Raw genomic sequence first — 288358 nt, 5'->3', positions numbered from 1 at the left:
TGGAGCTTTGCTATTCTGGCCATGGCACAATCAACCCTGTAATGATAGACTGTACGGTTATTGGTATCTGTTTGCTTCCAATTTGAGTTCCCAACAAACACTTTACACACAGATGAGATCCTTCAAAGAGTAGCTAGGCTAGTTCTTGATAGTGACCTCTTTTTCAGGGCGCTTAACCAACCATCAATCCGTCCATAGCTATGCGGCCACAACCTCTAGAGGCAGTCTGACGACCTTCCAGCTTTCACATCAGACACAGTGAAATACGATCACCATCACAATCCTGAGTGCATGATTACCAACCTGTAAACCTGCTATATCTTTCAACACAGATTTCACTCCGAGTGGTAGGGTGGACAGTCATACTAGTTGTTGTTGTTTTTTTTTGCATCATTACAACATTGCGTTTTGGCAGTTTTGTTCTGAGCACAAAAGTATTTCGGTTCGTAACTGAAACTGCACCTTTGGGCCATTTTCGTCTGAAAGATTTCAGTGGCTGAAAATTTGGTAAATCACTAAAAAGTAACAATAATTTTGTAAGACTAATTATCAATTTCAAACATACAATAGATCCTTGTTACAATCCCATTATATAGGATTTGGGGAACAATATTGCTGACTTGATTCTCTTACATCCCGAGGAGCAGGAAATTTGAAGCAGCAAGCATTTTCTAACCTTCATCACATCAGCACAACAACACAAAAGCTTAGATGTGTAATAAAGACCTTAATATTTAAAATTCCATTAAATTGGAGTTACTGCAATCCTGAAATCAAGACTACAGGCGAAACCCAAGCACAGCTGTTACTAGATTAAGAATTGTTGATACTGAGCTACAGTATATGATGGCTTGCTTGATCGTGAATGGTGCCATCCATCCATTTTCTTCCGCTTATCCGAGGTCGGGTGGCGGGGACAGTAGCTTTAGCAGGGAAGCCCAGACTTCCCTCTCCCCAGCCACTTCATCCAGATCCAGAGGCATTCCCAGGCCAGCCGAGAGACATGATCTCTCCAGCGTGTCCTGGGTTGTCCCGGGATTTCCTCCCGGTGGGAGAGGGAGAGTCCGGACACCCTGCGGAGGAAACTCGTTTCGGCCGCATGTATCCGGGATCTTGTTCTTTCGGTCACGACCCACAGCTCGTGACCATAGGTGAGGGTAGGAACGTAGATCGACCGGTAAATAGAGAGCTTCGCCTTTCGGCTTAGGTCCTTCTTTACCACAACGGATCGATACAAAGTCCGCATTACTGCAGACGGTGCACCGATCCGCCTGTCGATCTCCCGTTCCATTCTTCCCTCACTCGTGAACAAGACCCCAAGATATTTGAACTCCTCCACTTGTGGGGGAAGAAGAAGAAGAAGAAGAATGACCTTTTATTGTCATGAACATGCATGCATGCACATGAAATTTGTTCTCTGCATTTTACCCATCACAGTGAACACATACACATGTTAGTGGAACACACTGGAGCAGGGGGCAGCTGAAGCACCCGGGGAGCATTTCGGGGTATCAGTGTCTTGCTCGAGGACACCACAGCCGTGAGTCCGGGGGATGTTGGCGGGTGGTCCAGTCGGGGTCTTGAACTCATCCCCGACCCGGAGAGGGCACTCCACCCTTTACCGACTGAGGACCGTCGTCTCAGATTTGGAGGTGCTGATTTTCATCCCAGCCGCTTCACTCGGCTGGGAACCGCTCTAGTGAGAGATTGAATGGTGCAGTGAATGCAAATGGATCTCACACCAGCTGCACAAAATCAGAATCAGCAACGCATATGTGCCCTTGTATGCAAGTTGCAAGCAAAAAATAATTTAAGCTAGATGGACAGATGGATAGATACAACCTTGCCCTTCCTCACCTAACACAGTACCTAAACCATATTCTTACAGACACCTGGGGAATTTTAATCAGTGTTCATATCAAAGCATACATTTCTTCTTTGATTACAAATGCATTTCAAAGAAAACATCATTATATCTTCCAGACCAATTTCTGACAAGGAATGTTCGAAGAAGCTTTATGCTGGTTCCCGGGGGCCACCTTCTCCTCCTCTGTTATGTATGCTCTCATTAACGTGTCTCACCCAATGCGGCAGGATCCAATGCTATTCATTCTGCCTCTCTTGACCTCTGTGTAGATGGAATTTCTGGCTATCAGTTATTTGTTACATTACATTGGAGATGAGCGGTTACTGCCTGGTGCAGCTGCACATAAACACCATTAAATAAAAAAAATGGGAGGTATTGAGTCACGTGAAATGAGAAAAGCAACAGAGGAAAGTTCTATGGTGCTTAAAGACCTTCTCTCAATGGCCTAAACAGACCCAAATGCATTGATAACCACCTCAAGTAGTTGCTAACTTCAGTAACTGATAGACCCACAAAATAAATTACTCCATGATTTCTTTTCATCTTTGTTTGGAGTTCAGCCTCGGTATTCAAGGTACACTGTATGTACCGTATGGTCATTATAGCTTTGCTAAAACACCCGGTGGCGGATGGTGCATTTGGTACCCAGGCCTTAAGTGGGAACTTAGTGGGTATCTCAACAGCCCCTATCACGTCACAATTATAGAACCCATCAACATGCCATGTACATCAGGGTGGCAAGTGTCCTTGACCAAGATACTGAACCCCCAGTTTCTCCTGATGCAGTCTCCTCATTCACTGTGTTAAAGCGCTTTGCATACATTGAAAGTAGAAAATGCTGTAAAAGTGAAAGCCCGTTTATCATATCATGAAAATATATTTAAAAATAATAATAATACATCAGACACACCAGAAATGCTGATTTTTAAATATATTAATGTGCGCAGACAACTACTGAAGAGTCAAACAAAAATGCTGACCCCATGGAGGGACAGCGATCCGGCCTTGTAAGGATGAATTTAAATCTAAATGGTTCAAGTAAACATCCCATTGCTTCACATAGGCCTTCAATACGGATTCTGAAGGCCCTAGGATTGAGATGGCAACACAGAGGCTGAAATCCGATTGGACAAAACCTTACATACAGTACTGGAAGCAGTGCAGCCGAGAGAAACATTACAAAATGAAAATAATAGAGTGTTGGGAATAACTTAATACAATTTCATGGAACAATTATTCAAATTTAGGCCGGCAGAAAAGGCCTTGCTGGCCCTGAAAGGTACAATATGCAATTTTTCCAACTGCTGGCAACATTTCACAGTAGCCTCATTTCAGTCCCTGCAATTTTTGAACAATATTTCAAGATTACCTTCATCTTTGCATGAGAAGGCATTTTTTTTCACATTGCCCAGAACAATCCATTACTTTTATTTCAAGCCCATGCAGGAGGTAGGTGTCCAAATTAGGATTTTTTTTTGGCATTGGCAGAGGTCTACTAAGTGTCATTCTAGTTTACGTGTTGATGAAAGACAAATGGTACTGGGTGTTTGGATGAATGAAGGAGGTTGAATGAGGTTTGACTGAGTTAAAGGGACAGACAGACTTTTACTGCAGCAGTCCTAATGTCACGCTTGAATGGCCGGCCTGGCTAGAACGCCAGCTTTGGACTTGATGAGGTAGTCCAGCTGAAAGATATACATCGGCAGCCGACAAGAGCTGTCCATTACTTGCAGGGGTTCCTGTATTAGCCAGCTTCACTACATTAATTTCCAAATGCATCAGTCGGCGTCGCGCAACACAGTTAAATTCTAATGTGTAGGAAGTGTAATGCATACTCTCACCACTGTTATATTACACTGCAGGTTAGGAGGGCAGTAAGAGTCAGGTGAGAAAAATTTAATTAATTTTTTTACCGCAGCCAATATTCTTCCCATTAGCTTCAAACATGAGGTAAGTTATGCACTTTAACAAGCGCCTTTAGCCACCAGAGCATGCTGCACACAAGAATACAGACACAAGCGGTGAGCTAAGCAGTGAACGAGCTGACGAAAAGAAGATGTGGTTATCTAAACAGGAGTTAGTGGAGAATCAACACTTTGTCTACTTCAATCATATGCATTGTGTCATTTTCTTAATGCCATACCTGAAATCATAGCATAATTTCTCATTTTTCACTCAGAATTTCCTGTCAAGGTAAATATTTTAAATCAAGGTTTTAAGACAATATGCTTTAAATAGTAAAAGGAAAAATAAAATTTTAAATTGGCCGTTGTCTGGTGAAATGACTATCAATGCTGTCGGGCGGAATCCTTGCATCTACAAAACCACTACTTTTCAGGAAATAAAAAAACGGCATCTTATTTGAGTCACCAAACACCGTATTGTTAAAGTTGGTATTATACCTTATATTTTTATCTTATATTGTTTGTGCACCAACATCAACACCTTCCCAAAACAGTTTGAGTCACTATAGAACTATCCATGGCGTCCACAGTCAACAGTGCCAGTACCTGACTATTTTGTCACAGTTGGGCCTTGGCCGAGGTCTGCACTCTACCTTTTTACAAGTTGCTATTATAACTGGATAAACTTTTCAACTCAACTATGATCCCTGAAATTTCCCTACAAATTCAGCTGAGCATAAAGTGTCATGTCGCCTTGTTTTACAACTCATCATGTGCCAGCTCTGTTTATCCCAACAAAAGTGCTGGGCCGTTAACAACAATGAATTATAAATGGGACAAGAGGCTTAATTACTTCACCCACCGAGTCTGAATAATGCAGTATTCTGCTTTACAACTGTGTTAGTGCAAATTGCATGCAATAGTTAACATAATTGTTTAACCCAGCTGTGTTCTCTTTGAGAGGTACATATTTCACGATTAGACTCAGAGATGTATTTGCATCCATGGACGTGTTTAATGCCACTGATTATATGCAGGCATTCAGGACAGAGACATGTGACCATGCAGATATTTACCCTCTGGCACTTGTCTATGGTTCACCAAGCACGAGAGAATGGAGGGGTTATAGGCATCAAGAAAGAGTGTTGATCGGTGAAGCAGAAGACGTGCCAAAATGCACGCACAGTCACACGGTTAGACACATTACCACAAAGGATTGTAAGAATACAGGTGTGTGAGCTGGATAGTGAGTTTGTCTGCTATGCAACAACATGACAACATAAGACAATGATAGATACAATGCACAGCTTGGGCTTTATCTTGTCAAGACAAAGTCTTCCTGCACCGCTTCTTCATGCATAATCACATTGAGAAGTTTCATTTGCACTGACTAATACTCTGAATTTAGTTGTGTAGCTTTAGGACATTCCAACAAAGTTGTGTTGATGCATACATGCCACTTACATATAGTGCTCACAAAATTAATAAATTACAACGGGGACGTCAAGATTATCATCAATGGTGATGTCAGTGTTGACTACAAAAGATAGACCAGCGTGAATTTCACACAAGAGAAAGCCAGCGTTTTTCCATAACTCCCAGCCAATGCCACAGGCTGATTGCCTTAATGCCATGGCGCATCGAGGCAGTGATGAAAGCAAAGGGATTCCCAACCAAGTATTGAAGATTAACATATTGTTTTGAAAGTACCATATTTTGATTGATTTAATGTGACCCTAATTTCTCTCTTTTTTTTCGACAAAAACTGAGAAGTAAATGGTGATTTCTTTACATTGTTCAAATTTTTTGAATTCCTGATTTCATGGGTTTTATGAGCTGGAAGCCCAAATTATGTAAAAATAAACAATACTTGAAATTGTTTCAATTGTGGGCCCGGAATCTATAATCTATGAAAGTTTAACTTTTTGAATGGAATTATGGAAATAAATAAACTTTTCCATGATATTCTAATCTTTTGGAAAGGGTCTTTATCGTATAGTTAGTATAGTATAGATATAATATATAGATTTATAGTGGATATAAAGTCTACAAATCATCAACAAATGATGAAGTGGCTCAGAAATCTGATTACGATGCCTCCTGGATAGGGTTGGGCATTGTTGAAATTTTAGCGATTCTCGTCCCGATTGCGGTTCCTCATTTCGATTCCGGTTCCAAACAAATCTTGAAACCGATTCTTTTGGGGGGATGGGTCAAAAAAGTTTGCATGGTTTAAATAAAAGGTGTCTAAATTATGAACATCCATTTTCTGAGCAGCCCACATCATAGATTAAAATGAACATTTGACTCGGGGTTCTTTATAACCAGTATCAATATCAAACCTATGAACTAAAAGGCAATGTGTGTGGAATTAACCCAATTGACCTAATATTCATTAATTAATGTTTCAGCTTAAAGTTAAATATAGCATTGTTAAAATAGTTATCTGCAAGTGTTTTATCACGTCAAATGGTTTCTACGTATGTGCAAGTTTTAACTAATTGCTGTTTTATGCTTGTAGCCTTTTATTTTGAAGGGTACACATCGGAACGTAGCATTTTGGCACGAAAAGTAACTTCACATGACACCGGTGAATTTTGAAAACGAAAGTAAAGCTAGACGGCAAGAAAAAGAGTGATAAACGGAACCAAATACTATAAAACATTGATTCCTTTACCTACCCATTGATGAGGCACAAGGTTAGTGTTTGTGATACTGTGAGACAACGTTTATGTGAAATTTGTCCCAATTCATTGTGATGTAAAGTTGCTAGTTTGACCTTTGGTGACGTTTTAGCTCAATTGTTAAGCTTTTTTTTTCTGCCATCAGCTCTTACGTTGGTTTGAAGACTGAAATAAACAATAAAAACCATCAGTGCAAATGTGCAACCCACCGTTTAACTCGTTAGCTGCAATGTTGGCGTAGATGTATTTTATTGTTTCACTCACCTAATTTGACTTGACTGAAGTTCCACTGCAGCATAGGCTGAGGCTTGGAGCGGGAGGGAGCGCATATGCACAATATAATGCATACATGCGTATGCACAATATAATCTTATTTTGGTCATTTATTTTACCAAAGTTAAGACACAATTTTGTTCGTCCCCACCGTTGAAAACAAGCATGTCTTTGTGCGTGTTGTTCTTTGTTAGTTTTTGCCACTTTCTTCTTCGGGGTCGGTGGACACTCGAGAGAGTCTGTCCACCTGGCCGGCCTGGTAATGCCTCGGGATCCCCCCGGAAAAGCTGGACGAAGCGGTTTGGGAGAGGTAAGTCTGGGCTTCTCGCTGAAGCTACTGCCACCGTGACCCGACCCTGGATAAACTGAAGAAAATGGATGGATGGATGGATGATGGATACCTATTGGAATTAAGCCTAAAAAGTTACATCTTGGTTAATTGGACCATAAGACACTTGTTTCAGAGATTCTGTTGATGATTTTTTCATTCATTCATTCATCTTCCATTCCGCTCATCCTCACTCGGGTTGCGGGCGTGCTGGAGCCTATCCCAGCTACCTTTGGGCAAGAGGCGGGGTACACCCTGAACTGGTCGCCAGCCAATCGCAGGGCACATATAAACAAACAACCATTCGCACTCACATTCACACCTACGGGCAATTTAGAGTCTTCAATTAACCTACCATGCATGTTTTTGGGATGTGGGAGGAAACCGGAGTACCCGGAGAAAACTCACACAAGCACGGGTAGAACATGCAGACTCCACACGGGGGGGGGTCCTCAGAACTGTGAGGCAGATGTGCTAACCAGTCAGCAACCAGTGCCGCTTCGTTGATGATTTAGCTTGATCAAATTTTTTTATTTAAAAAACAAAACAGAAAAACTGCCATTTCAGTAGGGTGTACAGACTTTTCATATCCACTGTATGTACTCAAAGAGAAGGTACAGTATACTGTATCTAAAATATGGTAAAATCAGCTTTAACCTGATTCATCCGTATTTTGCCACTGAATGTATCACAGTATAATGCATTCAATGTAAATAGATTTGTATCATCCAAATTGGCCAGTTCAGGTGTCATCTGTGAGTCATACTTGAATCATCACTGGCCAATCAAAAAAATCATATCTGAAAAACATCAAATAACAAATGTTGTCTGTGTTTCAGATATTAAAAAAAATAACACACATTTTAGAGATACATACTTTTATGTTAAGATTTGATGATGGTGAGCATGTTGGGGAATTGGAGATTGACCAGCTTTCCAAAACAGATTGTGTTCAATATGAGCAATTCCACAGTGCTGATCTTACATACAGTAACTTTATCCTACGAGGGGTCATCAACATGGTGCCCACGGGCACCAGCTGGCCCCCAAGCACCACATAAGTAGCCCATGGGCCTGTTCTAAATATATCTCGCCAGTGATGGGACATTGTGAATTCCTTGGAATGTTGTAGAAATGATCATTTGAAAATGTAAAGACTTCCAGAGATTGTGGAAGTGAAGTGTCGTGTCTTGATATATATTTGTTTCCTACGTTGTTAAATCATTGTTAAATATTGTGAAATATTAACATTATCAGTAGACTTTACACCGATTTGATCGGTATTGGCCGATATTTAGCATTTTATGCTGATCGGCTTTAATGTCAAAATTCGCAGAGCCAGACATTTACTCTGCGTCGCTGCGTGCACAGTATATTTGAATCCAAAAGCTAGTTTATTTTTAGCCTTGTCGCGTGTCTTTTGACGTAGTACTGTAAATATCTGACGGCCAATGAAGTTATTAAACATCGGAGACAGGCAACACGTAATGCCCAGATCAGACTATAAGACAAATTTGCTCGTTCAGGATTGCACTGTCAGACTACCGATACCACCGCATCCCGTTTATCTTGTCAATTCAAATGCGACCGGATACACTCGTTACCGTGGCGATGACAACAAGAGTGGAGTGAGCCGACTATATTATAAGGACAAAATGGGGAAAAATGTGTTGGTGGTCACTGGTGCTCTGGACAGGAGAGGACGTTCGTTTAAGGCTTGCTTGAGTTATGTTCGGGTACTTTTAATACGATACGGCTCGCAAGCAGGCAATAAAATGTTATGTAGCCTAGCAAGCTAACGGTAGCACAAACAGTTGGACATAAACATGCCGCCGTTCTGTCGAATCATGCTCTAACGTTTCGGTGTGGGTGAAGTAATTTAATTAAAAATAAAGTCATTTAATTACAGTAAGTTAGCACCCATTATTTCTGTCATGTAATGTTGGTTTGACCTGACTGATTAGAATACACGATCTGACTAGAGCAGTGATTTCCAACCTTTATGGAGCCAAGGAACATATTTTACAATTGAAAAATCTCACAGCACACCAACAAACAAAAATGTCACAAAAAGTGGATACATTAATTACTGTATTTACTTCCTGACATCTAATAGAAGACCATTCATTTGTTCTGTCTGTCACTATGCCTCACTGGTATAAATAGAGGAACAAAGATACATTATTTCTTGTAAATATAATTTTTTTGAGCAATTAAGTACACAAGTATATGCAGTAAATGAACAGGTCATCTAAATAGACACATTCCTCCATCTTGTGATTGGATCGTGATCGGTTATCGTTTTTTTAAACTCGCTGATCGGCCCCAAAATTCCTGATCGTGTAAAGCCTAATTATCAGTGTGATAGATGAATATCAATAATTATTAATAACATAATTAAAGGTAGTTTGAGCAAATGTGTTATTTCAGAAGTGTGCCCTGACCATGGCCCTTTGCATTGATCAGTATCCAAAAAGTAGCTCTCAGTTTTAAAATGGTTGGTGACCCCTGCCCTAAAGTTACTACTGTGTTGTTCAAAAAGCATTTCTCAGCAGACCTTCATAACACGAATGATGTTTTTGTAAACTTTGGTTTATTATTTTGTCATTTACAATATATTAATTTGTTTGTGCTGTAATAATGAAAAAGATGTTGCAAAAATATTGCTATTATAAAAACATAGCGTTAGGTTATCGTACAATTAATGCAAATGGGGGTTGCTGTTGGTAATGACAGAACATGTACAACAGAAGACAGTTATGTTTCAGTAAAAGTTGAACAGTTAAAATTTGCCATGTATACAGAAATATATTAAACATTACACCAGTAAAGAAAGTAGTAATTAATCGGAATTATGAGGAAATTGCAGACACAGGAATCAAATCAAACATCAGAAAAGGGAGAAACAAGGTTGGTCCGTTCATTCGAGGTCTCCCTTTTCTTCTTTCTATCCAATAAACGCATTGCAGAGCAACATAAAATATAGCAGACCACTTATGTAAGAACAGTATTGTTAATTCATTAAAGAGGACAAAATGTGATCAAAATTGATTCTTACAAGAAAATATGCCCCTTTGTGCACACACTAAAGACATAAGAAAACACATCTTCCTGTCACATATCAAGGAGGAAGCAGATGCTCTTAAGGCAGAGAAGGAGGTGGGCACACAAGCTGCATGCGCAAGTGGGGTGGTCTTAGCACAAAATGATTTCTACAGTAAGTTCAGAATTGTCCAAGAGAACAGAAATGATATTGACATTTTTAGGAGGACGGGGACCTTTAAAGAAAATCGGTCAACACCACTTTTGTCAGCAATGATGAACCGCAACGATGTTGTGGAATTCTGTAACGCGGTCCTGTGTATTGTCTTCCTCCAGAACATCTCCAATTGCCTCTTTGGCCAATCATCACAAACGAGATGTAACAAGATAATTGCAGCAGAATCCTCTTAGCAAATCAGATGCACAAACAATTGGCATGCAGTTCAACACATCAGTCTTATCCAATCTTCCCTCGATACAGTCTCCGAGCTGGGTTGGTGGTGGCATCTCCGGGCACTGGTGCAGACTGAATGCACCCCACACATGCATACCTTGAGACTTTGCTTCCCTCTCCTTATGTATTTCTCTGTAGTATATATTCCATTAACCTTTCTTCATCCAAAGAGGAAACCCATGACGAGAAAAAGGAAAATGCCAAACAAATGTTTGCAACAAGGCGATGGGTCAAAAACTGTAGGTGCTCCGCCACGTCGGAATCCTCCGTCTTTGATTTGTCTCCCGTTAATTAAGTTTCGCAGTCGTTTTCGAGAATTAGCAGCTGCTACTGAGCCTTTGTGGAGGGATTTATGTACACCCTCCCCTACAAATTTACCAATACCACCCTCGACTCCCCTTGCCAACCCCTCCAGCCTCCTATCAGTCTAGCACATAAGTTTTTCCCAGCCAGTCATCGCACCCTCTTTGTGGGTGTGCTCATTTAGTTCTGTGTGGTCATGAGTGTGGTGCCAGCTTGGATAGGAGGAGAGAGAAGGAGGGAAATACCTCTTTGTAAGTTATGGGAACGCTACGAAACCGGCACAGGCGCTGATAAATTATGTGGATCATTTGCATATTCTGCTCATAAGATATTATGCAAATACTCTCCAATTTGCATAATGAATTCCGCTTGTTGCCTGCATTGCTGCGATATTAAAACAAACAATGGTAGATTCACACTCATAGAAGCAGTTTGTCACTTGTTTATTTATTTATTTATTTTTCATCAGTGAATTTCTAACTACATTACAGCACTGTCGCTAATTGCGGTGCGCAGTATTTGTGAATGTTGATGAATTTCCCTAAATTAGTCGATTCCATCTTGCCTATTAAAGCAAGGGGCAGCGTCGCTAATTAACAGCAGTGGGCATTCCCTTCTCTATGCGGGGGATGGTATTAAATAATTAAACGATGTCTCCGGTTTTTAATCAGCGGCGTACTAAACGAGCAGAATTAAGAGCTGTGGCAGAGACATGAAGACGTGGCTAAGATTTAATTATGCGGCAATGACAAAACCGCTAAATGAAGAAAAGAAAAATTTTTAAGCGGCTCTTTGGCAAATCGACAAATATGCATTTGTTTACAATGCCATCGCTATGACTTTAATGCATATTTAATGAATGTTAACGACAAGCCATATGGTAACCAATGTATACAAAAGGAAATGATACACGATCATGATATAATGACAGACAAAGGACCGCATTGTGTTGCGGCTAAGCATCAACTTCAATCAACTACAGTTTAAAAAGGAGCTCAAGATTTTTACTGCGTACTATGGCACATTCAGACCTAGCGTACACTGCTTTTGTCGCATTGAGGTATGCCCACTGTGGGTACCGACTCTTTCTTTCTCCAGAACCAATGCGCAGGCGGGGCGACCCACGAGCACAGCTAATTCCAGGTTTCACCCGTGCTTTTAGAATCAATTAACCCGCATGTTAATTAATGTCAAGTCCGTAGAACAAAAGAGGGCAGTGCTGGATGGGTGCACCGGGCATGTGGAAGGAAAGTAAGGAAGAGGAGGAGCGTGGGTGAGAGGAACTGAGAAAGGGGATGGGCAAATATGGAAAAAAAGAGCAAATGCGCTTGATGGCAGAAAGAAGTTGGCACAGTGCCATCCACTCAGTGGTAGCACCAAGCCAGACTTACGTTCGCTCTTCAAGATAGGTGCTTAGATGGAGCGGGAAATCAGAAGGGTAACACCGTCATTTTGGAAGTCTCAAGAATGAGATACTTTTTCCTTCATCTTGTTTTGGATGGCTCTCTCTAGGCTACCTCATATGTACTCGGGGGTTGATCTCCTCTGAGATCACATTGATGTCATCAAGCCTCGTCATGGTGGACTGCCAAATATCTGCAGATGGACATTGTAAGAAGCCACCAGAGTCAATTGTGGAATGGAATGATTGAGAAGAAGTTGCTTCACACGCCATGATGGAATCGTGGCTACCCAGCGAAGCACAGCAAACACTACATCACAGAGGATGCGAGACAGGAAGTGAAACTACAGAGAAGGGAACCCATTGCACATGAGAAGAAGATGGACATGATGGCAGACCTTTGTTGGATTAATTAGACTGAAATTCTAAAACACAAACAATGGCATTGTTTTGTTGTTCTGGTAATAATGGGGGTGTGGCGGCAGCACAAAAGGAAACTCCTCCTACTCTTTCTGACTTGCTCTCTCTCTAACCATCTGAGGCACAGCGCTCCGTGCCAAGGAGCCAGTCGACCATCTGGGCAGGACAGCGCCATGCCAGTTTGTGTGCATTTGCGGACATGGACGTTGGCGATCAACACCATTTCCATGTCACAGTTGGCATTAATGGATTTGGTCAAAGGAGCGGTAATTTGGCCTTCGCAGGTCTAAAACTGGCACGCCAACAGGAGTAATACAACATCTGGCAAGAAAAGTGATGAATGACAAACAAAGCGGGGCCTGCACTGCAACTTCAAACCCAATGGCTTCGTCGATTGTCGGATTCCGTCATTGGATCATGCGTCGCTTCACAAAAACAAAAGAGAAAAGAACAAACAGAGGAGCTGCAGCACCTGATATTGCTAAGTAAGCACGTTTGCTTCGTTAATCAGGGTGGCACTTCTGATCAAGGGAATAATCCAACAAAGAATCATTAAGCGGAAATTAAAAATGAGATGAGTGGCAAACCAAAGCGGGTGACTCTTTCTGTGCCAACCCATGTAAATTTCCATTTGTTAATGCACTGGCTGGCAGCCACAGCTACCATAGGCACTGCTTCAACAGATGCTGCCAGTCTTGTTTGAGGAAGAGGAAGGGGGAAAATTGACCTGGGGGACTGACTCAAGCTCAATGGCAGCTGTTGAAGCAAAAATCCAAATGAGGGGATCCATACTAATAAACTGGCAAAATAATTTTTAATCAACAAAAGGACAATATTGGGACTTTCTTCCCCCAACGTGAATAGCTACTTTTCATCGATGATTTGGGGAATCGTACAAAGACAATGGGCTTCTATCTCAGCAGCAATCATAGCAGAGAGGAAGCACATTTTTTTTCATCAATATGTGTAGAAATCACCATAGGACTGGATCCCTACAGGCTGAGTACATTAGACAGCAGGGATGGCACACCAGCAAAATGAATGGGTGCAGAAGGCACTGGGAGTCTGAGTTCAAGAGGCACTGAGGGGGAGGTGCTGGCCTGTCTGCACCCAAACTGGGGCTAGTGAGGCCGTGGGAACTCATTACAGCTCTCACACCCACATCTCCACCACTTTTTTTGTCCCCTTATTGCCAACCACCCAAAAGAAATGAACAAACTCCACCCTTTCAGGATATTCCCCTCAGTGCTAAACTATCATAAGCAGATGCAATGCTGTCTTAACAGGGTTGACACGGGAGTCCGAGAAATGCTGTGGGTCCGAAGGAGCAGTTCTGTGGTTCCCGAGAGGTCTGCTGGCATCGGGCACTGAGCCATGATGGGCATCGACGCAAAGGCACACAATGGAGGATTTTTCGTTTTCATATTCGGAAGGCGGAATAAAAATTTTAATCAGCAATGCTAGGATACCCATCTGCATACAATATTAACTCTTTTTTCCAATGGATTGAACAAGAGGTATAGATGGGGGGAAAATTAAGAATTAAAGAAGTCATCCAAAGGGAGGGATTATCACATCTTTGTGCTTGCTTCTCTGCGATGCACGACCAAAATGCCTGACTCTGGATGTACCATCATCAAGGAAAGAGGCATCGATTTTCTGAAATTTTTTGGTCACCACAAGCGTAACAATTGTGATTGCGACAAATAAGATGAATTTTATTTTTAATTACAGTATTTTTCGATCGTCTTAACGGAAAAACGCTTGGATATTCCAATCTTTGATGCTAATTAACTTTGGATAATCATCTTTTTATTTAATTCCATGGGGGATGCTAATTGCGCAGTGTCTTCATTACACAAAAGGATTACAAAAAACTGGGGGCTTGCACGAGCACGCAGAATGGAAGGGGAGGTGGCGTGTGCATGTGAGTTTGAGAGAGGGAAAATAAGAGAGGGAGAAAAGAAACGCAAAAACAAGGATGTGTTTCTTTCTTCGTTGTATTGCACAAGTGATTTAACAGTATTGGCAAACAAGCAGAGAAAAGCTGCACTGCCAGTGACAAGAAGGGCTCCTCTTGGAAAACCTTTTTTTTCTGCCTGCTCACCAGAGTGCCAACTGTAACGTATGAAGACAGCTGCCTTTACTGCGTCTGGATCTTACAAAACTGGAGCCAGAGCCCTGACTGGATTCTAAATTTCTCCTCAAATGGATTTTTTCCTGTGTTATTAAATGGAAGGCATGAGAAATATAGATTTTAATTCGAATTCGATGTTAGCGCTTGGGCGAAGTGGAACGCTGGGGAGAAAACAGACTGTAGCGGGCAATGGCTAATGTCCTCTGTGCTTAATCATCCCACCGCAGAGTCATTTTATGCATATTTCATTTGCATATCATTAAATCGCTAAGGCATACTGGCAAATGGCAGTGGGGAGCGAGGGGGTGGAAACAGAAAAGGGTAAAATATTGATAGAAAAAAGCCGAAGCATTAGCCGATGACAATCCTTAACGCTTGTTAATGCTTAATCTGTGCCTGGTTTTTTTTTCCTGTTTCTTCAATGTTAATTAAAAAAAATCTCAAAGGTTTTACGTCTGATTAAATGGGACTGACTTTACAATAAAAGGAAAATCTCACATGCGTTTCATGTAAAACTGATATGTTTGTGGCACGTACCATACGTAGCAGACTTTATACATACACTTATTGCAATTTATTTACTTGATGCCTATTTGAATGGCAGCTGAAAAAGTTATGGTTACCATTTAATAAATGGGTAGAATTCAGGTATCCCATATGACCCAAGCTGAATACAGACTGTAAGGGAGTCAAGTAAGGGAAGACACTGAAGCTCAAATAAAAATAAAAACCTGAAGAAAATATGTCATACAGTCCACAGCTAGCACATGCTAGTGAACTAAAAAGAGAACTTTTGTTTTGTTTTAAACAAGGACAGGTCCTATTGAGAACAAGACCAACAACGATTTGTTCTTTTACGACTCGAGCCTGAATCTTGAAAGTCGAAGTATTTGTCAATTATCTTCAAACATGTCATGATTCAAACGTGTGTGACCTTTTAATAACAAATTCGGAACGCAAATCCGTTGCGCTACGTGACACATTGTTCATATTAAAAAACTATATATTACAGTGTTAGGAGCGTGGAGAACAATTCCATGGTGCAATTTATTCCACAGAGTCTTGTGTGTCTAATTGTGGATCCTCCCTTTTCCAGACATCCTTGCTTAATTCTCTCCCTATGCAAAGGCAAATCCCCCCAAAGCCAGAATATTCAAATGAAGTGAGCTTCACGCCTCACACAATTAGCCATGTTTAGTAATTTGAGAAATGAGCGCCGCAGGGGATGTGGAGGAGGGGGCGCTCCAGACGGCGGGCTAGCAGGGGAAGCCCAGCGAAGTGGGTGGGTATGAGCATGGCGCTTTGTAACCATGGCACATGCAGATGTCGCTGTAGTTCTTCCAAAAGCACCTAGCCTACTGAACCAATCGAGTGTAAGGGAGGTAACGACAATCCCGTTTGGGATCAGACACCTCCACCATGTGTTTCCGAGGTGTGTTAGCATCTGAAGTGCAGTCTGGGAAAAAGACTTGGCATCCAGCTTGAGGGACATGACGTGGGTGGAACTAGGGTGAGCAGGGATCCCTCACTGTGGGTGGAAATGTGAATGGAAATAATAACTAGAAAGTCTAGGCAAGGCAGGGTTAAACAATATCAGGGAGGTGTCTGTGAGTTTGTAGACAGAACATGAAGACATTATCCAGAGTGCTGGCATTAATATGCATGTGGCGCTCATTGTTATTCAGCTCGGCAGCAAGCAGTTACATCTGTAGGCTGTTCTGCCATGCTTTCGTTATTGTCTGTGCATGTTATCCATCGAGGAGAAACACAGACTTCATTTATTCCCCTTTTATCAAAATGTTTATTGGTCATATTAAGGAATGGGCATCAGGAGCAAAACCAGCAACAATAAAGGCCAGTAAGATTACATAATTTTTTCCTAAACATTATCAATTCATATAATATACTACTATGGATTTAGTATGTTGATGTATGATGTATTTAGGGAATATTGTAAAAAAAAAAAGAAAAGGTTATCCTTAATATACTGTACTTGTTGCATAAATACTTTAAATATGTCATAGTATATTTTAACCTGGAGTACATGACGAACAGAGGTTAAAGTTTGAAAAGCTATGGTGTTCCACTGAAAGTCAACACCGGCCCTTTTAATGAAATGTCATGTCTGATGTCTTCAGATTAATTGGTACCTTGTAATTCTTTCCAATTAGCATTAATAGGTATCACTGAGGCAATCAAGTTGATCCACTGCATCTCGCCAGCTCCTTAGAAACCAACGTGAAGGTCAACTGTCAATCAAACGGCACAATATGATAATCTCATTCTCAAAGTCAGCACGAGGATGCCATTAACAGCAGCACTAATGGCAAATGAAAGCTCTGTTTTACTGAAGAACCCCCCCCCACTCTTGGTTAGACTTCCTGGAAATGGGTTTGGACCAGGCTAAACCTCAGCCTAGACATCATCAGTTTCTTTGGAATTATAAAGCAGAAAGCCAAAAGAACCATAGGGTCTTTAGTAACATTTAGCAATACGACTTTGTGTTCATCTTCATGTTTATCATTGGACCTGTGACCTGTGACTGATGTTCTCTGAGAGATTAATATTCGTGGCATTACTGGCCTTTTAGCAATGGTGCACAAGTGGATGTGACTTACAAATGAAAGGCCTGTCGTAGCCGTGATGTTTCATTGTAGAAGTACGAAAGAGAGACTCATGAAGAGTGATCAACGTGTCATCAGAATCTTCTACAGTGTGTGTGCCTGTATGACCTGGGTAAACGTCCAGGGATAAACGCTAATGCTGACAGCGTAGGCTTTCTTATGGGAAATAGTCACTTAATGGCACGCTTGAATCCTGAATGCTCAAATGGTCAAGGTTTCGGCATGTATACGTTTTGTTATCTGTGCAACATAAAGCGAAAAATATGATAAGATGCCTTTCGAGGTTAAGGTTTAACAATAGAGGAATGAAGCGATTGGACAAGATGAGGCAGAGGGAGCGTGAAAGAGTGCATGAAGAGAGCTCGTGTGAAAGAAATGGTGCGTCAGTGCTGTGTCCCACTGGGCTTGAACTGGGCAGCAAGCAAGGGAGCCATTACATGCGTGTCTTTGACAGCTCATTCTCATTACAGCAACAGACAGTTAACACTCCTGCTCTCAGCCTCCAGTGTTTTAATGCAGACTACATCATTGCTTTCTGGAAAGGTTTTAGTGGCGGATTTGGCAACCGTGTTTCTTAGCCATGTGGGGACATGTTTAGCAGATAGAGGATACACTTGGTTTATTTTTAGTGTGAATTGTTGATCTTTTTTAAGAGTAATTACCTACAATACAGTACAAGTCTGGTTGCCATGAGAGTTTTGATATGCTTTTGTTTATTCCTCTCATGACCTCATCTAACTACAAGGTCCGAGACAGGTGTAGACATCTTGGTTCTTGGACGATCACAATTGGATGGGCGGTGTCATAGTAGACTCTTATATACTGTAGTTTCCTATCAAGGCATCAAAAGTTGGAAATATGATTGTATCAGCACATTTGTCCAGATACCAAATGTAATGTATTCTTTTGAAGAAATCAGCTTTGTAATTCTTGTATAATGCTGCTGTTTCCTGTTGTCAAAATGACTCCTGAGAAACATGAAAATTAGTAGGGGCTTCAGACACTTTATGTTGAGGTAGATGCACTTTGAGCTATCACCATTTAGGCATTACAGTTCAATAGCAGCCTATATAAGATTGGTGATTTTTTTTAAAGAACCAAATGACATGAATTCTTTTTACATGAATTCTTTTTACCTTAAAGTGAAGTGCCAGCTGTATAGATTAGTTTCGCTTGGATTTATGAATACAGTTACAGTAGATGTAAAGAAAAAGGAATTAGAAGGTGAAATTTCCAAGATTTCTCGAGTACCTCCCAGTACTTTATCATAGAATATGAATTTCATGCAGAAAAAGCTACTTTTGTTTGGTATCGCCTTTTCCTTTCTAGTGTTTGAAATAAATCTCCAGCACATGAGACACGCCACAAAAACTATCAAGAAAATGAACGCTTACCCCGAAGATGCAGTTTTATGATCCCTAGGAGGACCTTTACAACTCAACAACAGGCTTGAGTATGTCCAGCACTGGCCGTGTATGTCCTGTGGCAATGGAATAGTTTAATATTTGACTGCTTTGCGCCTGTTCTGCTGCTGGGTGACTTGAAAATATATTGAATGCAAAAGCAGCGATTATTTTAAATGCAATGCTAAACAACTTTAAAATGAGGTAAGCAAATATTCACAGCAAGCCAAGAGTCAGGAGCAAACAAAAGTTTTTACTGCTTGAGTACTGACTTTAATGCATGAATATGTAGGATTCATTGTATTTTAAAAGTATTATCTTGATAAAATGGGGCTTTCAAGATGATCCCTAAAGGCCTCTTTATACTCCCGCGCTCGCGCGGCCGACAGCGCCCACATCGCATCACGTGACCGACGCATTGGGCCGCGAGGCCCCTATGCGTCACTTGACGCGCACACAGCAAAAAAAATTTTCTGCGCGTAGAATGCCGCGGAGAGCATCTCTCATGATTGGTCCGTTTAGTCACATGCTGTGATGACGTACTCAGCGTTCCCCTTGGTTCCACATACTACCCACGCCGCAACCTTCTTGATCGATTTTGCAGCATAATTAATAGACTTTACAGCGATCTGATCGGTCTGATGGGTATCAGCCGTTAATTAGCATTTTATGCTGATCGACTTTGTCATAATTCACCGATCCGATCAATGACGTCATTGATCGGCTCCACAAAAGACATTTACTCCACGTTGCCGTCGTGTACAGTATATTCGAATCCAAAAGCTAGTTTATATTTAGCCTTGTCATGTGTCTTTTGACGTAGTACTGTAAATATCTGACCGCCAATGAAGTTAGGAAAAAAAAAAAAAAAACATGTCGCCGGTGTGAGACAGAGAACACGTAATGCCCGGATCAGACTGTCAGACTACTGCAATAAAATCTTGTATTCCCATACCACCGCATCCCGTTTTTTATGATCACTGGGCTTCATCTTGTCAATTCAAAGGCGACCGGATACACTCGTTACCATGGCGACGACGCGCGTTTATAAGAACAAAATGGAGGAAAACGTGTTGGTGGTCACCGGTGCTCGGGTGAGGACGTTTGTTTAAGGCTTGCTTGAGGTGTGTTCACGTACTTTTAATACGGTACCGCTCGCAAGCAGGCAACAAAACGTTATGTAGCCTAGCAAGCTAGTGCTAGCAATAACGGTTGTAAGCGAACATGCAGGCGTTCTGTCAAACCATGCTCCAAAGTTCTGGTGTGTCTAAGTTAGCACCCATTATTTCTGTCATGTCGGTTTGACCTGGGTGGCCTGGGTGGATGACTGGTTAGAGCATCAGCCTCACAGTTCTGAGGACCCGGGTTCAATCCCCAGCCCCGCCTGTGTGGATTTTGCATGTTCTCCCCGTGCCTGCGTGGGTTTTCTCCGGGCACTCCTGTTTCCTCCCACATCCCAAAAACATGCATTAATTGGAGACTCTAAATTGCCCGTAGGCATGACTGCGAGTGCGAATGGTTGTTTGTTTGTATGTGCCCTGCGATTGGCTGGCCACCAGTTCAGGGTGTACTCCGCCTCCTGCCCGATTACAGCTGGGATAGGCTCCAGCACGTCCGCGACCCTAGTGAGGAGAAGCGGCTCAGAAAATGGATGGGTGGATGGATGGTTTGACCTGACTGATTAGAATACATGATCTGACTAGAGCAGTGATTTCCAACTTTTATGGAGCCAACGCACAAAAATCTCACGGCACACCCTCAAACAAAAATGTCACAAAAAGTTGATACGTACTTGCTGCCATTTAGTAGAAGACCATTCATTTGTTCTGTCTGTCACTGTGCCTCACTGGCATAAATATATGAACAAAGATACATTATTCGAATTAAATATATTTTTTTTTGCGCAATTAAGTACACAAGTATATATAGTAAATGTCATTAAACAGACACATTGCTCCATCTTGTGATGGGATCGGTGATCGGTTATCGTTTTTTTAAACTCGCTGATCGGTGATCGTGTAAAGCCTAATAAGTAAACGTATCATCTGGTCATCTCGGTCCATTTGTTGTTGCTTTGTTCCTTGTTTCGGAAAGGAAAGGAAAAACGGCTCCCGGAAATGCCCACAAAATGCAGAGGAAACTCTACCCTGTGGTGTCCAAGCCAATACCAGCCGTAGCGACACCCCCGACTTGGAGGAGAACTGCAGTACATTTTAAAAACTGCACGCGTGGGTTGCGCTCAAGTATAAAGGCAAACTGCGCGCGGGATAGCCGCAGTGACGTCAGCGCGGTTGCCGCCCACGCGAGTATAAAGAAGCCTTTAGAGCGCTTTTTTTATTTTTCAATTGTTATTTTTGGGGGGGGGTTCTGTAAACATGATGTTGTTGTGGCTTACTTAAATGAATTAAGGAGTAAGAGGTAATAGGGTTAGGTTAGTGTAACACATTTAGTAGAGTTCAGTAAAATATATACAGGACCAAACAGACTGGACTTGCTTGTCTCAATAAAGACTGGATAAAACTGCAATTGCATTGAACATAAATTACAATGAATTAGGTTATACATTAAGATGACCAGCTGTGAACCTCTGCAACTGAATATAGCAATCCAGACGTTTCTATGCATCATCTTGAGAAGCTTACCACCTCGCTTTCTCTGGCGTCAGCCCCACAAAGAGCCTCGCCTGCCTGTCGGACCACTACTCAAATCTTCATTCACCCAGCTCTTTGCTGTCGAGCTGGCGGCTAGCAGCTGGTGGCTATCGCTAGCTACTCTGATAACATGGCGTCTTTGAAGAAGCAGTGTGTTGGTTGGCATGAAGTTTGAGTTATGTTCTTGGCAGGGGTTTACTGTAAATATTGAAAAGAGAATGACAAACATAGATAATTAACTTAATATTGTGGAAAACTAGGTTAAAAAACATTGATCATCAGGTTCTTCATTCCCATACCAAATATGTAACAAACATTGATTATGAGCTGCTTAAAAGGTGTCTACTTCTGAGTAATAGATATATCGATTCTACCGTCTGCTTATTTCATAACCCACCCATTTACGAAACATTTAATTGTAAAATATATTACTTTTAACCACATTTTTAAAAGACAAAAGATAACTGAAGAATATACAGGGTAAGTTTCAAAAGTTCACGCCCACGACCCTAGTGAGGATAAGCGGTTCAGAAAATGGATGGCTGGACTTAATACTGAATGTTACATACCTACAAAACCCAAGATTCCTTGAAAATTTCTTTCGATTTAATAATAAAAAGAGAAACTTCTAAGTTTATTCTCAAGCTCTTCTTTTTGTCATAATGGACACGTTTTACAATGCTTGTGGTACATCACTATAAAATATTTAATGTAAAAAAATTTAACTTCAACTTAAAATGTAAGTTCAATTCACACTCACATGCTGATGGATGCAGAATATGAAGAGTGATAAAAGGTTTACAGTGTTTATATACTGTAGTACTTTTGGGAGTTAAGTTTAGCTTTTTTTTTTGTTTACCACATTGGTAAGCATAAACATAAGTATAAAGATGTAATAAAACCATAACTCTGAAGCAATTAGCCATTAAGCTGTTGGGGGGATAGCATTTTTCAGATGAACCAAATTTTTAGGGAAGTACAGCTTGTACACTGATTTATGAGGAACCTGATTCTGAAACTTGAAAAAGAAGTGTACAGTAGTTTTTTTAAGTTTTAAATGACAAGCTTCCGTTTAAATGACATTAACAAATCATATGCAAATGACTGATGAAACACTGTTGTTTATGAAGCTCCTTGATGGATCTGTCATCAAAGACAGGACAAGGCGACGTACATGAAGCTTTCAATGCCCCCCCACGCACAAACAGAGGGTGGTGGCACAGCTTTCAAAGTCACCCAGGAAATTCCTCTGCATAAAAGCTCCTGCATGTCCTTTTGTAATCCCGCTATGTATTATCAGTACGTTGCAGCTAAGTGTTGCAATTACGCTCGGCCTTTTTCATGCAGATCAGTTTGACAGCACAACAATCAGTCAGTTATGCTATAGTTCCTGCTCCCTCATTCTCCTCTTTCTGCTTCTCAACCTCTCCCTCTCCTCTACCTCATTTTCTTTGGCATTTACAGAGGTTGGTATAGTTGAATTATTTATCATATAAGCATACACGGCGCTTAAGGCACAGGCATTTACTTTTAAGCACAGTATTGCAAATGTTTAATACAATATGTAAGGCTCCCTCATGGACGGCTGCATTCTGCACAACAAAACAGGATCGGACCCTATCATATTCAAATCAAACACGGGGTGATGAAAGCGGAACCTATGACGATTCGTGAAAAAATACAAACAAAGCTAAGTACCCGCATCCCTCTCTTCAACTTCAGATATTAATGTGGAATAATATCAGGTCGCCAAGAGCCACTTGACAGGCAGCGCCACTACAGTCAACATCTTCGTACCTAAATTACACAAAAGGTCATTTTAAATTTTTCTCCTCGATGATATAGTGGATGAGGGTTTCAGAGTACTGTGTACTGTATGCGTACATTGCAACCAAGAAAAAAAAGTTAATTTTTGCTTCTTTTGCATTTACATATGGCGGTATTGTCAAAATAATCTCCGTTCAACACTACTTGTGTCAATGCAACATGTAAATGAAGACAGTGGTATTTAACAGGGCCTACAAACTAGCATATGTCCAGAGTGAACATTTAACGTGCATGTGCATGTCTTTTTTCAGGGTTTACATCAGGGGTCAGGAACCTTTTTGGCTGAAAGAACCATGAAAGTCACATATTTTAAAATGTATTTCGGTGGGAGCCATAGACCATTTTTTTTTACACTGAATACAACTAAAAGTGTAAGACCAACAATTTGAGAATATACGTCTCTGAAGTTATTATTTTTAATAGCATTGTTATACTGAAGCTAACCAATAATAAATAAAATATTTCCTACCACTGCGATTGGCTGGCAACCAGTTCAGGGTGTACCCCGCCTCCTGCCCGACAATAGCTGGGATAGGCTCCAGCATGCCCGCGACCCTAGTGAGGAGAAGCGGCTCAAAAAATGGATAGATGGATGGATGGATGGATGGATTGCTTACCATTAATGCGACCTCAAATGCTTGTGTTAGCTAATCAGCTTTGCTTTCTGTCTTTCCAAATCTTTGTTCAGTGACTTGAACTTATTTACCCACTCGTCTGACCGGAATGACCAGAAACATCGCCTCACCAACCTGCTCGCCACACATTTGAGCACTAAGCGACTCCTGATGGAGAACGCAATGCAAATTTAGGGTGGGTCTACTTCCAGCGCAATAAATCCTCTGTATTTTCCCAGTATACAATGGGGCACCATCAGTACACAACAAAACAAGTTTATTCATCGATAGATTTATTTTTCTTTCACAAACTCAATGAAAGACTTGAATGAATCCTCCCCTCCTGTTGACCCTTCCATTGGCAAAACAGCAAGACTTTCCTCATGTAGTGTGTCACCAGCAGCGCACAACAACACTGAAGTGAAATGGCTTACGTCTGTTGACTCATCCAAAGCCAGGGAAAAGTATGGCGATGCATTTACTGTAAATCTTTCACCATCACGATGGTACAATTGTGAACAGTTCTTTCTAAAAGAGGCATGTTTTATTCGCTTGATTATCTTTATCTGAAAAGTCATCAAAAAGTTCATTGGCAACATCAAGCATGAATGCTCTCTGAATGGCTTTCCGTTCCCTACGGTACCCGAAAGGACAGTTTGCATTGGCTACAGCCACCTGCATTGTGGTAGAAAATTGATGGATGGATTAAAATGCATGAAAATATTCTATATTTTGAATGTTATATTTAACACTGTGATTTCTGTCATGTTTTACTTTCCAATATCGGTGGAATTATTCATTATTTATCATGTTGACAATTGTCTGTTAAGATTTATCTGTGGCCAAATGCAGTCCTCAAAAGAGCCACATCGGTTCCCGACCTCTGGTTTTCATTCAAATAATAAGGCTGAATGTCCACTGAGTTCCCTTTTCAGGCCCAAAATAACCTTTGTCGTGAAAAATACAGCCAGAAATGACAAACACTAATCACATTTTATTTTGAATTTTATTGAAATAAACCAATTTTGTTTGGGCTTTTACTTGATTATGTTGTGATGAAATTGTGTGGAATGGAACAGGTTTGGAATGAAAATTAAAAATGGAGGAAAAAAAGTCTGAAATTGTATTTATCGGATAAACTAAGATGTACTGTACATAAAAGGTGAGGTTAAGTAACTCCAACTATAGCAGCTTTTCTAGTCATCTTCGTGAAGGCAAAATTCTCATTAGGTTGTGCTGGCGTACCTAATGAAGTATCTTTTGAGTATTAATTGAACTTTGGGATCGTTGTGATGCATATGCCACTGGATAGCTGCTTATTGAGAATGTTAAGAGATACTAGTCATCCATAAGATGAAGTCCCTATATAGGGCTAAGTTAGTATGATGGATATATGGTGGCATCTTTGCCATTAAAATCTAATTTATACATTTAAGACAAATGGGGGCAAGCGTTATGAATAATAGTTACTTAATCAACATTAAATGAAGAGTCAGAACAAGCTGTTAGTGAAAATGATCTCTTTAAGTCATTATCCTATTTTTAAGGCAGAACCATAAATCCAAAATGACATTTAGTTGCAGAATTATTTGGAGTTAAGATTCATCTTGTATATTGAAAGGACAGTAAAACACATGACTTAGCCTACAGTTGTCCTGAAAGTCCTAAATGATATGCTGATTGATGTATATACAGACCCTTTCTAAAAAAAATTAATATAATGGAAAAGTTTATTTCCATAATTCCATTCAAAAGGTTTAACTTTTTGTTAAATCCGTTAACTTTAACTTAACTTTAAAGTTGAATCCACTCAGTTCCCCCCACCCCCGAGTTACTCACAGGAGGGGCCGCTGCGGTCTATGGCGCATGGAGACAGGCGACGAAGGTGGAAGCGCGCCGCCATCCAAGTGAAGCTCCACAAGACAGGATACAGATTGCCGTTTTCGTCGATCGACGCTCCCTACCCAACAAAATGGACGAGCTTCATCTTCTGACAAAGACCAGTAAAGACTTCGGACGTTCCGCCACCCTGTGGTTTACAGAGACTTGGCTTTGTGAGGCTGTCCCCAATGGCGCCGTAATGCTTCCGGGCTTCGATCTTCACCGCCGGGCAGACCGTGTCAGGGAGTTATCGGGGAAAACAAAAGGCGGCGGGATATGAGTGTCGTGGCAAGACAAAGCACCTGCTCGCAATGTCCTGAGCATCAGACAGTTCCTGGCCCAGAAGAACATCGCTGTGCTAGGGCAACCTCCTTACTCAGTGCCAGAAGAAATGAGAGTTGTGGCAAGACAAAGTGCCTGCTCACAATGTCCTGAGTATCAGACAGTTCTTGGCCCAGAAGAGCATCGCTGTGCTGGGGCAACATCCCTACTCACCCAAATTGACTCTGTATGATTTTTTTCCCCCTCTCTCCCAAGCTAAAAGGGGTCATCCAGGGGACCAGTTTTGAAGATGTGGAGGACATCACCATGGCCATGATGACAGAGATGCGGAGGATCCCGGAAGAATCCTTCAAGGAGTGCATGGCGGCTTGGCAGAGGTGGCTGGGAAAGTACGTCAGAATCCAGGGGGATTACTTCAAAGGGGTAAACTTGTAGTTTAGATTTTAAATACACATTTTGTGACACAAGTTGGAGGTGGGTTTATGGAAAGCTCCAGTGGCTCAGTAATGGGGGACAATTGAACCCGTGAGGCAGCATCCACTATACTAGAAGTGCTCTGCTGGTATCCCAATGCAAACAGTAAAAATAAATATTTTCTTTGAAATATCTTGAATCTCACCTTGTACAGAATAAAAAAGCACAAAGCATCCTCAATTACCGTTATTTTCAAGACCGAGCAGGGAGACCTTAATAAGTCCATCTCTGCTTCTCATGGACAAGCGTGTTCATGCATGGCCATGGGGCATTTTAGTCTTCTATTGGTGGTGCCTCATTAATGCTGGCTTACTATAAATTGATATAAATTCTTCCCTTCATCAAAGTCCACAGTGACTGTAAGTTCAAAAACGACAAGACAGCAAGGCAAAAATCGGAAGGAAGTAACTGCATGTGAGCTTTTCTTCTTTAGGTAAAAAAAAATTAATCTGTGTCGAGGGAGAGTTTGAAAGAGAGAGAAAAAAAAAAGCTGCGGTTGAGGAAAATGTGTGTGTGTGTGCGGAAAAAGGAATAGTATGTGTGCATTTAACATTGAGTCTCAATCTCACATAGTTTTGTTCCTTAAAAGGAAATCAGGGGGCTTAGCGACAGCATTGCCTTGAAAGTCATGAATAAACATCAGGCTCGCTTTCTGTGCATACATCATACATCACAAGATGACACTACCTAATGGAGGAGGATTCCTCACCCTCGGATACATGAAAAGCAGTGAAATTACCCACCAAAACATGCAGCCATATGGTTTTAAAATGGACCACTGAGCGAGAGAAAGGGGGGAGGAAGGGGGAGTACGAAGAAAAGGAATCTCTTATTAAAATGGCTTCCTGAGATAACAGCGCTCTCTCTGCATTCCCTCAGCTGTGATAACCACATTCCCTGTTCACACCAGAAAAATAATACATACACTACAATACTAATCATTTACACTTTCAATGAGTTTTCCTCCTTTTGTGTGTCTCCTGGGACTCTTTCTCCTCCTGTCATTTGTGCAGGTGTCATATTTAAAATAATGTGGCAGTCGCCATTTTAGACCAGTGTTATTTTTATACAGGGATATTACAATCACAGCCTTTTTTCTAGTTATATTTTCACAGCAAAGTTTACATTTGCATAAAATGTCATGAAGCATTTATTCTATACTATTAGAGAGGTTCAGTCTCTAAGCGACACTGAGTTGAAATCCTCCTGGGAACATTCATTCATTCATTCATTCATCTTCCGTACCGAAAGCATGTAAATTGGGACTGATTACTGGAGTGATTTCTGCTCGCTTGCTGAGCACTGCAAAGGTGCCCAAGTTTGACCAAAATCATACCAAATGAAATCTCATAGTGAAAGACACCTGGATAATGCTAATGTTAATGCTAATGTTAAAAGTCGAACTCATGGAGCATGTAAACCAAACTGTACTGAACTAGGCTAAATCAACGTGGACATTCCTTATAGTTTGACTCAGAAATAGAATATGGTATAAGAAACTGCTAGACAGATTGACAGCAACCTTCAACTTGTAGTGACATTAAAACATCTTGAAGCCTCTTTTTTACTGCCTCTTAATCTGCTAAACTGTTGTTTGTTGTAAAGTGAGTTGATTTGAGTTTGCTGCCGAGCACGCATAGCTGATATTTTTTGCTCACAAGCCAAAGCAGAAATTTTAAAAAATTGGGCCGCGGAGGTTGTATCTCAAAACTCGTGAGTTGGGTCTGTCGCAAGCTAAGGCACCACTGTAAATGCTTACAGCATGCACCACATGTCCAAAACACTGTTTGTCATGGTATCAATTTGTTACTAGCTTGTTTGTTTACTGTACATATTTAATGCTGTAAAACTGTAGGTCAACCAGAAAAAAGGGTGTTGTTTACATGGAACTGTAACAAAGAAATTGGAGAAAAACGTGTTGAAAACAATACAGAACTAATTTCTGTAACTTTTAGTCACACTTGTGCACCTGTCATCAGTCATTATGACCACTCCTTGTGAGCAAACGTATCTAGCTTTCTCAGGTTTCAAGGCTGCCTTCTCCAGAATCTACTGTATGTTTCAGCTCCTTCCACATATTTTCAACAGGATTTAGATCAGGGCTCTTCGGAATAGTCTTCTTAGCCATTCTTGGGTATATTTTAGGTGCACGCGTTGGGTTGTTTTCCTGTTGGAGGACCCGTGACCTGCGACATAGCCCAGACTTTCTGACTCTGGGCAGCACCTTTGGCTCCAGAATGTCTTGAGATTTCAAGACACCCTGTGCTAGATGTAACAACGCAGCCCCAGAACATAACCCACCATTCTTCACAGAAGGTGTAATAACTAAATAATATATGTCAATGGGACGTTAGAATTTGAATATCCATGTCTGGCCACAAGTGTGGGCTCAGGCTTGTGTTTGTGCATGTCAGGGAGAGGTAGGAGAAGCATGCACATCCAGGGAGGCGTGAGAGCAGTGTTGTACCGCCGGGTGCAGGCACTTCTTTGATCATTTTTAATAGCCATTCTTTCATGCGAGGCTGCAGCTCGCACACACCTTCTTGCAGATGCCATCTCATTCACGCAGTTGTGGGATTAATATGCGGCAGGTAATAAAAAAAAAGGCAGGCCATTGCACTGCACAGCACACAACACATGATCGCAACACACTGGGGCCATTACCTATTCAAAGGATGATATCGACTCACGATGTGAGTGAGACAAAGCGATAGCGTCTGGAATATAGGGTGAAAAAAGATAAAATGACAGAGAACATTTTAGATGGAGAGAGTTTAAAAAAAAAAAGGGTCAATTAACATTGTAAAAAATTGCTGTCAGGCAGGCAGGTAGAGGATGATCGTTCTCTTATATCATGTAGATGAGGACAGCATAGAATATTAATCGTGGGTGTGGGCAGTCTAACACGGAGTAATACAGTAAATGCATAAACGATAACATTTTAGACAATGAGAAGAGATGCAGTTTTCACAACTTTGAACTCTGTATCGTAGGCTACATCCTTCAACATTATTTGAACAACTGATACGTATCACTCTGACCCCAGATTGCCTTAACGTTAATGAAGTAAGTGGTATCAATTTAAGAATGAAATAATTAACTTTATAACCGAGTTGGTACAGTACGCGCATAATCTACACCCATGTCCAGTTAATTCAATGTTCCTTGAATCTGAAGTTATAAAAGCAGTGGACCGCAATCATTTCCTTGTGTAAAGAAATATAAATAATATAACTGCAAAGCTTTCCTTTTAAATTGCAAAGGAAATTTGCCCAAATTTTTGATCATCTCACGTTACTGCTTTTCTTATAGACCCTGTAAAGTGAATTCGGTTTTGTTTCAAAATACAATATAGAATACTATATAAATGCTTGAAGATGATTGCTGAAAACGTGGAAAGACTGAGTACTTTGTAGTACTGAATTCTGGAGATACGGCTTTAAACTCTTCAGAATCAGATTCAGAATAATCTTTATTTTCCAAGTATGTTCAAAAAACACACAAGGAATTTGTCTCCCGGTAATTGGAGCCGCTCTAGTACGACAACAGACAGTCAATTGACAGAGAACACTTTTGAGACATAAAGACATTGAGAGAGAGTCACTGAGCAATAAAGAGTTGCTAGTTATCTGGTAATGCCGGTATATTCTTTTTTTTTTTTGACAATTGTGCAAAAAGATGCAGAATCCTCTAGCATTTAGAGCAGTTCGAATGACGAATATTACAATAGTCCGGTGCAATGACCATTGTGCAAAGGGCGCCGAGACTTCAAGCGAGTAGTACGATAGTCTGGGACAATGTTGAGTTTTCACCATTTCAGTTTTCCTGATTTTTTGGGTATGGCTAAAATAGTGCCACGTACACACTTTGAAGTCTGACATGAGTCGCCCCTAACCCACTATACAAGAACTTGTGACGACCCGATGCGATGTTTTCCAGCCACCAGAGGCTTTAAGCAGATATATTTATGTGACAAAGACAGATGCTAGATGAAGTGGCGTCAATTTTTTCCAGTTCATAGCAGTATTACTTGTCTGACAGTTGACAACTGAGCAGGTTGTGATAGGTAGTTTTTTTGTTTGTGAGGTTCACTGACCTACAGTATATGCACTGTGATATATTTTTTTTTTTTTAAATACACAAGAGCAAATGTTTCTGTGCTGAAGGATTGCTCCTCTTCCATGTTAACGTCGCTGTAGACTTCACTACACATTTGTACTTAACACCGCAATTAGCTGACACTAGGGAGATGCATAATGTGAGTGAGGCTTTTACACTCAAAGCTGCTAAGCCTCAGTATTTTTCGGTAAGCTCATAAATCACCAATAATCTGATGATTTCAATTATTTCAGTAAATAAGTGAGTCAAGATCAAGCCCTTTACCCTCACTCAATGCTAGCATTAAATTAGCACATAGACAGCTTTAAGAAGCTAATTAAAGCAATATGAAGCTGTGTAAAGGATTATTGGAGAATGTGTTCTTGTGTTGTGCGCCGGTAGAAACTAAGTATATAAAACTGTAGTCAAAAAAAAAAGATGCTTGATTTGACCGCCTACAATATGTCCACAATGTTTGATAAATGCCTACTGTACAAAGTAATTAATATTTGATTCAATAGATCTGGCACACAATATCCCACGGGTCTACTTTATGGTTTATATAGTTTCTGTGGGTTTAGGCCAGTCTGAGCTGTCTCCTTACGATTCAGCATTGACCTCTTTTTGGGTCAGAGTGAATTATTTGAAGTAAAAACATCTGAAAGAGATGTCTGACAGGCGATCTGATTCCCCTGGGTGCGTAAGTGGGGGGGCTCCCACTGGTCTGATAAAAGGTCTGGCTTCTTGCAGCAAACCATGCCTTTCTTCAAATGCCTGCCTACGCTCCACTTTTAATTGGCCGCTTTCGGTAGCTGTGAAACTTAATGACTTTGTTCCGGGATTAAAAGCCTCAGAGTTTTCAGGCAAAGCAAGGGGCCTAACCTTTTCTTGGCTAATCTGTCTCTCATCCCTTTATCCCATCCTTTCCCTAGATTCCTATTCTTCTTTCCATATTGCACACCTTTTGTCTTACCTACCATCATCCTCATTCTTATTCATTTCTAACATACTGCACATATTTTCCACTGTACTTTAACGGTGTGGATGTTTGCCATTCTCCTCTATGCTCACCTTTAAGGACAAGAATGTCATGTTGCATTTTAAGTCTCTATTCCAATTTTATCAGGCCGTACTTTGACCTTGCTGTCTACTTTTTGCACCTTCGGGCTGTCACTGTTGAATCTTTTTAGAATCAATTCTCCTAAGGATTATTGGTTGAATAATCAAATAATCACCCCATATATATTTTTTTTCTTTTTCTTTACTGCTAACATGCATTTTATTATCTTTTAAGAGGGATGGATTTCAAGCCTTAAACTGCATATGTTGGTCCTAAGTAGATGGTATAAATTTGATGGACTGAATTTGAGACAACAAAAACGCTAAATGCGAAACGGTGTGCAATGGCGATTAGCATTAGCGTGCTAGCGATTAGCGTTTTAGGTCAAAAAACGCTAACTACCATTGAGCTCACTCACAAATCATGCTATATGTACATTACACATCTAATATTAACTTACCGACGCTCCTCTTGTCGTTTTTGGCAAAGTTTATCAGTGGGCCAACACTGCGTTCGTCTGCAATAAATGTCGGTGTGAAAGGGTTAGGGTTAATTTCTTTGTGGGGCCTGGCGGAGCTTCAAGGCAGAAATTTTGCTTCGACCTATTTTTGAAGTGGATTTAGCCAAGTTATTCGATTTTTTTCCCCCCATCCCTTTGGCCCATAAGGTTTTGGAAATCAATATAGTATCAAGTATTCCTTTAATACACTTCTCCTCACTGTGAGAAGGTTGCAACCAATTAATACAGTGCATGACCAGGGCGCTTGCACTCTAGTGAGGAAGCAAATGTGTTATTGGTACTATTAGTCACTAATTTTGCATTACTCGGCTCAGTTCAACTTGGCTCTTCTAGGCAACATGCCCCCCGACCCCAAAAAAGGGTACGTGAATTGTTTTTTTTCTATTGGCATCATGACATTTAAATCATTGTCATTTGTATGGGGAATTCAGCCCCTTAGTGAAGACATTATAAGGGGTTTTCATAATCTGTCGCATGATGATGTTGGTTTTCATCTTGCCATGACCCGATGGCTTTTTCCACAAAAGGTTAATGAAAGGTGCTATGAAGGTCAGAAGGTTTAATTTTCCAAAGAGGTCCTGAGAAATGGGAAGTTTTGTCCCTCCATGTATGAGCTTTCCTCTCATATTTGATTCCAAGGGACTGAAAGTGAGCTTCTGTAAACTGAATGCTCATGTTAAAATGTATTGTTGCGTGTACAATCATGAGGTCGTTCTTCATCAGAATGGCTGCCAATCTTCCCCAGCCACACCATCAAAGCAAGCTCGGTCCAGATGTCCGACCTGGCAAGTGCTAAATGATAGCCTAATCGATGTGCTGCCTAATCAGACAGCTTAACGCTAATACCTTGGACAGGTCCACACCATTCTCATATCAGCATCCACACATTTTGAGGTGACATAGAAGTGGCCAAAGATTAAACGCAATCTTGTAAAGAGGCAGATTTTTCTTTCTTTTTTAAAACCTGACCAAAAAGTGACCTGTAAGTGAGTGAGGAAATCTAAACATAGGTTTAGTGTCATTTTCGTCTCTGCTTGGTGGACGGCGGTAACGCATCTATTGGTCAATTGTATGTCTATTAAAAGACCTATCTCCAATGAAAAGTCATGATTGTAATTTGCACAAAAAAAAAACAAAAGTTGACTTCCAAACCACTTTGAAAAATAGAGTCAAAGCCTGGTCATGTGACACATTCAGCATTTTCTGGAATTTGTTTTACAACAGGACTCCCCACATTTAAATCCCTGCAAGGGTTTAATCATGACACCCGTGTTGTCGATAATGTTTATAAATAGTCCAGTTTGAATATAATAACGTTTGTTACCTACTAATTGATTTTGTCAACATGTTTATTAAAATAACTCTTTTGTTTATGGCTTGGCAAAAATGTGACAGGGCTCAAGGGATGAAAAGTTAAAATGTCAGCGGCTTAAAAAGGGTATTAAAAAAACAATTGCTTGGCTCTGAGAATATGGTGTCCTCTTCACAAATAACACAATTATACAGGCACACACACACACACACACACACACACACACACGCACACACGCACACAGACACACACACAATCACACAATCACACTCTGATCTGGTGCGAATTACACTTACAAGCAGTTTACTAAACATTTACACAGTATTATTTTTATACATACTGTATAAAAGCGAAATCAATTGGATAGTTGCATGTATGTACAAAGAGGGGTCTTTAAAGTCTTATACCAGCAAGTTTTGTATTTTTTTGTACTTGTTTTATTTTTTTTTTTGCATTTTGAAAACTGAGCCCTATAGATATTTGCCTATAAGTCAGCTCGGTGTCTGTGAAACCGTAGTGAGACCGTGACGTCCCTCTAACAAATCATTCCAACCTTTCATAAAACTCTAATGGCTTCTACTTTCCAGTCTAGCTTTACTTAAATTAGTCTACTTGAAAAGGAATGGCGGTGGCAGTCGCGGCAAAAAATCATCATCAACCTTAGTGTTTCAGATGGCCAACAACTGTGCTGTCAACACAGTAATTGACATGCCAATCAATGGCGGGCGTAGGGCCGGCTTTTAGAAGGTCCCCAAGGTGGCTGCCAGGAGCACGGCTCAGTTTAACACAGTGGCGATGCCAGAGTGTAAACACAGACTACATATTGACTGGCTCATCGATGCTGGTGATCAATTAGTCAACATTATTTCCAGTTCTTTGTACAGGTCTTAACATCAACTCAGTCACCAACAAGTGTAGTCTGCACACCTGTCTCTAGAGGGAGACAGAGCAAAGAGCAACAATATAATCCACGGATCATGGCTAAGATTTGTACAAATATAATAAAATCATATATTTTTTTTAAAACTACTGAAGCTGATGTTTTTTTTCTTTTTTTAAAGATATGTAACGATATGAAGCTTTCCCCATTTGATAGATATTGAAAGGTGTGGAAAAAAATGGTCATTGCAAGGTAAATTCTAAGATCAGAAAATCCTGGCTTGCTCAGTGTAGGTTAAGCTTTCTTTTAAGAAAAAGGACGATTTCCTATTTCTTGGGAATATGAACACTACTAGGGTACACGATGAGCAGGAATTTCTCTTCTGTGCCACAAAAATGCTATTTTACATTGTGGTTACAGTTGTAGTGATGGGACATGTTATTTTTTACTGAATCCATTTATAGGGGGGGAAAAAAAGCAACCGCTAAAAACCCCCCAAAAAAAAAAATCCCTTTTATACTAATCACAGTGCTGAACAGGCTCAAGTCTGTCACCGCAGCATTGCATTTAAATGCAGAAGTACTATGTTTAGTTTAAAAATATATATAAATATATACTGTATATTTTTCAGCAAGACATCCATCCTAATTGCGTAGTGTGTGGCAATTTATTTATTCAATGTCATTGACTGGTTTATCCAATATTATATGAAATATATTTTTAAAAAGATGATGATGATTATTATTATTATTATATTTCTTTCTATTTTCATTTACATACAGAACTTTGTGTCAACTGTGGTTGTATTTAAAGACCAAAAAATAAAAATGAGTTTTTAGCACAATTCTACAAATGTTGTAGTTGCTTGGTTAATTGATATCCTGCATGTACAGAACATCATTAATATAATTACGATAAATGCTTTAAGTGTGCATCTATGTGTATGTGCTTTACAAAGCCCCTTTTAAAATTAATAGCACCAAGTAACAAGGCAAACCTAGTCTAGAATCCACTACTTCAATTATAAAACTGGCGGGATTCGCTCTCTAACTTACATAAAAAGCAAGGACACTCAAACACTGAGCTAACAGCTCTATTGTTACTCCCCAGAGATGGAAAAAGCATATTGGGTACCTGAGAAGAGATAACACGGACAGTTTGTTTTTATTACATAACACCACAATCATAGCAGTAAAGAAAAATAAGGGGGAAAAAAATAATAGAAAAAACATGTGACCAGCACATGTCTAATTGACTTTTTAAGCAAGTGATTTTGCCAATCTTGTTGGCTACGATAGATATATTGCCGTCAAAATATAAAACAAAAATACTTCTGTAATGTGGCAGGGTGGACGTGTAGTTGGCGGAGCCACTTTCCAGGTTTAAGGTTGATAGCTCGAATACGGGCACTGGCCTTCCTGTGTGGAGTTTGCGTGTTCTTGCCATGCTTGCATGGGTTTTCTGCGGGTACTCCGGCTTCCTCCAACATTCCAAAAACATGCATGTTAGGTTGATTGAAGACTTTAAATTGCCCATAGGTGTGAAAGGTTGTTTGTCTATATGCACGCTGCGATTGGTTGCCGACCAGTACAGCGTACACCTCACCTCTTGTCAAAAGTCAGCTCGTATGGGCTCCAGCTCACCCACGACCCTAGTGAGGATAAGCGGTACAGAAAATACATGGATGGAAAATACTAATGCTCCTTACGCTAATTTAAGTAAAACTACAAGTAAGTACCCTTGTGATATTGCTGCAGGATGGGGTACTTCCAGTGGGGTTAAGGTATGCAGCATGTGGTGCCTTTAGATACACATGACCCGACTTAAAAGTTTTTGGAGATACCAGCTGCCATTAGACCATTTCTTTCTTCTGTGACTTACGAGCAATACTTTGAAATACGAGCACTCCCAGTTGAAGTTGACTGTCAAACTAACATAAAACACGATGTTGCAGTTTGAACACAAACTGTGGAGCAACACATGTAGATATAATACAATACTTAAAGGCATATATTCTTTATTCTTTACCAAAAAAAACTAATATTTCTGCAGCTTGCTGAGTCAGTTGCAAAACTCCTCTTTGTGTGTCTCTATGGCTGTATTATACTGCCACCAGGTGGTCAAAGCGCACACAACAGAAAGAGCAGCACAATATCCATCGAATTGAAGCAAAAAAAAAAAAAAAGTGCGGCACAAATTGTTTACTTTTTTACATTCTAGGCGGCACGGCGGCCGACTGGTTAGAGCGTCTGCCTCACAGTTCTGAGGACCGGGGTTCAATCCCCGGCCCCGCCTGTGTGGAGTTTGCATGTTCTCCCCCATGCCTGTGTGGGTTTTCTCCGGGCACTCCGATTTCCTCCCACATCCCAAAAACATGCATGCTAGGTTAATTGACAACTCTAAATTGCCTGTAGGCGTGAATGTGAGTTTGAAAGGTTGTTTGTTTGTATGTGCCCTGCGATTGGCTGGCAACCAGTTCAGGGTGTAGCCCGCCTCCTGCCCGATGATAGCTGGGATAGGCTCCAGCACGCCCGCGACCCTTGTGAGGAGAAGCAGCTCAGAAAATGGATGGATGGATCTTTACATTCTATTTAATTAGGTCCTTATTTGTGCGTTTTTGTAAAACAAGTACTATATTACAGAGTGCTATTTTTCTTATTAAAAACTAAATATTTGGCAGGGGAAGCTGGAAGGGATACATCTCATTTCCTTTTATTTCAATGGAGAAAAATAATTTGCGATATGGGTGTTTTGAGTTATGAGCGTGGTCATGGAAAAAAGGAATCTCGTATAGCAAGGCACCACTGTATTTACACAAGAAAGATCTACAATCAGCAATTTCTTTGCATTTTATAAAGGTTTCACATATAGACGACATTTCACACAGCATAAAATTGCCTGAAAACTGCTTGTCCTGTATCCTCGGCCAGTACCATGTGCACGCACACAAACTGCTTGTCCAGATATGTATTCTTAAAAATTCGACACAATATTTTACTCTCAATAAGATACAAACAAAAGGCAAAAGGGACAGTTTTGCATTGTCGTTAGTTCAAAACAACCCTGCGTAAATGGCCCGTAAATCTGCACAACCCTTGAAAGTCATGATGAATTTTTATTTTTGCTCTCCTCTCAAAGCATCCACTTCAGATAGATGAAAGAGTAATATTCCAGCAATAAAGCTGGATTTACATCCCCTCTGCCGTTCTCCCTCTTCCCTTTTTATTTGATCATTTAGCTGGGATCATATAACTGTATAACAGACACAAATGAAATCAGGTCCCGTGCACATTAAGGCCATGTCTTTCTGCAGCTAACATCCCCACCAACCCAAGCGGCCAACTCTACGGCAAGCCAAGGGCAGAGTCCCATTCATTTTCAGGCCCATTTCCTCTTATGATTAGGCGATCAATCAATCCCAGCATTCAGTCTCATCAGGCAGACGGGATTATCTGCCCATCTTCCCCTCTCCCTCTTTTAACTCCCACCCTCCCACAAACAGAGCCGCGCATTAACATCAGCTCAAGTATCCGCCAACAAAAGCATCGTGCCACATCCTCTGACCGCAAACACACATCCTCTCATTTTAGTCAGCTCTCGGTCACCCATATCTTCACTTTATACAGCCCCCGGTGGTGCTCACACATACTCAAATACCTGCATAACGGTTTGTGTGTGAGGTGAGTCACTGCAACAGGGATTTCAAAATACGTAACACAATATATAACATAACGCAAGCACAATCTACGGCACCTTGTTCCAGCCTTAAAAAATGCTCATGCAATAATGCTATTCTTACTTTGCTATAAAGTCACACAAGGTGATGACAGAGAAAGTGAGGATGGATGTAGCTAGTAAAAAAAAGAAAACAACGATGTTAATTGGATTTGGAATATTGTCATAGATCTGGATCCATTTTGGAAAAACAAATATACCTGACAAAATGTATATATTCTTTTTCACAATCTATATTCCTGACAGCAACATAGTTGAACGGATTCCACCTTACCCATCATACTTCACTTTTTTATAATTCCGTAGTTAGTTGAGAGCATTACGATAACATCCTATTGTGAAGTGTCCAAGAGAAAGAGATGTATTAGTCATAAATATCGACTGAGAAGACATAAAACATTTACATTACTTTAAAATGCCATCACTAATTTTTAATATTTATATTTCCTGTAGATAGCCACTTGCTAAAAAGGAACATTTTCCCTCCACACTAAAAATAATCATGGAATTCCATTTAATAGCAAAAAGCTTTTTGATGTAGAAATGCTAATTCCGCACAGCACACTGATCAAACTGTCACGCTTTCAATACACACGAGCTTTTAGTGACCATGTTCTAGGTTAATAAAGTTTCACGCCTGAGAGACAACATTTCTTACCGTGCTAATGTCTCGTGAAGGTAGGAAGCAATTGAATTATCACACTGCCCCACCCCCTCATGCACAAAGAAAGAAAAGAAAATTAAGTTGCACAAAGGAACCAAGGGAGCGTAACCTAAATAGATCTAAATGAGTACGTTCATGTCGTTTGAGAAAAAGCTTGAGAGACCAAGGATTAAGTTGTTTACATTTTGTTGATAAGTTAAACTATTCAAACAGTGGCAGTTTTTGGTAACTGCAATATGTAAGGCCGCACAGGGTGGCATTATTGGGGGTTAGCAATGCCCCCCCCCCTCCCCCCCCAAAAAGAAAAATCTATATGAAATGGCTTTAGATTGTATGTTACAAAATGTCAACAAAAGAAAAAGGAAAAACAATCACATAAGATGAGAAAATAAATAAAAGGACACACATCTTAAAATGTGAGCTTTGGCAATAAAATCATCCATCCATCCATTTTCTGAGCCGCTTTCCTCACTAGGGTCGCGGGCGTGCTGGAGCCTATCCCAGCTATCATCGGGCAGGAGGCGGGGTACACCCTGAACTGGTTGCCAGCCAATCGCAGGGCACACATAAACAAACAACCATTTGCACACACATTCATACCTAGGGGCAATTTAGAGCTTTCAATTAACCTACTGTGCATGTTTTTGGGATGTGGGAGGAAACCGGAGTGCCCGGAGAAAACCCAAGCAGGCACGGGGAGAACATGCAAACTCCACACTGGCGGGGCCGGGGATTGAACCCCGCTCCTCAGAACTGGGAGGCAGACGCTCTAACCAGCTGCAATAAAATCAGTCAAATCATATTCGACGCAACCGCTAAACAACGTCCAACTCATTCTGTCACGTCAAATCCAATCCACTTTATTTTTAGTCAATTTTCGCTAATAATAACTTATATGGTGAAAAGGGAAGACTAATAAAATGCTAGAAGTTTGAAATAAAATAGTCGTTGTTAATCTTGATGCTAAGCAATCGTGATGGCTCAAATGAAATCACGGGATTAGTCAGAAGCTTTTTTTGAAAGCAGTGCAGTCCTTGGGGCAGGTGTGAATTAGCTGGCCAGTAGAATAGCCTCTCTAGGTTCATAATAGGACTATGACTTGGCACTTTGTTAAGATTATTATCCTTTGGCAGCTCATTAAGACCATCGGCTAAGGGTATTCTCCCCCTACAGCCTTTAAATAAATTGTAATGATTACAAAAGTACAGCTCAGTCAACAGCTATGCAACTGCCAGTCTAAATTGCATAATGCCAGCAGGCACACTTTTAACATTTTTTTTTTTTTTAAAGTAACACGTGACACCGTCAAAGCTCCCGAGATATTGATGTTAACCATTGCTCTTTAATTCGTGATATACTATTTCCTCTTATGAATTGATGATGACAACAACACATTGCTTCTAATTTACAACCCCAATTCCAATGAAGTTGGGACGTTGTGTTAAACATAAATAAAAACAGAATACAATGATTTGCAAATCATGTTCAACCTATATTTAATTGAATACACTACAAAGACAAGATATGTAATGTTCAAACTGATAAAATTGATTGTTTAGCAGTTTGTTGTATTGTTTTATTGAATTTTGTGGCTGCAACACGTTCCAAAAAAGCTGGGACAGGTGCCACTAAAGGTTGCTTTCATTGCTGATGTGATTGCTTATAGTAAATCCGAATCAGCTCTATCATACGCATCCTTGCTTACTGTACAATCAGAATACAAGATCATAAATGGTCCTTAAGTGGATGAAAATATGTAAATGTGGAAAGAAACTGGTAAGTATACAGTGGATATAAAAAGTCTTACACACCCCGGTTCACATGCCAGGTTGTTTTGATATTTTAAAATGAGATCAAGATAATTCATTCCAAAAAATCTTCCACCCATTATGTGGGCTATAACCTTTATATCTCAACTGATTTAAAAATATATATATTTGCGACAGGGAATGTAAAAAAAAACAACAGAGATAATGTGGTTGCACAAGTGGGCACACCCTCTTAAGTGGAGATGTGGCTGTGTTCTCATTTGTTTATTTTTAATACTACTCTCTAAAATATTTGTTTCAATTGAGTTGTACATGTTTTAGTTTGCATTAATGGTAGAAAAACTTTGGAAATTATTTATCTTTGGCTTTTTTTTTTAAATTGCAAAAACCTTGCATTTGAACAGGGGTGCGTAGACTTTTTATATCCACTGTATGTTTACAACTCATTTCAAAACTTCCCACATCCAACCAATGTATGTTGTAACTACCGGAAAAATAATTTCTTAAGTAGAAATGCCATCCATTTTTGCCTGCAGCCACTGTTTCTGCATTAAACTGAAGCTACAGTCAAAGCACAATCTGATTATGAATGTGATTAGTTCTCAGAATGGTGTTTCAGCTTGGGCCTGACAAGACGGGCCCGCCATTAGATGAAGGGGAAAGTGACCTTGGAAGCACCTCGGATTGCCTATAATCATCATCTGTGTTAAAGGTAGAATTAAAGGTTTATACGACTTGGTACATGTGTTTGGAATGAGACTGGATTATCAATCTACTTTATATTTAAAAGTAATTAGAATTTGTCATTTCTTTCCAAGTCTCGGCAGAAAGACGTCGGGTGGTCTTGGTCGGGGCTGACAGGTTAATTGAGGAATAATACCCTTCAGAATGATGGATTTTAGTGACTTGAGATGTCAGAATACATTATAGGGAAATTTAAAAGTGCAATTAATGGGGGAGGCTGGGTACAAAATTCTTTCTTTTTAATTCCCTCTTGCCTCCCTTCTGTTATTATTAATGTTCTGCATTAAATGACCAGACGCTCTCGTCTCTGTTACGGCGCTCGCCCACCGTCCAATAGCGTTTGGCACAAACAAGGCTTAATTAATGATCTCATTCCTACAGTAAATCAAATAACTTGGGTCTGAGCATGATGGCCGACTTGAGGGACATTTTATGAGATAATTGAGAATATACAGATCATTGCGTTAAAAGAACAGGACTTACATGAAACAGCATGCTGCACACAAATGGTGCTCATGGAAAATGAAAACAAATATTTTGTCATAGGAGCTTTTGTAGTATTGCCTAGTCCTGTACAGTGGGGGCAAATCTAAAAATTCATCTAAAAAGAGACCACTGTTAAATGCCACTCCTAATGGAAATTTACTGTCAAACTAAACATGAAACAAAGACAATTACACATCGTGTATTTAAAACAACCAAACAAACTGCCTTAAGAAAAGCCGGCTCGGTTAGCACTAGCATCCATCCATCCATCCATCCATGTTCTGCACCGCTTATCCTCACTAGGGTCGTGGGTGTGCTGGAGCTGATCCCAGCTATCTTGTACACCCTGAATTGGTCGCCAGCCAATTGGCAGGGCACATAAATAAACCACCGTTCGCACTCACATTCACACCTATGGGCAATTTAGAGTCTTCAATCAACCTACCGTGCATGCTTTTGGGATGTGGGAGGAAACCGGAGTACCCGGAGAAAACCCACCCCAGGCACGGGGAGAACATGCAAACTCCACACAGGCGGGGCCGGGATTTGAAACCCGGTCCTCGGAACTGTGAGGCAGATGTGCTAACCAGTCGTCCACCGTGCCGCCTAGCGCTAACATATCATGGAAAATGCTATTGTCATGCTAAACGTTAGCATCGGGTTTTAGAACCATTTTAAGTAATGGATATTTGAACACAAACGGTGGAGCAACACATGCAGATAGATATGACAATACTCACAGGCCTATCTATATTCTCTATTCTTATTATCTTCTTATTGTTATCTAAAAGTATTCATATTACAGCATCTTATTGATTCACTACACTTCATAGTAGTAGAAGAAGTACTATTCTTCTTCATTTGTGTCTAAATGACAGTATTATATGGCTTCCAGTGGGTAAGGCAGGCATACCAGAAGAAGCAGCAGAACGAAATGAATTGCAGCATTAAATCATGATGTAAAAAGGGTTTACTCCTTTACATTCAATTCCGTTCTTACTCTGTTTTTATTCAGTATAATATTATAGAGTGCTGTTTTTCCTTGTTAAAAAAACAAACACAAAAATTTGGCTTCAACGGATTAATGCCTTTTCCATTCATTTCAATGTGGAAAGATGATTTGAGATGTTATTTTGAGTTATGAGCTTGTTCACTGAACAAATTAAACTCATATTTTAAGGGACCACAGTATTTAGTCAGTGGGCTAGAAAAGATAGTTTTCCAAGATGTTGTTTTCATTCTGAATGGACCAAGACGGTAATGTGATGCAGATCAACAGGTGATTAGTGGTGTACCCATATTTTCAAGAAGCGGGTGTTGGATGTCAACACTTGTGTCAATAAATTATAAAGTGTGACATGTTTTACCACCTGCTACAGGGTAACCAGTGTGTCTCCACAGCTCTGCAAGGGTGATTTTAATGACATGTCTTCATAATCTTGTTATTGTTATCTCATTTATGATCTCAAATGTCTTGGCGTTATAGCGCCATCATAAATTATAAATTATGTACACTAAGGTCATTACCGTAGTATAAACTAAAGATTCTAATTTTGGGGGTGGAAGCGGTGGTAATAAGTCTTTGTAGCTTACTGATTTGGCATTAAAGTTGACGTGACAAATGAATTATGTCATTCACTGACGCGGTGCTTGTATATATACATTAAGATTATGCAGAAGAGAACAAATGGTTGTCTTAATATCTTTTTGATGCACTCCTCTCTCCTCCGCTCATGTCCCCCATCATTCGGACAGCTGGAAACAAACTTCAACCGATTCGTTCTGCTGCTTTTCTCTCTCCCAACTGCCCAATTGCCCCCCCCCCATCCTCCCAATCCCCCTCACTGTCGTAATAGGATCTGCAGGAATCATTCAAAGGCTAGATATAATTTACTGCTTGCCGTGCACAATAAGCCCTCCCACTTTCACCCTCTTTCTCAATCGCACAAGGTGCCCTGCGGATGAACTAATCATACTTGAAATATTATTTCTGCTTCTTATTTCTCCATTTTATGAACAGCTCCTTTTTATGGTGCAATAGGTTTAACCCCTGCCTAGTCATACCCACATCAGTCCGTAGGAGACAAGAGTGTGTGTGTGTGTGTGTGTGTGTGTGTGCGTGTAGGCCGTAGGAGAATGACAGAAAAAGCTATGGCATATATATTTATTTGTTTACGTACATGCTTTATAAGTCTGATGGTTTGGATTAATTCCTGCCATAGCCAAGAGATGGGCTCTATAGTGACAATAACATATAGTATATAATATAGCATTAAAATGTAATCCAAAAATCTGAAAATAAAAAAAATATTGTACAGGGAAGTCACCTTGATTTCTTGTTTCTTCTGATTTCATTCATAATATGACACCATATAAACCGCAGTAAAAACAAGTTCTAACAGAAATTAAATCAGCCCTTTTGTACACCTGTGAGATGATGGCGCACCAATAAAACATCTACTGTACCAAACATTCGTTAACATATGCTGTGACCAGTGTTGGGAAAGTTCATTCTCTATGCAAACTAGTTCAAAATTCAGTTCACCGTTCCAAAACTGAACTACTTCATTCATAGTTCATAATTACAAATTTTGAACTAAGTTCACCATTCCAAAAATAATCTAGTTCATAGTTCATTTTTCTTCTATACTGTGTTGCTGACTGGGTATTATCCTCAAAATACTGGCATTTCATTTTCCCATTGTTGCCCCCCATTCAGTCCATACTAGTAGCCAGCTGCAGCTTTCACCCTACAATCTCAAAAACATGAGGAAAAACATGTTGCTTGAATAGTCATTTTTAAAATGAGGAATTACAACAAAACCAGAACTTTTGTACTTAATGTGCAAACAAAAACACACAACACAGTATGACAGGAAAGCTGGTGAAAGGACATTGATAACAAAACCTGGCACTCCTGAATGAAAATGAACTTTTGTTCGAAAACAGTTCTGTGACGCCAGAATGAACACGTTCTCAATTACGTTCATCAGGCAGAACCAAACTTATTTCAGTTCACGTTCACACAAAATATGAACTAGTTCATGAATTTTTGTTCATTGAACTCATTCAGGTATAACACTACCTGAGACAGATTTTACACACCAGATGGTTAGAGAAAATTACCAGTGAAGAACCTTGAGAGAAAATACAACAAAAGCTTGTGGAAACTTGAATCATGAGACTAAAGTAGGACACACATTTAAGAAACCAACAACAAACATGGCACGAAAGTGAAATTAACAAGAAAAGAAAGGCAGAGAAGGTAAAAGACAACTTGGAGGAGGTCAACCCAACAAGAAGTTCAACAAATCAGTTATTCAGACTGCCAGAGTGAGGCCCAGAACTGAGTAATGTCGAGGAACCTAATTGACGACCGAAGACTCCCTGGGGCGCAACCTGTTGGAATGATCTGCATTTCTTCATAAATTGGTCATAACAAGGGATCTGATCGTCAGTTACGCCACAGTAGTAGGCGAAGTCTGCTTGAACTAATACCACATAAACAATTATGTTTTTTATTAAACATATGTACAACATCACAGTGCAGGGTGGAAAAAGTATGTGAGTTCAATCAATGTGACGAGATTGGAGGAGTTGGTTAAAGCTGCCCTTGCCCGATTTAAAAAAACAATTTTGAGTTTGCTGTTATCAAGGGTCAATACCCGATGTGAACCATGCCTCGCAGAAAAGAGCTCTCAGAACACCTACAATTCACAATTGTTGACTTGCATGAATCTGGAAAGCATCACAAAAGTACCTCTAAAACCCTCGATGTTCATCAGTCCGCAGTAGGACAAATTGTCTGTAAATGGAGAAAATTCAGCACTGTTGCTACTCTCTCTAGGAGTGGCCGGCCTGTAAAAAGGACTTGAAGAGCACAGTGACGAATGCTGAATAAGGTGAGGAAGGATCGCAAGTGTCAGCTAAAGACTAACATCTCTTTTGACAAATCTGTGATAAGTAAAACATCAAACAAGAATGGATGTCATGGGAGGACACAACAGAGAGAAAAAAAACATCGCTACAAGTTGGAAATTTGCAAAAGATTGCCTGAATGTTTCACAGCGCTTGTGTCAAACTATTGTGTGGACAGATGAAACCAAAGTTGATTTGTGTGGAAGTAACACACAATGCAATGTGTGGTGAAAAAACGACACGGCACACCACCATCTAAACCTTATCCCAACTGTGAAGTGTGGATGGGGCATCATGGTTTGGGATTGCTTTGCTACCTCAGGGCCTGGACGGATTGCTATCATCGACGGAAAATAAATCTCAAACTCCTCCTGCAAAATGTCTTGATAAACTTTAGATCATCTTTCTGCCAATTAAAGATCTACAAAGGAGGGATTATGCAACAGGACAACAACCCAAACCTAACAACAAAAGAAACTAAGCCTTCTGGACAGGCCTGATCTGACCTCACAACACGATTGAAATGCTGTGGAATGACCTCAATAGAGCGATTTATGCCAGACTTCCCAATAATATTGTGGAATTGAAAGAGTCTAGCAAAGAGGAATGATACAAAACTACTCCTGGCTCAAGTGCAGTTTCGATCTGCAACTACACATACTGCAAACTAAAACTAAACTAAAAAAATCTGGATCAGGTTATTGGTGCCAAAGGAAGCTCAACCAGTTTACATACATTTACCACCCTTCACTGTGTATAAGTAAGTATTTCAGGGCGAGTTTTACAAGAAAGAAAAATGTAATGTGTACTCACGCATGAAATAGAATAAAATAATAAAATATGCCTGGTTGACATCAAGATGTAGCTGTTTTATCCAATTGGTTGCTGCTTTGCGATGATGGCATTGCATAAATATATTGCATGATAAAATGCATTTTCATTTCTGATTATTTTCCTTTTTAAATTCAGAGAACTACAGCTATGGGCTGTGCTCAGACAGAAACATAAAAGAGGAAGTATGATCTCGTCGTCAGTTTTGAGATTTAAGTAATGAATGATTTCCGTAACAGTTATACAACTGTATAAGCTATATGTTTTTTTTTTATGATTCTTATGTATGCGTAGTGGCTCAGCAGATGTGATAATACGACACAGAGTGGGAAAATGTGAAAAGATGAAGACAAAAAAAAGAGCACAAACTAGATGAGGAAGAGCGAGGTAGACCACAGGCTGCCATCAGCTGCTCACTTGTACTTAGGGAACACATTTACTTCTTATTGATTCCCCATGCTTAAGTCAATTTCTTGTCACTTTTCATTGCCTGCGCATGTGATCTCAGTTTAGCAGCTAGTAGAAAAGAAACAGTAAATGGATAATTTAGTGGAGAAAAGAAACAAACAATACTTTTGATCTCAACTATGTATATTGAGGAATTTATGTAAAATGAGACAATCAAATAATTCATTTATTATTATTATTATTATTAGCGTACGCCCTGCAACCAGAGGGTCACCGGTTCGTATCCCCGTCATTGTGTGCCTGGGCAAGACACTTGACCCACATTGCCTACGAATGAATGTGGTTGGATGTTTGGTGGTGGTTGGCGGGGCCGTTGGCGCAGAATGGCAGCCACGCTTCCATCAGATTGGCCTAGGACAGCTGTGGCTACACAAGTAGTTGACTGAGGAGTGAATGAATGATGCATGAAATTGTAAAGCGTCTTTGAGTGCTTAGAAAAGCGCTATATAAGTGTAATGCATTATTATTATTATTATTATTATTATTAATTTAAAAATAATATATTAGAACTATGATTACAGAACATGCAAAATATACACTAGAGAAAAGTGTATATGGCAAGACCATAAAAAGCTCCTATTGCAGATCATGCCACATGCAATTCAATAACTCAAACTCAGCAGTTAGACAACAGATGTTCCATCCCTTCATTTTCCATAAATCAATGGGAAGAAGTTATTATATTGTAAGTATTTTCCTTACTTTGTTTCTGTTTTGTTTTCAGCTGTTTCCTTCACGTTTATAGTCTGTGTTCTGAGCAAACCCGTTTGTTTTTCTTCTTCAACCTATCACTTCTGAAGTTGCATTTCTTTTACAGATATAGTTGTACTTACCTGTGTTTATTCTGATTTATGTCACCGGGAGAGAACACATCCAGTGAAACATTCAGGTGGAAACAGCACAGTTAATATTTAAAAGAAATGTGAGCTCAACACAGAGGGGTGGGGAAAAAGGACAAGAAGCTGCACTTTCCCCTCAAACAACAGTTCTAAAAAGTGAAGAACCAAAATAAAATACGTTATAATAGAATCACCTAAATAATTTGACACTGTCAAATAGGTGTTAAATTGACAATATATTATTATTATTATTATTAATACTATTATACAATAATAAACACAATCAATCTGTACCGCTCTGAAAGTGTTCATCAAAAATGTGCAGTATTATCTTTTTATACATGCAGAAATTAAAATACAGTTCTTAAAGGTTACCTTTATTTAACCAGTTGAAATGATACTAGTTGAGAGAAAAAAAAACAGCATTCTCTGAATTGTAAGTAGTAGGTTGTGTTTCTCTTTAAGTGAGAGCTTTGAGTTCTTTTTTAAGTGAAAGCTTTAATTTCAAAGCATCTGCACAGTACCACTCATGTTATCTCCTGTTTAAGTACAGTTTTGAAATATATAAATTAGCCAAAGAATGCTCATCTCCATTCATCTAGACTCATATATATATATATAAATTATTGGCAAATCAAAGATTAAAAATGCAGATGGGGATGCTTCAATATGTAATTATTTTGGGGCAACATTACAGGTTCCATTTCCAGGTTAATATATCAAAAATACTTTTTTTCAATGTAAATAATGCATGTATAAAAAGACATCCTACACAGCCTCTGTATTTCTCATCACTCTCTTTATGTTGACTGCAATGACATTACTACCCCTGCTTGTTTGTGGCTCATATGACAAGTAAGAGGGGGCTGTTGTCACCATAGCAACAGCCAAGATTTAATACATCATACCTGGCTGCAGCAGTCAAGAGGGCATCTTTTGGTCAAAAATGAATATATCATAGAAAGGGGAACAGTTGCGGGATGACAGCTCAGCATTTATCACAAGGTTGCTAATTGCAACATTAATTTAGTGCTGCAGAAAGAGGCAACAGTCCGCAGTGGATGTTCAGTGACCTTGGCCTGATATGCTGAGAGTGTCATGTGGGCATGAGGAAGACAGTGAGGATGATGAAGAAGCTGAACAAAGATTTGGGTGTGTGCTGCTGGGGGGTGGGCACAGGCTCCAGGCAGTGAATGCTGCACTTTAATTGCATATGATTCACAATTGGAGGGGATGTGGGGAGACAGACATTAAACTGCTCATCTGCAGTTTGACTGACAAACTCTTACTGTGTGGGTTTAGGTGCTTACGAATAAATAAAAGTCGCGGTGAAAGGAATAAATGACTTTGTGTGTTTGTCATTAGCTGTAATGCTCGATTTTATTTTGAAGAACTACTGTATTAGCTTGGCTGGACAGATGGAGCCATGATACAATTTTGACTTACTCCTTTATGCTGAGCAGCTGAATTAATTTTCTTTTTTTGTTTTTCTTATGAGTTAACTTCATTGTAAGTAACTGAATTACAGCAGCAACTTGCACATGCTTAGATCTTAGGACAATGAAATGTCAATATCATTAGCAGAGGGCTAATGTGACTTTTCTAAATCTGACAACATAAACGTAGAATCCTACACACTACCATCTAACGAAATCTACTACATCAATATCAAGACATTTATTTGAATGCAAAACATAATACTGTATTGTTATATTTGATAACGTAAAGGGGATCTTTACAAATACTTTGGTGGACTTACTTCACAACAAGCAGCAGTTTGGCATTAGGAACGAATCTTCAAAAAATCTTCAAGCTGTTTAATGCCACTCCCAGTTAAAGTTCACTGTCAAATTAAACATTAAACAAAGAGAATTAGACATGTTTAAAACAATCACATAAGCAGCTTTGCTTTAAAAGCCACTAGCTTAATGCTAACACATAATGGGAAATACCATAGACAGGCTAGCGAATAGCATCTATGTGGCGGTGTTATACCGCTTAAAGGAACGGATATTTGAACACAAATGGTGGCACAACACGTAGACAGACAAAATAAGAATACTCCTAATATATTCTTTATTCGCTGCGAAAAATGAATAGTAGTGCAGATAATTGAGTGACAGTGTTGGAGTGAAACCCTTTTTTTTTTTTTGTCTGCATGACTGTATTACGCAGTCGCCTGGTGGCCAAGTTGAACACAACAAAAGGAGCTGCAGCAAATGAATCATCGTGCGCAAATTGTTGAATTCATTAAATTCTCATACATTTTCAATGCTATGTTTTCATAATGTTCAGTATGATAGAGTGCTGTGTTCTTTATTTGTTTATTTATTTTTTTATGGGGGAGACAGATGAATGGTATTTCCATTCACTTCAAAGGGGAAAGACGACTTGAGCTACGAGTGTTTTGAATTACGAGCGTAGTCCCGGAATAATTCAATTTTTGGATTACTTTTAATTCCACTGATAAAGATTCTAATTGTTATCATGCTTGCTGTTAGTACCATTGCTCAACACATTTAAACCCTATGATTGACTTCTAATGAAGTGTCCATCTTATGTATGTGTAGTCTTTTGTCTTCGAAACTCTCCTTGTATAATTACCGCGTGAAACACTGTCTGCATTATTCCCATGTACGCCGTTGCATGCTTGTTCAGAATGTCGCCACTGTCATTAGCCCTCATTCAGTGAGAATAATGAGCAATTCACTCACTTGACAAAAAGCCCTCAGTCGAACCCTGTTAGGTTTAATTATAGGATAATCTCAGGAAAACAATGGACAATGATGATGAGAAAGTCGCTGCTATTTGTATGTCATCAACTGTTTGATATGTAAAGGCTCTCAGAGATAAGGCGCTAAGTGGGACTTTTCCTCACTTGAGAACTAAGTCCTCATTTGAGGCTCTTTTCATTTGATTTACTGAGCTTCCAACAAGGGGGAAAAAAATTGGGACAAAGTGTTACTCCCTCAGGATCTGCTTGGAATACATTCTTGGAGGGTTCTTCTTAAGGGTTAAATTGTTGATGTTAAATGGCATGCTGGAATCTGCTATCTACCCGCTAATTAGATAGCAATTACAGCAGAGCTATGCGAGCCTGTCTGTTCCAATTAGTAACACTTTTAGCAGTCAGTCCGCCTGACCTTTGCGATACTTTCTCTACTTTAAATTAATGGCAGATACGAGGGGTAAAATGTGCTTGGATGGTCAGTCTCGTTGCTAGGAGAACCAAAGACATACCCATGCATATATATACTGCTTATTCTTGCTAAGGTTGCGGGTGAGCTGGATCCCATCCCAGCTGATTTTAGGTGAGAGGTGGGGCACATCCTGGACTGGATGCCCGCAGTCAAAGGGCACATATAGACAAACAACCATTCACAGTCGCACCTAAGGACAACTTAGTCTTCATTTGATCGAAGAAGAATGCTTTTGGAATGTGAGACAAAGCCGGAGTAGCCGCAGAAAACCCACACAAGCAGGGCGAGAACATGCAAACACCACACACGAAAGTCAGAGCCCGGATTTCAACCCCCAACCTCAGAAATCCGTTGCGGATGTCCTGACCACTTGTCCGCTGTGCCTCTGTAGATCTTTCTAAAGGGGAAAAACCCATTCAAGTACAAAAAAAAGGTCTTCACATCAACCTTTTTGTACAAGTAAAATCTCATAGAAATTAAGGCTACATTTATTGAACAAAAATACACTTTTCTCCCCCCCCCCAACCTCCCCCATAAAAAATGCCAATTTTGTAAAAACAATCCACATCCACATGGACCAACAGAACAACTTAATGTTTATACACATGCTGGGCCACTAGAGTTGAGCAATGAAAGGTCTGATCTAACGTACCCGTTCGGTAGATAACAGCACCATTTGTTGTTGCTGTAAACATACAACAATGGCGGTGAACGCAAAGCGAGTAAGAAAGGAGACATTTGTGGGGAATGACGACGAGGTACAACTTCTCTTAGCCTTTCAAAATGAGCATCCCCCCCCCCTCCCCTCCAAAATGCCAGTTTCTTTGGACGAAACGTAGAAATGATTAAAAAAAAAAAAACACTTAAACTTGTTTCCAGATGAATCTCAGTTATGTAAAACCAGGCCATTGTTAACATGAAAAAGACAAACCGGTTCCCCCCCCCCCCCCCCCCCCCCCCCCCCCCCCCCTCCGAAAAAAAAAAAGTCTACTTTGAGACCTGTTTCCAAATGCTTCAAAACGCTGTGGTTACATCAACGTCCAACCCAACAACGATTTAATCCGTTTCCACTTAAAAACTGTGTCATGGAAACGGCTTCTAAGCGTACCGCGGGTTGCAGGGATCACGTTAAGGGCCACTCTGTTCGGTGGTGGTTTGCCCTCCTTCTCACTGAGAGGAACTCTCTGAATGACTGAGGAGTGTCTCAGGCATCTACAGTCCACCTGGTCTAAATTATCTCCCCATTTCACAGGCTTGCACCCCCTAACAGGGCAGCCTGGGAATGGGTCTGGCTCTTTCATCTTCCAATCATTATAGCAGCCAGCTCAGGGTCATGGGCCCATGCAGGCTGACAGGCATTCCAGCAGCAATACACTACAAGTGATTTTAGTTAGTTTTTTTTTTTTTTTTTAGAAAAACACAAAAAGCCCCCCCCAAAAAAGCCCAAGAAATATCCATATACGAACAAGTCTCAAAGCACTTATTGTATTAAGAATCCCTCTCCGAGTTCACATTCTACGTGAAATATGATGCCGCACCTCCAAGCTGTGCCTCTCGCTTTCCTAATAACAACACCCTTCCTCAGCCGTGGCCTAAATGAAGCTTCTTTTGTGGCACAAACACAGAGGCACACATGAAAAACAAGACTAATGCTATTTTCTCAAACCATATGCAATGGATGTTTACATGTGTAAAGTGACATCATGTTGATTTCCCCCCCCCCCCCCCCCCCAGCCCCCACTCCCTCTCTGCTGTTTTATTACTCTTAAATCATGTCCACCGAGGGACATTTGAAGACAGATCAAGGAGAAGCCAAATTCTTTCCCTTCAGCGTTAATGTCCAAAGGGATTTAACAGACCCTTCGCAGACAATCTGTGAAACACATTTATGGAGAAAGGATACACCATCTGATGGTTCGGGTCTGACATGGTACACCCATTATCATTTTGCATATGAGAGCAGAATGAGGTGTAATAATTGATCTCTCATGTACTTGCACTCACGCTCCCACAACACTGTCAGTACGACATTGTTTCGAAGGGGAACACTCGAGCAGAGCGCGCGAGAAGCCTTTTCAATGCATCATCACTTTGAGGTTACAGAAATGACACTCAAGGCACTTTGAAGTTGGGGGAAATTCTCCCTTATTTCTGCTTCAACGCATGATTTATTAAGAGCTAAAAGTGGTGAAACGAGATGAGGAAAGGGGCAGATAAAGGATAAAGAAGGACAAACACATTCCCTGCACATATTCTCTTCATTATGAGTGATGGGGGGAGCTGATCATTCAATTACCGACTGCCTTCACAGGCTAATATTCCTGCCTGTCAGGGCCCATTCTGACTCAGTTTTGGTGGGACTTCTTCTGATGGACCTCATTTCCTGCTAAACAGAACCAGAAGGTGCTGCGAAAAACGGTGACACTCGATCCTGTGCTCGAGAGATGATAAATGCTGCAGCACAGCCCTCGGTCTGCTACGAAAGGCTGCGCACCTTCCCAGCGTGGATCCTAGCGGGAGGGGAGTTTACCTGCCACTCACTCAAGCGGCACAAGTGGGGACTAACACAAACAGCCACATTGGGTGCCTACGTTTCTCAGGAAACTAATGGCTTGCTTGTGTCTCAGTCTAGGAATGTGAGGCTATGATTCAAAATCAGGCCATCGTCATTGCTTTTTATTTAGCTGCCACAATACACTGAACTCGCACTGGAGCTCAAGGCGACTTGAAATTTACTTCTGACGTGACTATGATTATGATGCCCTTAATGGTGGAAAACTCTTTATGTGCAAAAGAGCTCTTTAGGCGTAGGACACACTATACAACAGATTGTAGCCGATTTAGACGTTTGGACTCTCGGAGTATTCGTGACACGACTGGTTTTAGAAAACTGAACACGCCCCCAACTGGAAGGAGAGTATGCTGGCACGTTTTGGCTGGCACTATGCCCTCGTAACAGTTTTCTTTTGTGTTGAAATGGTTTACTTTTACCAGGATCCATTGTCCTACCGTGGCCGAAGATAGAACCTGGGAGGTTTTACACCTGCCTCTTTTCTCGAGCTCTACTCCACATTTGTTTAAGGTTGAAAAGTTGTGGTTCCAAGTACAGTGGTGTATTTCAAGGAGTAACCTCAAAAGGGTTAACCCTACAGGGTAACATCATCCATCTTGGTTCAGAATGCCAAGGCAGTCAGTCCTTCCAAAATAGCTGTACTTGCCTTATATACCTCAAAAGACATACATGGTGTTTCATTGGTTTTATGGAATATGTCCAAAGTCGACTGGTAAGAAGCCGTCCGCCCCATCACTTACTTACAATAAATGACTTACTGAGATGGTATTGAGAATTATAATTAAATATGGGGGCAAGTATTAGCGAGGTGGGCCATTCTCCTCACATTGCCCAAGGCCTGTGTAAGACTGAGGCGCTAACCCAATTTCACACTGTGTGACTTGGTCTGGCCTATTTCAATGCACTATCGCAGTGTGAGTGCCATCTGGTCCTGGCCTGTGAAGGAAATGGCCTTGCTTTTCACACAGATCAGATTAGGGTGTTTTTAATTCATTCGGGATGTGCCCTTGTGTGTTAATTGGCTCAACATGGCCAGTGAATCTCGCCTGTTGCTTAGGAAAGGATGGCCTCTCCTTTAGGGGTTTGAGTTTCCTTAAAACCCGCTCCGTTGCGATCTGCTTTAATTCAATTCAAGCAAGGGTTTAGCAGTGGCTTTCTCGATGGACAGAGCACATTTCGCTATTGTAGGCAGACGATGGTGACAAGCTGATATCAGCCACGAAAATGTAAATAAACCAAAGAAATTGGAAAGGAAAGTACACAACACCCGCAATTAAAAAAGTGTGCTCAATGGATACTACTCACCAGCATAGGGTTGAACTTATTAGTCGGTTAATCAATGAGTCTACAGTACTTTACTAGTCGGCATTGTTTGAAGCATTAATTCGATCGATAAATCGCTAATCACATTTTTGGCATCTCTTCTTCATCTACAGAGGACTTTTGACTAGCAGCGAGGAACAAAGACAACGGCACAAAGTGAAGCTTCATCTTCGTCACCAACGTCACGACACTTTCGTTGCTTTACAACTGTGTCATAACACTTGCCAGGTTTGTCGAAATATGTCTTTACGACAAACCGATCCGTGGCACAAAAAGGTTCGGGGACGGCTGTACTGCGCTGAAAAACTACCAATGACGTCATTGCATCATCGAATTCGACTCGACTACCATCACGTTATAGTCGCCTACAAAACCATCTTTTGTCGTTTAATCCCTTGTCAATGGATACTACTCACCACCTCTAGTATGGCTCAACCAGCAATTGCACATTGGTAAAATTGGTAAAGCTAATAGCTAATAGTGGTAGATATTTGTAGTTATGTTGATGAATCTGCTGTATGGGGAAGTTTACACAAATTGTATCTAATGTGATCAATAAATTATACTGTAGTGTACTAATGCTATAAAAAATATTGAGTAGATTATTTAATGGGCATCAGCATTCCCCTGTTCTGCAAAATGCAAGTCTCAAGTTTGTGAAAGTATGCTGCCCTGTGATGGTTTGGAGAATTGGATTTAAAAATTTTAAAAATTTAAAAACTTGATTTCTCACAGAAGCAAACAGTGATTGAATAATTAGCTCTATTAGATGATGATTGCAAATTATGTAAATGCTATGCTGTGACATTTAGTGTCATTAGTTTAACACCAATGGAGGATATGTCCAATGCAGTGACAGAGCATTATTTTGTTTCTAATGTACAGTAGAAACTGCTCAGATTTGATTTTTCAGTCAGTTTATTTGTTCAATTTTAAAATATTGCCCACTCATGGGACACGTCATTAGGTATGCTTGCAAAATATAATATTCAGTAAAAGCGCTGTATCAAAAAATTCTGCCTTTACAAATATCAAAATGTCATTTTGATTGACATCGTCAGAGAGCTAATAATTGAACAGTGTTTGTTTTTGTCGTATTGCCTCTTCTATGTGGCTACAGTGGTAAAGGCCGCTAAAATAATAATGAATGTGACCATATGATGCACCTCAAACTACAAAACGTTCAGCAATCAATCAAAAGTGAGCATTATCTTTGTCGAGGCAAAATTGTTGATAACGCTCTTGGTCTCATAAGATTGAGGAGTCCCTAATGTTCTGTCCCGTGTGTGACTATTAAGGATACAGGAAATGTTATCAATCTTAACAGAGAATGGGATGTATATTCTTTTTTAATGCAAGTATTATTTTACTGGAATAATTATGAGGTGTGAATTGTTCCATTCATTCATCGGGGCAGAGAAGAATGAGTCCAAAACCCACAAAGTCTATGCTCATACTTATTTTAATGTATCACAATGAGCAAGAAACATACTTGATGAAATATTTTCAAAGGAGTATATTCAATTAACATCTACAATCAACTTAACTAGGACAACAAGGTTTTGTGACAAAAGTTTCTTTAAAAGTCAGAAGTTCCATGTGGTTTGTATGTATGTCAGTTTCCATGTCATTTGGTACAGTCTGGAAATCTTCATCATATAATTACAGTAACAAAAAAGCTAACAAGACTACAGTATAGAAAAGACATCAAGAACAACATTTTTGGTTTAACTTGCTCTTTTTTGTACATTGCAAGGCTGTTTTTTTTTTCTACCCTCAGCTGGGCTGCTTGGAGCCCCAGAGCCATGCTTATGAGGCTCGAACGAGGAGTCATTGAAGGAAACGGAAAAAAAAAACAAAAACAAAAAAAAACAGTCTCAAAGGTTTAAAAAACAAAACAAAACCAAAAATTGTGGCACCAGAAGTCACAAAAGGAACAGATCGCCCCAAGTAACAGTTCATCTTTGAAGTTGGAGCAATTGGTTGTTTGGTTGTTAGTTTGGTTGTTGATTTTGGTTAATACGCTTTTCTTTAAGTGTACAACTGCCTCTTTTTCAAAAATGACAGTATGGAGAACCCCACCCTGCTCTCTGGCGTTCATTTCTCTTTTTTTTCTTTTTTTTTTTTTTTTTGACATAACCATCAGAGAGAGGGGCGAGCTGCCGCGACTTTGAGAGCTTTACTTGTCCTAGCGAAGACAAGCGGAGGGGAAAAGGGAGACAGGTAGCAACGTGAAGGAGGGGAAAGAGGCCAGCGTCTCCGTCCGTCCTGTCCTGAAATTTGGGAAACGTCCATCAGAGGGGCAGAAACGGAGGCAGATGGGGAGAAAGAAAGGAGGAAAGAGCAGCTGGAGTCAAGATTCAGTTCTCTCTCTCTGTCTGTCACATGTCCGTCAGTTCCAGAGTCCATTCTCATTGTCACTAATCAGATAAGGAGATGTTTAAAAAAAAAATGTTTTTGTTTTTTTTAAAGCTGTTTTGGAGCCTGCCCTCAGCTCCCGCGCCCAGTTTTGGTGTGCCCACAGCCTCTCGTGTCCTCCTGACAAGAACTCCAAAGCGTCCCAGAGTCTGTTTTTCTTTTCAGTCCTTCTTCATCTCAGAAACAAACAAACAAGAAGTGATGTTTTGTTTTAAATATATCTATATCTGTATACAGGTACACGCTCCTTTTCACAGTGGGCAAAGATTACCTCTATAGCATAACCTTGTCACTTTGAGAATTGCCATCAAGTATCCCAATGTAGGTTTTTGTGGAGACAGATAATCCACAGTAACATTTTGATAAAATATACACTTAAATTTTGTATTTATTTATTTATTTTTAAGGGGGAATGTGTAAAAATTATCCTTTTTGAACTGCATGAAGCTTTGGCCACGTTCACATGATCAGGCAAAGTAAAAGCTATCACAGTCACTTTGATCATTTCATTTTCTCAATTACTCCGAATTGCGGTTCAGTTTGTTTTGATGTGTAACACAAAAAAACAAAGGGGGAAATTAATTGGCTGCTATGAAACATGCGTGCGCGCACACACACACAAACTCTCAGACACACGCATCCACGCACATACGAACTCACATGCAGGCCGTGGTGCATCTGGTGCAAGAGAGCCAAAATGATTACACTTGAACTTTGGAAATAACGTACATTGGAACTATCATTAAAACAAATATATTTAAAACAAACAAACAAACAAACAAAAAAACTCAATAAAGTGACCAGGACATATTTTTGTATTTGTTTCCTAATTTTAAAGAATCCAAAGCTTGTGTTAATTTATGATAAAAAATAATACACAGAAACCACAATAACATAAAAAATATAAGAAAATTAAAATATATGTTTGACATTATAGGGAAATTAAAATATATTTAAAGGGGAAAAAACAATATAAACTAATGAACAAAAAAGTACCCAATTTCAGGGAGACTGAACTTTCGAGAAGTGGCGAGCTTGCAGAGTCATTCTTTGATCTTAACAACATGCTATGGTATCAACACCAAAAGGCATTAGAGATTATTGGGGCGTAGACATATATCTATATAAATTGGCTGTACAATATTGGTCAAAAAGAAGTTCTTCACAAATTTAAATAAGTCTTGGTTTCGGTTGCAAAAATATACATTTTTAGTTGGTTATCAGTGAAAGGGTGAGGGTACCTATGCACATCAATTTCCATTGCAATACGATGAAGCAGGTGGCTTCTTTGGGACATGAACGCCTCCTAGCCGTTTGAACCAGGGACAGCCAAAAAAATAAAAATAAAAATAAAACAAATTAAAATAAAAAATAACCTCCTAGCAACCAGAAATAATGCTTTGGAATGAAGATGCCCCTTAAGACCTGTAATCTATGCGTAAAAGTGGCACCCTGCTTACACACGGGACAAAGTCATTGCTGGATTTCCCTGCAAGGGGGGATCACACCTCAGTTAAAAAGCTATCATTCGCCTTTGAAACTAGTTTTATGTTGACTGGCAAAAACTATGATTAAAACCTAGGAGACACATCAGTACCAGATGTATTATATACACTTTTTGGTAACCACCATTACTTGCTTAACAAGTGAGCAACAACCTCGACTGGATGGAGTGTTCCACGCCTGCACAAACTGATCTTTGGAGATCACTTTGTTCAGTAAAAATGTACACAACAGTGGAAAATCTGAGTGATAATAGATTATGACACTTAAAAGAATTCTAATGACAAAAGATCAGTCCTTGCTTCTTAAGAAAGAAAGATAGAAAGTAAAAAACATTGCGGTATTTGGAATGCACTGTTCTTCACAAATGTCATAGATCATTGGCTTCAAAACATTGGTCTGTCCAAAAACGAAAAATCAGCAAAATGTCCTTTGGAACATACATATTCACAGTCTTCAAAGTTCCGTTTTTGCAACAAGAAACAAAAAAGGTGTTGCAGAGGCAAGAAATTGGTTTATTGTTTGTTTTTGTTAAAACTTCGCCAAAAAGCAAAATGAGCATGCATCTAGGTACTTTTTTTTTTCCTTTCAAAATTCTACATTAGCAGCAAAATGTATGTCCTTGAAGACCAGACCTATTACATGATCTTTAAAAAAATAATAATAATAAATTAAAAAAAAAAAAAAAAAAAAAAAACCGGACATTTGAACGTGTCAAAATTCAAACAAAGATTGATAACTCTCTATCTTACAAACTGCAATGGCTCTGTAACGGTGCTACTCCACAATGCAAGGACGAGGGCCCTTTTTGGTTTTTGGTATTTACGTCAAAAAGCCACCACTTTGCTTGCAAGGAAGCAAAAACGGCAACTCTGATGCGAACTCCTTTATCTTTTTAAAACTTTCTTCTCTCCTTTAAAAACAGCAACAAATTATCAAGTATAAAGAAGCCTCCTTTCTCATCTTTATGCACCAACGGTGAAAAGTGTTCAGTCTTTGGATTTTCTTTTTGTCTTAAAGCGTGAGAATTATTATTCTTATTCTTTTTTTTTTCATTTTCATGAATGACAAAAAAAAAAAAAAAAAAAAAAAAGTGTAGCCACACTACATGGACAACAGAGGACCTGCATTGCATCTACAAATACAGGACAGCCGAGGGAAATAAGTGCGAAGAGAAGAACACGTAGAGTGGGAAATGGGAGTCAGACAGTAATAAGTGCACGAAGGTAACAAAAAAAAAAAAAAAAAATCAAATTTCAATTTCAATATTTCACCCACAATATGTTTTCATCCAGTTGATGCAGTACCAACTGACCCTTAGGTTTTAAATAATGCTTAAAGCGGTTCCTGCCTTGTCAGGAGGGGAATCTGCATGAATATCTCCCAAGAAGGTTGAGAATAAGAAATATCATTTGGATAAATTACCTGCCCATCATCTAATCTATCGGAATGATCCAGACAACATCAAATGAAGTGTCTTAAAGTTTGACAATACAAAAAGCTAAATGTACACAAAAGTTGTTTTTTTCTTCTTCTTCAGGCTACCATACTGCTTAATGTCATTTCCAATCCAACAATCTACATAACACCAAAAATATTCGGAACTATTATAAATACAGTGGGGTGTTTTTTTTTTCCTTTTCCTTTTAATCTAAATTCTTCACGGCCCATTCTTATGTCTGCAATGCTCTCTTTGTCTTGTTGTGAATGGATAACAATTCTCCTCCATCTAGCCAATTAACTGCCATCTTAATGCCCAGAAAAAAAGGCCGTATCAAATTTCACTCCAATTAAAAGGTTGTGGTAAGTAACTCAAGATATGAAGAAAGCAAATGTGTAACGCATGGACTTGTGTAACAGAACAAAACATTTGTGAGCCATTGACCTGAGAATAAAATAGACAATACATTATTATTTTTACTTTTGCAAGCCATTGGTATCTGAATGCTTAAATAGCGAGAACATGGACCGGACTATTCTCCCATACAGTACATACTGGCTTTTTGTGAGTGTGCTATTAAATATAAATTATTACGAAACAAAAGGCTTGACTGAGAATTTTTCAAAGGGTTTCTTGGGCCATTTGTCAGCTTTTCTCTGGATCAATCATTTCTCTTCTCATATATTATCAATATGCATGTGTTTCAGTTGAGCAAAACAAAACCAAAATTGAAACCAGCATGTTGATATGGGAAAACAATCCACTAACAAAGTTTTTGGTTACAAGCTTTGGAATTGCAGTAAGTCTTTCCATCTTTTTTTTCTGAAATTGGTTTGTATACCTTTAACGTATTTAACATTGCTGCTTTTTCTGTTTTTTCCATTTGTGTTTTTTTTTTTTTCATTTTTGTATTATTTTTTTTTTTAAACATTGTCCATCACTGAAAGCTCTTTTACAATCTGATGGAGTCTGTTCCTACACTAGCGAGATTACTACTACAAGTACTACTATCTTTGACAAAGCCAGGTTGCTGCGGCTCGTCTGCCGTCCTGCCCAGTCTGTCTGCCGACTTGTGACTGCTGTCAGAGTCGGACTCGTCGGTAAAGACGTCTGTTGGTATCGAGGTCTGAACTCCTGAGGTGCTCAATGAACTTGAGGTAACCGTTGAGGGTGAGGACACGGGAGGGAACAGGGAGGACGCATAGGAGGGACTGGCATTGGGCTTCCCGACTAAAGCTCTGGAGAAAGGGGCCTGGGGCCAGGGTTTGCCGGCGGCTGTGGCGTGGAGTTGGGTATTGGAGGAGGAGGAGCAAAGGGCGGTGGACACGGCAGATGACGGCATGGTGGCTGATGTCGTTGGCGGCGGAGTGGGGCTGCTGATGGGATGAGTGGCAGGCTGCGAGGTAGATGTGGTGTTAGGATTGGGGAAGCAGGCTGAAGAGTGAGGTAATAAACTAGTAGCGTGCTCTTTGGCATTTCTGGCTGTTCGCTTGATTGTTCTGTGTTTGTGCAAAGCTGATTCCAGATGTTGACTGAGCGCTTTTTCCCCATCCAACGCAGTGTCGCAAGCCAGGCAGTCGTAGAGACTTCCAGCCCCTGCACCTACGTCGCTGGGGACACGCAGCAACATCTCTTGCAGGTTTGCCACAGACTGACCAAAAAAACAGTTAGACTTGAGGTGGGTAATAGCCGCTTCTTCCTTGGTGAAAACTGTTTGACACTTCCGGCATGCCAGTTTATACTGCACCTTGGGCACGATGAACTGGTCTAAGTGGGGGTCCACTGCTTTGCCATCCAACTCCTTCTGCTTGGCGCATACTTTGTTATGAGTGGAGGAGGTGGAAGGTGTGGTGGGAGATGCACTGTGGTGGTTGCCCTTTTGCTCCTCCGTTTTCACTGACTCTTTGGCAGATTCTTTCCGATCCCCCGAGGATTTAGGGGGAGCTTGAGTTTGGCTTGCCTTGGGTTGCTGGATCTGCTGAAGCTGCCGCTGCTGCTGCTGTAGTGCTTCCTGCAAGCTCTGCTGATATTGCTGGTAATGCTGCAGCAGGGACCCTGGAGACAGGCCCATCAGTGCTTGTGACAATGCAGGGTTGTAGGGGAAGAGACTTTCCATACCGTACATTGGTTGCAGGTAACCACCTTGGAGAGCACCAGGGATCTGTGGGGTGTAGTACGGGGAAAAGCCAGGCATGAAGTAGGGCAGGAACTGGTTTGTGAGAAGAGCTGTAGGGTCTGAAGCCAAGGCAGCCTGCAGGGCCTGAAGCTGGGCAGGGTCTACCACATACTCCATACCAGGCGTAGGCATAGAGGTGGCAGGAACAGCTGGGTCTGGCTTTTCCTTCTTGGCGCTGGCAGCAGACGTTGAAGGGGCAGGGGTGCTTCCAGTTGATGATGGGGTTGAGGGCTTCTCGGTCTTTTCCCTGGGCTTTTCCTTTTCTCTTAACCTCTCAACGTCACGCTCTTTGGGGTGTTCAGACCGGGAGACGGACGGGGTGCTTGAGGAAGTGGAGTTGGATGTAGATGTGGGGCTTGAGTGCGAAGCAGATGTGTTTGTCTGTGCTGTGCTCGACGTGGACAGCGACGATGAAGAGGGAGGCTTGTTGGGCAATCCGGATGTGGGCAGGCTTGGCGAGGGAACACCGGCACCAGGCATGTTCAGCAGGTTTGAAGGTTTGGGAGGAGTTAAAGCTGCAGTTTTGGAAAGTATAGAAAACAGAACAACGTTAACTGAGTTCAGGCAAGAGCATCCCTTTGAAGATTCGGATAGCATGTTTAACTGTCCCCACACTTGAACATGTCATTTTGCCATACTGTCTTATCGACTAGCGAAATACCTAAGCAAAAGGTATATAATATATCATAATATAATACTACACTGTACCAAAAGGGAGTAAAAATTCAAGAACTATGGGCCTCACTCACTAATAAATGTTCTCACACTGGGCACAAGTTGAGCGTATTCGCAAAATCACCGTCAGATCCATGACACGTGCATAGCGGACAGTTTTTCTTCGCACCACCGCGCCTATGTTAGTGAATCAGAATTGATTCTAAATGACCGGCTGCGATCTGCATAACCGCGCCCCTATTTCCCTATAGAAGAACATCCATCTGATGCATGTCAGCCAATGCGCGGAGGTTTAAAGTCACAAGAGATTGGAAAGAAGAAAAAAAGTCGCCCAAACTTTGACTTTTTTAATCTTTATCCTTTTTTCAGAAGGTTTTTATCATTGGAAAGCTTGCTAAACACAGAAACCAACAACGTATAAATAATCATTTTGATCATTTTAAAAAAATTCATTCTGAAGTTATACATTTGAGAGTGTAGCACAAAACATACATATACAAAAAAAAATAAAAATTTCAGGAATGATCAAACACTGCATATATTGTTAAAATATGTACATAGTAAGGAATAAATATACCACAGCAAAGAAGCATTGGGGTAAAATTCAGGAAATTACTGTCGCGTTGGAAGCGACGGAAAATTTAACGCCAAAGTGCGTCACAATTCAACCACGCCAGCGGTGGTGTGTGATCAATCACATTTGCACATGCAGAATAAGGTTCAGAAAGAATACTGAAGCCTTGGAAAAACTAATAAATGTGAGCAACTCGTTCGCATTTGCTGCTCGTTGAATGACAACATCGGACTGCACGCAGACAGACTGCAGCGTGGGACACAACTTGAACAGAACGAGGGTAAAAGTGATCAGAAGTGTCCCTTTCACGGTTATTTAGGACATTAGTCAACTCATTAGCAAATTCACGGGTTGAGTTATTATCATTAATGTTATCATTATTATTATTATTTTCTAAATGACTGTCGTTCCAATACTTTGTGCATCTTGGTTAAAAGATGTAAGATGAAAAGACGTTTTTTTTCGAAAGCTGATCCTGCATTATTTGTGCGTACGCATGGTCTAAGGAGGTTCTAAATTTGTTTGCAGAGTACAAACAAAAACAAGTACGAACATATAGACAAATCACAGATTTGAAGATGCGTACGCACGATTTAAGGACAAATCTGTGTGTACGCACGGTTAGTCCATGAGTTTTCTGCTTCTTTAATTTGGTGTTAATGAATATCGAATACAAATTTGTGTAATTTAAAACAATATTTACTTATATAAGATGATGTTTATAATAGCTGCATCATGAATGTAGATGCATATTTTGGTTTTATTTAAGTGAAACAGCTGCAGCATACCTGAATTAGATGAGTTAAAGCTGGAAAGAGAGGGGCTCCCAACCCCTGGCAAGAGGACAGGTGGAATGCCTTGTAGATTGGAATAGGCTGACTGAAGATTCAGCGCCTGCATCGCAGGGTTATCAAACATTCCCTGTTGCTGCATGGCCTGCTGCTGCGCCAATCCTAAAACTTCATTGGCCTTCTTAATGCGGTCCATCTCTTGCTGAGCCATAAGTTGACGGACGGTCGCTGGGTCAAAGTATTCCTTTTCCTTGTCAATCTGGCTCCCAATGGTATCCTTCACCTTGGAGATGTGCTGCTGGGAGAATATGTGATCGCGAACGGAGAGGCGGGCACTGTACTTGACACTACACAAAGTGCATTCAGTCTTCGGCCCCTCATAGGATGTCTGATTAATTCCGAAGTGCTTGGCCATGTTGAGCTTTGCCTTTTTCTCTTTGGCACGGGCATTTTGAAACCACACCTGAACCACTCTCTTTGGAAGTCCAATATCATTGCCAAGTACCTCACATTCCAGCATTGTGGGAGTCCTGTAGTCATTAAAACAGGATTTCAATAGTTTAAGCTGGAGGTTTGTCATCTGAGTTCGGAAGCGCTTTTGACCAGGACGATCACCGCTGTCAATGCTCCTGGTGCCTGAAGCTCCAGGACTTGGCGAGCAAGGATCCGCCAGGCTGGATGTCTCACTGTGGTCAATTATGTGTTCATTTTCATAGTCCTTAGCATAATAGCTTGTAGCAGGGCTTACAAGCCCTGAGGACATCTGGTCATCATTTTCAAGGATGGGGACAGTGCTCCCAGGCTTAGCCAGGTAATCACTACTACTCTGGCTGTGTTTTGCATCGGCACTGTCATTATCAGCATTAGCCTCATCACCTGTAGTTGTATCTGTGATGGCCGTATTAACAGACGAACAGTCGTCATTATCCAGTTTGTTTTGATCAAAGGTGAGGTTCACAGCAGACATGGCCGAGTTCTCAAAATCCTCCATTCCTTCAACTTTAATTGACGAAGGACTCAGTAGAGCCCTGGGAGACAAATCCATTCCTCTATTGACAGGAGACATGGAGGAGCTTTGTCCATCCAGGTTTGCAGACATCATTTGGGAATAGCTTGATGTCTCCAAGGCATCCAACTTAATTTGAATGCCCTCATGGTCAGGTAACATACCAGAGAGGGTTAAATTATAGCCGGCACGTTTGGCCTCGTGCCAATGACGAGAGCGAATGTGTGCCTCGAGGGCAGTTTTTGCTTTAAAAAGAGCTCTGCAAAAGGGGCATCGCCGATGAGCTTGAGCTGGCCCCACTGCCCTGAACTGGCCTTTTCTCTCCCTGGCTCTGGTATTTTGAAACCAGACTTGCACTACTCTCTTCTTCAGCCCCACCTCATGAGCAATGTGGTCAAGCATCTTACGTGTAGGATTAGAATCCAATAGATATTTCTGATAAAGAATCTCTAGTTGCTCAGGTGTGATGGTGGTTCTAAGCCGCTTGTCTCTATGTGGCTCCTCACTGTTTGTGCTGTCATTCTCTCCCGGGCTAGTGCCAGCTTTCTCCTCTAATTTCCTCTTCAGGGAGTTCATTGTGGATGTGGGGGTGGATGGAGAAGTGGCAGAGCTGCTGGGGATCTGGGGCATCGCCCCAGAGAGTAACTGACCTGCCAGGAGAGGATTGCTCGGGTCAAATAGCATGAAAGGTATGTCCATTGAGCGGTCAATGAATTGTGGGTGGATGAACTGATTCTGCACAGAGAGGAAGTGTAATTGCTGGTGCTCCTGCCAGTGCTCAAAGGAGGGGAAGCCAATCTTGCACTGATCACACTGATATGGGATGATCTGCTGTGCCATTTGTTGTGTAGCAGAACTCATGTGTGGATTGTGGCTCATGTGAGAGCTTTGAGAGGGGGCCTGGCTTGTCTGAGAAGCTGATGGACCACACTGCAGTTGCTGCTGAGTGAAGGAAGGTGAGGAATGTTTGTTGGGCTTGGAAATAGCTTGAATAGTATCTTCTCTTGGATGTCTATGCTTTTGTGACTCTGATTGGGGTTGGGGTACATTTTCCTGCTTAATAGAGGTCTTATTTGGGGGATCAGCTGAAATGTCTGGAAGCTCTTTTGACTTTTCCTCATGGAGGTTTGAGATGGTTACTGGTGACGCCTCCTCCTTATCAGCTGAAGAGAGATGTGAGAATGCTGAAGTCGAAGGTGGAAGTGGACAGAGACTTGAAGAGGAGGGCATTGGGGTGTGGCAAGAAGAACCAGAGGGAGTATAACATTCATTAGAAAGATCAAGGGAATCCTCATTGTGGCTGTCGTATTGTCCATCCTCATCTTCATCTTTGTAGCACAACTTCTTTTGATGTTTTATGAGATCAAATATTCTCTGGAAAACCAAGTTGCATTTTTTGCACTGGTAGTTCAAGTTTGAGGTGCGAATATACCGATCATTTGACAGTTCTCGCCTCTCGCCATCTTTTACCCCATCACTCTGATTTTCATAATTCTTCCTTGCCTTCTGGCGAGCATTTTGAAACCAAACAACAATGACACGAGTGGGGAGGCTCAGAAGGTTGGAAAGCTGTTCAAACTCATCGTCCTTTGGATAAGCATTAGCATCAAAGAAATCTTGTAAGATTCGTAGCTGGTAGTCTGTAAACCTAGTTCTAGAAGATCTCTTACTTCCATAGTAGTCTTGCTTTTGTGGTTCAGGGGAAGGCGGTTTTGAGTCAATTTTAGTATCTTCAAGTGTTGTGGTTGGTGGATTATTGAAGTTGTATGGTGAGTCTTTGTTGCGTTGTCTCTCTTTGAAAAGCGTATTTCTGAACCAGTGCTTTATGACTTTTTGCTGCAGTCCTGATTTATCTGCCATCTCTTTAATCTGTTCTTCATTAGGTGAATTGTTTATATCAAAGTACTGTCGCAGGACCCGAAGCTGGTCATCTGTGATTCGTGTCCGTGGCCTCTTGTTCTGTTGCTGCTGTAGCATGGCTGGGGTGAGCTGTTGTTGGTAGAGCTGTGCCAAGTCTGAGGCCAGGCCGGGTTCAACAGATGGTAGCTGAGAAGTCAGCTGGCTGGGCAAAGACTGGAGCGACATGGGCTGCATCATTAGCGGCGAGAAGATTGGCAAATCCATTGGCATGGGAATTTGTGACATTGGAACTGGAGGCTGTGGAGTAGGTGCAGTTGGAGGTGTAAGTGAGGCTGCAGACACAGGAATATTTGGGGTAGGAGCTCTTTGGGGTGGAGGGGGTGGGGGAGGAGGTGGAGGAGGTGGAGCAGCCTCTGGTGTAGGGGGTCTCAGAGGATATAGTTTATCATAATTGTCTCTGTATTCCTTGGCAAATCTCTCAAGGGATCGAAATGGGAAGAACGCCTGGTGGATATGCTCCTGGTGGCTCTTTAGAATCAGTATATTTGAAAACAATTTGCCACAGGCTTCACATTCCAGTTTCTCCAATCCCTCAATGGGATCCACCACTCTTGTGATCCCACCTGGTCCACTTGATCCTGTCAGCCCAGTTCCCCTTTTCTGGGCTTTTTGTTTATTTTCATTGTACTGAATCACTAACTCGAACCCAAAATTTTCCAACAGGGCTTTGGTTGCGTTTCCACGAGCATCTGAAGCAATTCTTGGCGGAAGTAACCCAGAGTCATGGTTAATACTGTTTGAAATGTGTTGAATGTCCTTCCTTTCCTTTAGTTTGTCCAGTGAATCTTTGTTGACATCCTCATTTTTTTCAGTTGCATCTTTGTCTCGTTGAATATCTTTGTCATTTTGCGAGGGAGGCTTCTGCTTTCTTTCAACCTGCTGGTGGAGAGAAGCACTCTGTTGCAGCAATGCCATCTGACCCTGTGCCTGTGAGTGAGGCTGCTGCTGCTGTTGCTGTTGCTGCTGCTGCTGAAGGTGGTGATGCATCAGTTGCTGCTGCAAACAGCTCTGTTGGGCTGAGTTCTTGAGATCTTCGAGGAGCGAGGAGGTGGTTGCTCCTGTTAGGCCAAGTGCTGAATTACTGATGTTGATCTCTGGGTTTAGCTGAAATTCTGCTCCAGGAATGTAGAAGGGAAACAGCAACTGCTGCTGCTGTAAGGGGAGAAGTGCATCAGTTGTCATAGGGAAGTGCTGTAGAAGTGCTGGGTTAAAGAGCTGGGATTGTAGAAGAGCTGCCTGCTGCTGGAGCTCTTGCTGAAGCTGAGCTTGGGCTTGAGCGTGAGCTAATTGCTGTTGTTGCTGAAGCTGTGTAGACAGCATATCTGCATATTTAGCCTTTTTGACCTCATTCCTCTCTGATGGTGAGGATTGGCTGCTGACTGAGCTGCTAGTTTCATGGCTATGACTCTGGGAGGTGTGGTTTCCACCAAGAATACTCTGAACTGTTTGAGACCCAGACGAGCCATGGTTGGTAGAGTTTGTTGTTGAGTTGCTTGCTGGGCCTGGACTTGCTGTTGAAGTGCTGATGATTGTACCTCCCCCACCAGGAGCACTTGTAGAGCTTGTTATGCCTCCTGCAGCTTCAAGTTTGGCTGCCCTTGCTTTTGTTTGGTGTAGAACGGAGCGCATGTGGATCTCCAAAGTGGAACTCTGGCTATATGCCACATTACAAGTGCTACACTTGAATGGCTTGTTGTCAGGGCTGCTCGTAGGCTCTGGCTGACCAGTGGTGGACTCCTGAAGAGCTCTCTTCACCTTGTGCAGGTGCGAGACAGAGTTATAGTGAACCAGCAGAATATTCTTCTGTGTGAACGACTCTTTGCAGACAGTACACTTGAATGGACGTGATGGATCTAAGAATTTCTCCATGGTAAAGTTGGGACCCTTTCTGAATGGTAAAGCACGTTTTGGTTCAGAGCCAGAATCTTCCAGCAGTGAGCCAGAGTCACTGCCTGTTGGGCTTTGCTTTTCCTCTGGGTCACTGTCATCTCCCTCTTTGTCATCTTCTCCCAGACCTCCATGTTCTTCACCAAGAGCTGGATCACCCATGACCATAATGTCACCATTCATCAATAAACCCCCGTACAGCTGCTGGATATCAGCTTCACTAAGCTCCAAGTGGCTGGTTTCCAAATGTTTCTTCAAGGCTTGTAATGTCCTGAAGCTCCGCTGGCAGAGGCAGCACATAGTGGCTGCTCGGATCACATGATACTGGGAATGGAGCTGTAGCTTCTCCACAGTCTTGAAGGCCAAGCTGCACTGGTTACAACGATACTTGTAGACATGGCGATCAGAAACAGGAAGTTGAGGCCGTTTGTTGTGAACTTCATTGAAGTGCACCTGGAGAGAGTTTGACGATTTGAACACTTGATTGCAGCCTTTCTTCCAGCACAGAAATCCAGTCGCATCATCCTTCTCTGTTTGTTGATCTTCTTGAGGTGACTTGCGAGCCTCAACTATTTCTGTCGGAAGTGAAACTCCCTTCTCCAGGTCAGCATCAAAAGCATCTGTGAAGAAAACAAGAGCATTAAGACATGACAAAGGCTCATTTACTGTACCCAAAACAAATACAATTTTACAATTTTAAATTCATCTCTGCATCCATTTTCTGAGCCACTTCTCCTCACTAGGGTCGTCGGCGTGCTGGAGCCTATCCCAGCTATCATCGGGCAGGAGGCGGGGTACACCCTGAACTGGTTGCCAGCCAATCGCAGGGCACACATAAACAAACAACCATTTGCACTCACATTCACACCTACGGGCAATTTAGAGTCGTCAATTAACCTACCATGCATGTTTTTGGAATGTGGGAGGAAACCAGATTGCCCGGAGAAAACCCACGCAGGCACACAGGCGGGGCCGGGGTTTAAACCCCGGTCCTCAGAACTGTGAGGCAGACGCTCGAACAAGTCATCCACCGTGCCGCCCAATTTAATTTTTTTTAACATTTTATAATCCCTTAAAAATGACAGGCTGTCCTTTGTTTGAGTAAAAAAAAACTTTTCATGGTGGACAAAGCCAGATACTAACCAGCTTGTTTTGTTGTATCTTCAGCGTTGGCAACAGCATGAGAGGGTTTCTGAGACTCTTTTTCTGGACCAGGAACAGGTATGAACATGCTTGCTGGTAGGACATCGGTTGCTGTTACCTGGAGGTAAAAACAAAACAAAAAAAACAAAAAAAAACATTTATTATTATCATCGAATGTTTTACAGCATCCACATCTATCTAATCTAAGCAGAGTGACTCTTTTGGAACAGTTTGGTAGCGCTACAGTATATACGAAACAAAATCTTTAACCAGCACATGATTAGTGATACGTCACACGTCATTAAAAATGAACATAATGTAATTGTTCACTCTGTGTCTGTCACTCTGGTCTGGCAGAATCACGCCACGAAACAAATACAAAGCAGAATGAGTCGAGACAACTACTTTATTAGGCTATTAGAGGAAAGAGCAAAGTATCCCAAGGTCACTTTTGAATTGTCCCGTCTAATTGGCAAACATAGTTCAAAATAGCAGCCAGACCCAGAATTAATGAAGCTCATTTTCATTGCTGCAGTCTTACACAGACTGATAATGAAGCATTGAGTGAGAGGGACGGCTGGGCGATATAAAGAACTGTTTGTAACTTGTATGCCCTTAGACAAAAAAAACATTTTTTTAATTAGGAAATTCATATATAAGATTAAGAAAACAGCAGTACCAATGGCCAAATGGCTGGGGGGCATAATTAAACATTTATACCAATTATATAATGATGAACTAGCATGGGGCTTTAATTAAAATCCTGCGCTAAAACATGAAAAACACCCATGTGGGGGAATAAAAGTGTCCGAAAAGAAATCCTAGGAAGAGGCCTAAATTGACTTTGGGTGAAAATACAAGGAGGGAGGTGGGATGAAGACAATGGGATGAAAGATAGGAGAGGACATATCATTATGCATGCTTGGCAAGAAATAAGTCACCTATTTCAAAATTAATTATGCTCCTCTCCTCAGATGAGTGAAAAGGACAGAGTCCTTTTGCATCTGCATTCACTAGTTATAAAAAGGTGTTGGCTTTTGAAAGTGTCTCCTTTAACAGGTCTTCTGTCATGCTACTCTGTAGTGGTTCAGTACATTACAACATCTATAAAAGAAATATTCCAGTCTACCATACTAATGTGCTTGCCATTTACTTTGGAGATGGGGGGGGGGGGGGGGGGGGGGGTGAAGATGGCCAGGCGGCAGATAGAGAAATGTTTCATTGTGTGATTGTCCGGCCAGCTACTGAGCTGCACATGATAGAACAGAACAAAGATTTGCTCAGTGATTTACAAGAAAACAGGGCAAATAAAATTTTATTCCCCCTTTAATGAGCATTATTGGAAGCAAGGAGACTTCTCTTAGTAGAGAACAATGCACCAGTACACTGCAGTTGATATAAATCTGACTCTGTCTGCTTTTGGATGGAAGCGCACTGATTAATTAATTACTGAATCATTGTGGTGTTGGGGTTGCTCCCACTGAAAGTTAATTCTTCATCTTACAGGACAGTTTTGAGGGAAGGCCCTTTTCTGTCCGTGCACGCTTGGATGAGTTTGGTGAGGAAGACACTGAAAACTCTGAATCAAACACCCTTTTGGGATGTACTAAAACAGAGATTGTGAGCAAACATCAGTGACTTCTGACCTCGCAAATATTTTGGATGATTTTCCACATTCCACAGAAAATTCCACAGACACATTCCAACATATTGTAGAACAATGAATCCATATTTAGTTGATTGGGACTTCCTGTGTGTGTAATGGCTTTGATTGTGTCTTTTCTTGTCCTTTATTGCATTTTATTTTATTCACCACAACCTTAGATTCACAGTGGATATTAAAAAAAAAATGACACACCCCTGTTCAAATGCCATGTTTTTGTGATGTCAAAAAAAAATTAAGTTATTGAAAAACTTTTTTCCATCATTCACGTGACCTGTAACCTGTACAACTAAATAACATTTATTTTTATTTTTTTGAGAGGGGAAGTTGAAAAAACAACTCAGCTAATGTGGTTGGAAAAGTGTGCACACCCACTTATAATGGACGTTCAGAATTAATCAATTGCATTCAAATTAATGGCAAATAGGATTTAGCACATACCCGCCACCATTTAAAGTGCCTCTGATTAACTCCAAATAAAGTTCAGATGTTCCCTGACATTTTTTTGTTTTTTTGTTTTTTTTTACGCGGAACAAACTTCCAGAGAACTGTCGGTTTGCTACAACTCTCAATTGTGCCTTGATACTCTTATTTTTTTATGTAAAGCACTTTGAATTAACTTGCCTTTCCTTGATTTTCTAGCAGAAGCCGAAAGGTTTTGTGCTAACGCTATTTGGAATGGTTTGTAATTCCCTCCACCTTTGTATGAGGCCCCAGTTCCAGCTGAAGAAAAAACAGCCTCAAAGCATGATGCTGCATCATGCTTCACCATCACCAAAGATGTGTTGTTTTGGTAATGAGCACTGTTGAGCTAGCGCCACAGATACATTTTGGATTTTTGGTCAAAAAGTTGAACCTTGGCTTCTTTGGACCATAACAAAATCTCACAAACCCGTGTGGGGAAATGTGCTGCGGTCAGATGAAACCAAATTTGAACTGTTTGGCCATGTTTCCAAAAGGTATGTTTGGCACAAATACAACACTGCTCAACAACAAAAGAAACAAAAAAACTGGCATTCAAACAGGGGTGTGAACACTTTTTATATCCAATAGACTCAATTGCATTTAATTTCCCCTGACACTGGACAATGACAATAAATCACTTTGAATAACCTACAAGCAGTCTTAAGATCCACACATTGCTGGTTTAAAACTCGTTCTGATGATGCCATAGACTTACTGTGGCGATGAGCTTGTCCACACAGTCGGGCGCGACACTGTGCAGGTGCGTGAGGTGGAACTGCAGGTGGATCTTGTTGTTGAGCATGTCCTGGCACAGCGGGCAGCGTAACATGGGCTGGACAGAGTGCTGCGTCATCACGTGCATTCTGAGACGATTCAGGTCCGTGTTGGTGAACTTGCAGTAAGGGCACTGGTACATCTGCGTGAAAGTAGATAGAGAAGCAGATGAGAAGGGTTGGGGTGTATTCACGGAGGGTTAATCGGGTGAAATGGCTTGTGAGAGAAGAGAAGCTGTAGATGAGGAGGGTAGGGTGAGGCAAGCCTTTCCTCAAGCAACCAGATTCCTCTGATCACAGACAAGTGTGTAATAGTGAGAACCACTCACTCTTGGCACCCACTTCAAAGTGCTCTCATCTGTCAAATACCTTATTGATTTTCCACCTTATATACAATTAGCAATGCGACTGCAGCATAGAGGGTAAAATAATTTTCAGAGTTGAAAAGAAAGTACTGAATACTATGAAAAGACTCGACAAGATGAACACAAAATGTATCCGAAGTAGTTCTTCTGCTAATTGGAAACTTAGAAGCTGATAATGAGGGCCTACTAATTAGAGACAAAAAAAAAATAAAAAAAATGTTGGACTTTTATGAAGTTCATGCATGACTGGTCTTAAGGTTCTGTGATTTGTGGCGCTCACCTGCTCTGCAGCTTGCTTTTCAGCTGCCCGGGGTCGCTTTGAGGACAGCGGGCTCTCGGAGGTCTCCGACCGTGACGAGGGCCTTTTGCTAGGGATCGGGGAATCAGACTGGTGCTGTTCTGACTGGCCGGACACTGTTGAGCAGACGAACATGTACAGAGGGATAAAGAGGAGACGTCAGGATGAGTTGAAGCCTTGGCAGCACGAGACAGATCAATCAATATCAGTGAGGGTAAAGAGCTAAAGGGCTGCCTTTTGTTTTTGTTTTTTACTTTTAATGGGAAACAGGCAGTATAGCACACACATTTACTTATTTTTTCCACGTTGCTTTTAACGCCGGGGACATAGACAACAACATATACTGCACAAATGTTAGTTTAGGTTTCACTCTTTTCAGTCCACATGAATCTTTCAAATCAAGGCAAAGTACATAAACATCTTGGCCCCTTAGTTTCACATCCACGTACGAGTTCTCTGTTTTGCTCGGAGATAGGCTACGTTTATATTCTCGTTAAAGCAACAATATGTAGTAACATTAACTTAAAATAATTGTAATAAGGAGAATGTCTCGCTGCCACAGCCATCGCAGGTTGTTTACTTTCGTGGCCTATAACATTGGCGCACCAGTCAGAACACCTCTCATACTGTTTGTGATGTTATTATTCAGAATTGTGTGCAGTCGCAACAAACTTTGTTCTACACTCAAATGATAAGTAAAACCGTGCAAGGTTAGCGATCGTAAAACCATCGAAGCATTAAGCAATGTTCTGATGTGATCTTATAGGGAATAAATCCGAATCAGCTGACAGAAAGCAATAGTTAAATTTGACCAACCTTACAGCGAGATGTTATAAATCTTTTGAGTGCAAATGACAACAATTCAGATTAAAGTCATCCCATGACTGATGAGCAAAGGCTCACTCATGAGCAGGTGTAAAGCACTTGAAAAGTCCTCGGTGCTACAAAGAAAAAGTCAATGGAAGTGGCACGAAGTGAATCACACACGTAAACGCTCTGTTAAGCTGGAGCTTACACCGGACCTGAATTCACTCAGAGCCAGCATGAGAAGAGCTACAAATTCACAGTGGACCATAAGGAGGTGCCTTTCTACCCACTAACAAGCCCATAAAGAGTCAAAATTGGCCTGATTTGTACAGTCCTAGAAGGGCAAACTGAGAACAGAGAGGGCACTGGTAGGGCGGGGTGCTTTGGCAAGGAGGTCAGGTTAAGCGAGGCTGACCACGCTCTAGCGCCAGACATTAAAATGTCACCTCCAATCAGGAGGAGTTGAGCTGATTACCCAGTGGGGAACCTGGCTTTGGACAACGCCGCCTGGGAGATCTCCCAGAGACACTGGGATCAGTCACCATGGCCCTGTTAGGGCCCAGTCACAGCCAATCCCATTAAACACATCCACCTACAAACAACGGGAATGTTAAACAAAAGGAGACTCCCATTCCTGACAGTAACCAACAGCTCAGTCATGGCACTGTCCTTGCCAAATCCCCATCAACTCTACTTTGGTACTCCCCGCCTTCCTAATCTTGTGTGGTCACAACCAAGACGGTTGGTTTGTTAGTCAGCATTCTCAGGCAAAAACAACAAAACGACTGAACTGGTAACCTTTCGAGGTGGGGTTTTCTGCACTTCGGCCTTAATTTCTCAGGGAATTATGCATGAATCTTAGTGACAACATTCAGGTACATGAAGTAGTAACATTTGGTAGTGATCCAAACTAAGTCCAGAATTTTAATCATTCAATTAAGGAATTCAATCTTTCTAGACACTAAGTGACGATTTCCCCTTGGTTAAAACAAACAAAAAAAAACCATCTTTTGTCTTTTACAGTGTTTTAGTGCTTACTATCAGGATTTGAATTTGCACATTCAAGCGCATACATGAAGCATAGGCAACAACAATTAGCTAAGTAGACAAATGCCTGATAATTAGGAGAATAATCAGGATTTATTCCAAGCATATTCCATGTCATTTAGCGTGAGAAGTGACTGAAGCTGGAGAGCTTCGCTGAAGGGCCCCCAACTGGCTTTCTATCAGGGTGGAACAGAATGAGTGGGAGATGCAAGTCTTGGGAAGCTTACTCGGACAAAGTATCTCTGGTCACGGCCAATTGGGGCGCCATAAAATGTGATCAGTTGCTTTTCTTTTAGGATTCCTCCAGCCCAACACCATCAGAAGCACCATGACTAACATCCAACTACTGTATCCTGTTCGTCCTTGTCGAGGGGACGATGAAAATAAATGACCGTCAAAATGGGGAGCACAGAGTGATGAAAACAGTTGGATATCGGTATCCGAACGGTGTTCTGCACGTTAGACACGCATATCTACTGTACAATATGAACAGGTGGCCACAAGCAATGACCGCAACATTGACACCGGGCTATAGCTTTTAGAAATGTTGACAAGAGAGTGCAGGAAGAAGATTGGGCTTGGCGACACATACTAGGAAAATGGAGAGAATGCAGAAGAAAATGAAGGAAGAATATGAAACATTCTTGATATTTAGGCGCTAGAGTTGATCTAGAGTATGTACACCTCGGGTGTCGTGTAGTCAAATGTGTGTGTGACACACTAACCACCTCTTCTGACACAGTGACAGTACGGCACCTTGTTTGAAAGCACAAATGACAGAGCCAGAATGTAGTCAATTAGACGATTATTAATTCATGTCCCCTTTCCATAAACCAGAGGCTTTTGTCTTGTTGAGTCCCATAAGGGAATTGGACCTTGGTACCTTGTCTCATCTCTCCCATGGCTGCAGTGTATAATTTCGGCAGTGCGGGGACGGTGCAGCATATTGCAAACGTGTCTGGAGCCTTGTTGTGCTTTCAAGGGGAACAAAGATGGCTGCCGGACAGAAAGCGCGCTGACTGAAGGATCGGAAACAGGTCATTTGACGTCAAAATCCATCAAGGCCATCACAGCTGCCATCAATCTACTTTGTGTCTGGGGACATCACGACTCAGGTGGTAAATAAATAGAGTGGTTGCCCATTCTTTGACAAGTTGCTGGGTCAACTCCTGCCAAGCACCAAAGTGTGAAGTTATCTTTAGTTGCTTCTGATACAGCATAATCGGTGTGTGAGTGAGTCACTAGAAGGTAACAAGTGCAATGCAGCAACATTCACCAGTGTGCGCTATAAATTAAGCAAAACTAACCCTAGGGCCACGTCCAATTGTTCATGATTCTGTATATGCATATACTATAGATTACTAAATCCACACTCTACAACTCCATAAAATCCATCCCACAATTCCCTCCACATACTTTTCTTCTCCTGCAAAGTGGGTCTTCTAAGACCTGAAAGGCTCCAAATGAGGGATCTTCAGTTCAAATTCAGAGGGGTCTGGTTGCAAAGGTTTTCTCAGGGCCAATGTCTGAAATTCGAATCAAAAAAATATCCAGCGCCCCCCCCCAAAAAAAGGATGTTTCATTTTCCATGAAAATAACTAATATCTGTCTGCACCAGAAATGAAACAATTGTGATCCTATTAAAGAACAATAATGCATGAACATAAATTGACCATGGGTACTGGGTAGCATGAGACCTTGACTTGGTCTGGACACGGACTGCGGTCTGCCACAAGATACTATATTGAGATGAGTCAACCCACACAGTGACACAACTCCTTCTCTTTTTTCATGATATGCTAACAAAACCTGAATGTTGTCTTTTCTTTTCTTTTAATCTTCTCGCCCGTGTCACTGCCCGCAGCAATAAAGGGTGTAATTATCGAACGAAAATGGAAAATGGAAAAATATGAAGCACTGATTTTTAAACCAATGAATGAAATAATTTCCTGTAATGTACAACACTCAGTTCTTTTATTTAGACCAAATGACATACTTAATGGTCAACGTAAAGGTGGCTAAGAGCATGGTCTCGCAGTGGGCGAAATGAACATTACGGCATGCAGAGAAGCTATTAATTAGCGGGGTCGTTATTCATCGGGCTGACTGAACAACAGGATGACGTGGCGTTCACCTTTACAGGACACACAACTGCAGCTCGGCCATGAGACAGCCTGAGCTACAACTCGTAAACACCCAGCTTTCAGGGGCTTGGCTCGCAAACAAGGACAATTTACGGCCTATTAACTTCAAAGACAAAGGGAATTATAATTTGAAGGATGACAAGCATCCAGAGGATGTGTTATGAATATGGAAACATTTTATATTGCTTCGTCTCCTGATTTGTCATACTATTTTGACTTTAACAGCAATCACAAAGCCAGGCTGAAAAAAAAAGTATCATCTTGAGTCAATAGTAAGTAACCACAAGCAGGTAAAGAGCTTATGTATTCGTGGGGTTATATGCAAAACAAAGCCTAATATTTGTATTCTGCTGAATGAGCACAGAATGCAATGCCTCAGTGGCATGTCTAGGGGATGCTAATTACCATGTTCATTACTCTGCCGACATGCGGCATTTACGCAGCAGCTTACGCGTTCCTTCAGAATCAAACCTGCGCAGGCAAACAGCACATAGAGCGGGAACAGATGTGCCAAAATAGCAGAGGCATGATTGAAAACTGTCGCACGGGTCCATTTGTGACTGGAAATGGTTGTTGTTCGCACCGGTAACAATTGAACACTGCCACATTTACACATAGATAATGCATTGATAAACTTGGAGTGGGGGGGAGGAAAAACGTGCATGCCAAATAAAAACCAACATGCAACATTTATATTGTGCCTTAAAACAGTAAAGTAGAGAAACACTAACTTTTCAGTCTGCGTGATGTTAAATTGTTACAGATGCATGATGTTAAAATGTTACAGATGCATGCTACACGAAGAGCATCACCAGCATTGCCGCATGTGCAGGGACACATGTGAGCGCCATGTTTTCAGTTAGTGCTGTCATTTGTTTTTGTCTTGTAACAATGTCTGAGTGTGTTTTGTACAAGAGACATTTAAAGTCCTCCACATGTGGGTGAAATACAATTATTTTATCCTCCGCCATTTCTCCGGCTCCAATAAAGCCGATGTACAACCTCAATTCCAATGAAGTTGGGACTTTGTGTTAAACATAAATAAAAACAGAATACAATAATTTGCACATCATGTTCAACCTATATTTAATTGAATACACTACAAAGACAAGATATTTAATGTTCAAACTGATAAACTTGATGGTTTTTAGCAAATCATCATTAACTTACAATTTGGTTGCAACACGTTACAAAAAAGCTGGGACAGGTGGCAAAAAAGACTGAGAAAGTTGAGGAATGCTCATCAAACACCTGTTTGGAACATCCCACAGGTGAACAGGCTAATTGGGAACAGGTGGGTGCCATGATTGGGTAGAAAAGGAGCTTCCCTGAATTGCTCAGTCATTCACAAGTAAAGATGGGACGAGGTTCACCTCTTTGTGAACAAGTGCGTGAGAAAATAGTCGAACAGTTTAAGTTAACAGTTTTCCTCAACGTACAATTGCAAGGAATTGAGGGATTTCATCATCTACGGTCCATAATATCATCAAAAGGTTCAGAGAATCTGGAGAAATCACTGCATGTAAGCGGCAAGGCCGAAAACCAACATTGAATGACCGTGACCTTCGATCCCTCAGGCGGCACTGCATCAAAAACTGACATCAATGTGTAAAGGATATCACCGCATGGGCTCAGGAACACTTCAGAAAACCAATGTCAGTAAATACAGTTCGGCGCTACATCCGTAAGTGCAACTTGAAACTCTACTATGCAAAGCAAAAGCCATTTATCAACAACACCCAGAAACACCGCCGGCTTCTCTGGGCCCGAGCTCATCTAAGATGGACTTTCAAATTGTTTTTGGAAATTGTGGACGTCGTGTCCTCCGGGCGAAAGAGGAAAAGAACCATCCGGACTGTTATGGACGCAAAGTTCAAAAGCCAGCATCTGTGATGATACGGGGCTGTGTTAGTGCCAATGGCATGGGTAACTTACACATCTGTGAAGACACCATTAATGCTGAAAGGTACATACAGGTTTTGGAGAAACATGTGCTGCCATCTAAGCAACGTCTTTTTCATGGACACCCCTGCTTATTTCAGCAAGAAAATGCCAAACCACATTCTGCACGTGTGGCTTCGTAGTAAAAGAGTGCGGCTACTAGAGTGGCCTGCTTGCCGTCCAGACCTGTCTCCCATTGAAAATGTGTGGCGCATTCTGAAGCGTAAAATACGACAACGGAGACCCCGGACTGTTGAACAGCTGAAGGTGTACATCAAGCAAGAATGGGAAATAATTCCACCTACAAAGCTTCAACAATTAGTGAGCTACTGCATAAATATACAACTGCTTTAATGAAGGCACGGTTCTGGTTCCTTTATGTTAGTGCTGCTGTCTCAGCTAGGTGAGAGGGTGTGAGGAGAGAGGGCTTAGGGCTATTCCACATATACATATTTCATAGGCAGCATTAAAAATGACCCCTTGAATTACCGATCACGTAAGGTGATGAAACTTCTGCGGTAGCCGGCACAGCATGACTTTACATTACTGTCTACAATGTTTTTCTTTATACAGTGGTGCCTTGAGATACGAGATAGAAGTTTAATAAGAAAGAAGCTGGCGTCCGGTCTCTTTTTTTTGCTTTGAAAATTTGAAATACAAGCGCTGTATGGTGGCACTGAACTCACCTCATTTCACATCAAGCAGTTGAGGTTTACTGTCAATGCTAACACACCATGCGAAACGTCATAGACGGACGAACAAATTGCATAACCCTATAGCCCTTCAAACAACAGCTATATACAGCACATATAACAATACTCACAGGCATATGTTGTTTTCTGTTTTTTGTTCTGTGGAGTAATAATACTGCAGCCTACTGAGTTGGTTGTAAAACTCTTCTACGGGTGTGTGAATTATGACATTCCAGTATGTATAGGGAAAGTACAGTATTACAGAGTTAAAAAATAACATTACACATTTTTTTGTTGCTTTCTCTGGCAGGCTCTGGAATGGCTTTTCCATTCATTTCAATAGACAAACGTGATTTGACATAAGAGTGTTTTGAGTTAAGTTTGTGGTCATAGAAAGAAAATAAGAGCTTTACAAAGTTAATTACGCTTATTTTTGAGTGACACTGTAAGAGATGTATTCATTTAAGACGTGCTCATTATTGCACGAAGGGAAGTTAAGTACTCTCTGCAAACTACAACCGCAATAGTAAACAAACATTGTCAACAGTGTCAATGCAAAGCGATTGTTATCTTTTGAGAAGGCGGCATTTTTGATGCGGCTATCATTGGACTTCATTAGGCAGTGCAGGCATACCTAATAAAGTGACCGGTGGGTTTAGATACGCCATCATCACAGAAACCTGCCACATGTCTACTACGTTTGCAGTATATGACATTAACATGTGTCTGCATGCCTACAACGGATGCATAAAGGAGTCAGCTTGGCGATAAACACAACTAAATAATGAAGGCATCTTTCAAAATAAAATGACAAGCAGGAAACATATGCATTTTACAGCTGCTTCTGATGTACTTTTAAATGATTTTAATGAACAGCGAGGAGCCGGAGAACAAGAAAGTGAAGATGAGACTGACAGTGGGTTTGCGCCTTTCTTCTGTGCCGGCTAATGCCGCCTGTGTGACAGTGACTGTCATTTGTAACGGAACAATTGCGCCCTGCTCCAGCAGCTACATGACAATGATGAGAAGGAACACTTCAGTACTTGTAAGGGTGAACTTAGGGGGGGGGGACCACTCAAACAGTTGGGTGCCTGAGCATCTTTCAGCTAACTAACAGCACGGCCAAGACACTTATTGACCATATTGCAACCTGCAAAACATATGTGTGCCGCCTGTGTAAACATCATCAGGCCAAACAAAGCGCTGCTCTGTTTAGCGCATCCATTGCCGGGCCCGACTTGCCTTTCTGCCATGCTCAAAATATGCTTTCCTGCACTTGCTTTCAATGGCCATTGTGTTCATCAGTCACACACACAAAAAGTTTCAAGCACAAACAGGGACTCTTCCATTAAAAGTACAGCCGTCTGCCGTTCGCTGACAACACGGCACCCCAATCTCTCCACCCACCTTTTTCCCTGACATCAAACACAACCTCAGACCTGGTTCCCTAATGCACATGCTATTTTTAACTAAGCGTTTCTAATAAGCTGCTGGGAAGCTGTAAATGTTTCATATGCAAGCACATATTTCCTTTGTGAAAACACAGAAATACACTTATTTGGTGATTAGCGGCTGACAGAGGGGAGGAAAGGAAGCCAATGCGTCTGTATCAAATTGCATGCCTTTGAAAAAAAGGAAGACTCCTAATGCGAGGAGTCGTCTTCCTGCGCACCACAGGTACGAGTGAATTATTAATCGGCCGGCTCATTTTAATGCTTTTTAAAGTGCTTGATTTTGATGTGCTAAAACATACTTTTAGCCATATTGAGTCAGGCATGCATATCATTATTTCTCCCATCAAAGAAGAGTGTCACCCTTTCAAAGAGCACAAACAACTCAGCCACATTGAAAATAGAAAGTTTGAATATCAAAGACATTTGACAAAGAACAGGCTTCAAACGCTGATGAGGTTTTTCTTTGCTTTTTGTTATTTTCCAGCACTTGATTACAAAAATAAATCAAAAGAAGCTGAGGTATGTAAAAGATCTGGATTATTTTCCAGCTCTTAACCTAACTAGTGTAAATCAAAACATCATGCAGTCACATAAAAAAATGTAACAAGTGAAAAGTATCTATCCAGTGTCACCGTGATCAGAACCCTCCTGTTTTCAATACAGTACCGGCAGTATTGATTTTATGACATTTGCAAAATGAAATATGCGGAACTCGGTGGACAAAAGAATTGCGACACTTGGCGATAACACCAACAGAAGGTGAAAATGGAAGAAAATGTCACATTTGTGAGGCCAGAGGTCACTGAATGTATCTGACTCTGACAATTTTTGTTCTAGATGAACCCAAATGTGTTAGACGGGGTTGAGGTCAGGGTCTGTGCACCAAACTGATTCCTTTATGAACCTTGCTTGTGCACTTGCCATGACCTTGGAAGCATAACATAATCGTCCATAATGTGTTGGTGGGATACCTGTTTAATGAATTAAGAGTTGTGTCCCAATACATTTGTCCATAACAGCATTCAAATGGGGTATCAGCAATATTGCATATACAGTGGACCCCCGCATAGTCGTTTGTTTGGCACACGCAGATTCATAATTTTTTTGTTGATGTTTTTCTTTTTTTTTTTCCCCTTTTGCGTTTACTTTTTTTTCGAGGGAACAACCCCAAAGACACTAATTGGAAGTTTATCTACACTTATTCGAGACTTATTTTGGTTTAAAAAAATAATTTCTGGTCTAATATCCCCCTTTTTTCCCTTCTTTTTTTCTTTCTTTTTTTTCCTTCTTTTTTTTTTGGAGGGGACCAACCCCCAAAACGCTGAATGACAGTTTATCCACGCTTATTGAAGAATTCTTTGGGTCTAAAAAATATATTTTTTTCTTCCATTGTAACGACACTGTAAATATACATGGAGCCAGTTAAAACTCCGCAGTAAGGTGAAGTAATATTAGTTGTTCTTAATAGAGGACAAAGAAGATACAGTATGCCTGTGAGTATTGTTTTATTATCTGTCTACATGTGTTGCTCCACTGTTTGTCTTCAGATATCTATTCCTCAAAGGATTAAGCTAGCTGACTTAAAGACAACGTTATGCGGTTGTTTGAAAAACACAATGTGTAATTATCTTTGTTTTACATTTAGTTTGAGATTAAACTGTAGCTTGAAGCGTCTTTTTTGGGAGGGGGAGATTTATTCACTAAGCTAAACTGCTGCTTGTTGTGAAGTCAGTTCTTAAATTTTAGCTCACAAGGTCAAAGCAAAAAAATAAATAAATTAAAAAAAAAAAAAAAAAAAAGGTTGCAAAGGTAGAAATTTTGCATTTTAATTGTCCTGTGACGTCCAACGGACACAGCGGAAACAATAAAAGAGCAACAGCTCTTAAGCTCCTCTCAAGTCCGCCGTTTTTGACCAACTACAACAAGCTGTGCCACACACAAAACCCTCCTGCCAGATGGATAATGTCCAAATGAAGTGTGCGGTCTTCTGCGTGCGTGTGTTTGCGTGAAGGGGGCGGTGCGAAACACACACACGTGCTCCAACTAGCACCAAGAGTACACTTGCAGTCTGCCCCAAAAGAACCAGCTGTGATTGCAACTGCTCTCACTGTGTTGTTAAAATATGCTTCAGTTGGACAAACGGCCTTATGTGCAGCACTATTCAGGTGCACGGCCCCCCTGTTTCCCGCTGGAAACGCTCTCCCGAATGTGTGCGTTTTGTAAATATTGGCCTTACCTGTCCCTTTGGTGAGCTCCTTCTCCCCCCCACTTTCTCTGTCTTTGGTTTGGTCCTCCTGGTCTGTGGTGGTCTCACTAGCAGCCTCCACATCCTCACTCAGCTCTCCTGAAGGGGGAGGGAGGATGGCAAATGTAAATCTCCAAGCCATCAGAATTGGTGGAAGCACTTAAAGGGACGGCAGCGTTCTGTTTCTATAGGAGCTGGCAACAATTAAGTACATTTGCTGACACACGGTTACAAGGCTCGCAAACAAAAGAGGACGCGATCTGCTGTCTGCTTTCACTCTTCTACCTCAATTGGGAAAAAAACTGAAAGAGAAAAATGCGTATTTTTATGTTTAGATTGATTTTCTTTTGTATTATTCGGTCAACATAATTTTATTTGAGTTTAATGTGCAGCATCCCGCGAGAAAAAAAAATACATTGTTAGAATCTGCAAGGTAAGTACACATCCTCCAGCGTATTATATATATTGAGGGAACACAAATCATCAATCTTTAAAACCCTCCTTTTAAATTATTTCAAGTCAAAGGCAGAAATCCCTCTTGTCGCCATCTTAAAAGCCTCCGCTCGATATATCAGAGCATTTTTAGCTTGGGTCGAAGTCCAAACAATGGATATCCAATAATGACGTTTGTAAGTAACACACAGAGGAAAAGATAGCGAAAACAGATAATAAAAAGACCATCAATCACCTTTATTTCCCTCCAGTGCCCCTTGAACGTCCCCTTTGCCTGAAAAGTTTGTGTAAAAGTAGCGGGGCCCCGCATGCAACAACATTGATCCAACAACAGTAAACTAGGCCACGTGGTCAATAGGCCTTATCAGTTATTACACAAGTCAGCTAATTCTCAGCAAATGTGCTTAAATGCTCTTTAGAAAATGCTTTCACGCTCAGGTCCCGACACTACCAACTATCGACGTATTGACGGCGTTACAACGGCCGTACTGAAATATCCTGTTCAAGTATTCAGCCCCGCAGCCATCACATGGCCAGCCCGAGTGAGCTCGTCGCATAACTACCCAGGGCAAAAAAAAAAAAAAAAAAAAAAACGCTTTTATGATGTTACATTATCCCCGACGCTCGCTGGTCGAGGGGATGTCATGAATGCTGTGACTCACATATACAAATAGAATGTGAACAAATGTTGCTGCAAAAAAAAAAAAAAATATATAGTGCCGAGAGGTGCCTTATCGAGGAAAGCTCATAAATGACAGTAAAAGGAAACTTGGTGTTGATTGTGATCCAAAAAATAAATAGCGCAGGAAACAAGTCTGTGTCGTAACGTTCCTTCATCTTCTGATAATAAACTGATATAGGATGAGTGTATGGATGAGTTGGCACGCAGCATCTACAGCCGGGATCTTAAATCCTAGAGGGCCACAAACTATTTTTCAATGAGTCAAAAATCCATTTATCGGGGTTGCTCAGGCCACATCCGATAATACTGTAATATTCAAAACAAAATGTCCCTTTGTATCCAAAACACAAAATTCAAATGTCATTTCCATTTTGACATGAATTAGAATAAAACGTTGAACAAAACAAACCATGACCCATGTCGTGAATCCAAAACAAATATATCTGGATGGCTTGAAGAATAACCAAACCCAAACTAATAATAACAATAACCAAATGAGTACACTTACAAATGATATCTCCGGGAAAGAAAACACACTAGTTAGCAACATTTGCACAGTCAACTTCCTGTAATATGCTCTTATTCTGAAAGACAGAGCGCACCACTTCTGCTAGCGCAAGTCACTACAAAAGCGACTTGCACTGATAAACATCATGGGGGTGTGGCGGCCTGACACCTCGTAAGTCACGTCTTCTGTTTCTGATTGGTTGCTTTTCTCAGACGCTGTGGTTTCTTGTATACCAAGGCTCAAGATGGGGCCAGAGATGGGTGACTTTTTCACAGTTCCAATTTATTATGTACGACTGTCAAGTTATAGTGACTGTTTTAACAAATACGACAAAAAGTGTGTGTTTTTATTTTTATTTGATTTTTATTTTTTTTAAAGAAACGGTCAAATCAATACTTTTCTGTTTTACAAACCACAAAATCTATCCAGTGCAGCTCATCCCCCCGCCAGCGAGGCAGATCTTAAATATTCCATCACAACAAGACATCCTCAATTTTACCGGAATTAGGGTACTGCACAGCTGCATGGGTACTAAGATTACAATATAATCCCCACGTACATTTTTTAAAGGGGGTGCGTGTGTACAAGTTTTTTTTCCCAGTGACATTTGTAGTGGGACTAATTCCCCACCTCTACATTATTATACACTTTGCATACGGTATGTGATGCTTTTCTATCGCTATGGTAGACAGCTGATGCACTAAAGCGTTCCGTCTTCCCTTTAGACTTCCTGCACATAATGCTCACGTGATACATTTCCCCCTGTCTTAAGTAGTACAGTACAACACTGACCAACCACAACACGTGCATCAATCTCGTGTACTTTGTAAAACAAATGCTGCCTTTCAAAACAAATGCTGCCTTTTAATTGATATTACCAGAAAGATACGTTTGTGTTTATTATGGAGGTGATGAACTACACTGCGTCACACTATTATTTAGACACATGAGAGTGAAAATATTGGGAACCATTTCGCATATGATGCAATACAGTTCTACAAGACTGGCAATAATAATCTTTGTAAAAGTGGTTTTATTGTAAATCCTCGTCTATTGGATCTGGTCCACACAACATACAAACATCTTGGTACACGCAACCCATAGTGACAACCATTATTTTAAAAAATTAAAATCAATTCCAGGAGCAGCCTTATGTACATGTTTAACTGGAAATGTTTTTACAAATGCCTCAACTCCAGTGATAATACCAAAAAAAATGATTAAAGCCATACAGACCACAATTAATGAAAGGTCAAAAGTGGCCTAAGAGTAAAGACGCCGAATGAAAGAAATAGCAAAAATGCAGCCCTCGAACAAGACAGACAGCAACACTCAAAGCTATGGCAGCAGGCCATTTCTAACCCAAATTTGGGATATGCAAAGACCAATAGCCTGGAGGTTGGCTTGTAATTAATTGTCTTCATTAACCATCCTAATACAACGATATGAAGCACTTCCATTAATCTAATCATGCAGGCTGAATAAACTCCTGGCTGACACACAGATTATACTCATTTGTTCGAAGCAGACAAGAATCAGATTTGCTCTGCCACTCACTCAGTGGGGACAGTCCACACACACACACACGCACACACACGCACACACACACACACACACACACACACACACACACACACACACACACACACGCTTCAGTCAGTTTTCCTTGCTCTTGTGTGTGTGAAGGGAGTGAGTGCAGGGGCTTAATCAGGCCCATAGGTGTCAGTCTTTACAAGCCGGGAGAACTCACACACACTAATGAGGTGCACAGAGAGGGGAAAGGGGGGAGGGGGGCAGAGAGAGAGAGAAGAAAAAAAAACATAAGAAATGTTTGGGGATGACAAAAGCAGATGCTATGCAAAGGGCGTCCGGTGAAGATGAAACTGGGGAAAAAAAAAACAAAAACAAAAACAGTATTACCTTCATGATGAGCGGGAACAGCCTTGGTTTCCCCCACCCACACACCCACACACCCACACCCACACACACACCCACACACACACAGTGATTACACTGACGCTAATCAGACTGACAAGCACAAACGTCCCTAATAAATAATTGATGGAAACCACTGCACTTTCCAGTATTCCTTCCCAGACTGTGGAGAAGAAGAGCAGCAAGTAGTAATAGTCAGTCTAAATATCTTTCACTAGGTCAGGCTCCTCCCTCCATGCGCTGGGCCTGGGCAGATGACGGCGCTACGATGGCGGCTGACTTTCTCCAAAGAGCACAGCGTCGCCGTCCTACCTGCGAAGGACTGCGAGAGCTTCCCAAAAGGAAAACCGAAACAAAAAACAAAAAAACAACTTGGGCACAGTCTGCTTGCTGTGGTGCGTTTACAAAGGCGAGATGAGGGTCTCCTGACAGTCTCCGTAGTTGTGTCTCATTATGATCATTTTTAACCAGGTGTCAACCAACTGCAGCGGAACTCAGAGGTGAGCTTCCACTGCTTTATCCAGGCCTTAGACAGCTTCCTTTCTTTTTTCCTTTTAACACTGCACTGTCGGATAAAAAAAAAAACAATCTTATTTCACAGTTCATAGACCCCCTCTCTCGCTCTCTCTCTCTCTCTCTCTCTGTCTGTCTTTTAAATCCCCCTTTCTGCAACCCCCAATCTCGCAGTGATGCCTTGCACCCCTTTCCTCGTATCAAAGTTGTCCTGACTCCGGACTAGAGGGTGCCAAATGGAAGTGACAGGAGGGGCACAGGCAGGACAATGAGACACAGGAGCCATGCTGAGCGCTTTCATGCATTGTCCTCATATCAGCACCTCTGCACCCCACATATGCAACATGAACAACCCCCTCCCGCCACGCTCGCATCCTATCATAAGCCCACCCCCTCTGTCTGACACACGCTGCCGAGCTGTTCAAGTTGTCCGGAACCTCAGGGGTTTTAAGTGCAAACAACAACAAGTTAAAGCGCCAAAATGCTTTTTCGATGTATGGCCAAGGTGAAATGCCGCAGAGACACTCAAATAATGGACAAATGTATTGGGACAAAGTTCTTAATCAGGCGGTCAGGCTGCAAACTTCATTCATCGTCGTACCACATCGTCTTTGGACAACTAAAACTCACATCTTACCGCGTGAATTTATTTTTCGTGAAAACATCTTACCGTACTTGTTTTAAGACAGTTTTGAATTGTTTTCTAAATTTTCAGCGAGACAAAAAGCCTTGTTTTAAGATACAAGGTGTTATTTAAAGAATCCTATTGCGTCAATTCATACTAGTTCCATTGACAGGTTAATATTTTTTTTTTTTTTTTTTTACTAATTATAGCGACAAAATGTCTGGAATGGAACTAGCATGAATTGACTCGATAAGATTTGTAAAATAAGATCTTGTGTCTCAAAACTGACTTAACATAATACAGTAACAAGTTTTCATGAGAAATAAGCGCAATTCACTGGGTAAGATTTGCGTTTTTGCAGCGGGGACAGTTTGGGAAAGGTCCTTTCCTTCTGTTCCCAGTGCACAACCAAAGGGGATGAGTTTGGTGCGAATGAACCTGAGAGACATGACCTCAAACCCATCAAACACCTTGGGGATGACCGAGAGCGGAGATGCTGAGTCTGGACGCACGTCACGGACGCCGTCCAAAATCTTCACTTCCTGTAGGTGTCCCCCATCTTTCTGGGCCATACTGAGGAATGCGACATTATAGGAAAGAGAAAAGCAACAACAAAAATGTGCGAATAGTTGTCAGTGCCTGTCTCCCACACAGTCTCACAGAAAGGAAAGAAGCCACCTCAACACTGTTGGTCAATGTTACGTGTTAGATTCCTGACCTGTCTACTGAGGTGGGGTCGGGGGGGGTGGCACGACGCTAGCGCACAGGCAGGCGGGCATCTCTCTCTCGTTGCTGGCCCTGCTGTGACCTCAGGATCTAAATGTGAATGAATACTTTGTGTCTCCATGGGGCCAAGGGCGAGCGTAAGGGGAGGGGAGGAGGAGCCTCGCGAGACGGAGGAGGGGGACGAGGGTTAGGGCATCTAATAAGTAAAACAACTTTAAAGGGCAAGTTAAACACAAACAGCAGCTATAGCTCACACAAACCGTCGCCCCCCCCCCCCCCCCCCCCCCCCCCCCCGGCCCCACCCCCCAATGCTCATCACACGAGCCCCACAGGTCTTCCACCCAAAGCTCATCATGCTCATCTCCCTCGCGTACGGTCCAATTTTGAAGCAACTGAGAGGTGCTATTTGAGTCTTTGCACTTGCCATTCGTGTATGTGCATGCGGATAGCACATCTGCCTCACAGTTCTGGGGACCGGTGTTCAAATCCCGGCTTCGCCTGTGTGGAGTTTGCATGTTCTCCCCGTGCCTGGGTGGCTTTTCTCCGGGCACTCCGGTTTCCTCCCACATCCCAAAAACACGCGTGGTAGGTTGATTGTAGACTCGTAATTACCCGTAGGTGTGAATGTGAGTGCGAATGGTCGTTTGTTTCTATGTGCCCTGCGATTGGGTGGCGACCGGTTCAGGGTGTACCCCGCCTCCCGCCCGAAGATAGCTGGGATGAATCCGTGGGTGCCGAACCACAGCTATGCAGGTCCAATATATTAATAAAATAAAAACATATAATAATAACATCATTAAAAAGAATCGAAAGAATTAAAGTTCATGCATCATGACGAATTTGTTGCGGCTCTTTCCTGTGAACGCAACTTGGCAAACCGGGGGCAGTACAATGGAGTCAAACGGACACGAATGAAGAAGAGTTTCACAACTACTATAAGTGGCAAAGTAAGCTGCACTAATATAAGCTGTTTTTCCACAGAGGATAAAAGTATTGAGTATTGATATACTGTCTGTCTACGTGTGTTGCTGCACTCTTTGTTCAAATATATGTTACTCAAAGCATTATAACCCTGCCAGAGTTGCTATTCGTTAGCCTGTCTATGGGGTTTCCCATGATGTGTAATCATTAAGCTAGCAGACCACCCAAAAAAACTAATTTTATTGTAGAGTTTTGTTAAGAGATATTTTTGAGTAACATTTGTACTTTTTTTTTTTTTTAACAAATTAATACAAATATCCGCTTGCATCTATAACTGTTTCAAACAACAAAGAGTATATATAAACAGAGGAGAAAGGATTGCATTATTGTTTAAGGCAAAGGAGTTGTCTTAAATAAACAACGTATAATTCTCGTTGTTTTATGCTTAGTTTGAAATTCAGTGGCATTAAAAGGCTTGAAGCCACTTTTTGGAAGAATTCTGCCAAACTGCTGCTTGTTGTGAAGTAAGCCGTGTTGAGCGCCTGCATGTCAGATTTTTGCACGCAAGTCGAAGCAAAAAATACAAAAATCGACAGAATGACGGGAGACCCCGGGGACGACCCAGGACACGCTGGAGAGACTACGTCCTTCGGCTGGCCTGGGAACGCCTCGGGATCCCCCCGGAAGAGCTGGATGAAGTGGCTGGGGAGAGGGTAGTCTGGGCGTCCCTGCTAAAGCTACTGCCCCCGCGACCCGACCTCGGATAAGCGCTAGAAAATGGATGGATGGATGGACGGCTCGTATTTCTAACAACTCGTAAGTGGGGTCACTCGTACCTCAAGGCACCGCTGAACATCTGCAAATGAAAAGCTGTTAGCCGTTAGCGCCGTGCAAGATGAATTAGATATTTCCCCCTAAAGTGGTGTGTCTCTTGGGAAATATCGCTAATTAGAAATAGTTCACCATAATGGCATGTTTAGATACATTACACAAAAAAAAAAAAAAGAGTGGCGCTCTACTTCTCTTTGTGTTGAGTGATGAAGGCGAGAAGGATCTAGGTTAATGTGGCTGCACGGGGAGTGCGCATTCAGGGACTGCTCACTCTTCTGCCCCGACACACACACACACATACACATTCACACACTGAATTCCTTGAATGTCTGTTCACGAACAAATATTATGTCCACAATAAGGGATTCGGGCTGTACTTTTGCCTGCTGTAAGATGCGGGACTAAAAGCCTGCATGGGGGCCAAAGCATCACTGGCCACTGCTCTTCCATCTACTCTGCCCGAGGGACAATGTCCCGCACAAAGGGTCATTCTGGCTCTGTGCCACCCCTCCCATCCATGTTTGCGGTCGTTCTGTACTGCCTCCTCTTAAATCACCCACCTTTTATTCATGCATCTTCCCCCCCCCCCCCTCCCTCTCTTTCGCTCTCCCTCCCGTTCACACTACAATGCCTTCACCTTTTTGCAGCTATTCAATAGGACCTCACAGAATCGGCGGCAGGGTGGGAGGGGGTGGAGGAAGAAGGGGTGTCTGGGAAAGGGAAAAAAAAAAAAAAAGCCGCTGTCATGAAGGGCAATCACATCAAGTCTGAAATATTCACCAGTGGCTTGGAAAATGCGATGGTACAGTTATGACAGGCGAACAGGCCACTTTACCCACAGTCACCCGACCCCACCCACACGCACACACGCACACACACACACACACACACACACTCCTACAATCCGCCCTCCCCATTCAGGGCATAAGCACGATGGACACTCTGAATATGTATAGCCTGGAAAATATATCGATTTTTCAACTACAAAAAAAAAAGGGACACTCATGCACAAAAAAAAAAAAAAAAAAAACCCCTCACATAACCTAAAACTGTCACAAGTCTTTTGTTCATCTCTCATCTCTCCTGATGTTTGGCTTTTGCCACAAACTCACTTTAATTACCAGGTACAGCCCGCTTCAGAGCCTTCCCTCCACTGAGACACAGCCACATACAGCCTGCTGGGCTTAACAAGACAGCCCACATCTATTATATATGACATACACCCAGCAGCTTTTGTCTCATAGCTGACTAATAAGCGCGCCGAATATGACTATACCCACTGTTTGTTTTGCTATTATACACAAGATATACTTGCTTACGCGGGAGGGGGAACTTGACAATTAAAAGTACAGACTGCTGTGAGGAAAGTAACACTTTTGTTCTGAACTGCAAAAGACAAGCAATATGTAGCATAATAAGAGTAAGAGTAATAATAATAATTCTCACAGTTTTTGGAGGAATTGCAATCTTCAGTTTGAGCTGCTTTTCCTCAAGCAGTTCTACTTAACAAATGTCAACTCCTACCATCAATCTCGCAGCCAAGAGACGCGTGCGCGTTGGTACGCACAAACGTGTGTCCATTAACAGGTGCTTATCTGTTTATCTCCACTTTTAGGCACCGCAGAGCAATACGGCGGACTGCCCTGACTGAAAAAGATCTCTGCCTGTCGATTTATTGAATGCGCTATTTGCATATCTTTGTAGTACATCCATCTGCCTGCCGACTGTTGTGTGGAGGTATTAGCGAAGAAAATCAATGTTGCCATGGCGGGGTGTATGTAAGCGTGTTAGGTGTCCGTCTCGCCGCTCTCACACCGAGCTGTATGCTAATAAGATCCTAGCGTTCTGGCCATTCATTCAGTGTGTTTCAACTCGAAATAAACACGGGGGTTTCTCAACGTGCCCGTCCACAGTCGGCTGCTTTGCCATCCTCGGCTGTGGTCATCCCGCCCGCCCGATCCACAGCCGGGGGCCTGACGAGCTGTTTGTTTATGAGAGCGTATGCTGAGATAAAAGAGATGCGGCTGAGTTATGAATATCAATTTGCTAATCAATTTAATTTCAAATATAGTGCATCACTGATGCGTGTTTGCTCTCCAAACTTTAACAACTTTGCTAAGTACAGATTTTCAATGATACAAGAAGAGGAGAAATGGATGATGGGAATTCAACTTTTTACCTTAGCCAAAGAGCATGTTTACCACTGTTTGTTTATTAGGGGAAAACTAGAAGGAATAATCACAGCTCCGGTTATCAGAAGCGTAGTATTAGGGCTGCTCTGAAAAGAAGAAAAATACCAGAGGAAAAAATACGTAATGATATGGGAACAAGGCCATAACATCACATGACAAAAGTCATAAAGATTAAAGAAGTCAATTATTTTTACAGGTCAAATAACTTCACTGAATTTATTTGCACTTTCCTAATGTGATCCTAATACAGGACAGTGGTGCCTTGGCGAACAAGTTAAATATGTTCCGTATTCATCATCTTTCCGCACTGAATGGAAACATCGTAAAACAGTTGCAGCCTCCCTCCCCCCAGAAAACAACAAAAAATGTTTGTAATGTGTTTGGAAGAAGAAAAATAGCAATCAATGTATACGAATATACCGGTACATTATAAAAAAAAATATATATCGTAATGACAGAATTAAATAGGATATAAAGAAACTGTTCTTGCCACATTTTAAAATTCAATTCAATGGGCATTGCGCTGCTCCGACTGATGTGGCCACCTGGGGGAAGCATAACACAGACATACATGGATGGAGACTACACGGCTGTGAGTGTTGTTATAGTACTTGTCTACATTTGTTGCTCCACCATTTGTGTTGAACTATCTGTTGCTCGAAGTGTCACAACGCAGCGACACTAATGCCATTTGTTAGCCTGTCTATGGCATTTCCCCCTTAAGCGTTAGCATTACGCTAGTAAAGTTATGTGATTGTTATTTTTTATTTGACCAACTGTAGGCGTATACAGGAAATGGGTGTCTTTGAAGGCATACAGTTTAGTGCTCCCAATTAGGATTGTTTGGCCTTGGTGGAGGTCTGTGTTGTATTCATTACATGGCACAGAGGGGTATATAATGGATATACAGTACATTTGTCTCCAGGAGAATGGAGTGGATAAAACTGGCAACCTTTCTTCTAACAAGCACCCTTGCTGGTTGTTCATAGCTAATTGCTAAAGAAATCCAATGATTACACTGCACAAGCACTTAAACCATCCACGAGAGTGCTCGCACTTACTGAAAAAAGCTCTCCCTACCTCAATCCATTTCTAATACAAATCAAACACGGGGGGCTTTCTTTCACCATTTGTCTTTCTTTCGGTTCCTCTTTGCATAGCCCATCCATTACTTTCACATGAAATATGAAAAGGCAATATCCTCTCTGTGTTTGTACTGAAGCGTAATGCGATTGTGTTGTCATTTATAAGAAATAATCGCAAACCTCTCTTTCATTTTCCAGTTCAAATAACCATGAAAAATTAGCCTTCAATGTCAGGGAGGACAACAAAGGGATGCACACAGACTATTGCTTCACCACTGCGCTTGACATTTTTCCTTAATAGGAAACCGGCTGGTTGTTCCTATCTTGCCTTTTCAATCTAACCTCTTTTTTTTTTTTTTTTAACCCAATTAAAAAGCTCTGTACTCAGATCTTTGTAAATGTTTCCTTCATTCTTTATTCATTGTGGAGGGTCTGGAGGTTAGGGAGGATATGGAGTGGATTACAATACTCTGGCCCCGCTCATTAGCACCCTTGCCACAGTCCGCTAATGGCCACTGTCGGAGGGAGACGTCACCAGACGAGCGCACGGGCACTCGGTCGCTGTGACTACCGTCCAGCAGCCTGACGGATAAATAATTCAAAAGCTATCAGACGCCCGGGTAGCAGGGGCGCACCCCCCTAAAAACGCAGACTGAAGAACCGGCTCGCGCAGGCCTCCCTCACTGATCGCCATTTAGTCCTCACACATGATGGACAGCCAGATGTCAGGACACACAATTAGACTTTGTAGTAGTCAGAAGATGCTTTTCATTGGCAGAGATCTTTAGTTTCAGTGTGCGCGGAAAAGTAATGGTAATTGCTAAGTGTGCTGCTGCCATTAAAGGCTTAAAAGGCTGGTTGTTTTCCACTGTAATTATGTACGAAATTATCAACTTTGCAGTGCAATCAGTTGATGTAATTATGTTTTTGTCAAAAGTATGGAGAGAATGAAAACAACCAAATATAAATGTAACATGAAGTTTTATTTACGCATCGACGCATGACCACCCTTAGAATCACGCTGTCGTTGATTAAAATGGCAGACGTTGCTAGCGTCCACAAAGCAACGGCAAATGACTGCGGTTACATCATCTTCCCAAACTCACAAAGGTCTAAGAGCCAATGCAAAACAACAACAACAAACGATGAGTTGACTAAGCAGTTAAATTAAATGGGGCAAATGAATCTGCACGCACTTCGTGGCTGACCAGTTCCTTCTGCATCGAAGCATTACAGCGATCCGTTTTTAACATAACAGAGGCATACTCAAATGTATCTAACCTAACTATTTTCAGTTGTAAAATGGTTGGATGGATTATCTACTAAACATCCAGACTTTCAATCTTGAGGCGACATGATGCCGCCCGGCTCCCGCGGTCTGAGGGAAGAGGCGGGATTTGTTCTCAAGCTCTTTTCAACACTTTATTGGTTGTTATTCGGAAAAATAACGGCCGACGTCGGGACAAACCGATGGTATCGATTTGTAAAAAATAAATAACATAATAAATTAAATGCAAACTTAAACTCTAATCACATCCATCACAAGAGCCGCAACGCAGTTTTGATTGACACTCACAGTTGGTACCTAACTATTAAATGAACACCTAATAAAAACTGGCCATTGTTTCTGCAGGCGTACCTAATGTATCGGCTCGTGCCGCTCGACTTTATTTCTGCTTGCATATTCCTGGCCTCTTGAGTTCATCTGCGTGTATGCCTCGTGATGCATATAATGAAATTCCCGCCGAAAAGGCTAATGAAAAAAGACTTGCATCATGCAATTAGCTGCTCCTTAATTCTTTTCTGGTAATGTATTAATTCATTATCAAAATAATTGTGTCGGGATTATTTATTTATTCATTTACTCGATTATGCAGCCTAAACTACAAAACAGACTGAGCCAGGTGACGGGGGATGCAATGGACCAACTCAACCGTCGTTTTGGAACTAGTTCTGCTTTTCTCTGTGGTATTTTCAGCTTTAATCAGTATGCCGATCTTCTTTCGGCTTTCATTTTCACCTAAGATTCCAAAATGCTCCCGAATGACACTTGACAGAATGAGCCTACACAGTTCATTGTGTATAAGGGCTTCTTTTTTGCCCCATCTCCCCTTTTTAGTTTTATCAAATAACTAGTTGTACCACTTCAGAAAAGTGTACCTTCTCACAGCAGGTCATATTTACTTACTCTTTCAGCACAATTTGATTTGAGCCAATTCCGAGAGGATCCAACACGCCGAAAGACAAAGACAAAGAGATGGATGTTCTTGTGCATAAAATGGGATAAGTGTGTAAAGTTCCCCTGATTGTTCATGAACGCATCGCGATGCTGCGGAAGTGGGCCGAAAGCTCTCGGAGGTTTGGAACCGTGCTGCCCGCTGTGCTGCTCTCCAGAGGAACAGACTTGGAGTGATTACAGTCAAACTCGGTTATCTTTGGCTAAGCCGCAGGAGAGGCGGAGTAAAAGACGGTAAAGGGAAAAAATTAAACTGATGATGTGGCTGAAACATGAACCGGCTTTTGGAAAAAACTTCAGTAACTATTCTTGCACTGTGATATTTGGATCCGTACCCAAGTTTTCATCTTCATAGACCACCTCTCACATATTCCTGAATTTTGTCTCTGACTGGAAGCAGTACTGGCTGGAAATGCGAATTCTTGCTCTCACTTATGAATGAAACCACCGCCTTATGACCGCCGAACGTCGCGGCCGAAATCGACCGAAGTCGGTTGATTGTGCAAAAATTACACCGAGCGACGGAGCACCGCACATCGACAGAGATGCTGCGACGGAAAAACAGCGACCCTAGATTGCATTTTTCCGGCTACGCATGCATTCTATTGTATTTTTATTTTTTTTATTGAACCGCAAAAACCTGGTAGGATTCTCAAGTAAGAAGCAGATTGGGGAGCCACAATATTTTGAGAGGCTGCACCCGTGCATTTCCGAGACGGAGACTCTCCATGTTTTGCTTTCTCGCCACAGGTAATTTCTTATTTTTTAATTTATTTTTTTTGTGAAAGCTCGTAAGTGTTCCTGCACACTACTCGACGGTTCAGTCAGGTTCGGCCGCATTGCTCGTTGTGCCTTAGATAACAGAAATAAACACAACATCTCAAAATAGACCACAAAGTGCATTATACTTGCTCATACACAAGAACATGCACAGGCGAAATAATGACAAAAGGAACGTTTGAATTAATGCAGCATATTGTATTATGAATTGATGGCTTAAGTAAGGATGACTGCAGTACATCATATGTGCAGGCCCAAACTCTTCCCTCTGCCCCAAAAAAAAAAAAAAAAAAAAAAAATGCAGAACCAACAGTAGCAATGTGGCCTGAACACCTTAAAGATCTTAAAAGAGACCCTTTCGAAGCCTCTAAGTGTGGCATACGCTCAGTCATCCTACACACTCCTGCAAGAGATGATATAAAAGTGAATTTGAAAATGCCCTTGGATTCTCAAGTGGAAGCCAATTAAAAAGCGTTGCAACATCCATTTTGTGCCGAGTGAACAGGTATGAGCGGGGAAGGGGTGCGGGGGGTGCGGGGGTGGCGATTTGATGGATGCAGCAGCGGAGACGGGAGATTGCGCAGGCAGGTGCTGTGCCCGATTTGCACCGTCAAATCACCGCACTCAATGGCTTTTTAATTCACGCAGATGGTGGAACGTTATATTTAAGGCAGCTTCGACTTGAATGAATGTCACATCGACAGCATTTGTTAAATGTATTTTTTTCTTCACCTTCTTCCTGGCTTTGGTGCTGACCAGGCACATAGACATGGAAATGAGAACTTATTTCCAATTCTAACCTGCATAAGGCATTGTGAGGGATTAATAACTGCTGCCCTGTGGCTATGCTTGCCTGTTTTTTTTTTTATTATTATTATTATTTTTACAGCAGGTTATTCATTTATTAGTCAGAGTTGGGAGAGTTTGAGGTGAAAGCCCAATAAGACAGGAAATTAATTATTCATTTGTGCTGCTGATGTTGTTGGGTGCTGTTCTGGGCCCTAACTAACTGAGGTCGGCCTCGGGAGGTCTGATGGAATAAACACTTTGGACAAATTGTATATTGTAGGTGTCAGTAAACCAGGAAAAGGCAAACACTAATGACCAAACTCATCATTAAAACAAGCCGCTAACAATAATGTGGCCCTGTGCGCATTGCTCCTTCCTCCCCTGTGTGCCGATGCAGCATCCTAATGCTCCATCATGCCCTCAGTGTTTGGCAAGACATTGGCTCGTGAATGGAACCAGATAAAGCTGCCTTCCTCTCCATCCAGCCGGCGCTCCACTTGTTGGCTCCAGCCAGGACCAGTAGGCCTCCCGAGAAGGCTGTGATAAGAATTCATTTCTCCCTATTATGTGCTCTTGTCCATCGCCTCAGTTCATCAGTCCAGTGCAGCCAAGTCAATAAAAGGCCTTGTAATGAAGCAATCAGATGCAGCCTGCTTGTCTGGGCCCGCCACTCCAGTCTCAGCTCGCGGGCCCGAGCTCCCAGCGCAGGCCGTGGGTTCAGGCAACATGGACACAGTCTGCACGCAGACATTAATTCAAGACCTTGCCTTTCACTGAGCAAAGGATAAGCTGCTCTTACGTGTGCTTCACACCAGGTTTGCCGCGTCCAATGGGCACGGAGAATCATGCCGTTTTCGAGAGCTTCATTAGTTTCAACAGGCTTCTATATTTCCGTTAAACCGGTAAATCAGGTTCCTGTGGGATTCCACACTCAGATTACCAGTGGAAGTGGTCAGATGGAGAAACTTCTATTCACCGTCTCCACTCTCCTTAGTGCCACCTCTAACAGAGCTTCAACATGTGGAAACTATTAAGAGGATTTGGAGAGAGGAATGTATGTGTTGAAGCTTAAGCTGCGCCTCAAAGTCGAGGATTCAGTGTCTCATTTGTTTTATATTGCTATGGAAGTTTCGTTTCAAATTAAAAAGGGGCAACTTTTTGATCTAACTTATATTGTTATGTCTACCTTCAGGGACTGGAAATGGCTTAAATGTTGATGGTATGGGGTTTGTGGAGAAATCACAGTTTGACAAGATAAGATGAAAGTCATGGGGTGCTGTAGAAAATCATCTTGAGGACACTTACAAATTGCAGACGCATGTAATGCTGAAAAGAACCTGGACTCTAAGTCGCCCGCTCCAGAATCTGGTCAACTGACTTCTCACCTCATCTTTATTTATTGACCAATTTAAAAATAACCTTACCACATAAAACATACAACAATTGAACATAACAATTTAAAAAACAAGTAGTAACACAATAATGACAAATAAGAAAGGGCTCAAGACTCGTGCCGTGCTGAACGCCAAGTGATAAAAATAGGTTATAAGGTGGGTTTTAAAAAAATGAACAGTGAAAGCAGTTGTTTAATGTGCACTGGGAGATCATGCCATTGTTTGGGACCAGTGACAGACAAAGCAGCTTGTCAACTGACCTGACCAAACAGCAGAATCTTCAAATGAACTCCAAAGTGCATAGGCAACCAGTGGAAGAGACCACAATAGGAGTTATGTGCTCCCTCTTACGTGCTCCAGTTAAGAGGTGCAATTTGCCCTTAGACACGCGCATAAGCGTCCCCTCTCGCAGCATCACAGCTGACCTGCAGCCAGTTTTGGCAAAAAGACCCCACGGCTGCATTCCACCTGACAGCTGCTCTTTAACAAGCAGCAGTCATTAACCTCAGGAGCAGGCAGCTGCCACGTGATGTAGTACGCTCGGCCCACTGCAGAAGGGCCTTATTGATCTCAGACATACTTGGTGCCTTCCTGGATGTCTCTAATCAATATGCAAATGGCCCAGGGCATCGATTCAATATTAATTTTCAATTAGGGAATTCTCAGTGGGTCTAGAGGGGTCAATACAGATGTATTCAGAGCAAAGGCTTAAGCAAGTTGCAGGCATTGACGTTCCTCAGCCCAAGACAACTTACTTACTGTTTATTTAGCCTGCCCCTCTGTACGTCCTGATTAAGGCTTCGAGTAACAGGCCGAGAGACAGATGGGCCTTTCCGCACGATCCCAACTAATAAGTCATCATCTCACACTTAGTTCAGTTCCACTGTCTTTTCCTTAGGAAACATTTAGCGGCACAAGAATAGCATTTTCAAATATTGCTAATATATACGCCTACATGCAGACGTCGTTCCCACAATTTAAATATAAACCGTGTCACATATTTATGATACAATCATAATATATTTTAGATGAGCCTCCATAATTGATTTAAACAGCCATCTGAGGCTCAAGTAAGTGATTAGAGGAGAAAATGTGTCACTACCAAGCACAATCTTTTCCAAAGTCAGACTTAACACCAAATCTGTCACTTACTTCCTTTAAAATATGCTCTCTTGTTGCTATTACAAAATGGGGAAAACCTTTGTCATATCTGTGTCATGGAGCTACGACGGTTGAAACTTGTTCGTGTACAATAACAACAATAAAAGTTTGTATTTTAGGCGTGCGTGGACAACCCCGACTTCAAATAACTCAACGTAAAACAATGACAGCCTTTAAGCCTTAAGATTGTGCATCAATCAAAAAGCCTTGCGCTTTGTCACTCGGCTTTGACTCGCTGTCGTGTTATGTGCTGCAACTGTCAAGGCAATCAGGTTTTTGTGGCTCTGGACTCTTGCCAACAGTGTGTAACAACACTTAGCCTAAACTACTTGTAATATTCATAATTAGCAATATAATTGTATTTACTAACTCAAAGAAATATAAGTGGCAGTCGATTTGTGCCAGAGATTTTGATGTATTGTGTACTGTCATAACAAAACAAAGCAAGAATGAAGTTGCAAATAAAAGCAATACAGCCCTAACTTAAAGACCAGCAAAGGATATAAAAACGTAAAAAAACAGAGATAACCTGGGTTTACTTGCTGTAGATACACTGACCAAGGTAATTGGTTTAGGGATAACATTAATTACCACATTGCTCATTAATGGCCAACGCCTTTCTTTATTGGTTGCATTGATCAACATGACCTGTTAGCAATCATCCAAAGCAATGGTGGACGTAACAAGCTTACATATTGGCATACCAATTAATGCAATCAATTCCTGTCTAGATGTTGCTATTACCCTCGTCTGCCAAACCCCCATTCCAATTGCCCATTGTTTCTCCTGCTGCATATCACACACACACACACACACACACACACAAAAGGATACAAACAACAAAATCAAGATACAACATTTCAAGTTCTAAATTCCCTTTCTGGGAAAAACACGCAAAATACAGTGAAGTTGTACTTCTCTGCCTTATATATATATATATATATATATATATATATATATATATATATATATATATATATATACATATAACAAAAAGCAAACAACCCTTATTGGACCAAGGCAGACTTCTTAAAAATCTTACAGCACAACACTGAACAAAAATACTGAAATAATGATGATCTCATCTCAGTTTACTCATAAATTTACTTTGCAAGTGTAAAATACGGGCCTGTTGAGTTGAACCCAAAGCTGATATACATGCAGGAAGCCTTGACTTATCCTGTTGCATGAATGTCAACAGGTGGATACACAGGTTTATTGTACCGTCTGCCATCTAATGCAAAAGCATTGAATCGTTCTGCCTCTCACTGTATGTCGCAGGCAGAGATAGATGAGTAAAGACATATTTGTAAATTCATACATAATCATTTTAGGACGAATGAAGTTAAATCAGATCATTTCCCACGGTAGCCCACACTAGTGCCCGACGGAAACCTGGTTGGGAATCAGTAGCATAGAGCACACTTTCACATGAAGACTTTGTGAAACCTTAATACAGAATATGTGTTGGTTGTATATTTTACTATTAACAGTGGTTCATCCAATTTTACACTTCAACCGCACTTAAAGTCCCTGTAAAGTAAATTCATAGCATTGTTTCTATGAGTCCATGTTTGAGGATAATTTCTGAACATGTGAAAAGACTGTAAACTATGTAGTACTGAATTGTGGAACTGTGACGTTTGTAGAAGCCCATAACATAATAACGTTGTCGGTTCAGGACTATATGACATTATAGGTTCAAGACTTTTATTCCGTTGCATTTTAAAAAGGGCACATTTATTACGATACAGGCTGCCTTTAGATTAGTGGCTTGGACAGCGTTAAACTGTTTTTCATTATTTTTGTGTTCCCGATTTTTTTTGGGCATGGCTAAAACACGGTTTTAAAATTAAAAACATACTTTTGCTTAACCTCTAACTCAAGAGGCAAACCTTTCTAGCTTCACATAGCATTGTCACAGATCGATGCGGCTTTTAAAAAGTTATTGATTACAACTTGAAATCCTCTGCGCGTCACTCGCAGGAGGCGCTTTCTTAAGAACACAAAAGCGGTGTGTGCCGTGTGGTATAGCGTAGTGAAATGAGTCGAACATTGGCAATGAATGAGGGAGCACGGTGCGATAACTGAGAGCACACCATGACAAAGTGGAGGGATTTACCGTTGGGCCCGGAGCACTTCATTTGGTTAATAACAGATGATTCTATAAGAAAGTAGCTGCTCCGAGGCGGGATATCACCCAACGAGGATGTCTGACTCGCAGAAATCCTATTTGAAGACAACACCTTCCGAGCACTCATCCTCCTCCACGCCTAAGACGATCAACGCGCATGACAGGTCCCATTAATATGACGCCCCATGTAACTTTGCTCCCCCATCCAACAGGAACACAACTGATAGCCACGAAAGGCAGTGCATTATGTTCTGAATGAGCATGTACCGGGTGGGCTGGCATTCATTTGTAAGAGACGTCTCACATATCCTGCTCTGACAAACACTTCATAGGAGGTGAGGGAGACCTGAGAGGTGAACTTGCCCGCTGCAAAAACTCACTTGAGTACAAAATCCAACAATAATCCTAAAATTAATCTTACAGCAAGCAAAGGTCCTTTAACAACCGGTGACCCACAGAAATAAACTTATACTAATATTATGTACAAATACATGCCGATTAATTGATGATTTTGTTCAGTAGAGAAAAGAATTTGTCGAAACATGGAACACAATTTTCAGGCTGTTCTTACAAGAATTGAATAGCCTTTCCAGCAAATTGGTGCCATTTGTACCCTGAGGAAATAAAATGTAGAAATGCAAGATAAAGAAATAACGGTAAAATACAATTTTCTATTAGGATTTTTCTAAATACAATTGAAAATGTTGATTTAGACTATACTGAACACTAGAAAAACAGCATTTACTGCCTGTCCCCACTTCCTAAAATTACGCTTTACCATGAAATATAGTAATTTAAATATTTTAGATATGTTATTTGTTTAACATATAATGGGTTATCCCTTATTCATTTTTCATAAAAACAAAAAAAACAATTTAGTTGAAATTCCAACTTTAGTTGGTTTCCACTCTGTCCTGTTACCCTAATACATTAGCCACTCTGAAAAATGTTTTAATATTCCACAAGTCACATGATACACAGAAAGATGCATCAGTCAAAAAATGTGCATTATACACGAGAAACTGGTACGTCATCTTTGCGGCTCAATCTCCTGTCATGACCAATCAACCTGCGCTGAAACCAGCCATTAAATTCGCGGAACAGTCCGACTACATGCAAATCGATTAGTCATTTAAGGGTATACAACCGTTGTGTGGGGCAAAAGTGACTTTGGGTACGCCTCGGACACTATAGTAACATTTTATGAACAATGAATAAACTGTAGAAACGCTACATGTTTGCGGTAGCATGTTTACATCACCTGCAAATACTCGTTTACCGCACTGTGAGAGGAGCATGGATATAAACAACATAGCACATTACACTACATTACGATGTACGCAACAACAGAGTACATTCCTTGAAAACTGCTTGTACTACCAGATACTTTGAATGATATTTTTCCACTGGATATTTGCATTTTATTGTCTGTTGTCTTTTATCAAAGAATTTTTTTTTTACATAAATAAATATCCGTTTTATAAATAAATAGAGAATAGATACAAGACAATTACCTTTAATGTTTTCATTTTAAGGGATGATTCTATCTTGGGATATATATTGCCATCGGAATATAAAATGATCTATATTTATATAAAATTTTGCCCATATCGCACAGCCTCACCATCTAGAGCCCGCACTTGCTCACTTTGGGACCTCCTGAAGCAATGCACAAGTGGGCTGAGCAATTAACAATTTCATGCTGATTGCCTGAGGCATGTTTTGCAATGCCATAAAGATAATAGCGTGATGGGTGCTGCGCAGCGTACCCCCTTCTCTCCCTACCTCCGCCCCCAGCCGCCTCCCACCACCTCTGCTGTTCCTCTATTGCTTCCATCTCTCAATTCTCTGCTGTGCAATTCACATGTTGGAATGACGGTCTGCCTGCTTGCTTTATTAAAGACACTCTCCCTGCTTGGACGGCGCATTTAAGAAAAAAAAAAACACAGAAAGATGACTCCCTAAAGAGTAAACAGGGATGATTATTAAAGGGAAGGAGAAAACTAGTGTTGCGATCCCCCACTGGCTTCTTGATTTGAAAGTCTAATTTGGCAGCCGCACGCGACAGGCAGGTAGACAAAAACAAACAGGTTCCATTTCCCAAGACAAATGGAGCATCCTCAGAGGCGCTACTAGTGACCGCCCTCGCAGTCCTCATTCTCCTCCCCATCGTGGTGTGACAGAAATCCACTCCGACTGTGGACCTTGCCGCTGTGCAACAGGAAAATGCGTGCCGCCTATTTGTCTATAGAGTGCCGCGCGCAAAAGACAGCAAGGACATGACGTGTGACTTTTTCCTCTCAGTGATGTTTGCGGCTGAACAAAACAAACCCAAAAAAGTCCAAATGATTGAGATTTATTTCCTGTCTCTGAATGTGACATTTGGAGGAAAACATGAGAAAATAGTAAGAGGCTAAGCAGAATTGAGTAATCATAAACTGCAGTTTGGCGTCTTTCGTTTGAGCTGTAGTTGACGCTACAGATGATGTTTGTGTTTTAAGATGACATGTTTAATTATTGACACAGTGTAGTGTCTGTCTGCATACAACTGGCAAACATGTATCACTGTTCTATCCTGTTATGGGAAATCGTGGGAGGCACTGGACTGAAAGTCACCCCGTCCGCTGCAGATATTTTTTTTTGTACCGAGACAACAACACAGGTCACATTTGATCTAGATCAAATTGAAATTTGTTTAGAATAGTGACTGAGATCTCAAAATGGGCCTCAAATGTTGTCTCTGTCTTCAATTTTGACAGTCATGTATTATTTATTTTTTTAGTAATACATTTATTTATTTATTTATTTATTTTTTTAGAACACATGCCCAAATTTGTCTCGGAGACCATCCAGTATAATGAAGTGCTATAATGAGGATTTTGACATTTAACTATTTTTAACACTAATTAAACTTTTCTGCTCAGGCATGTAGTAAACAACATTTTGAAATCCTAATCAATTAATAATAATGTGCTTTACTTATTTCAGTTTACATAGTACTTCTTCGAGATGCGAGCCCTCATTCAGACAATTTGAGATACAAGTGCTGTATGGTGGCAGCAAACTCAGCTTCACAACAAGCAGCAGCTTGCCGGTGATTTTTTTTTTTTTTTTTTTTAAAGAGGCTTCAAGCTGTTTAACGTGACTCCCAATTGAAGTTAACTGTCAACCTACACATAAAAAAAGAGAATTGCATGTGTATTAAAACAACCACATAACTGCTTCAAAGTCTGCGCGCTTAATGCTAACACTTGTTGGGAAACGGCATAAACGGGCTAACAAAAAGCGTCAGTGTAGAAGAACAACTAAAGTTTGTGCAATTTACTATTGAGGAGCTGAGACTGTGTCCATATATCCATGTGTTTGTATTGTACTGCCCCCAGGTGGCCAAGGCGCGTACACCAGAAGGAGCAGCACAATGCCCATTGAACTGAAGAAAATGTGGCAAAAACTGTTTGTCTTTATCCATCCATATTCTATTTAATTACATCTGTATGTTTTATTAAGCACAATATTATAGAGTGATATTTTTCTTATTAAGAAACACATTCCATAATTTTTTAAGGGAGACTAGATCAGATCAATACCATTTTTATTCTTTATATTCTTATTGTCATTTAGTGTTTTGAGTTAAGAGCATGACTTAAACTCAGATCTCAAGGCACCACAGTATTCACTATTATAGAATGATGTTGGTATTAGCCAATGCTGCTAATTTAGAGCAGCGATGGCATAAACCTGAAGTGGGGTGCTACATTTGTTCAGCACTAAAAGGTAACTATTCCATAGGAAAAAAAATGTTGGATCCCCCGTGGGACACATTGTGGTCATCTACCACCACGCGTTTGTGGTTAACATACATGTAGTGTCACACTGCATTCTATGAAACATGTCAAATTGTTATTTTTCTCTGTAATGGTGTGAACAACTGAAAGAATATGATATTCCCCACAGGAGGAGGACGTTACGAGGCGTCTTCCCAATTAAAAATATGCAATCGCCAACAAAGTAACTTTTACAGGCGCAAACGTCGTGTGGATCTTTCTCGTATTTTCTAAGAAACCAAGAGAGCACAACACATGCAAATAAAATAATGAATGGAAATAAGGAGGAGCATCTAAGTGTCCAGGCGTCAGCATTATTAATCACGTACTGCCAGCATCATTGTTCCTACTATGTGAAAACAAGGCCCAAAGACATAAGGAGGAGCTGCGGACAAAGGGTAGCGGCACCAGCCCCCCCTCCCTTGACCCCCCTGCTCACCTCCCAGGCTTCTGGGGCTGTGTGTGAATGTCCAGCTGGCGTACCGCGCGCACACACCTCAACCGAACGTGGCCGCGATATCATTGTCTACGTATGATACGGCAGAATGCACCATTCATTCAGAGAAAAAATATGTGTTTGTGTGCTCACTTATAGGACACAACAGCACACACTGAGCCATACGCACACTTATGAATTGCAGTCACATCCTCTGTGCAAGAAAGGGATGATAATTGCGGACAGCCAATAAATTACTGTTGCCTCCACATCAATTATAAGCATCACGTCTGGCAATGAGGAAAATGAGATCTTGTGACAAATTTCATGAGGTTCGGCTGCCCGCCAGCCTTTCTTAACATGCTACAGATAGCAATCCCTTATCTAGCCCCTGTAATGGGGAGCTACGGATAGAGAGATGGAGCTGTAGCCATTTAATTAAAAAGCTGGGGGTAGGGGGCGGAGAGGTGTAATTCATTGAAAAAGGCACAGGAAGGAGACAAAGCCTTTGTCTCAATACATATTTTGCTCGATATTGTCACTCATCAGAGGCCAAGTTTATATGTGACAAATCCAGGAGCCTTTCTCTCCTGCTTCCTGCACATCTTTCCTCTATTTTTTTTTTTGTCTCTCTCCATTTTCTCCTTGTTTTTTATATTTCCCCAGAGTCTACTGCAAGGTTTCTCCACTGGGATGCCCCCCCCCACCCCTAAACAAATGGCTGCTGCGGACAGACAGAGGCACTGAATGAAATGGCCTCTGCACCTAATTGTATTCCCACCTGGGGATGGTAGGCAAGGGCAGAGGCTTCAAGAGCACAGCAATGAGGATTTATGGCAGATGAGGAGACGGGAAAATAAAACACCAAAAGGGATGGCTCCTAAATCTCATTTCCAGAGCGATATTCATTGTAGTTGCAATTGGGCACGCCGAAAAAACGACCGCTGCGTTCAAATTATAGCTGTACTCTCTCCTAACATTTAACATCATTAGAAAATCATTAGAAAACCGTCATAAAACCTGGGATTATGACCAGAGCATTAAACACAATGATTATGCAGTGTGTTCCTTCTCTACTTTGCCTTGTAAATGTGATTTGCTGTGCTGTGGAACCCACAGCTAAGAACTAAGAATATTTTCCATAATTACTGGAACACTGCATAAACTTATATACCATTATGCATTTGTCTGCACAAAGAAACATTTTCTATGAGATTGTGAGGGATATCATGAATGCCTTTCCATGATAATATCCGTTAGAATAATAACTACATTCCAATAAACCTATTTAATGGCATACATATAATAAAAGCCTCTTGCTGCATTTTGTCCTATCACTACCATTAGCAGACTGTAGTAGTCTTCGTTAAAACAACCATTACGAGCATCTTCCAGATCACTTTGTGAGTGCATTGCTGTAATAAGAAGACTAGTTATAGCGACCTAGAAGTAATTGTAGCAACCTTTACATAAGAAAACTCTGCCGCCGAATACTAAAATAGTGATCGCTTAGGTCTGCTACTTTAAAGGGAGTGAGGATATTGATCATATTTCGTCAAATGTACTAATTAACCCACAATAGGTGCACATCACTAGCTAGCAGATTAAAGTTGTCTCGTACACGTTGCACTGCAGCGGATGCGCAGCATACAGTGCATGGCGCGTGTTCTTAGAGGTGTAGCTCCAGTGGCTGACATCTACATTAATCACCGCTCATTACAGTACATCGCGTGTTTTGCTTACAATGACTTTATGTAGCTCATAAATGCTAAGTGGGTCCTAAAGTAGTGCTCCAAAGTATCAATGGACGCGCATCTGCTTTTTGAAGCAGCAAATACGTCTATACGTTCTCTATACTCTGATGTACGACTCTACTTAAAGCCAGCCAATAGTGTCAGAGTTGAGTCTTCACTTTTTGGGATTTCTCGGCAGCCCCATTATCAGGAGCAGCCATCAGCACAAAGATAAAAGATCCTAATGGAGCTGGCCCTCGTGGAGATGAAAGGTGCAGAGATGGCACACAGTTATGAATCTCTAATGCAGCCAGTGTTTGGACGCTAATGACTGACACAATAGGACACACGCAGTGCAGGTCTCCTCTCCCTGGTCACGAAAGTAAATACCTCTTGGTTCTGAAAACCACCAATCAAAGAGGGGAAATAAGATGTAGGTCTATTTTCGTTTAGATCGCCTCATAATTTACCGCAAATAATTTTAGAAATATTCGATTTAAGTTACACACGAGACGGTCTCATTTCATTGTCAGTCATATTGCGCGGAAGGCGGATATACAGGAGCAAATCGTTGTCGAGCTTTTCGGGGTAATTGAAGTGACAGTTATGAGCGCCAATGTTCTTTTGAATGCGTTACTTGGCAGATATTCAGCTTTTGTCCCTTCAACTTTGCCAGCGAGAAATTACATCCGTTGAATGACAGACAGAGGTGGAAATATACACGGTGAGAAAGAGCAAGTCGTCTCCCCCAGTCTCTTTCACAGAACCTAATGGATTGTGAGCACTTAATGCATTCATCAATCAATATCTCTCACTGTACATCAACAGTGCGACCAAGTTATGAATGACCTTTCTAACAAAAAAAGGACACTTTAATGCAGAGAAAATTACTCCTGGGTTAGTGACTTGGGCCCGGGTTTTTGTCACGCTTGATTACACCTTCACAAGGCGCAGGGCCATTAACGAAGCACTAACTGGACTCGTCAAGCTCACGCGACTTGCGTCGGCCGCTGACTGGGGGTGGAGCGAGCCTGTAACCTTGGTCGAGGCCTCACTCCATCACCTGTTACGACTGCTTTGTTGGTGCCACGGAATACCATATTCGTATAATTTACTGCGCCATTATGAGACCACAATGTCTTGTTCACATCATCTGCATCATCAAGTGCTTTAAAGAACAGGCTTGGTCACAATTTCTACAAATTGGTCCAAGGAGACATGATGAAAAGTACAGTAAATACTCTTCTTTGTACTCTATGAATACTTTAAAGATAGTCGAACTCACAGGTGTCAAACTGGTGGCCCGGGGGCCAGGCCCGGCCCGCCGCGTCATTTTATGTGGCCCGCGAGAGTGTGCATCGACTTTGTGTTTCTTGGTTAAAATACCAAAATTGCAAATTGGCTTCACTTTGCAAGTATTTGTTTGTTACCAACCCCCCTTTTGAAATAGAATTGATTCATACTGTAGTTGAAAAAACAGTTTTTACTGGCTTCTGATTTCAAAAGTAATTATCCATTAAATTTGTGTATATGTAATAATATGAGGCAATCGTATGGGTTTGCAGCCATAACGGCCGTCCGAGTGGAACCGTAACTGCGATGCGGCCCGCGACAAAAATGAGTTTGACACCCCTGGTCTAACTCCTGATAAAAGATCATAGAAAAAAAAAAAAAAAAAAGCTTCAATTGAGATGAAACATTGGAGGTGCCCCATTGGTTGCCTATCGTGAGTCCTGTTCAGCGTTATTCTACTATTTTTTATTGAATGTCACATTTGTAAGTAAGTAAAACCTCACTGGGACTTTTTACTTTACGTCACTCCGCCGCGCAGGTGTTCTAATCTGTTAATACGGTCAATGGCCAGTGGTTATCTAACATAACAGTGGGTTTTTAAAAGATGGACACAAAGGCAAGGAGAGAAGTCCGGAGCTGTCACTACAAACTTCCAGATGCATTCATGTGATGACTCAATGATACATTAGTAACACGTTGAGGGAATAAACAGAAGCGGACACTTGCCCAACATGCTAACGCGGCTAACACGTGCACGTTTGTTGCGTTAATTGGATTTTCTTAAGCAGAAAGCTCAGGCATTTCCCCCTGTCTATTTTTATTTGACACTAAAAATACAAAACACAGATTTTAGTAAATGAGAAATTAAGTAAACATACAATGTTCGATATTTTGGCAACACGGGAGATTGTGTGCAAAGAACCCATTGGCTTCCTTTTTCAATACTTTGTGTAATGTAAAGTCGACTAATCATTCAACAAGTGAAACAGAAAAACAAGCTACTCCTATTGAGGTTATTTTGCAAAAGCAGAGGAAAGTGTTTTAAGACAGCTTTTCATATAATGTAGGGTCTATGGTTAGCTTTTTTGGGTCACCGACTGTCGAGCTGAGTAAATTGCAAATTGTTTTATTCATGGTCAAGCAGGCGCACAAGGGCTTTTTGATTAACGTTAGTGATACTGAATTCATGTTCATTTGAATAAATTTGGTGATCGTGTTGCAGTGATCCCTGACTTTTAATCATCCAAATGCGGTCCCCGCGAAGGAAACAAATGTGGGTGTTGAGGTACACCACTTGGGTAAGTGCTGTGGCGACGGAGGCGATCGCAATGGGGGGCATGTTTCTTAGCCCCTTCCTCACCACTGGCGGAGCGTGGAAGTGAAGCAAAGAGACAGAGTGGAACGGATATGAGCTGACTGCAGAGAGCCAAAGAAAAGAAGGGCAAAAACTAATGCTATTGTGGCCGTTGCACAATGGATCGGGCAAAGTGACTGCAGAGGGCCCTTAAACAAAGACGCCATTGCCATTCCGTACTCCCTTAGCCAATTAGATTCTTTTGCACTGTTTTCCATGACAAAAAACGGCCTATTTTTCCTAATTTGGGCTGCCATGCCACCAGCCCCCACACCAGGCTAAATCTAGCCTCAGAACATTAGCCCGTTGGACTGACGGTGACATGTGACATGGACGCCAAACACACGCGCTATGTTCTCCATTGTACGCCTCACGCACCAACATGTGCCCCATCTCACTTTCCCGAGTGCTTGAAATATTTAACATATACATGCCAGGCTCTCATTTCCAGTATACCTGCACACATCAGGCACAGATAACGCTCCAGGCATCGCACATTTTCATGGGAGATGAACATGAAACATGAAAAAACAATGAACAGAATGTTTTTACTCAGTATTGTTTAAAGCTGTATAAAATTATTTGAAGGAATTTACCGGCACTTCACAAATACCGTATTTTCCATGTATCAAAATATTCACTCGGTCAACTTTATCACCCTCTCCACTGTTTACAGGTATAAATACAAGTAAAGGATGTTTTAGATCCATCTGATGTAATTAGAGGGGAAAAATGTTGCATAGAATTAATATGTAGTTGCTAAGCATTTTACACATGTAAACACTCCACTCAGTACATCAATGGGTAAAACATTTTTATTTCCTATTTATAAGCTGAATAATTCATCGCCTTATGTTCCTGGAGAATCATCAGCATGCACATTTCCAGAGTTACACATATCATTACAACGTTGCAACGTCCACAAAGTAAGAGTGACAATCCTTAGTGGAAAATAGTGGGAGATCTTTGACATTGCATCTCTCACTCGTCTAGCCAACTGACTCCAATGGGCGAACAGAAATTGCAAGCCCTTCCCTTTCGCCGGTACACTGCAGCTGAACTTAATCGATGCGCTCTGTTGTTTGCTTACTGAGCAAGGAGCATGAAAATTGACATTTGCTTGCTTCCTAAACAGCGGATTCTTCATCGTAATGCTTCGGGATGACTTTCTTCAACTGGTTCCTAACATTTCCCCAATTTTATGTATTAATGAACTGCGGCGTTATGTCGCCTCATAGTTGGTCACCAGACCAAAGAATAATGGCTGTGACAGGTCACAAGACAAAGTTTCAGCTAATATTGTTAATACACAAAAGTAGTGAGTGAAAGGGATTGATAATGTGTCCAAACTTTGTTCAAAATATGTGCAAATAAAACAATAACAGATTATGCGTGTTTTAGATATGGACAATTATCTTCTCCAAATGCCCATTTCTGTTTAATATTAAGAATTCAAAACTGCTTGCTAGGCCGTTCGAATGTGTGATTATCTGTTGGAGGTAACCCTTGAATGCCGTTCTCCACCATCACTGACCTGACGTGTAGCAGAACTTGCCTCCCACTCCTTTTGGGATTTTTTTTTTTTTCTAAATGTTTTATTTTTTTCAACAAAACTCTACCATTTCTCTTCATGCACCCTCTTCCTCCTCCCTCCGCAGGTGCTGCGTTGTCGGTCCACGGCGTGAATCAATGACTGGTGCTCACGCCCACAGGTAAAAGGTTAGAGAGGTTCTCTCCTGAATTATTTCTGCACCTCTCCCATCGCTGCCATCTGCTTTTATTTGATATAGTCGAGATGCTGGAGAGGACTCATTTTGCTAATGCGAGACAAGGACGTGTGTGCGCACGCGCCCGTGTGTGTGTGCGTGCGTGTACAACATCCACGATAGAGTCCATGTTGTTTGGCTGTAGGGATGTTTTACACTTATACGCGCTGCGCAGGCTCATGTGTCAGAGTGGATAATGAATCACAACGTCTGTGCTTTCACATAAGTCTTTGTTTCATCTGGCTTCATTCTACAGGGGCCTTGGAAGTGTGAGGGCAACATGCTGCAGCATAGGGCATCCTTCACTCTCTGGTTTTGTTTGGCTGTCAGCGAGGCCAGTCGTCTCCTCTGGGCCCAAGGGTACGCTCATCCATAGTACAGATCACGGCCTTTGATCCAACGCATCTCTTGGGGAGCACAAACGGCCTTATTAAAAATGCCTAAATAAAACTTTCCTAGCCTAAACTCAATAGTTCCCAAACTCGAGCCGTACTTCTTCTCTCATGGCGCCTATGGCCAAATTGAGACTGTGTGCATCACTCTTCACTCAATAACGCAACAATGTTAGTCCACTTTCAGATACTAAAGTATATGATTGTACTTTTAGGGGGAAGTGGCTTGTCGCTGGGGTGGTAAACTCTAATGTACTGCTTTTGTAGCCTTGAAACATTTGAGTTTCAGGATGCTTTTACAATAGCATAATTTAGTCCTTGCAACTACCTAGTTGGCCCAAAAAAGTGGTACAAAACATTAGCAAATCCCATTTCTGAGTTCTGACAATGTAAATGCCAGTGGTTCTACAGTCGTAGTGTTCTCACTTTTTCTGCATGTACTTATATTCAACTGACACGGCTGCTTCAGTAATACAGGCTATCAAAACCCGTATGTCTCAGCTCTTCTGCTGTCTCCGTCTTCCCCCGAAACACTGACTTCCACCCCGCACTCCTGAGTGACAGCCCCTCTGGGGTTTGTGGTCACTCCGTGTGAGTGGCATGTGGAGCGGCAGGGCTCCTTACATTACTTCCTTCTCCTCAAGATCCTACAATCCGGCACACCGACGGCCGCCACCTCTGCACCGATACCCAGCAGCCAGGCGTCTGCGCCTGAAAATAGAACTCATTAACACGTAAGAACAAATGAGATGACTGTCTCCTGATGGACTGTCTATCTCTTGGATCAGCTTTCAAAAAGAGCCTGGTCTAGACACGATGAGCCAGGGAAACCAATATTATAATGTGCTGCCAGGCTGCTCTGAAAATGGGTTTGATGACAGGCGGAGCCCCTCGTACCCTTACATAGCCCAATCTGACACCATGTGTACAGTACAGTATGTTGGCATTATACAGTATGCTGGAAGGATTTTACATTGCTTGTATTTACAACGTGGCAGGCATACTGTAAATGGTGGCCGACTAAAGCAATAGCGAGTACTACTGCATTCAAGGGCCTGTGCTATGTAGCTTACAAGCGTCATTACAAGCAAAGATAATGATTTTTTACAAAGTTTCGTGTATAAGGCAGTGGTGAGGTCAGCCATGATGTAATGACTTGGAGACAGTGGCACTGAAGAGACAACAGAAAGCAGAGCTGGAGGTGGCGGAAATGAAGACGTTGAGGTTCTCTCTATAAGTGACCAGAAATCCGCTCATCAGAGGGACAGCCAAGGTTAGATGTGTTGGAGACAAAAGTTAGAGGGAGCAGACTTGGATGGTTTGGACGTGTCCAGAGGAGATATAGTTAACTATAGCTGAAAGGAAAAGAATAAGAAGATGGTGATGCCATTGGACGCAAACCGAAGAGTCATCCAGTCATCCATCCATCAGAACAGGAGTTTACAGCCCTTTTCAAACCGCTTGGGTTTCATGGTGTTCACCACGGGCCAGTGCGCAGGACGGGGCAAGGATGACGGCGGCCTGGCGCAAGTGTGTCCATATTTGGCAACGATTGTTAAGCTGCCGAACAGATAGTAGCCTGGTGCTTTTTCCCACTGGTTTAGACGTAAAGTACCTACAATGGAAAGCCCTGGCTTGACTTGTTCTAAAGAGAAGGTAGATACGTGACACAAGTGAGCCATGTGTGGCCATACTTCATGACCTTCCCATTTGGTGTGCTAGGCTAGTTTGAGGTTTGATTTTTGTCTTGCGTTAAATTCATCTCATAATACAAAGTCCTACAAATAAGCACGTTTCCTAAGGTCGGCTGACACATCTGTATCTTCAGCCACATTTCAGAGCGCAAATTTGGACATAATAGTTGGAACGGAATGGTGACTTTTCTTTTTCGTTAAGGGGACGGTAGTCATACCAAAGCAGTTGCTATGGGGAACAAAAGACGATTGTATTGGGAGAGGCGGGAGGGTCATGCAATTGCTTATAGATACTGTAAATCTTCAAAGCCATTATTTTTGGCTTTTTAATAAACGTTGTGCATTTGGAAATATTTCCAAACAGAAAAGTAAAAGGGTATTTATGAATTTCCTGGCACGTTCTGTGGACAGCAAACAATTTCCTACGCCATCTAGATGCCCTTCGGACAGGGATTAGGAGGCAGGCGGCTGACGGAGGTCTGACTGAGCTGCAGGCCCCTCTGGGGCCCGGATTCATCCCAGCCCGCACAGTCTTCATCCTCATATCCACTCTGCATCACCGGGGCAATAACCCGCCTTTATTAGAAGCGCATTGCACCACTGTCTGACTATGTAACACACTTTCAGATTGGTCATAATGTGGCATGGACAGGATACTGGTGGTTAGGGGCTACAATATCCTGTTTCTGAAAGGTTTTACTTTTCATTTGAACAGGCATGAATTTAAGAAGACATTCCAGAAAGGGCTACTGTCTGTTTTGCTCTTGTCTGTGGGGAGAAAAAGCATGAGTATGACCCCTTGCACGCCATCACAGCGTGGCCTGGCTCAAGTCTGATATTACCTGGCTGTTCCAGCTTTAGCCTGGCTACTGGACATGCAGATAGTTCAACTGCAATGGCAGCAGTGGGTAGCAATGCATGATAGAACGAGACGAAAGAATACACGGTGCAATAAAACCACATATTCGTTAACACAGCCGACTGTAAGCATGTGAGCTGCAAGTGACTTTCCTGCATTTGCTTGATTAGAGAATGTATTCTTTGTCACAGGCTACTTTGCAGCTTTTCGGATGTCTCAAGAATTATGCATGAGACAAAATGGGGGAGGGAAGAGAAATGCATCTGCTGTCAGGACAGGCCTCACTATTCGGTGTGTGACCCTGGAACTGCACCCCTTTTAGTGAAACAAGTAATGGACCTCATTTTGGATACCACTATTATGCAGTCATTTGTATGCATCCTTTCGTCTCATTTCCATTTAATAATGCACATGGCTCCACTGGCCAGTTTCTCAAAACTGGTCATTTAAAGTAACACTGATCCAAAATGGAGGTTTAGACTCCACTTACAAGCTCCGCTGGTGTGGTGGTTGAAACCACTGCAGTGTCACGGTATAATAAGCCCTCACCAAAACAGTCTTTGCCCTTGAAGACCCCAGGCTTCTGTGTCCACACACTCGGCTAACAATGACTTTCGGCAGTCCGTCTAGTGGAGCTCCAACCTTCTCCTCCCTGGCCTCCTCAGCTCACAGAGGCAGGGATTTCCTCCCGTGCTGAGAGCCAAGCCGTCACAGCCCAGAGATCAAGAGCCTGCCATCTGTGACTGTGGCAGATTTACAGCAGGAGCTAATCCACTGTCAGCCACGTTTGTTCTCCATCTTCGCTTCCTCTATACACACATGTATGAACATACACACACACACACACACATATATACATGCTGGATGTCACCACTGAATAACATTTTAGCCTTATCAAATGTTCTCTGAATTTCCTTTTTTTTACAAAAGATGTTGCAGCAGGACATCCATCACTGCCATTTACTTTGCCCTTTTTAAGAGAATGAGCTCATTCTGTTCACAGCTTAATAGGGGAGAAAAAAAAACTAAGTTGATTAAATGCTAAACCACAAGGAACCTCAAAGTGTCATTGAGTGTCACAATAGCTCCCCCACACAAACCTGTTTCCCACCATGTTATATGCCACCCGCTATCAAAATGTCATTCATCATATTTGTATCCCTACAGTATACACTCAGTGGGCACTTCATTATTAGGTACAACTGCACCATTTAATGCAGGGGTGTCCAACTCATTTTCATCCCAGGCCACATCATAGTTATGGTTTCCCCTCAGACCGCCGTTAGGAGTTGGAAAATCATATACAAATGTATAATAACTACAAAGTGAATTGGAAATCAGGAGTCATGGAAAAAAAGTGGCAAGAAAATGTTCTAGTAGACAACTGTAGTCCAATTTATATTGACACTAGTGTTTTGTTGTGGGTCACACTGCCCTGTTTTGAAGATGAAACTCCCCCGTGAAACAGTTTATAAAAATGTTTTTAAAAATGTAATAAAATATGAAGGCCCTGTTGTTTTCTTCTTTTTATTACAGGTGTGTTTTTTTTATTGCTTTCTTTATTATGTTTTTTAATCAGAATGATTAAAAAACCGCAAGCACATCCCCAAAAATATTGACCCAGCAGGCGTGCCGACATTACTAAATGATGCACTTCTTTTCTTGTTTGTTTTACTACCAATATTGTACAATTCATTTATTTTCATTCTGGCATTTGCCAAAAGTCACAAGTTTTGAATTTTAAAACAGGTCAATTTGACCTCCAACATGAAGGAGGGTTAAGAAGGAATTTGGTGAAAATAAATGCTTGTCAAACCACTTTAAGTGATGAAAAATTTAAATTTGGTACAGAGTTTCTTCCAAAATGAAAAACAAAAACAAGAAAATTTAGCAACAACCATGAATCTTTTATTTGCTTGATTGGGCCATATATAATGATTTGGCGTACCAGATCTGACCCTCAGGCTTTGAATTTGACAACTGTGTATAATGAGATCCAACACAACAGCAATCTTAAATTATATAATATTGGCTTTCATTGGCAGAGAGTTGTGTTGAACTTGACTTCATCACAGTGCGGGGTAATGTATTAAAAATATTTTGGCCCTCTTGTGTAGCCACCGTAAATGATTACCACAAGTAGAAAAAGCACTCAATATGACACAAAGTTCTACACCTGATTGATCAGGTGCACCTAATGTTGTAAAAACTTACAATGACCGAAAAAAAGGGACAGTCATTTTCCTAGCTACGTTCCAACCAACTAAATATGAATGATAACTACATGAATGAGAATGTACAAACTATTAGGAACAATCCAGCACAATTAGAGGCCTGTGAATGGCCATTACATAAAAATGCAGGAAAAAGTAAACTTTTGAAAGGAGTTGGTCTTTGGCCATACCTAATTAAATGCAGACTAAGTGCATTTCTGCTAATGGCGTATTCTGGCCCAGTGTGTGCAGCAGTTGTAGTAAAAACTGGCTTTTCGTCAGGCGTCTCTGCACAAAGGGCAGCTGTGTAGCTGGGCTCCCACTGAGGCCTCCTTTGTTTCACCCCGAGATAAAGGGTTAAAGAAGACAAATGGAGGCGGGGCCACCGAGCAACTTGCCTCAGCAGCACATTGTCAGTAGGAGTAAGAGTTAAAACAATGTAAGCCTTTATTCCTGTGTAAGTCTAATTGGAAAGAAGCTCATTTCTGCTGTATTTGCTCTCCTCAGACATCCAGCATGGAGGGAATATCTGGCACTAAATCCCTGGAGCCTGCATTTCCTGCACCCTTGTTGGGAGCATTAATATGCAAAGTGGGTGGATGTAAAACACACACACAAGGCTGCACATGGGCCCATCTCATTTTAGTCTATTACTCATGAAAATGTCATAGAAAGGTATCAGTTGACGACCACATATAATTGATGGTTCTCTTACTCCATTGTGTAATGCTGGGCGTTTTTTGGGAGGGGAAACCAAAGAGCAACTCACACCCAAACCGCTCACAGAATCACAAAACAGCAGCAGGCCAGGGAATTACTGTGTAGGTGACCCACAATTCCAGGGGCAACTTTGTTTTAACAAGCCAGGCAATGTTCCACCACTTAGTAAGTATGCTTTGACCACAAAACAGAGCCATGTGTCGCAGAAATACTAATGGAGAGGAAATTAAATATTACACTAAGAGGGAAGAAAAGGTTCAGCCGTGTGAGGGGGTGGAGCTAAGAGGAGGTCTGGGGCAGTTTATAGGAGAGATATTACACTGCGGGAACTTGCCAAGTGGAATGAAAGTTTACAGGGATGGACATTTAAACCAACTCTGTTTTCACTGCAGTAGAACCTTACAATTTGCTGTAATGGCTTTGCTGCAACTATTGCGACATAAATCCTGATCTTGCCAATGCGGCGCAAACAGAACACAGCGATATTTGCGGTAGAATCTGTCGGAAAAGTCGATTTATGAGTGCGGACTATTAATAAGCGTGGAGCCAGAAACATCAGTTTTTCATCAAAAGTACAGACCACTGCAGAGGTTATTTAGTGAAGGAGGCCTTACTGTGGGTGGGTTAGATCATCAGAACATAGTTAAGCACACTCCAAACCTTCAAGGCACACTAAAATGAGATACAAGTCCCTATGGTGGAGAAACTCCCTTTCGGTGTCAAGCCAATTGACTTGCGAAAAGGTCATGTACAATGGAACACTGGGATGGCGTAATTTTAAGACAACATTAGTTTTAGCTACTTGGCAAATTTTATTCACACTTCAGTGACTGCATTGCAACAGCTCACCCATCTTGGAAATATCAATATCAATGGGCCTCAGTTAGTAATGAGGGCTTAGAAATGTTCTTGCTCTGCGCACAAGTTCAAGTTTCTAAATAAAATCGCCGTCCGATTCATGACACGTGCGCACCGGCCAATTTTCTTCCCTCTCCGCCTATGTTAGTGAATCCCGGGCTTGTGCCGGCGATCTACAATCTGCGTAGACTCCGCCCCAATTTCCCTATAAAAGGACATCCATTTGATGCATCGAAACAAGATCAGTTAGGAGGTTTCAAGTGGTGGGAGATGGCCCCAAAAAGAAGCGATGACAAACAAAAGAGATACCTGGGCATCTGTCACACAAGATGTCACCTGAGGTGGCTCAGGTGTAGAAAAGGTGCTTCGATATTAAGGTAGCTGCAGATACATAATGTGATAGTTGGCAGTGATTTTCAGCTTTGAATTGAGAGAAATGTTAAATTCAAGAAGATTCAAGATTGTAAGTAGGAACGTCAGAGTAGTGTCCGTTTCAGTTATTTAGGACATTTAGGTAGTCAAATCATCATCACATTCCCAGTTTCATTTATTATCATTATGGTTTTTATAGCTTAATGTAGTTTCAATATGTTGTGCCTCCTGGGTAAAAGATGTATGTTTAACATTTTTCCGAAAGCTGATCCTCCATTACTGGTGCATGTGCATCGTCTAAAACTACAACTGAAGTGACTCCGCAGAAGCGACCTGCAGGCAGTTGTGTGTGTGTGTGTGTGTGTGTGTGATACTATCCACATCAGGCCACACCGAAGGGCTCCATTATTGAAAAAGCAAACACACAAAAAAAATAAATTGATAAGCACATCCGCCAAGAAAAAAAAAACATAAATAGAAATGGTGCCTCTACTCTCATCTGCACAAGAGAGGAAAAGTAAATTCCCAACCCTTTTAACCTAAATAGCCTTTCCTCTTGCCTTTGCATGTTCGCTTGTCCACTGTACTGTAGTCATTAACATATTTGGAGTGCAGTGAGCAGAAAGCTTAATTGTCCCTAATTGCTCAGCTAAATATGTTCTCTAATGATTTGCTTCAGATCTGTGACTGCCTTTTGCGCAATTTCCCGGCCGCTGGCTTCATTATCCTTGCCTCCGTGGAACAAAGCGTCTTCACAGTCTGGCCTTTTTTCTTCCGTAACACAGACAGTGAGTATGTGTGAGAGGGATGTAATGGCTCCCTCTTGCCGGGACACACAATAGAGACCCCTTTGTGAGGGCACCCGAGTTAAAGTGATTAGAAAACCAAATCTCTGCTAAGAAAGCGTGTTAATTGACCACTGTTCGCTCATCCTAATCAGTCCATAATAAATGAGCAGTCTGGGCACTTTGTTTTAGGCTCGCAAGTGTGTTTTGTCTACCGATGGCCTTCTCCCTCCTCGCTGTACTTGGTTCTTGACTTTGCACTCTTCCCTTCTTTGACGTCAATGCTCTGCCTCCTTGTGCCTGTAAAGTGAACTCAGGGATTGGTTTCGAAATATATTATATATTTTTGAATATAATTGCTGGAAACAAAGATTGAGAACTATGAAATACTCAATTGTGGAGAGAGAGCGTTAAACTGTTTTTTTTGTTTTGTTTTTTTGCCATATTAGTTTTATGGATTTTTTTGGCTGTGGCTAAAACGGCGCTGGTGACGCACTTTGGAGTCCGGCATGAGTCACCCCTCCCTTACGATATAAGAATTTGAGTGCCTTCATTTGCATCACCCAGTTATCTGGCACGATTGCAATCTGCAGTTAGCTTGGTAATTAAGCCTACACCCCGAATATGCATCTTTGCTTTATTACACTTTAAAGCGCCTCGTTGGCGACCCTGAGTGCGTGCATGTCATACAGAAAAAGGAAGACTAGCGAGGAGAGTGGAAAAGTCCGATTTAACAGCCAGCGTATGGACTGGGGCTTTGGTCTGCTGTGGGTGCATTAGAGCGCCTCGTTGTCTGCCCTGAGTGCGAGCATGTCACAAAGAGAAGGCAGAAGAGGGAGGTAAACTTTTTATTTTTTAATTTTTTTTTAAAGAAGTCTGACCTGATAGCCAGCGTGTGGGCAGGGGTCGCTTTAGAGTGCCTTGCTGTCATGGCGGGCGAAGCCCAGCGATGACCCGGTGGAATATATTCCAGCCACCAAAAGGCTTTTAGTGGATGTATTTTCGCAGCTCAAACATGTAATTATGTGTAGGCATAAGAATGATGCTTGATGATGTAGCATCCATTTTTCCAGGTTGTAGAAGTGGCAATTGATGAACAGTTGACAGTTGAGTGGGGCGTGGTTTAGCGCACTCAGGGGACACGCCCACAGTGTTCGGGATTTATTTTTCATCAATTTAAAGCCGCAATACATACTTTGTGATTTTTGAAAACATTACAATTTGGCAGGGTTGTTAACAACACTTTTCTCTGTGGTATGTCAAATTTACAAAGTTTACAGCGACTATAAATAGATACAAAAACAAAAATATAGGTCTCATTTTTAGGGACCACTTCAATTTAAGTGATTTAACCTTTATTCTATTGTCATAAGGAAAATGTCATCCTTTGGATTCATGTTCTTGTCTAAGTTCAATATGATCACATGTACTATTATGGACAAAAAGCACCTGAGCACAAATCGATCACTTAACCAGGGCTCATGTTGAACCGCTTAGTTTTCCCTTCATTTCAGTTCTTTACCACACAGACATTCATTCATTCATTGATCTTCTGTTCCGCTCATCCTCACCAGGGTCGCGGGCGTGCTGGAGCCTATCCCAGCTAGCTTCGGGCGAGAGGCGGGGTACACCCTGAACTGGTCGCCAGCCAATCGCAGGGCACATATAAACAAACAAGCATTCGCACTCACATTCACACCTACGGGCAATTTAGAGTTGTCAATTAACCTACCATGCATGTTTTTGAGATGTGGGAGGAAACCGGAGTGCCCAGAGAAATCCCACGCAGGCATGGGGAGAGCATGCAAACTCCACACAGGCGGGGCCGGGGTCCAGCGTGCCGCCCGCCCCCCCACAGACATATTTCGGACAATTTCATGCTTGCAACTTTGCTGTTACCAATTCAGGATGGCATTTTCCTGTTCCCTGTGCAAAATGCAAGGTTCACAAAGGCATGCTTGGATTAGGTTGGTGTGGAAGAATCTCTACTTGACTTCTACTCCATCAAACAATTTTGGAGTGAACTAGAGCATACATTGCAAGGCTGACCCTTGAGGCGCAAAAGTCCAACATCAGTGTTGTCTGACCTCACCCAGGTGGTTAGAATCTAAAACAGAGACGATGAGAGCAACAGGAGAAGAGGTCTGACCTGTATCTGAAGAGGGACATTTGCGAATGGTGAAGATGGAGCTGAGGTCTTCGTCGTCCTCGGGCAGGCCCTTCTGCAGGCGCTGGAGCTTCCTGAGGCTCTCGCTGCGCTGGTGCTTCATGGAGCGCACATGCTGGATCAGGTTGAGCTTGGCCTTGGTCGAGTAGTTGCACAGCGCGCAGTGGTAGTAGCAGGCATCACCCTCCACCGCGTTTTCGTGCTGCTGCAGATGCTGTGGGAGGGAATGGAGAGAGAGACGGAGGAAAGAAAAAGAGTGAGAAAGCGGTTCTTGTGGATGGCACTTTCGCTCACACGGTCGGCAAATGAACAAATCAATTCCCAATCACAGTCCTGTTGTTTAACATCCAGACCTCTTCCACTTCAGAACAACTGTTTGGACTGTGCACTTTGTCTGCATTGAGTGTCTGTATCAGCGTGCTAACAGGACAGGAGAGGCCGGAGGCGGGTGGGGGGGCGCGCAAATCTCTCGAGTGCAAAGGCGGACAGCGATGGCATCAGCCACTCTTCAGAAGCCGTGAGCTCGGCAGCTCGGCGGCCCGGCGGACGGAAAAGAACATTGATTCCCTTCACTCAACGCGAGCCTCCCGCCTCTGAAAAGGAAACTCCAAACATCTGCCTGTTTCACGCTTGGGATACTAAATATTGATCACGGCGAGTTAAATCCCAGCTTCATCATGGAGCGCGGCACGCAGGCCTCGAGAGGCGGCAGGGCGACCGGAACATTCCGCAACAGGAGGACAACCGTCAGAAGACAATAAATCAGCGTCGGTATTGACCTGTCAACCCCGTTGCTTCCTCCGTGGCTAAACAGAGACCCTAGTGCTAGCCTTCATCCCTCACCCAGCAGTATCGAAATACACCCCGAGTGACGCCATGCTGCCGCAAAGTCTTGTCACACCAGAGCCTCAAGTCTAATTACCTCCTGCATTGCTCAATCAATGATGCAAGACGGGGCCTGGCGAGAGCAAGCCAGTTCTTGACCATTATCCTAAAGTATCACACTGGCTGCTTCTTAAAGGCCCCTCGCTCTGCACGGACAGACACTCGCGCCACGTCTGTCATGTGACACCCCAACATCATACTGCGGGGGAGTCCAGCTGGGCGTTCGATGTGACTGCAATCAATGTCAATCAGCAGACGTTTTCCATGTTCTGGGTTGAGACGAAGACATATTTTAATATTATTCCACACTAATATGTTAAGCATTAAGCCTATCGTCACGAATGTATAACAGTGTTAGCGACTTTTGGCTTAATTACACTTTTTAAAAAATGGGTTTACTTCTTGACATTCTCTATTGTTTTATTGTTTTTTTTTTTGTTTTTTTTATAGAATATACAAATGAATGACATTTCAATTTATTTCATTGGGGAAATGGATTTTAGATATGCAGAGAGTTACGCGCCCGGTCAAACAAAATTGAATTGTAATTGTTGTTTCTTATTCAAACAATGCTCCACTTTAACTGCGTTATTAGTTGAACAATATGTTTATTATTGTGCTTAACCATTACAGAGATTAACAAAAGTAACATATTTAGGGAAGAACAGAGGGAGGGAATATTAGAAAGGGGTCTCAGCATACTGGACTGTATTTAACCCATTTAACTAAATTAAACAGGCCACTATTATTTTCTATTTATTGAATTCATAGCAGTAAAGATACAAGTTACAATAAATAAAATAAAATACTCTGCACTGCCAATATTTTCCCTCACATCCTGCATGAAGCTTGAACCTCTCTACCAGCTCATCAATCTCCACCCTCGTCCTCATATAAAGTCTCTGAAGACAAGAAGAGAGTGAGCTAGATGTCTTGCACACATCAGCTATTTCACCACATTCCATTCAAATCAGATTGCTTACAAACTGAAAGGCAACAAAGGAAAATCAAAATCCATCTAATAATGTTCAACGTCCTTGACAGGCTTGTGTCGCTAGCTCCCACTGTTGGTTTCTTTCTGGTAATATTGCCGTGAGGAGTTGCAAACTATTGTATTTCATTGCCTTTTGTTTCATATTCATCTGTTTAACACCTAAAATGTGTATTTTCCAGGAAAAAATAAAATCTCTTTTTTTTTTCAACCTTTTTCTGTGAGCCCCACAGTGCAGTGTAATAGAGTTATTAGGTGATTGCAAAAGGCTCTGTCTCTGCATGCTCTCCTTTCGCTCCTCATTTTAAGCTATCCATGATGTCATGAAGAGGTGTTGGTGGATATTATGAGGAACCCCCCCCCCCCAACCCCCCACCCACCCAAGCTTTTCTTCTGTGCACAAATATTGCATCGGAAGTGAGGCGCAGAAACCTGAGATATTTGGTAATAGATAACACAAAATCCATCATGCAAACTGCTCTTAGTTCTAGCAGATGTCCTGAATTAAAACAAATTTCTACCGCAAATGACTCACAGCTCCAGAAATCTACACGAAGTTGAGGAAGGAAAAAAGAAATTACTGCACCTGACTAAAACTTCAAAGCTAGTCTCAGGAGGTAGGGGAAAAATGCTGGGAGTTTTATAGTTTCCCATAAAAAGCCCGGGGTTTATATAGGAGTAAACCTGAGACCGCCTGCTCCAGAATCGGCCATAATTCACTCGTAGACTGACTGGCCAGGACTGTGGCCTCAGCAGAGCTAAAAGTGGCTCGTTCCAGCGCCTGTAGCTCCGTCCGCAACATCAAACGCTCAGACCTGCAAAGCAGCACTTGAGCCATCTCTGCTCCGGCCGTGACCCCGGGGGGCTGAGGGCAGCTCGGAGTCAGTCAACACGGTGGGAGATCAACCGGAGGACGACGTGATAGTACAGTATAACCCTCACGTTAACAAATTGGATTGCTTAAGAAAATGTGCAGCTGTAGTTCAGATACAGTAAATCGACTTTGCCTGACCCCCACCTCTCTTTCACATGTGCGCACTAACATAATGCACAAGACAGACAAAACCGTGTCTGTTTCCTATGAATCTGCAATGAAGCCCCCTAGTTGATAAATCACCTCCAACTGGAGCGCAGGAATTTACCAGCTTAATGAAAAAGTCATGTTTGGCTGGAAGGAGTTGTTCTGCATGGCTCCGGGCTTTCTAATCACCCCATGGAGGCCCCGGCAGAAGGGTGCTGTGAAGCATGGTGGAGCGGGGGAGGCTTGCCATGCCAGTTACATGGATTCAACAAGTGTGTGACTGCCTCATATAACGCATTCAACACAAGTACTTGTGTGTGTACTGTATTTTAATATCATCGTCATTAATCATTTGGAGTCTGCGCTTACTGATGACAGACACAACAACTCTTTTGGTGTCGTCAAAGTCAAGAAATCACTGTTAAGAATAGAAGTCAAATGGGGCAAAGTTGGAAAAGAACAACAACAACAACAAATCAGGCTTTATGTCTCTTATGACATCCAGGAGAAATAGTAATGCCAGAAATTTGAAGATTGGTTGAAAATCTGGACTATTTGTACATCTTGGAATCCCCGTAGAACGCGGGTGACCAACGTGGTGCCAACCGGCACACGAGTAGCCCGCAAGCCAGTTTTAAAAGTAGCCCACCAGTGATGGGGCATTGTGACTTCCGAGGATTGTTGTTGAAGTAAACAATTGAAAACGTAAATGCATGCAGCGGTAGAAAGCAATGAAGTGTTCAATATTGATGTTTATAATGATATATTGTGACTATTTAAATCAGTGTTAATGATTGTGATACATCACTACCATTATCAGTGTCTTCACATACATGATCATCATCAATAGTAACATACCGCATCAGTACTGTCAGTTTCAAAAAAGGTGGCTTCAGAATTTGTAGGATTATGTCCAGATACCATCTACAGTCGAGACTCGACTTTTGTATTTCCGTAACTTTCCGACTTCAGTTTTCATGTTTGAGCCCGCTTCTCTGTTTATGTAATGGAATTTCTGGTTCATCTATAAAAGGTTTGTATGCTTGAGTGAATTTCTAAAGTTCTAAAGAAGGCTCAGTTTTGTAAATATTGAATTTTGGCACACAATTTCATTTAATTTAAAACTTGGTATATGTTTATTATTGTTTTTTTTTTCTTCTAATATATTGGATCATGTCAAAATTGTTTTAAAATGCTGATGCAGAAGAGTTAGTTAAAACTATAAAACACGAGCGTTTTTTTTAGAATTTATCTCTGATGGTAAATGAACAGTAACTGTACCTTGAAAGGTGACTAATCTTGGATCTATGAGATTTCCTTTTTTTTTCTTTTCTTTTTTTTTTTAAAAGAAAGCGATTCCATTTTTGGATCTCAAAAACTGTTACTCAACTTGCTAAACTGCTCGTAAAGAACGATGCAGTGCGGGAGCGTTGAGGGTTGTACATTATGTACTTCGAGCTACTCCATATATACATTCAAATCAGCATGTTACACAACATGACTGGCCTCTAAAATCAAAGGTCGGTTGGATGATTTTAAATCACCTTTAATATGCTCGAATATTTTCTCATTTGTCGTGCTCGTGAGGTGCTCTTCAGCGCTTCAATTTATGCTAGAGTGTTTTTCAAAGTCTAAAAAAGTCTATGATGGTTTATCAAAGCTCTTCCCATAGAGGACCTTCCCCTCTCTCTGTGGAGGCTGAGGCAGTTGCTCTATGCTTTTTCAGGTAAAGTGAGAGAGGGATGGGGCGGTGTGGGCACCACCCCATCCTCTCGCTCGCAACTCCACGGTGCACCTTGCCCTTTGAGTGGGCACCACACGCCTGTATCAGTTTCACCACCCACCTAGAGCACGGCATACATCTGCATTTCCATCCACTTAAAAGTGCACCTTTAACACAAAACTGTGTGGTTGCTGAGAGAGTCCGACTCACGCAAGATGGAGGTGGGTATTACCGGAAGGGTGGATGGGAGACGGAGAGACGGTAATTCCGGAGAATGGCTCCCCACGGAGCTTTATAATACAGCGCGCGCACAACAGACACAAATAAAAGTAGACAAAAGCACAACAATATATAAACACACGTGCACAGACAGACTTGTGCACGCACACAAAACCACAAGCCATTAAGTTCATACCCTAATTTCCACCGTTACATTTGGCAGTGCTGTTAATACAAAATTAATGCATTAAAACAGAGGGCTATCTGTGAGCTAAATAGCTATCAATTCGAAGGGAGCTGCCACATCTTCAGCCAGAGAGGCTCTGCTTTGCAATTGCTTGGCTATTGTCCCCCAACTTCCAAGTTTTCTCTTTTGAATTGTAGTTACATGACTGACACGTGCAGTACAACATAGTACAATGGTGCCTTGAGATGCAAGTTTATTTCGTTCCATCGCCACGCTTGTAACTCACACCTTGTATCTTAAATCACCATTCTCCATTGAAATGAATGGAAATGCCATCTGTTCCAGTCCCCCCCCCCCCCCCAAAAGAAAACGTTTTTTTTGAGAAAAATAGCTATATATAATATTGTATTGCACTATAAAAAGCATACAGTAATGACCTAAATACATTTTTTTTTTTTAAAGTTATCACTTTTTCGATCAGTATGTACAGTACAGTATAGAGCTCAAAGCTTTTCTCAGCTCCTCCTAACAAAATATGACTGTGACTATTGTTATATTGAATGTCTAAATGTGTTGCTACACCGTTTCTGTTCAAATATCAGTTGCTTATAGGCTTATGAATGTGTTTATATTAGCATTCAAGCTAGAGGACTAGCTTATGGCATTAAACAGCCTGACACCTCTTTTTTTTTTTTTGAAGAATTGTAGACTATTTGCCAAAGTGCTGCGTTTGGGAAGTGAGTACAGCGCTCGCTCACACGTCAAAGTAAAATAATAATAATAATAATAATAATACAATTTTAAAACCTGTAAGTCGGTTCACTAATTCAACCCTAATTCCAATGAACCCTAATTCCAATGAAGTTGGGACGTTGTGTTAAACATAAATAAAAACAGAATACAATGATTTGCAAATCATGTTCAACCTATATTTAATTGAATAGACTACAAAGACAAGATATTTAATGTTCAAACTGATAAACCTGATTGTTTTTAGCAAATAATCATTAACTTAGAATGTTATGGCTGCAACACGTTCCAAAAAAGCTGGGACAGGGTCATGTTTACCACTGTGTTACATCACCTTTTCTTTTAACAACATTCAATAAACGTTTGTGAACTGAGGACACTAATTGTTGAAGCTTTATAGGTAGAATTCGTTCCCATTCTTGCTTGATGTGCAGCTTCAGCTGTTCGACAGTCCGGGGTCTCCGTTGTCGTATTTTACGCTTCATAATGCACCACACATTTTCAATGGGAGACAGGTCTAGACTGCAGGCAGGCCAGTTTAGTACCTGCACTCTTTTACTATAAAGACACGCTGTTGTAACACATGCAGAATGTGGTTTGGCATTGTCTTGCTGAAATAAGCAGGGGCGTCCATGAAAAAGATGTTGCTTGGATGGCAGCATATGTTTTTACAAAACCTGTATGTACCTTTCAGCATTAATGGTGCCTTCACAGATATGTAAGTTACCCATGCCATTGGCACTAACACAGCCACATACCATCACAGATGCTGGCTTTTGAACTTTGCGTCCATAACAGTCCGGATGGTTCTTTTCCTCTTTGGCCCAGAGGACACGACGTCCACAATTTCCAAAAACAATTTGAAATGTGGACTCGTCGGACCACAGAACACTTTTCCACTTTTCATCAGTCCATCTTAGATGAGCTCGGGCTCAGAGAAGCCGGCGGTGTTTCTGGGTGTTGTTGATAAATGGCTTTTGCTTTGCGTAGTAGAGTTTCAAGTTGCACTTACGGATGTAGCGCCGGCCTTTATTTACTGACATTGGTTTTCTGAAGTGTTCCTGAGCACATGTGGTGATATCCTTTACACACGATGTCGGTTTTTGATGCAGTGCCGCCTGAGGGATCGAAGGTCACGGGCATTCAATGTTGGTTTTCGGCCTTGCCGCTTACATGCAGTGATTTCTCCAGATTCTCTGAACCGTTTGATGATATTATGGACCGTAGATGATGAAATCCCTAAATTTCTTGCAATTGTGCGTTGACGAACATTGTCCTTAAACTGTTCGACTATTTTCTCACGCACTTGTTCACAAAGAGGTGAACCTCGCCCCATCTTTGCTTGTGAGTGACAATTCAGGGAAGCTCCTTTTCTACCCAATCATGTCACTCACGTGTTCCCAATGAGCCTGTTCACCTGTGGGATGTTCCAAACAGGTGTTTGATGAGCATCCCTCAACTTTCTCAGTCATATTTACTACCTGTCCCAGCTTTTTTGGAACGTGTTGCAGCCATAAAATTCTAAGTTAATGATTATTTGCTAAATACAATAAAGTTCATCAGTTTGAACATTACATATCTTGTCTTTGACGGTATTCGATTAAATATAGGTTGAACATGATTTGCAAATCATTGTATTCTGTTTTTATTTATCTTTCCAACTACATTGGAATTGGGTTGTATTTGTAGCATCCTGTTACATCCCAAAGTAGAAAACATCAGAGAAAGTGCTTGCACAACTGGTGCCAAATTGCAGAGGGTTCTAAATCAGGATTATTTATCTATTTTAATGATGATGATGAATGTTGGGAGAGAAAACCTTGAGGGTGAAAATACGGCTGCGGCGCGCAGTGATTGCATTTGTACACCGACTGTGACTCTGGGATTCCCCTGGAATGAAAGCAGGTTATTTAGCGAAGCAGAGCAGAGCAGAGCTTGGCCCGGGATTCCGGGTCTGCCAGCAATACGAACAACAGCTCACGACCGCAGAGGCCCCGCTGGGTTCCAAGTGTGGTGGCTGCTTTGAATTAGGCCCTGCAAGCTGCAACATGCCTCTAAGATAGCTTATGGCGGAAAGGAGGAGTATTCTGGGGCGGCTCAAGTGGCAACAGAAAGCCTCCTGTATCTGATTCTCACTCTTGTCCTTTCGCTTCCTTTACCCTCCCTAATGCGTGTCCTCCCTCCACCCAGTACTGGTCCTCTTTCAAAAAAGTGCTTCCTCTACTTGCTTAGACATGATCCATCACCACCGGAGAATTAAAAACAAGCTGCATATTTATCTTTGGGGAGGAGGCAGGGAAACAAAATGGACCTGTGGGCAGAGAGGTAAAGATGGATGTCTTGAGGTGTCCTTAGAGAGGATGCCTTAACGCAAAGCAATGAAACAAAGTACAGGTAGTAAGGGAGGATGGGGGGTGAAAGACAAAGACAAAACAGCTACTCGTGCTCCACACCCACCACTCTAACTCGCTTTAACATTAAATAAAGCAATAATTATTGAATTCTGTTCGAATAAGTAAGACGCTGGAAAGTAAACAATGGGATCATAATTGTCGGAGGAAGGCAATCAATGCAGGCAGTAATTTGGGCCCTGCTGATTGTTTATGTTGTTGTGTGTACGTGTGGCTTTGTGTTTATACATTCGTGTAGCATATCTAGAGCATATAGCAGCTTTAGGGCAGAATCCTCGCATCTCCAAAATCACTACTTTTCAGGAAATTTAAATTTCTTGCTCGAGTTACCAAACACTGCATAGTTCAAGTTGATATTATACCTTATAATGCTATCATATACCATTGCACACAAACATCAACACGTCATGCCAAAACTCATGTTCAACTGCTTACACTGTCATTGATCAAATTGGTTGGAGTGTACTTACATCACCGTCCCAAACGCCTTTTTAAAGGTTGTAGAGCCCTACGTCATGCAATAAATAAAACGATTGACTCAGCAGTTTAATAGGAAGAAATGAATCTGCACGCAAATGTACCTTCAAGGCTGATCAGTTCCTTCTGCACCGAAGCTTTGCAATGATCAATTTTTGTATGTGTAAATGTATCCAACGTAAAATGTATCGTATGTAAATGTATCGTATGTAAATTTATCCAACGTTTGTATGTGTAAATGTATCCAACGTAACTATTTTCACTCGTTAAATTCTAAAAAAAAAAAAAAAAAATTCTTTTCGAGGCGACACAATACCGCACGGCTCCCGCAGACTGAGAGAAGAGGCGTAGTTTTACCACACTTCTCAGACAGTTGAGCATTGACCATATTTGGACATACAAGGTTTCCACCTTGAATGCGAAGAACTCTGTGGTAAATTAAGAGTAGTGTATACTCGCAGTGACAAGGAGCTGAGTAACAAGAGTCGCCGAATAAGGAAACAAAACAAGGACTGGGTAATCCCTCCTTCAGTAATGACCCAGGGTTCTAAGAGATGGCTCTCAATCACATGATCAATGTGTCCACATAATTCATGTGCGAGGCTGTGTCTTTGAGAGGCCGGGAGGGGGATAAGCATGCATGCGGTGTTGAGATCAATGCCCCTGTGTGGCGATAACGAGCCTGAGCCTATGCCCACAGGAGCCTCACACCGCCATCCAGGGTCTCGCTCATTAGGAACATTTGGATAAGCATGGCCGTACATACATAATGTGCACTTGTAATCAGACCCAGATAAACACATTTCGCCACTTCTTAATGAGCCGGGCCTTGCTTTTGTAACCCGCCACACTGACAACACAACAGACAGGAAATTATGTCAACCCCCTAAATGAAAATGAAAACAAAAAAAAGAATGCAAATTGTCAGTGAGCTGTTGCCTTTCTCTGAAGGTAGCTAATTAACAGCTTAACTTCCCGATGCTTTTATTAAATCTGCGCTGGCACGAGCTTGCCAAAACTGTAGTACAACGTGTCTGCCTGCAGGGGGGGGGTAAAACAGGGCGGAGCCAGCGGGGGCACCCAAACAACAGTTGCAGACAACTGACTACTGGCAACGTACCATCTGGAAGCTCAACGGGACAACTCAGGACTTGCCCGGGTCCTTTGCTCTATTAGCAACATTTCTGAAGACACATCCTTCCATTCAGGAGAATTTCTGAGCTAATTAATGGTGTGGCTTGCATATTTCTTGCCTACCAAAAAAAATGCCCGATATTGGGATGGGCCACCTAAAAAAACTACAACTTTTAAAAGCTCCATTGAGAATTACATGGAAATATGAGCAAGAAACGCAATTGAAAACGTCAGACGTCACGTCAGGTATTTTCACGAGAAAATGACATTTCTGGTCCACTCCCTTTCTTCTGGCTATGGAGCTGGGCCAGCAAATACGATACGAATGTGAGTGACATTAGTGCTGCCGGTCCTGTTTATGAGAATGTTTGTCATGATAATAGCCCAAATTGTGCTAGCCTGTAGGCATACAAAGCTACAAATCTCACAGAATCCCTCAGCTCATGCGTGATGAAAAAATAAGTACGTGTCAAAAACATTGTACAAGTACCTGTAAAGTGAAAATAAATATCTTCTAATCTTCTAAATTTGACACTCCACAGAGAAGAGTGTTGTTAACAAACATGCCAAATTTGAATGATTAAAAAAATAATAATAAATCACTAATTGATAAAATGAGGCTTCAAAATCAGGGGGAAAATAAATAAATAAATAAATATCAAGCTCTCACTGGGCAACGTTTTGGCCACGCTAAAAATCTGAAAAATTGAAATGGTGAAAAACTGCTTCACGCTATATCTCGTCAACTGACTACTATATACTGTAGTTCGGTCCTTGCACGATATTTCTACAAAAATGTTATAGTTTTATATTTTCAGCATCAACCAGAACTCGACTTTTGCATGCAACTGTAGGCAGCAAAAAAATTTAGTTTGATGTAAGTGAAGGACAGAAATATAGTTATTCAAGGAGCTAGTGAGTTTGGGAACCAAGGGGTGTTGGATTAAGCTACAAGCAAACACCACTTGCAATGATTAATGCAGTCAATGAGAATTAAATGCAGAGCAGGAACATGACCCAAACACAATTAGTCTGGGCGAACAAACATCACATGGACATGAATTCAGATACATTGCTACGCGTTCCTGGGCCAATCAGCAAAACTAAATGAAAAGGATTGTCCTAATTTGGATGTGGCGGCACGGTGGACGACTGGTTAGAGCGTCTGCCTCACAGTTCTGAGGACCGGGGTTCAATCCCCGGCCTGTGTGGAGTTTGCATGTTCTGCCCGTGCCTGCGTGGGTTTTCTCCGGGTACTCCGGTTTCCTCCCACATCCCAAAAACATGTATGGTAGGTTAATTGACAACTCTAAATTGCCCGTAGGTCTGAATGTGAGTGCGAATGGTTGTTTGTTTGTTTGTTTGTTTGTTTGTGCCCTGCGATTGGCTGGGAACCAGTTCAGGGTGTACTCAATGATGGCTGGGATAGGCTCCAGCACGCCCGCGACCCTAGTGAGGCGAAGCAGCTCAGAAAATGGATGGATGGATAATCTGGATGTGCAAGTGAACACTTCTCCATTTTGTGTGTTTCTATAGTTCACTGGTTAGCCTGACCCCAAAAAGCCCTCTGGGGGGGGGGTAATTACAAATTACCCCATGCTCTTTTTTCCTTGCAGCAGCTTGTATTGGTTGAGCTCGCGTTCCATGTTTTTGCAAACACAACGGGTAGAAAGGAGACACAGAATACTGCCTCCTCAGGCTCATATTATCTGGCTTTCACCCCCGGTGTCCTTGGTTTGGTAGTGTAAATATTTTATTACCACTTAATTGGTTGTTGCTTTAGGTTACGTAATAAGGCTGAGGTGGTTGGAACGCTGTATGTTTTCTAACTATCCTGTATCCCGTTTTATGCCAGCTGGCTACACACAATCTTATTAAGAACAGCGATTATGCGTTCAGATAGCGTCAATATTCAACTCTTGTCTTATGCGGCTATCTTTATTAGAAGCATTGCCGTGACAAAAGCAACATGGTCTTCGAGAGGTGCCTCTTCTTAAAATGAAAATTAATGAGTGGGGTTGAGTGGAGGTGAAAACATAGAGTAGGACTATATGTGGGCTTATTTGCATGCAGCGTGAAGTGCTCAGTTGGAGTGAAAACGGCAGCTGAGGGTTCTTCACACAATTCGTACAGCAAACACCCACCAGCTCCACCGGTCAGTACTTCTCCACTGGGAAAACACAAAGCTGCAACTTACATGAACGCGGGGATTTCAGTGCACTTAGTTACTGCAGTCTTATCATTAAAAAAAAATGTTTTCCCTGTTACACAAATGTTCACGGGAAATAAAACTACCTTAAAGAGCAGTCTCTTCAGCGCGTTGTCATGGTCAGTTTGAATGACTTTTCACATTTGGAGTTTATTAAAGTTTTTCAGTTTTGTTTTGTCATTTTAGCCATTTAGGATAAACAGACTCAAATTTGGGGAATTTATCCAGGATCTGTTCCCCTTTAAAGCAGATACGTGGCAGTAGATGACTACCCGGCATCCTCTATTTGTTTACAATCAATATATGTAAAAGTTGTTCACCAAAACAACAAGGTTCCAAGAACATGGTCACCTTTTTTTTTTAAAACCCATTTAAGGAATGTGAATACATATTACTCTGTCAAAAGTGAAGAAACATACCATTGTTGGCACTGCACTGTTATGAACACACAATATTCGAACGTGATCCTAATAAAACAGTGACGTGTGTTGTGTGCTGGATGCGGCTATCAACCCGATTTGGTCAACACGGCGTGATAAAATACCTTATTGGCTAAGTTTCCTGGTAAACGTCTGTGCTAGCATGTGTGTCATGTATCTGGATGTCATGGTTTTGCAAATGGGAACTTATACATCTGCAATGATGCTTATGTCAGAGGGAGAATCGTCTTAAACTGATATCTTTCGGTGTTGCAACTCTCTAAGCAACGAATATTGGACAAGAAATGGTGGCGCAGCAGATGTAGACAGATAATATAAGAATACTCACAGGCATATATTATTTATCCTTTGCAAAAATATATATATATTTTTTACTCCCCCGAGGTGGCCAGTGCGCGCACACCAGGAGAAGCACAACGTTCATGGATTTGAAGAAAAAAAAAGTTTAATTCTTAACGTTCTACTTATGTCATTAATTTATTTTTATAACGTACAATATCATAGTGTTCTTTTTCTAGTTAAAAAAAAACCACAACCATTTGAGGAGTTCTGAGGAGGCTGGAACGGATTTATGGAATTTCCATTCATTTCAAGCAAAAATACCATTTTTGAGATCATTTTTTTGTGTTACAACCGTGGAACAAACCACTGTACGTATGTTTCTTTTAACGGTTGATGCATATCCATTTTCTGTACTACTCATCCTGTTTAGGATCACAGACAACTCTTCCCACTCACATTCAAGTCTTAACCCCAACATGAACGTTTTTGAGAGGAAGGAAGTACGACACTCCCCATAAATAACCCACAAAAGCGTACGGAGAACGTACAACAGAATCCCTCGAGCCAAAATTCCAAATTCTTCGCTGGGAAGAAGCGTACGATACTTGTGTTGACAAAGGATCCTCTAAAAAGTCCCACCCCCTATATCCCGTGAGCATTAGCGACTCTGTCACTAATACATATGGGCCTCGTGTGGCAGTGCACATTTACAGGCGAATTCTATCGGGTGTGCTCATTAGCCAAAGGAGGGGGAACACTATAATTTCACTTTCCATATGAAAGACACAAAAGTGCTCATCGATCAGGACGATCAATAGAGGATCAATGAACTAAACCCTGATAATTCCCAGAGCAGTGTAATTGCTGCTGAGATGTAGTTGTCATCACTAAAAATCAAACAGAGGCTCAACTAATTGGAAGAGGCCGTTTGCAAAAAACGTCCAAGAAAGAACTGCGATGGCTACTCAGTGCGTCAAGTGCCATTACGCTGGCTGCCTTAAGTACACGTATAAGATCACATGAAACGCAACATGTTGTGATATTTAGTTAATGTCCTGATGAGACAATTTGTTCCTGACCTCACAGAGTTAGGCGCAGGTCAAGAAAAATAGCTCACTTTCCACTCGAGTAGTTGAGAGCTGCAGTTTAATTTTTAATAGAGAAATGGAAAAGCAAACAAGGCGTGCCTGACACAACATCTGACAGATATTTTATAGGCCGGTGTCGCACGCAGGCAAACGGCACAAACTTCTTGAAGAAGCCTTCAAAGACGACCACTTGACCCCTTCCCTGTTTATTGATTACATGGCGCGCCTGTCGGGTAATTGTGCAGCAAATCAAGCATGGTGAGGACTCGTCTTAACACCGCGAGGAAAGCGTTAAAGGTAAAACCCTGCTGAAAAGTGCATAATGATGGCGCAGTGTTGAGCCAGGAGAGAGGCTATATGCTCCTCCCTCTCACATTTCTCGCTCACTGCCAGCCTGCGCAACCAGAGGCAGAAAGGCGAGTGCTTGGCAAGAGGAGCAATGGGAAGAGTACACAGTTTCGAACCACCTCGCGCTCTCTCACTTCCTCTTCCAGTCCCTGTCAGTGCATTCCCAACCAAAGCGCCGGGGGCGCCGCGCTTGTAAAGAAACCACAGCCTTTTTAAGGGCTTCTTGTATTTACAAAGGGAGGCATGTCACAATCAAAAGGCATTACCGCATGACACAACGCATTAAACAGTTGGCAGATTGAGAATTTATAGACTGCGAAGATAGTGAAGGGGGTAAGCGCGAGTTAAAAGATCGTTGGAGGAGTTCAACTTACCTAAAGAGAGTAAGTAGGAGTGGAGCGGCTCCCTGCTTTGCCTTCCCGCAGACCATCCAGCTCATGCTTTACTCCAGGTGGAGACAGCTATCATTTTCCCATCAACTTCCTGTTTCTCTCATCTCCCCACCCCCCCCTTTCCTCGCCGCTCTCTCGCTCGCAGCTGCACAACTTGATTTTCTGTGCCAGGTTGGAGGAAACACAAAGCTCTGCCTTTCACCCATCTTCTGAAATAGCTCACAAGCTGCAGTTAAGACTTCCACCGCCCCCCCCCCCCCCTCCCTCCTTTTCCGCTGCCCCGTGTTGCTGCTCGCCCTAATCTCGCCTCAGTTTTTATTTCACCTTCATCAGCAGGGGCCTAAAAATACATGATAAATGGAATATGATATTTTAAAGTCTTATCTCTGGTACTTGTTCTTACGGTGCGAATAATAGGGTAGTTAATCCTGCAGATCCTACTCAAATTGATTAATCAGCACATGCGGACAATCAAATAAATGATTAATATTCCTCCGTCCTGTGGTCGGACAGCCCCCCCTCCCCTTCCCCCGAAACCGTCAGTAATAATTCAGTAACCCTTTGCAGACCACAGGCTGCAGCAAGTCAGCCTCACTCAGCATCAGATGTCTCAGCCCTCTGATGTCGAGCAGGACTTTGAACTCGACCCACACAAACCGAGACGCGGCAGCGTGAAAACAATCTGCGGTCTATCCGCTCACGCCAATCCTCCTATGATGGCTCACTGTCTGATCAGGCGTACACATCATAAAGAATGCAAACAGGCGAAGGTTACACTGCAGAAGCACAGATTGACTAATTATGAAAACATTTGCACGTATAGTGAACTCCAGCTTTCTTTTGCGCCGCTGCTATAACGCAGATTTTTAAGTGATCACAGAGGAGAGAGAATATTATGCCTGGGAGTAATGTACCGGATGGTTTGGTTGAACCGTTTGCGGTTTAAATATACAACGTTTAATTACTTTTTGGTGCGTGTGATGTTGATCTGTGTGTGTTAAAAGCAGCAGCGGTTTAAAGGTTTATAATTACCGCAACATCTACGCTCATGTCCGTTTGCCCGTCTATGACGTTTTGCATTATATGTTAGCATTAAGGTGGCAGACCTTCGTTGATATACAGTACGGTTTGAGTGAACATTTTGGTGTTTAAACATAGTGTTTGATTCAATTTAGTTTTACATGTCAGTTGTCGAGTAAACTTCAAGTGGACGTGACAAATGGAGAGCTGTGCGAGCAAGAGAGTGAAATCTGAGGAAAACCTGAAAAAACTGCTGAAATTTGAAAAAGTGTAGTTGAACAAGTTTACGCGTCTTTTAATAGATTTCAATGTTTAAAGGAGTTGTTTAAAAATTAATTGGTCTCTCTATATCATGTTTTTTGTTTTTTTTTTGCCTTTGGTGGGGAGGATGGAATGAAAATCCCACAATAGACAAAGGTTCACTGTATCTATGATGTCAAACCCCTTCTGAGAGTTATAGATGTGGCAGGTGAGGTGGAAAAAAATAAATAAAAATGTCACCATGTTCTCACATCTAGAGAAGCCGATGTCTCGTGGCGCTACGCTGATCGAGGCTGTTCTCAAGCAGCAACTCCACCAGGCCTGACCACACGGATGAAGCACAGCCCGTCCCAGCAGGCGACACAGGCGAGCGACTTTTTTTTTTTCCCCACTTTCTCTTTTCCTCTCCTCTCTCTCTTTCTCCCCCATTACCAACGCTATTCTTCCTCCCACATAGGTCAGTGAGCAGCCATATTCATCATGCTCCTCTCTTGGAGCTGTTATTAATCAAGGAGAGGGCCAGAGGCGGAAGAGAGTACTAATAGGGGGTTGGGCCAAGACATGCTAAATCTACATATACAGTGGCTACGGAAAGTTTTCAGATCCCCTTAAATTTGTCACTCTTTTTTATACTGCAGCCATTTGCTAAAATAATTTAAGTTCATTTTTTTCCACATTAATGTACACACAACACCCCATATTGACAGAAAAAAAAACGGAATTGTTGAAATTTTTGCTGATTTATTAAAAAAGAAAAACTGAAATATCACAGAGCCGTAAGTATTCAGACACTTTGCTCAGCCATGAGTCTTTTTGTGAATGATGTAACAAGTTTTTCCCATCTGGATTTGGGGATCATCTGCCATTCCTCCTTGCAGATCCTCTCCAGTTCTCTCAGGTTGGATGGTGAACATTGGTGGGCAGCCATTTTCAGGTCTCTCCAGAGATGCTCAATTGGGTTTAAGTCAGGGCTCTGGCTGGGCCATTCAAAAACAGACAGAGCCACTCGTTCTGTATTTTAGCTGAGTGCTTAGGGTCATTGTCTTTTTTGAAGGTAAAGCTTCGGCCCAGTCTGAGGTTCTGAGCACCCTGGAGAAGGTTTTGGTACAGGATATCCCTGTGCTTGGCCGCATTCATCTTTCCTTCAATTGTAACCAGTCGTCCTGTCCCTGCAGGTGAGAAACACCCCCACAGCATGATGCTGCCACCACCATGCTTCACTATTGGCAATGTATTGGAGCAGTGCCTGGTTTTCTCAACACATACCGGTAAGAATTAAGGCCAACAATTTCTATCTTGGTCTCATCAGACCAGAGAATCTTATTTCTCACTATCTTGGAGTCCTTCAGGTGTTTTTTTTAGCAAACTCCATGCTGGCTTTCATGTGTCTTGCACTGAGGAGAGGCTTCCGTCAGGCCACTCTGCCATAAAGCCCCGACTGGTGGAGGGCTGCAGTGATGGTTGACTTTCTAGAACTTTCTCCCATCTCCCGACTGCATCTCTGGAGCTCAGCCACAGCGATTTTTGTGTTCTTCTTTACATCTCTCAACTAGGCTCTTCTCCCCCAATTGCTCAGTTTGGACGGACGGCCAGCTCTAGGAAGGGTTCTGGTCATACCAAACGTCTTCCATTTAAGGATTATGGAGGCCACTGTGCTCTTAGGAACCTTAAGTGCAGCAGAGTTTTTTTTGTACCCTTGACCAGATCTGTGCCTTGCCACAATTCTGTCTCTGAGCTCTTCAGGCAGTTCATTTGACCTCATGATTCTCATTTGCTCTGACATGCACTGTGAGCCATAAGGTCTTATATAGACAGGGGTGTGGCTTTCCTAATCAAGTCTAATCAGTATAAAAGAACACAGCTGGACTCCAATGAAGGTGTAGAACCATCTCAAGGATGATCAGAAGAAATGGACAGCACCCGAGTTAAATTTATGAGTGTCACAGCAAAGGGTCTGAATACTTATGGCTGTGTGATATTTCAGTTTTTCTTTTTTAATAAATCAGCAAAAATGTCAACAATTATGTTGTTTTCTGTCAATATGGGGTGCTGTGTGTACATTAATGAGGGAAAAAATGAACTTAAATGATTTTAACAAATTGGTGCAATATAATAAAGAGTGAAAAATTTAAGGGGGTCTGAATAATTTCCGTACCCACTGTATGCATATGCATAAACAATTTATTGCTTCTTTTTGTACAACCCCAATTCCAATGAAGTTGGGATGTTGAAATAAAATAAAAACACAATACAATGATTTGCAAATCATGTTCAACCTATATTTAATTGAATACACTACAAAGACAAGATATTGAAACTAAGAAACTGATAAACTTGATTGTTTTTAGCAAATAATCATTAACTTAGAATTTTATGGCTGCAACACATTCCAAAAAAGCTGGGACAGGGTCATGTTTTCCACTGTGTTACATCACCTTTTCTTTTAACAACATTCAATAAACGTTTGAGAACTGAGGACACTAATTGTTGAAGCTTTGTAGGTGGAATTCTTTCCCATTCTTGCTTGATGTACAGCTTCAGCTATTCAACAGTCCGGGGTCTCCGTTGTCGTATGTTACGCTTGATAATGCGCCGCACATTTTCAATGGGGGACAGGTCTGGACTGCAGGCAGGCCAGTCTAGTACCCGCACTCTTTTATTACGAAGCCACGCTGTTGTAACACGTGCAGAATGTGGTTTGGCATTGTCTTGCTGAAATAAGCAGGGGCGTCCATGAAAAAGACGTTGCTTGGATGGCAGCATATATTTCTCCAAAACCTGGATGTACCTTTCAGCATTAATGGTGCCTTCATGGATTGTCTAAGTTACCCATGCCATTGGCATTAACATAGCCCCATACCATCACAGATGGTGGCTTTTGAACTTTGCATCCATAACAGTCCGGATGGTTCTTTTCCTCTTTGGCCCGGAGGACACGACGTCCACAATTTCCCCCCAAAATTTTAAATGTGGACTCGTTGGACCACAGAACACTTTTCCAAGTCTTCCTGAGCCCATGTGGTGATATCCTTTACACATTGATGTCGGTTTTTGATGCAGTGCCGCCTGAGAGATCGAAGGTCACGGGCCTTCAATGTTGGTTTTCGGCCTTGCCGCTTACATGCAGTGATTTCTCCAGAGTCTCTGAACCTTTTGATGATATTATGGACCGTAGAGGATGAAATCCCTAAATTCCTTGCAATTATACGTTGAGGACCATTGTCCTTAAACTGTTTGACTATTTTCTCACGCACTTGTTCACAAAGAGGTGAACCTCGCCCCATCTTTGCTTGTGAATGACTGAGCAATTCAGGGAAGCTCCTTTTATTCCCAATCATGGCACCCACCTGTTCCCAATTAGCCTGTTCACCTGTGGGATGTTCCAAACAGGTGTTTGATGAGCATTCATTCCTGTTTTTTGCCACCTGTCCCAGCTTTTTGGGAATGTGTTGCAGCCATAAAATTTTAAGTAAATGATTATTTGCTAAAAACAATAAAGTTTATCAGTTTGAACATTAAATATATTGTCTTTGTAGTGTATTCAATTAAATATAGGTTGAACATGATTTGCAAATAATTGTATTCTGTTTAATTTATGTTTAACACAATGTCCCAAATTCGGCGGCCCAGTGGCCGACTGGTTAGAGCGTCAGCCTCACAGTTCTGAGGACCCGGGTTCAATCCCCGGCCCCGCCTGTGTGGAGTTTGAATATTCTCCCCGTGCCTGCATGGGTTTTCTCCGGGCACTCCGGTTTCCTCCCACATCCCAAAAAACATGCATTAATTGGAGACTCTAAATTGCCCGTAGGTGTGACTGTGAGTGCGAATGGTTGTTTGTTTGTGTGTGCCCTGCGATTGGCTGGCAACCAGTTCAAGGTGTACCCTGCCTCCTGCCCGATGACAGCTGGGATAGGCTCCAGCACCCCCGCGACCCTAGTGAGGAGAAGCGGCTCAGAAAATGGATGGATGGACAACGTCCCAAATTCATTGCAATTGGGGTTGTACAACACAAAGTTTGGATCTATGCTTTTATGCAAGCCCAAACACATGCATAGGCTAAACACACAGGGACTCACCCACTTCCTAATCCCTTGTAACTGCTGTACAGGAGACTTGGCCTTTGTGTTGCGTCTGACCAGCTGGCAGCCAGAATCCGCATGTGCAGCTGTCCACTGTGACAAATGCTAGCACACCACCACCGGTACACGATGCCTCCTCCTCAGTGCACTGACAGCATGACATAGCCAGAAACACACCTAAAAAGTCCCTGACCTCAGGCAGAGAGTTCGGTATTGTGGTTAAAGCTCCTAGGACGGGTACAGGGCATGCACTTAAAGTGAGACCGGCCAATAGGCCTTATGATATATAGTGTTGTCATTAATCTGAGCCCCCCCCCCCCCCCCAAAAAAAGGTCTACATAAACATCACTGCTCACTTTCATCTCTTCTCTCATTCAACTGTTTATAAATCAACTGCACAAATATTTATGCGCTGAACGAGGAAAATGGCTGGTCTGGGTTCTATCTCTGCCCGGCTTCCCTCCCTCCCTCCCTCCTTCTCGTCTGTGCGCACGAGGTCACCACAGACACAACTTGTCAAGGGTTCAGGCTTCATCTATCATATATGCTCTGTCGCCAGCTATTGTGTGGCTCCTGAAAAGGCTCGATCATAAGTATGCACATAGTCAACCTTTATCAGGTAATGTGTAGTCTCGGAACGTTTAAAGGCAGTTCAAGCTACAGTAAGGAAGAACTGGGTGTTCTGACTCCATGGGCTCACGGTACAGTTGTTAACTTGACAGCATTTGTGTACGAGCTGACTAAGGTGACGATGCTTGCAATAGACAAAGACATGGACATGAATGTACATACTGAACAGAACTTATCTGTTTTATAATACCATGTTTTAGTGGTGGCAAAAAAAGTTTTTACCAGCATTGCGAACAACCCTTGACGGGAATATTATGCTATGCTAGCGGTAACACAACATGAGAGGTATACAGGCTGGTCCACTACTATCACAAAGCATCAAAATAAGTGATCCGCCATGACTTTTTATTTTATCCTTAATTATCAATCATTATTACAAATACCTTGTCATTCCAAAACGATTCTGAGATACAGTATCTAAAAACATTGGTTGCCAGTCCATGCGTGCAAACGTCTATGCCCATGACAAATGCATTACCATCAGTAAAAAAGCTTAACAATATAATACAACCATGTTCAATACAGTACATGGCTTCTGCCTCCCTTTTAGCTCACCTATCTGTTACTGCCAACACAACACACAATGGGACAGGCCAAGCGATTCTGGATCCATCCCGTGTAATTGCTCCCCTTAGCCCTGACCTCTGATCCAGATCCCTGTGATACACAGCGTCTCTGCTAAATTGGGAAGTGGGCAAATATTCTTCTAATGACCCTCACTACTACAAACCTAGATGAAAAAAGAAAGGAGGGTGGAATCAATCTTTCTTTTTTGTTGCCCTTCACTGACTCTATTAGTTTCCTATTTTTATCTAAGGGTTGGCTCCCAAAACTGTGGTGGAGATCTGAGCTGGGTGGGGTGTCTGTTTCCATTCTGACAGGGCAGCGGACTTCACCGAGATGCATTACATTAACGAGGAGATAACCAAGTAATGGTCAGAGGGAAACATCTTTTAAACAGCATCTTGACTGCTCTTCGATGTACACACTGTGTTTGCTGAGCTGCCATTTAAAAAAAAAGACAACCTTAATCTAAACTCTGCACAATGTTGATCTTGCAATCTACACTCCAGATAATTAAAAAAGATAAGTTGGTTCAATCAGGAATAAAACCAATTGGACTAGCTTTTTCGCCATCACGCAACGTGGATGGAAAACAACAAAGACGATTTTAATGCAATGCTGCATGTGTTTGTGTGCACTGTACAGTAAGGGTGCATTAAACGTGTGTGTTTTCTGCGGGCAGGGGTGGGTGGGGGCCGACGGGGTGATAGTGGTGAGCCGGCTTGTCGATCGATGCAGTGATTGGCAGTTAATGGCTTTTCCTGTTCTGCCTTGGTAACCCTGGCCTGATGGCTGTTGCGTCTGATCAGGGATGGCAGATGGAGTTTGATTTTCGTATATAAACCTCTGACTTTGTGGAGATGGCTTCATCATGTTTAATGATTTAAAAGTTAAGTTGAAAACTGGGCGGAGACCATTGCAGGGACGATCATTTGAAAGCATTAGACCCTCCAGATGTGATAGATATTTCATACATACACACACACATGGTATTTCAAAACCATATCGTTGGTGTCAGGCGGAATCCTTGCATTCAACAAAATCACTACTTTTAAAGAAATAAAAAAAAACAAAAATGTCATCTTCCTTGAGTTATCAAATAAATTATATTGCTAACATATACTGCTGCGCACTAACATCAACGCAACACCACCCCAAACTCATGTTGAATCGATAATTTATTATAGGGGGAAAAATTGCTTGTTCACCCTAACCCGCCAAACACCCCCCACCCCGACTGGACAAAAAGTTCTTGATACGTCACAAAAGTTAATGACTGTGGTTACATCATCTTCCCAACTCTTTCTGAAAGGTTTTACAGTCATGAGTGATACAATAAATAAAACAACCGGCTGACGAAGCATTTTACTAAGTAGAAATAAATCTGCACACCCTTCTCATCATGGCTGACCAGCTCCCTCTGCACCGAAGCATTACACCGGACCATTTTTTAACAAAACAGGCTGACTCAAACGTCCATCCATCCATTTTCTTCACCGCTTATCCACACTAGGGTCGTGGACTGCGGGAGCCTATCCCAGCTATCCTAGGCCGGGAGGAGGCGGGGTACACCCTGAACCGGTCGCCGGCCAATCTCAGGGCACATAGAGACAAACAACCATTCGCACTCACATTCTCACCTACGGGCAATTTAGAGTCTTCAATCAACCTACCACGCATGCTTTTGGGATGTGGGAGGAAACCGGAGTGGCCGGAAAAAAAACACCTAGGCACGGGGAGAACATGCAAATTCCACACAGGCGGAGCGGGGATTTGAACCTCGATCCCCAGAACTGTGAGGCAGATGTGCTAACCAGTCTTCCACCGTGCCAGCACTTACTCAAACGTATCTTTCCAAATTATTTTAATTTTCATTGTCCAAAAAAACAGACTTTCAATCTTGAGGCGACATAATGTCGCACGGCTCCCGCAGAGTAAGGGAAGAAGCTGAAATTGGTTATCATCTACTTTCAAGTGACCCAACTGAAACGAAAATTAAAAAAAAGATCCACACACTGATCAGATATTCATGAAAAATTATAGTCCCCCCCCTATTTATGCTATTCACACTGCTGACAAACACACGCCGATGAAATTCTATCCTCCTTGGACAAGATTGCACATGTGTGTGTGTGTGTTTTGTGTGTGCATGAATTTCGGCATCAATCATTTGAGCCATAAATTGGATTCCAGATCTCACCCTTTCCAACTTTGAACAGCTCCAAGAGCCGTCACTTTAACGGTAGCTGCACAGACAGTCCTCCATGCTTCAAATTATTTCAATATGGCTACTCCAACCTAACGAGCACATATTAAGGAAATTCCTAATTAGTGACAGAGCTATGTCATCTGAAGTGAAGATTTATGTTTGAATGGTACAGCTGTTCTTCATTTCAGGGCTATAGCTGACTTGATTTGTTGATATTGACTGACACAATAAAATAATCTGCCAAGAAAGGCATCTTTGTGAATCTGAATTTGATTGAAAAATATCTAGAACCTCTAGTGTTAAAAAATAAATAAATAAATACAAATTCTTTCACTTGCTCTTATCACCTCTGCCTGCTTTATTTTCAGAATAAAAGCAGTAGGCTGAGGTAAAGGCGAGAAAATAGCAAGCATAATATATCGGCGGGGCTTAACACCACTGTATAGTAGCACACTTGTTTTATATATACATATATATATAATAATAATAATAATATATATATTTTTTTTTTTTTTTGCTAGACTACCCTGTCTATTTTGTCATGCTGAAATGTGAAGGCCATATAGTATCGGCGCCCTTGAGAAGTTAAAGAGCATTCTTATCCCCAACTGTTCTTGCTGCCTCTCTCTTTCATTCACTATCACTTTCTCCCACTCAAACCCCTTCCCTCTTATTCCGGGAGAAGGTTTAAAGTAAAACCCAGGTGTAGAAGATGACACCCGTGGGAAATATAACGTTTGGAACATTCCTGGCACTGAAAAAGAACTTTTCCCCCCAAAATACTTCATCTGAGGAACTATAAAATTGCCTCGTTTCCAAGACTATGCCTTTGACCCCTTTGAGCCTCCACCCAACGCTCCCCATCGCTACCTCTGACATCACTGCCTAATAATTTAAACAAGGGATTTTATTCTCTATCCTTTTTCCATATTTTGTATTGAAGAATCATAGACATGATGAGAAAACAAGATGCAAATGATATTTTCCAGAGGCCCCAATAAAAACCGCATGACACTCGGGGCTGCGTCGTTTAATTACTGAAGAATGAAATCTTTTCTTCTACATCTGGAGGAAACATCATCCACACAACACTGATAGATTTATAGCTCCCAATTCGAACTGTTGACTCCAGCACATGGCAAATTCGGCAAAAAAAAAAAAAATGATATTCAGCCAGCACCAAACCAACTAAAAGTCTTAATAGGTCACAGAGATTTTGTGCTCCAGAATAGTCTGATTTAAGGTGTTTTCATGCATTAGGGTTTATGTTACTTGAAAACGATCAACAGCCAATGAGACTTTTCCAATCCAAACAGAATCAATGCACTTCAATTTGGAGAGACCGAGGAGACAAATTTGTTGGAATAAAGGAAAAGGGAGACAAACTAGCAGAATGTTCCTTCCTTTGGACTAGGACTAGAAATCACAAATAAGGACACCGTAGCAGCCAATTTTTGTCACTCAGGGTACAGTCTTCACAGTAACGTGCTGCATAAGGCTAATTATTGGTCTCCGAAGACGCCTACCAAGTATCAAAAGATTTACCTGGCTGTTCCCAAACTGGAACCTTTGACTCTCCAGTGACTAGCAATTGTACCCCTTAAATGTACAATGATATACTTTTTGTACAGGAAATTTAATCTCTGTTGACTCTGGCTACTTGCACATAAACAGAGCAAGAAGGCTCGACTGATAAATAACTGTTATCCTCAGTGACAACATTATCATTTAATACGTGAACATCACACTGTGTAAGGCTGTTCTAGTGTATAAACCAAATGAATAAGGGGCAGAACCTATTTATGGTGGAACAGCACATTTACTGTAAATTTTAGACAAGTGACAAAGGCAAGGACATTAAAATTAATCAACAGCAATGGTCCACATAACCATAACTTTGCATAATATACTGCATGTGTTCCACAGCCCTACTCAGTAGGTTAAGTCCAAACAGAACACTGCTCCCAGTGTGATGCTCCTGGTCCATAAGAGAGGAGGTATCCTGTCTCCTCATCAGTCTCCTCACCCTAACTTGCTTTCATGTAAAGCCCCACTGAACACAGACCTCAGAGCTGAGTAGTTTTGCAGCTCCAACCACGCGGAGGCCATTAATCTGGTGGCTAAGCCATTGAAGTATTGATGGCACAGAGCCGGTAAGCCTGCCTGCTTCACTCTCTCCATCCCTTCAGTTTAGGAACTACATGGAGTCACAGGATTGTCCATCTGGGAGAACATTCAACTGCCCATTGACACTGTTCATCAGGTGTTACGGACATAGTTCAAGAGATAGACCGACTAATGTTCCATATAGACCCTTCATCCGAGCTATGATGCAATTTCAAATGAGTACATGTAAACAAAATAAGTTGACTCAAAGCAGCAGTGCAATAGCCAACTAAAATATTAAGTGTTTTATCCTTAGTGAATAGCACAGTCTCTTGGATTATAAAACAGAAGGTTTGGGCTGAGGAATTTAACTGTAGATGACAAAGAGTGGGGTGATGACAAACTTGTGCAAACTGTATGAATCAGGAAGATGTCCCCAATAAGTGATGATTAACTCTAATTTATAAGATGTGTGTGGGTATGTCTACTTCTGTGTGCAATCAAAAGCTTATGCATGTAAAATGGGAGAATGGGCTGTCTCCCAGGATGTGCAGCAAGCGCTTTATTAGAGCGGTAGTACCAGTAAATCAGCGCTCAGCTCTTCCTGGAACTGCTGCAACCTTTCCCACTGAGCACTATTACTGAACAATCATAGGCAAGCCATGATAATTAGAGTATCTCTCCTTCCCACCCTCCTGCCCCCCATCCCTTCTCTCCATCCTCCTCCTACACCTCCTTATCATAGACGTCTAGGGGGTTAGGCCAAGCTCCAGCTGGACATCACTTTGCCAAGTAGCTTCTAACATTACCAGACTTTTTGTCTTATTCCATGTGTCAAATCATTCGAGTACAATGTCAAAGTTCTAACTCTTGGGAAATGATTCAAATAGGCCATCATAGAACAGCACAGGCATTAACATTGGACAACCCTGACAATGGGTCAAATAAAATCTGGAAAGTCGTCGTCAACCATCTGTTTTACCAGTCATTGTTGGCTTTGCTTAATGTGCGGAGTGTGGATCTACAACTTACTTGCGATGGTCCCACGGGCACAGGCTATAGCTCACTACAGAAATCAATCACAGCACTTCTAATCACGGATGTAAAGAGATCATCCAACCTGCAAGCCAGTGAGCAGGATCATCAGTGAAACATGCTGATGCCATGCAACTGCTAATCCTTTCATTTACGTTACAGTCTATTTTCCTCTCTGCTCTGTGGATTCTACAGATACGTATTCTTCATGCTGCTGTGTACACTAATTCTTGTAGAAAGCACTCAAGGGTAAAATAATGGTAAAATCACCATCCAAGACAGATGTTTTGTGTTTGTCATTGGCCAGCCCCTAAGCTCCACTTTACTCTGTATGTTGGTATACGTAAAGAGCAAATCATTGTCAGAAGTTCCACATGTATGAGACAGACAGCAGATTTGAATTGTAGTGGACAAATTGAAAAGTTTGCATATGCTCAACAATGCAGGACCAACCTTGGAGGCAGGGGTGTCAGAACTTTCAAGAAAGATCCCACATTTGATAGCGACGGCACTCTCTGCCTCTCAGTCCACGGCCAAGCGGCATCTGGAGTGGATTTTGTGCGAGCAGACACTGAGGAACATGATTACATTCAGCTAACTGCGCTCTAAACTGATTATGCAAGTGCCAAGCTAATGGACTACATTTGCAAGAAGAAAAATAACATTCAATCAATCTCAATTACCGTCGATTGCACCGGCAAGGAAGGTTGCCAGCTAACCCCCCCACCACACACCACCCATGTTTGTTCCTCCCCTTTTCCCGAACCCTTGACTGGAAGCTGGGGCCTGGTTTGGCCCCACCCATTCTGTCTGGACAGAGCAGCCAGACCCTAAGAGCTGGATTAGTTCCACTCATCTCACCTCCAAACTAACACATAGTTTGCCCTGAGGCTGGCTGTTAGTATCAGAGCTATCATATTCACACGGAGAACTGGAAAATGAGAATAGACGCGAGAGGACATGCATATTCCGAAAACACTGTACACTAACAACAACTTTATTTTGAGAGGGGTCTTTTTGGGGCGCACGTGGCTCACTATCATCATCGCGACTACATAAAACTCGTTGGCACATGGCAAAGAAGAAATTCAGGCTCACAGCACAAGAGCGCGTTGGCAGAGCCTGTATTACTTAGAATGGAATCTGTCATCAGAGAGCACAGTGCACTGCAGAAGAAGTCATCACCCCCCCCAACGTGTGGTGGTCTGTGCGGTTAGGGTGACTTGCTGGATGTTTCTGTGGTCTTTTGGAACATTCCAATACATGAGGTGGTGGGGTTGATATTTTTAGAAAGCCCTAATATGGCCCACATACCACAGACTCTCAAATTATCCCATGCAGCTTAGCTCTAGGTTTCAACCTCCCTTTTTAATTCCAGTAATTACAGGCTCCAATTTATATAGAGCTGTGCACACAAAGGGCCTGTTTAATGCAAACCAGTTTGATTTTGGTGAAGTATCCCAAGCATCATCTTACACTCGGTTTATGCTGATTTGATTTATTTTCCCTAAAAGGGTGAACATTGAGCTATTTGTATCAGATTTATTTAGGGAGTAATAAATGCGTGGGGATTTTTCCTTTTTGCATAAAATGCCAAGTTGGGGGTTACAGGTTTGGGCTAATATGGGTTTGTGTCTGCCAGCATCTCCACCAGGACAGTAAATTCAACAGTGTTAAGACTGTGACATCAAGTGCAGAGTCAATGCTGCCAAGAGGCCTTACAACCATGTACTTGTTGTCCGCTAATCACATTTGTGAGTCACAGAATGCCAAGTCATGAAATAAGACTTGTCAACAAGCGTGCATCATTGTTTTTGCGTACTTGAGTTTGGTTGAGGGTTGAGCTTATGAGATCCTCTCTGGGGAGAGAATGCAGGTAAGTTCTGGACAGTTTTGCTCTTAAGATCCACTGGTTTTAAGAAGCACAGAGCCAACGTAAGAGGCTTAAGTCATAAAAATGATCATGCCTAGATGTGTTGTACATATTTAATCCCCCCACAGCCCAAGCAGCGGTATGACATATGTCTTCTCCTAAAAACCTGAGCAGAAAAAGAGACATGAGAAAATCTGGTTCTCTTTTACTCTTGGGCTCACTGCAAAGAGGAAATCGCACATATAATGTAATATAAAGTGCACAGTATATCCTATGAGACAAAAACAATCCATCCCTCCCAAAAGGTGTGAGGAGGAGGAGAGAGAGAGAGGTTGCCAGAATCTAATCTGGTTTAATGCAAGACTGTCATTAGAATATAGGCCAGGGTAAGTCTGGCAGAAAGGTCCACTTGGAAGTGGGCTCAGAACACACTCCTTGCTCTATACGAGGCTGGGGATTTTCCTGTTCTTACAGGTTGAACTAGCTTCCTCCTCGTCCCTTGGACCTCTTTGACGACATTACTTGGAGCCTGTTTCTCACCTCCCCCTTTAACCAAAGCAGGAACATCGATTTTTCTCTCATGTCGTTTCAATATAAAAGCCTCAGAGAAAGGAGAGCTGCGTACTATGCCGGTGGTTGCAATAAAGTATTCATAAAGCAAAATTATTTTATGGACAGTCTTTTTGAAGGGTTTTGCAGACCACTTTAAATTGAGCTTTTCATGTGGATGGACAGCACATTTGCTCACATGCCTCTTAATCTGTGCTTTTTAAAATATACTATAAAATCAACCTAGGTAAAAATGTAGACTAATGAAAACTTATTTTCAGCAAAATAATCACTTTAGGCAAGGGAGTAGACATGAAATGAAGTCAACATTTTCAAGGAGAGGTGGTGTGTGTATATATTGTAATTCTAAGATTATATTGCAGTATATGTAATGACTTACAGAGAGGATGTGTTATCTGTGCTTGTCAGTGATTTGTTGTGTGCGCTTATTCTACACGTGTGTATGTGGCAGTTTGGGTTAAGTGTAGAGTGGTCAAACCGCAGACTCACAGGATAGGTACCTAAGTGGAATCAGGGCTGTTAGATTTATGGCCATTTGTTCGGAGAGTGTTCATCCATTGGCTATTATGGAATGATTAGAGGAGAAGGTGAAGCTCCAAGTCCAGCAAAAATCAATACGGCTGTCGAGAACAATTCAGCCTCTCCTGCTCCGGGGAGTATTAGCACCAAACCTCTGGCTACTCGCACTTCTTCATTCAACTCCAAGTGATCCACCCCACGTCTAAAGAGCAGCTTCATCGGCTGTGTTCGTCTCGTGAAAGTAAGGGGGCCTTCATTCTATGGAGCCACCAGCAAGGTTATACAACAAATGACCACAAATGCCTCAACAGCATAGTAGACTGCATTGCAATTACGTTGTAGTATGCTTCCAACATTGCAAGAAGGCCTAGTCTCTGGGTTCTTGCATACCAGATTCCTGTAAGAGTATCATTTTGTCTGTTTTGTTTAATGGAACCTCTACAGCCCTTGAAATTGTTGTACCATTTGAAATTCAACCAAACGTTCTTTAAAGATCAGCAGATAAGATGTCAGTGTACAACACAATATCAATCAGGATCAGAATCAGAATCATCTTTATTTGCCAAGTATGTCCAAAACACACAAGGGATTTGTCTCCGGTAGTTGGAGCCGAAAACACTTCAGAAAAAGGAGCACACCGAAAGTTAAGGACTCAGACTGTATTAGTTACAATATAAACTGTAATCCAATTTAATGAATGCAAAAAAATTATGAATAAATGAGGGAAATTTGATCCTGAAACTGATTGTGTAAACTGATTGTATTTCCTATGGTGAGAATAGATTTGATATCTGAACAAGAATGAGGTTGACCAGCCTTTCAACAGAGTATATTTTTGTTGCGAAAGCTCATGTGTTACAACATTTTTGATCGGCCGATTCAAATTTTGAATCGCAGCAAAATTAGTTGCCAAATTGCACGACAGTTTGTCGGTTTCGACCGCAACACTCGGTGTGCGACGGCATAACTGTACTCTCTATCCAGCAAAAGAAATTGACTCTCATGAAACAGCTAGAAGACCACTGACCTTGTAAAGTTTGAGGCTCGCCTCGTGTCGGGAATTGACCGTGTGCATCCGCAACTTTTCCAAGCTGTTCGTGTAGTAGTCGCAAGCGTTGCATTTCAGATGCACCGGATTGCCAATGGCCACGCATTTCAGTCGCCACTCGTTGCCTTTGCCTCCCTCCTTGATATGGGCCACGAGCTGGTACTTTTGAACGTGCTTGTCCGTCTTGCAGTGGAGCTGGAAATTGGCCTTGAGTTGAGTGGTGTAGTGGCACAACTTGCACTGGTGAGAGTCGCCCACCACGGCGCGCCACTCCTCTTCAGGAAGGCTGCGCTCGCCGCCCATGTGCATGCCGAGAACATCCAGGTTGTCAGTGGTGAAGCGGTTGCACACGGCGCACTGGAATAGTTTGAGTGAAGGGTCGCTAGTTTGTGATAGACTTTCTCCCAGGGTCATCAGCTCTTCTGACACCAACTGGCCACTGCCCAGGCGCATATCCATCGGGATCTCCCCACCTACTTGGATGTGTCGGGAACACAGACAGAAAAGGAGAAAAATGAAAAGTGGGAAATAAAGACGTATTGAATAATTCTCATTGCACTCAACATATTTCAAGTTTAAGAACTGAACTGTAGTTCAGCTCACAGATCGTTTCATGTCTCAGTAGTACTGTACGCTTCAAGTATTCATTAACGGTTGATTCTGGCAGAAGCAGAGTCACCGTGTCAATCTTATTGCAGATAACATCATAAGTAAAGTCAAGCAGTTCTACTTTGCTTGATAAATAATGCGAAGTGACTTGTTTCTTGGACTGTAGGGCTTTGAAAGAGAAGAGACTCAATGCCTGACTGTGTCCAATGGGACAAAACTAAGATTTCAGTCAATTATTGTCCACATTGACTTGTTTGGCCTGGTACATACATGTTCATGGCTTGTCTGTCAGTAAATACCATAGAAAATATTATTTTGGAGAACGTTTCCAATTATTTCCGTACAACAAACTGCTTTTGTTCAGTACTTTATCTTATTTTAACCAGATTGACACAGAATCGGAACAGACTGCAATGAGAAAAAAAAACAAAAAGAAAAACATCATTTGGTATCAATCATAGAACTTGAATGAATGTATAAAACATTCATAGACCAACTGGGACTTTTGCCTTTGATTGCTGTGCTATAAACTTGCTCTGCCAAAAGTGGCTACGTAGAATTGACCCCACTCTGCATGCAAATCATGTATGTAATGAACTAGTTTGGCTGTCACTCACTTGTAATTTTATACCACTAACTATGCACTCATTTGTTCTTTATGTAAGTTTTCACATTTTTTGTTGTACAGTGCATTAATACTGTAAATGATACAGTGTCTGTACACCAGTTCCAAGTTACTATTCCAGTGTGTTTAAAGCGCACTTCATAATTTACACTGGACCAAATTGGAGTGTAAATGTCATCATGTACTAACATGAATACACGGGTATTGTTAAAGGAGCTTGGGGGGGGATTAAAAAAAATTATAATTATAATTTTATGTTTATATGCTTAGGCATATACTGTCTATGGGCACAAGGCTTATTTTAGATGTACATCTACCATGCTAACTATTTAGTAAGATACCTATTTGTTGTGAAAATAAAGACCTAATACAAAATTCAAGCACTATTGGTAAAAAAAAAAGAAAAAAACCTAAAACTATGGGAAAAGAGCCAAGTCAAAAATGTATCCAAAAGAGCTTCCAGCTCCCCATCCCCACAAGTCAATTCCATTTTTGTTGTTTGTTTAAAGCTGAGTTTTCCAAAATCAATGCTCTGGTAAACAGATGTGTAATTGTTTTCTGAAAACTAATGTCAGCCCTTCCTCATTTCAGCACTCTCACGCACCATCATGTTTATTCCTTGTACTACATCATCTAAGTGCAGGGAATAAGGACTCTCAGGCAGGGAGTGTATGAAGTTACACTTCTCACCGAGGTTTTCCTGTATGTGTTATACTATAGAGTCATATGATTATTTTTGTGTGTATGTGTTGTGGGGGTCAAAACATCCTCTATTGTGTGACCAAGGAAGACACAACATATATTTGTGAACCTAGCGTGTGTCATCATTGCCTCCCTGGTAACCTGGTTATTAGAGCTCACCTCACAGGAAAATGAACCAGATGGTGAAGAGGGAAAAACATTAGTCACAGCAATCAATTCTTGTTTGTGTCTTTGAACTGGCAACAGTTACAGACAAGTCTGCACAGACTGTGGGGTTGTAACGGGCACTGCAAACATGCTGCTGTGTTGCTTAATTGCCCATGCTGAGCCCTCTAACCTTTCTTCTTTGACCGTGATAAAATATATAACGACACTTACAAAGCGGTAAAAAAAAATAAAAAAAAAATAGAGGAACTCCAATGGTGAGCTTCAGCAGCAGTTTGGAAATAATTATATGAAAAGGTTGAGACGAGCTGTCTTTCAGGGGAAAGTCATGGAGAGGAAATTTTGCCCCCCCTCATTAACCTTTTGCTCGCAGGAAAATTGGGTATCACAAAATAAACTGCAGTCTCAAATGCATCAATATAATGTCACCTAAAAGTGAAAAGGAAGACAAATAGTATTTCAAAGCCACGGCCTTCTTACCAATACTTTGCAAACTTTGTCGCTGTTGGCTTAATGTCTAAAAAGACGCGTGTTTTATTTTTTAGATAAATAAATAGAATTGGACAATACTCATTTGCCAACGAGACCAAAGGGAAGCTTGAAATGACTGAGTAAAAGCAGCAGAAAATCAAAAGAATATGGATGTACACGCATTACAGCATGATAGTTTTGAGGCATTAACGCGTCAATGCAAAGACACAAAAGCCTTTAAAAAAATAGTCTTTTAAAAAAATTGTCTGAGCTATGATTCACTGTCCCGTTTGGAAAATTTGGCATGTGAGCTTTCAAGTAGGGCAGAAAAGGCCATGTGCACTTTACAGAGATAAAGTGAGGCATAATAAGTGAATTTGCAAGACTAGTGACATTTAATTAAAGAACAAACTCACCAAGTGCAGGGGTCAAGGCAGCCATACTGGGATCTAAAGGAAAGCCCCCCATCAGGAACTGGGCCTCAGCTCCTGTTGGGTCTATCTTGAGGCCTGGTGGCAGGCTCATATTCTGCGTCAGGTAATACTGGTAGAGCTCAGCCTCAGAGGGCGAGGGCATAGCTCCCAGCGCGAGCCGGCCATGTTGCATCTGAGTCACGTTCTGCTGGAGGAGCATCATGTTGTGCATGTGCTTCTCGCTGGTCATGTGGATACGGAGGTTCCGTGCCACGTTGGTTTCGTAGTCGCAGACCTCACAGCGCCAAGTTGGTTTGCTCTTTGGCTTGGTCGGTGAGGGGGCCCCACACGGTCCTGTTACATGGGCGGAGGACTGTGTGGGGTGGTGGTGGGCAGGGTGATGGCTACTGGCCTGGGTCACAGAAGGCACGGCCACCACGCCTCCCGGGCCATGTCCAAAGACCTGCTCCTGCGCAGATGCAATAGAGCCTCCGTTCTGCAGTGTCTGCATGTTGTTTAGGTGTTTATCCGACTGCATGTGGATGCTTAGGTTCCCCTTAGTGGTGGTTGAGTAGTTACACACCTGTAGAACATAGCCAAATAGGTCTGAAACCAATCACATGAGAATCAATGCAAGCAACTTCAGTGGTGCCTTGAGATACGGGTTTTACTTGTTCCGTGACCACGCTTGTAACGTAAAACACTTGTATCTCAAATCATATTTCCCCCATTGAAATGAGTTGAAATGCCATTAAGGAAAATAGCACTCAATACTATTGTACTTTATATACATATTTAAAAAATAGAGTATTAACGTAATTAAATTTTAAAAAATCAACAATTTGTGCATCATGATTTAATGCTCTAATTCAACTCATTGTGCTGCTCCTTCTGGGGTGCCTGCCTTGGTCACCGGGGGGCAGTATAATATCGTGCAGGCATACAGGCAAACTAAGAAGTGTCACTGTATCCTCAATACAGCTTCAATAATATTTCTCAGTTTTTTACAGAGGATAAAGAATATATGCCTGTGAGTATTGTGATACTGTCTGTCTCTGTGTGTTGCTCAACTGTTTGTATTCAAATATATGTTGCTTAAAGGGTAACAACACAGCGACATGTTAATTGTTAGCATGTCAACAGCTTTTTTCATTATATGTAAGCATTAAGCTAGCGGGCTATTCTTAGGGCAAAGTTGTTTGGTTGTTCTAAATAATCAACATGCAATTCTCTTTCTTTTATGTTTGGTTTGACGGTAAACATGAGCTGCGAGTGTCATTAAACAACTTAAAGCCTACTTTTTGAAAAATTGTTCACTATTTTCATAACTGCTGCTTATTGTGATGCGAGTTGAGTTGACTTCGCTGGCACCATGCAGCAATTGTATCTCAAGTTTGCCCTCTGAAGTCAAAGCATACATTTAAAAAAAAAAAAAAAACAGCTGAATGATGATGTCGGGTCGCTCGTATCTCATGGCATCACTGCACTATAAAAAATTCAACTGCATCTCCTGTGGACAACACATGGCTGAACACTTTCTTACAATCTCTTTAAAAAGTTTAAAATATGTTACATACCTCACATCGGAAAGGTTTGTATCCACATGTATAGCTTTCTCCACGCGCAAGACGAGGATGACTTTGACCGTTGCTGCAGTACACACAGGAGCCTCCAGAATCTGGGTGCTTTTCCTTCATGTGAGCCTCCAAAGTCTGTTGATATTTGTAATGCCAGTTGCATTTGGGACACTTGAGTGTCTTGCATGAGTTCCGCGAATGCATCATGGTCATGTGACCTCCCAAAGAGCGTGAGGAACCTAGAACGGTGTCACATTTGGGGCATTCTACCCCACTCCCTATACTGCCGCCAGGCCCGTGGTTCTGTGAACAGTCATTCACCCCTGTTATGTCACAGGAACCTCCGGGTTGGGGATGCATGTGGCCATGAGATGATGAATGCAGGTGATGGTGATGGTGGTGCATGTCGTGTTGCTGCAGAAGGGATCCAGTTTCCTCCTCTTCCTCAGCCGGGCAATCATTTGGTTCTGGAGCTGTGGCACTATCTCGATTGGCACTTTCGTCAGCAGCAGCATTGGAGGACAGAGGTGAGGAAGAAGTGCCAGCAGTGTCCTCCTCACTCTTTCTGACATTGGCTGCTGCCATTGCCATGGGAACATTAGTTCCCTGGCAGTTAAAGCTCAGAGGGAGCTCTGAGGTTCTCCCCCCACCTTCTGTGGCTGAAACCTCCTCCTTGACACAGGAGGAATTGGAAGCAGGGGATTTGCTGTTTTGTGTGTAACTGACCGCAGGGGTGCAGGCAGAAGGTTGGAGAGTGCTACTAGGCATTAATAAAGGAGATTTGGAAATGCTTTGGTTCGAGATAGCTGGTTCCCCTGCTTCACCTCCACCACTGCTACTATTAACACCACTGGTCACTACTGTGCCTTCTGCCTCCACCTCATCTTTTTCCCCTAATAATGGTTCCCCTTCCTCTTCTTCTGAACCCCCCACCTGGCTAGATAAGTGTTTCGTACTGCCTTGGCCCTCACTGGCCCCACTGTTTCCCTTGTAAGCCAACTCCTTCCCAGTAGGCTCCTCTGTTCTCCCCCCATGTAAAGACAGGGCATTGGAGTCTTTGGCAGAGCCTGGGGTTGAGGAAAAAGTGGATGCTTTGGGAGTGCCCAGCCTTCCAAGAGACAAGACCGAGCTTAGCGGGGTTTGCTGCTGTTGCTGCTGGAGGCTAGCGTCAGAGTCTTTGTTCAGGAGGGCCTCGCTGCCTCCACTGCTGCTTCCAGGCTCCAGATGGACACCACTAAATGTGCCGTAAAAGCTCTGGCTAGAGTTCATAGGAAGTAAGGGAGGTGGCACAGGAGTGCTTTTATTTTTTGGTTCCAGGAAGCTGATGAGGGGCTCTTTGTCTTTCCCAATCCCCTGGATGATAGCAGATGCATGGTTGTCCCCTAATAGACGCCGTTCGTCCTCACACAGCGTCATGCGGTGGTCATGAACAGCATGGGTGGCAAAGGAACGCGCATAACCAAAGGACAGCTTGCAGAGAAAACACATGAGAATTGGCTTACCCTTGCCATACAGGGCTAAACCATCAAATTTGGAGAAATCCACATTGTTAGGAACATCTTTGGATACACAGGACTTCTTGGCAGACCCATCACTGTTAAGGTAATCCTTGTTACTTTTGTGCCGCACATCAAAGACACGAAAACTGTGCAGGACAGGACTGAGGCCTGCCATGGATGAGGTATTGGAGAAACCTTGGTCTGAATTACCAAACCACTTCCCAAAGGACGAGGCTATGTGGAACGTGTTGATGATCTGTGGGTAGACCGAGGATACCGTCCCAGCAGGTTCCCCCGGTTTTCCTCCGCTAGTGAGAGAGTTTGTGGGAAGCAGGCCGGGAACCATGTTCCCACCGCTTTGGATGAGCTGACTGAGGCTCTCTACAATGTAGGCTGAGCCGTCTGGTTGATAGACGATCTCTCCAGCCAAGTTCTCCACATCACTACTCTCCTCTTCCTCTTCCTCCTCTCCTTCCTCACTTCCACTCTCAGGCCCACCTTGCTGTTGAGTGGGCTGATGACGCAAAAGAGTGGGCATGCCCCCTCCGCCTTGAGCCATCACCACCCCTGGAAAGGGTTGAAGACTCGGGAAACAGCTGTCAATTTCCATTTCATCCAAGTCTTCTGATTCTTCCTCTTCTCCACAGCTCAATCTGTCTTGCTCCTCTCCCTCACGGCCCTCTCTCTCGGAACGAAGCTGACCGGTGGCAGGGCTATCCCGGTGAGCCTGGGTTGATATTTGTTTTGGGTGGGATTGCTGGGAATGTAGTTCTCTCACCTCGTCATGGAGAGCACAAGGGTTTTGGGGTTGAGAAGGATAAGGAGCTGAAAAAGATAGTGGGTCCAGGGAAGGGGCCTGGTTGGTGCACGGAAGCTGCAAGCTAGGGTGATTGTTCCAGGGCTGTGGAGGTTGCTGCTGCTGCTGGGAGGAGCTGAGCCCATCGTCTGTCCCAGAAAACACGGGAGACTCACAGCTGTCCATGCTGATGCCTACATGAGGCGTTCATCGCATCCAGGCCTGAGGACACACAAACAGAAAGAGATAAGAGTTTATAATATTGTTTCTTTATACTGTAGATGCAATACATATATTATGCAAGGAGCTTGAGTAAGGGCAAATTATATCATGTTCAAAACAAGTCGAGTCTATTTATTCTTTATTGAGAAAAAGCTCAAAAAGGTCAGTACTGTATGGATGGAGAAGAAAATGAAAATGTTTGCTTGAAAAAGGCTGAATTAAAAAACTTGTCAGACTGTTCATGACACAAAATTAGGCATTGAAACAATAGAAGGATTCATCTTCCTGCCATATCAGGAAGGTACCATCTTTTATCTTCACCTTCTAAACAACATTCTTAATCTTATATTCTGCAAATCCTACATCTATTTTTAATTAACTTGCAGTCAGAAAAGGAGAAACAGCAGTGTAATGGATCAAATAGATGTGAGATAATTAGACACAGAGACGCCATCCCATCAGCACTTTGAACATTTACATAACCTGCAAAAAAAGTGAAAACTGCAGCTAAAATTAAAATTCTCAACTGTATCACCATTTACACTTCAAAATGGGAATACTGAGTCGTGTATTAACTATAGCAATCAAAGCATTTTCTATAAGCCAAAACTTCAGACTTCAGTGCGGCTGTGTTATGATCTCGCCTCCACAGTTCAGCCGCCTGACTAAACAGTACAACCATCCTCCACCCTTGAAAAAATAAATGGTAGCTGAACTTTTGGGATCTGGCTATGCCCTGAGCACCAGAGAGGCCCAACACGGGCTTCAATGTCGGGCACATAATAGATAAAATGATAACTCTAGATACTGCTGAGCTAATACTTTTATTAAAGGATGCAGCCAGCATTGATTAAAGGGGGCAATCGGGCTAAAACCAATAACTCTGTGCTGCCCTTTAACCCCCCTGCGCTGCATATTACATGAGCAAAGTTTCCCAGCACCAAGCCCGCCGTCATCCCCGGGCTGATTAGCACATTCATTGCTTGCACTTGATTTATTTACTTATTTACTTATGGATGCAAATTTTAGCTGTGGAGTCTACCCCCACACCCAAACATATAAAGCACTGAGGGAGAGGGGAGATTGATAATGTCTGTCTCACTCTTCATGAATGTCTGATGAGGCTCTCACCCACACAACATACCTGAAACATCGCCGACACTTTCGGCAATAGCACTGAATATTACGAGGGCAAAGGCATAACACAGCATTGATGAAAGGAATAACTTCTGGAAGTAAGCAAATATAGGACTTTCACTGATGATGAAGAGAGTGTAGCCACAAGCTGATATTTTCTGTATGGTCCACTTCATTATTATTTTGTTTACACGCTATAGACGTTCACAACCATGGCCCTTAAACTGAATAAAAGCACACTGTCAGACTTTTTAGTCACACTTGCTTAATACGGCAAAATATGATTTAGAGACATCTGCCTTGAATGTGGGAACTACTGGTCGGCATTTATTATGCACTGGATTAATAAGCAGCTATGGGCTTCGCAGTCAAGCTAATGGGAAAAGGGAATTGAAAGGAACGCTGAAAAAAAAAATCTGCATGTCTTGACAGTTACTCTTCTTGAAATTATACAGTCACGAATTAAATGGTCGAAATAATTTGTTAACCACTTTGTAATGCACACTATTGCCACCAACAGGACTGGATGGAACATTATCCACAAAATACAGCACTATTTCACGATTTCATTTCTGCTTACATTGTCTTCCATAAGACTGGAATTATTGATTAACTTTGGCTGTGGTCTACCCAGTACCCAACTACAGTATATTATCAGACCCGTTCAGTAAGTTTGCAAAAGAATGCTTTAAATAAATGACAAATATCAAATCTTCAATGTCAAACATAGCTCTTACCAACATTTTCTAATGCCAGACATCACAATGAACACACTATGTTGACGGAAACATGGGTATTAACCCACAAAGGCTCCCTGATGAGTCCGAATTCGGCGGCTACAGTTTTTGTATTTACGGGATACAGTGTACCCATCGTTCCTGTTATACAGTATATATAAGGTACCTGAAGCAGTATGAAGTACAGGGTGCCACTTGTTCAGTGCTACAGAGATGCACCACTATGGTTACAGAAAAAAAGTATTGGCCTTTAAAATCAAGATGGTGTAATTCAATAAAGCACAGTGGTTACTGATGAGCTTTGGGATTGTCTGGAGACGGTAAGTCGCAGATGGGCCAGCTGATATAATGCTTGTCTCTGAGACTGTGCCTGGCTCAGTGACACCTGTTTAAGGGAGGGAAACGCTTTAATCTCTCGAAGGCACCAAACAAGTCAAAGAGACAGACAAAGCGACTCGTCGAGCAAGACAGGAAGAGGAGGAGCCGGCGTCTGCTCATGCTGACTGTTAATAAACACAACTAAAAAGTGACTTTATCGCGCCGTTATGTAACGTTTTACACTGTGATCTGTGCACAAGAAGTTGTCATTTTCTTTTGACTATAAGCTGGAGATGATGTCACCATTGCTTCTGTACTCATATTGAACTGTACAGAACCCAAACAAGCTTGAACTCACGATGAGAGATAATAGGAAGGAAGAAAAAGCTGAATTCCTCGGCCCTTCTGAGGGTCTGTTTTAGCGCACAATCCTGTTGCCACCTGCCTTCAAAGCTTTATGTAAATCCCCCTATCCCCCTTAAAAGTCATACTTCACTTCTTTCCAATATGCTAACAAACGAGATACAGTCAAACGAGAGAATAGGTAATTTGACAAGAATGGAAAATGACGTTTAGCTATGCGTCTTTTCACCAGTGTTTGTTTTTCTGGCCAAATCAGGGTGTAATGGAGGAAGTCTGTGATAATGCTGCCAAATCATGCTTCAGAAGGAGTGGCCTTATGTTCAGAACAGACTGTTCTCCAAAGGGGTCCCGCATGGCTTGGTTTTGAGCACTGCAAAGCTATGGTGTACAACATGAGTGTAAAATCCTATTTTAAATACAGCTAGAATACTCCCAACTAGTAATACACTGATACCAGTATCGGTATTAGTGCCAAAAGTGAACGTCTGTATAGTCATGTTAGCTGTTTGGGGATACTTTGAGGTAAACATGGATGGCAGCATTAGCCGTCCAATGCCGAGCAGCGCGAAGCGGAGCTCTAGAAACTCTGTGCTTGCTGGACGGCCCCCCGCCGGTACTTGCGGCCTGGCTTAGTCACCGCCAGAGCAAAGTTCCTCCATTTTGAGTTTCTCGAGCTCCGCCCCGGCAAGCCAGCTGTGCTGTGTCACGAAGCTGTGGTCGAGGAGGCCCGGCCGCCCGGGAATGTCACACAAAGAGAAGTAAGCGATTGTGTGATAAAGTATCACTTCAGATGTCCTGCTAACAGTAGGAGCACCAGCTGTTGCTTGGTGCTCTTTTTTCCCCCCCCTGACACACCAACCTAACTGGATGTACTTTAAGACTTACAGTATGGAATTGTACGATCAGCAGATTTGGCGCAGTTCTCTAGGGCAGCGGTCCTCAATCTTTTTTCCACCACGGACAGGTTACATGTAAGATATTTTTTTGTTGGACCATCGTAGGCGCTGCGCAGAGAGACGAAACCCGCCGCCTCGTCTATGGTCCCTCCGAACTGAGTCCCCATCGCCACTGTGCAACCGGTGCCATTTGCGGGGGAGTTTCTCGTGCAGCCCACGTTTGCGGCTCAACTAAACTCAGAATGGAACGAATCGGTTCAGGAAGTGATTACATTCATTCCGTTCACTTCAAAGATTTGTTCGTTTGAGCGAGATGTTCGGGAACGACAACACAACTTGTGCTCCAAAGTTTACAACCGGATTTCCTTGTGTTACAGGGTACATTTAAGTGAAATATGTGACAAGACTGCTAGAAAAACATACAGCTGGATGTCAAAATGACAGTGCAAGTGTTATATATGTTAAACTTCTGTCATGTAAAGAAAAGTTTGTGTTGTGAGTTTCTGAGCAATATTTGATTAAATAAAACACATTCTTATCACAGCCGCCAGACATAATGGCATCAACTATAGGTACTTGTTATCGGCAAGTACTCAAAAGTACTTGTATTTGATCTGAAAATAAACGGTATCGGTGCAACCCTGCTCTCAACAATGCCAAATGTGCATTTTTGTCCCTCTTTAATGTTGTGTCTCGCTTCTGGTCTCTGAGCCTTCACTGAGCTTGGCCAGCCACCGCAGGGTAAAGGGCGCTTATTGGAAAATCAATGGCGTGAACGCTAAGCAAGTTACAGGAAGATGTGGGAAGGAAGGGTTCTTATTGATAAAGTAGGGGAAGGCCTTTGATGCTGCACTAGGGACATGCTCATTGATGGGGGGGGGTGGGACGACCACTGTTCTCCTCAGGCAAATCAGAGCTTGGCTTTATCCGCTAAGTTAGTTCCAGTGAACGGCTTGTAAAAACAGCGTGTTGTACGATTTAACATAAGTCAAAAGGTTATATTTTACGTGCCTTAGTGCTTACAGGAATTACACCTCTTTCTGTTGGGAACATTTTCCCTTTCATTAACATATATTATATATGAATAATGCCAATAATTTTAATCAAGAGCCTTAATTGTTTTTTTTAATGCAAGAGAATAATGACTGCACGCTTGTATTACAGTACCTAATGCACACTTTGCAACAATGCACGTTCCCATTATTACACTCAGTGGACACTTTTACGTATACCACCTACAAATTTAATAAAATCCAGAACAACAACATAATATAACATAAGGATAGGTGTTTGTATAAGTGGTCGCACTCTCGTGCAGCTAAATCATTTCAGCAATATGACAGCGATTCTACAAAAACTGAGCATTGAAGCCATTTTTAAAATCTCATTAATATGTATGTAATATTTTATTGATGGTACTTTTACTTATTTCATCCAAAATACTCAAAGTTTCAAATGTATACAGTCTGTGATTATCCCATCAAACTGTGCCAGTGTACTTTGTTGTGGTCATGAAGTAACACAACAGGCGTTTTTTTCTAAACCTGTATATACAGTATACAAGGTAGACAGACTTGGTGCTCTGGTTGACTTAATTGTAAAGATTTGCCCCTGTGAAACTGTCAACAAAACTGTTAACCACACGCAGATGCAGTACAGCATTGTTGTTTATTGCAGCTGTAATTATTTGCTCAACCATTTTGCTCATGCAGGCATAAAGCTACTTCAGTATGGTTCAGACTGCAGGAGGCGAAAAGTCACCTCAGGTCGATGGCACTCAGCCTGTAAACAGGGCTTCCCGTAAAATCAATGATCTTCAGTAGGAGATATCAGTGTGGGGGAACAGAAATAGCCATGGTGGTGTTGAGTCTGAGGGAAGAACAGTGCTGGGTGTTTACACGAGAGTGTAGTGAGGAGGGGGGAGGGTTCGTGGGTTTGCTCACTGGCACCTCAGAGTATTTCGAAGAGATAGCTGAAGTAAGATTGAGTGAGTTTCCATCGAGCTCTGGACGTACAGAAGACAGCTTAGGTTGCTATGGATACTACAGATCTCATATTTAATCACTAATGTACCGCGGAACATCAGTTTTCGTGATTAATCTGTTCCAGTAAGTCGGATAAAAACCGAATCGTACGCAAACCAAAGCAATATTTCTTATAAGAAAATGTTAATCCAATTAATCAGTTCTTGACACCCAAACATTTTAACAAAAATATATATATTAAAGGGTTACTTTAATTTTATATACAGAAAGCAGTGTAAGCCATTTTCTTATTTTGCAATGATTTCTTTCTTGAATTCTATTGTTGTTCTTGCCTTCTTTATCAAATGGCTGGCACACGCTGTCGTATTGTGTAAACAGTGGTCTGACAGATTGCAAGGCATATTCCACAATGTAAGCTTTCAATAACAATCCAAGGCAATAACAACCCTCCTGGTCTGCTCGGCAAAAACGCAGACAAGTTGGGAGCAACATTGACGTAACAAATCCTGTCAACAGTCAGGCCTTCAAAATAAAATCTATTTCACCACGCTTTCTACGACCCTTTTATTTTTAAGCCCTGACTTTTGACGGGATCTGTTGGGCTGATGTTGCCCCCACTAGCCTGTGTTGCACTGTGGAATACTCCTTGCTGTTAGTTGAACCCTTTTACACAATGTACGAAACGCTTCGGATGGACCCGCAAGATGATGCTCACTCAATGAGAAACAAAGGCAGACTGAGTCTGCCATGGAGTCACGCTATTTTTTTTTTTTTTTTTGTACGTAAACTGACAGGGTGTAGGAAAACTGGGCTGCATGATTGGGACCTGATCAGAACTCAAAACAATCTCCATTGACCTCAGTCAGTGATTTCCCCTCGCGGTTGTTTCCCCGGTTTCTTTTGGTGAGATCGAAGCGGCGTGCTGGTGTAATTAGAAGTTGTTAATTAACTGTGGGTTAATTACCGGGTTCTGCAGCGTGCTAGTGAGAGACTTGGCGGGTGGCAAAGCAAAGGGAAGCGGTGTACACACAGCAAGAAGCCCTACAATTAGCAACCAGCACAAAGGGGGGTTGGTTGCCTCGTATAATTTCACTTAACAAGGAGATAAAGTGAGAACAGTCAAAGTACAGAATATTAATTTGCATGCATTTCAATACTTTGTCTTGCAATCCTAAGAATGACAATCACCAGCATGTTTTAAACAATTAAAGGTCAGTCACAAACTGTATGCATTATATTTTTGCATAAATTGGAAACAAAGATACCATTGTATAAATGTTTGGTAATTTGCAACTTGGCGTGAGACGACAGGAAACGGAGATGGCGAGATATATGTGTAACTATTTTTTTTTACAAAATAATTATCAGATTAGTAAGATAGTCATCAAAATTGAACGATTTGCTCCAGTTTAACGTGCAGCCCCGCATCAATTGGCATGCACGACTTTCCCATCGTTTGGAATGCAGAAACTCTGGGAAGACACTTGCGACCTTGTACCCTGCTCTGCCACACTGCCACTATTCTAGCTGAGCACCAAACATGATGCATCTTGGGAAAACTGCTACTTGTACAATATTCACCAAGACAGCGAGGAAAATTAGAGCGAAAATGGACACGTGCAAGAGGACTTGAAAATGAGGGAAGAAAAGAACGAGAAGGTCAGAGATGAAGGGGGAATGTAGCTGATCATAGTGTGTGAGCCCCAGGTCTTTCATTTCTACTAATTATAAAATCTGCCCCTATTTATATCTACTGGAAGCAAACATTCTCTCATGAGAGGAAATGCTAAAAGCTTTAAAAGCTTCTGTTTGCACTCACTCAGTTTCATTTTCACCACAGAAACAGCATGAGGGTGGCAGTGAGGGTGAACCCAAGGTCAACGATGCACACATCAGCATGCACTGAAAAACATCAGCAAGGCATGAATGTAAAAATGTGAAGTATGAATTGAGAAAATTAGGACTGTTTACAGCACTACTGCCTAAAAAAAGGAGAGTGGGGCCAAACACACAAACATGCACACACCTTCCAGCAGTTGAGGAAACCACAAACACGGTTATTAAAACGGTCAATACCCTTGAAATATTAAACCACAATATTGATTGTGAGACCAATAATAAAATGGTTTACTTTGGAGGAATTTAGCTAAATGTTTAAGATATCAACCAAAATGACACACAACCATTGCTGATATTATACAGTAAATCTTTAATATATATCAAAATACTTTTGACCTTATAGGTTCCTCCTCCTGGCTGATGTACGGAGTAATGTATTGATTCATTTACGGTTTTCTGCCTTGTATGCGTGCTGTTTAGCTGTTGTATTATTTCACTTCAGACACTTAATCATTTACCTACTAATTTGCTGTACATAGTTGATTACTCTCCGCTGTAACGCAGTTCCAGCCAGGCTTCTGTTAAGTGTATTCTGGTGTTTCGTTATTATTTGAGGATAGGTTCGTGGTTAGCACGGCTTCTCCATCTTCTCCTGTTCTCTTTTCTTACTCTGTGTGTGTCTCATGATGAGCGACTCCTCGTCCTCCTTTAGTGATACCGATACTTGTCAGAAGTTTAGCTTACTCGCAGGCGTGGAGACGAAAGATTAGTGACTTAGAGGGGCGTCTCTAGACAGTATTTAGCCACGCTAGCTATCCAGCCGCAGCTCTTAGATGGTGCAGACAAAGTTAGCTTTGCCCCGGTAGTTTTGTAGCAGCCGGGAAAGAAGCGAGGATGTTTGATGTAGACACACGTATGGCTTGCAGTTCCATCAGCTTCGTGGTCCGACGTGCTTGAAGCCATTTTCCCACTGAGGCAGATACGTCAACAACAAGAGTTATCGCAATCGGTCCTTAGAGTCCAAATCTATAGCGTGGGCCAAATTTATACCGTCTACCACATATACCGCGCATCCCTTGTCTACATTTTGTGTGTATACAAATGGTTATACACAAGTTTACAATATCAGCGTCTGTGAATGGACATTTACATACAGCATTTGTTTTTTGTTTTTTGGGTTTTTTTCAAATCTGGAGAACACAAGAATGTCAAGACTGAAAGCGTCAAAATAAAATATCCTGGCTACGGCCCTGCGCAAGGATCATCCCCTGACAGACAGAAAGGGGACACAGATGACACGTCTATAATCCTACGCCTCTTTGTGTAATCTGGAAAACAAATACCTTAGTAATGACCCGGTGCTGCACCTGGTAAAACACTGTGTTCATTGGCACTTTGAATAAGACAAACAAAGCATTCTCAAGGGAACAGCAGTCATGAGAAAAACCCTTCGTTACACAAGGTGCCCATGTATTGATTATAAGCATCTATGCTGGTGTGAAGGCAAGTTGCAAATGACCACGTGGGGATATGTCACCAGTGAGCATTGGCCCGGGCTTCACTTTAAGGTCTCGGCCTCAGCGGTGTGATGATCCCATTTAGGAGGCATGCGAAGGCCAAATGAGCGAAAAAGCAGTCTAATGTGGTTGGAAGCTGTCTAGGGTGAGAGCAGAGATGCGGAAAGTTGCACAGCGTTTAAGTGTGGAAAAGGCTCAATTACTATCCTTTTGGTTGCGCACCGATACTGAGAGGTGGTGAAGACTCATGCACAAATGTCAAACACACACAGTATACACCAGGGATTAGAGGGTGTCTTAGTAAAAACATTCAGTGGAAATTATTTCTTTTTAGGGGAAAAAAATGCATGAAAGCCATTGGTGAGCTGGCCTCTAATTCTAGAGTAGGATATCCTGGATAAATAATTAGAGGGCTTTTTTGACGACCTTGCACAGCCAAACCCTTTGCTCTCTCTGTGACATTTGCTAAAGTCATTAATGACAAAGAGTTAGAAAGAAAACGCTAAAAAAATGTTCACCACAGGAAAAAAAAACAACAACCAAAAAAAAGGTTTCTTCACAAGGCCGGTCCTAAATTCTTTTCTTTTTAGCAATAGCTCTTATCATAATTGTGACCTTAATAGACATGATGCTGAATGCATGGTTATTTTCATACCAGAGAGCCAAACATCTCCAGTTCCCACTCACACTTGAACACCGTGAACCCTGTAATTAGCTGTGGTTTACCATCATGGTAATACATTCATCAAACGCAGATTGCACTCATTCCTGCTCAAGCAAAATACACTTAGCATTTACAGTATGTAATACTCGATTACAAACTGCTGGAAGGCGGTTAATTTGCATGCATTTTATACGCTGGTGGGATGGAAAATCTTTACGGTGACAAATTATGAACCAATGTGAACAACTCTCACATAGAGGGACTCTAAAGCAAAGCATGCAAATTGACGTTCCTCCTTAGTAGTGAAGAAACCTTTACAGGAAGAGTCTAAAAGTCGGCCCGGTGGGGTACTCCACATCACTGCCTGACGAATACCAAACGCCGTCCGTCCACGCTCTTCTTAAAACCCTTGAGTGAACAAAACTGCTAGTTCAAAAGTTGCGATGAATGTGACTTAAACACAACAAGCCCGTTTGCTAGTGGGAGACCTCCGGGGAAACCTCGTCTAACATGAGGGAGAGCTGCTGCTACACGACTACAACTGAAACCCGACTAACCCAATTCTAAAATTCAATAGCAGACAATGAAACAGTTCTTTCTAGCTATTCAGAATTATGTAGCTGGAAGGTGTGTGTGTGTGTGTGTGTGTGTGTGTGTGTGTGTGTGTGTGTGTGTGTGTGTGTGTGTGTGTGTGTGGCAGAGAGCGAGAGAAAACGAGAGAGTGAAAGGCCCTGGTGGCACACATCCCTCAACTGTGACAAACGGCACAAAGGTCAGAGTGAAAGCAGCTGGACAGTGCAGCACAACACACAAATGTCAAAATGTAAATTCTCAGGAGTATATGGTAAAACACGTTTTTTTTTTTTAATCGAAGGAAAATAATGATAGGAATGAGACAAATGAGAGCAAGGGAAAAGCATAAACCGGTGTGATATTTTAAGAGTGTGTTAATAAATTCTTAATATTCCTCCCCCCCTCCTGCACTGAATGTTGTGACAGCCTCAGCGGTGTGAAGCTATATTTGAGAAAGAGCAGCCCCCCCCCTCCCCTGTCCCTCATCTGCACAGACACATGCACACACTGCTGCCCTTGTTCATTTGCCTTAATGAAATGGCCACATGCCTCCTGTCATCCCAGCGCTGCGTGCACACTGTAGCACCTGGTAGATATAAATCAGGACGACGGAGCCGTATTCGGGAAGTGAGGCATTAAGCATGACAGGGGGCTGTCAAAGTTCAGATAGCAACAACCGCGACATATAAACTAGAACCGCTGCGGAACAGACCCGAAACCGAGGCCCACCAGACCTCTTATCTGCTGCATCTCGGGCTCCGTGTGACACAGCTGCCACATCTGGACCCCAGCTGGGCAGCCTGCTGAGCACACGGCTCGGCACAACTCAAGTTGGCCGGGGGATCACTTTAGCAAGCCCCCCAAGGGCGCATGTCTTCCCAGGTTGACTTCCACATCCTCCTGGAAGACTTGACCCTGTGTTTGCTTCCATTTATTTTTGGCTTCCTTATCTTTGACCTGAATTTCCAAGCGGTGTAGATTCTAATTCCAAGTAGGAGTGGGGAGATAAAAGTCAGTGAGTGTGTGTATTGTTTGAACGTAATTTACGTGTGTGTGTGTGTGGGAGGGGGGGGGGGGGGGGGTGGATTTCAGTCATGTGAGTTCAGGGTCTAAAGGTTGAACTTTGTCAAGACAGCCAACACATTCCTCAGAGGACTGGAACATATCTTAAGTGCGCGGGCATGTGTTTGCAAAGACTTCATTGCATGTGTAATATCTATACTGCAGTATATATTAAGTGTCATATCTCTGTGTGGGGCGGCACGGTGTGCGGCTGGTTAGAGCGTCTGCGTCGCAGTTCTGAGGACTGGGGTTCAATCCCCGGCCCCACCTGTGTGGAGTTTGCATGTTCTCCCCGTGCCTGCGTCAGTTTCCTCCCACTTCGCAAAAACATGCATGGTAGGTTAATTGACCACTCTAAATTGCCTGTAGGTGTGAATGTGAGTTTGAAAGGTTGTTTGTTTGTATGTGCCCTGCGATTGGCTGGCAACCAGTTCAGGGTGTACCCCGCCTCCTGCCGGGATAGGCTCCAGCACACCCGCGACCCTAGTGAGGAGAAGCGGCTCAGAAAATGGATGGATGGATCTCTGCATGGCGCCTCTGCAGCCAACTATACACTATACAAACAAGACACACCACTTAAGGGTTGGACTAGGCTCCTTGAATCTTAATCTTCCATCTTACCAAAACATTTTGGATAATTCAATGCTTATAGCGAGGGGTTGAGCTTCTAAAGATATTATGCAATCCACTACAATGGGATAGTCGAGTCGATTAATCGATGACAGTACAGCGGTCCCCAACCTTTTTTGCTCCACGGGCCGGTTTCACTCAAAGACATATTTCAACAGACCAGCATAGAAACAAAAAAACCAAACAAAAAAAATGCTTAAAAATCCCAAATTTCCATTACACTAAATGTAGTTTTTGTAATTAATAGCAGCCCTGCGCATGTGTTTCTTTTCAATGAGCTAGCCAGTCTTATCTTGTGTTTCATAGCATAGCGCGTTGTAAGACGGGACATCGTAGCAATACTCCCCCAAAAAATTAAGCATTTTCTCTGCTTAACTAGTTCTAGTTCCCTTGTATGTTTATTATATTTGAGGATGGGCTTCCACATTTTGCAAGCGATTGTGCTACCAATCTCATTGTTGGTCAAATACTTCTACAACACTGGTACAAACTGTACTATGCATAGTACAGTTTGTTTGTGTGTGTTGTGATATCAATAAAGTTCTAATCACCCAGTTGTTGCCCGCGTGTTATTGGACATATTAGGGAGGGAGCTAATCTTCACGTCACTAATTCTTCGCCGGCAGTCCCGTTGTCCCACTGGTATGAATATTTTAAGATTACTGGTGATCGGAACAGCTGAAGTTAGCAAGGCTAACTGCTATTTTCGTCCACAAACACCTTATTTTTTACATTTGCACACACGCAGACGTATGAAGACTGTGTTGCCTTGTTCGCTGGACATTTTGCTGCTCCACGGAGCATTTCAGTTTGGCGATGGTAGTAGAAGAGTGAGTCTTAAGTCCTCTGTAAAATGGCCCATTGAAAGACACAATTAGCAGTTATAGGACTTCAAGGTTTAAATGTCGGTGTAGTAAGGTCGGCTAATTAATCGGTTCAACCCTACAGTCAATTTTTTTGGAACAGTTTGGGAAGACCGTTTTCTCTTCCCAGTGCACAATAGTATGCCCTTAAAACCATGCTTGGATGAGTCTGGTGTAGAAGAACTTGCACAGAACCCTGACCCCAACCCCATCATACACTTGGGATGATCCAGACCAGAGATAATGCCACACTCCACAAACAGACCCTAGAAAAGTGGAAGCTGTTATATCTGGAATGGCGGGTCAAAATCCTTTCACTCTCCTTTGGCTCCTTTTTTGGTACCGTGTCACCTACAGGTGTCCTGATAATTGTGTCCGAACAGTGCAGAAAAGGGAGTAATAGCTTAAAGAGTAGCAGCCTGTTCTAAAAAAAAACAGATTGCAAAAGGACAAAGTCGGCCAAAGCATGAGCAAATATTTTCCGGGGGATTTGGTTGTGGGCTCTCCCTGATGATGATGATGATGTCTCATGTTGGGACAATTCAAGCAGCCCTGCCTCGGCTCAACCCAACTGTAAATTAGAGTGGTGATAATGAGCTGCAGGATCAAGTGAGTGACAGACGCATCTTGCAGGGGAAAAAGAAACCACGTGAAGAGGACCACAGGATTACTTTTATGACACGTAATAGCCATTGATTCAGGCCTGTTGGGGAGGGAAAACGTGTGTCAAGGTCGTAAAAACTGCTCCATGTTCTGAATAAAATGCATATGTGAATGACATATATACATATATATGACATATATATCTAAGTTCTCTTAGCCAGGGGTCAATAAAACATGCTGATTTTAAAAGGAGGATGACCTGATTTTGTCTACTTTCTTAAATCTCTCACTCGCTCACGCACACAGCACTATACAACATTATAATTTAGCCCCAGATGACAAGGGTGACCACATTAAGAATTTGAAAGACTTAGAACACATGTGACCACACATAAATACTGGTGAATGACATCGATATAATCGCTACTTACAGCACTACTAATGTCCCGATTACAAAACAAACCAAAATGGAATTGTCACAGGATGTAAACCTTTGAGCTCTAGCTCGTGGCCCTTGGAAAATGCTCATTTAATGGTCAGTTAATTATGATGTCACTGTTTTGACAATGAAACAGAAGGACAACAAACAAGATCAAAGAAGACTAATGTCTGGAAAGAAAATGATCAAACTTGGAGGTTCACTTTCAACCTTCACCCTGGATCGGAGTATCAGTTCCTCATAGCACAAGGTATTAGGAATGACCTGATCACATTTTTTTTACACCTGAGTCGGAGTCCAAGTAACTTGATTTTGAGTTCCTGGCGATACTGAGTCTTGATCCAATACCTCGGCGATGTATTAAGAAGAAAAAGAGAGCGTATCCAAAATGTCTCAATTGTCTTAATTTAATTTTATTCAAATAAAGGTATCCCAATGCTATTCTCTTTGGTAATGTCTTTGTAACTCAGGATTATTTCATCACTTTATGAACTTTAAAGATTAAGAAAAGAAAGAAATCTGTTATTTTTTTCTCCTGGTACCGGTAAATTGAAAATGACGAGATCCGATTGGGACAACTCCACAAGGTATTATTTTTACACAACACCAAATAGCTGGCTCTGTGCAATAGTTATGCACACATGTACAAGGTCATATTGACCAGTGTGGAAAGGCATAAGCTAAGCTAATGTACATAAGGAATAGGCCACATTATTAGGTACACTGGCATGATCTAAAAAGAAAAAAAGAACAAGGTATTTAGGTGTACATTCATAAAAAAAAATGTCCGTCTCATATGACTAAATAAGTGAGCCCTACATAAGGGTGAAGTGCAGATGTGTACCAGTACCTAAGTCTTTCGGTCACGCTTTACATACATGCAGACACTGGGAACAATTTTCATTCGAGTCAACAGGACAGAACTTGCTAATAAACATTTGTGCGCACCTCTTTGCACAAGTGGGAGGCTAAAAAACAACAACAACATCAAAAACATGTTAACAAGAAGGTACGAATTTGAGCAAGGCCTGAAAGTTCAAGTTGAGTGCTACTACAAATTACAAGTTGGCAGGTTAAATTATCCCCACCACGTGTTTGGTACATTGTATGTGCATGTTGGAGTCTGCTAAAGCAACTGCCTCCAGACAACTGTTTTATACGAGGTATTTACGTGCCAACCATCATCTTGCTCTGGGGAAAAAAAAAAAAAAAAAAAAAAAAGAACAGCGTCAAAGAGAGAAAACACCATAGAAGCTCCTTTGAGCTTCCTTGACAGGAGCTTCCCCGCCACCTACTTCACATTGTCTCTGATACGACGCTGACGCATCTCTAACAGATGCCCCCCTATTTGAGTTGTGACAAGGGGGAGCCTTGATGGTGTAAAATGAGACTGCGACTAATTGGTTCATAACCCGTAATTGGGGGGGATGTAATTGGAGCGGACCTGGAGATGCCAGGTGCACCTTTAGGAGTTGGGGCAGTTGGTTTGCCCTTTGACTGGCTACCAAGGCGTGTGTTGGGGAGGGTAAACGTGTGCAAAGGGGTGGGTAGGGTTCAATGTGGGCGGGGAAACAATGCTTCTATGCAGAAGGGCCCCAAACAATAGAGCTCGGGTGTGGTGTGTGTCGATTAGCTCATTAGAGCCACATGTAAGCCAGTGCGTTGAAACTTCATCTGACCGCGCAAAGCTGCATTAAATGCAACTACACACACATCAAAAAATCATTCCCTCTAACAACACATCATACAGAGTATGTAAGTATATAAAATGAGGTTTAAAAATCTGGAAAAAGCAAGTCATTGTCTCTGATCTCAAACACTTTGGGCATGTCTGCTGTATGCTACTTTGTCGAGTATTTTTCTTATGTCTACACATCTGTACATGTTTGAGCCACAAAGATATATACACTTAAAGCTTCCAGTGCCTGGAGTAGGTAATAATTATAATAATATATATCCCAGCAGGTCACAAGCTAAAGGGCTTCCGGGGCTCCTCTCGGCTGCCAGGCTTGTCCGAAGCGTCACCTCCTTGCTTGGGAATTTCAATAATACCTGACTGTTTTTTATATTGTGCCATCCAGGGAAGATGCATTTTCGCGTAGTTGTCGCTCGCTAACTAACTGCACACTGCAGTGGTAGAAGTGGCTGTAGTGAAAGTAACCACTGATGCGAACGAAGGTGCTCTTGTATAGTGGGAGAGGGAAAACTTAAATCGTGAGAAACAGTTAAACGCTATAGCTCCATAATTCAGTACTGCGTACGACTCGGTCTTTGCATGTTTTCAGCAATTATATTCAAATATGTATAAAGTATTTCGAAACTGACAACAGAATGAGACGGTTGTTGTGGCCAAACAGCTTCAAGTCCACCGGCATATTAATCCAACGGCGGCAGTAAGAAATGTGCAGCTCAACATTTTCTCATGGGTCAATGTGATCAATATTTTCACGACCCACCTGGCCAATACTACACACTAGCCAATCAATGTAATGGAGGCTGAGTGTTAATTGGTACAGAGTGAGAGGAAGGTGGGTAAACAATTTGCGCTCCTTTTTTTTCCCCTTTCTGTTTTTTGCAGAAGCATAAAAAAATGAAGTGAACAGGTTGTCAGCGTGTTTGTTAAATGTTCGTTTCAGGAATGTATGGTCATAACGACAAAAAAGGGGATGGCGTGTGTGTTTTTTCTGGTAGTGCAGCGAGGGGGTTATTTGTGGGAACATCTGTTTTTCCACCTATCATCATATGATTTTCAGTAATTAGCCAGAACATCTGCACTTGCATGGGTTCAATCTTGCACTACTCTCTTTATGCAGGTATCTAAGGGTTTCTAAAACAACCAGCCTGTCCCCTGCAGAGTTGGCTAGAGTAGCCAAATATTGTACTCAAGTAAGAGTACTGCCACTTTACTTTCAAGTAAAAGTAAAACGTCGTCCTCCAAACATTTACTTGAGTAAGCGTAAGCGAGTACTCTGTCAAAACACTACTCAAGAATAATTTGTGAGTAAGTTCTGACTCTCTGAAAATCAGAGTCAAATTAAATTAAAAAAATATATATATGGGAATCCACACACACCTGCCACTATTTCAATTTTAAAGTGCCCAAAACCAACAACACATGCATTTGGCCCAACAGAAACATTAATTTGCTTTATTCAGTAAAAATGACTTCATGAAGAAGCTGTTTGCTGAACAGACTTATTGATAGTATGTGCGTGTGCGTGTGCGAGAGAGAGAGAGAGAGAGAGAGAGAGAGAGAGAGAAAGAAACATTTGCAGCTTATTGCAAGGTGTTTTCTGAAGTTAGAAGTGGGCTGAAATATCCTTGTTTGGGCAGTCACAATTTAGGACTACGCCGCACGACAAAACTTGTTTTTCTGAGTCTGTAAAGTAAACACTCCAACGGCTGTTACACCCCCACCCTCCCCACCAGAATGAGTCACTATTGATTGGTAAATTGGAGTCAAATGACATTCGTGATCACGTTGGATTGGTGCAACGGTGCCCTATGCGGAAGTCGAAGATGAAATCTAAAAATATATTGCGCACGCAATAATAGATAAATAAAAGGAGCAAGCAGCATGTCGATCATTGTAACAGAGTAAAAGTATCGATTCTTCTGCGCATAAATACTGATGTGAACGTCAAAACTATGGTTCATTCAAATTACTCTCACAAGTGTATCCAAAATGTTACGTGAGTAAATGTAGCGCGTTACTACACGCCTTTGGTCATCTGTAAAATCATGGCACACAATTCTTGGATTTGTAATCAGATGGTAACAAAGTTGAATAATTTACTGTCTCACCTGAACACAGTCTAGGTCATGGTAATCTGCAAAGGTTGAATCGACGCAACCGGACTTTTCTTGCTTGTTGAAGATGTTACACCTATAATCCAAAAGGCTTCTGCAGTTCTAAGTTTTTTAGGTGTGGAGTTTCTCTATGTGGGTTTAGGTTTGTCCATTTTTATTTATTTATTTTAACATAGTTTTAAATGCTGTCCCTTTTCGTGACATCATGCTTACTGGAATGCAATGGAAAAGTCCTTAGAAAGCATACGAACTCCTCATTGCATAAATTTAGTTCAATGAATTAGATCAACAACAGTAGCAATTAAATTGCACACAAACAAACATGTTGATTGTTCACAGTGACCACAGTAATAACTACAGACATTGAGCTTAGTATGTGTGGAAAGTAGATCCATTTCTAGCAGAAATTATTTGACATTCTCCCCCATTGTCATGCTTCCTTTTAATCAGAAAGGAAACAAGTGCTAATTAGGGTGATAGATAATACAGTATATCTGCATGCCTGAGTAGAAACATTCCATCGTTTGTCGTCGGTGGAGTCGCTTGGATAAGATGTATTGTTAAAAATTAACAATTTAGCCATCCGTTCTATTGAAGGAAACGCCAGGAAACATTTCCTGAAGAAATGAACAAATTCATTGTTTCAAATTCAACAAATTCAAATTCAAAAGAACGAAATGAACAAAGCCAATAGCTGAAGAGAGGGAAAGTGAGTGGTGGACGCATCTCAGAATAAACTATTTACCAAATCTGGTGAATGCATGGCGGTTGTTTTGTGTGTGTGAGTGTGATGAGAGGCTGCAGCTGACAACGAGAGATATATAGAGCAAAGAAAAGAAGAAGAAAGATTCTGTCAGTTAAGTGGAAGTGGGAACGCATGGTAGCGGAAACAGCCTTTAGTCTGGTCGAGGCCCCTGCGATGCCTGCTGTCTTGTACTGTGTTCACAGGCCTCCAGATGACTCAGTGTGGCTTTTAACCCAGAAGAACACCATCCTGCGTGTTTATAAATGCAACGTGGTCACCCGCACTGCCTTTATTTCAATATACTGCGAGTAAATCATTGCAAGGTTGCATAAAAACTATTTCTCCAATTCGCTATGAATCTTATATTCAGTCTTATCTTGCTATACGATAGAATATATTGATCCTCACTGCATTGCTGTAATTTGGACAAGATTAATTAGCTTTTCCCTGTTGGTCTATCCTGCTGACACATTGGATACCAGTGAATAAGAAGAAGGCCTAAGAGTCAGGAGACATGCAGTCCAAAAATGCTCCCCCACGGGACCGTGGCCTACCCCTAGCCTCTAAATTACCTTAGCTGACACCATTGGCCCATTTCTGTTCCGTACTCAGGCCACTGGCTGAGCAGGTCAAGACCTCTCCTATTCGAGAGCAGGCCAAAGCAACATAACTCTTTACCTAAAGTGAGGGTCCGTGTGATGCTCTGTCATCCCAGGGTCAACCAGAGGTTCCTGGCTCCTGAGGTTCATGGCAATACAATAAAGTAATCAATCTAGGCGCTGGGCCCACGTCAATAATATACTCCCAGACTGAGGAGGGTCACCACCTGTTCCCTGGCCTCTCCTTGGACTGTCCTGGTCTCCTGAAGTGCTTGTGTCTTGGATTTCACTGTCACTGTCCTGAAGGGGAAACTGCCGGGTGTAATCAAACCTTGACACCATGACCAATTCAAGACCAGGAAGTCGCTCGAAAGTCATTTGAGGAGGATTATATTATCATCCTGTGGTGGTCGAAAAAGAACGAAAATAAACAACTATACTCACATGCCCTGTACAAGACGCACTATTCCCTTCCTTCTTTCTTGCAGACATTGCCACTATTCTTGCTTCCCTTGTATGCTTAACATGAATGGAAGACAGACAGCATTGTTGGTGGCTGCCAAGATGAGGCAGCAGTTAATTCTTAACTGCCCTCCCTCCCTGCTTAAAAGACAGGTATAGAGTTTCTAGCAGCTCCAGCTGGCTGGATACAACGGAGATGTGAGTGCACAGTTTCAAGCAGGTGAACCAACCTTTCCTTCCTAACCCAACCTCGCTTGATTTCCAGTTAAACCAACCCTGATGTCTCAAACATTTCCTGTCTGGCTGTCCCTGCTCCCTGGCTAGCAACTGCAACAATGATTATTGAAGAATAGAATCTCATTCATCAAACCTCAACTCACCTTTATTTATAGAGCACATTTAAGCAACCACATCTGAAACAAAGTGCCATACACGAATACAAATCAAACCTAAAAGATATGACAATTGAACATTGCATAATTTAAAAAATAAAACAGTAGCGAAACTAAAAAGAAAAAACAAATGACACTGAAATAATGGCTCAAGTCTCATGTTGAACGCCAAGGAATAAAAATGGATTTTGAGGTGGGTTTTAAAAATGGACAGCGAAGGGCCTTGTTTAATGTGCACCGGGAGTTCATTCCATAGTTTTGGACCAGTGATTGGAAAAAGCTCTATCCCTTCTGAGCTTCCGCTTAGAGTTCGCCACCTGGTGAGCTGGCCTGAGGCACCAGACAAGAGTGTAGGGATGGGCGAGACCATTACGAGATTTGAAAGCAGAATCTCAAAATGAATTCTAAAGTACACAGGCATCCAGTGGAGGGAGGCCAGAACAGGAGTAATGTGCTCCCTCTTACGTGTTCCAGTTAAGAGGCGAGCAGCAGCATTTTGAATACTCAAACTTCGAAGGATTATATAGCACAACACGCACCAATGGTGTAAGACCAAATGGAAAAACATACCCAGGGTGTCATCCATCCATTTTTGTACACGGCATATCCTGTTCAGTGATGCAGGGACTGTATGTGACAGAGACCACACCCTGAATTAGTTACTAGTCAATCACGGGGCACACATACCCTGACAACCATTCACACCTCCAGTCAGTGAGCCAGAATCGATCCCACAATGCTTGCCCCATGGTCAACCACGTGTACCGTGACACCACCAATGACGAGTGTCAATCCCACGCCAAAAAAATAACTGGCGCTCTCGCCCCTAACCAAAAGCTCGTTTTAGCCAACTTGAATTATTTGTGGAAAAGGCAACATAGAAACTTTGACAATAGCAGATTGAGACAAAGTGATTTAATTTAAAAAGATAGTAGTGAAGTTCACAAAACAAGTTTAAATATTTTTTCCCAAAGAACACGCACAAAAAATTTGTATATGCGCAAACGCTGACAACTGAGTTTTTGGTAAGCCTTTCCAAAAAGTCGGTTGACCTAAAAGGAGTTTGAGTTTTGACGAAAGTCCAAAAGTCACAGAATATTACGTGTTTTTAAAAATACCCATTATTGTGTGGGCACGACCTAAAAATATATTTTAAAATATATACCAAGCGAAAACTAGAAATTACAAATTCACTGTAAGCAGGCAGAGAGGCTGTTTGGTAATTCAACACATTTTGTTTCTCGAGCTTAACTTTTTTTTCCCCCCCTCTTTCTTCCCAACGCTCCCCCCTGACAACATGTCACGTTATTAAGCCCCTCAATCTGCATGCTATTTGCATACATCTGTTGTATCTTATTGATTGCTTCTCATTCTTTAAGATTCATGAAACATAATTAATGACAACCCCTCTGGTGCCACACCCGAGGGACAGCTAATTCCGCCGCACACCAAGGGGATTTCATCAGAGGGCACAAGTGGCCTCGTCACAGTGGCACCGGGCCAGTTTCATTGCTGGTCCCTTCGCTGCCTCTGGCTGTCCTTGGTCTCAGCCAGCTCCCCTGACAAGGAGAGCCCTTCCTGGGCCACGTTAACTAAAAAGGACAATTATCCTGAGAACAATGATGCTTTTCACAGGGGCTGTGTTGTCATTAATGCAACGGATCGGGTTACAGCACGCAGCTTGACCTAATTAAGGTCCGCTATCTGTGGCGTCTCATTGCTTGTTTCTTTTCCAAAATGGAGACACTATTTATTTATTTTATTTTATTTATTTTTTTTAGAAAAAGTGGCGTGCTTTGTCTTGATTATTTGGCAATGTATTGTTACGACATTGAATGTGTCATTCAATATTTCATGCACAATTTTGTCACAGTCACATATTCCATTGATCAAATTATGATAGTAAAAGCGAATTAATTTGACTTGTTTCTGAAGCATACTTGGCAGACCCCTATGGCTGAGCATTTAGAATGAAGTCTCTCTGTCTCCTCTACTGTTAATGGGTTGTCCTACCTAAAAGTACACTATATGAAGTAAAGTATTAAGTCACACCTTGTATTCAATGAATTAATCAATCAGTGGTTGGGTGAGACTCACTGAATCTTAATACGTTAGCAAAACATGAATGTCTTAAACTCCAATCAAAGAATTGATGCAGAGTGATCTGTTGTTTGGGAAGAACCATTTCTGGTCTAGCAGGAAAAAAAGCAAGCCCTCTGGCGTCCTAACATCAACCCAAAGAGATGATGAGCAAGGCCCTCTTTCAGCCCTTCTTTCAGGTCAAACAATAGTCAAATGCACCATATTTACTTCTATTGTCACTTCCTGTAGATGTAATGGGAAGGTGTCCCAATACTTATGTTCTTCCCAAACTACCTGCTCTGGGAATTGCTGCTTTTCAATGACAGCTGACTTTTTATTTCCTGATGACTTTTGGGGGGTTTTTAGTCACCACCGACCAACAACACTGGGAAATCTGAATGAATAACAGAGCGTGTGTGTGTGAGTGCATGAAGTGTGCAGTTTGTACTGTATGTGTGTTGTGCAAAGGGAGAGAGGGTTCAGACTCTACCCATCTGTGTGTCCTCTGGAGAGGAATGGTGCTGAATGTTAAGATGAAACATAAAATCATCCACAGCCCTTAGGCAGCTTTAATGAAACATTTTTTTTTGCTGTCTCAGTACTCCAAGACAATAACAGGCAGCAGAGCACCCAATCATATGGAATCCAGAGTCATTAAAAGCCACCTTCAAAGTTTGTTTATTTTCGGTATCTAAGAGGTGTGTGGTGGTGGCCGTTCATGTGGGAGGGTATACAACGTGCAAACATAGACGCACAAATGCAGGGGATCTGGTTTGGCAAGTATATATATATATATATATATATATATATATATATATATATATATATATATATATATATATATATATATATATATATATATATGTCCGTACTTGCGGGTCATTGTGATTGCGATTGAAATGTCAACAATGGGCGAGTTCAGAGAGAGGACGACAGGTATGTGAGTATGAGGGTTTATCTCCTGTACTATTCCAGCTTTATAAAAGCTTCTGAAATACTCATATTCCTCACAAAAGCACAATAACAATGAAAAGAAACAAAAAGGTAAGTCAGTGAAACTATCAGCGAAATGAAGATTTACCTCCTACCCATGATGCCCATGCCTGGGGTCACGGTGACCCCATCGTGACTGCTCTTTGCATCACAGCAATTTTGCCTCTTCCATTTACCCTGCTTTTAGCTGCTCAACAAGAAAAATGTACTGTTTTAAGTAATCCTTGTTTGTACTGACCATAATTGATTGGGTAATCCTGGTTTAACATGCACTAAAGCCAGTGCTTAAGAATCTATTAAGAGGGCTAGCAGCTTAAAGAGGAAGGATCTATCTAACGTTGACTGCAAGATCTCTGCTTTATGACTTAGATGTTGGAAAGTTGGAAGTGGACTGATCGCCGCTGATCCAAAATAGGTCACGTACTCCAGGTCATGTGACCAATTCTGCCTTTTTTTTTTTTTTTTTTAAACGTCGCTCTATCTCAGGTTCAGTCTTTCTCTGTGTGCTGGCACGATGATGTATCCGTACGCCAAGATTTATCTCCAGGTCTCCATCGGCAAATCTCTTGGAATTCTTCCATCTAGCTGCGAGACATTCCTGGTGACGTTTGGACCGGCTTCTACCGAGAGCCAAAGGCACCCAAGTCTGTGTCAACTTGACATGACACATGCCACGCCGCACGCTCGTCACTGTGACGGCCCTGTCATAATCAACGTAAATCCCTCAGCGTCAGCATGAGCAGTGAAGGTATTATGTGGCAGAGGAAGGGAAAAGCAGACACACTAAGTACAGGTCACTGTGCTGTCGTGTCAGTGGCTGTGGGCTGAATGTGCACACAAGACGTGCAGGCTCGGAGTGGGCTAATTCCTGCCGCTCCTCCTCCTACGTGGCCACTGCCGTGGTTTGTGCGTGACGTGGGAGTGGGTGCCTAGGTCTCGCGCTTGCTCACACACACGAAAGACGAGTAGAAGAATAATCCTCAGCAAGACCTTTACCCTAATGGGGCCCACTACTGTAATTACAAGGCACAGATTTCAGATCAGGCACTTAAGTAGCCAGCGGAGAGTGCGCTGAAAACAAAAAGCTCTGTAATTATCGTCTGCCTCCTCTGTCCACTATTGCAACTTCGGTTACCTGTCGCAGTTATTTTGTCGGAGAGTCCGTTGCTGCCCCGATCCATGACTGGAAGCACCCCTGCCAGTGCGCCTGCCCGTCCAGGATGCACATTTCTACTTGCAGAGGGAGTGACGATATGGCACACAAAGATAGAGGAAACCTGAGACCTCACGATCACATGAATGCATTTTTTTTTTTTTTTTTTTTTTTACAAGACAAAGGAGGATGAGGAGAAGGAGGGGGGGTGCTCAGTTTGCTCCAGACAAAAGATCCATTGTACAGTGAAACTTTATATACATATTAGGAACTCGACACCCAGAGCCTCCAAAAGTAGGATTCTTGTAACTGTGAACAAGATAATATTACCTATTCTTTTCTTCTGTCCAAAACAAAAAGCAAAGCTTTCAAGCCTAGTTTTTTTTTTTTTTTTTTTCCAGCAAGGCTCTGATTCTCCGTGATGGATTCTTTGTTTTTATGCACGGTCATCTAATATCAGTGATGAGAGCTGTGGTCTCCAGGCAGTTTTGTGGCCCATTAGGTAACACATTCCCTGGGCGGAGCAAAACGACAGAGATTTGCACCGGTTCTCTTTTACCACCTTACCCCCAACTCTCAGGCGTTCTAAAAGGAATGTTGTGTCCAAAACTACACCGGTTCTATCAACCTATTCAGCCTGGAATGTATTCAAGCCTGTCAGAATCTTTGGGAAACAAGAGCAACTTGTTTCTCTTAATGCTCCTTTTATCGCTTTGGTCCCCACCTTTTAATTGTGTTCATTGCAATATCAGTGACCATGCAGAAAAAAAAACACAAAAAAAAAAAAAAACAAGTTAATGGAGTGTATTGTGAGTCACGGAAAAACAAACACATACACATGATTACAATGTGTCCTTTTATGTTGTTTTGGAGCCGTTCTCACCTGAAGTGAATGTGAAAATCGGGCCTTTAAAACGATTTACTGTACAGAAAGAACCATTTGAAAATATCCATCATCCTGCAGGTTGCATCACGAGCACTTAGACATGTTATTAAACCAAGACAACCATGTAGGCAGAGGGAATGCCAGACAGCTGGAAGCTTGTAATAATGACTTGAAAAAACTATAATTATCTGCTGTTGGTGTTTTCGAAACAACAAATTACAAATGATTAATTATTCAAATAGGCACGGACCGCTATCAGATTCTGATGGTATGATAACCGTGAGTAAAAATATTGCGCTCACCTCACCTTTTCATGTTATTGTAAATCCAGCTCTTCAATTGTATTCTTTTGAACTGTTAGGGCAAATAACTCGCCCCCCCCCCCCGTCCCCCCCATTGAACAACCTCTGTAGCTACATAAGTAAACGTATAAAAACAAGAAGATAAACAATAATTGTTTTAAAAGATTAAACCAAACTATAGTACAACAGTAAAAGTAATTTTTTGTCAAAAAATGAGAAACGACTTCTCTGCTTTTCTCTACTTCGCAACGTCAGCGCTGACATGAGCTAATGTTAGCCATGCTAGTTAGCGAGCCATGTCCAGGATGGCTGAATGCAGCAGCCAATCATTACAGCGGGACGTGTCCTGCCTTGAACGCATAATAATGTGTCAGCTGCACACAATACTGTACAATACTATTTTATTATTTAAATTCTGCTTTTATTTTGAAGGCATCAGATTGGCAGGACAAAATGTACAAATGTTTAATCTACCAGGGGTTGGATGTTTTTTTTTTTTTTTCTTTCTAGTTGACTATAATGTGTTGAAAGTCGAGTTGAAGTTGATAATTGTTGACGTCAGTGAGAATTGTTCGGCACAGTACAGCAGTCGCCAACCTTTTTTGGGTCATGGACCGGTTTCACATAACGATGAATTTCAACAGACATACACAGAAACAAATAAAAACAAATGATGAAAAATATAACTCCTCCTTACACTTTCGGCGTTAAACGTCGATGCAAAGTAGTAAAGTCGACTAATCGGTTTAATCACTACCATCTAACAACACAAATTTTGTAAGATTTTGGAAACAGTTCTCTCTTGGTGGAGGTCGGTGAAAGATCTAAAGGTGTCCTCATACTTTTTCAGTCTTGTAGGTGTCTTTAGAAAATGTGAGCAACCATTGAAAACATATCAAGTAAATAAAAGGGCAGTAAGCCCTCGCCTTTATAAGAATAGACAACAAACATAGGCGTGGGGTGACTAATCCTGGTGCTTTCCATTTTGGGTCTGGCTGAGTCTTTCTATCACAAAGACATTCAGTGAGTGTTTGGATAGCAGACAACTTCCATTTTTTACAAGTTCTATTAATGTGGGCTTGAGGTGGATGATTCATGGGGAACAAGACCTGGAATTTGTCAGCCCAAATTCTTCCATGATACAGAGGTTAACTTTTTCCACTGATCGAGGGGTAGCTAATAACAACTACGACCAGTACATATTAAGCTGATTTAAATGTTTATCGTGCACTGGTGAACTGAGTGTTATGATTATCCGCGTGCCAGGAAAAAGAAATATAACGGTGCAGGTTTGAGCAGAGAACAAACCGCTCGAATGATTTGTGGGTCTCGACGGTTCTGCATGTGGAACCATTACATGACATCAAGTTCAATGATGAAACAGGGGCCTTATGGGAGGGAGCGGACCAGACTGCCCGAGACCAACAGAAGAACATATTCATATCAATGAACATCATTTTGTCTGTCTGGCCTTTTGTTACATTCATGTTTGGACTGGCTGCTGTGGCATTGTCACAGTGTATCTGACGGAAGTGGCAAGCTTGGGTTGGTGTGATCTTAAAAGCCTTTAGAGAGCAAAGAGGGCTCTAAGTTAGTTTTAATAGGCACATTATTTCTCCCCCTAACACCCGCACAGGCTCCACTCTGAGCCAGTGGCTGTTTGAAGTTGGTAACAGCTGTAGTGTTCCAGCCTTTATTTAGAGGTCAGCACACTGACTTCACTTAAAAGCAGAGCAGGACTGAAGGAGAGAAAGAGAGAGAAAAAAAGAAGACAAAGCAGTGGGTGGAGAAATAAAGAGAGACCGAGGGAGAGGTGAAAGAATGAGTAAAGGGGAAAAAAAAGAGTTACTAGCGCAGCCAGGGATTAGCGCAGGGAGAGGTTAAAAGTTTGTAGTGTTGCATCTGGCCTCCTGCCTGCTGTGTTGTTTATTGCCGCAGGCCTGAAGATCTTCTGCCAACATTAACCACACCTGAACCACTAGATAACGCACACACATACACACACACACAGACGCACACACACGGACAGACGGACAAAACAGGAAAAGGCAAATGCAGCGCCTGCATTTCGCTCCAGTGTTTTGGCAGGAAAATTCCAGCCTGTCAGTCTCCTCGTGCTAACAAATTGCGTGTATGTCTGCGTGCAAATTCCCATGACTTCTCATTTGTTAATACTCGCTCGTGTACGAGCGCTGTGACATTTTGAATGCGCACTACTTTTGCAAATCTACATCCCCCAGTCACCCAAAAGCCGTGTGCCAATTCAGACATGGCACCCTTAGGAAGACCCAGCCGGTCTTTGGAGGAGACATCTTCAGAGGCTTCTTAAAAGGCTTGTTGCATGTTTCCACTCTTCGGCCCGCCACTGCACACCGAACGACGCGGTCGAGCGTGACTGAAGTGGACCGTCACGAAAAAAAACTAATTTGTTGGTGACTTCACCACACACCAAGCGATTGAGCAACGCACATCTACAGACACACTGCAACGGAAAAACTGTGACCCAGTATCAGGTTCTGAGGGTCTACATAACATATACTGTGCTGTATTATATTTTTATTGAACCACAAAAACATGGTGTGATTGTCAGAGAGAGTGTGGATATTTAGAGAGGCTGTTGGCACTAATGGGTCACCCCATGACTGACTGCACCCGTGCATTTTAGTGACAAACGACTCACCACGCTTTGCTTTCTAGCAACAGCTACATATAAAATTACAAATATATTTGAGTGTTATTAAAAAACTATTTATTGTTTACGGCAGATGCCAATCAGTTGGGTTTTACGTTTAAAACTCTGAAGTGTGTTGTTGTGTTTTTTTGTTTTTTTTGGTGAAAGCTCAAGTGGATTTTTGATTGGTTGTTCCAGCTGTGACATTGCCATGGCATTCAAATTTTGAATCGCAGCAAAACGGGTCAGCCAACCGTTTTGCCGAATCCCGCACAATGCAAGACAAATCAGTAGGTTTTGGGTGCGTTGCATTGTCCGCGGCAGGCCTTTGCCTTACGTCCCGATGCTAAGTAGCTACGTGTTAGCATTAAAAATGTCTGGTCCTAACATTTTAAGGGTTTTGGGTCCCACAAAGTGAAACTTATCTCGTGTTAAATGATCTAATGTGTACAAAACCAGTACTGTGTAACCTCCAAAGTCAGACACGCTAAACGCTGAACACACTACAAAGAGCACCAGTGATGGCAAAGAGGGAGAGCATGATGATAACCACAGAGCAGGAAATCATCATTTCATAGGAAAGGGTTTTGCGGGTCAGTACACTATGATCAGCACAACTAAATGTAAATTACAGACACAAATTAATTGAATATGAATAGTTTTGCTCTGCAGAACCTTCCTTGTTCCCTCTCGATTATGTGTCAATCTTTGGTAGTTTGAACATGTGCATGTATCTCGCCTCTCGGTCCGGATAAGGCTTCAGCTCACCACCGACTCAAATGAGGACAAGCACTATAGAAAAGGGACAGATGTTATAAATTTAACTTCTCTTCATACTTGGATGACAGTTACAAATTTGAAATGTAGAGTTAAGAAAGGCTGTGGAATGCCGACTATTATGGTGGTTGGAGCCTAAAATGAATTAATTCACACTAATGAACGAAGTGCAGATTTTGTTCAACTTCGCTTCACTTAAGATTGTGTGCCTCAAAATATTATTATTCAAAACGGAGCATTAAAGAGCGCAGAATCTTGGGATATATGATGGCTGCGAAGACAGTTGCGATGTACCCTCCAAAAGTGTGCTGCATTTAAAGAGCTTGGACGTCATCTGCCATCAAACACAACCTACAAAAGCTGCCGCACATTAGCTGGGACAAGTGTTTCCTCTCAAACCTATACAAGAAGTTCAGTGAAGTCAAGGCCAATGGGAGTTGTCATACTTCATATAGAAGTCCAATGCGCCACTGGGCAGCAATATATCACGGGCTGGGTCAGAAGGACACAGAGTCACTGTGGGCAGAAATCACACACACAAAAAGAATGTCCAGATGCCACCCACCACAGTTCCGGGGGACAGATCCTTCTCTGTTCAACCGCTCTCTTGTTGCTGGAAATTCCCTTAATGACATGCCATCTTACACGGTTTACATACGCAGACCAGCATGCAAACAGTCTTGTCATAAATGGCGAGGGCACATGAGGCCAGAGAAAAGAAAGGGAGAGGACATTTAAAAGATGTCAAGAAAATAGGTTTCTGGGTATTCCCATAGTCGGAGACTTTTTAGCCAATAAGCAGAAGCCGCCCTTATAACACCCACCCTCCCTTGCCGCGGTCCTCTGAACTCGGAGTGGCCAGTGCTGGAATGTTGAAGCCAGTTATGTTCACATGCACATCAAAAGTGATTAAGTACAAGCCTCGTGGATTAAGATGAGTCCGTAGACCTTCACATCTCTAGTTAACCTCCCCAAAGCACTTGGCTTCCTCCTGCCACAACAGTATCCAAGTTCGTCTTGGCCCCGACACCGGCTCCTCCTTTGCTTGTGGAAGTAATACCAGATTACAGAGCAACTGTTGTTAAATGTTGATATAATGTGTTTTTCTTGTTCTTTTTTCCCTTCCACTCTCTTTGTTTGGACAGCTGCACCGCAACAGCGGGACATCGAGCGCCGCCGCTTACTTTCAGCAGAACTGACATTTCACTTCAGTACAACATACACCGCAGCTATGAAAAGGGAGCTGCTATTGGTCACAATGTCTGATTAAATAAATGGTTTATATGTGGTAGCTATTTTCAACCTTGCCTTTATTTCTACTGCTTGTCCTTGTTAAAAAGCCCAGCTGTGTCAGGATTGGCACACTCCAAAGCGCTGTGAGGGTTAACTCATGTGTCCATGACTCAGGTATAGGGGACAAGTCCAGACAGGATACACAAAGATATGCATGGTCCACAATAAGGGGGTATTTACACAGGACGGCTTATAAAAACAAAAGAGAACAGCAGAAGGTGAACGCCGCTCATATATCTATCTATCTATCTCTCTCTCTCTCTCTCTCTCTATCTCTCTCTCTCTCTCTCTCTCTCTCTCTCTCTCTCTCTCTCTCTCTCTCTCTCTCTATATATATATATATATATATATATATATATATAAACAGAACCAGCATCTCAAGCTTAGATAGGGGTGCAAATTGTACATCACCTTCACAGAGGTTAAATCGCCCTTCAACATTTTAATTGAAAGCCTCATCCTAAAACACACGCTTCCCTCCGTCCGTCTCTGTGTGAGTACATACATGTGAAGAGACCCTTTTGCAGCTTGGAAGCTGTCCCGGGACTCAGATGGGCTCTGTCAACACAGAGATTCCAGAGAGGAAGCAGGGTTTTACGGCAGCGGCAGGCTGCGCACACAGCCAGGACCTGCAAAGACCGGGAGCCAGGAGAAGAAAACCTGCTCCGCATCAGCACAAACCTCCCAGTGTCAAGTTTGAGCCCCGCGGCTCAGTGAGCGTTAGTAGCAGCAAGCCGCATGCTTCCTTCCTTCTTTCCTTTTTCCACCTGCCACCGTCAAGAAGCAAATAGCTATTGGCTGCTCAATAACGTGGCTCTAGTGCATTGGCGTAAGCACCCTGTCTCTCTTGTACATACACACAAACACACTCTACCCGCCTTGACAAGGTTGTATTGACAGAGCAGTTACACACGAACCCATTGGGGGAGATCCTCCACATTGTGCCCCAGGCAGCTGATAAATGGAACTCATACAGTACCTGTAAGCATGATCTCCTGCGCATGGACGCGCAAAAGTGCATTTGTGTGTACAAGCAGCTCAATATTACTGTGCTAATGCAGACATAAGTGAGGGAAGGGGAGGGGTTTATGATATATAATGCAATAAAGACATGAAGCTGCAGGGAGGAAAAGAAGAAGAAGGAAAAAAACGGCTACATCAGCTACTTGCAGCTGAGGCCACCTTGTGTGTTTTTTTTTTTTTTTTTTTTTTAACTCAATGCGGATGTTGTCATACAACAGCTGAAAGCTGTCGAGGCATGTAGCGCCTTAGGTGGAAACTAAAGCCACGTCGTGACCAAGTAGCACAATTTACCGTCACCTCACCACATTGCGACTGGAAAGCCAAGATAGTACTGTAGTCGGATGACAATCGTGTGACATCATACTAGCGTTACCTGTGTAACCTGCTAATGGTTTCAAGGAGAAATGTGTAAAGGAAACAAAAGAGCACAATGACGGGAATCCAGCATTGTTTTTTGCTTCACTCTTTCCTCTGTTCACTACAAGATGTTAACAAGGTGCTTTTTATATTCTTCTTATATTATGTTGCAAGAAGTGACCATGTTTAGCTGAGCAATCAACAGCCTGCAGTGCGTCTTTAGGTTCTGTATCACTATATTTCATACTGCAACAGCGGCATGCTAAAAATGATTACGGTATGCCATTCATGTCGGATCTGCCACTGATAAATGGCTCGGGGTGCAGCACTTGCTTTCACTTTGTGATATGATGTCAGTAACCTTCATTGATCCGCAGGCAGGCGACGGGCCTTATCGCCGCCTCTGCCTCGTGATATACTGTGATACAGGGCCCTGACTGCTTTTTAATACAGTGCACTTTAGGTAACGGTGTCGCAGGCTAACCGCCATGCTTACTGACACCTGAGAATGTATTCTAGCATCAGGGTCAGGGTGGCAGGAGTGATGCACACACAAAAAAACTTGCCTGACTGGCTAAAGTAAGAAAATGATTCCAGGGAAATTGTTTTACACATCAGATGTGATAAATACAGCTTCGCAAAAGGAAGTGACCAGGTGCACTGAAACGGATATGTTCCCAAACGTCATCCAATCTGAGCATCTCCAAGCCTTTCAAGCCGGTGACTGTGTCAGCGGTGCAACCTGGGATATATTCATAGGCCAAATAAACACCAGTGTCAGAACACTGAGCTTGTGTTGACAGAGTACAGCGCTCTTAGCAGTACAGAGTTAGTGCTGACAGCCCCTTCCTCTCAGCAGATTTATACACACCTGAGCTGAATGTCAAGAGCTGGACTCTGTTTTATGTTCGCCCTTAAACCAATAAAAGGACACTGAATTCAGCCTCCTGTGATCTCTGACTGCGATCTCCATGTGACCCTGACACATTAAGCGGTGTATTTGGCAGAAGCAACCGCATCTTGGACATCATGACACTGAGAACTACAGCGAGAAAGCAAAATGAAGAAAATGTTTCGAAATATTGTGTACATGTTTGCTGTGAGAGCCAAAATGGCAAAGACAGAAATAAACCAAGGACAGGAGATCATGGCAATCCTGAGATAGACCCACTGAGATTCTAGTGTTACTATGGCTTTATTGCCTTTCTCTGCTTGAGCTTACCTTTGATTCTCTTTCAGAATCAATTCGGTTGATTCAAGTAAAAACGACTGTACCTAAAGTGATTCGGAATAATTTGAAGAATGTTGCTGTTTAATAGTACAACATTGGACTATATTTGGCGGCACGGTGGATGACTGGTTAGAGCGTCTGAGGTCTGGGGTTCAATCCCCGGCCCCGCCTGTGTGGAGTTTGCATTTTCTCCCCGTGCCTGCGTGGGTTTTCTCCGGGCACTCCGGTTTCCTCCCACATCCCAAAAACATGCGTGGTAGGTTTATTGACGACTCTAAATTGCACATAGGTGTGAATGTGAGTGCGAATGGTTGTTTGTTTATATGTGCCCTGCGATTGGCTGGCAACCAGTTCAGGGTGTACCGCGCCTCCTGCCCGTTGATAGCTGGGATAAGCTCCAGCACTCCCGCGAACCTTGTGAGGATAAGCGGCTCAGAAAATGGATGGATGGATGGATGGATGGACTATATTTCATCATTCACACACAAAAACATAGTCCCAAACAACTGTAACTGTATCATCTTTCATGTGGAGACAGGCGTACTCCTAACCCTAACCACCACCTCCACGTACATAGGTTGAGGAAGGCTGCAGATAAAGGAGACCGGATGACAAGCAGGAGAATTATCCCAACTATTGATTTTAGCTGTTGGGTATTAGAGAAGGAAACAGCGGGTTTATCTGGCTAGGATCCCTCTGCACTTTCACTAACTAAACGAGTATTTTCCGAGCTTATCAGGCAAACAGCCTATTACTGATGGGCTCAGCCTCCCCCGCAACTGAGAGAAAGGTTGGTCACTATTGTGTTGTTACTCAGTGGGCTTTATCTGAGACAGCCCCCCCCCCCCCCCCCAAAAAAAAAAGTTTTTATTATTTTCCACATTATAAGTTGAACAATGAGACCAACATCTTAATCAATTAAATAATCAGTCTGGGTTACGCCTGAATATGAATTTGTCATCTTACTAAGACTTTTTGGAAATTGTTTTGTCGGAACAGTTTGGAGAAGGGGATTTTCTGTGATAGCATGTGCACGGGTTTGGTGACCAAAAACTGGCCCTGACCTCAACCCCATCAAACATCGCTGGGACGAACTAGAACATAGATTGCGAGCCACCAGGCCCTCTCTTAGGTTCAATATCAATGACCTCTGAGCTAGATAAATATTACCACAGTCACACTCTATCACCATATTTTCTTCCCCTTTCATTTGTAATGCCCAAATATACTAATAGTCTTGCCCACATTTGTATGTACCTTACTCCCCATCCTCCACTCTATGCCGCTCACCGTGGGTCAGTGTCATTTCTATGGATTCTGAGGACTAGAACCAGAGAAGAGATAATAGGGAGTCCTATAATCCCTGAGAGGAGCCCAATACCAGCCTTAATCACAGGGAGAAATGTATGTTTTAATTACCAACGGAAAGATCCAGACTAGACACCTGTGAGGTGCCTTTGGCCGGATCCTTGCTGTGTCTTATCTACGCAACCTTTCAAATGAGTGTGTGTGTGCGCCTCCTTAGAAGGTGGGATGCATGAAAAACAATATTATGCTCAGAGACATTCAAACTGTGTAGCCATTTCCCAATATTAATAACGGCGAAGAGACGAGACACGAAGATTTCCCTCAGCAATTACTGCAGAAATCCATATGTCTTGATCAATGCGCAATCCCAAGGATTGTCTTAATACATATAGAATGGAGACAACACGGTGCGCATGCGTGTATGTGTGAATGTGCACTAATTTACTGTGGCATAAAATGAGCTCAACAATATGGGAACATTATTGAAGGAATAAAAGCTGGCTGTAATGATTTACATATTTCATCACAGGCTGCAATGAACACAAGTGATTAAACACATTCAATATGGGAGGGGAGGGAGGGAATATTGACAACAATGAACAAGACAAAGTGCTGAACAGAAGAAAACGATAAAGAAATAAAACTACTTCCCATTTGGATGAGCCACACTAAAAGTGTATCATGATTCAATACGACATAGTGGATAAATATGTGCAAGATGCGACTTATACTTATCCAAGCCAGGCTTGAGTTCACTGAAGACTTCATCAGCCGAGTCAACACTAAAGTGCTTTATGGTCTACTCGACAAGCAGACGTATGCCACCGGCAGTGAAGCAAGGAAGGGTGGCAGATGCTAGGCTGTCCCCACTCTTGGCACCCACCGAGGGGAAGCGCCTGTCTGCCCACCGGCCTGCCTTTACCTCTCCATGTCAGCCCTGCAATTTGCTTGGGGCGGAGATAAATCTTATCTCGGAGACCTGATTAAGTTTTTAATTTACACTCCGATCAATAGCCCAGGTCTATTGGCAATGTGTCTAAAACTCTATTTACCAAAGGATTCCCTGCTATCAATTGATCAAGGACCAGGCAGCCATAAATTATGGGAACATGTGCGGGAGAGGAGGGGTTGTCAGACAGAAAGTAGGCTAGGGTGTGAAAGCATCTCGCCAGGTCAAATGCGACTGATATTTAGGTGGGAAGAGGGACACGGGCCGCATCTCTGCTGATTATACTTCAGCAATTAAGGCCGGACAGCTGACGAGGCAACTGTTGGCATTTGGTCCATGCAGGCGAGTCAGGTTACACTGTCGAACATTAAAAAGGACGAAGCTCAATATAAATGCGGACTAACGCTGCAGTAAAACGCCCTGGCCTCTCACTACTGCATTCGTTTACATGCTTTCAACCCCCTAAAGAATTCTGACGGAGTGAGACTTCTCACTTCCGGTGGTTTCTGTAAGAGCGTCGTGATCTGTTTACCCTTTCCCTAACATAATGAGTCTACTTCTCCCACGCAGAATTCATACACGCTTTTCCTAATTTCATACCGTTTGCTTGGGAAACACGAGCAAAGGACTGCTCAGTCACCCGCCGCAACATCCAGGAAACGGCTATTTTCAGCCGTCCAGATATTTGCTTAGGAGGAAAGAAGATGGGAGGATTAGCTACGGCACTCTGGACCATCTGAAGTGTAAAGATCCAGTTAATCCTAACCGTCTTTACCTGATTTCAGAGTGGGGCTCAGTGGGGAGAATAAAGGCTGGTACGAGCGGGCTTCAGCATGAAGGGCACAGACACAGTTCAGGCCAAAGAACTGTGCTTGTTCCCATGCAGAGGAAGCAAAAGGGGAGGGGAAAAGAGGGCAGCGTTATCACCGTTTGAGAGTGTCGTCATGGCGGTTCTGCACCGACCCTGCTGACTCGCCGATTCCTTAACATGAGATCATTTTGGACAGCTGACCTCGATAGTGGTCTGAGGACGAAACGGATTCTATGGACTGTCTTTTGCCCCCACACTGCTTACAAAACATATACGGGGCACACATTTCGCAGCCATAGCAACGCTTGTTATTCAAACTGTCTTCCTTCACAGCATTAAGACATTCTGCAGTGTTACGCCATTTGTGCTCTTACATTCCAGAACTGGACAGATCATTTAAAAAAAAAAAATCAAGCATTAGATGTCAAGGGCATGAAACTACAGGTGAGACGAGTGTTGCATGCTTCCCAACCGCCACTTAAAATTGTAACATATAATAATAATAAGGTCGGAAAACATTGTAGCAAGAAATGTTTGGAAGGATATCCCGAACTACATTGTCATTAGTGGAGGAGCTGTCGGCTAACATCGGGCATAAACATGTCAGAATTACACGTAATTACAGGTGAAGAACTTCCGTGCTGCAGTATTAATCATCTGTGCAGCTGGTTGCGTGACGAGACAGAAGAGGGCACAGTGCAATGCTCACCTTCAGATCCGTCCGAGGGGAGCATATAGGGTTCGGCAAGGACAGGCGGCCTCACGCAAGGCCAGAGAGCTTGACTTGAGGGTCCTCTGCTGGATTAAGAGCCACCGACGGATACGTGTAATCAGTCCCATCCTTGTGTTTCTGCCGCTCTGCCTCTCTGGCTAATGTCTCCGCCTGATTCGATTGAGGCAATTAGGCAGTAATCTATAGAGCCAGGGAGTGATGGAAACATTTCCCACCGTCCTCCTCGTGTTTCTCAGAGCTGCTATAATTAGCTAACTTTGTTTCTCATTAAACATCAGAGCAGTATTTACATACCCAGATCCAATTTGGCTCTTCAGAGCCCATTCCTTTTAAACCATCTTGAAAACCTGAAGCACGTCTGTAAACAGAGAAATAAAAAGGGGGCGCTTTCTAATCTGCAGTTATTTGAATCAAATATTTATATTTGATATCAAAAAGAGACAATGTATCTGAAATGAACAGATTACATACAAGTCAGGGTGTATATAATACAGTCAAGATATTCATTGCAGACTTTTGTGTTGTAGTGGTGGTGAATAAAGTGTGACCGGACGTTTGCTTGAAAAAAATGGAGGCAATCCTTCATTGCTGCTTTCAATAATAATATTTGCCTATGACTCAGATACAGTTTATATTAACAGGGGACATTAGGAGGGTGCAGCTGAAAGTGAACACTACCATAATGCTCCGGACATACTGTATCTTAATTAAGATGCAAGCGCCAAAGGTTGGGTCAAACGACATACATTACAGGCATTTCTTGCAACACTGAAAAATTCGAGGGTTTATCGTTGCCAGTCAATTAAAAAAAAACACTGAAATTTCTTCTATCTCTCTGCAATCACATATCCATGCTGCCTGCCCCAGATAATGCCAAATTACAAAAGTATATCATAGTCTATAAAAGTATTTCATAGTTTTTTGTTTTTTTTTACCTAATTATTGTAATGACATTCATACCGCATTAAATACATATCTAAGAGTCTATAGTGGATATGTTCCAGTATCCAACCTAAACAAAACAAAACAAAAAACGCTATGCTAGAACATGTGGACATGGTCATTACAGTGATATATATATTGAAAGCTAAATAATAAATCTCATGGTTCAAAATGAGCTATCAGTTCCTCTTTTAAGGCCACATATGAATAAATCAATGAAGGACATGAATGAACAAGCACTTGAACATCTAATTTGACGACACGAGGCCTTTAATAACCTCATACATCAACAGTATTTGAGCACATTTTGTTTGCAAAGCATGCCCCTACTGGGGTGTGAATCATGTCAAACTATTCACATTGCCATAGTAACGTAGTGATTTACAACTACATAACAATGGGGGGTTTTGATCGGAAAGGCTGAAAAGCATTTTCTCAACATCAACGCAGCGTGTGCCTGCATAGGTGTTGCAGCAAGGTAAGGATCCCGAAGTTTGAATAGCTTAATGTTTGGATGCGGCACCAATCCAACGTAGTCCGTACGCTTGCCTATAGTCGTCTGTAGCTTGAAAACAGGCGCACAGCCAAGACTGAGGAGAAGGGTAATTCAATCAGCAGCACTCCATCTTGACACAGATTCTCTTTGTCAGTTCTGCCTCAGCAGTAATTCATCTTTCTGGAAACTTACACTATCCCAACAGTCATTCCTTTCAACTGCAATACCTGCTAGAGGGGTGAAAACACCAGTGTCCCACAAGATCCCAAGAATAACTTTTCTTTTCTTGATGTCTCTGAGAAAGAAAGGCCTACTCATGGAAAGAACGTCTTGCGTGTGCATATGCGGGGCCATAATTCCTGCAATTATGCATTAACCCGCAAGTCGCCATACTTTCATGTAGACAACACGAACATACACACACACACACGCACCAGTGATGGAATGCATAAGTAAACAGTGCGAGGGTAGGGGTGCAGATGGGCAGTCGGGGAGGCCTGTCACGGGAAAGCTCTTGTCCTGAAAACCGCACACCCTTCCGCAGTATGCTCCTCTCTGGCCTTCTGTGCAGCACTGCAGCTTGCTGCTGTGAGCATTACAGGGTTAACTGCTGTGCCCAGTCACAGGCGTGAAAGTGAAACAATCAAATAATGGCTGTGAGTGAGCGCTCAAAGGCCGGGGGCAGGGCGGGGGGCTCGCCATAGACTCCTGCAGATGTTGCCGGGCTTCGGCAGGTCACACAATCACACGTATTAGCATTCCTGATGGAGGGAGCCCGGATTATGGAGCTGAATGCCTTTCTCTGCTCTGCTCTGGTTTGAACACGGCCGCAAAACGGCAGAAAAGAAGACGAGAAATCCCAGTCGTGCGATGAGGAATTGTGGAGACAAGAGAGGAGCTGTCAGGAAGGCCAGGCTCACAGCACCATGTTTAGAGAAAAAGGGAAGTGCTGCGAATGGCAGCGCCGGATTGACAGACTAATTGTGACAATTTGACTAAAACAGCTAATGAAAGCATTGAACAAAAAGAGATCATCAAAGAGAAATCAAGCAAGTGACGATTTCATGGTGTTGTGAGGGAGGAAGAGCGGCGCGTATTCGATGAAGATTTCTATTTGTGGTAAATGAAACGAGGGAATGAGCCTGGACAAACAGCTCCCTTTCTTTTTTATTTTTTTTCCTTTTTTTTCACGCCGAGCAGCGCAGATGCGAGCTAGCTCGTGCGCTGCCCTGTCCTTTTTCCTTGTTTCCCAGGACAGAAGTCGAGGGAGGCCTCATATTTCTGGCTGGCTACTGTCAGACAGGCCAGGGTGAGAGGCAGAGACAGCAACGAGCAGCTGTTCCCTCACACTGGGCCTTTCCTCCAGCCTCATTGGCTAGCCGAGCGTCCCGAGAGACCCTTTTTCCGCCAACCACTGTACTTTGGTTCAGTTCTGTAACGCATTTTGTTGTTTCATTAGTCAAAAGTTGTAAGGGGTATCAGAATTACGGAGACATTGGTTACCTTGGATACCAAACGCAAGTGGCGCAGTTTTTTATTTTTTTTTCTGGAGTTTTCCGAATCTGGTCATATGATCGAAAATCAGGGCCAATCATATCATTTTCAGCTGACTGGATTCAGCTGAAAAAGAGCAGCTTTATTTGTTTTGTTTTGTTTGTTTAACAGAGATGGCTCGTCTGGCATTCTTAAAGCAAAACGAAATACAGAGGGAGTGAGATGTGGAAACATTTTGACAGTCAGGGCAAGGCGAAGGATACTGCAAACTAAATCGCAAAACCCCGATATAAAAATATACAGTGCGGCCAAACATCGCTGAACGGCACCGTCAAAGAGTTGAAAGGCGCGACAGGCTAGCAAATGTGTCGCATTTAAACGACTTACCCTCCAATAGAAGTCTAACGAGTGTGAATTAGTTTGTGACAAGCAAACTTGTGCCCCAGTGGCTGCATTTGGACGAGGCAATTAATCAATAGCGTTGTTTGTAGATGAGCCGAGTCTGAGCACTAAGCGACCAACTAGGCAGCTGCGAGTCCTACATTTAATGAAGACACACTTCATGAAAGGTATCGCGTACTATGCAAGAAACCAAATGCGCTCATATGTATAACCTTCTTAATGCATCGCCAAGGTATCGAATCAGACTCGATATTAGCCGATACTACAAATTTAGTGATTCGGCTCGGATTCAGGTACAACAAATAATATTGTAATGTTGAGAAAGCCCTTGTTTTTGTTTTCATTTGAAAAGAATGTAAAAAGGTCAAAGTACACTCATCTCCACCACGTAGCGATTGCTCCTGGGGAAAATGACAAAACGCCATCAATCGCTCGAGGATTTTAGGTAGCATACTACTGCGGTTAGAGGAGTGCTAGAGTGGCATGGTGCAGATTTTGTATCTTTACAACTTGTGACTCTGGAATCCAAAAAAATACTGGATGATGTCACACTATGACACAGCTATCGCCATCCCGCCTACACACCCAGCTGTGGAAACACAAACCGGTTTACTCTTCTAAATCACAGTTAACTGAATTGTTCTGCTTTTTTATTTGGAAACGTGGATCTGTATACAATACACACATTATACTCCAGGTTCGCGTCTTGCTGCGTACATACATTGTCAGAGGGAAGGACCCAAATGGTTCACAGACCACAGAACAAACAATGACACTTCACTTGAGGGAAGTTGAGAGGCAACACAAAGCCAGAAGTTTGCGCTCTTTGCGCTTTCTTTGTTTTAGCCCAAGCCAAATAATTCCATAAGAATGCTGCCTAGCGAGTTTGATATGGTTGTATATTCAGTAGAGATTTAGTATTACAAAAGGCCACTTACAATGCACACAATGAGAAGTAGTTCCTGAAAAATAAATGTGAAATTGTGAGAGAAACCAAATCGGAGGGGGAGAGAGAGAGAGATAGAGAGAGAGAGGGCGAGAGAGAGAGAGAGAGAGAAGAGAAAGAGAAGAAAATATTGATTTAAGGCGCTTGCTTTTCAATTTGAGCTTTTCCAACAGGAGACAACCTGGCCTGTCTTTGCCCCTGACGCTCCTTGATCACATGATCAGATGATGCGTGTGAGCGTGCACACACACACACACACACACACACACACACACACACACACACACACGGAGCACTTGGCTTATTTACTGCATCTTCTCCATTTGCAATATTCACATGAATCGTCTTTAATCATGAAACCCTTTTAACACAAAGATGCATGTGTGTTTTCATTGCTACAAATAGTAACCGTTGGGCTGCAGGAACATCTCTATTTCAGACACTCTTGAGTTCTATAGAATTATGGAGGGGTGGGGGTTCCTTTAGGAGGGCTTCATGCTGCTCTGACTGACTCACAAAAAGAATACAAACCCTCACATTTGACAGGTGAGGGAGGTGTAACTTTGCCCCCCATCCTTTGAATATCAGTGACTCTACAAGTTAATATTTGCTTCTCCCTGCTCATAAATTTGCATCGCATTAGTATCTGACCTAAATGCATTTTTATAAACCCACATAATTAGCGGCACATCAGCTGTAGGAGAGAATATTACAAGGCTGAACGTTCCCTGTGCGTTCCAGGGGAGCGGCTTGGGGAGCAAAACCAGTGTCGGGGCCCACCTGACGATAGAGGACGTGAACGGGGCTGTATTGCTGGGCTTTATAATCCACTACATTAACTCTCGCACCACATGGGGAGGAGCTAGCTTGCAAGCAAACAGCCAAGCCACACAAAAAGGGGCGTGTCAATGAGGGGGTAATAAGGAAAGACAATGAGTAAACAAGCAGGGGAAGTCCGGGCCGGCGCGCTCGCAAACTGCCAGCTTCTGACAGCCTGGCACACACAAAGGCCCCACTGTAATTAGCCTTCCCAATAGGTTGTTCAACATTTGCATATAAATGCCTTCACAGCAAATACTAAACATGCTGACACAGGCCATGCCCAAAACAGACATTTGCCACACCTCTAGCCCGCCCATCTAGGAGGTCTCAGGGGTCCACTTACACTACACAGCGGTGCCTTGAGATACGATTAAATCATCTTTGCCATTAATCGGTTCCAGCCTTCCCCGAAGAAAACAACAAAATGGTTTCAATGTGTAATTTTAATGGAGAAAAATGGCACTCCATAACATCATCATTAAAAAAAAACAACTTACAGTAATGACATAATTAAATAGAATTTAAAAGAATTAAAGCTGCATGGCAGCTTTGCAGTGGGTACGATCACAAGGTGAGTATAGTGGCGCCTTGAAATATGAGTGACTCAACATTAGCAAATATGGTACAGTTCTTCAACTGGTAGTTGCAGCACTACCAGTTGAAGTTTACTGTCAAAATAAACAAAAGAAAACAAAGAGAATTACATCTTGTGTATTTAAAACAACCACGCAGCTTAGCCTTTCAGTCCACTCGCCTAATGCTAACACTAATTAGCATCTATGTTGCAGGGCTATAACCCTTTAAGTAAGGGGTTGAACACAAATGGTGTAGCAACGCATGTAGACAGACCATATAACAACACTGACAGTCATGTATCGTTAGCCTAGTAGCATAATTGCCTAAGTCACTGATGGTTTAGTGGTGCATTTGCCTGACTTCGGTGCAGGCAGCGTGGGTTCAGTTCCCACTCAGTGACGGTGTGAATGTGAGTGGGAATGGTTGTCCGTGTCTACATGTGCCCTGCGACGGACTGGCGACCAGCTCAAGGTTGGCTGGGATAGGCTCCAGCACCCCGCGGCCCTGAACAGCATAAGCGGTATTGAGAATGGATGAATGGATGGAAGACATTTTTGAATATTTTCGGGAAACAAGAAGAAACACAACAAATACAACAAGCAAGAAGAGTTCAGTTGCCAAATTTGACCTGGACAACTGAGAATCTAAACTGACACCAGGAAAGGGAAAACAAAGAAGAACGACTGATATTAGTGTCGTACTGATGAGCTGAGGGGAGTTAGTACTGCCAACAAAAAGTAGATCGCTTTGTCCTCATATGCTGCTCCCACGTTGCCAAGGTCGATCAGAAAGAGCAGCACAATGGCCATTCAATTGATGAAGTGTGACAAAAACTGACACACAGAGTGAATAGTACACCATAGCGTAGGTACTACTCGCTTCTTGTTTCTAGAAAGATTGTGAAACAGCGGGGGGGGGGGTTGCTTCCTGTTGAAGACCCACAGATCCGCCTGACACGGGAGAGCAGATTTCACTCCGACCGCAGGAATCTACGGGGACACAAGGGGTACCGGTGTCGCCCCGCTGTTTGCTTGCACACTATTTGGGAAAAGAGGAAACAACGCCGACAGATATAGCACGGAGAGCAAATATGCATGCGGGCACACGCGCATGTGACCGTGCGCGGAGAGGTCCCGAGGAAGCGGCAGATCCGCAACGTATAACAAATGACTGTTCTGTCCGGATCAGGGTCAAAACATACAGCCTTGTTTTAGGTTGCCTGTCACATGCAGTGCAGTTTTGGCAAAACACACTGAGCCGATGAGCAAGATAGGCCACATTTGCACAAGGTTAACAGGGCTTGATAACAGACACGCTGTCAGGTTTTATATAGTCTGTAGTTTTAAAGACTTTTTTGTTTAATAGTTCAACTGTTTTGATGGAAATTCAGCCTCAGTTCGACACTTCCTTCTCTGCCTAATGTTATTTTGACAATGATGATTCATATATATATATATGTATATATATATATATAAAAAGACCAATATAAAGGAAGGAAGTGATGGGACTTGTGTCTGCACCCCCCTTTCCTGTCCCTGACCACTGCCTCGCTCTGTGCAGCGCTTCCTCTTAAGTCCTATTTTTTATACTGTAAACAAAGCCTGTGTCATCTACACACGACTTGACAGACAAAAGTATTGGGACATCTGTTATAACTGTTGCAAATGCCCTTGTCTTCCATTCAGAGAGTGCATACTACTCCTAAAAGGCTAAAAACTAGTACTAGAAACACATCTCTCGCCGTGACATGTGACATCGGGGCGAGATCCGACAAGAGGAAACACCTGGCCGCAACGCATCGCAAGCAGTGAGAGGGGGCCCATTTGGCTTCTATTCTCCTCATACAGATTCATTCACACCTTGCGTGGATCTATACCGACGCCCGCCAAAATCAACTTTTTTTTAAACATAGGATGTATGTCAGTTTGCGTGGAGGGGAAACGCTGTGTATTTGAGTGGTGTAAAAATCAGTATCCGTTTAGATTTGAGCTGTTACCGCAAGTTGACTTCCTACATGGCCTGGCTGTTTTCTTTCACCGCCTAACAAAACAATGTTAGCTTACCAGTGATATCTTCTCAGGCCTGTTTGAAATAATGTGAATACTCCCAAATTACAAATTGTGCACCCCTACATGGAGAAGAGCTGCATAAAATAGCCTCCCTCGCCATCTTCATTCATGAAGACGAATGGATGCCATGGCGACCAGACGAGGCAAAACGACATCACAAGGCCGAGGTCACCTGTCTGTCACGGCCGTCTGGCTCCCCTCCACCCTCGGGGGACCTGACCCGTTCCCTGTGGACCACCTAGGCCCAATCTCTGCTCTGTGCCACTGCACATCTGAATGAAAAGCAAGCAGTCACAGAGGGCCCCGTGTTAAATATGGAAATCACACAGCAAACTCTCTGCTATGAGCCACTGGGCACAAAACAGCAAATTTGATCATACAGAGGGTGAAGAATGAGGGCCACATGCAAAAATGGCTGTGAAACTGTGTACACATACAGTGAAAGATTATGTTTGGTGGGAGACATTGCAGTTCCCCATGCAGGCAAATATTTTCTTGTGCTTTGTGGGAGCCTTCGCTTTAATCAATTTATTATGAGACACCAAGGTCCCTATGTTAGTTCATTTACAACAGGGAAAACCACACACTGCATTTGTTTTGGGTACAGTGAGACCCATGGTGGGAATCACATATATTTGGGGAGAAGCATAAGACAAAAAAAATAACCAAAAAAAAAAAACACAGCAGTAGAAACACTATAGAGTGGTGCCTTGAGATACAAGTCACCCCACTTGGGATTTTTTATTTTTTGCAATAGAAACCGTATCTCTCTCAAGTGAGATACGATCACTGTTTGGTGGCAGTGAACTCAACTTCACAACAAGAAGATAGTCAACAATTTTTTAATTTTTGATTTTTTTTCAATTTTCTGTCAACTAAACAACCAAAAGCTTTGCCTTATTCCATTTAGCTTAATGCTAAACCCCATAGGCGGGCTAAGGAATCACATTGGTGTGAAAACCCTTTAAGCAACACATATTTGAACACAAACGGTGTATCAACACATGGAGACAGACAATGTAACAATACGCACGGGAATATTTTCTTTACCCGCTGTGAAGAATGACTAATATTACTGCAGCTTATTGAGTCAGTTGTGAACCCCTTATACATGTGTATCCGTAAGGCTTAAGTCCATAGGTGGCCAAGGCGTGCACACCACAAGGAGCAGCACAGTGTCCATTGACTTGAAGCAAAACATTTTGAAGTCTTTAAATTCTATTAAATTGTAATATTACTGTATGTTTTCATGACGTATGACATTATAGAGCTAATTTTCTTTAATTTTTCTTTCTTTCATTTTTTTGAATAGCAAATAATCATTAACTTAGAATTTTATGGCTGCAACACGTTCCAAAAAAGCTGGGACAGGTGGCACAAAAGACTGACAAAGTTGAGGAATGCTCATCAAACACCTGTTTGGAACATCCCACAGGTGAACAGGCTAATTGGGAACAGGTGGGTGCCATGATTGAGTATAAAAGGAGCTTCCCTGAATTGCTCAGTCATTCACAAGCAAAGAGGGGGCGAGGTTCACCTCTTTGTGAACAAGTGCGTGAGAAAATGTTCCTCATCGTACAATTGGAAGGAATTTAGGGATTTCATCATCTACGGTCCATAACATCATCAAAAGGTTCAGAGAATCTGGAGCAATCACTTCATGTAAGCAGCGAGGCCGAAAACCAACATTGAATGCCCGTGACCTTCGATCCCTTAGGCGGCACTGCATCAAAAACCGACATCAATGTGTAAAGGATATCACCACATGGACTCAGGAACACTTCAGAAAACCAATGTCAGTAAATACAGTTCTGCGCTACATCCGTAAGTGCAATTTGAAACTCTTCTATGCGAAGCAAAAGCCATTTATCAACAACACCCAGAAACGCCGCCGGCTTCTCTGGGCCCGAGCTCATCTAAGATGGACTGATGCAAAGTGGAAAAGTGTTCTGTGCTCCGAAGAGTCCACATTTCAAATTGTTTTGGGAACTTGTGGACGTCGTGTCCTCCGGGCCAAAGAGGAAAAGAACCATCCGGACTGTTATGGATGCAAAGTTCAAAAGCCAGCATCTGTGATGGTATGGGGCTGTGTTAGTGCCAAATGTATGTGTAACTTACACATCTGTGAAGGCACCATTAATGCTGAAAGGTACATACAGGTTTTGGAGAAACATATGCTGCCATCCAAGCAACGTCTTTTTCATGGACGCCCCTGCTTATTTCAGCAAGACAATGCCAAACCACATTCTGCACGTGTTACAACAGCGTGGCTTCGTAGTAAAAGACTGCGGGTAGTGGACTGGCCTGCCTGCAGTCCAGACCTGTCTCCCATTGAAAATGTGCGGCGCATTATCAAGCGTAAAATGCGACAACGGAGACCCCGGACTGTTGAACAGCTGAAGCTGTACATCAATCAAGAATGGGCAAGAATTCCACCTCCAAAGCTTCAACAATTCGTGTTCTCAGTTCCCAAACGTTTATTCAATGTTGTTAAAAGAAAAGGTGATGTAACACAGTGGTAAACGTGACCCTGTCCCATCTTTTTTGGAACATGTTGCAGCCATAAAATTCTAAGTTAATGATTATTTGCTAAAAACAATCAAGTTGATCAGTTTGAACATTAAATATCTTGTCTTTGTAGTCTATTCAATTAAATATATGTCGAACATGATTTGCAAAACATTGTATTCTGAATTTATTTATGGTTAACACAACGTCCCAACTTCATTGGAATTGGGGTTGTATGTTTCTGTCCATCAAGGTACAATCTCCACAAATGTACCTTAGGCATTGGAATTCAAGGTAGGTGGCGGTACTTTTTCCGAGGCTAGAAATATATTGCTACAGGATCTTTCCAAACTGTAAAAGTCCAAAGGCCATGGCAATGACTTCCTAAGACTGCACTGCGGCATTACTTGAATGTTGGTCTGATTATCGCCTGGTGTGACATTTCACACAGGCTGTGCTACATCTGGCATAAAAGGTTTACACATTGAGACAGTGCTACAATTCAGACATATTTCATAAATCCACTGACATGCTCACTACTATATGCTTATTTGACACGCTTGCATGGCGGCAGACACGCAGAGTACATTTTTGTTTTTTGTTGTTTTGTTTTTTTTAATTACGACGTCTGCGACAGTGAGCTATAAACAATCATCTCTGCAATCAAAAGCGGCGGCGTCGACACGGCGCGTTGATATCATACATTCTCAAACTTGAAAAACTAAATTATTCATGATATTTGCATCATTATTGTCACAAAAATCAAGTGAACACAGGTGTAAAATAATATAACAGCTCCCAGATAGAAATATAAGGCTGGATTCCGCAGAAGCCTTTAGATTTGCATTGTATTTGGCACACATGCAATAAAATATAACCCTTCTGTTGAATGCAAATTTATGTAAAATAATTATCTTGGAGTTCAATAATTTGTCCTTTGGGGTACATTAGTGTAGCCTTGATTTCTACTATACCAATATTTCTGATAGCAGGTAACACATGCAAAAAAAAAAAAAAAAAAAAAGTCATTTACAAACATGATTCAGAATATCGCATGTGTCTACAAACTGTGCAGGTTGTTCGGCACATCCAACAACTGCAGATGCAAATGGGCTTCACTTCACTGCGCTATTCCGTATTGGCTATTTGCATGCAGGAAAACCCGGCCACACGTTGCAAAACAGGTTCCATTCTATCAGACGGAAAAGGTGTAAAAATAGCACAAACGTGCGTGGACTCCCCAACACCAGGGACACAAGTGTGTATGTGCAAACAAAATGGAAATACATCTAGAGAAGCTCTAGAATAGAGATGAGGCTACAACACTTAGAGGCCATTTTATTGCTTGTGCTGTGGTCAAGTGAGGTGCACCGAGCTCAATTCCACCACAACAATGGCAAAGAAGGCCGCAGAGACAAAACAGGGCTATCCCTGCTCCTTAACCCCTTTACTGCTGACCTGACAGTCGCTGGAGATGACAAATAGCCAGCGGAAATTTTATACACCCGGCATATGGCGGTTATGCACACACATGTAAGATTTGTTAAAGATAACGGAAAACAATAAACAATAAGATGTGCACTAAGGTCCCATGAATCTATCAAGGGGCGGATGGAGTTTGGTTTCCTGACCAGAAAGAGGCAGCCAGTAGCTTCACGTCAGCCTCTTCTCTCAGTGAAATACGCCGCCGTGTGCTCTTTATGTCTTCGCATCCCCGCGTCCCTCGCTCGCTTCTCTTCTCCCTCTCTTACTCCCATCACATGCAGCACAGACGTGGCTACTGCACATTTGCAAGTGAATTACACTTTTTTTGTCGGGATTTTATTGTGCGCGTGAATTGCCAAAAATGAGGAAAAGGGTGTGAGAGTGAGAGGGCGCTCCAGCATGGGCTCTTTTCTTTTCTTCTCGCCGTAATCCCGAGGAGGATAAGCTGTAAAGTACACAGAGAGGAAGTGCCACAGACCTCGGGTCCAGAACATCCGAACAGCACATTCCGACATCACAGAGCATTCGTGGGGAGACAGAAATGAAAGTCAATTAAAAATAAATTTAAAAAACTCACAAGGAAGTAAATTATTTCCTGAAAATCCAGGCATGATACTCATTATAAAATCATAACACTCAAAATATGATCTCAAACAAGGCACAATATGCCTAAATCCATTTATATGTTCTTTTTCTTTAGGGAAAATGACACTTTATATAATGTGCATACAGTATTTTGTTTATATCTCTTTCACAATCATCTGGCCCTTTAAATCAGCTCAAGAGCTAAACGCACACTTTGCATGAGCCCCTATTGGGAGTGTGGCTGGTGCATGATGCCAGGTGACCTCGCTGTAAATTAGTTATGAGGCAAAAAAATAAAAAATAAACACCTCAGCTGGATTTAGCTATTTATTTTCCCATACTAAATGTAAGGTCAGTAAAAGTGTGTGTTAATTAGTATAATCTAACCTCAGGTGTGGAGATTATTTCAAAGTAGTTTGTAAAAATGCGTAATACACTAGTATGTATGTAGTACATATGAAATATTGACTGTACAGTTTTTGCTTACACAACGCAGGTTTCCCAGGCACTGATAAACAATGCCCGTGCGGTTATCACTCTGCAGAGAACACTAACATAGAGGAAGAGGAAGAGGATGACAAAGGAATAGGGGAGGATAAAAAGACGGCGTGCGTGTCGTCAGAGTCACAGGCCAGAGGGGCCCAACGTATTGTTCCAGGGCTCAGTATGGCGAGAGAAAAGCGACCTGTCTAAGCGTCCTCCATATTTTATGCATTCTGTCCTTTTGTGATGATAAGCGCCAGCGCGGAGGGTGGAATGCTGGCCTCCAGGGTCCAAAAGAGGGGTGGGCTGCGGTGCGGCTACACGCTCCGTTTTTTTTTTTTTTTTTTTTTTTTTTTACTGCCCTCGGAGACCGATTCTTAACCTAGTGTGTAATTGTGTCGTCTAACGATGCCAATCTGTCCTGTCGTCCGTCCCGCCACACTCCATGCTAGCTGCTGCGGCCCAAAATAGGATGTAGCCGCTATGCTATACACACGCGTGCACACACACACACACATACTCTCTTTCTCCGCTATGCTGCCACTCCTGAACAGGTATGGATCACATGGGCATTCTCCTGACCCTGTTTTGGTATAAAACCAACAACAACAAAATTACGATTCTAGTCCCATCCATAGCCACCGATTTCATTTTTGGGGGGTTGGTAGGAATTGGAATACAAATTTGTAAAAATTCACGAGTCGTATCATTGAGTCCTCGTCGACGAGGCTATATCAAATTTGCAATCCCTACACAATACTGAACGGAAAAGATGATTCTCCCGCCTCACAGACAGTGACTCGTGAATCATGTCAGCATTGGAGGTCGACTGATTCGTCTGCAGGGTAACGCAAGTTTGTAGTTTTTTTTGTAAATTAATATAAAACTACACATAAATACGGGGAAAGTCCAACAAGGAATCATGAGTCATTCTCAACAAATGTGTTTCATCATTAAAATAACATAAACCGGTCTTAATGCAGCTGCACACACACACTTTTTTTTTTTTGTGGAGTCGTAAATCGAGGTGTCCTGCGCTGATTTAACCATGATTGTTAACATGAAAACATATTGGGAAAGAGCAAACCACAGAAAAACCCTGCCAGAGTTGCATATAAAAGGATGTCACTGACAAAGTAGGGGGTGGGGGAAAAAAAGGAGACAGGGAGGAATTTTGGAGGGGGAAGTGAAGCCTGTTTGGACCACTGGCATTTAGGATCCGGCAGACACACACACACAAACACACGCACCTGAGAGCACGGCAGTCATCTCATCCCACCCTCCTTTTCCCTCCTCCCGCCTCAACTGCTGAGCCGAGGTCCTGCCCACCGCCTGCTCCCTTCCTGATAGCATGACTCGTCGCGCTGCCCGAGCTGCGGGACAACTGGAAGAACTGGTCTTTATACGGCGCACGGCCTCGCATATGCAAAACCACGGGTCAGATTGGAACGGCCGTCTACGGCCGCGGTTCCCGTTGTCACGTATTCGTCTGCATCCGGGAAACGTCCACAACACCGGCAACATCCATAGTGCCATGACAAAGGAACTCCCTTTTGACATCTTTACCAATTTCACACAGTGGCAATTTGTATTTATTGTTCTATACGAGGCCTTAGCCTATGGCGCTCAACCAAAGAGGGCTCCCTCTGACCGAGGACATTGTCGGCGAGCTCCCCTGCTGGGCCAGAACCAGCCAACAGGAAGGTGGGAGGTAAAGAGGGAGCTAGCGCATTTGGAGGCACACTGAGGAGCAGATAGCCAGCGAGGGAGGGGAGCGAAATGGAGAGAAGGGGTCACGACTGCCAGAGGCGCCAACCTCCCTTGGCTCGGCGCTGCCGCCATACTACCAAACAAGCCTATCTATAGTCTCCGCTCGCGCCCGTTCGCTCGCCGAGACTCGAAATGCACACGTCGACATGTGAAAGAAGAGAACTGTGCAAAGAAAAAAAAGAAAAAAAAAAGAACCATATTGGACGACACGCTAGCGTCCTCTCACATCGTCATGCTAAAAAAGTGACAAATGATCGCAAGAGTAAAGGCACAAAAACAGAACGTGCACTGACTTTAATCATCACAAGTCATGTTTATTCAGCAAATGCAAAACTGCATTTTTAAAATATATATATATATATATATATATATATATATATATATTTATCTTTCCAGAGAAATATTTTATTCATGATGTGGCCAACACATTAATACAACATGTTGAAAATTTAGTTCAATATGAAATGAGTATGAATTGCATGAAAAAAAATCAAAATAAAAAAAACAAGTGTGTGTACCACCTTATGTCAAATTTTCATTTTGTACCAAAAAAAAAAAAAAAAAAAGAATATGTATTTCAATTTCAGGCAAATGGCATAACCATATTCTAAACATAATTATGATGCGAATAACTCTACTATGTCATGAAGGCAAAATGAAATTGGCACCTTTTCAATTACTTTTACATAAATGTCATCTTAAAAAGCTACGATGGCATTTTGAACTCCTTGCAACCCAGTGAGTAGCAAAACACACGCACACACACACACACACGCACAACATGACCCATCATGCTACAATGCTAGACTGGCACATTTTCAAGTCTTTATAAATCTACCGGCAAAACGGCAAGGATGCAAGACAGAAAAATGCGGCTGATGGTAAATATGTCTGTGCGTCTTGTTACAAAACAGACGAGGAAGACGAGGAGGAGCAGGAGGAAGAGGAGGAAGAGGAGGAAGAGTGTTGGTGTGACAGGAGAGGAAGGCTGATCACTTGAAAACTACCTGCGTGCTTTTCGCACTGGCGTCACTGCGGTCCACACATACAAAAAATATATTTATCTTTTTTTTAACTCTGCCCTCTCATTGTGGCTGCTCCTCGCCACTCTGAGAGGTAAGGCTGTGTTTATTTGACCTCTTCCCCTGATTCCTCCTCTACGGCCTGTGGCTATCTGACCCCCACCCTCAGACCCCCACCCAGCCACTATTTTCCCCTCATTGCAATAATCGTCAACACCTTCTCACTTGCGCTATTATTTTCCCTTCTCACATCAACTACATGCAAAGTCTTATTTCTTGCTACTGACTACCACGAGTGTGTTTTGGTCTATATGCCACGCATCCCTACCCAAAAAACAACAACAACATCCCCCTGTTCCTCCATGCAACAACACCCCCCCCCAACCAAACCCTGACATAGTCCCACGGCTGTTTGGCGAGGGGGTTTCCTCTCCTTGCTTTTTTATCTGTGCACTCACTCCATGACCCTTGTTCCCCTTGTTTCATGCTGTCTGACCTACAACCCCCCCCCCACCCCCACCCCCACCCCCCTCCGTGTAAAATAGCCAAGCCACTGCTCACAAATCCTCCTCTTGCCTCTCCTTCGTCAGCCAAAACCGACTGTTTTTTTTTCTCTGTGCCTTTTTCATTTTTCACAATGCGCATTATGGGATTTCAAACTCATACAAATAACTGTTGGTCGATTTTTGGCTGCAAGAAGTTCAATCTCCACACTGCACGCTTGGCTAAGTGGCCTTCAAATGCGACCCGCACGATGGCAAGTTTGCACTCCCGATGCCTATAAGATGACACCAATAGGTCAAATGTTTTGTTTCCAGCCCTCCTGGAGGTCTGGAGCCGAGTGGTTGCAGTGCCAGCAGCGGCTCCACGTCGCCCGAGAGCCGGCGTGCACTTTGCAGGGCTGGCTGGCGGTCCTCCCTGATCCGCTGCTGTCATGGAGGAGAACCCGGGGCTCCCTTTTTTTTTTTTTTTTTTTCCCCATAGCACGCACGTACTTGCGCGCCACGTGCACGCGCCAAACGCTCCCGCGCGCGCGCGCACACACACGCGGGATCGATTTGCACGGGACTTGGTCGGGGAACGGCTGAGAATCGACTTTAAACAAAATAATAATAATAAATACGAGGCTCGAAAGAAGCAGTCGGGGCCGAGAGAGAGAGACGAGCCGAGCCGAGGTGGGACGAAGCCGAGAGGGGGGGAAGAGTGGCCGCGAGTCGGGGCGGATGGCTCGCACAAAAAACAAAAACCTCCAGGAGAAAGGATCTCATAAAGCACCGCACCGAAGATCGACCTTCGGACGAGCACGCTTTTATATATATATATATTTTATTTTTATTTTTTATGGTTTGTTTTTCACAAAATGCGAGAAGAGAAAGCCGCGAGAGAGTCGCCGGACCCACGCGGAGCCAACAGGCTGGACTCGGAGCTCCTTCCCCGGGGCTGCGCTCCGCGACGAGCCGCCCCACGAATCCCGTCGAAACACCCGCGATCCCTCCACGCACGTCCCCCGTCCTCACCAAAAAAAAAGAAAAAGCCCCATTCTGCTTTATAACAGCTTCTTTTCTCTCTCTTTTTTTCCTCGTATGTCGAAGGATCTCTCGCTTGTACTCGCCCGTAGACGAAGAGGAGAGGACGAGCGCTGATGTAAACACAGGTAACGACACAACCTGAACCCCTCACCCCACACACCCACTCTAAAAAAAAAGGTAGAAAAAAACCTCGAAACTTCCATGAAATGAGAATTTCTTACACCCGGAACGGGAGTTTAAAAAAAAAAGAAAGAAAGAAAGAAAAAGGAAGCTGGGGACCAGCTCCGCTACAAGTCCACCGCCATGGAGGAGGAAAGAGGCTGACAGAGACAGAATACGACAACACACACTCACACGCACACGCACCAAAAAAAGGGGAGACAAAAGTTGAAACTTACAATGTGCCGCTTTGTGATGTTCGCTTTTTAATCCAGTAGCGAGACGACGGAGCTAAAGATCCCATCAAGGCGAAAAGAGTCCCCTTTCGGTCACTTTGCGCTCGGGGGTGGCCGAAAAAAAAAGAAAGATCATTGTTGTTGCCGAGTGCTTGGGTGGAAGGGAAAAAGAAAAAAGGGAAAAAAAAAAAAAAAAAAAAAAAAAGGGGCGCAAGTAGGTAGCTATTAGTTGTTCAAGGCGATATCAAAAATAATTTGGATGCAAAGCAGCCGCAGTCCGGAGTTGGAGGCGCGCGAGGAAGAGGTGAAAGTGAGATCTGATGATTGGGGGGAAGAAAAAAAACTCTTTGGATCTTTATTCCTGCTAATTAGTTTCCTGCGAGAGAGGAGGAGGAGGAGGAGGGGGGGGGAGAAAATGGCTGTGATTAATTCAGTGCGCATGTGCTTCATTACACAGGCACGAAGGGAAGGGCTAATTAGCCGCCTTGTGGATCAATAAGATTCAGCAGAGGAGAGCCGGCGGAGGGAGGGCGAGGAGGAGGGAGGAAGAGGAGGGAGGGAGGATGGATAGATACAAGGAAGGGCGAGAAGGGGGGGAAAAAAGGGGAAAAAAGAGGAAAGTAATGATCAGGAATAGAAAATATGGAATTAAGAGAGGCGGGAAGTAAGAGTTTGATTAGTGAAAGTGAACGCCGGCTGGCCGAGCTCCACGCTTTCACTCGGCTTGTTCACTCTTTTCACACTTTTTCTCGCCTCCGGGGGGGAATAACAAAAAAAAGCTAAAAAAAAAACAACACTTATGACATAATTGAAAATTGTTTTTAACGCGCGTGTTGCAAATGATTTGCACACTTAAAGCGACCAGTGATGGATGTTTATTTGAGCTGGGTTTTTTTAAAAATGTTTTATTGTTGTTGTTTTTATTTTTATTTTTAAAGCTTTCCATGAGTTGGCGATGATTCGTCGTCGCTGTGCAGTTGAACAAGTTTAAAAAAAAAAAAAGTTTTTAAAAAAAATGCTTTCCAACTTTGCATTTACGATTAATGCAAAAAAAATGTATTTTTTATGATTATATGTTTTTCCTATATAAGAAACTATTATTTACATAAGAGCATTTTTACATGGGTACATACAAGTCCAGCCGTCATAAAAGATGGATGAACTGATAGACACAACTGAAAATATTGTCACTCGGTGCAGACATACCGTTACACATCCATATTTCAATCACACAACTGTATGAGAATGTTAGTGATATTTCCATCTTTTAAAGTAACCCAAAGAAAAGAAAAGAAAAGAAATGGAAGAAATACGTGTGCATTTGAAGCTCTTACGGTTCAACTTGGATAATACACACGCCCTCTTTTATTAAGATACTCTGTATGATAAATATGTGGCTGTGTGAGCAATATGACGATAGACACACGTAAATAAGTCAGTCGTGTAAAATACGTTATTATGACGTCACTGGTTCATGGGCACGCACAGACAAACGTTTTGGAATAGTTGGGACTAAAATGGAGAATCCTAAGAGTTTTTTTTTTTTTTTTGGGGAGCTCTTAATGCACTCACGTTCTTTTTTCCCTTTGTGTGTGTGTGTGTGTGTGTGTGTGTGTGTGTGTGTGTGTGTGTGTAAATGCAGTAAGGGGAAAAAAACGTGTCGTTTGCATTTAGGGAGGGGAAATATTTAGCTATTGGGTCAAGTGTCGGAAGCGATGGATCTGATCGAGCGAGGGACAAAAAGCATGTCATTGTGACACATATTGTAAACAAACACACTGTCAATACATTCCTTTTATTGTATGTGTGTGTTTTTTATTTTTGTTTAAAGAAATAACCATACAAGTGTAGGAGAGTGAGGTGGCTCTTGTCTTCTTTTCATGACGCCATATTCGCCCTGTGGAAATGGCGAAACTCCCTTGCATGCGTAATATATACAATATACCCCTCTCTCTCTCTTGCATAATAAAGTATTTAATATTTTATACCCACTGTCCTCCGTGTCTATATTGCACAAACAAACATTGGATGCGTTGTGACGCTTGAGCGTGTGCTTTCCACATAATAGTGCGTGAAGTGATGACGTAAGGCGCCATGTTTGCGGAAACAATGTGGATTGGATATTCTCCGCCGTAATGCATTCCAGGACAGGTCAGATTGTAGATATATAACGTCTAGAGTTAGTCCGATTGGATTTACCCGACAGCATAAAGAATGTTTTAAATAGAGTGCAAGTGTAAAAGCGGCGCGGGAGTGTGTTTGATGTACTTTATAAGGTTATGGACGTGAAGGAATCCATGTCATCTATAGGAAAAAGACGCCCGCCCACCCAGCCCGCGCGCTGTGTTACATCCTGGCATTTCCTGCACACTTGCCGTGCACAAGTTGAGGCTTGCAATGATACCTGTTTTCAAAGAGGGAAAACACACGCACGCGCGCCAGTGCGCGCTTTCCACGTCTGCAGGAATCTGGAGGATTTGCGACATGTCTGCTCTCTCTCGGGGAGAAGGCGCTGTAAAAAAAAAAAAAAAATAAAAAAATAAAAACAAATGAATGGGGTTGGAAATGGCGTGCGAGGGGGCTGCGAGATCATAAAAAGGAGAGGCCCTTGGAATTTCAGGCTGGTATGGAGGAAGACTTGCAAAGCTAGTCGGTGCAAAAAAAAGAAGAAAAACGGACTTTAGACAAGTAGATGCAAAAAAAAAAAAAAAAAAAAAAAAATAGAAAATAAATAAATATTCCAAAAAAAAGGCCCCGAGTTACATTTGTTCATCATCAGTTGGGGGGGGGGGCTGTGCGTCGAGGGGGACGGGACCCTTCATGCTTTTAGGGCCTCTATGAAAATGGGGGGTTACAAAAGAGGGTGGGGGGCTGCTTTTGTATGAGCAGCATTCAATTGGGCCTCTCTGTGGGAAGGGTGGGCGTCCACGTGCCAGCCTCAATAGGCGGCACATCCACGAGTGGCACACAACCTGTGGCGGTATAGGACACTCCGGGGACGTGACAAAGCCACGAAGAGTAGGGCTTCAAGTGACCACCAACCCACCCCCCTACCCCAAAAAAAAATAATAAAGAAAAAAAAAACACACGCACACAAAATGGCGTTGATGTGCATCACGTGAACGCACCAGCGTCTACAAATTACGCAATTTGAAGGGGGAAAAAATCAATGACATTATGATTATTATTATTATTATTTAATCCCCCTCCCCCCCCCCCCCCTGCATGTTTGTGCGTCATTCAGGCGCGTGCACAAGCCTAACACTAAACAAAGGGAAACGGAGGAAACGAGCAGGGGTGACCATTTAGGGGTCAAAGATTCTGTCGGGACAAGTCAGAACTTCCTTTTAAGGAGGATGGCTGTTTTTAGTTGGACTTTGATTGATTGATTGATTATTATTATTATTATTTTGGGCGGGTGAAACATGCTGTTGGGCTCCAAAAATAATAAGGAAAGGCATAAGATATTGTAAACATTTTATGAGTAAACATGAAAAAGCGCATCACGCGTTAAAAGAGGTTTAAAATAGAAACATACACAAGATATGGACTTAAAATGCAAGGCCAAAAGTGTGTGTGTGTTTTTTTGTTGTTGTTTTTTTTGTTTTTTTGAAAAATATATTCTTAATGTGAGTTTTGCATCCGAGGCATGAAGTTGATGAAAACACAGGCTGAAAGGTGCCATATTGGAAAGGCAGGCTGATATAATTCAATATGCAAGGTGACACCATCATATTATAATTCATTTGGAAGTTGAAATATTATTTATAAATTGTTGTGATTCCATACCAATGTATTATTAAATCCACCGCGCAATGTTTACTTTGCTTTTTTTTTTTTTTGAAATGATTATTCGTTTCTCGACGAAAATTGCGTGTGTTTGGCCCCCGCGTGCATGTGAGGGGACCCCCGCCGCCCCTCGCCCCCCCACCGCCGCACTTGCTCCAGGGCAGCCCGGCCAGGTGCAATGGGAGCGCCCTCTTATGTTCAGCCGGACCGCAGGGACCGTGCAGCGTGACTGCAGCGCCACGGGACACGACAAGACCACGGACCTGCGCACTTTGGTCTCGCGAAGGAGCGAGCAGGACTGGTTGTGAGTGGGCTATGAACAACAACAACAACAACAACAACAACATGGGGCTGAGACAGGCTGCATGCATGCGTGACGTGTATTGGCGATAAGAAACGGTTGCAGCACTCATCTGTTTAAGTCGTTAACGTTAGACCTTAATATTCAACATTGTGTACATACATTATTTCCAGGTGTTAAATAAATTGGCGTAGGTAATTCGATTTAATTAGAAATGATTTGTCAATCTTTTGGATACAACGCAAATTTGCCTTTATCAATGATTTAGATTAACCTAAAGAAAATGTGCTTCTTGAGCCTTTTTTTCCCCCTCCATAAATGGATAAATATTGCAAAAGTACATCTAACATATGCCCTTTTGTTCTTTTGTTGTCTCTTGTTTTCTCGCGTTTGGAAAAAAAAAAAGCCATATAAATGAATACAAAACGACTTTTTCAGAACAATTCAGGGTTTTTAATTGTCCTCGTTGCTTGTTATTATGTATTTTGAGGTAAGGATGCGTGTTACGCATTTATTTAAAAGGTTTTATTTATTTTCTTTGGGAGAAGACGCAGTCGAAATCACGTGGAAATCTGGAAAATGTCATGAGTGGGTCTTCTGATGCTTTGTCCAGCAATATTTGAAATACTTGTTTTGGTGTCTCGTCCATTATTTCACTGCGCCTATAATGTTTATGTAATTTGAGCGTCATTGTTTTAGAAAATAGGACGTTATTCATTTGATTTGATTGATAATTCCTTTTTTGTATCGTGAATGATAATGTATTAACACTATGAATACTAAAATTACAAAGGGTCGACAGTGTATCATTTATGTATTTTTTTTTTTTTTTTTGCAAAATGGAATGTTGATCTGTTTCCAACATCAAATGATTTAATACATGACAGCATACACACGCGTGTGCAGTTTGAGGTGAGAAATCAAGATGTGTGTGCTTCTGCTGTTGTGATGTTAAGAGTTAGAATTTATTTAAACAAATAAAAAAATAAAAATAAAAAACAAGTGGCCGTCTGGTCAGTCTGCCTCATTTGCATAAGAAACAAGGACCCATATCAATTCATCTCCCCCTACATCTATTTGTTCCGCCACCCTATTAATGACCCCATGCATAATTCAATAACATTTTGAACATTGGACTAACATTATATTTGTGTTTCTTTAAAACAATCATTCCTAACGTCTCTGTAAGTAATCGTCAATATTTTAAAACCAAATATTTGAACACACACAAAAAAAAAAAACACATGCTTGATTTTCAGCGAAGTAATGATGCATTGATCGCGACAATTGTTTCTTTTTTTTTTTGTCTTAAAAACGGTATATAAACAAATTGAATAGCTGGGATGGGCTCCAGCACGCCCGCGACCCTCGTGAGGAGAAGCGGCTTAGAAAATGGATGGATAAAGAAAAAAAAAATAAAAGAAAAAAAAATGTGATTCGCCCATGCAGCTTCATCTGTGTTTGCCTGGAAAGGGGATGGGGTGTGTGACTGTGTGCGTGCGTGTGCGTGTGTTTGTGTGTGTGTGTGTATGGAGGCTGCAGCGTTCTAATTTTTTATATATATTTTTTTGGTGCTGTTTTGATATCATAAACTGTATTTTAATTAATTACGTTACATTGTTGTATTTTGTTCTTCTTCATGAAATAACAGACACGAAACACGTAGTGTGTGTGCGTGTGTGTCTGTGTGTGTGTGTGTGTGTGAATCCCCAATTCAACCTCATCACACCTCCCCACTGTTTCAGTGTCAGAATATTGGGAGAAAACCGTCTGAAAACTGCTGGAAAATGTTTTGTTTTTGTTTGTTTTTCATCGTGTTTGTACGTTATAAGGAAGGCATGTGATGTTTTTTTTATTTTGTTGTTGATGTTTTTTTTTTTTTTAATGCCAACTGGGAACTGTCAGATCTCCGTTTTTAATGCACACAGATATTAAAATCCCCAAATCTCACACAATATATACAGAAAAAAAAGGGAGGGGGGCGAAGTTGAGTTTTCTATGAAATACTGGTAAATATTTCAGGATAATTGAACAGAAATAAATATAAATAATAATAGCAACGTTTTTGACAGTGAATGTGAAGAAGCTGCAGTCCGGGTCGAGACTCGGACTTGACTCGTGCGGTTTTTATGCGCTTGGGAGAGGTTCACTGAGAAGGAGGGATCCCAAATCAGAGCCATATGAGCCCTCCAGGCAGGAGCAACACTAGCTGCTGGTAAGTCGACCCACACAGAACAGAACAGGATAATCACTGCGCCACAATGCCAAAGCCATTAAAATGCCTCTTTGCTCTTGAATATACAAAACTTAAAGCAAGTAATTTTCATTCTTGTCAACCCCCGTCCGACCCCCAGAAAAACATGAAGAGATTAAAGTTGACATGTGGAAGAGATGCATGAGACAAATTCAGATGAAGGATTATTGCCAGGGGTCAAATCCAAATTTTGCATCACGGCCTGGATGGGCTCGACATTATCGGCGCTATGATGTCAAATTTGAAACAAAACACATTCCGAATGAAGTCAAAATTTCGCTTGATGAAATGTGTCCAGAGCTTTCGATTATTTAAGTCAGAAAATGTTGGGTTAAAATGGTTGAAATAAACCTAATTCAGGTTGACACCGCAAGCTAGCCAGCTAGCTAGCTACCAAGCCAGATAGCTAGTTCGGTAGCTAGCTAGATAGCTAGCTAGCGTGGTACAGGAGCTACAGTAGATAGACAGACAGATAGATAGTGCTTGTAAACGTACTTGTATGTGGGAAGGGGAGCCCACCCATACACTGTCGTGGTGGGTGGACAAGGTCGCTGGGTTAAAATGGTTAAAATCAGCCTAATTCAGGTTGACACACCAAGCTAGCCAGCTAGCTACCCAGCCACATAGCTAGTTAGCTAGCTAGCCAGATAGATGGCTAGCTTAGTACAGGAGCTACAGTAGATAGACAGACACATAGATAGTGCTTGTAAACGTTGCTTGTATGTGGGCAGGGCAGCCCACCCAAACACTGTCGTGGTGGGTGGACAAGGTCGCTGGGAGTCGCTGTCCTTCAAGTGGCTCTCAATCAAGAGGCCCCCTTTATAGCCCCCAACATTTCCAGGGACCCATAAAACCTTGTGATTAGTGGAGCTGTTCCAGTTTTAGGTGTTAGCTCGTTAAAGGAGTTAATAGAGAAGGTGTTTACCTTTTCAAGACACCCACACGTGCGCTGGCACAGACACACACGCACACCTGATATCAAAACTTGGGGCAGTACACCGGCTCAACATGCACTGGTCTGCTGTTATGCTAATAATGTTTATCGCTGGCACTGGGCCGAAACTGGTCAATGAAATTTTTTTTCACTAATTGATACGATTGCTGGGGGCATGGTAAACGACTGGTGAGCACATCTGCCTCACAGTTCCGAGGACCGGGGTTCAAATCCCGGCCCCGCCTGTGTGGAGTTTGCATGTTCTCCCCGTGCCTGCGTGGGTTTTCTCCGGGCACTCCGGTTTCCACCCACATCCCCAAAACATGCATGGTAGCTTGATTGAAGACTCTAAATTGCCCTTAAGGGTGAATGTGTGCGGGAATGGTTGTTTGTTTATATGTGCCCTGGGATTGGCTGGCGACCCATTCAGGGTGTACCCCGCCTCTCGCCCGAAGATAGCTTGGATAGGCTCCAGCATGCTCGAGACCCTTGTGAGGATAAAGCGGTACAGAAAATGGATGGATGGATGCGATTGCTCAGTCTCCATGTGGGTTTGTTATTATTATTTTTTAAATTATTGACTTGTTATGTCTTGCTCTCCTTGACAATTCAACGTTAATGGCTCAACAATGATGCCCTCTTTTGGGTTTCCTGAAAAGTGATGGGTTTTGGAGATGCGAGGTTTCTGCCCAACGCCAGCGTGATACAATTGAACAGCATGGACATCGCCGAACTGGATTTCATTAGCCTAAAAGCGTTACCGCCTGAGTCATTTTTGAACGTTTTCGGAAAACCAGAAAAAAAACCACAACAAATTCAGCAAACAAGAAGAGTCCAGTTGCCTTGATTCAACCTTTGCGGCTTACCCTGACCTGGATGACTAAGAATCGACACAGACATTAGCGAGCCCGTTGGTATTTTTTTAAAATCGATATTGTGACAGTACGTTAAAAATTACTTAGGGGCGTATGCTAGTAGGCTAACAAATTGTTTCTCAAATACAGCGGCTCGATGGTAGAACAAATTAGAAGTCAACATAAGATTTTAACATGGCCAAAAAGTCAAGCTAGAATAAAGAACTGGTGCAGTTTATCAGTGATGATAGTAAGATGGTAACAGCAACAACGGATCTAAGAAAAGGAACTTATCGGCCAATTTGTAAATATGTATTATAACACACATTATACCATACAAACTGTACGGTAAAGTAGTGCCCTGCCTTACCATTACAGAAACAAATATAATAATAATTATATTGTAAAGCAGAAGAAGCCGGGCAATTCGCTCACAAGTGAACTTAACTGATCACTATTTACCCAAATGGTGGCGTCAGTTTAAATTGGATATTTTTAGGAAGCTTTACAATGTAAAAACAATGGAACTGAAACTGTACCGCTTGGTGGACATTAAGCTTTATATCGTCGCTGTCGGGCGGGAATCCGCGCATCTCCAAAACAACGACTTTTCAAGAAATTAACTTTCAATCTTGAGGCAACATAATTCTGCGCAACTCCCGTGAGGGAGAAGTGGAGTTTTATGCCACTTCTTAGACAGCGGAAGTATCCAGGAGTGTTAATAAAATTGCTCTCAAGCTCTTTTCAACACGTTACATTGGTTAATACGTTTTAAAAATAACAGACTGCAGACGGGGAATGACCACGAGAATCGATTTGTGAAAACATATGAAATTTACTTACATGATAATCAATTACGCAAAAATGTAACAATACCTGTATGGTACTTAAAATGTTTATAATGGCAAAGGTAGAACCACAACACATTCTATTTCCATTCAAATGTTAAAAAAAATAAAAATAAATAACAACCGAAAGTCAAACAGCTTCCTGGATGGCGGCACTCAGAGGCTACCTGCACATCACAGCTAAAAAGAAAAAGAAAGCTGTTTTCTAGCTAGCAACCGGTGACCCAGTTCCTGTGGTAGAAATTGAAGTAGCCTGTACATTGTGTTTGGATCTGTCGAACAGGAGGCACAAGTGTTTAGGGGTTATCAAAACAGAGCTCTGTGGTAGCAAGCCTGCCATGTAGGTTCCTTTCTGCTCGGCTTCACAGCGTCAACACGCATTCACAAACGTGTGACGGACAGACGTTAAGGGCAGCAAGCATAGGAAATTAGCGACTGAACATCATTTTGGGGTGTTATAGCCGTTGTGTACATGTGGGAGTGCAAGTGTAACAGTTGATAGCAATAAGGTATAATACTGACTTGAAACATTTAAAAAAATTTTTTATTTAAATTGTCATTTTGAAGGTGGGCGGATTCCGCCTGACAGTGACGAGTTTTCAAATATGCCACTTGATAGCATAGTACCGTACCTTTCTTTTTCTACACCGGCTATGGCGTGAATTTGGTCTCCACTTCTTCCACTGACGTCAAACGAAGACATGGGCGGCGTGACGATTTTACTGAAGAAAAAGGGGTGCTCCAAGTGCAATTAGTTATTTTCCAATTGCTCCCAAACCGATTGATATTATTGGAAATGACTCCCAGTTTCATGTTCTGTATTAAAAAACACATCAAAGCAACTAGTTAATGAAATATGGACCATTAAGACCACATAGGTCCTTTTAAAAGTTATAACACAACCACAAGGAAGCAATTCGTTAGCCCGTCTATGGCATTTCTCATGTGTTTGCATTAAACTTGCGGACTGATGTGTACATTTTTAAATGTAGAGGAATGTAGGATTGCATTTGCGACTTTATTTTAAATATAAATTCTACAAAATGTTTGTGAGACCATGCTCATTGAATCCGAGGTGATACATGATAATGAATAAGTACTAAAATGAAACTGTCAGTCTGCCATGAACTTGTACATTTTAAAAAGCATTAAATAAGGAGTATAACCTGTCTTGTCTGTCTGTTTTGTTTGTGTGTTTGTTTGTTTTTTAATATATATCTTATGCATTCGGACATGCACAAATGCATCTCCTCGGGAAGAAAGAAGGAGGGTTGGGACACAGGAAACCGGTTTTACCGTGGTCTGTTTAGAATTGTAAATGTATCGCATAGGCCATGCTGTCAAATTATATATATCTTTCATGTATGAAATCATGCATGTCTTTTCCTCTAAAAGGGGGAGGGCTGCCACAAAGGGAGCGAGCCCTCATGCAGGAGAGTAGTGTGCAGCCCTCATGAAAAATAAGCAAGTGTCGAAGCCCTGGGCGAGGAGTGCGGCTCCGACCACACAGAGGCCAGGGAGGGGAGACGCCCCCCTAACACACACACACACACACACACACTCGCACAGGAGCTCTCTTCACTCGTACAGTATAACCACTGCCCTGTTGTGACACAGCTGACCCCAACTGAGACTTCTAAGAAAATAAACACCCAAGATGACGATGTTAATTAGCTCGACTGCAACAACTATTCTTATTTTTCACCTCATAAAACCTGTCTTGTCTAAAGACGCACAGCAAGATATAAAAGCCTCTTTATTTATTTACTACCTGAGCTTATTTCAGTTAGTCAAATTTTCTCAAACGACTCCTAGCTTCTCAGAGCACTAAAGAAGCAAGATTGATCTCCACAGTTATACTGAATTGATAAATCATTGCCTGAGAACAAATAATCATATTTTTACTTTGTAGAATTAAATCATCCAATATATTGTTGTTCAGATCACCTGGAATATTTTTGTCAGAAAAGTGAACATGTGATGTCAACATATGAAACGACTTGGAAATCAGACGCTAATAAAGGTCAGAGTGTGAAGCCGAGTTAAATCAATTTAGCCCGTCACCCGGAATGGAAATACTCATTTCACAGCTACTATGTGCTATGAAGCCCACAAAAATGCACGTAACGATCACAAGGTGTAACTTTTGGATTCTGTCAAATTCAAGCCAATGTGTATTATGCTAGTTTAAGCAAATGACACATCACATACTCTCAACTGTCCATGTACAAGTCGGAAGATGATTTCTGTCATGCTTAAAAAAAAAAAAATAAATAAATAAAATTGCCATGCTCTTACGTATTGGCACATGGCGTTACTTGCAGAATTACACAGAGATGCTAGAGAAGAGTGTAAACTGTGCGACGCGTTAAAAAAAAGTGGTTACTTTCTATAGTTGAACGAATTTCCTGTAAGAATGCGGACTTATTTACACTCAGCACCCTACACAACAGAAATGAGATCCAAATACTAGAAACACCTCTCACTATGATGCAGTACAAATAAAAAAAAAACTGTTTCATCATGTCGTATTTTGCATTGTGTATCTCCAGTAGCTGTAATTGTGATTATTTCATTAGTGTCATTGTTATAGGCACGTTAAAATTATTTTTTCGTCAATGACAATAGCTGTGTTGCTGTACTTCATATCATACTGAGATTTCCTCTGATTCCCACCTTTAAAGAATGTTAAATAGATTTGATCTAGTTTTACCCGACATTTTACTTTTACAACGATTAGTGTTACTCTTTTTCATTCTGCATCCTTATGCTGTTTCACATTTTACACTTGTTTTATGCACCGCTGCCTCTCTTGGCTAGGACACAAAATCTGCTCCTTGTGGTTAAATGTACAGTAGCTATAAAAGTTGACACACTACTGTTCAAATGCAACCTTTTTGGAGGAAAAAAAATATGACACCAAGGTAACTTATTAAAAAAAAAGAAAAAAAAAAAAAAAAAACAATGATCTGTCCTCTAACCTGTACAACTCAATAGATTTCAAAATATATATATTTTCCAGTGGGGAAGTAAAAAAACTTCACAAAATGTTCAGCTTCTACTGGAAAGAAAAAATGTCAAGAAAAGCCCACGAGAACACTTGAACTTTGCTTGAGGTTAATCAAAGGCACTTGAAATGGTGGCAGGTGTGTGCTGACTCCTATTTAATATGTTTGAATGCGATTGGTTAATTCTGAACACAGCCACATCCCCAGTTATGAGAAGGTGTGCACACTTGTGCAACCACATGATCTCAGTTGTTTATTTTTACTTCCCCTCTTGAAAAAAAAATATATATATATTTTAATTTCAATCGTGTTGTACGGGTTATAGGTCACATTAATGGTGATGTCTTGTTTCTTTTTTTAATATCACCAAAACTGGCATTTAAACAGGGGTGTGTAGACCTTTGAAACCCACTGCAAGTAAAATGGACTGCAGTTCTATATGGTGGCAAACCACAATGACAACATGCTGTTAAATGAATCCACCTGACAGTGTCACTCAGTGTCAGTCATCACATCCAATGATTAAGTTTGCGATGGCAGAATTTTCGATACGTCTCCTGGATTGGATCTCATTAGATTGTGCAGGCGCTGCAGTGCTATGAATTTATGATATGTATTTCCAACAATGTGACACTGACGAGAGCATCTAGTCATGCTTCCAGCTAGTAGCGCATGTGGATTTTGATAGGCAGAAACTGCACGGGTCCAGTAGAGAACTCAGAGAGAAGGTCTATTAGCTAAACAAGGTATCCGAAAGGAACAAAACAAGTGAGCCAAACATGAAAGTGAAACATTTATCAGGCAGTTTAGTGTATGTGAACACAGAAGGGGGGCTAACAATGAGGCGGACAGAAAGTGGGGATAAATGCTTTCAAAGCCCAGCAGAAGCTAAAGGGCTCAGGCTTTGGACAGCAGGGAAAAGGGGATGGTCATCACCTTACCTGATGGGGTTTTTGGTCTCACTTCCTCCCACACCGACTCCTCTCCGGCAGCGCAGTCTTTTCAAGTGTCTGTTTGAAGCCAGCAGCGGGAAAGGTCACGTCCTCCTGGTCACAGTAGGCTCATCCAAACAAAGTTGCCCAATGGCGGATGGCCGGCAGCTATCGCCACTGTCCTCACTTCTGTCTCTTCCTTTGTTGTCTTGTAGAAATAATAAAGTGGAATGTAAAGCTATTGGTGTGGTGCCTGGGCACCTCAAAACATTTTGGTGATGTACTCCTCGAATTCCAGGTATTTTCAGGGTTTTACAAAGCTATACTGGGATTTTTAGGGACACCCAGGTCCGAGAAGAGCAAAGCAAGATGAGAGCATCACCTGCAATGAGAAACAAAATATTGCTTTAATTACATATTTGAAAAAAAAAGGAGAGCAGAAAATACAACAACAATCCAGTGCTGTGAGAGAAACATGACAGTAAAAACATCAGAACTAATCAGCTGTTCCTAAAGCCAGAAAATGAACCTCTATTCATTTGTGAAGGACTACGGGAAGACAGATTTTTGTGATTATATTTAATTTCTCTTCTCATACCGCCGCCGACTTTGAAAAGGAGAAATGACAAATATTTCCGGCGAAACTTAATTTTCTCGAAAACAGAGCAAGACATATTCCTGTAATAGCATATATAATTGCCTCCTCTGCACAGGATCTCTTGTACATGACAACAAAGTCTCATCGACAATACGTATTTATTCTGCTGTCAATTCCAGTGGAGGGGAATTTTATATTTATTTTTTTATTTTTTTATTTTTTTTTTTTCTTAAAAGCCTTTGAATTCCACATTGGGCCTGGTTTGTGAAGTAGGGTAAATATGCTTGTCATGTGTTCCAATAGTTCCTCAGCAACAGAGATTTAGTGGGGGAATACAGGAGGGAGAGGCACACACTTTGTGATAGCTGAATAGCTCTTTTGAAGTCACTTCCATTTGGAAACATTGCGTGATTATTTTTACCTCTGTGCTTGTGACTCAAGTTAAAACCCCCGTTTAATTGTTCCCAAGAGTTCTTATTGTGCCGCTGATAAGGAGCTCAGGGAGCAGCGTTCAAAATTGCGTCAAAAATAACTTGACTTTGTGCTCATTGGCCACAGGTCTGAAAAAGTGACAAAGAAAGACTTGACGAGTATTGAGCTTCTCTGATTGTAATGCACGCTCAGCGTTTCTTAATGCTCTTTGTTTGAAATGTCAATTCAGACAACGACCCAGAGCCATCATAAATAAAGACGGCGCAGTCCATTAGGAGTTAATCAATAGAAAAAATAATTTTACGAGTGTTTCGTCAGCAGTTTGCAGCTGCCAGACCAAGTATCAACAATAATTTGTCGTCTCCCCCCTTTTCGCCTTCGCTCGGTGCAAGGCCGCCACTTCAAGGTTGGTCAATGCGACCTGTGGAAGCATGTTTGTCGAATCAATAGCCCACCCACAGCAGCGCCGCGGGCCATCCCTGACCCGGCCCATCGATTAGGCCTCGCTCAGCTGCCAATGGCAATGCGTTACATGTGACAACAGGCTAAGGCAGGAGGCGCTGAGGAAGGGGGAAGCTGGATTGCCGGTGGCAGCCCCACAGCACACCAAAGATAAAAGTCAATTCCACTTAAACAAATCATTGACGACTAAATAGTTAGCGCGCAGAAGAATTCGGAGAGTCTCTGATGGCAGCGGCTGATGGCTTTGGGGATTTGTGCACTATGACCCCATGTCAACGGGACATGAGCGCTACTTCAATTTGCGCAGGTAGCATGACCCCAGCCTCTGTATTTAGTTCATTTAGACACCTCACGCTCAACCAATCAAATCATTAGCTTCTGATGACATCCAATACACTGTAAGAGCTGTAATCAAAGGTTTTCTTCACAAAAATAAGGCTCTGTTTTGATTGGCACTGTCATAGAGATATTCATTTAACGAAACCAAAACCAAAATAAAACATGAGTTATTATGGTTGTAGTTTGGAGAGGTGAAGAACTGTACTGCACCATCCTGAGAACCGGTTCTAACATTTTGCCCCTTTCATATATCTAAATAAGCCAACAACATACAGTGAACCCCTCGCATGATAGGCAAATTCGCCAATTAGCAGATTTTTGGGGGGAGAACCTATCGTCCGATATTTGCTGTTTTTGTGCTCAAGCCAAAGCAATAACAGTATTGCGCCATCTGGTGGAATGTTGGTGTCAAGGAAGTACTACGTTAAAGTGAGCTGAGGAGTTTCATTTAGGCATAAGTAGTGCTTTGCTACCATTTTGTGGCCTCTATAGGGAATTGCAAACCTTTTTAGGGGGCGTCAAATTCTCCAGGCTTTTCGCTATTGAGGTTCAATAAGTTTCGGAAAGGCATTTATTATATTGCAGGGGGTGCTTAGTTTTACGACAGACCCGACATGAGAAATTTCAAGGTTACGAACGGTGCAATTGTTTGCGCAGCGGCTTAAAAACACTCATTTACCGTCGTACTTACCGTTCGTCATTATATGTGTTTTCATACAAGTACTTACTGTGATTATGACTTAAGTACCGCTTTAGCAAAGGTTAGTGACTATAGCGAGTTCTGACTGACATGCAAATTCCGGTTATGTCGCCGCCGTCGAAAAAAAAAATGCCATTATAAACCGAGGACTACCTGTAGTCTAATCTCTTTATATTGTGCTGGTGTACCTAATGAAGTGTCTGTCATCAGTACAGATCATCAATTCCCAGCCTTTATTGGGCCAAGGTACCCATTTTACATAAGAAAAATCTCACGGCCCACCACCCGAAAGAAATACTGATCTTGTCTCAATTTACTCACAAATGTACTTACTGAGTGTGAAATCTGGGACTGTTTAATCGGACACAAAGCTGATGTAATCACAGAAAACCATGACTTATTCTATGAACAATATCCATCTAATTGGAAGAGCATTGAATTGTTCTGCCTGTCACTGTAAGTCTCTAACATAGACAGATGAACAAAGATATATTTGTAATTAATAGATACAAATTTTTGGTCAAACTAAGTAAAATAGGATAATTTCCCGCAAGCACCCCTCATGATCACTCATGGCACGCCAGGGTGCCGCAGCATCCTGGTTGGGAATTGCGGCGCTACGCTAATGATTTCCGATAACTCCGCTGTGAGAGATCATCAGGTGTGCTGCGGGAAATTATCCAATTTCACTTAATTGCTCTGAAAATTATTATTTAAGCACTCTGTGTGTGTTTTTCTTCAAATCTAAGCATATTGGCTTTGTGTTGAACTAAACAGGCCCAGGTTTCACACTGAGTCAGTACACTGGTGAGTAAATGGAGCACTTTATATTCTGTTTGGCGACAAAGCTGTTTGGTGGTGTGCTGTGTGATGTTTCCCAATGTAAAATACAGTATGCGCCTTGGCTCGGTAAAGGCGGGGAACCGCTGTTTGTTGTTAGGTTATTTATGTAAATACAGTAATATGTGGGTTTTTAATAGGAGAGAGTGAACACATGTAATAGCTGCACCATGCACATACAGTCCCACTGAAGTTGTCACACTCCTTTTGATCCATCTTACTCACAGCCATTACCGCTCCATATTAGAGTAGTTTATATGTCACTTTACTGCTCCTTTCACTTGTGATGTAATTCTGTGGCCACCACCTCTTTGAGCATTCACCTCCTATCTACGACTCCATATCTCTCACGGTAATTGCTGAGTGACAGAAAGGCAGTAGTGACCACTTCATTATAAAGACAACCCGGCTGACAGGATGTCGGCCTATGGGGTTAAGGTCACGGTGGCCGCACTGACTTTATCTGCCCAGGTTGTCAGGGGTCAGTCCCCCAGAATCTCTAAGGAACTTTACTGGATGTGCTGTGGCTGCTGTACAGGAGGGTCTCGTGGCCAAGGTGGGCAGCTCATATCCACTATTGGTTGTCTCCTTCACTTGAGGGTGGAGTCACATCCTAACATTTGTGCCACATTTCATCAGGCTTTAAATAACAAGAAATATGTGAACATTGATGAAGTATCTGGCTATGTTGTCTGACGAACCATCACGTACCACGGACAATTTCTCCTTGCAATACCAAATTTGTTTGGCGGGCTAATATTACTTGAGTCAGACCACTAGTTGATTGCACATTTTAACAAAAAAAAGAGAAAAGAATAGTATATCTGTGCAGTCATAAATCTACTGTAATTGGCAAATTACATGAATTAAAAAATAAAAATAAAACAATAAAAAAAGTGGTTCTGTGTCATGTGTTAACAGTTTAATTAACAGGACAAAATACATCTTATGGTATTGTGATTTTTGCTAATGTACCGTACCATTACGCCTCATGCTTAACAATATGGCAAAATATACCATATGTAATTTAAAGGCCTATTTAGTGATTGTGGGGGTGTGTGTTGGAAGGCTCAGTTTTCTGAACTTCCTATTCTGCGTAATATAGCGCTTAACTTTTTGTACAAGGTCCTAAATTCTAATGAGCTAATTTAGACATAGATGCTGCGCAATTTCCACTATTACTTGCAAGAATGTCACCAGTTCTCCCATGGAAAATAAAGGAATCCAGTTGCTCGTGTTAACCATCGTTCGTGTCGTCATATGGGTACGGAGGTGTGCGTAATTGTTTGTGCGAAACTAAATTTATATCCGGGTTGCGTTCGTCGCAGCTAGTGTCGGCGTGCGACCATTTATGTACACACTAAAGCATCCGGGATGCTCGTTAGATCTTGTCTCTCGGCAGCTGCGTGGCACCGTTTGTATTAAATCACCACAATGGCAGATGAGCTCCAGAACTAGAGAGACAAGCATCTATTTGAAACTGCACTTTATTACACTTTGTTCCTTTTAATAAAAAAAAGTATGGGAAAAGATAACCCGGTTTTACGGATCTCGGATAAACAGCAACGATTGCATCTTTAAATAATAGATGACCCCTGCCTGTTACAGACGGGAATATAACTGAAAATAATTGAAGACAACAATGTCCTATAAGAGCAACACTCGAGCAGTGCTGATTCGCAATGTGTTACAACTTCAAACAGTCAGTCATAAACTATGGATAATCTGCACAAGAAAGGCAGGCGCATGTTTACAATTTCCTTCTAATTAAGGCTACAGGATGAGTTCTACCTTTCTTCAAGTTGATGGGTGGTTGCTCGATTTACCGGTGGGGGCGACTGTACGGGTGGCAAATTAGGGCTGGGAAACAAAATGAAACATACAATCTAATATGGACTGCAGTCAAAGGGATAAATATTTAACTATCTGTCTACATTTGACACACTTTAGGTGGAGAACAAATAGATCCTGAACAACACAATCCCAAACTTGTAACAATCACCGCCGTTGACCACATTATTTAGAATTCTGCTTGTACTGTGATTGCGATCTGTCCTCATTATTTTGAGCCGTGAACGCAAGTGTGCTAATGCCTTCTCGAAAGGAATGACACCGATCTTGCACCAATCAAAACAAATCATGATGTTACAAAACAACAACAAAAACATTGAGCTCATTTGGGGGAATGCATGAATGCGGGGAAGAATTATCGAGTTGTCGAAGAATCCTCGTTGAACCGAAAACGACCGAGTGCTTGTACTAGCTAATAATGAATATTTGCTCTTTCATGTTGATAGTGTTGTCTTCTTTTCCCAGTAACAGGTCCAAACAGTTAAAGTATGAATGAATCGTGACTGAACTCCAAGTGGAGGCCGTCGGAAATGTAGTAGTTCAAATTGCTTGACTTTTACGCAAACATGTCCACCCAGCGCCTCATTCACACAGCTACCTTATGATCAGCCGGTGAACAATCCACAGTAGAGTGGTACCTCAACTTATGAGTTTTTCATGATACCAGCGGTTGCTCGGCCGATTTTTTTGCCTTGACTAATGAGCAATGACTTGAGTTACAAGTGAGGTTTAGGGTTTCCACAGCTCCAATGAAGTGGGGGAAAAAAATGTAGCAATTAAGGTGGAACCTTCTAGTGGAACTTTGGTTCACTGACTAATCGGTTGACAAACACATTTTTCGGACAAATATTGCTTGGGTTTCCCGAGCTATGATTCCTGATGTTCACGCTGAACACTCACTTGTGGTTTCTCTGACACAGGGTAAAAGGAAGGAATTCAACTTGTAAGTCAAGGCACCACTGTAATACTGTAGCCCTATTACTGATTTTGTGGTTTGAGAGTGTATTTTGCCAGTTTGCTGCACGCAATATGACCGCGTAGATGCTCATTCTCTATTCTGTGTGTGAAGCTGGGTAACATTGTGGTGAAGAGGAGGTGGGATAAAGCAGTATTTGATGATTAATCAATGGACATAATAAAGCTTCTCACCATGAGTCCAGAGTCCAGCTGATTTCTATGATACGATCGGAGCCGATTAGAGAGGAAAAATAATCATTCCCAACAGTGCATTGGTAGCACCCTCTAATGATGTCTTCTGATAGGACCGTGTGGAGAAGATAATAAAGGACCTTCTTCAGAATGGACTTGGAGATTATTTCTTTGCTTAACTTTTATGAAACAGGGCAATGAGCCTGGAAGCTGCTGATTTGAGGATTAAGATAAGATGACCTTTCACATTATGTCGCCATGTATAAAAGATGAAGTTTACAGTCCCTCATCACATTAGACCTTATCAATGGGTAGAGCCTCTGTGACATCCCTTTGAACATCACAATGTTGTTTTGGGGCGGCTGCAATACAACAGGCCTTTACCCCCCAGTGTGGGATTATTGTTCCATAGCGTGTATGTGTGTGTTGTACAGCAGTGGCGGGGAGAGGCACGCTTGCTTTGTTTGTTTTTCTTCAAATCAGTGTCTTTTTTCATCGTCATGTGAGTCATAACACAATGAAAAGGTAGATCAAGATGGTTGAGCATTTTTACTAACTGGCAGAATTTGGTGCATACAATCAGTTCTTCTGATTATTTTTTTCAAAACGCAACACATGGCTTATGATTGAACAATGACAGGCAGGTAGGTCTACTCTGCACACTTAGATAATAGAGCATTTTCTCCAAAATACGGTTGTCTTAAAAAAAAAATCATAAAAAAAAAATTAATATTAACAGTTGTCTTAAAAAGACAAAATAAAAATAACCGTCAAATAGAAAGCAAACTATCAGTTGTTTCAAATGCAAACCAGCATGTTTGTTGGATCAAGTTCAAGATGTTCTGTTAAAGCTGAAGGGGTAGCTGTCACTTACAGATCCTGTCACTTGTTTCAATGTCAAAGCCACTGAAACTATATTTGAAACCAGTCAAGCGATCTCACCTCATCTCTTTTGTTTGGCGCTAGAACAAAACTCAATTGTGGGTGCTCATAAAGAGGCGCTCTCGGATTAGAACCAGCTTCTCTGTCGGCTGGCTTTGGGCTGAAAGTAGTCAGTGTTCGTCAGACAAATGGCCACCATCACACTGCTCCTTTGATATGGGAGTTATTGTTTACCCCTATAATTTACAGCCCGGCTCTGCAGGGACTTATTTTTATAACCTCTATTATTTTCTGTCATAAATATTCAAATCCAGATCAGAAAACCTCAAGCTTAGCGAGGAGAATAGCCAAAAACAACATGCAGCTTTTCAGCTTCTCCCAGATCTCAGTCTTCTATAGAAAATCATTAAGAAGATGAATAAAGAAATCAGAGAGAATGCTGAGACGAGCGCATACAAGGCCTGGTAAAAAGCACTCATGTGAAAGAGTCGGGATGGAAATTTTTGGCCAAGGATCCTCGGTTCTTTTGTTCTTTATTTGTTTGAGTGTTTCGTCACGTTCTGCATTTCCTCCTTTTAGACAGTGAATTAATATTTGCGCTCGGAATATTAATCCTGATTCAGTTGTGGATTAGTTTGCTATTGTCCCCTATGTGCTGAGCCATAAATAAAGGCGCTGACATGGAGAGGAAATCTATACCACCCTGGCCTGCAAACAAAGACCTCTGCACCCCGAGATAACACGGCCCTGCAACACGGACCCCCCTCCTTTGCCCACATGCTGGATCCCCCTCTCTCGTCACCCCCGCCTCCCTCTTCCACTCATCATCCCCACTCTCTCTCCATCAGAAAAACTTTGCCACGGTAGATTTGCAAGGCAATTGTGCCCTTAAAGCGTGCCTCTTCCTCATCTTATACCGTGCATTTTCCAGAGTTTATCGAGGAATACAATGGGGTTATGCTTTCGCCATTATTCTCCAGGCAAGAACAGTAATTCAACTGCACCGCTAGTACTGAGGCAGCCATGATGTCTCACTACGGAACACAGAGAGTGAGAGAGAAACGCAATGCATTACTTTGTTGACCTTTCCTGTTCCCATAGTTTACAAACAGCTGTGAAGCTCATTCCTCTGGGCTCTTTGTACATCAGAGGCCGGGACTGATGGAGGCACGCCAGGCTTAAAAGAAGGGCTTTTTCGAGCTCGCCTCCATCGCGGCTGACAAACACAACCTAACAAACGTGCGTTCGCTTTATCTCGACCGCCAAAGCCGTCGCGAGCGTACGGGAGGAAATACAGAGCGAAACAGATAGCATGACATCCTTTCATGTAAGTATATATTTTAACAGACAATCTGTTCAACAACAGAAGACAAAATCTAAACATATCCACGCATCAGTATAGCCACCCACATGCGCTGAAATAAGGTGCATTTGCTCATCCGGAACGTCTAAAACTAAAGCGTGTGCCTCTCTCCTCAATGGGACTCATCCTTGCACCATCCACGCATCCTCAAACTCATATAGTGAGAAATAGTATCGCAAAGGTCAGTACACTTTGCTACAATGTAAGTAGTCAGTATGCACCTTGGATAAGTTTTTTTTCATTTACTGTCCCCTCAAAATAATTGTCTGAACCACTGGCAACAAAGGTGAGTACACCGCTTAGTCAAAATGTCCAATTTGGGCCCCGTTAGCCATTTTCGCCTCCCAAGTGTCATGTGACTTGTTAGTGTTCCAAGGTATCAGCTGTGACTGCGTTCAATTTGATGTTATCACCCTCACTTTCTGTCATACTGGGTCACTGGAACTTCAATATTGCACCTCATGGCAAAGAAAAAAAAAAACGGTTCTACATAAAGATGGCCTAGACTATAAGAAGACTGATTTTAAAATACAACATTATGAAACTTGAAAATATGTGAGTGATGTACTCAATTCTGCGGCCGCATTCACAAGTGTGCTCGTGTTTTATCATGGCAATCATTTGTGAGGAAATGAGAACATTGAGCAGTGCGCTGCAGAGATTGGGTTCATTCACACTGTGTGCCTGGAGCTCAATAGCAGGTCAGTATTTGTGCAGAAGTGACAGGAGGACGCGAAGGAAGGTACATTGGAGTGAGGAAGATGAAGGCGGGAGAATGGGGAAGAATGTTCATAGAGCCAAAGAAGAAGCTCCATCAAGGGAAAAGCAACAACAACAACAAAAAAATTATTAGTACATTTTTTTTAGCTGCTACTTTACATTGGATGTGCCAGTTATTTTTCATGCTGTTCAAATTTCAAATGGGTCTTTCATCTTGGCCCTTGCGTCATCCTTCTACAAAGTTTCATGGAATTATATTATGTAATTCTTGTGTAACTCTACTAATTAATTTACTCTTACTCAATCTCAAAACAAGAAAACATGCCTTGTATTAGACTTAACAAAAGCACATTTTTCATGTGCAGTTTCTTGAATTGGTGATGAATAGGCTTTAAAGCAAACGGTTGTCTGTCCAAAGGCTGAGGCATGTTTTGCAACTACACACACCCCGCTCTTCATTTGCTGTCAATACAGAAATGTAGTGTAGCTACAGTAGCAACGCAATGTCAAATGTCCTGTAAAAGTATTCAGAGATTTGTTTCATTAAAAATGTTTGAAGATAATTGCTGAAAATGTGTAAAGAGTAAGAACTAACTTTTTTTAAATCATTAAAATTTGGCAGGTTTGTTAACAACACTTTTTTGTGGTGTGTCAAATTTAGAATATGAACATTTTAACTTTAAAATGGATGTGTTATTATAATAGGTTTAAGGACTTATTTTGTGCTATTCATCCAAAATGTTTGTTTTCGAAAAATTCCTGTTCATTCTATTTGTTTTTTTTTTTTTTTTTTGGCGACACATGTCGTCAGAACCAAAGCCGAGTCACACCCACCGACCCCATTCCATGTTTAATCAATCCAGTTGTGTCTGCGTGTCTGGGTGGGGAAGTCGCTCACAGTCTGGAAGGGGTTAATGGGAAATCAATGAGGGGGATGTGCTTGTGAGCAGGACATGAGGAAGGAGGGACACTGGGGTGAGAGTGAGAGGAGGGGGAGACAGTAACATTGTTTCCTGTGATAGCAGCACACTTCCCAGATGTTATCTGTCACTCAGAGGAAAACTCTGGCGACCAGATGTTTAGCCTCTGTGTGCTAGATTGACTATACACCCTATTGGCTGATCAATACAGGTCAAGTGCAAGGCAATATTTACCACTAGTCGGCAAACACAAGGCTCTGATGTATGTGAAAGATGTGTTATGAACTTGGGGTCAAATTTATATACAGTCAGAGGTGGGTAGTAATGTGATACATTTACTTAAGTCATTTTTGGGCTAAATTATACTTGTAGCAGTAGTTTTAAAGCAAAGTATACATATTTTTTCACAGTATTTTAGTTAAAAAAGAGAAAAAAAGGTATTTCTACTCTTTTACATTGAGCTACATTGCACACACTCCTTTTCATAGATTGATTGACTGACTCCATTTCACCAATCAAACAGAGCCAGACAGTCAGATGACCGGCCACGAATTCTCCACGGCTTCACACAGAAGCAATGTTTTCAAACTAACACATTTTCGTGAGACGTGGTAAAAACAGCGGACAAAGCAATAGCTATACAATGTCTGCCTGAAGAAAGAAAGTTAATTACAGTTTAATGTGGCATAAATTGCCTTAATTTGTTACTTTATGAAGATTTATTTTGTTGATTTTGATGGGCAATATATGAATTTGTACATTCCCATTTTTTTGTTTTGGATAAGAGCTCTTCATATATTCCAATGTAAAATCAAACCTTTGCTCTATTGAATTGATGTTTTTTCCCCCCCGCATTAATATGGATCATTATATGCCCGCAATATCTCCTTTGTGTCCGTCCATTGCTGGTAACAAAGGGCAATGCTGATTTGCAAGGAAAAGGTAAACGAAATGCAACAAGAAGCAGCCCGAGCAGTCCTCCAAAGGCCCCGGGGAGGGGGGGGGGGCATGTGGGGAGGTGGGCTGCTGCCTGGAAAGGGGGAACCCGGAGCAGGTCCCACCGCAGTGGGGTTCTTTGTAGTTAGTGCAAGCTGAACTTGCCAGAGGCTTTTTGCTCTAACCCGTACCACTCAGACTGCTTGGGGAAATTACACCACCGAGTAATAATTAATCAAGTAAACGCTGAGTCACTTTGATTTGGATAACATTAACATACGATCAATTATGTATTCATACAAATGCAAATAAACACCTGTATAATAGCATCGTTAACAGCAGACATTTTCAACCTATTTGTCAATGAGGATGACGCCGGCCAATTATTATGGCAACAAAGTGTTATGTGCTTCTGGAAGCATTGCATTGTTGCGCTTAACACAACAATATACATACAGTATAGTAATTGCACTCCCCTTTAACAGCATTAAAGTAATCTTCACATGACACTGGCTTTCATAAGAGGGGAAGGATGTCTTTGCGGTTGGCGACATGGCAACTCGGATCACTTTAGCAGTGTGTGATATAAGTGGATGTCAGTAGCTAAGGCTGGAATGTTACAGTTTGGAACTCTGGTCCGACCGAAGCGCTTGCTGAGGTTTTGGACAACGGATTTTCCCCATGGTTCACTTAGAGTTCACGCTGCCATTTTATTAGTGGTATGCGAAACATATGCAAAAAGTCCCAGTCTAATTGGAAAGCGTGATGACATCATGCAACGAAACCTAGACTCTTTCGGGTTGCATACACTTTTTATTCCATATGGGGATATTTTTTACAAGATGAGATGTCGGAAAAAGCTTCTAAAACGTTTTATTAGAAAGCACGGTGAGTGGCGCGCACACTGATGTACAGCTGGAGTTTGTGAGATGGGATGTGCCAATCTTTGCTTTTATATATTCAATTTCATTTGCATAAAGTGAAAAACAAATCGGCTTTCTTAAGGGGAGCAATACATCAAGCGTATGTTCAGCAACGTTTCCGAGAAGGTATTTCACTTTGCAATGTTACTTTGCCAGCACAACATACAGTGCAGAGAAAAAGCATTGCCCCCCCTTCTCAAATTCTCGTTTTTTTTCCCCCCCATAGTTTCACTACTTTAAGATTGTCAAATAAATGTAAATATCAGAACAATTACCAAAGTAAACATAAAAAGCTGGTTTTAAATGGTGATTTTATTTTTCCACGAAAAAACTATTCAAAGCTGCTACAATGCAGACGAGTCCTTTTATTGTTCAGTATGTACAATAATTGTCTTTGTCTGTTGACAAATGAATGCTTACAGTTGATTTGTATTTAAAAAGTCAATTGCACTTCACTATAGCGAGAGCCCTGAAGCAAAACTGCACAATTATTCCATACCGTTGCTTTAACTAGAAACATTGACTTGCTTGCTTCATCGCTTCATCGCTGCCTCAGCCATTCCAAGTGCTCACACCAAAAGGCAAAAGTATTATAAATTCATTTATTAATCCTGAACAACATCAGACTGCATCCGACAGAATAAATAAAAACACCGCTAACGAAGCAATTTGTGCCAAGCTACGCCAAAAGTAGCCGAGTGGATTGAAAGAAATTGTTAGTTACCGCTATCATTTGCAGAGGAGTCGAATCAGCACTGCTTTTGTGTTTTTATGTTTTCACTTAAATGCATGTTCTGTTTTCCTCAGATAAAGTTGTGGTGTTTAAATAAAAGCATCCGTTTTCGTCTTACACTTTGTTCATCGGGGAACTTTATGCCCAGGGATTTTCTAAACACAATTCATCAAAGTGGAACAGCACTCTTTTTTTTTTTTTTTTTTTTTTGCATTCCTAATCCTTTTTGCTGCAGATGAGAGATTTGCTGTTCAGACTCATTAAGATTAAAGCGTTTTGCCGGAGTTATTTAAGAATGCAAAGTTCCATGTGAGACCTTTCAAAGTTCAGAACAGAGGAAAATCCTATCAACATGCTTGGTGCACTGGGGGCGGGTCTTAGCCTATATTTCTATATTTGGTGTCAGTGATTGAATGGTAGCATGTGAAATACTTCATGATGGCTCCAATCAGTTTGGCTTTCTCACCATCAGGAATGTAGCTGTGTGATTTCTCCTTTTTTCTTCACTGAGTGAGAATAGATTTGCTTCTGGCTGATTTGTTTTTGTTTTTTGTTTTTTTTTGTTTTGTTTTTTTGTTTTTTGAGGGGGTGATTTCCTGTTGTTGGGCATAAACAGAAAGACAAATCAGTTTTTTTTTTGAGGGTATCATGTTTACCTGTGCAGGTTTCAAAAAGGTATTTTACTTTCTAGCGTTACTCTGGCACGACATCATATGGTTGAATGGCATGCACTGAAATATTTACTTCGCCAAGGTAGCAGTCCCGTATCTTAAAAACAAAATTGTGTAGCCCATCTGCCTTGAAAATTATTAACAATGTTTTCAGCCAGCGGCTAAGCTCCACAGCTTCAGTCTCAGCACCTCTCCGAAACTTTCCAACTCCAAGTGTCGCAATCTGGTTCCATTTTACAGCTGGCCTTGGGATTGTAACAGAGCTCCTTTCTCTCCCCTCTGAACCGCATATTTAATCCCTGCGCTTATGTCAAACTTAATTACAGGACCTTGTACGAAAAAATAACAAGTGAGCCTTGTAGGAGTGGGCGAAAGGAAAGGAAAGTATTAAGAGAGTGAGAGAAAACGAGACCTAAAGAGAATGCTAAGAGGTGCGAGGGGGGGAAAGGAACAACAGAGACATTTAATCTGTTGACTCAGTATGTTAAATAGCCCAATACCAATCTTTGATGTTGTTTTTTTTCTTTTTTCCTCCCTGGAAACGACACTATATGTATATAAAAATTATTTAGGATTTTCTGAATCCATATTAATGGCCTTAAACTTCTATTTGAGCTGACATGCAGGACAAAGATGTCATCTGTGCAACAAGAAGCCGCCAAAAAACCTCAGAAGATGTCCGAAGAGGCCCTAAGCACCATCTTTTTCACTTACAAATCTCCCTGAAACCGCACAAGCCAAAAATAAATAGGTATTAAACCCTATTTGTGCCCATAAAACTATTGACTCTGTAGAAGTGGAAAAGTCAGGAAGAGAGATGTTTAGTCTGTCAGTTTAAAACTATTATCTCTAACTCTGAAAACATCAGCTGAGCCTGTTGTGCACCGACAAGGAAAGACAGCACTCTGAAGAACAAACCTTTGAAAAGTCAAAACCATTTTTTTGTGTGTGTGTGGGGGGGGGGGGGGGGGGGGGGGTGGTAGCATCAACACTTCACTGCAGTGCGGAAAAGCAGAGTTTGAAAAGCCCTTATTCATACAAACTTCTTAAGACAAAACCGCATAAATGCTGTACACATGAAGTCTTTTGAAAAGGGAAATGGTGGGACAGGAGAGAAAGAGAAGCAGACAAAACACATCCGAAGACCACCATGGCCATATTCCCTCGCACTCGCCAAAACATTTTTTCCTTTCCATGTTCTTCCGCCCACATTGAACACTATTACCCTCTTCTCCTTTTGGCCGGTCTGGAGGCGAAATCCTTCCCAGACTGGCCTTGAGTGGCCACGCAGTGGACCAGAGGAGGTTCCCATGCCACTGGTGCTGCAACTGGCGCGCCACCCGGAGGTATTTATAGCAGGCCAGCACCAAAGGGCAGCGAGAGAGGGCATGCTTGTTTTCCTTTCCATTCCCTCGGCACTCTCGCTGGCCTCACATGTGGGTGTTAAATATATACCCAAATACTGGGAGCAACATACAAGGCTTTGGGTTCCTTGAAAACAGAAGTTAGTTTGGGGTGAACAGGGAGCGAAGATGGAGTCTGGACCAGGAAGCATGCAGACTTGACTTGTTGTGCAAGCAAAGAATAGGATGTGAAGGAAGGGTGAAGTCCAGCCAAAAGAGGAGGTGGGGGAGCAGGCCTTTTGTTGTCCTTGCCAACATCAAATCATATCTGAATCCAAAACTTGCCTGACTTTCTCCATGTGCTTCTGTCTTTACGCTCTGTGATGTAGCTTTTTCTCTCTCCAGCTCTTTGCATGAGAATCCCAGAGTGGCTTTATTACTATGATGAAACCAGACCCTATAAATACGCAGCACTATGATGAATATAACAGCAATTATGGGATATGCGATAATTAGATCAGGATAGAAAGAAAGACTCATTGAAGTTGGCACTATTTTTTTGTATTGGGGAATTCCTTTTAAACCTTGAGTTTTAATGTATGAAGAATTACAGCGGCAACAGCGGTATGGTAATCGTGAGGGTATGTACAGGGGCCCCGTGGGATCCTGTCAATTATTCTCTCCAGCTCACATCTACTATTCTAACGATACCTGCCCAACAAACAATTAATAAGATGACTCAAAAAAATGAACATACAGGGATGTGAGATGCTCCCAAATGGGCCCATCGACCAGCTTGGTTCATCAGTATTTAACCTTGTCAGCAGCTTGCCAACTTGCTCAAGTCCTAGGACTACAGCTTCACTGCACAGGGGCCGTCCGGCTGGATGATTGCGTCAGAAAGATTCCATAGCAGCGGCCTCTGTTTTTTCATACTTGTGGGAAAATCGCAGTTCATGTTTCCTTGGATGCTTCACACATTCCTCACCCTGTCTTCACATTGCGGGGCCCCTGAGACTGGGTAGGGCCAAAGGCACTGAGAGGGAGGTGCTTGGCAGATGAGAGGTGGGGCCAAATGAAAAAGAAGAGCCATTTTTATTGTTTATTTAGGAGGAAGTTGCTATGCGATGTGAACTCAAAAAAGGCACTAATTACATTTCCCAGAGTTTGATGACTTTAACAGAGCTTGGTCAGAATTTTCCAGACCATTTGACAGGTGGGAATCATAGATAAGAGAACATCTGGAAGTCGGAAAAAAAAATACATCTGTAGGGTATAATGCAAACTAATGCAAAGGTCACCACATCCTACAATGAATGAAAACCCAATGTCACAGGTTTTATCTTCATCAGTTCACCAGGCCTAAAAACCAGTCTGCTTAGTATTCCAAAAGTAGACTGAATCAGTGCTCTGCTTGTGCAAAAGCATTTAATACAAAGATTCATCTTCATTTACCTGTAGTCACACATACACACAACTAGGATGAACTTAGCCGCATTCAGGTTTGGTCTCATCCCAAATTCCTGACTTCCAAATTTCAAGACAAAGGTGATTAAGGCTGATTTATTCATGCGTCAGTGTAGGATGAAGGGAGCAGGACAGAGCAGCAAAGCAATTAATTCTGATGCTGAAAACATTATTAATGGTAATGTTTAAAACATCAAAGCACAGACTTGCAGAGACAAGGCATCCCGTCTCTGACAAGATGGAACAGATGAGCTCACTTGAGTCAGTCAAGGTGAGGCACGGGAGAAAATGTAATTTGTCTCTCCACTGATTTTCATTAAGACTTCTTGGAGAAGCTGTTTTTCTAGCAGCAGCTTGAATGCAAGAATAGCCCCTCTTGACTCTCATTGGCTTCTAGGCGAAGGGAATCTATCATTGATCAATCAGACAATGAACCATCAACACAATTCTTCACCTAACTGAATGTTGGACAATTCAGTGTTTCCAAGGATCTCTTCTGTTCCCAATGCACAAAAGGAAGATCCACAAACGCAGGATGGATGAATTTGATGTGGAAGAACTTTCACAGAACCCGGAATTCAACTTCGTCAAACACCTTTGGGATGAATTGGGTGATGGTGGAGTGATTTCACAGTGACAACTGCAAGAGATTCTGGCGGCGTTGCATAGCAAACAACATGGGGAAAATTGAGGAAATCATAAATACGGAAAACAAATGACGTCGAGAAGCCACAGTGGAGTTCACTACCAAGTTGAATATACCAGGGTGTATTATTTGAAAGTGGTAGAGATATTCGCTCAAAATCAACAGCATCAATTGTATCACGTCTTCTCATTACATTGTAACTACGTTACATCCCAACCGGTGTGAAAAGGCATCAGACTACTACCTGTTTGATAGCTTAGCAACCAGTGCCAAATATGGACACGCTTGCTACAGGCCCCCGTCGTCCTTGCGAACACCACAAAAACCAATAGCAGTCTGAAAAGGCTTTAAGAAGGTGGCACCTACGGACGCACCACTGAAAGCGCCGTCAACACTTAGCTAACCACCCTTAACCATGACTATGTTGTTACCAACATCAAAAAAGAAATCATCTCATAGTGTGACATTGTTGCTTCGATCGCTGTCAGCAAGAGAACCGTTAGGGCCTTTCCAAAATTCCCACAGACTCCAAAGTCTCCCCAGAGTGGAGGCTTTTATAGTTGCAAAGGGGATACTATAGCCTTCCATTTCTACTTCCCATATGAGTCGTGGCCAGGTGTCCCAATACCTTTCTTGACAGTGTATTTGAACAAAACTGTATATATTTTTTCAATGGCAGATGGTTGTCAGGTGATAATTATATGTTCTTCAGATGAGAGGACTGAAGCATTCAGCACCAAAGTGAATGCAGGACGTAGCCCACAGGACAGCAGAGGACACACAGTAATGACTGATGAGGTAAATGAAGAGCGCCTCCCCTCTCTGTGTCCGCACGGTAGCTTTGGGCAAAGGTGTAATGCTCCTCTCACTTTGGCATATTCATTTACCCCCTACTATCATACCACCTGAACCACACTGATATTCACAGCACTTCTCCATCCCCCAGCCACAACCATCCCACTGGAAAAATTATTTTATTACATTTATTATGCAGTCAGTGTAAGGGAGCTGGTGGACGCACAGCATGCATACATGTCTGTGGCAAGTGTGTAAAAAAATCGTTTTTAAGAGGGTGTAAAAAGATATAAAACGCTCCAGGGGCCCAATGTTAATGGGACTTAGTTTACTTTGTTAGAGGGAGTGAAGACAAAATATTTATTTCCTAATGCTTAGTGTCAACATTATAAAAGTGTTTTGATTTTACAGTTACAGTTAAAGTTTCCAACAAAGTTCTCTTCACATGCTGTGTACAATGTAGAGCAGAAAATATATAACATGCCTTCTATCACATGCCAGTGGCCTTGCATATTTGAGCGGCTCAACAGTAGACGCTCTTGTTTGATTTCAACTGGAATGAATTCGGAAACAAAACGATTTCACCTCTTATTATGCACTGTTCGCTCTCTGTTGTGGCATGCTGACCTTTCCAGTCCGTCTTGTGCTGCCAGGAGGAGCCGGCCAGCTGGGTGATATGCTCAGCTAATTAGGCTGACTGATGTGAGTAGGTGCGCCTTGAGACTGGCTTGAAGTTGAACCCTGAGCCATTTGATGAGTCCCAACCATATCTCCCCAAGCATCCAACAGAAAATTCCCAAAATCTGATTTGAATGGCTACTTATACAATCAAATGTGTCGAATGGACATACATTCTTGGGAGGGTTCATAACCCTTGTCCAAAAGTTAAATACAAGCACTTTCAAAAATGGTGAAGCTTGAATCGAGGCAACTGGACCCTTCTTGTTTGTTGACGACATTTCAACTATAATCCAAAAGGCTTCTTCCATTCAAATTTTTCAGCGTGGAGTCTCCCTATATGTCTTTAGAGCAGGGGTGTCCAAACCTTTTGCAAAGAGGGCCAGATTTGGTCAGATGAAAATGTATGGGGGCCTGACATTCCTCGGACCATTACCATTGTAAATTAACATGTAAATATGTAACTATATCACTTTGCTGTCTGCAGCTAGGTCGATATTGCAAATGAGAATCTGTTTTCAATTACATTACCAGGATAGTTAAAGGTGAAAATAATAATAAATGAAATACAAATGAACTATTTTATGAAAGTTGACAGAATCTTTTTAGAAACATGTATTTATTGATTTTGTTTTAACAAATCACATCCCAGTGCATTTCGACAAAGAATAGTATTGTGATTATACTATAGTCAAATTTGAAATTTGAAAAAAACGTGGTTTGATCATCACAAAAAATCAATTCACTGAGACTCGTAGCTCGCCTTTGTAGAATTTTCATTTGAGTTACGGGCTCTTGTGAAAAAGCGCTGCTGTGCTATGAAAAGAGCTTCCAGTGGCTTCAGTTTTTCTGCGCGTTTGTTCGCTGTTAGCTTGTCGTAGTTAGCATGTTTCGTCTGTGCCTCAACATTAAATTCTTTGAAAACAGCCACAGTCTCTTGGCAAATTAGGCAGACACAGTTGTTTCATATGTCAGTGAAAAAATCCACTTGTCCTGGACACGGCGGCCCTCGTTGTCAACTTTCCTCTTTTTAGTTTCAGTTGCCATTTTAGAAATGGGCTAAAAACATACCACAGGGGTAAAAGTTCACACAGGGGTCATGCGACGAGAGTAAGGCCACAGGTCTACTGCCACCCTCTGGTGAAATATAAAATGGCTTTTTTTTGTATCTTTGTATTATTTACTGTGGTCAACTGTGCTGGCGGGCCACATATTATTGATTTTATGACATGATGCTTCGGGCCGGAGGAAATTTGGACACGGGCCAGATTTGGCCCGAGGGCCGGACTTTGGGCATGTCTGCTTTAGAGGGTGTGTCAGCAGGGGGTGGTCACAATAGAGTTGATGTTACTGTTGCTGACGTGGCTGGTAATTGGCCCTCCTGTATACCTACCTGTCGTTCATCTGCCTGTTGGCCAACCAGCTCGTTACGTGGCCATGCTTACCGTGGAATGAGCCAATCAAGGATATATTCTTTTGCACGTCTTTTTCTCTTTTGCAGTTCTCCCTATCCAGAATTTAGACATTGTTGTCCTGAATGGAATGTCTGTTCATTTTGAGATGCAAATAGACTGCTGATTCTGAACCCGCCGTAGCTGCTCTGTGATGTTGTGCCAAGCGTTTGTGTAAAGGCTGCCTGGGCTCTCCAATGTCGAGATCATTGCAATCGTTACTACATTGCACTGAATGTACAGCATTGCTGAATTTGCGGTTTTGTGAAGCTTTTCACTCAATTTGTGGCTTTCTGACCATGTGAACGGTATAAAGAGATCCGATACAAGAGCTGTAGCAAACGATTTGCATTTACAAAGGTAATAATTCGCAGTTCCGTAGATGTGCTTCACACTGTGCTACCTTTCCTGATGACCTGGGAGAATTTCATCAGAAGTGCAAGCGAATTTGAAACTTTGAAGCACCGCGTCTGCTCCCAAGTGCATCAGGTTGCCAGATGACTGACATGTTGATATGAATCTGTTTATATGATTTTCATGGTCCGTATCCTCATTTTCATTTAAAATAAATGGATGCGAAATGAAATGGAGTGATTTGTTGCTCTCCTGCATACTCCCAGTGAGTCCCGGTAAAACCAAGCCTAACCAGTAGATCAAGTGGATTCCTCTCCTCTTCTATTTGTGCTCGTTTGGCTGCAGGGGGGAACATGCTCCACTCTGAACTGGGGGCACTCATCCAATCAGCTCGCTATCTGCTGCACGGGCCTCCATAATAGTGACATTTTTCCACCTCGTCAATAAAGTGGTGAAAGCCACCCTCTACCCGCTACTTGACCGTTTAACATCCCAGTGAAAAGGCCCTTTCTTTGTGTCCGTCTCCATGTCTGGCTCAAATCAATAAAAAGCAGCGCAAAGGAAAGAAGACGATCCATAGGCTGCGTTAACTGGTGTACGGCCTCCACTGATTGTACAAAGAGAAGCTCCGGTTTGTCTCATTCACACTACAGTGGGAGGACCCCGGCTCTTGTTTACACACACACACGATGGTGACAAAAGTGACGTATACATTAACAGATGCAAGCGGTCTACTCTTTAACGAGCATTGCTTGCCAGGATCCATTTAGCATCGGCAGTCACACATCAGCACACGTCTGTAGTGACTGACATAATGGCATCAGAGTGAGAACAAAATGTCTTCCAATGATGGCAGAATGAGAGAGGTGGGTTACACCGAGGCCCACGACGAAATGAGCGCCAAGCTTTGTTTGGTTATGCTGTCTGAGCTGAAATTGATTTCTGCTTGGAAGCATGCACCAAAGAGTCCCTGAATTCATATGAAATGAATAGCACGCACTTGCACAGATGGGAAGGGAGGTGGAGGAAGGAGCAGGGGGTGAAGAAATTGAAGGGGAAAATGATGGCTGGAGTTCAAAATGAATAACCAAATAAAAATAGGTGCATGGGGAATAGATGAAAGGCAGGACGATGAACGTCACGTCCAGTATGTCCATGTGGCATTAAAAAAACATGGACGAGTGACAGATAAAAAAAACACTGGGAGAGACGGAGGATGAGAGAAAACCGCACAACACTCACCAACCACAAACAACCTGGAAAGATACTTTTTTTACCGTATAGTTATGGTGTTGAATTGCTTTACTGTTTCTAGGAGACATCCTAGCCGTTTAAAGTTGTTAGTCAGCTAGCGCGTAACATGATACACATTCACCAATGTGTTAAACAATGTGATCTAAGATGGACTTTGTACCACTGACTGGGCATCTGGATGGACGGATAGAAGCCAGAGAGGGAAGGGGGCAAAATGGACACACACTCATGCACATACGCACACATATGCACACTCTGGGCCATAGATGGTTTTATGGCAGACAGAGATGTTCATCCTGTTCAACAAGAGCTCGGACATGAGAGCAAGTTCCCTCTCGCCGGAAGTTACACTGTAATTATGTCTTCTGTGTTAAGAATCGTACAAAAGAGGATATCATCACTAAAAAAGTCATAAGCACCTCCCAAGCAGTCCCATCACAAGGGAAGAAATGGCTTGTTAGGTTATCCCTTTCTACTGATGAGGAGGCCATCAAAGATAAAGTATCTAAGTATAGAAGTTGTTGTTGGCCACTACTCGTTCTGATGACCATCTTCGTGTGACATCTAAAAGAAACATAGGTAGGATGATGGAGGACATACTGGATCACCACACATTCTTTCACGATTGCACTATGTCAGACTACTGCCGTAAAATCTCGGGCAGACAGTGGCAACACAACACGACATATATTCTGATGCCACCGTATCGCATCTTTTACGATCATTGGGCTTTATCTTGTCAAATTACCATGGGGACAATGGTACAACAACAATAATGGATCGCACCATTGTATTGTGTGAGGAAAAAAAGAACAAAATGAGGAAAAACGTGGCGGTCGTCTCCGGTGCTCGGGAGAGGACGTTCGTTCAGGGATTGCTTGAGCTATGTTCACTTACGTTTAAAATGATATGGCTCGCAAGCAGGCAACAAAACGTAATGTAGCTTAGTGGAGCTAGTGATAGTACTAACGGTTGTACGTAAACATGCTGGCATTCTGTCGAATCATGCTCTAAAGCTTCGGTAAACATTGGTTTGTGCCCGGGAATACATGTTGAGAATGGCGACCAAGTATGTTGACAACAGCAAACACGGGAGGCGATGCGCCAGTCACAATCCGCAATCCTATTGGTCAAAGTCATGGTGCGCTGTCGGAGAGTTGTCGTTGATATGTCACACTACACGTGGGATATAAAAAAAATAAAAAAAATAAAAACATGCTAGACCTTTAATTTTGATGTCGGAGGTCCAAATTGTTGCTCATGGATTATGTCAGACTACTAGAAGTCTTGTGTTCCCGACAAAATATGTCAGGCCCGATTGGGAAATCCCCCGTGACAGCTAATCGGGCCAATATCGGGGTTAAAATCCTGTAGTCTGATCAAGGCATTAATTTGACCTTTTCTAAACTTCTGAATGCACACATTCAACTGTTCAATATTTTTTTGTGCTTTTTGCACAACTTGCTGTTCTCGAACAAGGAGATAAGGAGATGTCTGATCCATGAAAATCTTCATGGACATCAAATTATTTGGCCTTCTCTGACTCTTCCAGTCTTTCTGTATTTGTATTGCAACCTGCTCATGACACTTTGTGACATTTATTAAGCAGCAATGTCCGTGAGGTGGAATGCTGATGCCGACTCTCGAGCTTTATTCGATTCTTCTGTAGCAACAAACATGCTCCAACAACCGAAAGCCTTGACAGAATGTGAGCAACGCTTTATCCCAACGCAACTTGTCTTAGATACCATGACAGGCCCTCAGAAACTTATCACTTGTCTTGAATACGGAGGAAAAAATGGCTAAAATCACATGGCGTGCTACTTTATGGGCCAACGCGGTTGCCATGGCCGCAGGGAACATTGTGTAAACGTAGCCTTACAAGATGACACCTAACAATTGATGAACAGCACCTCGCCATTGCAAGGCTTCAAACAACGTTTTCTCAGAGGGAAGTGGCCACTGTGCGTCATCCATTGAGATACAGAGGGACTGGAAGAGTCACAGAAATGCATATAAGTGGACGCTCCTTGTCAGAGAGCGCAAGTTGTGCAAAAACTACTGAAACATTAAACAGTTGGACATGTACATTCAGAGGTTTACAGACGCTCAAATTAAATTGATGTGTAAAGGTTTTTGTGAAAGCCAACAAGTCCAAATTGTTGTCAACTTCAGAGTGTCGTGGCCACCGTCTATTGAATACACTCAATTTTAATAAGTTGTCTGACTCTCCATTCACTGATAATGACATAGTCTGTCCTTTCTAATTGTACTGCAAACATCACAGATGCAGACTTTAGTGTTTGCTGTCATGCTGCTAATATATTATACCCAATGAGTAATTTTCTTTTGCGGCAAAGTGTGACATGAAATTATGGCAGCGGGAACTCCTCCTCATAGACTGATCGCTTTTGACAACTGGCACATGCTGAGGTAAAGGTTCTTTCTCCTTTGCATCCACTCTGAAATTCATGGTTTTAGGGAGATTGTATTGGACGACGCGCGTATGCAAGTACTGGGGTGTTTTCCCGTTAAGAGAGGCGAGCCAGTGGAAACAAAATCATCGTTAAGGGTCGCCTGCAGGGTTGCTAATTTATGCAAATTAATTTCTCAGAGTGAAGGGAAAGCAGTGGAAGCGGGTGCCAACGCTTGGCCTGCAGTCAACGTCGGGGAGCGCTCTGCTTTGGTGGTCCGGGAAGTTTCGCAGAGTGAGCCAGGGACGACTGTGCTGTGCCAAGCCAGAGTGACGAAGGCTCCACGCAGTGTACCAGCCCTCTTCTTGGCAAGGCTGGTAGCCAATCAGGTCGGCGGTGGCTCTCTCACTGAAGAATAACATGGAACGCTGGCCCTCTCGCCGCCCCGCCTCTTCTCCCTGCTGCACCGCGGCTGCCCAGAAGGATTTTATAAACATTTTGCCAGGGGATCAATACCTGTATTGATCAACCATTGTGAGAGTGATCCGTCTAAAACCCAGAGCAGCCTGGGAGCTGGGAGGAGCGAAAGAGAGAGGCTGCAGAGAGGATGGAGAAAGACAGAGTCTGCAGCCACAGTGAAAGGGAGAAGAGGTACAAGGGAGGAGAGGGTGGATCCGAGTGAGCGGCAGACGCAGAGCCGGGCAGGTTGGGATGCCGGGTTCGGACAATGCTGCCGGGCCACTGGGATTGGGCTGAAGCCTATGATAATTGCTTTCTCATGAATCGCGGGTGAGTGAGGGTGTCTAATGACTACTGCGCAAAGTACGCCACTAAGCGAAGAAGCGATAATGCAAAGAAATATGTGTTTGTGTCAGCATGGAGGTCCACTCCACACCTGAGGTCGTCTAATGCTTCGAACGCTGCTGGCCTCTTGTGACACGCTCTCAGGTACATTGTTGCATGTGTGTGGTGAGCATGACTGCATGAGGTTATAAGGAGATCAGCTTGGAAGCATTTACAGATCCTAAAACTAGCAAAACTATGGAAATTAATGGACTGTATCAACTGTTCTTCTCACACAGTTTTTGTTGTGTCTATAGAGCATCATCTCTCTGCCTATGAAACAATTTGGACACAAGAGGCCTAACAAGTGGGAGTGGAAATGTGGGGGGGGGGGGGGGGGGGGGGGGAATCATGGATCTGGTGAAAAGGAACGGCCTGCATTCTGGATACAAACGGCAGGCAGGAATGTCTCTCATGAAACTCTGAACTCAAGCAAGCAAGTCGCATGGTTTTTGGACTTTTATGGATGCATTCAACACGGAATACAGGGATATTTTTCTACTTTCTATTTTATGGGAATATGGCTGGCTTTTTGCCGGATAGCTGATTGAGTGGACTGCCCAACAAAAGCAATGAGCAGTCAATGAAAGGCCTTTAGGTGTGCTGCTCCTAAAGGAGGGTTTTCAAAACCATCTGGGATCCCTCCCAACCGCCCCAAATGCTAAACTGAAATTGAGTTTGTATTGATTGGTTTTAAATGTGATGTCCTTGTGCATAATTGAGGATTCGTGCAAGGCAACCTCCCTAGCTGTCCAAGCTTTGTTGGAAGACCTTGCTGCCAATGCCTACAGTGTGGGAAAGCACTCATGTAAAGATGATTGTGAATGAAAATAAAGATTGTCCATCAAAGACATAAACATACTGTATAGTTGAGCCATTAGTAAGTTTGTGTTTCAGTACATTTTATACTAGGTTGCATCACGTTCATTCTGTCTTAGTTAATGATAAACAGGAAGCTCATGTGACAACAGGAAATGATGGCAGGTGGTCAGCTCTTCGAGTTTTTTTCACTTGGTTGCAGGTCATCATACCATATTCTCACTCATGTAGCACTATATATTATATATTTATTTTAAACATCTCTGAGCATGATTCAGTGCAGTTCTATTGCATTACAATCTTTACATTGAGGAGGTGCACCTAATTAGTTGGCCGATTAGTGTAGTTATGGTAGTATTGTCGCTGTCGAGCGAAAACCACATACATCCAAATATGGTCAATTTCATACTTTTCAGAAATTGATACTAATGGTCTGTTCTAACGTCTTCTGTCATTCTTATGCTTTACGAACCATTTTTAGGTGTTGAAAATAGCTTGTGAACAACTCTATTAACACATAGACTGTCTGAGCAGTGCCGTAAAACTCCGCCTCTTCCTCACCTTGCGGGTGCCGTGTGACATTATGTCGCCTCAAGATTCAACATCGGAATGTTTTTAAGACAATGACGAGTGAAAATAGGTTAGATAGATTTGAGTGAGCCTGTTTTTGTTCAAAAATGGATCGATGTAATGCTTCGGAGCAGAAGAAAGCGGCCAGCCACGAAGGTAATTGTGTACAGATTAATTCCCGCCTATTAAACTGCTCATCATCTCTTTCATCACTGTCATCTCATCATTTTATTATTGCATCACTCATAGCTCTAAGACTTTTGAGAATGTGCTCAGGAAGATGATGTAACCACAGTTGTTTCCTTTTTTTTTTTTTTTTTTTTTTTTTTGTATTAAAGGATTATTGCCTGTTCATGTGGTCAGCGTGCGTGAAGACTTTGATGTGGACTGTGGACCATTTTACTCATAAATAAATCATATTCATCATTTTGGAGATTTTGGACAACACTAATATGTTTCACATCCTTCAATGTATAATGTCTACTGCGCTGAACTTAGTATCAATTATTAGCTCCCCAAAGCTGCCGAGTTAAAAGACGAATGGAAAAATTCCAGTGGTGTGTAATTTCTTCCCACTCACATCACCGCCTCGCCATATAATAACAAGCTTCATTTCAAGGAGATAAACGCCAGTAAATGTTATCACCTTGCACATTTGATTCATGTCCTTTCAAAGCAACGTCTTCTTGTTTAGTTTCATCCCTTCCGTTTGATTCGGCTCTCGAATAAAGCTAACTCTTGGAAGAGTGCCAAACAATAAATGAGTATCTTCATTAGATACATCACATACAAATAAGTATTCAATTAACGGGCCAGTCAACCTCCGCTAATTAAGCAATTAGGCTGTGCGTGTTGACAGAAAAGCGAACAAAAGCACACAAGTCCCGCGGGAACGTGTTGAAACGCTGCAGAGGAGACGCGGTGAGAGGGAGACTCTCATTCCAGGAAGATACAGAAAAACAGATAGGAAACTGGAAAAGTCCTTTTGAAGGAATTACCAGTACACTGACATCACATCCTGTGTCTCATTCACAATGTTTAACTTGTTGAAATCTAACTGCGCAGTTGGAACTTCATTTTTCTTAATCCTGTTGATTGGTTTAAGAAATTGGTCAATTGATTATGCACTCTAAAGCTGTCAAAAGAAATTGGTCAATTGATTATGCAATCTAAAGCTGTCAAAAAGTACGGCCAGAAAATATTGCTAAACATACATATTTTAGGATTTGTTGTGCCACAGATAATGTGGAAGATGTTTTGTGTGACTGTGATTATTTAATTTTTGTATTTTTTAAGAATAATCAGATTTTTTTTTTTAATCCGCAGCAAGTCCACCACGTTTGTGGAATGTGATGCAGCAGGAAATTCATCATTACGCATCCACTTGATTGGCTTGTTTAATTGACAAATGATCAAAATCTGTCAGAAGTACTGCGAGATATTTAAACACACGTTTCCAGAGTTTTCTGTACCAAAGAATATTTTGAATATTTTTTTTTTTTTTTTTTTTTATAAACGACTCTAATTAAAAAAATAAATAAATAAAATAAAAGCAGCAAGTCCACCATGTTTGTGGAATATGCTGCAGCAGGACTTTTTTTTGTGGAGGGGGGAGGGAAATGGCACTGTTGTTATTGTTGTTATGCACACAAAAAAAAAATGGATGATCTATATAATACTAAAGAAAGTTGACTCATTAATACGTATATGCATTCTTATTGCACACAATTGTAAATCGTTAGGTAAAGTCCTAAAAATTAGGTCATGTTGGACCAACTTAATGATTCCGCTGAGATGTTAGTATAAAAATATTCATCAAAGTGAATATGGAACTTGCGCAGGTGCACTGACCGACATTTTGGTCGAATAGAGTCCACTTTTGAGTTAGTACAATGTTTTACTTTTCATTCGATTTTCTTCCAAATTCTCATGTGAGCCTGCTACTAAGTGGCACATACCTTTTGATCACGGCAGTTAGCAGGCTATTCAAACGACTACCTCACAGAAGGCAACCTACGAGAGAAACAAACGTGGCATGTCAGAAGGTAGCAGACGGGATCGTTTACTTTTTAAACGGAGACACCATGTCTGATGTTCCGTCTTACAGTATATGCTCACCACTGACCACTTTTTCTTGCAACTCGAACATCTTAAGGTCTGGTGTCTTACGGTGCTAGAATCCCATTAATGGAAAGCGTAAATGTCGGAACAAGCCCATCTAATTGTGTCATTACTAATTCATGTTTATTAATGCAGTGATGTAAGATGGCCTCTAAAAGTGGACGTGGCTTGTCTGGAGTTGTCATGTAAGGCTAATTCTTGGCTGATGAGGTCTGCGGGCAATATGCGCCACATATGGTGGCTGGCTCTGGGGCATCTGGTGCGTGTAGTGACAGTGCCAAGTGGCGTGTGAGTTAAACATGGAGGCAGTGGGGGTGACTGATGGTGCTGGTGTCTTCTATTGGCTCCGTGCCAGTCCCCCCCAGAGTCCCCAGTGCCCCAGCCCCTCACTACTCCAGAGCCTCTGGGCAAGTGCTCTGTTATTGTTTTCACTGCTAAGCAATTAGCAGCACTTAAAGATTTATTTAGTCATGCTCTAATGTGCGCTGATTAGCTGGGGGCCCAAACAAGCCCCCTTCATCGCGTCACCTTGTCGCCGGCATCGGCGGCAGACTGTGAGGGAATGCGAGGGAGGGTTAGGGGAGGGGGGCCGAGGTGGAGCACGGCAACAAGGATTACATGAGCGCTAGTGCATCAGCACTTTTTTTTATTTTTTTATTTTTTTATAAGAGATCTTCAGGGGCCTGTTGGCTGAACACAGAGCAAGAGGAAAGGGCAAATACAGCCCAGTTACACTTTTATAGAATGCTTTGTGGAAAAACACCCCTGACGCCCTCCGTGTCCCGGCAGCTCTGTTGGTCATTTGGCCCGGGGGGCTCCGGTGGCCAGTCACGTGACCACTGGAATGACCTCAAAGGGCAGTTTGAAGCCACTCCCAAAATCTGGACTGCTCTTTGGAGAAGGTTGCTTGGGTGAGAGCATCATCCGAGATGCATATGGCCCTCGGGGTGCCATCAAGAGAAGAAGAAGGAGAAGAAGAAAAAAGAAACCAGGTCAAATAGATTATTTACAAGCTTCTAAGGAAAAAAAAATGAAAGACAAAGAAAATGATAAATGATCTCATGTTGTTGGTATGTAATGCTTTGGGGGATTTCCACACAATATCCACTAATATGAATTATTTTTATGTCATAGATTTGTTATACATGCCACAGCATCCTTTATTAAGACAGAGGGATTTTGTGATTGGAGTCGCAGGAGCTCAGGCTTTATGTCTGATGCTTCTGGCAATTTACTGTACAATTTGCTTTGGTTATTTGGGTTTATTGCCTCTCTCCGCTGTGCACATTCAGACATTGGCCAAGAAACCTGTGTCATTTATAATTTGGTCCTCAATACGATCACATTTTACACATGAATAAAATATATTTAGTGGTGACAAACACTGAACATTGCACTTTTTGACTATATTACGGCCTTAAGATACGAGTGACTCAAGCCTCAGGAGTTTTTCAAGATATGAGCTGTCGTTCAAGCGATGTATTGCTTTAACTTGAGAGCAAAAACTTGAGATGCAAGCGCTGTACAGTGGCAGTGACGCAACTCCACAACACGCTGCGGGTTTGACAGATAGAATTAGTCAACAATTCTTCAAAAAATAAGCTTCAGGCTGTTTATTCCCTCTCCCAGTGAAAGATTACTGTCCAACTAAACTAACAAATAAAAAGAAAAAGAATGACACTATGTATTTAAAACAATCAAATAGCCTCTGCTAGCTTAAAGCTAACACCTAATGGGAAACACCGTAGACTGGCTAACAAATAGCATAAATGCTTTATCCTCTGTGATGAATGACTAATATTAATGCAGATTACTTAGGAATATGAAGCCTTTATGTACTGTACATCCGTATGTCTGTATTATACTGCCTCAATGTGGCCAAGGCACGCACGCCAGAAGGAGCAGCACAACGTCCATTGAATAGAAGCAAAAACAGTGTGCTTCTTAACATTCTACTGAATTATTAGAAATTTCCATCCATCCATTTCACATTTCCTGTGGAGAATGTTACAATAGCTGTGAGCAGATGGAGGTCAAATGTAGGTTCAACTGCATGTGCACAGCCTCTACATATGCATACAGAAAAGCCATCAATCTTTGTAGGTTGGAGGGGTTCGGAGAGAATTGAACAGCTTAAAAGCCAAGACAGAAAAAAAAAAAAAAAAAAATGCTGATGCAAGATATTATCAGCGCCATTTTTGTGTCGAGTGCTGACGGTAAGATGGTTTCTAATCATCGCACGACTGCACACCTCCTCGCGGAACTGTTGCCTGAAACCGCTGTGCAGTCTAGAGTAACGGTGTTGTAAATGAAATATCGCCGTCCAATTTTATCTCAAGGAAGGGGCGCGTGAGGCTCAAAACCAATCAGAATCTTCCAGGCTAACCCTTGACCTTTTTTTCATCTCAATATGACGAGCATTATCTTTCAGAAAATTAGAAGCGTCTTGCTATTGTTCGCAGGCAGAAGCAGGTGCGGGTTATTTCAAGATAATTCGCCTTGGCGTTCGCTACAAAGGCACACCACCACGTACAGAGGAGAAATATTCCTACTTAAGTCATGTGACTGCATTCATGCACATGTAAAGTGATTCATCTTGATTATTCACGACGACTGTATCTCTGATATCGTGAACCGGTGAACCATTTGTTGGGCAAGCTGTTCTCTCTGAATGCATTTGTGCAGTACAATGATGCGAGCGCTGCTTTAAAGCACATTCTGAAGCACAGGTTTTGATATATAATGGAGGTAGCTGATTATATTACATTGATTTTGTTGGTCTCCATAGGCAACTGACTCGTTGCTGGCGTTCTTAACACAGGTAGTGCGAGGGATAATATCATGGCGGTAAACAACGTCATTATGGGATGAATGTGAATGGTGGCTGATGGAGGGATGAAGTGACATGGTAGCTGAGCGAGCATCTGGTGAGCCTTTTGTGCACCCAAAACAATAAGTTATCTCCGTCAATGGAATTATGCTTCAGTCGTCAATTTTGAAAAAAATAAAGAAATAAAAAATACTGTATGTTGCACGATGCAATTCCCGCCCCCCCCCCACCCCTCCCCACCCCCCACTTTGGTTAAGCCTCAGGCTCGCCGCAAGGTAATTTGGGTTTGAAATATACCTTTAATATCGTGGAACCTTTCTGTCACACCTCGTAGTATTAGCATAGTAATGCAATTATCAATTTCATTTTTTTAAACAAGAAGTACATAAAGTTGTTCAATAACAATCATTCAGTAGTTAACATTTTATACAGTTTCATAGACTTTGAAGCACATTATATCCAAATGAAAGCATATAATTTCCAAATAAAAATGTTTTGCTTGTTGTCACTATTCACAGTCCCTATTCCCCGCGAATAGCAGGGGTCCACTGTCGTCGGTTTGATAGGTTATTAAGTGTCCACGAAGCCAACTAACTTTTCCCAGCATAGATGCATAATAATCTTCTAAAATAGGCAATACGTACGCCGATTTAAAGGAATTTGTACATGTGCGTGGTAAATAAACAAAAGCAAAAGACAATCACTGGCAACAACGTTGGGCAAATCTGATTACTAATAATGTAAAATTACTCAATTCAAATTGACACTGTCAAAAATATATTAATGAAGAATATGTCAAGTATTGTTGTGGTTGTAGTTTGTAGTGGTAGAGAACGGCAGTTGATCATACTGAGCGTTTCTAATAAACTGTCCCTCTCACCTCATGTTGCTGAATCTGGTGAGGAAGTAAATGAAATACGAAATGAGGTAAATATGAAGAAGCGCCATTCAAAATGGTGTTGTGCAGTTCTACACCACTGCAAAACCGCAACTATATTCATACATATGTTCATATCTCGCTGTCAAAACTGAGCATTCATTTCATCGCAAGGGCAGAATTATGTATTGCAGCGCTTGTGTTGAAAAATAGTATGAGTTAAAGTGGAATTATTTATTGCTAAAAAATATGTACCTTGATGACTGAAATGAATGGTAAACGTATAATCAGAATGTTCATGTGGACTACTGAGGCATCGAAATAAACTGACCATAAATTTGAAGTAGCAAACAGATATGCACAAATTTCTTCCTGTCCCCAAACACTAGGAACTCAGTAGTTCTACCCAACACGTGTCAACAGTGGACTAAGCTTCCAAAATAAGTGAATATCTTTAGCATGCGTTATTGTCTATTACGCTGCATGTTTAATGTTACGGAGGGTCACAGGCTCGTACTATTTTAAATGTTATATTTCCACGATTGGTTCATTTTCTCCATTTCCTGTTCATTGTGGGAGAGCCGGCTCCATTGTCTGCGGCTGTTTTCGGCCGGGCCCTCGGAGGGGCCGTCCCCAGGGGAGCACTGCATCTTTTATTAATCAGGGGCGCTGTGCTACAGGCCTGCTTATCTAATTTAGCAGCCCGCCTCAGCTTCAGCTATACTGGGCTCGGTCTGGAGAGAACGAGCTGGGGTGCGGGGTGCCGTCGTTTGGAGATTGGATGGGGGTTGGGGTGGCGCCTTTATTTTTTTCCATATTGCGGATGATGCTCTGGTATGGTGGGCGGGTTGCAACGAGGACTCGTGACTTATCAGACACCTCGTCACCAAGTTTTAGGAGTGAATCACAATACAGCAAATTACCTTCTGCTGACAACGAAAAATGAACACGTGCCTCATACGGAAAGAAAAAAACAGGATTGTCAGGAAGAGGTGACACATTGATTGCTTAGTATGCACATGCAGAAGGAAGGGTTTACAGGCAACCGCCCTCTACATGCAGAAGCGCTTCACTCGTGCACATGGTGAGGGGTTGAAAAATTTCAACGCCATGTTAGATCGGTACCCCTTTCTTACAGCGCACGGACGGGCCTATTATGCCGCAATATTGTCGCATGGCTGTCTGTGCTGAACGCCCATGAACCCGCCAATGAACAGAAGGCAGTTTGGAGTTCAGTTCACCATGTACTGATAGTCAACAGAATATGCGCATGCACCCCACCCCATCCGCCCTCCCCCACTCTTTCTCATCTGTGTCATAGCGCAGATGAATCAGTGTCGCCGGTGTTGAGAGCACTTACTGTCAACCCTGGCGCCCCGGGCTATGCCACTGATGGACACAAACTATAAAATATCAGCCCCCTGGGGAGACATCGCTCAAATGCTGGCCCACGGCCCCCAGGGGGTGTGATCTGGTCAGCGTGCACGTTTGTGTGAGTGTGTTGGGAGAGCAATAGGGCGATGTGTTTGACTGGTTTGGTTGTTATCCTTTAAAAATGGCCATGCGTGTCCACCCATGTGGAGAATTTGCATTACGAACAAGAGCACTTAAGCGTGGGGCTCCACTAAGGCCTAAGTGGTAGATTCCGCCCTCCTGACTTATCGGCTAGTGTCATATTGTCTCATACTCAGTTGTAGATTTGAACGCGCGTTGTGGTCCATAATGTTCAACTCAGGTTGCCAAATTGCTGAAGCTGTTCGGGAACTGGTTATTCCCTTGCACTTGAAGGGGGTGGCGAGCCAAACATAAAACTGTGCCTTCATTGAGCAGCCTTTTGTCTGTTTTAATGAAATTGTGCTGTGTAGGACTGAAAACAATCGACTAACGCGAGTTATTCATTTGCACGGACTAAAGTTGCTTCAGTCGCACGCAGCACCTTATTGTGTTTAATAATGCGAAATCAATTTTACTCAATTAATCGGACGGTTAATCGATAGAATACTGGATACTAAAAATATTTGAGAAACGGATGAGACCATTGACTTAACAAGCACATAGTTATTACTTGTTATGAATGTATATGGCCAATTTTGCCCCATGTTGGTTGTATTTGCAACGTTTTGTTCACGGGTCCATACACCCAACCTTCTCACAAGGTTCGTTCTAATGCATTACGATTGAGAACACAGAAAGCAAACTACAGGAAAATGTATTTGCCAATTTCTCAGCAAAATTTTAATTTGCAGCTTTCTATGCACACCCAAAATGTCCCAGACATTTATTTGCCATTTCTACATCACGGCACAGTTATCCACGGAGACTTACTGACACATTCCGTGAGTCTTTATGAGCTTAGAACAAAACTGCAAGTATACAAGTGGAATCAATCAATACAATCAATAACCGTCTGTCATGTCCTATTTTAGCTGTTATGCGTTTTAACCTCCTTTTCCAACTAGTGTGAGTTTGCATGGTTTAAAAATAGAACTGGTAGCAGAGGGAACACAAAGCCTCTGCCCTCCAAGGGTCACTGGCTGCAAGGTCACAGCTTTACTGAACATATTTATGCATGAAGTCAAAGTCAACGTAATACTAATTATTATTAAGAAGGCACCGAGTCTTTGAATGTGGGAGATGAAATATTCTTGAGAGCAGAAGGGTGGAAAAACTCCATTCGCACAAATAGAGACGTCTCTAAACATTGCTTATTATTCTTCCAGGTATTGACGATTCAATTAGACCGTCTGCAGCTGCTTGGTTGGCTTAATATAAGTATATTAGCAAGGATCCTTTGAGATTCAAGGACAAAGGCAGTGATAGGAACAGAACACTGTTCTGCAATAAGACACATGACAGTGTTACACCTTTGTTCAAAGATGCATGTACAAAAGAATTATACACAGCCAAGGCAAACTAAATGAACATCAAGTATAATAAGTGTTACAGTTATACATGTATTGGGGAAAAAAAGAAGATTCTTTTCATAGCGTATTCTGTGAGCTGAGGTAAAATTTGTTTGTAATGGAAACTGTTCGCTCACAGTTATTGCAATCACGAGGAGAAAAGAGTCAGATTTTAGTTTTTAGTGCTAATGCTTTCCAAACAAAAATAATTTGATGCATCTTAAGCTGAACTGAAGGTGATGAGATGCAAGACTGCCTGGATGTCAATATGTATACCTTCACAATCTACTGCAGTTTCAGACAGGTATCAACTGAATACTTCTTAGAGATGTTTCTTATATTTTGCTTACCTTATTTAGACTTGTAAGAAAACATTACTGCATAACCTAATGAGAGACAATAGAATTTTGCAGTATTTTATGAATGTAATAGTATTTACTGTATGAGTACACGTGAAGCCTTTCCTAAATTCAACCCCTCAGTATGATGCAGTGCAGTTATACATGACAAACACATCTGATGAAGTATAGTGGTGCCTTGAGATACAGTATGTGACATTTTAAAATCGTTTTTACTTTATGTGAGATGGCAAAATAACAACAGTCCACATACTGTATAAGAGCTGTAGAGGAAATCTAATAGAATGTGTAGAAACTGTTCTTTTCTTGAGGCCGACAAGAACCGGGACTGACTACAGGAAGAACTCGGACCAGCCTTGCTACCAAAATCCAAACGGTCTCGCTGCTGTAGCCTAGGAAACGCAATATGGTTGTTTCCACCCATAAACAATACATCTTTAGCATCGCATGATATAATGCTCACGCTCGATGTTCTTCCAATTGAAGGCTGACGGGGTAATGCAAACCCCGAGAGTCACTTAAGAGAAGCACTTGCCTGCCAGGCCTGCCACCACACACTAAAATTCATCTATAATTTGTGACGAGTGTAATGCCATCTCCACTTTATGATGATGTGATATTCTTCACCTCCGCCATAGCCCGTGAGGCCAAGAGCTGGCAGTCTAATAATGAGGTGCCTTAAGAGTTCAGCTTAGGGGAGAGCGTGGTGGAGAGAAGATGGCTGATGATCGCCACGTTAACATACAGTGGATAGGAAAAGTCTACACACCACTGTTCAAATGCCAAGTTTTTGTGGTAGAAAAAATGAGACCAACATTAATCATTTCTACATTTCTTCAACATTTTATACCTATAACCTGAACCACACAATTGAATTTCTTTGTCTTTCTGCGAAGGAAAGCAAAAAAAAAAAAAACTGAGCTAATGTGGTTGCACAAATGTGGACACCCTCATATGTAGCTGGGATTCGGCTTTGTTCACAACCGAAGTTGAATTTTTGGGCCATACCGGTAATTCCAAAAGGTCTGCTTGGTGCAAAACAACACAGCTTATCCCCAAAAGAACACTATATCTACAGTGAAGTGGTACTGGAGCACCATGCCTTTTCTTCAGCTAGGACCTGGGGCCTTTGACAAGATGGAGAGAATTATGAACAGTGCACACTTCCAGTCAATTTAAGCATTAAACGTTCAGGTTTCTGCTAGAAAGCAAAAATGTCAGGAAAAGACTCCTAGAACAACTGAGCTGTGTTAATCAGAGGCACATTAAATGGTGGTATTTGTGTGCTGACTCACATTTAAGGTGAGTTTGAATGAGATTGGTTAACTCTCAACACAGACGCATCCCTCGTTACAAGAGGGTGTGCACCTTATCGCAATTACCTTCCCTCCCCAAAAAGTTTTTATCATTTTTATCGCTATAGTTGGTCACATTAGTGGTATAAAAAGTTTTGAAATTATTTATTTTGGTCCGATTATTTTATATCACAAAAACCTGGCATTTGTGTCCAGTTTTATATACACTGTATTCGTTTTATTTGAGCCCTGGAAATGTTTAATGAATGTATTACTTAATTAAGATGACAAGAGGATATTCTATGATATTGACTTTAGAATCACTATGCATCACTCAACAATACAATACTTTGGACACAGTGCATCACTTCCTCAGAAGCACTGTGAATATACTGTGAATGAATGTCACTGAGTAGAGCGGCAAACTGCTAACTCATTCACTGCCGTGGAGGTTTATATTCGTCAACTGGCATCCAACTGTTTACTGCCACCGACGAATATATTCGTCATGTACGTTTTTCAACAAGAGGGTGTGGTAGAGGCTATCGACCAGCAAGTCTGTGAAATTCAAGTTTGCAAACAACTACAATAACTGATCCAGATCTCTGTTGATGGCGGTGTTGGATTGCAGTGGACTTGTGATCAGCACAACTTTTGAGTAGAACATAAAGATTAGGGTGTGAATCTCGGCTTGTCCCGTCGATCGTGAGGGGGAGAAATGCCAACAAGTTGGAAGTTGGACAAGTTTAGGGACTTCACACTTGAACAGCACATGAATTCCATTACAACAAGCTGGCAATTCTTTGACTTGCGTTCGTTGTCACATTTCTGTGGGGCCAATTGTGTATTACTCGTGCACTCACTGTAGTTGTCTCGCCATGCTGCACTATTTGCATATACTGGCCACTCATGCCAGAGTAGCATCTGCTCCATTTGCACACTGATTGAGGAGTATCTGTAACATTTGCACAACCAACATTGTCCCAGATGATCGCACTACTCGTCACTTTAAACCGCATACACTCCTTGAAGTCTCAGCGCCCTTTGCACAATGGTCATTGCACCGGACTATTGCAATATTAGTCGTTCGAACTGCTCTAAGTGCTAGAGGACTCTGCATCTTTTTGCACAATTGTTTTTTGTCAATGTCTTTATGTCCCCAAAGTGTTCTGTAAATTGACTGTTTGTTGTACTAGAGCGGCTCCAACTACCGGAGACAAATTCCTTGTGTGTTTTGGACATACTTGGCAAATAAAGATGATTCTGATTCTGATTCTGATTCTGGTATATGTATGGTGTAAACAGACTATGTGTCTTGGTATTAGAAATTGTGGTCACAATTGTGAGAAACGATGAAAGTTCAGAAACCGGTGTTTTTGCTGAAAGCGATAGTGTTGGTCTTCCGTCAAAATGCTTTTAAATGGCTGGAAATATGAGGAACTCTGCTTTGAAAGCAACTGGTAGTGAATTACAACAACAAAAAAATGTTCATTTTGTGTTTGTAAATTAAACCTGGTTCATGGAGGCACCTTTACAAAATTGTATGCGTTCTTCCTTGGCAAAATGTTTTGTATTTTTGAAACAAATCCCTTGATGGTATGATACTGAATTCTCAGTCTAATGAGACCTCGTCAAAATAAAAACAGCAATCCATTAAATGTCTGCCCGGTGCTAGAGACCCCGGCCAAAAAAAATAAATAAAAATAACCCTTGATAAAGGAGGGATGGCATCCGGGTTTTGTTGAGGATTATGTCCACAAGGGAGGTCTCGCAAGGAAAAGCTAATTTGCTGTGTGAATTGCTATGCGCTTACGTTGGATGTTATGAATAAGTAAATAACAACACTTTTCCAGCCGTTTAATCTCCAAAGGGCCGCAATTAGTAAGTCTGTAGTTTGTGCTGCCTTTTTATCTGCACTTATTATTGTTATTGAAATATCCCTCTTGTTTAGCTCTAAGATGAATAATAAATAAGCTATAATTACTATCTTCAATGAGCTGACGGCTTGACTGGGCCATTGGTGAGGGGAGATCAGACCCCCCACTCCAATCTCCTTTCCCTCCTTCTCTCTCGCTCTTTAATTTGATCTTTGTAATTAGTTTCTCTGATGGATCTGGGAGGTCTGTGGCATCCTCTGCCATGTTCATTAGTGTTCTTATAGAAGGGTGTAGTTTCAAAATAAAAAAATAAAAAATAGCCCACTCTGTCCCCCAGATGTCATAACACAATGGATGTGATCTGTTCAGGTCCTCATCACCCATCACCTTAAAATGTGCAATGTGGGAATCAGGATATAATAACCTGATATATAATAATATAATAATAATAAGTGGTGCCTTGACATACAAGTTTAATTTGTTCCGCGCTCGTTACTGTAAATATAAAGAATTTAACAGGTTCATTGCGACCTCTTCTGGTGTGTGTGACTTGGCCACCTGGAGGCAGCATTGTGAAGACACAAACAAAGAAGAGTTTCACAACTACTGACTAGTGACTCAGTAAACTGGAGTAATATTTGTCTTTGGTTGCCTAGGATGAAGACTATATGCCTGTGAGCATTGGTTATATTGTCTGTATACATGTGTAAATACTTGACTATTGATGCTATAGGTTAGCCCATTTGTAGGGTTTTGCATTGAGTGTTAGCATTAAGCTAGGAGAGGGCAAAGTTCTTTTAAATACACAACATGTAATTCTCTTTGTTCTATGTTTAGTTTGACAAATAAAATTTAACTGAGTGGAATTAAAAATCTTACAAAACAAGGAAAACCGTGTCAGAGCGGTGCAGGGCTGCAGGTGATCAGAAGTGACCAGTCTTTTTTAGATGCAAGCATGCACATTACACACATACACAAAAACACAATGTGCAGCTCTATAATATTCAATCCCCCTTTAGCACCCAACACCAACCCCTTTTTTTTCTCCCCTCCCTCCACTGGCCAGGGTACATGAGACATCTCTCCCTAATCAGCAGCCTTGTCTCGCTTAAACCGGTTGCCATAGTAATATGCCGGCTGGTCGACATGGCAACCACTCTGAGGTCCACTATTAAATGAAAAAAAAAGAGAGGGAGGGAGGGATTGGGAGGATTGAGTTTGGATGAGAGGAGAAAGGGGGAGAAGAGGAGAGACGACAGGGCCAGGGAGAGGTGGTCCAAGATGGGGGAAGGGGGATTAGGGGAGGGGCAGGAGGAAAAATGAAAAAGGGGAGTGGGGGGGGGGGGGGGCAAAGAAAAATGAGGGGAGCAACACAGAAGGAGGGGCGAGTGCTGCACTAGTAGTTCAGTACTGTACCTATTGCATTGTGTGCTACTGAAAGCTAGCAATATACGCAACAAGGCCATTAAGCTAATGCATGACGTCAGTTACTTAATACCGTACACTTAGAAATTTATATACATGAAACATGCTGGCACAGCCCCTTCCAATCTGGATAAAGGATCGTAAACTAATAGCATGTTTTAAGAGCTACTTATGTGATCATCGTCATTCCACATCAGACACATCTAAAAATATGTCGTAAAAAATTTAATATTTATTAAGTATAACCGTTTTATGGACTGCACACCCGTCATTATGATCAGGGAAGGAATGTAAAAACGTTTATGCTAAAAAAAACAATAAAATGGTCCGTTTTACGACAGGACCAAATGAAGTAGCGCCGGTGTTATTTTTCCAACGGCCTAGCAGCTGGCAGCGTCCCACACGTGTTCCACTTGATATGTCACTTTAGGTGAAATATGCAAAATGGGTGCAATTCCCAGATCGAGCGCACGCCGGATGCTTCCTGGAGACGTATTGTCATCGGCGCGGCACTCGTTCACAACTAAAGTGACATTTTGCCGGGGCTCACACATGCGTCTCGGTTGTGATCTACCTCAATCACTCTTAGCTCACTGCCTCTGTCTTCATTTCTTATTTGCGCCTCACTTCTATCTCGCCACTGTCTACGGCTTTTTATCACAGCCGCTGGCTCCCTGTGACCACTTCTCGCTGTCTTGCCTTCCTCGAAAGTATGACTCTTTAATGAATAAAATGTCAGTCCATCAAGATGCCAGAAAAAAAAAAAAAATAGCATTTGTCGCCTCGCGTGTCAAATTCCTCCATGAATTGGAGCATTTCCACAGTACCCCCAAAGCAGCTTAAGAAAGATAGCTAATTGCATGTCCGCATTGTGCGTTCAGTCCCTGCTTCCCCAGTGCACCATTCACAGGCAATTAAAGTGAGCTTAAACAGAGTAAGAAAGTGCGTCATCCTCTTAACGTAATTAAGAAAGTAATTAAAAAAACAGCAACAAACAGATGGAACACATTGGACGGGAGCTTTGTTTATGAATTCCCAACTTGGATTCATCCTATGGAAAGGCATCAAAGGTATTCTTCAAAAATCACCACTTGCATGCACCAGGGAGGTACGTTTGGATAAGATTTGAAACTTTTCAAACATTTTACAGTTTTCTTTTGAAAAATATTTATTTACAATAATTTTGTACTGTACCTGGGGTTTGTAGCCCACCAAAAAGTTCAAAACAATAATTTTGTTTTGTTTTTAGGCCACACAAAAAAAAAAGAAAACAAGCTTCAATTGAACAAACAATCTGATTTAAGAGACAAGCCCTCCCCCTATTAGTCCGTTAACTCAAGGTTCCACTGTATTCCTACACGTTTGACCTGCGAAAATATATCCGCTTAAAGCCTCCGGTGGCTGTAATATAACCCACATATTTGAAGAAGTTTAGAGTATTTATTTCTTTATTTTTTTGCCCCGGCTGTACACAAAGGAAAATACAAAAGATACTTACCTAAAAATGCTAACATTGCAGACGTGTGTATTATTTAGATCCAGGTGTAAAATGTCATGATAAAAACGTAATTTTGTCATGTAAGATGGATTGTGACACTTTTCCAGAGCATTAACATGTTACAAATTATTTCCCCTTTTGTTGGGTGGCTATAAATACTCTATGGGAGACCACATAATGACGAAAATTACACAAAATTAGGAGCAAGACAAGACAAGACATCAACAAGTCAATGACACAAATAAGTGTGTTAACATGCCTTTAAAAGGGACGCAACACTAAATATATACTAAATCACTTGCGAGCAACTACACTCAATATGGTTCTAAATCATACTGATAGAATTTCTTTTCCTCTCACAATATGTGAGCCACTTGTGTTTATTTATATTGTTGCAAGAATAAACAGTACATGCCGACTACTCATAGATGCATTATGATGGATGACTTGATTTAAATGGAGGCTTTTGCCACCTTTGCTGCCCCAGCCTCGCCCCCATTTCTCAGCCCAAACACGACCACTACCATTTCCGCCACAAAATGTAAAGTCCAACTACCCTCCAAATCCCTCCCAATTATAAAAGGTCCTTGAATTGCTGTTTTGCCCTCTCTCCAGCTCCTGTCTGATTACTGAGAGTGGGGCATGCGCCGCAGGCAATCAGCCCCAAAGCTCACAGGACCAAGAGGACTGTTGGCATTGGTGGTGGTGGGGAATCAAATCCAAATCAAAACCAAAAAAAAACTAAAAAAATATATAGCATGAATAAATAAATAAACTAAAATGGGACTTGTGGACTGCAATTACAGGTCATTGAGGCGGGCCTCAGCTCGAGCACTCAAGAACAGACGTGATTTCCGACAGGAAAGGTTATTAGTTTTTTCATCCATCCATTTTCTGAGCCGCTTCTCCTCACTAGGGTCGCGGGCGTGCTGGAGCCTATCCCAGCTGTCATCGGGCAGGAGGCGGGGTACACCCTGAACTGGTTGCCAGCCAATCGCAGGGCACATAGAAACAAACAACCATTTGCACTCACAGTCATGCCTACGGTCAATTTAGAGTCTCCAATTAATGCATGTTTTTGGGACGTGGGAGGAAACCGGAGTGCCCGGAGAAAACCCACGCAGGCACGGGGAGAATATGCAAACTCCACACAGGCGGGGCCAGGGATTGAACCCGGGTCCACAGAACTGTGAGGCTGACGCTCTAACCAGTCGTCCACCGTGCCGCCGTTATTAGTTTTTATTGGAGGAAATAGAAGCAAGGTGACTTAAAATGGCAACGTAATGTTTTTTTTTTGGGGGGGTGGGAGTGGGGAGGCCCCCTTACCTAGGTCTCCCATGGGTCCCATTGCACTGTCAGAGGGACACACCAAAGTCATAGTGGACCTTTTCCCATTTAGATAGATACAGTGTGTAGACAGATAGAACTATAGAGGAATAAAGTTGATGAGCCACACAATGAAGTTATGGGAAAGAGTAGTGGAGGCTAGACTCAGGACAGAAGTAAGTATTTGCGAGCAACAGTATGGTTTCATGCCTAGAAAGAGTACCACAGATGCATTATTTGCCTTGAGGATGTTGATGGAAAAGTACAGAGAAGGTCAGAAGGAGCTACATTGTGTCTTTGTAGATCTAGAGAAGGTCAGAGCTACATTGTGTCTTTGTAGATCTAGAGAGCCTATGACAGAGTACCCACAGAGGAACTGTGGTACTGCATGCGGAAGTCTGGCGTGGCAGAGAAGTATCTTAGAATAATACAGGACATGTACAAGGGCAGCAGAACAGCGGTGAGGTGTGCTGTAGGTGTGACAGACGAATTTAAGGTGGAGGTGGGACTGCATCAGGGATCAGCCCTGAGCCCCTTCCTGTTTGTGGTGGTGATGGATAGGCTGACAGATAAGGTTAGACTGGAATCCCCGTGGACCATGATTGTTGCAGATGACATTGTGATCTGCAGTGAAAGCAGGGAGCAGGTGGAGGAACAGTTAGAAAGATGGAGGCATGCACTGGAAAGCAGAGGAATGAAGATTAGAATATATGTGCATGAATGAGAGGGGTGGTGGGCAAAGAGTGAGGCTACAGTGAGAAGAGATAGCAAGGGTGGAGGACTTTAAATACTTGTGGTCAACCGTCCAGAGCAATGGTGAGTGTGGTCAGGAAGTGAAGAAACGGGTCCAAGCAGGTTGTAACGGGTGGAGGAAGGTGTCAGGTGTGTTATTTGACAGAAGAGTCTCTGCTAGGATGAAGGGCAAGGTTTATAAAACAGTGGTGAGGCCAGCCATGATGTACGGATTAGAGACAGTGGCGCTGAAGAGACAACAGGAAGCATAGCTGGAGGTGGCCGAAATGAAGATGTTGAGGTTCGCACTCGGAGTGACCAAGTTGGATAAAAAAAAAAAGGAAAAGCCTATTAGAACATCTGAAAATGTTGGGGGGGTTCATCAGAGGCACTTAAAATGGCGGCAGGTGTGGGATGACTCCCATTTGACATTAGTTTGAATTTGATTGGTTAATTTTGAACACAGTCACAACCCGGTTATAAGAGGTTGTGAACATTTAGTTTTGAGTGCGGGTGACACCGATGCTATTCGTTAGCCCGTCTATGCCGTTTTGCATTGTTTGTTAGCCTTAAGCTAAGCGGACTTTCCTAAGGCAAAGCTAAATTGTTGTCTTAAATAATCAATGTGTAATTCTCTTTGTTTTTAGTTTGGCAGGAAACTTGAACTGGAAGTGGCAAAAAACAACTTAAAGGCTCTTTTTGAAGAATTGTTCACTAACTGCCAAACTGCTGCTATGCGATCACAGTTGCATGAGAAAAACATTTTGTCTTCAAAGGACTACAATTCGTTGCCTTGTGTTTTTATAGTTACAGTGCATTAATATGTATGTTGTTAAAATAAGTTGCATTGAATACATTTTTAAATGAAAGCATGTTATATCTTTTTTTTAAAGCAATTTATTTTGAAGGTAAGAATTACTGTTTCACCCTGAAAACACTTTTTTTTTTTTTTTTTTTTTTTTTACACATTTATTTATTCTATGTTTTCTCGTTTGACAAGAGAATATCACAAATATTTCTCTCAAAGAGGACACAGAAATGGACAAAGTGGCATTCAGAAGGGAAATGTATGTTATTGGTAAGTAAGGACAGCATGGCACCATACTTCATGTTTTGTAATGTGTTGGGGAGAAAAAAAAGAATAATAATATTCTATCAGGCCCATAATGGAAATATGTTTACTGTATATTTAGAATAACGTCCAATCGTCCAGCTACTGGTGATGCAAACAAAGCCACTGTTATCTTACATGGATATATTTCATCCTAGTGTCTGTATGCTTGTCAGTGCTCGCATGCATCAACACAACAGTCGGACGTGTGAAAACATTGTGAGCGAGCACGGCGGCAGTGTGTTTGCTCGACTCGCTGTAATGACTGCCTGCAGATTTCTCGTCACGAGTGTGTGGGTCTGAGGCTCCGAAAGGACGAGCGAAGTAGGCGACCGTGTTTGCTTTTGTGCGTGGCCGCCAGTGTGTGTACTGTGCGGCGTGTGACGTTATTTCAGAGTGTGTAAGCTATGATGTGCCGCCGGCCGCCGGATGAAGTACTCGTCGGTCTGTGTGCATTTCACAGCCGGAGGAAACATTTTCAATCACACTATTATTTTGTGGCTCTGATGCAGCATCTCAATCACTTAGGTGTACACAACCCAATTATTCTGTTTAAAAAGGGGTAATAAATTAAGCCACTGCATACAGAGGTAAATCATATATTTTTGTTTTTTGTTTTTAATCAATTTTGAGTGTGTGTTTGTCTTCATTGTGTTTGCAGCTCATACTCTCCTCTCCTAATCTGTATTCTAGGCAGGTGGGCTCCAGCACAGAGCCACAGCTCAGTAACTAATGGAGGGACTGATGGGAGCCTGATGACGACCACAGGGCCATTTATACGCACACGCACGCACACACGCGCAGTGGACATTTACAATTCCAAAAACACGATGGTCATTTCCAAGCACATCCCTAACCGATCATACAGCAAGCCAGATAAATTAATTCCATTGACCATTTAATATTTGGTGTGTGCGTATGCGTGTGTGTGTTTTAAGTATTAGTTCTTCCTAGACAAATACATTGGTTCTCAAAAACTTGTTTCAGCAAGTGTGAATGGTCAAAATATATAACGATATAAATGATCATAATGATATATAATGACATAAATGAGAAACCAATCTGCCTTAGCTTAGTTTTAATGAACCAGGCACCAAATACATTGGACTATGATTGCAAAGTTATGAGCAGATCATTGACAATAGAGGTATGTTTTTGTTGACGTGAGTCTGATTGATGTATACAGATTTTAAATAGGGTGGCAAAATGATCAATTTAACGAGAAACTATGCTGTTCTCAGAGTAAATATATATATACTGCTTTCAAAATGTATTGTAACAGTGAAGCGAATACCTTTAATTATACTATAGACTGAAAAACGTTTGTATTTGAAATCAAAAGATGAATACGGGGCAAGACTAACAGTCTAGATTTTATCTTGAGGTATTTACAGCTGCATCTGATGCACAACTTACAAGTAATTTGTTTTAGGCCATGACACCCTTCAGTTTCCCCTTTAGCAGATAAATCACATGCTTTATAGGGTTTAAATCTCGATATTGACATGTCCAGTATAGGAACTCCTTTTGTTTTGGGTCATTATCTTGCTGGATATACACAGTATTTTTTTTTTTTTTAATTGTCAGACAAAATGTTTCTCTTGACTTCTCGTTCATTTTTTTTCTGCTATCATTTTGCTCGTCAATGAAGATTAATGAGCCCGTCCCAGATGAAGTCATGCAAGCCCAAGCCGTGATTGCCTCCACCAAGTTTCACAGATCAGCTTGTATGTTTGGTATTATGAACAGCTCCCTTTTCCCCTCAAAATCGGAGTCTTTCTATCATTTAACGGAGACAATATACTGTATGTATTTTTTCCCCACAATTTAAGGCATTTGAAAGGTGTCTCAATAGTATGTGCTTTTGTCAAAATACGCCAAAAGTCCATTTTGAGGGAGGTAGCCCTGTCTCATTCAAGTGAGCCAGTGCCCACCTGCTCCATATACTGCTGGGCCAATGGCGAGTACAGATTTCGTTCCTAGAAGACCTAGCTAGCGGAGCCTCCATTTTGATCCCTGAGTCCAAAAAGGTCAGTGCGAACTACAAAACATACACAAGCCCCCACAAAGATAGCATGAACTGTATTTTCCCTCATGGAGTCAACACTTTATCACCCAGCATGCATGTAAGACGATGAGTTTGTTTGAATAATTGCGGTTGAATTCATATGATTTTTCCCTACTATAAATTTATAGATGAATTTTAATCTATGATAATAAAAACGTTGTTGCAATTGCTGCGTAGGACAAAATGATCCTCACATCCAGCGCGCAGGTCCGCTTTCCTCTCCCCTAATCATATTATCTTGTTTGCCTTCTTTTGGTTTCCTTTCCTGCTGCTTTGCTTTCCCTTTCTTCCTCCGCCTCTGCTGATCTCAGGCCAGTGAGCTGACTGCCTTTGTGACCTAGTGGCCTCCGAGGCTCTCAGGGAGAAAGGTAATGGGGCCAGCCCCGGAACACAATCTCACTGTGGGTGCAACTCGGGGCTGCCGGCAGCTTTGATCCGGTAGCCCCTGGTTAGGTCTCCTGACGCCCGCTGAGGAAATTCATAGGAACAACTGGAAGAGGCCTGTATTTATTCAGCTCGTTTAATGAGGAGGGATATGAATTATCAGGGGCTACGATCTGCCCCTCCCCCATCGCAAAAAAAAAAAAAAAAAACAACACTCCGAAGGAAAACTCCTGCTCCTTCCAGATGTTGCTCTATCACTGGTCACTCCAAAAGAAGCAGAGCAAAAGAAAGAACCACGGGGAAGTTTCGATTTGTAGTACGGTTGGAAAAAGGATTTCCTGCATTGTTTCTGCTTTGTCTGGCCACATGTGGAAGCTATTTGCTTTGAATTAAAAGAGCTCTCACAGCTAAAAGAATCCAAATCAAATTTCTTTCAACTTCACGAGAATTTAGTAAAAAATAAACACTATTTTTCTAAAACTCCAAATGCTCCTGCCTGAATTCTACAGCCGCTTAACAGTCGGGATGGGATTTATTCACCAGAAAGAAATCACTCAAGTAGGGCATTGCTGTGTCCGAAGTGTGTGATCACACAGCAATTGTGACATAATTAGATGTGTGGCGACACATTACACAATTATCTTACTTCAGGCTAATGTTCAACCACGATCGAAGCAATGTTAGCAGGAAGCATGGCTGAAGCACCCCCAAAATGAATCCCAGCACCCAGAAGATTTAGGTGATCCCAAAAAGATTTATTTAAACTGTGTCATTTTAAAACAAAGTAAAAATGTGTAAAAGTGCAACACAGTACTTTTTTAAAACGTAATACTTTAACAACAGAAATACAGCCTCCACCCCCACACCTCCAACTGCCTCAAAAAATGGTTTGCTCCACCAATAGTGCCCAGCTTACACTAGGATATGTAGCCATAAAAAGTAAGTACCAGGGCTGTCCCTGCTACACTTTACCTGCAGACATAACGTAGATGTCGGCTGTGTGTCACACTCTTGACCCTTTTGCCTGAAGCCTGACCAGATCAATACATTGCTCCGTTGTCAAGTCGTTTAGAAGACGATGATGGGTCACAAATCGACACGGATCAGTCTGGGTCATATACATCTCATTTACATATTGTTTATATGTATCAACTTCTGTTAAGATTAACACCTGTGGTAACAGGTTGTGTTAGATGTCTGGTCCAAACAGAACAATGATAATATTTTAACTGTAATAATGTCAAATATGTCAAAACAGTAATCAATGACTGTGTGACACATTTATCAGCTGGGTTTGGTAACGTAATTCTAAGAAAATGTTCTATGCTGTTTAAATGATGCCGTGTCTTCCTTGGCTCATGTCACACAGCTTGACCAAGTTTCATGTGTCTCCTCGTTTTTGCTACAAAGTGGATTTAGTGTTACTACGTAATAGGCGAAATGCAATGTATTACACATATTGGCTTACTATATTACTTTTAATTGAGGATATTGAATCTGTATCGATCTATTATTGCTCGCGTGATCTATTTGTTTTGATTCAGAGAGACTCGTGCTTCGGCCTCCGTTTCGCTAATCCAACGTAAACACCAGCGACGTTTGACTTCATTTCACCAATCAAACAGAGCCAAGCAGTCACATGTCGGCACACAAAGTCTTAGCGGAGCCACACGAAAGCAAAGTTTTCCAAGCGACTCATTCATGTAAAGCACGGCAGAAACAAAGGAGGAAACAACAGCGTGCAACTCGCAGTCGGAAAGGGCGCAACACTCCCGGCCTAAAAACTCACAATAAAAAATCTGTGTCTGCCGAAAAATGTTGACATTTCAGCCTACAAGAACTCTACTTCAGACTTGAGAAAATGTTACGTTTTTCTGTCATCTCTGCCTGGTGAGCCTACTGTACTTTTTCATGAGTGTAAACAAGAAAGTTACTTTTAGTTCTGATACTAACTTGCGCACTAACTTTGTCTATTTGATATTGAATGTTCTCATTAAAAGAATAATAAAATCAGAAGTTACTCAACTGTTACGCAGTAGTTGGAGTCGTTTTTGTTTTTGTTTTTTTAAACTGATAACTTACTCTTACTCAATTATTTATTTGGTGGAGTACTTTTTTTTATTTGGGTCTAGTTATTCTAAAGTAACAGTATGCTTACTATAGTACAATTTTTAAAGACGCAACCCACTTCTGGTGTCTCTTTTGTCATGTGAGTGTGGATTGGAATCACAAGAAGACTTAAATCTAACTTGAACAGAATGTCTTTCAAAATGAATTATTCAGGATGGAGACTGGATTTCCTCTCCAAAAATGTTATTAAAACAATATTGCCATTTTAATTTTGCACATTGTCTAGGCAAAATAAAGAGGAAAGGTGAACTGTATGAATTAATGCAGGCTATACCTGAAACAATACACTTAGCCGTCTTTTTTGAGGGTGAAATTTTAAAACATTCAGACTTAATACAAAAAAGTCTCTCGGAAAAAAAAAAAGGTTTTATGGAAGCACTTACCGACTGTGAAGCAGAGTAGTGTTTCCCTCACAGTCCTACGCCTGCAAAACACAAGAAGAATGTATCATTGTTGACATGTAGCCTTAAATCTCATACCCTTGACTGTATGCAAAGAAAAGAGAAAAAAAACAAAAAACAAACGCAGTGAACCACAGGTTTTACGGCTCACTGTGCTTTCCTAACATTCCAATTGCTAATCTCATGCCAACATGTATTTTACTCGCCAATAATATTTGCCCCAAAGATGTACCTATCTTGCAACACAATCTTATGTATGTATGGATAAAATCTAAATAATAGATCAAATCCGAATTATTATTATTTAATTATTATTATTATTATCATCATCATTATTTTGCACTCCACTCAGGGTATGTGCTGTTTGTTATAAAGTTATATTGCAACCCTAGGGCATGAAAAGGACATCAATAATATGCTTGAAATACAGAAAAGTCACAAGAAGAAAAATAATAAAAAAATAAAAATAAAACAATAAAAACTACTGCTTTCGAGACTCTTATTTCAATCTGACTCTCGTTCCCAATATATACAGTGGATATAAAGAGTCTAGACACCTCTGTTCAAATGCCAGGTTTTTGTGATATAAAAAAATGACGCCAAGAGAACTTTTTTTTCCTCATTAAAGTCACGTGTACAACTCAACTGGGAACAAAAAATAATTTTGAGATGCTAAATTAAAAGAATAAGCAACTGAGATAGTGTGGTTGTCAAGTGTGCACACCCTTTTTTACATGGGGAATATGGCTGTGGTCAGAATCAACCAATCACATTCAAACTCATGTAAGATGGCACTCAGCACCCACCTGCCAATATTTAAAGTACCGCTCATTTACCCCAAATAAAGTTCAGATGTTCGAGTAGGCTGTTCCTGATTTTTTTTTCTTTTTAGCCCCAAACTAAAACGAAGACAGGAGATTGTTGTCACATGTACTAAACAGACAGTACTTTCCAGAAATTCCTTCGAATCTTGCTGTTACCTTTTCGCAGTCTCCTTGACCAGTTTTTCTTCTTGTCTTATCATCGTTTTTGAGGAACATCCAGTTCTTGCGAATGTCACTGTTGTGCCACATTTTCTCCACTTGAGGATGACTGTCTTTACTGTGTTCCATGGTACATCTAAGGCCTTGGAAATTATTTTGCACCTTTCGCCTGACCGATACCTTGAAACATTGACATCCCTCTGATGCTGTGAAATCGCTCTGCGGACCATGGCTTGTGCTGTATGACTACAAAAATACCAGGAAAAGCCTACTAGAACATATGAACTTTATCTGGGGTTAATCAGAGAATTTAAATGGTGGCAAGTGTGTGTTAATTCCCATTTAAGACGAGTTTGAATGGGACTGGTTACTTGTGCAACCACATTATCTCAGTTGTTTATTTTTACTTCCCCTCGCTTGAGAGTTTTTTTTTTTTCAATTGAGTTGTACAGGTTAAAGGTCACATTAATGGTGGAAAATGTTTCAGAATGATTAATCTTAGCCTCATGTTTCTACATCACAAAATCCTCGCAGTCGAACAGGGGTGTGTAGACTTTTATAGCCACTGTACCTACAACTGCTCAGGCGCAAGTGGCGACAGCACATTGTTCCTCTTCCAAACTCAAAGCACTTGTCCAAGCACCTCAAACTACGACTTTGTTCCGACTATAAAAAAAAAAGCGTGGACTAAAATGTACACCATATGTTACTACTCCAAAGATGCGCCTCAAATACATTCTAGTACAGACATTGCAGAAACAATAGCTCTATTAAAGCCTAATCACAATTTTTGAGATGGCGATCCAAACCTTGGAAAGATGACCTTGAAAATAATTTCCTTTCTTCTTTCATTTGTGAAGAAATAATTACAGACGACATTCCAGACTCCTTCAGTGAGCAATACATTATACTGTGGTTTAATTTTAGTGACTAATCTCCAGTTCAGGGAAGTGCAAACCTTACAATGCACTGGAAAACTACATTTTACGGTGTGATGAATTTGCATCACCCACATCGCTCATGACTAGTAAATTGGTTTTATACTCTATACTGTAGAGTTAAACTACAACCCCAATTCCAATGAAGTTGGGACGTTGTGTTAGACATAACTAAAAACAGAATACAATGATTTGCAAATCATGTTCAACCTATATTTAATTGAATACACTACAAAGACAAGATATTTAATGTTCAAACTGATAAACTTTATTGTTTTAAGCAAATAATCATTAACTTGGAATTGTATGGCTGCAACACGTTCCAAAAAAGCTGGGACAGGTGGCAAAAAAGACTGAGAAAGTTGAGGGATGCTCATCAAACACCTGTTTGGAACATCTCACAGGTGAACAGGCTCTTTGGGAACAGGTGGGTGCCATGATTGGGTAGAAAAGGAACTTCCCTGAATTGCTCAGTCATTCACAAGCAAAGCTGGGGTGAGGTTCACCTCTTTGTGAACAAGTGCGTGAGAAAATAGTCGAACAGTTTAAGGACAATGTTCCTCAACCCACAATTGCAAGGAATTTAGGGATTTCATCATCTACGGTCCATAATATCATCAAAAGGTTAAGAGATTCTGGAGAAATCACTGCATGTAAGCCGCAAGGCCGAAAACCAACATTGAATGCCCGTGACCATGGATCCCTCAGGCGGCACTGCATCAAAAACCGACATCAACGTGTCAAGGATATCACCACATGGGCTCAGGAACACTTCAGAAAACCAATGTCAGTATATACAGTTCGGCGCTACATCCGTAAGTGCAACTTGAAACACTACTATGCAAACAAAAGCCATTTATCAACAACACCCAGAAACGCTGCCAACTTCTCTGGGCCTGAGCTCATCTAAGATGGACTGAGTGGAAAAGTGTTCTGTGCTCCGACGAGTCCACATTTAAATTTTGTTTTGGGAAATTGTGGATGTCGTGTCCTCCGGGCCAAAGAGGAAAATAACTATCCGGACTGTTATGGACGCAAAGTTCTAAAGCCAGCATCTGTGATGGTATGGGGTTGTGTTGGTGCCAATGGCATGGGTAACTTACACATCTGTGAAGGCACCATTAATGCTGAAAGGTACATACAGGTTTTGGAGAAACATATGCTGCCATCCAAGCAACGTCTTTTTCATGGACGCCCCTGCTTATTTGATCCAAGACAATGCCAAACTACGTTCTGCACGTGTTAAAACAGCGTGGCTTCGTAGTGAAAGAGTACTGGTGGTAGACAGGCCTGCCTGCAGTCCAGACTTGTCTCCCATTGAAAATGTGTGACGCATTATGAAGCGTAAATGCGACAACGGAGACCCCGGACTGTTGAACAGCTGAAGCTGTACATCCAGCAAGAATGGGAAAGAATTCCACCTACAAAGCTTCAATAATTAGTGTCCTCAGTTCCCAAACGGTTATTGAATGTTGTTAAAAGAAAAGGTGATGTAACACATTGGTAAACATCAGAATCAGAATCATCTTGATTTGCCAAGTATGTCCAAAAAACACACAAGGAATTTGTCTCGGGAACGTGTTACAGCCATAAAATTCAACGTTAATGATTATTTGCTAAAAACAATCAAGTTTATCAGTTTTAACATTAAATATATTGTCTTTGTAGTGTATTCAATTAAATATAGGTTGAACATGATTTGCAAATCATTGTACTCTGTTTTTATTTATGTTTAACACAACGTCCCAACTTCATTGGAATTGGAGTTGTAGATAAGCAAAGATGCAAATAAACTGTTTACAATAAAAACTGTGATGTTGCGGAATTTGGAAGTCGCCCTTGCATCCTGCGATTTTTCTGTATGTGAACCTCCGTGGAAAACGTTTGGTCACCCCTGCTCTAAACGCGTATTTCAACTCATTTTCCCCCATTGAAATGAATGGAAATCATTAAGCATTTGTTTTTACCCGAGCACCTACTTATTCAAGTTATTTACTTATTTTTGTTTTCAGAAATATGATAACTTCATGGCAATTATTATAAGCATCAATTATTTGCGGACCTTCGCTATTTGAGGTCGGGCCGCTTCCTATCACCCATGAACATTGTAGTGTTGCAGCACCGTTTGTGTTCAGATATCCGTTGATTAAAGGGTGCCAGCGCCATTGCATGAATGCTAATTGTTAGCCCGTGTGCATATGGAGTTTCCCATAGTATTTTAGCATTTACGTAGCAGAAGCTATGTGGTTGCTTTAAATACAGAAAATAATATGCAATTCTCATTGGTTTAGTTTGACAGTAAATTTCAGCCAAGAGTGGCAACAAAGAGCTTCAAGACTCTTTGTATTTATTTTTTTCAAAGGAACATTTACTAATAATATCTGCCAAACCGCCGCTTGTGAAGTGAGTTGAGTCACCTGTCACCACACAGTGCACTATACATTATTGGAAGACTAATAATGTTCATACAATGCAGACAACATTCAGACAATTAAACTATACCTCACAGTTGTGACATTCAAACATTCAACCGAATTACAGAAGCCTTGGTAATATTGAACTTAAACCGACATTTTGCCTCAGTTAGCAGTACGATGAGACGACGCCTTGCAAAAGGATGCTGAAACCTCAATCATCGTTTAACCATTTGCCCTAAGACAAGGTAAAGGCATTTATTCCCTTGACTCCAGGTCAGTAAGTAAGCTTGTATTTTGGGACGGCTGCTGCCGATTCCGTATGCACTTTAACAAGCAGGCTGCAAGTCCGGCAGATTTATTGGGCCCGTGGTGGGGTGGAGGGACCGCACTCCCTTGGCCTCCAGCTTCCCTCGGTGCCATTATGCCAGAGTGAGATATAGTGGGATATTGATCCCAATGCCACTTCATTTTTCAATAACTATTACACGATACTCTCCCAGGCTGCGCGCGGGCGCCTGATTTATGCCAGCTTGCTATTTACATTAACACTAAGTGTTTTTCTATACCGGCTGGGGAGGGTCTTCCAGGTACGCGAGTGGACATGTGGACATTCGCATTCCATCTCATACCTGTGGGTCTTTTTGTAGCTCTGGAAGCCTTGATGCACAGGCAGAGGTGCTGAGCACTCTGCAGTGTGCTGCGTGGGTAATGAAAGGTACAGACATAAGCATATCGCGGAGTATATCCCAGCCTTCATTACAGATGCACAATTGTCCTTGAGGCAATGTTACTCACTGCTATTAAATTGTATTTAGAGGATTTAGACTTTAAAATATGTGAAACATGAGTTCCTTCACACTGCAGTGTATACAAAAAGTCTACACACCCCTGTCCAAATGCCGGGTTTTTGTGATATAAAAAAATGAGGCCTCGGTAAATCTTTTCTTTTATTATTATTGCTTGTTTAATTGCACCATTAATGTGACCGGATAAATTGATTTTTGTAATCTTTTTGAGCAGGGAAGTAAAAATAAACCATTGAAATTATGTGGTTGCACAAGTGTGCACACCCTCTTTTGACTGGGAAGTCACATTCCAGTAGGCTTTCCATGACTTTTTTTTTTTTTTCCAGCAGAAACCTTAAAAGTCTGTGCTCACAGAAAATGCTGCCCCCCCCCCCCCCCCACCTTTCTTAGGACCTCACGTCAAGATTAACCCCAAATAAACTTCAGCCGTTCTAGGAGGCATTTCCTCAGGTTTGTTTTTTGCTAACATTGAATCTTATTAGGAGCTGTTCATAATTCCATCACCTCTGTCTAAAGCCTCAGGTCAAGATTAAACCCAAATAAACTTCAGATCTTCTAGTAGGCTATTCCTGACATTTCTTTATTATTATTTGTAGCAGAGGCCCAAAGGTTCTGTGCTAACACCAATGGCTATTCCGAACTGTTCATAATTCCCTCCCCTTTGTTCAAGGCCCCAGGTCCAGCTGAAGAAAAACAGCTCCGAAACATGATGCTGCCACCATCATGCTTTACTACAGGTATGGTGAGAAGCAGTGGTGTGTTTGCGCCAAACATACATTTAAGAATTATAGCCAACAAATGTAACCTTGGTTTCATCGAACCACAAAAAAAAATCGACAGATTTTTGGAAAGATTCATGATGGCAACAGTTTTTAAATTATTTATCTTGGTCTAGATCACATAAACCTGGTATTTGAACACGGGGGTGTAGACTTTTATATCCAATGCAAATAGTCAATGCAATTATATAGTATAGCCACACAGCAAAAATGTTTACTGACACGTGTATGTAAAGAGCACATCATTTGAATCAAGTAGTGTTTTCTCATGCCCCTCCAACAGATTGAAATAAGTACACCCACCATTGTGTGCCATTTACACTGCTATTGAGTGTTTAATTGAATGTTGCCAGTTGGCAAAGCCTCTAATTTGAAAGAAACTGATGCGGGTTAATTAGGATAAGCAGACTGGGGCTTGGTGACCCGGCATGTGCTACAACCAGCTGCCCACTTCAGAGCTGGGCCTTTGCCAAAGTGCTTTCCCATGCAGTGCCAGCCTGTTGCTGACTGTTTGTTTACATGCAGGCACACACTGCGTCAATGGCAGCCGTGAAAGAGACGGCGGGGGCGGGAGTGCCATGTCGTATAGTGCCGACATTCCCACAGGCAATCCCCACAGGGGTCACCGCGCCCCAGATGCTGTCACTGTTACATGGTGCCACGAGACAAAACAAAAGGACTAATGACCCTTAATTGCTTTGACGCCGTTTAGAATCAGATGAGTGTTGCCTAAGCGGCAGTATGTAAATCAAATCCCCCTCCTCGCCCCTCTTCCTAACCTACTCCCCAAGCGCTCTCCCCTGGCACAATCAAATCTTTCTCTGATAAGGGGGCGGGCAGCTTCGCAGGCACGCTGCCAAGTGACGGGAACTGGCAAGCGTGGTAATGTGCGCGCACTTGTTGCTACAATGGCTGCCTGTTACGCCGGCGCATTATGGCGACGGGTCGACGTGTGTGAGGAGCAGATGGGCATCCGAAAGCCTCCACGCATTCAGCGTGGTAGAAGAAGGGTGCCGTACGCTTTGTATGCATGCCCCGATCATTAATAAGGCCGTTCATATGCAACACTTAGTTTGATTGGAGACAAATGTCCCACTTGGGAGGAAGGGACTGCCAGTGAATTCAAATTAGTGTGTGTGTGTGTGTGTGTGTGTATCTATGAGGGCTTGTTTGCATTAGGTTTGCATAAATTTAAGTTTGAGTTTGCAAAGAAAATATTTCAATGTATTGCTTGCTGGAAGAGGTCAAGGAGATTTTAAAATAATGCCACTGAAATTAATTCCACTTGGTAAATGTTTATGCCTTACATGAAGCACTTGCAGAACAAATTATCGTAAAAGATCCAATAGAAGAGCTGTGGCTAAAGAGAAAAATATTATCCGCTTAAGTATTCATACACTACTCACAAAATTTAGAGCTGCTGCACAAAGAGAGACGATACCAAAACCGACTGAAATGGACCATCGCCCAAAAATTACAGTTGCTCAAACCGATTGAGCACGTCACATCTACCAACGTGCTGCAACAGAAAAACTGTAACCCGATATGAGGTTTCCAGGCTCCACATACAATATACTGTGCTTTATTATCTCCTTTTTTTATTTTTTATTTTTTTTTGAACCACAAAAACATGGTGTGAGTGTCATGGAAGAAGCATCTTGCCACAGAGAGGAAATGGATGAGAATAAGGGAGAGGGGATATTTTGAGAGGATGTTGGCAATGATCAATCGCGCCATTCACCGACTGCACCCGTGCATTAAACACGACACAGACTCTCCACACTTCACTTTCTAGCAACATTATAAATTATAAATACAGTTGAATATTTTTGAAAAACACAATACGTAGATACTGTACATAATGCACTGGTAGGGTTTGGCGGCAGCCGGCTGGATCACGTTTCCGCTTAATAGTAGTGCCCTGAAATATATTTTTGGGGTGAACGTTCATGTACGTTTTTGATTGGCTGTTACATCTGCGCCATTTAAACACTGTTCACTAGTAATTTACATTTTAAAAGGCAGCAAAGCTAGTGGCTGAGGGTCTGACAATCATGAAAACTATTTACCGAACCTTGCACACTGAGCGACAGTCCAGTCGGGATTGGCCGCGTCAGGCTTTAGGGATATTCGGCTCGTGGGTGAAATTTCAGGTTGGACTTCAAATTCAACCTTTACAGGTAACTTAATGTGTCCTTCTTCTTACTTGTCAATGTCATGTCCGCCTGTTCAATGTATCTGAACGACAAAATTCACAACAGGTGTTTGATTGATGACTCGACCAAATATTTCCAAGCGCGTCCACTTCTATGCCTTTCTGTGACTCTTCCAGTCTCACTGTATCTTTATTGCAACCTGTTGATGAGGCTATGACATGCTAAACTCAGTGGCCACTTCCCTCTGAGAACATCCTGAAATTCATAGGTGGATTCAGTGATTTTTATTTTTTTTGGGTGAATTTTGCAGGTTGGCTCCTTGTTAGAGAACAGCAAGTAGTGCAAAAGTACTTCAAACATTAAACAGTCTCAACATGAAACATTCAAAAGTTTAGAAAGGTCGAATTAAGTTCAGCCGTAAAGCTTTTCGTGCATTCTAGGTTCACAGTGAAATTTCACCCAAAATCCCAATACGCCTAACTTTATGTGAGTAGTGTACATTATATATCATATTATAAATCCCTCAGTATGATGCTGTGCAGTTCTCGACCCCTCCAAATTGCTCAATAATAAACTTAGTTGAAAATCAACACAAATCTGACTATGCCAGTCGCCAGTAAGGATTATTATTCTAGTGAAGTTATGTTGAGCAAGTCGGCGTCACATTAAGAGGAAGAAGGTCTGCCATTGGCTGCCGTGCGGCCCAGTGAGATGTGAGCGATGTGCCCCCGGTTGTCCCGCAGCTCCCGCCACACCCGTTCACATCAAGCCTTAATGCATTTCCTATACCTGCATGCTTTTCCGCCATATGGACCTCGCTGATGATTTAAAGACAGCAACAAACCTGTCCCATTTTCAGAGTGATATTATTGATAGACTGTCACTTCAAATTGTCGCTAACTGCTAATGGTTATTTTATGGCGCCCATGTCAGAACTGATGTATACATGTTTTTCGCCTCCACCTCTTTCCGCATATGACTCTGTTTTATTTGAGTGTAATGATTGCCTTTGAGATCACTGTCCCACTTTTATTAGAGCAAACATGACTCTTCATGCAATGGACCAACATTAACAAATTTAACCTTTCAGAAGAAAAAAAAAATGACGTGCCAAATGGACTATCTCATTGAATTTTTAAGTCATTCTGTACAGCAAATGCTCATTTATATCTCTGTATATTTGAAGATACTGTATTTAACCGGGGTAAAAGCTCAGCACAGTCCTGTTACCTACATTTTTAAAAATGATTTTAATTTGCTAATTCTATGCTTAAAAACTCAATCCTGTTTCTTTCAGTCTAGCTACTTAAATGAGGCAATTTTATTAAAGTTGCCTGAGATGTACCAATACGCATTTTGAGCAGTCCGAGGTGTATTATCAGATTTAGATTTGAAATAAACTTGAAATATATATATATATTGAGTGCGTTACAACAAGCAAATGGCACCGTTTCGGTTAGAATGGCTCATATATAGTTACTTTTAGGCAATCAAATGTGCGTCTTCCTTGCACGTTCATTCTGTTGTGTCTTAAAAAGTAACCTGTTCTTCACCCCTCTGCTCATTTATCCACTCCACTGTTTTCTCCGTGCAAATGTCGACCCCCTCTTGTCATGGATTAGCTTCTGTACTTGCCTGAACAAAGACGCTCTGGCGTGTGTTTACATACTGGTCCGTGCGTCGTGTGAAGAGGAGACGCGTCCCCCACTTAAGTCCACATCTTAGAGGACCCCCGGTTTGCTAGTCATTAATCAGAACACCTGCTCCGCGAGGACCTAGTGCTTTTCCGACAGACTTTAGGCTCCGCCACTTGAGTCATCAGCGTCATTTGAATTACACGCGACGATTGTGCCTGAGACTAATTTGAGTATGCAAATGTTTTGCTGGGAAAAGGGCACTGTGCATTACGTGGAGATTAAACAGCAATATGTAATTCGAGTGTTGGTCCAGCAAGCACGTATAAACATAGGCCACATTTGAATAAAGTTGAATTTGGCTTACAGCACTGACATGCTTTGTGGAGGGGACAAAACATGCAAGAGAACAATCCTAGTGGGGGGGGGGGGGGGTAATACTCTGACAGGACAAGGAAGACTAGGCCCGGCGAAGAAAGGGCATCTAAGAAAAGAGGTAGTAGAGGAAACAAATGAATAAATTCATGGGGCACAAAATGAAAGTGAAGATGGAGGGGAGCGGAGTGGAGAACAGGGGTCGGAGTCATCGGTGGAAGATTTTTTTTTTTTATTGTCCGGATACAGGAGACGCACACAAAAGCACCGGGAAGATTCAATTAAGTATCATATGCAGTGACCTTATTTCCATGGTTACGGAAGAGTGGAAAATATTCATCAAGCCTGCACTCTCAACAGGGAGGAAGACGGAAGGAAAAAAAGGCAAAGAGAAAGCATGACGGTACAGTGGTTGTTTGTGTTTCGCTGACCCTTAACATCCAATGCTGACAAATGAAAAAAAGGAATTCTCAGTTCTGAAGAAATAAAATTCAGTCTCATGCTGGAATTAAGCACAGTTAGCTTAACAAAAGAATTTCCTGAACTATTTTGCGCAATGCTGAACTCATGACCCACAGGATTGTTTTAACTTCATGTTGGAGGGGGGGGGACGAAATGGGAGTATCATCCTCACAAATGTTCACCACACGACAATGTTTTTATCCATCAATGAGTTTCTTTCCTATTTAAGGGTGCATTTATTCGAGCTGGGGAAAAAAGGCTTTTTGAAAAAAA

General features: G+C 41.9%; 1 protein-coding gene and 1 non-coding gene across 4 annotated transcripts; both read right to left on the bottom strand.

Moving 5' to 3' along the window:
* Nucleotides 1–56432: 56432 nt before the first annotated feature.
* On the bottom strand, nt 56433–228233 carry zfhx3b (zinc finger homeobox 3b). 3 transcript variants are annotated; one of them, XM_061670665.1, is made up of 11 exons: nt 228055–228233; nt 158882–161398; nt 157308–157887; nt 154299–154795; nt 123831–124062; nt 84409–84516; nt 74070–74203; nt 73367–73567; nt 70524–70641; nt 64565–70000; nt 56433–63042 (listed from the first exon to the last, which is right to left on the bottom strand). In XM_061670665.1, exons 2-11 carry the CDS (start codon nt 161360–161362, stop codon nt 61304–61306), a joined length of 11526 nt encoding a protein of 3841 aa, XP_061526649.1. In that variant the 5' UTR covers nt 161363–161398; nt 228055–228233; the 3' UTR covers nt 56433–61303. The 3 variants fall into 3 exon arrangements, with proteins under 3 accessions (XP_061526649.1, XP_061526648.1, XP_061526650.1); XM_061670664.1 differs by lacking the exon at nt 228055–228233 and adding an exon at nt 215129–215572; XM_061670666.1 differs by lacking the exon at nt 228055–228233 and adding an exon at nt 215129–215572 and having other exon boundaries at nt 154299–154792.
* Nucleotides 172085–172227, bottom strand: LOC133399450 (small nucleolar RNA SNORA17). Its single transcript, XR_009768218.1, has one exon. It is a non-coding gene; the product is annotated as a small nucleolar RNA SNORA17 (small nucleolar RNA).
* Nucleotides 228234–288358: the final 60125 nt, after the last annotated feature.

The sequence above is a fragment of the Phycodurus eques genome, chromosome 2 (genome assembly GCF_024500275.1).
Source record: "Phycodurus eques isolate BA_2022a chromosome 2, UOR_Pequ_1.1, whole genome shotgun sequence".
NCBI classification, from domain to species: Eukaryota; Metazoa; Chordata; class Actinopteri; order Syngnathiformes; family Syngnathidae; genus Phycodurus; species Phycodurus eques.
The sequence above is the reverse complement of the archived record's forward strand: the minus strand, read 5'-3'. Positions and strand labels throughout refer to the sequence as shown.

Bases quoted from the DNA above. Each gene is read 5' to 3' on its own strand.
- zfhx3b (XM_061670665.1), bottom strand. From the start codon at position 161,362: ATGGACAGCTGTGAGTCTCCCGTGTTTTCTGGGACAGACGATGGGCTC. The intron at 157,888-158,881 runs GTATGTAACATA...TATGTTCTACAG, and splicing joins ACAAACCTTTCCGATGTGAG to GTGTGTAACTACTCAACCAC. The intron at 70,642-73,366 runs GTAAGTCTATGG...TTTTACCTCCAG, and splicing joins TGGACAAGCTCATCGCCACA to GTAACAGCAACCGATGTCCT.